The sequence below is a fragment of the Ursus arctos genome, unplaced genomic scaffold (assembly GCF_023065955.2).
Source record: "Ursus arctos isolate Adak ecotype North America unplaced genomic scaffold, UrsArc2.0 scaffold_28, whole genome shotgun sequence".
Taxonomy (NCBI): Eukaryota; Metazoa; Chordata; class Mammalia; order Carnivora; family Ursidae; genus Ursus; species Ursus arctos.
Genome location: NW_026622963.1, coordinates 3366825 through 3607228, shown reverse-complemented (window position 1 = coordinate 3607228; position 240404 = coordinate 3366825). Strand labels below are relative to the sequence as shown.

Sequence of the window (240404 nt, the reverse complement as noted above, 5' to 3'; positions counted from 1 at the left end):
TGGCTACTAAATTTCTGTCACCTTTTAACAACTAGATTAAAAGTAACCTCGTTTAGGAAATCACTTCTGATCTCTTCCTCCTCTGAGTTCCTATAGCTTTTTTGTACTCCTCTTATTACATTTACAACATATATTGTAAGTATTTGTATGGTATCCTCAAGGCATATCATAATTCAGAGCTCATTGAATCCTGTCTTATCTCCTTTGAGGAAGGAATAGCGCAAAAGAATGTTTTAAAAAATTTAATCAGTTAAAATGTATTGGGAAGGAGCAATTAACAAAGATATATAAATAGCAAATGTTTTTCTTTTTCATAAAGGTAATACAATGGCAAGCAAGACTAAATAATGGCCTAGTTATGCTTTTGGTAATGGTAGAGTAGCTTATAACTGACTAACCCCTCTGAAGATAACAAATATAAATTATGGATAAAATAATTTAAAAAACCCAACTATTTGAAGGTACTGAGATAAATTGAAAGAAGAAGCTAGAAGAAAGTTGATCTTGAAAGAAGGGAACTACAATAGTTGAGGTTTGTGTGTGTGTGACTTCTGGCCTGGAATACTTCTCAGTCCATGTGATATAGAAGGAAGTCACAGTCTTACTGGTTAGAGAAGTAAGAGGATGGAGTATAGGGCCCCATAAAGGCTGAAAATGAGGGGGAATCCCAGAAAAGGCAGGGACCCATAACTTACAAATAAATTCCATGCAAATCCTTGACTGACCCCTAAGCTACACCTAAATGGAAGAGATTCTAAGGAACCCAGCAAAGACACAGCAGTTAACAATTTGAAAAAAACTGAGCAGAGATTTCAGCTGCTACTCACCAAGGGTAGAGTTTGGAATTTGAGTCTAGCAAATTAATTGCCTATTTGAACAGGCATCAACACATTAGAGAGCAAGGTGCCAGAAATCAGAGTCTCCATAACACATCATTTATAATGTTCATAACAATGAAAAGTCACTATATCTACAAAGAAACGGGAAAATGTTCACACAGGAGAAACAGTCATCAATAGAAACATACCTCAGAGGTGATGTTTTATGGTAAAGATGGTGATGATGGTTTCACATGTATACATGTAATCTCCAAATTCACCAACCCATATACATTAAATATGCACAGCTTTTTGTATGTTAATCATACTTTAATAAAGTAGTTTAAAAAAAAAGAAACATGTCAAGATGATTCGGGGCAGAATTAGCAGATAAAGACTTTAAAGCTGTTATTATACATACTTTAAGGACTTTAAAGGAAATAAGGAATCAATGATTCAAATAATGGCTGACTTAATCCAAACAATGGAACTTTAAAGCATTGAATTATTTAAAAAAAAAAAAACAACCCTGACAACCCACAATTCTATGTAAAAGCAGTATAAAGACTTTTTTTTTTTTTTTTTTTTTTTTTTGCAAAAGAAAACAGTGAGTCACCAGCAGGCATGTGTTACATTGCCTTGAGCAGGCAAGAAATGTTTAAAGAAGTTTTTTAGGCAGACAGAAAATGACACAAGATGGAAACTCAGATGTCTATGGTAAATATCAAATACTATGCATTTTTCTTTTCTTAATTTCTCTGAAAGACAACTGGCTATTTAAGGCAAAAAAATTATAACATGCTGTGCACTTTACAATATATATAAATCACATGACAGTACCACAAAGGATTGGGACAATAGCACAAATGAAATTCTGTAGTTGTGAGTTCCTTTTTATTTATAAAAATTAAATTTATTTATTTGACAGAGAGAGAGAGAGCACAATCAGCGGGGTGAGGAGCAGAGGGAGAAGCAGACTCCCCTGCTGAGCAGGGAGCCTGATGCTGGGCTGAATCCTGGCACTCCAGGATCATGACCCAGGCTGAAGGCAGACGCTTAACTGACTGAGCCACCCAGGTGCCTCTACTTGCAAGTTCCTTACATTGTATGTGAACTGGTGCAATATTAACTCTGAGGAAACTCTAATAAGTTGAGGATGCATATTGTAATTCCAAGAGCAACCACTAAAAATAACGCAAAGAGGTGTCGTTTAAAAGTCAATAAAACAGACTATTAAAGGGGCGCCTGGGTGGTACAGCGGTTAAGCATCTGCCTTTGGCTCAGGGCGTGATCCCGGCATTATGGGATCGAGCCCCACATCAGGCTCCTCTGCTATGAGCCTGCTTCTTCCTCTCCCACTCCCCCTGCTTGTGTTCCCTCTCTCGCTGGCTGTCTCTATCTCTGTCGAATAAATAAATAAAAAATCCTTAAAAAAAACCAGACTATTAAAAAAATTTTTTAATCAAATAACCCTAAATCAGTCAGACAACAAAGGAACAAAAAAGAGACAGTAAAAATAGAAAACAAGTAGAAAAATAATTGTTCTACATTAAGCCATGTCAATAATTGTATTAAATGAAAATGGACTAAACACTCTAATTAAAAAGCAGAGATTATCAGACTGTATTTTAACCAGAAGATAAAACTATATGCTATCAATAAGAGGTGAATTTTAATTTAATTTTTAGAGAGAGCAAGCACACGTGCACAGTGGGGAGGGGCAGAGGGAAAGGGAGAGAGACAATCTTAAGCATACTCCATGCCCAGTGAAGAGCCCGACGTGGGGCTCAATCTCACGACCCTGAGATCATGACCTGAGCCAAAATCAAGAGTCAGATGCTTAACCGACTGTGCCACCCAGGCAACCCAAGGTGAATTTTAATTTTAAAGACACAAGTTGAAGTAACAACAACAAAAGGTTGATACACCATGTAAACAGAAAGCAAAAGGAAGAGGGAGTGGCTACATTAGTATCAGACAAAGTAGGAAAATATGTAGTATCATCTAAACACTTTTCCCTTGAAAATAGTTAAAATGCAACACTTAAGTAAGACTTCCTGAAGTGCCTTCCTCTGAATATAGTCCTATGAGCTATTCTGTAGAAAAGGAGGAGAGTTGGGCAACACTACTCCCTGCGAGGGCCTCCCTCCTCCTGAAGATTCATGGTGCACTCCAGCGAGGTAGTGACTCCAGATGGCCTAACGGTGTGAAGGTCAGCCTGACTCTCTTCAGCCTCACGTTTCCTGTTTTTATGGGGCCACAAAACTCTCCTTTCATGGAACACCTGTTCACATTCCAAGGAACCAGTATTCTTTGGAACACATTTTCAAAAAAATCTGACCAAAGGGTTAGTATAAAGCTAACAACTGTGATCACTATGATTCATCACTGTGAGACCATACTGCAAAGTGAAAATATAAGGGGTAACTTGGTTTTACAGGAAATGTTTCTTCAAGGAGCCTGCAACACACTGGACTCAGGGTTTTTTCGATGGATTCAAATAGAAGTCTAATTACTTGTTGTTGCTATTTTTCCTCTGTAAATTTAATAGCATGTCTCTGCAGCATTCCAGTAGAAATTTAAACATTCTGGAAAAGCGATTACAGGAGAACAATAAAGCACTGGGATTTCATCTACACGTCTGTTACATCTCATACAAGAAAAAAGAATAACTTGAGCTGCTCACACTTGTGACTTTTGCATATTGGTGAATATTATACCACACCACCGCCCAAACATTGTCACAAGGTATGAAAAGACAGCAACCGGAGAACCTCTGGGTTCTATGCCATTTTTCTTCTGTAAATGTAGGGCTGCGTATTACAAATTGATACTTAGATAGAATCGATCGTCTCAACCTTCACAGGAGGCCCGTGAGATGAAGTGAGTTTAAACAGTGGTCCTTTCAGTGAAAACCTAAGAAAGACTCTGTGAATGGGTTTATCACGTATTATAATTATTTTTGCACTTGTGATTCACCGCCTTGGTCTAGAACAGTGTGCCAGTCTCTAGGCATTGTTGTTTAAATACTGGCAAGGGTCACAAGTGAGAGAGCGTTCGGTCCTCATTTACCTCATACCAGCAGCTGCGTTGGCACGCAGCTGCACAACTGCTGGGGGCTCTCTTTATTTAATTTGGCATCCCTTCCTGAGCAGTATTGAGACTTCCACTTCAACGACTCCACTGGGCTTTGCCATAATTTCTGTGCTGTATCAGTAAACTCTGCCGGAGAGATGCCCAAGCAAACCTGAGAGCAGGCTAGGAGCGTGTCCAGCTTAGGTATTTTTGCTTAAGTCAATGATGGCATTAACCCCACAGACAAATCCAGCCCGTTTAAAAAATACAACATTATTCATTAGTGGAGAAACTGATTTGTAAGGAATAGTATTTAGTCCTCTTAGTAGTGTGTGTGTGTGTGTGTGTGTGTGTGTGTGTGTAAGACCCTGTCCTTTTCACAGTTTCTTTTGGGATAATTTTCCTAGACTCTGAATCAGACTGTCAAAAGTAAATATAGGCCCCAATTCTGAATAAGTCACATATTAATTATTAGGCTTGGTCATAAACCTTAGCCTCTATGCCCTGGGTTTCTTATCTGACACACTCTGAGAATTTAAAGTGGTAACACATAAAAGTCACTAGGACAAGTCAGGTACACAATAGGTACTCAACAGATGCTTTGTGAAATGCGTAACTGGAAAAAGAAAAAAAATCAGTACCTTCTGTGAATTTTGTTTCCACAATCAGAAAACAGTTTCATCTAGTCTGCTTTTCTGTTTTACACATCTTGGTGGTGGTCAGAAAAAGGAAAGGAAGGGAACCAAAGGAAATTGATTTCGCTCAGAATCAGAATGGTAGGTTGTCAGAACTGGAAGGAATCTTAGGGATGGTGTGGTCCAATGCCCTAAATTTGCCGATGAACAAACTAAGGAGTCTAAGTGGTTGCCCCCACATCATATAGAAGTTAGTGACTGATCCAGGATTGGGGTCCAATATAAACATCTAAACATGGACTTTCCTTATAATTCAGACTGTTAATATTGTGTGAAGCTATGATGTTTAAAGAAATCTTCCTTTGGCTAACTTGAAAAATAGTTCTCCTCTTATGATTTTCTTATTATTTTTTTCTCTTTTAACATTTTACTTTACTTTAATCCATGAGGAGTTTTCTTTGGTTTAGTATGTAAAGGTAGGACTTAACTGAATGCTCTCTTCCCAAATTGCTAGCCTAGCGACTTGGCACCACACAACTCACCGGCCCTCCCATTCACCCCAACTTACAGTGTCACCTTCCCTACATTCAAAATTATTATTTACATTGAGGCCAATATCCATGCTCATTTTATTATTCCATTGATGTGTCTGTTAATTTTTCTACCCATAGGATGCTGTTAGAATTATGTTAATGTTGTTACATGTTTTAACAAGTTGTCTGAAAAATTTACCTTCATTAATCTTCTTTAGGAAAAAAAAGAAACCTGAAGGTTTTGCCCATTTATTTTTCAAGATGATGAACACTGGCAAGTGGAAGAGAATTAATATTCCACACAGACCAAATAAAACCCATAAGAATTTTGATTGAAATTACATTAGATATAAATATTAATTTGGAAACAACTGGCATTCTTATAATCATTTTTCCTTTTTGGGACTATGATATATCTTTTTATTTATTCAACTCTTCTTTGATGTGGCTCAGTGAATTTGAGGCATAGCATGTCAAACTTTAAAAATCATTCAATGATGATCTAGGGAAGGGAAAATAAATTCTACCTGAAGAGATCTAGGGAGATATTTCTTATGGCCAATAAGAGGAGTACTCCACAAATGTAGCCAAACGAGGTCGATGGTATTTCATTATTTAAATTAACTTGACACAGCCTAACTCAATTACACAGATCCTTACCAAGCTGTTATTCAAAGTCATTAACCACATATGCATCAACCAACAGTAAGTTTATATTGGGTTCTTACCAGATCCAGCACCATGTTTGATGTTGGCGATATGTTCCCTATCCTCAAAGGAGTTTACAGTCTTTTTTTTTTTTTTTTAAGATTTTATTTATTTATTTTAGAGAGAGAGACAGAGATAGCGACAGAGAGCACAGGCAGGGAGGAGAGGGAGAAGCAGGCTCCGCACTGAGCAGGGAATCTGACGTGGGGCTTGATCCCAGGGTCTGGGATCATGACCTGAGCCAAAGGTAGGTGCTTAACCAACTAAGCCACCCAGGCACCCCAGGAGTTTACAGTCTGATTGAAGTAAGTTTCCACCTTTAAAAGCACCAGATCTAGAGAGTAGATTTTTTAAAAAAGATTTTATTTATATATTTGAGAGAGAGAGTACACGTAGGGGTGGAAGGGTAGGCAGAGGGAAAGGGAGAAGCAGACTGCCCAGTGAGTGGGAAGCCTGACATGGGGCTCAATCCCAGGACCCCGGGATCATGACCTGAGCCACAGACAGATGCTCAACTGACTGAGCCCCCCGGGTGCCCTGCGAGTAGATATTAAATGTTCTCACACGAACTCACAGAAGGGGTAGTTATATGAGGTGATGGGTGATACAGTGTAGCACTACAGTGATACTACACAGTGTTTACTACATTACAGTGTAGCGTATGCACGTGTCAAATCATCACACTGGACACCTTAAACTTACACAACATCTGTCACTTCTATCTCAATAAGCCTGGGGCGGGGCCAGAGAGTACTAACTCCTCTTCTTGTTCTAATCCTTGAGTTAATAGAGCCTCTTCCTAAGTAGTTTGATCTTTTACTTCTATTCCCAGACCGAGGTAGAGAAATTTCTCCAGCAAATTCCTTGGTCAGCAAGGGAGCAGTTTCTGGCTGGGTCCCACATCTTCTCTTCTGGTGTAGGTCGAAGTCATCATCCTCAAAGCTACCTGGGGGTACCATAGACAGACTGGCTGAGTTTGAATTATGACCCTTTGACTTGTCACTGTGTGATTTTGGACAAGTTATTTAACCACTTTGCCTCTGTTTCCCCAAATATAAAATGGAAGTGGTAATCGTATTTAACTCGTAGGGTTACTGTGAAGATTACATGAGCTAATTTGCGTAGATTGTACTTGCCACCATGCCCAGCGTGCAGAAGCACTCAGAAACGCTGGCTATTACTTAAAATGCGGTTTCCTAGGCAGGTAATACATTTCAGCTTAAAATGCAGCCTGGAGCAAAAGCACAGCTAGGTGTTCTGCAAGTGTTCAAGATTAGAAAATGGGAGCTTGTGGGGGAATGATCTAACCTTCTGTGGAAGTTTAGGTCCTACACTTGAAACTGTGGGTAAATGGAATAAGATACCAGTTTCTGTGGGAAAATGGTGGCATCTGCCCTTGGGATTTCAATGTTTTAGATTAGATGATAATTCCATAATGAGAAGGCTATAGTTTAAAAAATCCTTGGCAGAAAGAGTCAATCGTCTTTTTTTTTTTTTTGGTTATATTATGGTTATATTAAATGAATCCAATATTAAGTATCCAGTTAATCTTTAAATGGGTCAAGAGGAGATGGGGATAATGTTTTCTTGGTGGTCAGCTACCTCTCTTAGGTCAATGCCTGTTTTCACTTTACAGTGTCTCCTGATAACATTGTACAAGGATCAGCCCCTTTTTTGGTTAGACATGGAAAACAGTATTTTGAAACTCAGAAGAGAATTTTCTTAGGAACGTATTAAACAAAGTGGATAGGTCACGAGAGATATTAGTACAACTGAACCTAACCACTGGCCACATCTGGGCCTCTCACCAGCCAGGCATGGGGAAAGCAGAATTCTTTTGCTCTAAGTGGCCCCAGCGTCTTGAGAAACTGTCCAGCCCTGAGTAGCACACCCGGGCTCTCCCTGGGAGATAGGGAAGCAGGGTATCTCACCAAGAAATCCCCAAGGATCCTTTGCATTACTGGTTCCTTCCCACCTCTCTCATCTTTCTCCTTCTGATGCCTCATGCCTCCTATTTCTTCCAGCCAGGGTCCCTGTCCTGCTCTAGGTACTACAATGACTCAGATAGGAAGAAAGAGTCGTGACAAGGACTGAGCCTTAAGCTAACAAAATGAGCACACGATCAATGTGGTCAGCTCTGTGCCGAAGTTGCTTTAAAGGCCTCAGGCCCCAGAAAGGAATGTAGTGTAACTAGTGTTATCGAACTAGGTGCCAACTGAAGGTATAATTTCCTTTTATTGTAGGAAATCAGTAAAAAGGAAAGGCGGTGGTGAAGAGCACAGGTTCTAATATCAGAGAGGCCTGGATTTGAATCCGGGCTGTCCCACTCACTGATTGCATGACTGGAGCAAGAAATATAATTTCTCTATGCCTCAGTTTCTTTATCAGTAAGACGGGAGGTCATTTCACTCCCTCCACTGGGATCGATGTGGCCATGGATATAAGAAGCTGAGTGCTGTGCAACGTCGTTCACAGAGTCAAGTCCAAGCAGATCGTAGCTATTTATTATAAAAAGTTGAACCAGAGAGTCAGAATTTCTCCGTGTCCGTAAAGCACTCCACGGGGATGTATTCCTCTCCCGTTGGCAGGAGCAGCTTCACAGATGGATGCATCGGACTAGAAACGTGCAATGCTGCTCACCAGGAAGACTGTCCAACTAATTACCCTCAGTCAGTTTCCCTGTTCACTAAGGAGCCTTGTAACGGGGCCGTCCGTTTCTCTTTCTAAGAAGGGAACAATGTGCTCCCCAGATCAGGCAGACTGGAACATTCAGGCTTGTCCTACCATTACAACTCTCCTTAGAATAAATATGATGGCATTTCAGTTTACACATCAGTCTCTCATGGGGTCAGCTGCACCCAAGAGTGGAATCTCTAACTGTAAAGTTGAGGGTCCTACGTACCCTGGGTGGCACCAAATTAGCAGCACTCCTGGGTTCTCCAGCTGCAAATTGCCAACCTGTGACACAGCTGTAGACTGGAGGTCACCTGCCTGGCCCCAGTGGACTTACTTTTGTATTATTCTAAGTATAAGAACGCTTTGGACATGTTCTTAGGGCTTTTACTTCTTGCAAAAGAGCAAAAAAGGAAGAAAAAAGCCTATCCCATGAACACTACTTTTCCTCCCCCCCCCCCCCCCGTTTAGCATAAACAGAGAAGTTGGGAAACACACCCGTATTTTAGAAAACACTTGGATGAAGATAGTCCCCTGGGGTTTTTCTTTGCATGAGCAGGTGGGACTATAGTGAGTTAGCAAGCGGGTGAGATTCAGGGGCTCACACTGTCCAGTGCTGAGGCTGGTAACTGGCAATGAGGAAGGGGGGTGCGCAGAGAAGGGGTGCAGGGTAGAGTGGAGGGAAGGGCAGCCAGCATTTGCGAGAAGCCAGTCACTCCTGTGCTCTCCCTGGCTCTCTTGCCTCTACCAGTCTTGCCCCAGATCCTGCTTTGGACTAATACTGGAGGGAGAGGTGAGATGAGGGGATTAGAGATGAGGTTCCAGTGGAGTCCCAGTTAGCAGTGGGGGAATATTCAGCATCCAGACAGAAAGCCCAGCCATCCAGCTAGATTGGCAGCTCTGAGTGGCCATTCATTTGACAGGGACAGAGTTGTATGGAAATGGTCAGGGGGAAGGCTGCCTGTAGAACTCTAAATAGGCCATTTCAGGAACACTGAACAAGTTCAAGAGATAATGCTAGATAATGCAATTCGAGAAATCTTTACCGCCAAAGAAAGAGGAAATAAAGTTTAATAACCAATGAGGACATCAAGGGAGAGAGATCGTTCAGGAGAATTCTAAAACTGCCTTTCGGTGAGAGCATCTGGAGAAATGATCTAATTTCAGAAACTGTATGCCTTCAGCCCTTCTTTTTATGATCTAGGCTGAGATAACACAATTAGATTTCAGTAGCCCATTCAAGGCCAACCATCAATTGGCCTTACCCGTCCAGCCACATCTTTTGCGTTTTTTCCCTTTATAAAAACTCAAGATCATTAGGCAAAGCTCCAAGCCACCCTCTGTTACTCCCTCTTCTCCACCTTTGCTTGTATAGCTTCCAACGCAGGTCCCTCTTCTCTCAGCCACGCCCACCAGCTCCTCCAAGGCCTATTTTGACTCACGCACCCCCCCTACCCCGGGGGTGGGGGGGAGTTACACCCATCACTACTTTGTCTCCCTGAGAGGCTGGCAGTTCCCCAAGGCACCAACGCAGCATTGATCTGGGAGTCAGGGAATCAGAGCCGTGGCCCAACGAGGAGGACTCCGAACAAGCCAGATTGTCTTCTCAGGATACAGACGGGGAATCTCAGTCCTTAGAGACTGAATGATGTTCCCATGACAGTGAAGCTATTACAGCAGTGGTGGGGCCCAGTTAGCGCCCACGTTCTCTGAGTCTCCTCTCGGTCTATGGTTCTTTCCACTGAAAAGCTCACAGCGGCTTCCAGACCTCAAGGTTGCCAACCATGAACAGATTTATCCAGGCTATCATCGCAGATAGAATGGAAATCAAAAAACTATATAAATTGGCTACTTTGGTGGCATATTGTCCCAACGTTACAGCCTAATGAGAAGGATCTCCTCCAAATAAATACCTTCTGGGCTTATATTACACATTCTGATTCAGAGAGGATGCTTTTAAAGAAAGTTTAGGGTGAATTACTCTAGTCTGTGGGTACTTACTTCTGTTCTACCAAGGAGGTTTTAAAAGGCTAGGAATGTATACTTGAATTCAAGTACAGTTTAAGGTACAATGGGTTAGAATATTGGAGAACACAGCAATTGTATTTATTCATCTCAAGTACCTCTCAGTGGATAATTAACCTGGGCCATGATAAAAACAATTCTATTAGGCCCATTTCTCTTGTGGCTAATGCTACTGTGCTTCTTGCTATAGTATTTTTCCTTTGCTTCATTCTAAATAGAATGCTTACTAGGATAATGCAAGTATTACCTCTTACGTAGCAGTTCCATTCTCCTCCTTGGAATGGAAAAGATACAGTGGTTAGAGGAAAGCAGGAAGTTTATATTTTCACTCATGAGGATGCAATTCTTATGAAAATCTGCAGTGGCAGTCTAGATGTATCTACTTTTTGGTAGGTTTTCTGTACCATCCACTAAGAGAAGTGAGTCTTTTATCCATAAAGAATACAGAGTTTTTAGGATACTTCTCTGTTCTGATACACACTTTGCCCCACACTGGATATTTGTGGGAAAGGGAAGGAAATCTATCACAGGGAGTTCTAATTTGGGGGGGGGGCATGGATCCTTTTGGGAGTCTGGTGATGCCTATAGACCCCTTCTCAGAATAATGTTTTCATAAATGCATAAAATAGTATACATTGGAAACCAAGTATATTGAAATACAGTTCTATCCATGGACCCCTGATGCCCTAAAGCTGTTATAGAGCTGACTCAGGCTCCACCATCTACGTAATTTTTGGCTCCTCAAATGCAATTAAGGGTTAGAAACATAGCCTCCTACTTACCAAAACTCAAGCCCAAAACCCAAGTCACAAAGTGCAAAGGCATTGGATCACATCAGGGAGCAAGGCTAGCTGGTTAGCAGGTGGCTGCTGACCTGGGATGATTCCAGGGCAGTGAAAGGCTCTCTTCCTGCATCCCCAAATCCCCCTTCTCCCTGTCCACTCATGCTTGAAATCCCTTAATAGAGTCTAAGTCCTTTGGTTTAATTAAATAAAGGATTTACTCTTGTTAAAAAACAAAAACCCATGGGAGAAGTAATACTCCCTGCCAAAGATTTTCAAATTTGTTTTCGGGAGTAGAAGTTATTTTCCAAATGCAACCTCAAATAGAATGCTGATATGTAAATAAATGCAAGTTTTACAAGAGTTTAGTATAATTCTATATGTTGAGTCATATACACAAATAAGCCTATATATCATATGCAAATCAACACTGGAAGCAATGAGGTTGTCTCGATGAAGGCAAATTATGAGATCAAGAGGTACAGATAATAGCTACCATCTTGCATCCATCTCAGCATACAGTCTATTTCTGTATTTTTCTCTTGCGTGCGCAAGATGGAGAACATTCTGATGTCAATGGATAAGGAATTTCAAATAGCTAACAACTTGTTATGGTGTTTATGATCTCAGGAGTTCCCTCAATTAAAATGGTCCAGAAGCTTTAAAGAACAGTAGGAATTTTTGTTTCAAATGGAATCACTAACATCGTTTAACAACTGCTCGTATTCCTTAGTGATTAAGGATTAGCTGGGGAGTACTTAATTTAGGGAGATTTGTCCTGTACATTTCATAAACACTTTGCATCCTAACTCTCCTTATCTACTTCATGACCTAGGTGAGTAGCTTAACCTTAGTCTCAGTTTCCTCATGTGTAAAATGGTTATAAAAATAGCACGTATTTTATAGGTTTCAGGGTTAAAGAGGAGAGTGTACATAAGGCCCTTAGCACAGTGTCTGCAACAGTGTAGCAAGTGCTCTTATTCTTGGGGGGGTGTCGAATGACTGGAAGTACTTTTCAAATGTGTCCTGTAACGTTGTAAGATGTTCCATCATGTCCCATTTAAAATTCTTCTCGGGTATCTCGGCACCCTCCTGTTTCGGATAGTCACTCAACTGCAAAACAATCTAATTTTGTTTTGCGTGTTGAGTCCAAATTTTAAGAGGATGCTTTATTGCTGACCTTTCATGTACAGCTGTAAGCAAAGTAATATGGCAGCCCTGCATTGCCAGATGAAGATCGTGCAGCACATTTCCAACCAGGTGAGAACCAACCCCAAACTGAAATGAGCAATGAGACGATCGGTAATGCTGTATCCCCACCGTGCGACATGTATTGTTGTAATTGTACCATTGACTATTACGCTGCCAAACGTGAGCTCCAGAGAACTCACCTGGCTTTGACTGCACGGTGGCACACATGTGTTGTAATGCTTACACCAGTAGAATGCTTAGTAGGGGCTAGGAACTACTTTAAGAACTTGACATGTATTTGCTGACTTAACCTTCACTTATTTGTGTGATTATTATAGGAGTATATATGAGCAGATCTGAATTTCAGATCTCGTACAAAGATACACCCCATATAATAAAAAAGCCTTCCTAAGGAATTCAAATGTGTGTGTGTGCGTGCATGCCCACACACTCACAGAATTAACCTGACAGCACTAACTAACCCATTGATGATATCTAGTATGTACGAAAATTTGGTACCTAACTTAAGTATGTCTGTGTTTTCTTTATTACACTTTAAAATGGTTCAAATATTTATCAAAAAATTAAATATGAATTAAATGCTTGCAGTCTCCCTGAAACTCACTGGCGTTCTCCATAACAATTTGAAAACGAGAGCATTAAGCCTTATTACTCATTTATACTGGAGGGTGAAAGGAGCCAAATCAGATCCTTCCCCGGGAGCACAGGTGTGAAGAAGGGGAAGGAAGTATGCGATTTCTAATATTAGCTCATTTCCCCCAAAGCCGGGAACCTTATGAGGTACCTATTATGTGCCAGCAATGTTATATTACCTATAATTTCCAGAACCCCCTTGCCTAATGGGCACCACTGTCCTGACTCTGCAGAAGAGGAAACTGAGGACTTGAGATTGCATTTGCTTGCCTGGAGTTGCATAACTGGAAAATGGCAGATAGGACCCAAACTGAGCCACTCAACCCCACACCCTTATCCCCACACCAGACTGCCTCCAACCCAACTTCCCCATTTTATAACCCTGGAAGATGGGAATGAGCGAGGTGGAGTAACTTGCTCTGGGAAACAGCTAGTTGGTGGCAGGGCTGTTGCAGGAATCCAGGAGCGAGGGCGTTTCACTAGGGAGACTCTCTCGGATGGTCTAGTGGGAGGATGCCCTATGCAACCAGGGTGACCGGGGCCAGCAACATCGTTTCTTTACTTCCGGACTCAGCATCAGGTCACGTAGTTTCAATGAGAGATTGGATGTAGGAGGAGACAGACCACTCCTCTTCTGAGCACCTATTATGTGCAAAACACTGCTTGGGGCATTGGAAGGTCTGACAAACAGGCACACTGAAGGGACAGCAAGGTCCCTGCCCTCATATCATCAGTGTGAGAAAGAAGGCATCATCAAAGAAAATATTAAATAGAATCCGTGGGAGCTGTTTCAGTAATATTTTGGTCCTCTCCCTCACCCTCTACAGTAATGCAAGTTTTAAATGACAGTATAAAACTTGGCACAATACAATCCGCGGAAATTGCCACTAGTCACAACTCATATTTTCAGAGCCCTTATTTGTACCAGGACCTTTGCGAAGTGCTTTGAATTCTCTCATTTAAATCTCAGTACGATCCTATGAGATACATTTATTATGGACATTTTACATGTGAAACAATGCAGGCTGTTTCTGGGAGGTCCCTCCTCCAGCAAGATTCACACCACGCGGTCTAGCGGGCCCCAGAATCCCTACGCTGAGAGCGTACGAGTGCTTGCAGTTTGCATAGGGTTGATGGGTCTGGGAAGGCGTGCGGCATCTCAGCACAGAAACTCGGGAAACACACGTTCTCAGGAAGTTTCGGAACCCCCTACCGCTGGATTTTTTGTGAATAGTACCTGATGAGGGCATAGCCTCTAATAGCCTCTTCCCGCTCCCAGAGTCCTATTGGGCTTTTGTGAGAGAGCCCGAACACAGCCAATGACAACTGTCTCATCACTTTCTTCAGCTTTTCCAGGACTCAAAACCCAGGTGGAACTAAAGTTGTAAATAGCAGCCACTTACAAAGGTGATACATCACCCCTTCCGCCACCACCACTGCGGCCGCCACCACCACTGCCATATTGGGGGAGTACATGTGAGGAATCAGGAGGAACACGACAGAAGTGGGGATGCTGTCTGTGTGTTGCCATCACAGTGCTTGGGTACTGACTGTGTGTCATAAATAGGATATGGCATTTCTGAACGTCTTTAAAGCTATTTTCCTTTTGTTCCACTAATTTAATTTACCAAATGCTCCTGGGAAAGGGGAGGGGGGCCAAGATGCTGACTCCACGTTTCCTGAAAAAAATCCACATTTTCTTTTTAAACGGCTCTCAACGAAATTCCATCTGATTGCTGGCCGACTCTCCCTCTGTCAAAATTCTGACCCGGCAGGTGTGAGAAAGAATAGATGCGGAACTTGAGTGAATACCCACATCTGTTTTTGGAAAAAAGGAACAGAAGCAGCACAGAAGGAAGTAAAAGAGATAATTGCTGGCTCGAACTACAATACATTTTACTTGTGGGCAGAGGGCCAGCTTGCAGCCGGCAGAATAGGCAGGCCCATCTTATTGGAATTCAGGGGTGGGCCTCCGTGCCTGTCCGGAGACAGCTGTAAACCAGCAGCCCATAGCATCGCAATCAGGCACCGAGTTTTGTCAAGGAATGCTGATATGTACAGAAGCCGCGTTGTCGGTTTCAACTGCACCCCTGCCTAGTGAAATGACAGTCAATCTCTGATTCCAGATGACAAGAACTGGAGAAAAACTTAAAACAAATGGCGACCTTTCAAAAGATTAATTTGTTTACCAACAAAATGTTCCCTCTTTGTCATCCGAGATGGGGGTGACCTTCACTTTCCCATATCTAGGCTGAAAGGATGCTGACTCTAGTCATCTGTTAACTCCGTCTCAGCAATTATTCCCTTTTTTATTTTTAGTGACAAGAAGGGTTTATTAATTCACTCTGCTTCTTGTTATGGTTTATAAATGCAACAAGCTCATTCTGAATTACTGCAGTGTAACATCAATTTGTTTAAATCTAATTCTGCTACCATTGCCAAATTACGTCGTGACTGTAATTGTGGCCATATGCATGGGCTTCAAACACAATCATGTTTTGAAATCGTCCTTCTTTCTCCCCCGCCCCCCCCCATGCCCCACCCTCCCCCTTTCTTCTGGTGCTGCTTCTAATCATTTGACACGAACACAATTGCCTCACTTTTCATTACTTTATCATTTCAGAAATGAATGTACTTTCACGAGCGAGATTACTCTGTACACCCCAAGTGAAACAGTAAAGAATGAAACCATGATTTGTGAAGTGTGGTTGCTACCCAACTAAGTTAGTGAAAAACACCGCATAACGTATGACTCATAAAATCGAGAAATCATAATAGTATTAAATTCAACCTCATGAATAAATAAAAGATTCTAAGTTTACATTGCATTATATATTTATTTATTTGGAAAGTGGGACCAAAGGACTGGTATAATTCTACAGCGACTCATAGGTTGCCAACAAGAAAAATGGTTTTATGATTCTTTTCTAGGTCATAACAGTTATAATCAGAGTTATTTGTGCAGCGATTCAAAGCAATGTTTTGTTTGGCTATTTTGTTATGCATTCATAATTGTTCTTTTAAAATTCATGCTAACAGATACATGTTTCAAGCCTCGTAAGAAACCCTTTTTATTTAAGCGAAACAAATCAAAGTCAAATTTTCTGTAGATCTTTGAACGCGCTGCATCAGGAAGTCTAACTGGAATGTCAGTGAGGAAGTGTGAGGCTGATGTCTCGGAGATTTCTTGTCTCCCCGTGCCTGTGGGGCTCTGCTCTAAAACCTGTTAGAAGGTTGGTGGTGGTGGTGGTGGTGGTGTATAATTTGGCAGATTTAAGATATTGGGAAAACTCATTAGTGAGTTTCACTTTTAGTACTTTTTTGTAAATTGATTTTACATATAGTTACAGGATATAAAATTCTGAAGCCGTGTGTGTGTGTGTGTGTGTGTGTGTGTGTGTGTGTGTGTCTGGGGTATATGTGCTTTCATATACCAGCCCCTTATGATTAGGAAGAATATACCTCTTCGTAAAATGGAGAAAATACCAGTTTCTAGGAACTAATCATGTAAATAAGCTACATATTCAAATTTGCTCTGTCAAAAATGTCGAAGATTATTTACAGGCTTTTGACAAGCTGTGCAAGTTTCATAAGAAGGAAGGAAACACATGGCCCTCGGCAGCCAAATCATAATCCCCTTTGAGTGTTTAGAGTAGTTCTAAAAAGCGATTAGCCTTGATGCTGCTTTTCTAATTAACTATACACCACGACACTAGACACGTTGCTGCAGTGTGGGGAAGTGCTTTCAGAAACATTTTTATAAGTGGTAAATCACAACTGTATCTGTTCCCTAATGCTCTACACGATTGTTTAAAACCGATACCCGAATATTTCTCGAACGGGACTTTTGGCACAGTGTCTCCGTTTTATAAATCCAGAATGAAAATAACGATTTTCTGTTACTACCATCATATATACATTTGCAACGTGAAATGCCAGGATCAACTATTTTGATTGAAATGCTAACATCAGCTTGAGCAAAATGTATATAATGTGCATACATTTTAAAGTGCTCTGGTGTAGATTTCCATGGAGTCAAGTGTAATGGGGAAAAAAAGGATCTTGAATACAATAAATGAGTGTATATTCTCTCCATATCATGCAAGGCCAAGTGCTCTCCCAAACTCTCTGTGTTCAAAGTACATGGGCACGATAACCAAAGCACTCATCGTCTTGGGAATTAGGAAAATATAACAAATGACTAAGGTTCTGCCCCAGATTTTGCATATAACTTGGAATTCCTATTTATGTCTGAATCTTGGCTCCCATTCATTAAAGCCAAGCATAATCCTCTCTAAGTCTAGAGGAGTGCCTTTTAAAACTTCGATACTCATCAGGAAAAGTTTGCTGGAAATGCAGCAGTTGCCTTGGGCTAGAAAGCCCCAGCACTCCACCAGCTAAGCCAATATTAATTCTAGATTGAAGGGGGAAACCAACAACAACAAAAGAGAAATCTGCTTCTGTCTGTGCAGCCAAAGAAATAATATTTTTATTTCAAGGGCTTTGGGCTCATGGGAAGCAGATAAAAACCCTTTCACATTATTCACAGTGACATTTTAAATAAAGTTTCAGCAGGAATAAAAATATCTAACTTTCTGGTTATTTCTTAGGCTATGGAAGTATGTCTATGATAAAGTGCACTTAAGCCAAACCTGTTAGAATAACATAAAGCACATAGAAAGAAAGTAAAAAATATATGTCCGGGTTACATGAATGAACTAGGCAGATGAAAATGTCTGTGTAGGAAATTTAGAAGATTAATCCAAGAGACTCTTCTGGTTAGAAATGGTTTCGCAATTTAATTCTAAAATTCATCTTGCTTTTTTAGTTTTGACTTCCCCAAAGCATACATGTAAGAGCTTTTGAGGGAAAGGCAAGGTTAAAAATGTATTTACAAACGTAGAGGTGTCGCCTCAGTGATTGTTTTTCGTATTAGAAATACTCGCAAGTCAAATAATTTCTCGATTAAAATGAAGCACTCGTTTTACATCTCCTTAGAAAACCGCACAACACAGAAAGGACAGTCCTTGCTTTGGGACACTGAGCAGCCAGTCAGTGACACACACAGGCGTGGATGCTGAGGTCACTTAATGCCAATCTGCATTTAACCATTCTTCCCTCCCATCATCTTGCCGACCTAGAGAATGATTCCCTGCTTGCTTCAGATTTAGAATAATATTCTTAAATTTTGTGTACTGGAAGATCACATGCGTTGAAGCCAATTACGATGCTGCTGCTTGCTTTTGATTTTTCTAGCGGTAAGCCTACTATCAAATAAAATATTTAAAATTTCTCTCTTCGTTCTTGTTGTTGTTACATTATTTCATCCTTGTTTAAATTATGGTACCAGATGATTTAAGAACATCAGATACAACAGAAATTTGGACGAGCTACAAATAGATCTTTTAAAAATAGGTTTACATGTTTTTAATCCTTCATTATTATAAACAGAATGAAAGCCACTCCGTTTCATCTCCCCAAAATTCTAAGGATCAAAACCTTTACTTAAAAATTTACATTGTATCTTACGAAATATATGACTTTTGATTCTTAAAAAAAAAATTAGGAGCCCATTAAAACAAGTCGTTACTTACACATGCTTTTCTCTGATTAATATATGGCAAACCGATTCCATAGTTCGCATTTACAGCAGCTCTGTGGTGGATGTTTTCTGGATCCTGCATGATTTTTACGTTCAACCCAATCTTTCGCTGAAACAAAGAAACAATGAAACTTTCATGCCGAATGAACCAAAATGCTTACTAACATTTTATATCCTCAAAGGAGTGTGAAGTTCTTTGAAAATAATTATTTTAATGTAATTCTTATGGCAAAAAAATTATATATATATTTGGTTTTATTTAGGCTGCTAATTGGTCTCTTTGATTCACAGAAAAGGAATTTTCTGTAGATTTTTCTCCATGTATCCTATTGCTCGTACAAATATATCCTAGGACACCATTCATTTGCTCCAAAATCATAGCAGAAGCCAAGCAAGGTGGACAAAGGACCAGAATACCTGGTGTCGATTTATTTTTCGCTTTCGAGGTCAAGGATTTTGCCAATGAAATCTATACTACAAACACACAGGTAGAGGGCTCCCTCGGTCTGTTAATGTGGCCATTTTCCTCACGGGACATTTACAGGTACATCTCACTTTGGACTTGGTGAATTTACCACAACACATTTATTTACTCCTTCACAGAGATTTTGCTGTCTATAGGAAAAACGTGTGCTATCATTAGAAAAAAACATAAAAGCCTGTCGTTCGAACCACGTGTCCCTCATGTTAAAGACTTCAAATTGGTGACTGCTGAGATGCCCGACCGTAAACACCAGAGAAGGCACCGTGATGGTGGCAAAGGGGAGAGAGCTAGCTAGGTTCCCGTCTTGCCCTCCCCGGGACTGCCTGCGTGTGACCTCGGGTAAGTCACTTTCCTCCTTTGGAAGTCCGTTTCTTTACTGGCAGAACAGAGCAATTAGACTTGAGGGTCTCTTGAGGAACTATTCACGCCACCCCCACCCTCCAAACCCTCCACCTTCCCTCACCCCACACCCTCCCCTGCTTTGGCGTCCTACGATTTGATGTTAAAAGGTAAGTTTCTGAGGTCTTATGACTTTATTGTGATACAATTTGCATACTATAAAATTCACACCTTTACAAGTATGGAAGCCAGTGGTTTTTAGCATATTCATGAAGTTGTGCAGCCGTCACCCCTAATTTCAGAACATTTTCATCCCCTCAAAAAGAAACTTCACACCCATGAACAATCACTCCCCATTTGCTCCTCCTTCCAGCCCCTGGCAACTACTGGTCTGCTTTCTGTCTCTTAGATGTGCCCATGCTGGGTATTTTGTATAAATGGAATCCTAAAATACAAAGGAGGTGACGTGAGCAATTTAAAAAAATCTTCCTTTCAACTGAGTGTCTTAGTTCTGGGGGTGATCTGGTGCAATTGTTAGAATGGTCGTAGACACCCGGAAGATCAGTTCGTGATCCAGCTAAATGTTTCTTTGGTCATCAGCATTCATAAATGGGGCTGTGCCTAAGGTCAAAGTGACGGGGGAGCCTACAAAAATACCTATGGGTTGTATGCTGTCCAGATAAGTTATTTCTTAACACAGGCTCCAAACCTCCCTTTTGTGTTGTTTTTTTAATAGCAGTTTTTAAGCTAAATCTCTAAATAATGGCACTCAGCTGTCCACTTTATTTAACCCATGCAGGGATACAGGCTGCAAAGAGAGCATATCTATTTCCTTCTCCTGGAAGTACGTGGCGTTGCAAAAGCAACATCGTGCCTAATTATAAATGGCTTTCCTTCTGTGGGGAACCCACACTCACAGTACCACTCCGGGGCTTTTGCGTGGAAGCTGAGTGTCTCTTTTATTGAAATTAATACCTGAACATAATTTTTTCCTTCTTAATTAAACTTTCAGAATAATTTCCATCCTACCAAGGATTAGGAAATTGCTAATATGTATTATATTGACTGGATGTGGTTTCTGTGATTAGAGTGTTTTTTTAAAGGTGAACCCTGGATACAACTGATGGTAATAGCTTCATCTATCATGTCTAAGGTTTGTTAGAACTTTTTAATTCTGGAATCATTGGCTTGGTGGACCATAGCAGTTTTCTTAGTTTTATCATGCTCCATCAACTTTGTGTGGCTAGGGTATGGGGGTAGGGAGGAAATTATCAAATACAGAATCATTGTTAAAAGTGGCATCAAAATCCAGTTCTCTGCTCATTGTTACATTTCTGTGGCACTGGACATAGATCTTTATGGACAGGAATCGGAATGTAAATAGAAATCCCAAAGAAATGACAGGTTGTAGTATCAATTATGTATTAGCTGGCTTCTAGAAGCAATGAGAGAGGTCCTTTAAAATGATTAATATTCTAATATTTACTAGTTCAGCACCGAAACATGTGTATGCCAAAATAATAACACAAGATTAAATTTCCCTTTTAAAAACATATAAAAGAGACTACCTTTAAATAATATTAATGTATCAAATGGTTTTGCTGTAAATCACTACCAAATACACCCATAGCCTAAATTTGTTTCACAAACCACCTACAGAACTATATGGGAAATACTTAAAAGCATCAGCTGCGCTATCAGACCCAATAATGAGATCTTTTCAAGAAAAACAGTTATCAATTTAAAAAAGAAAAACAAAATTAATCATTCCATTAAGCAGGAGAGAAAGCCCTGGAAGATAATTTGTATCAACAGTAAGATAAATACCAAATAAATTTTCAGAAATTTTTCTTGAATTGATCAAGAAAAGGCAGCAATCTATTTAATCTATCTTGAGTCACTAACAATCCAAACTTTGAGTTCTCTCCTTTTGACAGTAATTACAAGCAGATACATCAAACGTGACTCTCATTTAGACTTTGGTTTGTAAGAACAAAGTTATTATCCGAGCCAATTACTGTTTTACCTACATGGCTGCACAGAAGTAGGGAGTTCAATTTTCATCTCATCAGTGATTTTGTGGTATTTATTTTATTACTATGCCCACAAAGCTATCTAAGAAGGAAATAGCTTATGCTATTAAAACGAGAGTTTGAACATAAGGGGCTAAGGTTTTTCTTTCGAAGAAGTTCTGAATTAAAAACACTAGGCAGCGTGTAATACCAGCTCCCCAGACATGGGCAGACCATAAAATGACCTACATCTGAGCAGTAGATCTCACACAGAGTAATCATAATCGAAATGCTTCACAAACTAAGTTGAGACGAGCTATTTACTAAGTTACAGTATTATCAGCATAACCTTATTCTCCACAGTGTTTGCCCCAAGTAATGCCTTCTAAAGTGTATATTGCTTAATATCATATTCCCACTGGTTAAAGACCTCTGCTGTTTACTCTTAAAACGAGAAAAAAAAAAGGGGGGGGAGGGAAGAATCCAGTCACCTTTAACGCTCTGATTCTTTCAACCATTATTATATTTAATGGAAAGAACAATAGACCTCAAGTCGTGGTTCAAGCCCTGTGATCTAGAGTTCTCATTTGTAAAGCTGGGTAATAATACCTACCTTCCCAGGGTTGTTTGTGAGGGAAATGACTAATGTACGGTAAGTATCTTGCAATGATAAAGTGCTACTCAGGAGCCTTCTGGCCAAAACATAATGACCGTAATGGATTGAAACACTTCAAATATGCAAAAACCCGCGAGTTCTGAATGTTTTCCCCTCTCGCAAAAAAACCTACATGATAAAATTGATACATTAATTTGAAAGTAGATAAAGGAAAAGAATCGAGCATTTATCCTTTTCCTGAAAAATCTATTTTTCAGATGCACCAAAGAGTCAGTAAGGGGCAGTTCTTCATAGAAGCCAAAAAATGCAGAAGGAAGGGAGGAATTATAAAATCACTGCTTTGCGATCCCTGAAGAACTAATGTATTTAAGGAAACATCAGGGGTCGGTCAGACCATTCGGGGAATTTTGTAAAGGGTAGATTGAGCCAGTAATACTCAGACCCACTGATCTTTAGAGGACAAAAAGAAATTGCTCCCGATATCCTATAAGAGGAAGTACACAGCACCACCTATGACATATTTTGGCCAAAAAGATGTTACCTGAATCTGGTCAAGCTTCTAGATAAAACCACTAGTTCACAAGAAATACTAGGGACGGAGGAAAACATAAAATGACACTGTGAGATTGCCATCAGCCAAATTCAAACAGTGAGGAAAAACCTATCTGACCCATGGCCTGGTTTCTTCGGCCAATAAGTGGCATTGTTTTAAATGAGGGGAAAATGCTGTAGATAAAATGAGATGCAAATGCACTGTGTGGACCTTGTTTACACCCTGATTCAAACATTAGAACAACAACTTTAAGATAATTGGGGGAAACGGAGCAGCACCTGGGAATTCTATAGTTATTAATGCATTGTTAACTAGGTTAGATGTGATAATACTTTTTTTTTTTTTTTTAAGTCCTTATCTGAAGCGCTTAAGGGTAGAATGATCTGATGTCAGGGATTTGCACCAAAAAATGTGGAGGGAAGAGATGAGAGAAGAATTGTAAAATTATGGTAACTGTTCAAGCTGGATATTGCTTACATGGATTTCCGTCTGTATTTTCAAAACAATTTCTTTAGTAAAAAGTCCTATTTAAAACTAAAGGATGGGGCGCCTGGGTGGCTCAGTCATTAAGCGTCTGCCTTCGGCTCAGGGCGTGATCCCGGCGTTATGGGATCGAGCCCCACATCAGGCTCCTCCGCTGGGAGCCTGCTTCTTCCTCTCCCACTCCCCCGCCTGTATTCCCTCTCTCGCTGGCTGTCTCTATCTCTGTCGAATAAATAAATAAAATCTTTAAAACTAAAGGGTGACTCTAAGCTAACTAGTAGCTGTTCTGTTATAGTTCTTACTCGAGCGCTCTGTGCTCTGGGGCAGCCCTCCTACCTCCCTGCCGGGGCTGGAGGGACTGACAGTAACAGCACCACTTAACCCCAGGCTGCTTCGAGATTGCCCGGCTGCTGCCTAACTGCCTCAGGTTCACCAAACCTTAAGACTTAACTACTTCTAGTCAGATGCGCCCCTCCTGTTTTCTGATACCTGTAGGAGTTGAACTGTAGACTACGAGAAACGTTGGAGGAGGGGCTGGCATGTCTGCAGTTCTGTTTTGAGTCAGGCAGCATAATAGGTGGGTACTGTCCTGATCCAATGGCTTTAGTCCTTAAAAGGACGCGAGAGGGGGTGCCTGGGTGGCTCAGTGAGTTAAGCATCTGACTCTTGATTTCAACCCAAGTTCTGATGTTGGGGTCCTGGGATCGAGCCCTACGTTGGGCTCTGTGCTCAGTGTGGAGTCTGTTTGTCCCTCTCCCTCTGCTCCTCCCCCTGCTTTCTCTCTCTCTCTTTCTCTCTCTCTTTCTCTCTCAAATAAAATCTTTTTTAAAAAAAAGGACAAGAGGGATTATGTGATATTAATACTTTACCAATGAGGATAATTGGTTGAGAGACTTCTCAAAGTCAGACAATCCCAAGTGAGGAGACAGGATTTGATTTATGTCTCTGACGTCAAAGCCTCTTTCCATCATAGCCTGCTGCCACATTATAAAGAAATGTTAGTTGATACGTTCTTGACGCAACTTCCTATCTGTCTCTTGGATCCTTTACTCTCGCTCTAATCCTCCCAGGCACTGCGTTGGTCCAGGCCCTCCTTGGTTATCACGTAGACCTCTGTAATGGCTGTTATGTGGTCTCCTTACTGTGAATCCATCTTCTGCATAATCTCTAGAAAGACTGAACCTCTGATCACTAATTAAGATATGTCTCTTACCTCTTTAAGATCCCCTAATAGTTTCCCGTAGGGTGGTATGATCTGGCTCCTTCCTACCTTCCACCCGCCTCTTCTCCATGCCCTCTGACTGCTCAGTGACCAGCCAGCATGTCTCCGCATACAACTTGTTCTCTCCACCTCTGTGAGCATTCTGTCCCCTCTTCTGGGAATGTCTTCTTCTCCCCTCTTCAGTGTCTTCTGGGCACACTTTTACTCTCAAACTTGTGCTCAGACCAGGAGTAACATCCCCTGGGAGACCTCCCCTAATCTCCGTCTCTCTCTACTCCCAACAAAAGTCATTCATTGATTCATTCATCCAACATTTATTAAGAGCCTGCTAGGTGTTGGTGAACAAGAAAAAGTCCCTGTCCACGTGGACCTGACGTTCTCGAAGGAATGTGAGGAATCAGTTAATAACCATGTGAGCAGATGTAGAATTAATTTCGGATTGCCATAAGTGGCATAGAGAATAATGGGAGGCTTCCTTGGATATGGTGATCAAGGACAGCCTCTCTGAGGAGATGACAGTTATATTGTGACCTGAGTGAAAAAACTAAGCTAGTCATGCAAAGAGCTGGGGATGGTTGAGGAGTGAGAAATGGATGGGTAATGTAAAGGGATAAGTGCAAAAGCAGAGGCCTTAAGAGACTGAGCTTGACAGGGGGAGGGACACTTCTTCTATGACATATAAATCCAGACATAGAAAAATTAATAAATTTGGTAATGGGAAGGTTAGGACTAAGTTTGTCTATATGTGACTGAAAACTGGAAGAATATTACTTAAATAAGACAGAATTTATTCTTCTCATGTATACGAAGTCCAGAGACCGGCTGTTCAGAGTTGGTCTGGAAGTCCATGAAGTTGCTAGGCGTCAGGCTCCTTCCAGCTCAGCATCCCGGCTATCTCTGATATATGGGCCTCCTCCTCGGGGTCTACGTTTGCTAATAAAGTTCCAGGCATCCCAGCTTCATTCCAGGCAGCAGGATAAATAAAGGGGAAGAAAAGGGCCAAAGAGTGCGAGCCAGCTATCTTTTAAGGAAGTTTCCAGAAAACTGCCCATAATACCTCCCCTTACATTTCATTGGCCAACACTTGGTCCTATGTCTAACTGCAAGGGAGGCTGGGAAATGTAGTCTTTATTGAACAGCTTCGATCTAGCTAAAACTCAGCTGCTCAGGAAAGCCAGCGAGGCCCAGTCCTTTTCCTCTTTCTTTTCTGCCTTTCTCAGACTGTTGCCTTTTGTCCTTATATGCTTGTCACCTCATGGTTGCAAGACAATTGCTACAACTCCAGATGTCATGTCTGTGTTCAAGACAGAAGGAAAGGGGAAAGAGGAGAAGGGATGTGCGGTTGTGACTCTACCCTTTCATCAGGAGAGCAAAAGAGTCCCTAGACCCAGTTCCCAGGAGACTGCTGCCCCAATGAGTCCTGGACAGAACTGGGACACATGGTCCTACTTAGCTGCAAGGAAGGCCCAGAAATGAGGGATCGTCCTCATGGTGTGATACCATTCTGAGCAAAATCATAGTTGTTAGTAATGCAGAAGGGAGGATGGGTATCGGGCAGGGAAGCAACAATTTCTGCCACAAGCACGCAACCTAACCTAGCTAGGGAGGAAGAGGACAATAAGGCAAAAGTGATAAATGGTGAAATAATGAGAGGTCAGGGAAGGTCCTTAGAGTGTTGAAGAATTCTTGCAAGAACATGCTATGTGAGCTGGCAGACTAGGACACAGAGGTCAGAGACAACTGTACTTGAAACAGATTTGAGAGATGATGCACTTACGGGTTATAACAAAGCCCAGGCATTCGGCATACCACCATCTCCCTCCAAAACCCTACCAGAGCATTTTTTCTAATCCTCTACGATAGCACTCCTCATACCACAGAACACCTGTCTATAGACTCTGAGCTTCCTACAGAGATACGTGTGTCTACCACCTAGCACGTAGTACCATTAAAATTAAAATATTTGCAGAAATAGCTTACCAGTGGTGAAAGGCATTTTTTTTAAGTTATACTATGTTTGTGTTATCATTACCGTATGCCACAGTGACACAGACATCAGGGGACAAAGGTGTGTGCCAAAGGTGACATTCTGCCCAATTTTTATGGCACATGGGCCAATTGCTAATTCTATGGCCTCCCTCCCTTTGCTACAAGTTATCCTCATGAGCTGGTGGCCAGGGAATGAGGGCTCTCCTGTGTGCCCAGAAGTTCACATTTCCTGGTAAGCCATGGAGCAAGGCATGAGAAATTTGGAATGTCACCTTTGAAATGTTGAACCATGGGATACCATATAATAAAATTTGGGCAGTCTTTGCACTTGTAATAAGTAAACTTATGTTTCTGGAGAAGGTGCCATGAGTCATAAATACGTAGCTAATCACATCTTGCCATAGAAACAATAGTCCTAGAAGATAGAGTCCTAAGGGCCTATTCTTGATGCCTGTTTTTGGTAGAAATAGCCCCAAATACCACATTTAATCATCTGTCCCATTAGCTATAGCTTTTGTACATTGTAAAGTATACACCTCTTTAAAATGTATGTGTAAACCAACTGAATAGTAACCAGTGACAGTACAACGGTATTGCATATGTTGGAGTATCCTCATGTATTATAAATAATTCTAATGTGGCTTCATAATTGCTATATTAGCATTACTGCTACAAATCAGAAAGTGAAAAAGGGGGGCGCCTGGGTGGCACAGCGGTTAAGCGTCTGCCTTCGGCTCAGGGCGTGATCCCGGCGTTATGGGATCGAGCCCCACATCAGGCTCCTCCGCTATGAGCCTGCTTCTTCCTCTCCCACTTCCGCTGCTTGTGTTCCCTCTCTCGCTGGCTGTCTCTCTCTGTCAAATAAATAAATAAAATCTTTAAAAAAAAAAAAAAAAAGAAAGTGAAAAAGGTCACCTTAATCAGGTGCATTGGTTGAGAAGCTTCTCGAGGAAAGTTTGGAGTGACGTATCTGAGGATAATTCTGGGGACAGTCAGGGCCACCTGTGAACCAAATCAGGAGTTTATCCTGCTTTTGGGGGGGGGGGCTCATAAATGTCCCTGTGGTAAACACAGGAAGGGAGCTCAAGTTTTTGTATTTTTTAACAATGGGGAGGAAAAGGCCAGAACTTTGAGGTCAAATATACCTGTGTTTGACTCCCAGTTCTGCTGTCACTTTGCTTTAAATTAGAATCATCTCCCACCTTTCATTTCCTTAACTGTGAAACAGGGATGATAATTTTTTTCCCCCAAATGTTGTGAGGATGAGCTAGGATTTCATCATCGTGGCCCACACAGGCTCCTAAATGGTCCCCCCGCTGCTGCCCTTTCCCTTCTACCTCATAGCAGGAGAAGACTCCGGTGACTTCCCATCTCACTCAGAGAGCTGTCCGAAGTCCTCACAGTGGTCCACGACATCTGGTCCCCTCCCACTCTTCCTACTTCCCTCCCCCTGCATATTCCTCTCCAGCTTCTTTGCTGTTCGTGATGTGGGAAACCAAGGCACAAGAAAAAAACTAAATTTCCTTACTACCTACAGCCCATTGACTAGTCCTTGAGACAGGCAGAGTGACCTTCCTGTAGGAACTCAGCTGCCTCCATGTTGGTACTTTGCTAAGGGCAAAAGGCAATCTTAGCCCAACCCCCAGGATCCTGTAAGTCCACTTTAACATATAAAAATTCCGTTGGAAACTTCCTTTATCTCTGCCCTCCAAGATACATGTTGGCAGTCATCCTCCAAGCATATGGCCCACTGATAGACATCTGAAGGTCTCATGACTAAAGTTTTACTAGACAGTAATAAATGACCTTTCCCTAACAACAGCGAGCCACTCAAGGTCCTGGAAACCTTGCTTCCAAAATCCCTTAAAGACTTACGCTATCCCTAACCCCCTCCCAACTTGAAAATATATAATGGGCCACCCCTTACAATCCCAGTGCAACTCTTTCTGCCCATGGGCGCTGTCCCCTTGCTTTAATAAACCACTTTTTTTGCACTGAAGATGTCTCGAGAATTCCCTCTTGACCGTTTGCTCCAAACCCCAACATTTCCACATCATTTGTACTTCTAATACATGCTGTTTCCTCTGCATGGAGACACCATTCCTCCGAACAGCCAAAGACATTCCCTCACGTCCATCAGATTTCTGCTGAAGTGTCACCTTACAAGGGAGACCATCCAACGCCCCTAGGTTGCTTCCCCAGGTTTCTCTTACCAACTAACATACTATATATTTACTTTGCAAATCTTTTTTGTTGTTGTTTTGTTTTCCTAATGACTGCCCAACCCCAACTAGAATGTAAACTCCATGAGAGCAGAGATTTGGCTGATGTCTGGCACGTATTAAGTACATAATTAAGGTTGCCAAGTATTCATCAGCAGATAATAAGAATTAACACTTGTGTAACACCCATCCACATATGGGGGATTGTTACAAACAGTTACATCTGTTACCTCATCCTTACAGCAGCCTATGAGGTAGGGGCTATCGTTATGCCCATTTTGCAGACGAGGAACTGAGGCACAGACAGAGAGGTTAAGTGACTCGCCAAGGAACAGATAGGGCATGGTGGAGCCAGGATGTGAACCCATACTTCTAACCATGATGTTGTCCTTTCTTGAGAGCCTACTTCGGGCTGGGCACTGATGACAGCAATGAAACGAACAGAGTCTTTCTGCTGTGGACTATTAGAGCCTTAAGAAATAAAATAATCAAATGGAATGAATATATCTTAGCAGATCCAGGTTAGGATAAAGGATCAGTAAAAGTGATTTGAGGATCAATTGGGGAAATTTGAGTATGACCTGAGTGTTATACTCGTGAATTATTGTTCGTTTTTTAGGTGTGATAATGTTATTGTGGGCAGGTCAGAATATGCTCATTTTTAGAGATGCATGTTAAAGCATTGAGGGGTGAGATGTCATTAGGTCTGTATTTTAAAACACTACAATAAAAAGCCATGGAGAAGGAGCAGTATTTTTTTTTTAAAAGTCACTGCTCTTGGGAGAAGATAGAACTCACAGCAGTCGGCTCATCGAGGCGCTCTCTTTTGCCTGCTCTGCTCTGTGACGTGCTAACTACCATCTCATGGGCAAAACCTGCCACCCACCACTAAGTGAGGCCGGACTGACAGCCACAATCTGGGACGCGACCCTTAGCTACTCTTTTTCTTGCTTTCATCTCTCACCATATTATTCTTCATTATGTCCAAAGTCCTCACAACTTTCGTTTTGATCAAAGTTTGAAAATCCCTTTCTCAATTCAATCCAAATTCACAAAGTCAGAGCCTTCCCATCTTAAACACAGATCTGCACATTGCTGTGTGGTATTAGATCACAATGTTTTTTATGTTCGTTGGACTGCTGAGACATCCATTTTATGGACTTAACACAGGGAAGAGTTCTCAAGCAATGGGTTGGGTTTATCTTCCCTGCTCCACAAATATACCAACTGTACCAATGCTTATTAGTAGGTCTTTTGGCCTAAACAGTGTAGGAATTAGCTTGCCAGATACAACTAGAAAATCAAATACTCTCTTGGCCTATAAACTTTTTCTCCTTCTCTTCTTGCCTCCACTTCCTCCTTTGTTGTTTTTATTTCAAATGCTTTCCTTATCTGTTACGAGTACATGCCTATCGTCCAAGGGGCCCCAGAGCGGGGTCGAGCTGGTGCTGACGTAGAACAAAGGTACACTGTGGAGAAAAGTCATCACAATATGGCTTTGTCAAATGTGAAAGAAAATTAATAATCAATTCTTTTTTTTTTTTACAACATTACTGACTATATTCCCTATGCTGTACTTTTCATCTCTGTGACTTAGTTCCTTTTTTAAAAAGATTTTATTTCTTTATTTGAGAAAGAGAGCAAGAGAAAGCACGAGCAGGGGGTAGAGGGAGAGAGGGACAAGCAGACTCCCCACTGAGCAGGGAGCCTGATGCGGGGCTCGATCCTGGGACCCTGGGATCATGACATGAACCAAAGGCAAATACTTAACTAACCCAGGTGCCCCGACTTATTTACTTTTTATAACTGCAAGTTTGTACCACTTAATCTCCTCTATTTCACCCATCCCCCATCCACCTCCCCTTTGGCAACCACCAGTGTATTCTCTGTATTTAAGAGTCTGGCATTTGTTCAGTTGTTTGGTTTTTTTGGATTCCAAATATAAGTGAAATCATATAGTATCTGCCTTTCTCTGTCTGACTTATTTCACTTGGCATAACACCCTCGAGGTCCATGCATGTTGTGACAAATGGCAAGATGGCATTCTTGTTTAGGGGTGAGTAATATTCCACTGTGTGTTCGTGTGTGCGTGTGTGTTCATTCTTCTTTATCCATTCATCTGTCAACGGACACTTGGCCTGCTTCCATATCTTGGCTATTGTAAACAATGCTGCAGTGAACATAGGGATGCATGTATCTTTTTGAATGAGTGTTGTCATTTTCTTTAGGTAAATACCCAATAGTGGAATTACTAGATCATATGGTAATTCTATTTTTAATTTTTTGAGGAACCTCCATAACAGCTTTCCACAGTGGTTGTACCAATTTACATTCCCACCAACAGTACACGAGGGCTCCCTTTCTTCCACATCCTAACCAACACTTGTTTCTTTTTTATTCTAGCCATTCTGACAGGTGTAAGGTGATATCTCATTGTGGTTTTGATTTTTGCATTTCCCTGATGAGTGATGTTGACCATTTTTGCATGTGTCTGCTGGTCATCTGTGTGTCTTCTTTGGTAAAATGTCTATTCAGGCATTCTGCCCATTTTTAATGTTTTTATGGAATGCCCATTTTTTTACTGTTTAGTTGTATAAGTTCTTTATATATTTTGGATATTAACCCCTTACCATTTACAAATATCTTTTCCCATTCAGTAGGTTGCCTGAGCGTTTTATTGCTGGTTTCCTTTGCTGTGCAAAAGCTTTTTATTTTGTTTCTGTCTCCCTTGCCTGAGGAGACATATCTAGGAAAATGTTGCTAAGGCCGATGTCCCAGAGTTTACTGCCTAGTTTCTTCCAGGAGTGATATGGTTTCAGGTCTCACATTTAGGTCATTCATCCATTTTGAGTGTATTTTTGTGTATGGTGTGAGAAAATGGTCCAGTTTCACTCTTTTGCATGTAGCTGTCCAAAGAAACAATTCTTAATTATGACTTTTAATTATAATAGAGCAACCCCTAATGGTTTGTCATGAAAGTTTTTGGCATGAAGTGGAATTCCAAAAATAGTCATCTACTTTGGAGAAAGAGAGTGGAAAGAAGTAACTGGGGTTTACCTAGTTGAACAGGTTGGTAGTGGGCAATTAAAGGTGGTAATATCCCAGTTGGATTTCACTGCTACTTAATAATACAAGCTTTTAAGTTGGTGTAGTAGGCTTGTAGGAACAGCTGGCAAAACAGCACTGTTTGTCATTGAGTTTACAATGCAAAATGAGGGCTATCTCGTGTGTCAGCGGTTATGCATTTTTAAGCAGATGCCACTGATATTAGAAATAAAACAGCAATAGGGATCTAGGCCCTGGAGGTAAAGTCAGGGTAGGAAACAGTCCGTGCCCCTTTTAAATGAAGCTCACCCATGCTCACAGTATTTAAAAGAACTCTGGGGTTATATTCAGCACATAAGATTCTTATCGTCGTGATCCTTTGCCAGGATTCAAAACTCTTTCGGGAAAATAAATTTCTGGGCCAGAGTTTTATTTTTTTCCGGAATAATAATAGCAGCTATGCATTCTAAATAGTCCTAATTTCAGATATTTTGTTTCATTGTACTCACAAACCAGAGAGTGCTAATCTCCCACTTGTGGACCAACAGTGACCCTCCCGAGATTCTTGAGAAAAAAAAAATTCCACGGATGCAAAGACTTAATAGGAAGGGAGGTGAGACGCTTAAGCTCCCTTTATCATGGCATTCGGTTGTATTTCCAGGAGAGCCTTTATTAGTATTAGCTGGTATTTTCTTATCGATGATCTGTCTCCCCCAATGAGAATGTAAGCTCTGAGAGTAGGGACCTGGTATCGTTCGTCACAATGTGCCTCTGACAGTGCTTGGCACATGGTAAATACTCCGCAGATAGTGACTGAACAAAGTGTACGAAGGGCAGTGTGGATGGCAGGAGCGGGCTGCTTTGGGAAGGTCATGGAGGCAGGACTGACTGGACATGGGGGTGGGCACCGTGGTTTTGTTTCTTCATTCAACAAACATTTATCGGCAGTCCCCTGGCAGTATGCAGTGAACAGACTGACATGGCTCCCCCCCCCCCCATTAAACATATATTCTAACTGGGAAAACAGACATTTAAAACGATCTGGTTACAGATTTTGTCAAGTGTGACAGAGGAAAAATACAGATAACACCGTTATAATAAGGGTACCGTGTGATGGCTGCACAGCTCGGTGAATAGACGAGAAGCCACTGCATGTCCACGGAAAAAGGGCGAATATTATGGTATGTTAATTATACCTCAACAAAGCTATTGCCTACAATGGGGTACCATAGTGGTTATCCCTGTATTTCTGGGTACATAATCCTGCCTCTGACATTTTCCTGAACATTTCTGAATCTTGGCTTCATCACCCCTAGGGTGAAGACAACAACAGCACGTCCCTCTAGGATCGTTCTGAAGGTGAATCAAGTCAGTGTTCCTGAAGGACTGAGGGGAGGTGAGCTGTTACCACTTCTGGGGAGTTGGGGAGGGAGCAGGAATCCAATTGCCAGAGCACCCAGCAGGCCAAATCAGTAACCTCTGGAGCTTGATCTCTGGCCCCCTGGGAACTTTCCTTTTAGGGCTCTGTTCAAAATTCCAGCTTTCCACAGTGGCAGCATCATAGCCATCGGTTTATCTGAGGTGTGATTATTGCTAATGAAAAAATGTGAAGGCACTGTGTTTTGGTATATTTTGCTTTCTGAAGAAAGCTCTTGTGTGGTAGAAACTGAACGTGCCACGAACCTACCGGAAACAGCAGTGGCGTGTTCTCTCATTTAGAACACAAAGCCAATTTCTTGCCTTCACTCTGAAAAAGGTTTTTTTTTTTCTAACAGCTTTAGTGAGACATAATTCACATACCTTAAATGTACCCTTTTAAAGTGTACAATTCGATGGTGTTCAGGAGATCCATGGAGTTGTGCAACCATCGCCACTCTCAAATTCCAGAACATTTCACCATCCCGAAGAGACACTTGCTATGCATCAGATGTCCCTCCCCAGCCTCCCCTCCCCACAGCCTCCCCAACCACTCATCCCCTGTCTGTCTTTACGGATGTCTCTATTCCTACCTTTATTCTCGGAAAGGCATGTGGAAATACACTGTGCTGTCTTTGAGGTTGCCAAAGTCTACCCTCAGATTCTAGAGGGAAAATAAATGATTTCTGATCAAGTACAGTTGGAAGCAACCTAAGTTTAAAAAAAGAAAGAAAAAGGAAATTTAAAATCGAATTTATCTTTAAGACTTCACAAACTATAATTTTAAAACAATGCTTCCTAGTTCAGTTAGATTTTACAGGAAATATTCCATTGGTAATTACAATAAACTAGGCCAACTTTAGCATTTTTACCGCTATAAACCTGCACTTGTTTTATTAAGCATAAGAACTTCTGAGTCTGATAAATGACCACTATCGCGTGAATAAAACACTCTATCCCTGGTTGAGGTTATATGACCCACAACTGAGAGGATTACTACACTGTAAAATATTTCTTGGTAGAGAAAAATACAGCCGGCTGTATTTTGTTTTGTAAAGCCGAATCGCAGAATAGCCGATGTTAAATATGTTCAAAATGCTGGTCCGTAAGCAGTTAGCCCTTACATTCCTGACACTGCTGCTATTTTATGGAGTGCAAAGACTTAAGGATCGAAGGCCAGTGAAAGGTCTTCCTTATTAAGCCATGGACAGCTCCATGGGAGAGCAGCATGAAAACAAAATAAAATTGTAAGAATGACCGTGTGTGTAATGTATGTCTTAAAACTTCTCATTGGAAAGCAGATTCCTGTTCTTTAAAATGGTCAACATAATTAAATCAGTTCAACTCAACCACAATGACTCAATGTCTCGATTCTACCGCGATGCCCACGTCTGAGAAATTATCGTTAAAAAGCAGTTTGTGGGGGGCGCCTGGGTGGCACAGCGGTTAAGCGTCTGCCTTCGGCTCAGGGCGTGATCCCGGCGTTATGGGATCGAGCCCCACATCAGGCTCCTCCGCTGTAAGCCTGCTTCTTCCTCTCCCACTCCCCCTGCTTGTGTTCCCTCTCTCGCTGGCTATCTCTATCTCTGTCGAATAAATAAATAAAATCTTTAAAAAAAAAAAAAAGCAGTTTGTGGGCTCCTGGTTTCATTTCAACATGTAAAGACCTTGGAAGGTATTGTGAGGATGAGGGTGATAAGAAAAAGCTGAACAAATGGAAAAGCTATTCTTCTTAGATCTATCAGAGAATTGAGGTCACAGGGAAAACTACTGCCCTGAGGACTGGAGAGAGACAGAGACAGACAGACCTGGTAAAGCTTCAGAGTGAAAGTCTACTGCGGGCGCTGGTATTGTCAAGAACAGTTAAACTCCACTTAACAAATTGCCAGAAGCTCAGTGTACCTTAGCTTGAGTGTTAAAAACTGAGGGGCCAAGGTTTGGTGGGGGGGCGTACTTTCCTGAGTTCTACCTCTGGGAGCCCCACCATGTTCTCACTGCGAGGACTGAAGAAAATCCCTTGCCTCTAGCAGTGGGGAGGGAAAAGAAACCATTTCAAACTACTCCCAGAGAGTTCTGTTCTCTGTTCTGTTCTCTGTATTAAAGGCCGGCTCTCAAGGAAAATTATCTGATCTGAGGAAGGGCAATTAGCTAACTCCAACCCCCTCCAGTCTTTCCGTCTCACCTAAGAGAGGGAATAACCAAGAAAAATTTGTGAAGGTAACAGTCTGAGGGCACAAACCCATGGGAAGATGGGGGGCCTGATCAAGGAGTATTGAATGCTTCCCCCCAGCACACTACATCTACAGGCATCAGTATAACAGAAGATCACAGAGGAGAGGGCTTCAAGGCTCAGACCTATTTAGGAAGAAGTTTCTAGGGAAACCCAAAGACCACAGGGGAGACAGAGGCAAAGACAGCTCAGGAAATTGAAGCCTCAGACATCTACAGTTATAGTAAACACAACACAACTCCTAGCCAGATAAAGGCCTACTTACCTCATTTCCTATTACCCAATACATCATGTCCAGCTTTAAAAAAAAAAAAAATGACAAGGAATGCTAAAAGGCAAGGAAAAAAAAAGTCTGAAGAGACAAGCATCAGAATCAGATATGACAGGAGATTCTGGAATTATCAGATCAGGAATTTAAAGTCACTGTGACTAATAAACTAAGGGCTCTAGTGGAAAAAAAGTAGACATCATGCACGAATAGATATGTAATGTAAGTAGAGATATTGAAATCCAAAGAATACTGAGGAAATGCTAGAAATCAAAAACACCATAAGAAATGAAGAATGCTTCTGATGGGCTTATTAATCGACTGGACATAGCCAAGGAAAGAATCCATGAGCTTGAAGAAATGTCAATAGAAACTCCCAAACTGAAATGCAAAGAGAAAGAGGAATGAACAAAACAGAATATCCGGGAACTGTGAGACAATTATAAAAGGTATACACATAATGAGAATATCAGAAAAAGAAGAAAAGAAAGGAGCAGAAGACCTATTTGAGTAATAATGGCTGAGAATTTTCCAAAATTAATGACAGACGTTAAACTACAGAGAATGCCAAGCTGGGATAAATCCTAAAAAAACTATACCTAGGCATATCCTATTCAAACTATGAAAAACTAAAAATAAACAGAAAATCTTGAAAGAAGGCAAAGAAAAAACCCGGCTTCCTATAGAAGAGAGATATAAATTGTATCAAACGTCTCTTCATAAACCATACAAACAAGAACAGAGAAGGGTGAACTCTTTGAAGTATGTAAAGAAAAATCCCACCAACCTGGAATTCTGTATCTTTGTGCTTAAAGGCAAAGGGGAAATAAAGACCTCCTCAGATAAGCAAACACTAAGGGAATTCGTCACCAGAGACCTGTCTTGCAAACAATGTCAGAGAGAAGGAACACGATATAGATTGGATAACAGGTTACATGAAGCAAAAAGAAAATCCAGGACCCCTAACTGGCCAGCCTTCTTTCCAAGTCCTCGTAAGTTTGTTTCAGATATAACGTCCAGGCTTTTTAGCTGTATTTATGAGAAGGAATAGGGACAAGTATGTCTACACCATCTTCCTAGAAGTGAAACTCTCTTTGTATATTTCTTATGAATCCTTGTACCTCTGCACATTATGTATTTAGAAGTGAGTTTGAACTGAGATACAATTTTGCGTTCTGCTTTCTCCCCCCTTGACTGTGAGGATTTTTCCATGTCATTAAAATTTCTTGGACAGTATCAGTTTTAAACTTTTAAAAAAGATTTTATTTATTTGACAGAGAGCAAGAGCGTGCCCATAGGATCAGAGGGGAGGGATGGGAGAAGCAGAGAGGGAGGGAGAGCAGACTCCCCAGCATGGGCTCCCAGGACCCTGGGATAATGACCTGAGCTGAAGACAGACACTGAACTGACTGAGCGACCCAAGGGTCCCTCGGGCAGTGTCAGTTTTCATCAGTTGCTATAGACTGAATCACGCTTTTACTGTTAACGCTGAAGTTATTTCCACATACATTGCTGTAAGATACAACACTGAAGCGCACATACAGAGATCCATGTGACTCCCTTCTTATTTCCTAGAAGTTCCTAGAAGTACAACTGCTGAATTAAAAAATGACAATTTTAAAAAGCTTCTCATACCCGTTAAAAAATTGCCTTTTAAAACTTTGGGCCAACTTATCCTTTCAGCAGTAGAATCAAAGACTTCCCATCTTACTGCCACCTCATCAGCCCGGAGAATGAGGATGGTTTAAATGATCTGTTGTGCCAATTTGTAGAGAAAATAGAGTAATATATTGTTTACTTTGCATTTCTCTGGCTTCCCCATGAGATTAAACAGTCTTCATCTATTTGCTGCTTATCTGCGTTTCTATCTCTGTGACGCCTATGTCTGTTGATGTCCGTCTATGTCAAGTAGTTGTTGTTGTTGTTGTTTGTATTGGCAGGAGCTCTTTTTTAAAAAGAATATTAGCAATTTTGTGTCCTATCTGTTGCGAATGTTTTCCCAGTTTGTTAGTTTTTCATTTTATGCTGCGTTTTTTAAAAATTATTTTTTGTTTAAAAAAATTTCAAACCCACAGAGAAATGGAAAGAACAATTAGCCTCCACATACCCTTCCCACAGATCACCAAGTGTTGCCGTCTCGTTCCCTGTGCTTCACCTCTCTCTGTAACTAGGAGGTAGTCACAGTCTACACAAGTGGGATACGTGTACCACCGTGTGACAACCCACAGTGGTTGGGCTCCGGCACACGTCATCAACGGAGGAAAATGTACCTTCTGGTGGACACTCACCATGTAATACAGACCTCTTCTTTCTCTCACTGGTGCTCACTGTTATCTATGTGTTTTGTTCTTGCTTCCCCTTCTCAAACCCTCGCACATCAGAATATAAGATGAAGGTTTCCATGCGGTTCTGATTGTGTGGGTACAGATGGTACTCACCCTCCCAGTGTCAATAACAAAGCGTGGGCATGAAGACCAGCGTGAGCACATATTATGAGCAATAAAATCCATGAAAGCCAATCATTGTGAGAGGAAGAACCACACTTTGACATAGAAGAATCACTGCCAAAGTGGGATAGTAATGGAGCATATTTTGAAAACAATACAAAAGCTCTTTGAGCTCTTTGGAGAAAATAGGCCATTCTTGATAATGTCCTCATCCTTGTTTTCTGCACGATGGCTGGGAAAATCTTGCATTTGCTGGCATCCATTGTTATCGCTTTGTGTCCCTTCTGGTTCTTGTTTCTACTGGACAAAATGACCAGATCTTCCCTTCTTGCTGAAAAGAAAACCATCTTTTGTGAAAATTAGGCTTCTTGGTTTTCAGGCAGCCATGTGGGAGAGCGCTCGATCACACTCAGGTGACCGGACTTGAGTCTGGGCCTCATCACTGATGACCCTCACGACCCGGGCCTGCTGTGATCCTCAGTGTGCACATCTTTAAAAGGAAAGGATAAATATCTGCCTCCTAGGGTGAAATGAAGTCCTTTGTAAACTGTCAAATGTTATGAAGCTATTGACAGCAATGATGAAATTCACAATAATGATGAAAATGAAGATGATGATGATTGTATCTGGGTCTTCTAAGTCACTTTTTAAGGTATATCCAGGGACAGTAATCATTTGGAATGAACTCTCCTGATTTCCTGGGTTTTCATAGATGGAATGAAGTCCCACATCTCTGAACAATGTTGATTCTCAGTTACTCGTAGCAACTGTGCTTGCCATCAAGGGAGCACCAGGGATCCACGGTCCTTATTATATGGCACCCCTCTCAGAAGGAGCTGCTGCTGTGGACTCCTGGCATCTGACGCTCCAGCAGACTCATGGTATAAGCAGACAGTGGCAGTCCTACCAGCCTGCCAGGTCCCACTCCTGGCTCATTCCTAGTGCAAGAGGCTTACTCCAACCCTTCATAGCAATGGGGTAGCTGAATTTCCAGGACCAAGCTCTTGATTGTACAGAGGTGGGCCCTCTATGTGGCCAAAAGAATACTGATTCCAGGGAGTCATGCTTGTCCCGGGGATTCCAAGCACAAATTATCTGCATTAGGAATAACCAAGACTCTTTGTTAAAATGTCAATTCCAGGACCGACTGGGAGCCAGCAAAAGAGGATTGCAAACCAAAGTTTAAGAACCATCATTCTAGACCTGTGGTCTCTCAAATAGGATGCCCACATCTCAGGCAATCAATCCATAAGAGAAGGCCAGTGGCTGTGTGAGGAGAATATAAGAACTTCTCTTTACACCAAATAAGAAATATGTAAAATAAGAAATAAAAATAAGAAACTACTTTATGCTACTATTTAATATTCAGCTTGTCCCTGGATCTGGGAGCAGGGTCTGCTCTGCTGCATGTTTTTTGACAGCATTAGAATGTGCTGGAGTTTACTCATGGAGTGAGTTTATGGATTCTATTAATTAATTTTCACTCAAGCCTGAGAAAATGGACAGGTGTCTTAAAAAGATTCCTGCAAAAAGCGCTGTATTTTGAAGTCAATGAAAATGGGCATCAGTGAACAATAAGAAAATGCCAGAACAGACACTGACTCATAGCATTAGCTTTTCTTCAGTCACACTAGAGAACAAAAGTGATGATAAACCAATCAAACTCATGGAGAGTCTGCCAAATCTCCACCCCCAACCGCCAACTTAAAAATTATCCAGAAGACTAACTGAACTATGGACTCCTGTTCAACCAGCATCCACGATGGATCTCCACGAAGTGTAGAGTGCGTTTTGGGTTATTAGCTACGGCCGGTATAAAGCCATCATGATTAACATGATAAACAACCAGAATATTATAATTAATAACCTTTTTTTAGCAAAAGAAAATGTTTTGTGCTGTTAATAAAGTAAAATATTTTAAACTGTTTAATCTTCTTTGTCTCATTATTTACATGTTTCTTCGTCAGTATATTTTATAATGTATTCCCTCCCTAGGATAAGTATACAATTTATAAATAAACACATGTGATGGATGCATGCCCCAATTTTGAAACTAACGGCCATGTGGGATAAAAGGCCAGGTCCAGCTTGTTCCAACTTGAGACTTTGATAAGCTAAGTCTCCTCCTCTGGCCTCCTGAGCAGTGTTGAGATAAGCAACCTGTCCCTCAGTGAGTCCTGCCATCAATAATGAAAAACCACCTTCTTACTTGGGTATTAGAAGGACTTCTGTCATGGAACCTCAGAAGAAAAATGCAATGAACTGGCCAGTCCCACTGCCCCCATGCATAAGAACCTGAAGGAATTCTGGGTTCTGCAAACAGCTTTGCATAGAAAACTCCCAACAGAACATAGACTCTGAAGCCAAGTCTATTCAGGATAGTCTCTTGGGACACCCCTGCAAGTGCAGAGTCCGGTGTGACTGTTGACCCGGGAACACGCTGGTCACAGGCAACAGTCCCTGCTCTCCTGGCTCTTGTTTTCCATTTCCATCTACAGCTACTGCTTCTTTTCCTCCCTGAGCCACTCCCTGAGACTCCCTCTTGGACTCCCAGGACCTGCCTGCTTACTTTAAAGACCCAGTTCGGACTTTTCTCCAGTTTTCGACCTGGCTCCTATCATTTCATTTTCCAGTTGCACATGCTACTTCAGTGGCACACATCCACAGCTATGATGGAGGTACTCCCCGAGGCTTGTGAGGCTTGTACAGACTTGCCAGGCTCCCATCGTCCTGCCAGGAGGACCAGTGATCATATTATTGTCTTGAATAGGAGAGAAAGGATCCAAGGACTACATCTGGGAGCCAGCTCCATGCCCCAATTAATAATGAAGTCATCCTTCTCTCTTCCAGACCCTAATAAGGGGCAAGGATACTCCTTGGCGAGGGAGAAGAACTGTAGGAGAAAGGTCTCTGCCTGAACCTCTCTGCTTGGTTCTCTGTAGCTGTAATTGCTACATAGTTTGCTCTTTCCAGCTATCATAACTTGCAAATCGGCAGCCCAGACTCTCTGTTCTTTGTCAGGATGGAAGAACAAAGAGAAAGCTGGAGAAGGCCAGGAGAACTTCATCGGAGCTGGTGACAGACATCTCTCTCTTTTCCTGTTTGCTTTCCCCAACCCCTCCATTCTGAGGCTTTCCAACTTGCTGCTGTATGTATGTGCAATCTTTGACCACAGCCTACTACAGATCTGTCGGCTGCCATCTACACAGGCCTCACAACTTGCCTGTAGGTTTCCCTTGATTTCAAACTAAGAGTCAATCAATGTAAGTTGGGAAACTATCTCCAATATTTTCTTCTCCAAGAATCCTTTTTATTATTTTCCTTACAGATTCCTTGTTTTAAAAGATTATGAATAGTAACCTATTTTCAGGTCTTTTTTTTTTTTTTAAGATTTATTTGTCAGAGAGAGGGAGAGACGGAGCACAAGCAGGGGGAGCAGCAGGCAGAGGGAGAAGCAGGCTCCCCCCTGAGCAAGGAGCCCAATGTGGGGCTCGATCCCAGGACCCTGGGATCATGACCGGAGACGAAGGCAGACACTTAACCAACAGAGCCACCCAAAGGCCCCTTCCGGTCATTTTTTTATTCCCAAATTTAAAAATCAAAGATATCAATGATGAAAAACTAGACAAATGAGGGAAAGGTTGCCTGTACAAGGGATGATGGATGCCTGTGGCACTCCTTTATGTGGGGGAAAGGGGGACAGATATCCCCAAGGCTCTGCTCCCCACTACTGAATGCTGGAACGTGGTTATGTCTACAGATCGCCATGTTTCCTTGTGCACTATTCCTGAAATTTGACCTCACAATCTGATATTACTTATGCTTGGTACATATTTACAATGCAAATAGGGCCACAGGGTTTTTAAGCTTGGCACAACCTTACCCTACATATACTCAAATTCAGGAGACCTACCTGTAACAGGGTCCAAAGCAAGGCAAGGCAATTTCTAAGTCAAGTCTAATTTTAATAAATCATCTCTTAGGATGTATTACATTGCGAATATTTCAAGCAAGTTTTATTATTATTGTTTTGTTTTCCATGGAAACCCAAATCATCTTTATAATAAAGCACATAAAACATGCTAAAAACAGTAAAGAAAGTACCATGTGATCTTAATAGTGTAAACATGGGTTTGCATTAAAATATTTCCTTTAGGAGTTGAGTTTTGGATACCTTTTGCTAAAAAAAACAGTAACACCAAAACTAGGACTCTGGAGTAATTGTCATGGTGTCAAGCATTAAAAGGCAAGAAGAGTAACCTGGAATAAACTTCATTAAAGTTCAAATTCCGCCATTAACTTCTTATACAAAACTACTGAAATTTGTAGAATGGATACGAACAAAGCCGAGAAGATTTTGTCTTTACGGTCACCTGACCTGAGCAGGAAAAATTATTATTATTTTTTTATTGTCCTTATTTTGGACCCCAAAATGGCTATCTTACTTACCACTTGGAAGCGTGAGAAGAATATAAATTATCGTCATTAATAGGAGTCGTTAACACATGATGGTTAACAACATTTAAATACTTCTCGATGTGAATCTGTTACAGAAAAGTTAAAGTTTAGGCCATTATAGTGGACTTAAGATACTCAGCTAATTTACTTTATTTCATTAGGGTAACGCTTTGAATTGTGTAATTAAGCCAAAAGACACAACATGCTATGTGTTTATTGCATGCCTAAGGTATCATTGGGCATCTCGAGGCTAAATGACTTTATCCCAAAAAGCATAATAAACAATTGAGACTCAAAGCCTGAATGACCTGTAGCACTCTTCACAAATTAAACTATACACAACCGTCAGTAAATCGCTTAGCCAGGTAAGCTTACTAGGCAGGACAGGTACGGAGTAATGTCTTTCCTTTATAGGGATTTCAAGCAAGCATCTGGGGCAAGAATTTGGCCCTTAGGTAACAGATTATTTTAAATGGCCAACCCAAAGACTCCAGCTGGGTGCAGCCCTCTCTCCGTCAGGTAATGTAGGACAATGGTGTGCCAGTTTGATGAGACAACAAAACACACCACATCTCTCACGGCCTGAGGAGCTGGGCTGTGAAGCTGACAATGTGGGAGAGTGAAAGTCTGAGGCCAGAGCAGGGACAGTGACAGTTAGAGGTCTCGAAGATGGAGATGGTCCTTATTTGGACACATGTGCTAATAGATCCTTGTTTCTTTCTTTCTTTTTTCTTTTTTTCTTTTTCTTTCTTTCTTTTTTTCTTAAAGATTTTATTTATTTATTTGACAGACAGACAGCCAGCGAGAGAGGGAACACAAGCAGGGAGAGCAGGAGAGGAAGAAGCAGGCTCCCAGTGGAGAAGCCCGATGTGGGGCTCGATTCCACAACTCCGGGGTCACGCCCTGAGCCGAAGGCAGATGCTTAACAACTGAGCCACCCAGGCGCCCCCTTTCTTTTTTCTTTTTAAGATTTATTTATTTGAGAGAGAGAGCGAGCAGGAGGCGAAGGGTAGGGGGAGAGGGAGAGAGAGAATCTCAACAGACACCCCGCTGAGCTCAGAGCTCAATCTCGGGACCCTGAGATCATGACCTGAGCTGAAATCAAGAGTCGGAAGCTTAACTGACTGAGCCACCCAGGCGCCCCTAGATCCTTGTTTTATAAATAAATATTATCCTGGTCCAAAGATTGGATTCTCCTCTGCCCTTCGACCCAGCCATAATGATGAAGTCCCTGTGTACTTTCTCTCTCTCTTCCAAAGTTGGCATATCTCTTTAGCTTTACCTACTGGATTGCAATATCACAAAGATGACTAATCTCAAAATACTTTATTTAGGGAAAAATAAACTCTTATTCTTTAGAACCCCAGTGAATCTGATAGAAACACTGCAAAGTAATTGCTTTGAGTCCTTTTTTGTCAGGCATAGTGTTGGACTAACGGTTATTTTAAAAATTCTTAATTCTTTTTATCAAACCACATGTTAGGGATTGTCACTGCATAATCTTACATTCCCAACACCTTAACTTCTTTGTGGAATGTGACAGGATGCAAACCACTCAATCAGTTAATAATCATGATTTGAATAAAAGGGACAGAATGAGAAAGCTGCTGACCAACCTAAGTCCTTCTCTGTTACAGAATTACACGGGGTCCTGTGAGAACCATAGTCCTTTCCTTCTAGAGGAATCTTTGTCTCTTTCCAGCACTTTAATATCTAAAGCTCTACTTACTCTTAACCCCATTTCAGTCCTTTTGATTGCGGTTTCAAGATTCTGAATGTTCAGAGCCTCTCCTTTTTCCTCAAGTGGGAAATTTGTTAATTTCTCCTTTAACTGATAAAGGTCTTCATGGACCTATAGGTATAAAAAATATAAAATATTGAAAGATACGTACAAAGTTCACCTGAAACAGTTATTTTAAAGATCTGCAATTTGCTCGAATTGCTAGAGACCACCAAGTGGATTTTATGATGTTCGTTGGAAAGGACTGTCTTCATGTTCTAAGATATTCTGGTTTGTTTGTTTGTTTGTTTAGATTTTATTTATTTATTAGAGAGAGAGACAGCCAGCGAGAGAGGGACCACAAGCAGGGGGAGCGGGAGAGGAAGAAGCAGGCTCCCAGCGGAGGAGCCTGATGTGGGGCTCGATCCCATAACGCTGGGATCACGCCCTGAGCTGAAGGCAGACGCTTAACGACTGAGCCACCCAAGCGACCCTTTTTAAAAAAGATTTTATTTATTTGAGAGAGAGAGAGAGAGAGAACACAAGCAGGGGGAGGGGCCGAGGGAGAAGCAGGCTCCCCGCTGAGCAGGAAGCCTGATGCAGGGCTGGATCCCAGGACCCTAAGATCAGGATCTGAGCCAAAGGCAGCCGCTTAACCATCTGAACCACCCAGGCACCTCTAAGATATTCTTTATTAGAATGTTGCATTATTGTCTTTCAGATTTAAAAAAACTAAGCTTTCACACAATTTTGTATTTTTCCTCCCCCCCCCCCCCATTAGAAACAAATCGAAGATAGAACTACAACTCAAATTGCTTCTGCTTCTCAGCTGGTAAAAAGTATGAGCTGATATGAAGTTTGCACCAAACTCGGATTTCTACGAACTGGTTAAGAGGTAAGAAAACAGAAAAGTTCTAGCAACGAGAGGTTTTCATGAAAGCAGAGCCTTTCAGGGACCCCTTGGTGGCTCAGTCTGTTAAGCACCCAACTCTTGGTCTCGGCTCAGGTCATGGTCTCAGGGTCGTGAGATTGAGCCCCACATAGGGCTCTGTGCTCAACATGGAGTCTGTTGAAATTTCTTTCTCTTCTTCTCTTCCTGCCCCTCCCTGCACTCTCTCTCTCTCTCTCTCTCTCTCTCTAAGCAAGCAGGCAGAGCCTTTCAAAAGGGAATTGTAAATAGGTTGACAGAGCCCCTTAGTTTTCCATTCTGGCTGGATCTTCCCCACGTACTGCTCTGAAGAGGCAGTTCTGTAGATATGTGGTCAGGTAGGTACGCAGTCAGAAATGAAAATGACCGGTGAAGAAATAGCAACATAGGTTATCACTTCAACATTTTCCTTCGATGTGTATTTTCCCTGGAAATGATGAACGTGCCTCTAATATCAATAAATCGGGTGCTATGAGATTAGACACCACAAGATTCTCTGCATTCGTATCAGAAACCAAACTTCAATAGATAAATACAGATGGCACCAATTATTGTATGGGCTGCTGCCACAAGAAAAACATTTTGTTATGCAAATTTATGAACCCAACACCTGTTTCAGCAATAGTCACACCAATAACAATCTGCAGACTGGGTTGCTAAAGGCATTTTGAAACGGCTACCTTTTCTCTGTTAGTATAACTGGACACACAGGCTGATCCAGCCTGTGTTATCGATTACTTTGAAAAATTCCCATGGAGCCAACTATTCAAAAGATCAGATTTTGCATCTTTTCACTGATGGGCATCACAGTCTGGTAGACACATCTGGTCATTTGTACTCAGCACAAATTGTCATGGAAAGCCTTCAGGGCTCACAGATTGAAAGCAGAACACACCTACTGTTTGCTTGTGGGCACGAAAGATGAAGATGTACTCCTTCCGATTGTGTTGTCCAAGTTCCTGCTACAAGCTGATTTACCATCTATTGTCTAAAGGCGTTTGCAAAGTACAAAGAGGCAGTTCAAGGACAAGCCCCACTTCCAGACCCACATTTCTTGGTTCTTCCTTAGAATGCACTACGTTTCCTTCTTGTAGCTCTGGTATTTGTAGTATTTGTAACTTCACGTATCATTCTGTACTTCTGTCTGTCAACAGCTGGGGGAGTGAAACTGTCCTAGATTATTTATCGTGGAACTGAAGGGCTGCTTTCTTTATCTGCCTTTATCTGTGTGGGCAATTGCACTTCTACCCAGGGTCAGGAGATAATATGTAACAGGTCTGGTACATAGTAAAGACCAAGGAAAAGGCAAATGGACATAATTCCTTGCTCTATCACTGGTCCCATGACGTCCATGCACAGCATCACGTTTTCTCTGATTTCTTTACCACGAGGAAAGAATTATTCTACCTCAGAGAATTATTGAGTAAAAATAAGGCAATGAAAGGAAAATGAATGACTGTAGGCTTTGGAACCAGGCAGATGTGAACTAGAACCCTATTTCTTCTTTTACGGAGCTTGCCGCATTTACTTAGTTTTTGAGAGTCTTTGGTGGTTTCATCGAAGGGGGCTAAAGAGCTACCTGTTGGAATAGTGGCAAGAATAAAATGAGTTCAAGTACAGAAAGCGTTGCGTACAGGGTCAGCCACATAGGAGGGCACTGAACAAATGTTAATTCTCTTCTTCTGAATTGTCAAGCCCAGTGAAACTCCTTGCACATAACTGGCACTTAATAAATGTTCATTGATTTGAATTGCTCTCTTAATCTTCCTCAAGAGTTTTTTATTTTCTTGCCAGATATTTCCTTCTCCCCTCTCAATAACCACCCATCTGTTTGTATAGTAATTACAATAGAGATAAGTACTGTAGGAAATGTGTCACCAGACTTGGGCAGAAACAAAGATTAAGTTCTAAATCTCTGTTCTTCCTTCCAATAGACCCAGTCTACCATATTGAAATTCAAATAGACCCAGTCTACCATATTGAAATTCAAATAGACCCAGTCTACCATATTGAAATTCCAATAGACCCAGTCTACCATATTGAAATTTTACATGTCCCCCATCATCTCTGTGATCATTAAATGCATTGCTTTCCATATATTTCCTAGTTGGAGGGAGATTATTATTTTGACAGTTTGGGGACAGGGCTGCTTAATAAGAAGCGCTTGAAAGATTTAATGCAGTGAAAATTTGTTCTAGAATTTAGAAGTCTAGCCACACAACCAGATTCCATGTTGTCCAAAGCAGTTCCATAATTGCATTTTATTCATCTCTGCTAAAGATAGAGTTTGGCTGACTCATTCTCGTCACACTTGCCCACTTGTCCCTTCATTTTATGTTGTGTGCTCCGGGCAAACCAGACGGAGGAGGTGATAAGAAAGACAGCGATGATATCAAGCTGTCGATGAGTTCCAATATTTCCAAGGTTGGTGTTCACATGAAAAGGTTGGATTTTGGAAATATGATTTCCAATACTAATTAAAAAGCTAATTTTGACTGCAAGACTAGATTATCCTTGTTGCACAAAGATTTCTTTAAGAGTTGGATCAAGCAAGCATTTTAGAAGCTGTATTAAAAAGATATCACATGGGGGCACCTGGGTGGCGCAGTCGTTAAGCGTTTGTCTTCGGCTCAGGGCGTGAGCCCGGAGTCCTGGGATCGAGCCCCACATCAGACTCCTCCACTGGAAGCCTGCTTCTTCCTCTCCCACTCCCCCTGCTGTGTTCCCTCTCTCATTGGCTGTCTCTCTCTGTCAAATAAATAAATAAAATCTTAAAAAAAATATCACATGATCATTAATAAAGTAGAAAAACAAAGCTTGTAAGAGTTATTAATAAAAGCACCAAGGAAACTTCCGGACTCACAACCCCACCCCTTCAAGGCTGTTCCGCAAGCGTGCCATAACCTGTTTCAGGATCAACATATACAGGACCTCTCCCCCTGGGCAAGTTACTTCAGCTCTTTGTACCTTAGTTTCTTCTTCTGTAAACTGGGGCTAAATATGACACCTGCCTAACAGAGTTGCAGCAGTGTCTAGCTGTCTATAAAGTTGGCTACTATTTCAATTATAACGATGATTATTATCACTATGGTTAGAACCCCACTGTTCTGATCCGTTGAGGAAAGATCCAGCTGAAACCAGCAAAGGTCTGAATGCTAGACTTAAAAGTGAAAGAAGTTAAGTAGTTAACAAAGGGCTGCCTAGTAGAACTCTGTGCGGAGATAGTAATCACATGTCCTGAACCAAAAATGAGAACATGGGCTTTGGTGTGTGATCAGAGAGTGGGACAGAATGTTTACGGTCAGAACTGTCCTGGGAAATCCAGACATACAAAGCACATGTTTTCATAATAAGTCACACAACGAGTTTATAATCAGAACACTGATTATTTGTCTTTAAAGATTTTTTCCCTCAAGTACTTTAGATATTTTATCAAAATATTGTATTATTAATTTGTATCATCTATTGTGCTTTCTAAATAATAGAACATGTTAGTCCAGCTCCCTTCATTTTTGAACAGGACGTACATATTAGGAGACTGAATTAATGAGTAGATCATTATCCAGTCGTCCAGGATCAATGGAGCCAATCCTGTGCTAGGTAAAGGGGGATATCCAAAAATCCACTTGTAACAGGGAAACAAGGCATACCTTATTTGCCCGATAGCATCACCCATAAAGTTTTAGTTAAGAATGGAATAGGCCTGGTTAAAAAGACAGGCTAAAATTAATTTTTTCCTTTTCTTCCTGTAAAAAGCAGGCTACTCTTAAAAAGACACAGAAATGAACAGAAAACTAAGTAATATTAAAAGACAAGAGACCAGATCTAATGACAGCTCACATCTATTGAGTGTTACACATTATACGTTACCCTGTATCTTAACCCTTACAAAACTCCTAAGGGGGAGCTCCTATGATCATCTTTATCCTTACTTGAGGGAATCTGAGGTTTAAAGTGGTTAAGTACCCTGTGTCAGGTAAGATAGCTGGTTAATTGGTGGAACGACTCAAATCCAGGCAGTCTGAATCCAGAAACTTTATGCCTAACCATTAACCAGTACCTGCATAATGTCTACAGATACACAGGTATTCATAAATCTACAAAGCTACAGGTTGGTGAAAATTCAGTGGAAAAGGCAGGATTTAAATACTGAGAGGAGCAAAAGGGGGCAAGAGAAGATATTCTTTTTATACCACGTTGACAGATTGAAAGGGTTTGAGAAGATTGCTTGCATTTTCTACGTATACGGGTCTACCCACAATACTCATCTTTGATCGGTTTCTTTTCCATAATGTGAAATAATAATAGCCCTTGTCAGATAGCTTTGTTGTAGGGGGTTAAATGAGTTAAAATATGTACAGCACTTAGAACTGTGCACAATACCCAGCAAATCCTGTTAGCTTTGATTATTGGGATTTTTCTTGGAAATCATATTACAGTTTATATTTTACAATACTATCTAAGGTAGAAGGTCTCAGAATTGAGCATGCATCAGAGTAATCTGCAAGGGTTATAAGAACAGATCGCTGGGTTCTACCCCCAGAACTCCTGATTTAGTGGGTCTGGAATGAGGTCTGAGAATTTGTGTTTCTTTTAAGTCCTCAGCCAGTGCTGAAGATACTGGTCCTGGGGCCGCTCTTTGAGAATCACTGGCCTAAAGAGTTGCTTAATGTATCTGATTGAAACACAGACCTGGTATACCCATTTAGGACGAAGCAAGTAGAGATTTGAAGTACCTCTGCTTTTCTGGCAACTTCGTATATATGTGTATATGTATTATATATAATAAATATATAAATGTTTAATATATTAATATATAATTATATAATTATAATTTATACATATTGCACTTAAATATAAATTGATAGAAACAATTTGATTGTCTAGGCTGATAATAAAGGAAGGCCACTTTATGATAAAAAGAAACTATGTAGCTTTGGGGAAATTGGGTCAATTTAGAGTCAGAGGTAGACCTAATTCAGGCTATGTATCCTAGAGAAGAGAAAACTGAGGCCCAGGGAGGTGAAATGATTAGCCTAAAGTTACCCACCTGGGAGCATGTCATTGCCAAGGTCAGACCTCAGGATTCTGACTCCCCACAAAGTGCTTTTCACTAGATGTACTGCTTATGGGTGGCCTGTTTGAAGGACATAAATCATTGCCCCGAGCAGAAGTGAAATCCATGCTGTGTGTCCGAGAGTAGTGCTGTATGCTCATCAATACTCCGGACTTGGTGAGAAAGTAGGGAGAGCCTTCCTCATTTCCTTGTTATATATATTCTCCATATTACCAGGGAGAATGTTCTACTGTGTCTAGAGATCAGCTCATCAGGTTAACACACAGGCTCGCTTTTTCTACACAGCCCTCCACTTAGTGTGTCCAGAATAACCCTTTTTAGCATAGGGGCACGTTGATCAGCATGGATATGACTGTTGTCAGCTCTCCTGCTCCATTTTATAATCCAGTGACCACAGACACGGATACTGTAATGTTGTGTCCTAGGTTGATCAAATAGCTACCTCTGGATCCTTCTCTGGAGTGAAAAGTCTTCTGCTTTTCAGTCGATACCCTGTTCTACACTGTTCCAAACCACAAGGGGAGCAGCCCTGGGAAAGGGAATTCTCTCAAGGGAAAGCGTGAAATTAGGTGTGAGAATTCTCCCCGCATTCTGTCTCTTTTTTAGAGATGTTCCAGGTCTGGAGAAAGAGAGAAAACTAAGGAGTAACCTAATTGTTCCTGTAGTCAACATGAAGTATATTGTGGGGGAAAACTGGCTGTTTCTGGATAGGAGTCTCCATTAGTGTTCCAATTGTTTGGAGCCTGTAAACATGGGCCCTGGATTTAGAGGGTTATAAGTAGTAAAGAATCAACCTTTCCCAACGAGAGTTCTGACCTTTGCCCTTGGATACTGGGAGGTGATCTCTAGGCCCCTGGAGTGTCCTGCTCGGTAAGTGTCTTTGGGGGCTTTGGTCACCAGACAGTCTAACAGTGTGATTTATGATGGGGGCCTTGAGCCACGCCGCATCTGTTCCAACCTTTAGTGGAACGAGAGACTAAAGGCATTAGTGTGACCTCTGGGAAGGGTTGGAGATGAAAGGTCAGAACGTGGGCAGTGTGTGACTGAGTCCCAGTAAAAACTCTGGATATCAAAGTCTTAGGCAAGCTTCCCTTGTTGGCAATACTCCATGTATATTGTTACACATCATGGCTGGGAGGAGCTAAAGCCATCCTTGACTCCATGGGGAGAGGATGACTGGAAGCTCCGTTTTGATACCTCTTGGACGCTGCCCTCCGCATGCCTTTCCTTGGCTGGCTTTACTTTGTATCCTTTTGATGTTATAACACTGTAATTGTACGCATAGCACTTTCCTGAATTCTGTGTTACTCTAGCAAATTAGCCAGTGTGAAGGTGGTCAGGGCCCCCAGATTTGTAGATAGCTGGCCTCAAGTGAGGTTGATTTGGGGGACTTCTGAACTTAGGCTGGAGTTGAAATGAAGGCAGTTTTGTGGGGACTGGTCCCTTAGACTTGGCAGTTTGCTAAATTCATCTAGGGTGCTAGTGACAGAGGACAACAGAACGGGAGGTAAGAAGATTTGGGTATTATTCATAGTGGGGAACTCTATGAAATTGGTGAGTTTAGGGGTTTGTATTTTGGAAAAGATGCATTTAAAGAAGTCTTTCCTAGATGGGAGGTAAGAGACCAATATCCTCACAGGCAAATCCATTGCAGATCTGAGTGAGAGTCCAAAAGAGTGAATTTAGGCAAATTACTTCAAGCCTTAGACAAATGGAGCTAAATACAAGTTAACAATGATGATTTATGCAGAAATGTTTTAAAACTACCATATGTAAATGTGAAAGAACAAAATTTTTGTGGGAAAAATCTGTATAACTGTCACAAACTGACTTATACTGGAGAAGTTAAGACTCTTTTTTATATTTCCCCCCTCAGGTTAGAAAAAGTCATTTCCCTGAGGTTTTTGGGCACATTTCTATATTCAAAGCTTTAACTTGATAGGCAATCCAAGTTATCTTTAATATATTTTCCTGTGTGTGCTCCTAAGCAAGGGACTTTGATTTAATTCATTTATTTATTTGAGATATAATCGACATATAACATTTCAGGTATACAACATAATTATTCAATATTTGTATGAACTGCAAAAATGATCACAATAAGTTTAGTTACCATACATAACCGCACATAATTTTTTCTTATGATGAGAACTTTTAAGATGTATGCTCTTAGCAACTTTCAAATGTAACAGTACAGTATTATTAACTACAGTTGCTGGGCTATATATTACATCCCCAAGACCTAATTATTTGCATGGTACTTTCAGATGCAAACAATTTAGGTGCTTAAGAAAAGTGGTTTACATATTTCAGCTTCTCCCCAGATTTCTTATCTCCCCAAAGTGTCTGACTTGTATTTCCCTCCTATCAAGGGTTCAAATTTTTCAGAACATAACATTTTAAAACGGTGCCTCAGTGTAAGATGGATTTTCGGCTCTGGGGTGAGGTGTATATGGTCTTGGAGTTTTAGCAGAGGCAGAACAGTGGAGCTTCTGGAGCGCAACCTCCAGGGCAAGGCACGGGGGGCGCGTTAGGCTCGTGGCGGAGGTCTGGGTGGGCATATTTGGTAGTTCTCGGAGGGGCAGTGCCCTCCGCACGCCGGAGGCAGTCTGGGGGCGGCTCCAAAAGGGTGGGCACGAGTGGATCAGCCCTGCTGGGCCTCGCTCGGAAGTGTCTTAGCTGGGCAGGGCCCGGAAAGGCCCGTTTCCCACCTGGATTAGGATGGTTCCGATGGGGTCGTGGTTCTCAGTCTCCTGTGCCATGGCTAGGGCCGGGGAGGGCTGCCTCCCGGAGGAGGAGCGTTCTCCAGCGCCGGGGCCAGGTGCCGAGAGCGCTCGTCCCCATGGCAACCCCACGCGCAGCGCGGTCTGTTCTACGCCGGGAGCGGAAGAGGGGGTGTGGGAGGCGTCAGGGCAGCCCGTTCCTCCCGTCAACGCGCCCTTCCTTGCGCGTCTCCCCCGCGCGCCGTCGGCCGTGGTACAGCCCAAGGCGGAAGCGGCTCTGGGACGGAACTGGCTCGCGAGAGCAGCTATGGCTGCGGGCGTCCCCTGTGCGCTTGTCACCAGCTGCTCCTCCACCTTCTCCGGAGACCGGCTGGTCCAGCGTGAGTAGCGGGGCTCCTGGGCCGACGTCCAAGCCACCCCAGTCTCGGCGGGCAGCGGCCTCAGAACCGCGGTCTCGCTCTCGGCCTTTGTCGTTGCCGCGGGCCCTGGGCTTTTCCTCCTCTCGCCAGGGGCCACAGGCTCCTCGGGTGCCGCTCAGACCCGGTCCGGGTGTCCAGGCACCGCTTCTGTCTTCCCCTAGCTCTCACATTCATTGCTTGTCTGCCCGCCCTGCGCGCTGTTGCTTTTCTTCCAGCTTTTTCTGCAAAGTGGGACTCATCCCTGCCCCGCCCAGCTCACGGGTTGTGCGGGCAGCTTTGAGATGAACCGAAAGGCGCTCTGGAAATTGTACCGAGTTAGCCGGGTGTAGGGTGCAGAAATTGGGATGCTTGTCGCGGTCCCTGCTCCTGAGGTGGACAGTGGGTTTCCTCTTGGCTCCCCCTTGATCTGTATGAGTTAGCCTTGTCCCCTCCACTCCTGTTATTCTCTGCCTTGCCTTCCTCCTGAGGCGCGTAGGCTCTCGGGCAACATTAGCTTTTGGGTGTTTCTAGAAGGGCCCAGTTTCTTGGCCTCTGGACCTTCATGGTGTCTGTCAAACTAAATAACTCTTGAGAGAAACCTTAGGCGAGACCAGTGTAGTAGAGCATAGGACTGGGTCCTAGGCTCAACTCGTTCAGTAAAGGATTCTGTGAAGTTGATTGTAACCCAAGACACCTGTTTCAAATGCGTGGCTTCGAGTCAGAGCAGTGACTTTCAGCTGCGTGATAGTGAGCACACTTAACCTCCCCCCTGCAGCTTTCTTATCTGAAGATGATGGTGATTTTCACAGCATTGTTGTGCTTAACCCAGAGGCTGGCATAGAGTAAACATTCGATAAATGGTAGTCATTATTATTAAAAGCACATTCTCTCTCTAACCCCCAGTTTCCTGGTCCTAAAAATGGGGCACATGAGCCTATCTCACAGAATTATTTGAAGGACAGGTGACATTTTGAAAGCACTTTGTAAACTGTAAAGCATCACACAGCTATATATATTTTTTCTGTGCCTGTCAAATGACAGAATTAGGCAGGACGTCCCTCCAACACAAATATTCTATAAACTTAGTTATCATTTGTGACCACTTAAGTTCATTGCCAGGGTAGAAATTTAACTTTAACACTTACTAAATGAAGTAACTGTTCTGTGCCATTTCCTTACCCCTTAGTAGTGCTCTTTCCCATTTATTCCCTTTTCTTTTTAAAAGATTGTTTCATTGTAAAAGTAGTGCATTAAATAAGATTTAGTATATCGAGAAAGGAGAATGTCAGCCATGGTATCATCACCCAAACACAATTTCCGTTAACATTTCTGTGCATTTCCTTCTAGTCTTTTTTCCAATACTTATGTTAAAAAAAATTGTAACTACATCTCATACATAATTTTTATCCCACTATTTTATATATAATTTTTATGTTTTATATGTTTTTATATTTTGTATAAAAATTTTAAATTTTTATATATAAAATATATGTAAATATAATTAACACATTTATAAAATATATAAAATAATTTATATAATTTGTATTTTACATATAATATTTTGTGTGTATATATATATATTTTAATTTTTTTTTGAGAGAGAGAGAGTGAGAGGGGGCACACGTACATAGGGCAGCGGGAGAGAGAGAATCCTAAGCAGGTTCCAGGCTCAGCACAGAGCCCTGGGGGTAGAGGAGCTTGATCTCACGACCTTGAGATCATGACCTGAACTGATATCAAGAGTCAGATGCTTAACCGACTGAGCCAGCCAGGTGCCCCTGTGTATCATTTTTATTCTGGTATTTTTCATTTAACATTACATAATTTATGATGTAATATAAATTACTTTCCATCACATATTGCCTCTAGTGAACATAAAATTTGCTCAAGATTCTTAAAATTCTTGGTGTATTTAGCTTTATAAAATAATTACATGCATTGGATTTCCATTACTGGTACATAAAAGTCCTTTCAAAGCCAATCGCAGAAATATTTGTAAGTATTCTGATGGCTGTGGTACTCCCTCTGTGCGCTTTGAGGATCAGAATTGGCAGACGTGGTCACTTCCTTGAAGGAGCTGATGACCTAGAGTTGGCAAATAGTAACACTGTATTTCCTTAAAGTACATTAGCATCCTTAGGGGTAAAATTAATTCTGTAAAATAAGCCACTTTGTTTCCATATGTAAAATCCCTCTGAGATACAACAAAGGCCAACTTTTGTGTTGATTAAAATGTGGTGGCCTTTCTTTCCTCTGTGATTCCATTAATGCTGTGTAGGGAAAAAATAAGAGCAGTTAGTGAAGACATTACTTGTAAGGAGAAGTGAACTATAAGAGGGCTTTATCATTTCTTCCCAGGTTGTTGATAGGGAAGTGGTGGGTAGCACTAGACGGCAGTATTTCCTGAGCGTTCGTTCTGTTTTATTATAATTAAAGATTGCATTAATTTAACCATGAATTGAGTCTGATTTTGACGTCAGAGATAAAGATGACCATATTGAATGATGTTTGTCAAGTGTTCGGTGATAATAGGCCACAGTATGATTTTGGTTGAATCTGATCTTTTTGGGGAGGTTTGGTTTCATTTCGTTCATCAGGAAGAGGAACTTTAGGGTTTCTCCAGTTTCTTTCAACATCCGATCTCTTTTACTGCTTTTACCCAATGGGACATATTTCATACTCAAATAACCAGGTTGTTATAAATACACAGGAAATAAAAAGCAATAGGCCTCTGCTACGGGTAAAATGCATGCATGGATTTTGTGAAAACCTTTTTTGTTTTATCATTCAAAGGCCTTATTTTCAGTATTCTGGGTGGTGTCCGACATCAGATAAAAGGGCATTACAGACTTCGTAGACTTTTAAGGGATAATGCAGGCTCAGGACACTCAGGCAAGGCTGTATGTGGTATGGGAGCAGGTGTCCGTACTCCAGGGCCAGCCCTCTTTCCACCTCATAGTCCTATAGGCTTTTACTTTCGTTCTGGGAAAGTGTATTCTGACGCTAAACACAGAGCCGGTCTCTGTGCCAGTTACTATAGCTAAGATGCCGGGTAAGGTACTGCCCCTGCTCTTCGGAGGGCTGTAGTGGAAGTGTGTGCTCCACTTGTGAAAATACTAAAATGTAAATGCCTAAGTTTGAACATTTTACTTTCCCAGAGGGAACTTTATTTTTTAACTCCAGTATAGTTAACGCACAGTATTTATATGAGTTTCAGGTGTATGGTATAGTGCTTCGGCAATGCTGTACATTACTCAGTGCTCATGAAGGTAAGCATACTCTTGGGGCGCCTGGGTGGCTCAGTTGGTTAAGAGTCAGACTCTTGATTTCGGCTCAGGTCATGATTTCAGGGTTGTGAAATCTAGCCTTGCCTGGGGCTCAGCATGGGTTCCGCCTGAGGATTTTCTCTCTCCCTCTCCTTCTGCCCCTCCCCCTTCTTGTTCAGGAATACTATAAATAAGTAAATAAAATCTTAAAAAACAAAAAAGTGTACCCTTAATCCCCTTCACACACTTCCCCTTTGGTAACCATCTGTTCTCTGTAGTTGAGTAGTTTTTGGTTTGTCTTATTGCTTTATTGTTTTGTTTCTAAAATTCCACATATGAATGAAATCATTTGTCTTTCTTTGACTTATTTCACTTAGTATTATACCCTCTAGATCCATCCATATCGTCACAAATGGCAAGATTTCATTCTTTTTTTATGGATGAGTAATATTCTATTGTATATATATTCACCACGTCTTCTTTACCCACTCATCTGTCAGTGCACACTTGGGCCGCTTCCGTAGTTTGGCTGTTGTTAATAACCCTGCAATAAACATTAGGGGTGCGTGTATCTTTTTGAATTAGTGTTTTCGTTTTCTTTCATTAAATATCCAGTAGTGGAATTACTGGGTCTTATGGTAATTCTGTTTTTAATTTTTTGAGGAATCTCAATACTTCTTTCTAGTCCTTGAAGGAGCTTTAGATAGAAAAGTCCCTGGAGACTTGTTTGATGGTGTTGAAGTGTGTAATGCTAACTCAGCAGCTATAAGCCATTCAGGTTCTATGTCTGATCATTTGGAGCGAAATTCTTTCTTTTAGTGAAATGTGGGAATTTGGAGATCTTACAATCATAGCAAACATTGGTAGGTATATCAGTACCCTTCTTTTTTTTTTTTTTTTTTTAATTTTTTTAAGACTTTATTTATTTATTTGACAGAGAGACAGCCAGCGAGAGAGGGAACACAAGCAGATGGAGTGGGAGAGGAAGAAGCAGGCTCCCAGCGGCGGAGCCTGATGTGGGACTCGATCCCATAACGCCGGGATCACGCCCTGAGCCGAAGGCAGACGCTTAACCGCTGTGCCACCCAGGCGCCCCTATCAGTACCCTTCTCAAACGTGTTCTCACGTCTTTTAATTTGGTTCTTGTATCCCTGTGAAGTCATGAAGTCAGGTTATCTCCATTTTATAAATGAAGAAATTGTGGCTTGGAAGCACCAGGTGCCTTGCCCAAAGTGCTCAAGTGCGAAGTGTTGGAGCATATGTTCACGTTCAGGATTTGTGGGCACGGAGTACGTGGATGTAATGTGTTGGAATTCCTTAGCCGTCAGGACTGTTGAAATTTAAGATGTGGCATTGGCGTAAGAAATGATAGAGAAGATGAGCCCCTAAAAGAGGGTTTTAAGATAGGGGGTTTTAAATAGAGGCTTTTGCATTTCCGTTTAGGAGGGTTGGAGGCTTAATTCTGAGTGAAGAAAAAAACATTTTTGTCCAAAGGACCTGTATTTAAAAAGAGCATTACGTACGCCGATAGTTTTGAACAGGATCTGGATTTTTATTTTCTCAGGTGAGTGTACTCAGAGTAGAGGCATATTACATATCCGTCATTCCTATGCAGGGTTAACATTGAAAATAGGAAGTTATTCAAGAGCATCTCTACCCTCCCTTCTAGATATAAGATTCGACGTTACCACGTTGCTTACTTTTATGGTAGAATATATGGTGCTTCTTACCTCTGACGTTCTTAATTTTTGTGTGTGCATTTTTTTTGAAAACTGCCCCATTTTTTTTCGTAGTATAGTATCACATTCAGCTTGTCGACATTAATACAGTCCACCAATCTTACTCGGATTTCACCAGTTTGACTTCTACTCATTTGTGTATGTGTACGTGTCCTCCGTAATTTTGTCACCTGTGGTTTGTGTGTCTACCACCGCAGTCAAGACACTGAAGAGTTTCAGCACCCCGGGGGTCCCTTGCACTGCCCTTTTATAACCCCACCCATCTCTCTCCCAGGTTATGCCGCCAGTCTTTATGCCTAACCCCTGGCAACCACTGATCTGTCCTCCATTTCCAAAATGTTGTCATTTCCCAAATGTTATACAATTGGAACCATAGAGTAGATTACTTTTGGGGGTCGATTTCTTTTTCTGCTCGGCATAATTCCCTAGAGATTCATCTTTATTGTATGTGTCAGTTCATGCCTTTTGACTGCTGAGCAGTGCTCCGTGGTAAGGGTGTGCCGCAGTTTAAATATTTACCTGGTTCCAGTCTTTGGTTCCTGGTCCTGTTTTTGTATAAAGTTTTATTGGCACACAGCTATGACCATTTGTTTACATTTTGTCTACAGCTGCTTTGCAGAGTTGAACAGTTGCACCGCAGACCATATGGCCCACAGCCTAAAATATTTCCTGTTTGTTCCTTTATTGTAGAAGTTTGACAACCTGTATTCTGTGTACTAATGTGTACTAATGTGCTTAACTGTTAGAACATTCGAATGCTATTGTTACGATCATTCTTCTCATTTTGCAAAGAAATTGCAGCGCAAAGAAATTAAGTAATTTGCTCAAGGCCAAATAGCTGAGCCAGGTTTTCAACCCAGGCCGTCTGGCTCTACGAACTGCCTCTTAACCAGTCCTGCTCTCAGTTAAGTCAAGATCGGGGAGCTGAAACCAGGAAAGGCACCAGAGAGGCAACAGCTGAGCGATGGGGGTTCTCTTTGAAGGCTGAAGGGATAATAGGATTTAGCCTGTAGTCATTTGCTTGCTTGGGAGAATAATGCTTGGAACAGAGCTGAAACTTCTCACCAATTTGAACTTAGCAATTCCACATAGGACTTTCTACATTTTCCCAGGATTTCACTGAGGCTCAGGCCCCAGGTCCTGGTCACCTGGTTTCCACAGCTCCCTTGGCAACTGGAACATTAACAAGTGGCCATTGTTTTCTTCTGCTTATCTCCCCGGGATTTGCAGTTAAGTAGGGACCTGGTCCTAGAGAAACCTCCTTGGACTGGGGGGAGGCGAAATGGTGACTTTTAAATAAAATGCGTTCTTTCCATCATTTCAGATGGGAAGACGTATGCCCAGCTGAGATTTGGGTCTCCCGTTAGGACAGTCAACTATCTTGATTTTCCCAGGATTGAGGATTTCTTTTTAATTGAAATACAGTTGACATATATTAGTTTCAGGTGTACAACCTGGTGATTTGATGATTATAAACATTACGAAATGCTCACCACAGTGGTGTAGTTACCATCTGTCACCATAAAATATTATTACAATATTACCGACTGTATTCCCTATGCTGTACTTTTTCTATCCCTGTGACATTTATTTTATAACTGGAAGTCTGTGCTGCTTAATCTCCTTCACCTATTTCGCCTATCTCCGCAAACCCCTCCCCTCTGCATCAATTTGTTCTCATATTTATGAGTCTGTTTCTGTTTTTGTTGTTTTGGTTTTTAGATTGCACGTAGAAGTGAAATCCTATGGTATTTGTCTTTCTCTGGCTAATTTCCCTTAGCAGAATAGCTTCTAGATCCATCCATGTCGCATTTTAAAGTTGCAGTAGACACTCCACTTTTGGAGTAGGGTATTTGACTTTCTGTGTTTGGAATTCAGATGCACTTAGCCATGGAAACAGTGCTCCAGTCCTGCAGAACCAGATAGCGTAATTATATATGATGGGCGAACTAGGCTTTGGGGAATTACACAGGCAAAGCCAGCCATCACTTATGACATTGTTTCTTTGGAAAACATTCGTTCTTCAAGACTGGGAGTTTGTTTCTTGGCCTGTCAGACCTGTATCCTTACAAAAGGATCTTCAAGTAATTTACTAAGGAGAACATTCTTATTTCAAAGGTAGGGGCTTGTCGTACAGCTTCGCTGACCGACATCGTCCAGCAGGGAAGAGGATAAAAGCTTGGGTTTTTTAAATTTGCATTTTCTGGAACTGCTTTAGTATTCTGAGTGGAGCCTTTTACTCTGAGAATAAGTTATTTTTGCTTAAGCAAAGTTGTTTATTTTGTTGTGGTAGGACGACTCTGCCTTTGATTTGATTGTACATTTCCAAGGCTTTATTTTCTTTAAAGGAAGGATGATTGGACTAACAAGATCTTCCACGAACGGTTTAAGGTTGTCATCGGAGAGTGATACGGTAAGTGGTCAGACTTAGTCTGACCAGCGATTTCAGCTGGTATGGGGCAGAGGATTATTTTTAGCTCTGATACTTCATATATTTTTAAATTTTCGATTAACAATAAAAGGGGGCTTAAGATTTTTATCTTGATTAAAAGAGGGATGTTAAATCATCACCCTAAGGAGGAAAAAGATTAAATACAAGTTCATAATTCTCTCCAGACCCAAAGGAACTTACAAAATGCGCCCATGTTATCCTTCTAGTGTGAGCACACACGTGTGTGTGTGTGTGTGTGTGTGTGTGTGTGTGAAGGAGAGACATTCAAGCTCAAAGAAGTTGTGATTTTCCAACGTGGTTCAGCCCATAAACGCTGGGGAGCCAAGATTCAATTCTAGTTCTTTTATATACATGAAACGTGGTGAATTTCTTGGCAGCTAGAACCGAGTGTATCCAAGGTGGAGGTAGGGATAGGAGAAATTACAGTAAAAGATTTTACTACTAAGATGAGAACTTTATGGCTTAAATTAAGTGTACACTTTTTCCTTCATGGTAATTAGAGCCTTAGTAGATGAACTGTGATAGGTTAAATAATTAAGTTAAGACACTTTTATTGGTGGCCAGTTCGTTTCCTTGTGGAGTGGAGAATTTGACTTTTTGGGTGAGGTTATTGTAGGTGAGGGAAATGATGATAAGGTGTTTGCCTTCCCAACAAACGGCATTCCAGTAAAGAGGGTGGAGAGTACGAGGAGACACAGCAGTGGAAAAGTATTATGCAATAACCGCTGTTGCACAGAACCGTTTATGATACAGAGAGCATTGTATCAACCTGGACGAGTCTGAGTATATCCGGACTCAGACCTTTACTTCTGGGCCATTCAGCTGCTTATTTTGTACAGCTAAGGTAAAAACATCTAGAGAGTATGCAGTGGTCATTTGGTTTAAACAGCTTGCCCCGTGTGATGCCTCAGCAAATAGTGACACTTCATAAATCATGAAATCTGATATAGAACCATTTTTTAAAAGGTTAAGGTATGAAAACTGTTTTGAAGATGTCTGGCAGGAGTGATCATCTGGACATGACATCGTGTTTGTGTTGGAGCCGGGGCACGCAGATACCATAAACACACCTCTAATAGTTACTCACCCAGAAAGCAAGGTTGACGTGGATTCAGACAAGGAGGACAGTTGTGAAACTCAGAGAGCCTGTGTGACGTTGTAGGTTCAGTAACAAATCACCTCTGTAGGGCTTTATTTTCCACACTGACCTGAAGGGCTGTTCTATATGGAGATGGGGAAAAGCGTTATCGTCCTCGGGTCAACGTCCAAATCCGTAGGCTTAGAGCAGGAAAATGTGTGATCATTTGGTAATGAACAGCTGAGCTAAGACTGCCATTCAGTCTGAATTCCGCTGGAGTTGCTAGGGGTTTGGTGGTGGGGGAGGAGACTTTTTGTGACTCGAGCACTGAGTTCTACCCTTTTCCTGGCTATATTGACTTGAAGCAAGTTAACTTTCCTCCCACAAATAATTCACAGTGTCTTTACCTTTGCCATTGTTCTAAGTCTCTAAAACAGTATGTGCCTCAGTCACCTGCCTGCTCAGTAAAATGAAGACATTATCTTCTAGCTTCCATGATTTTTTTAGCAGTTTTATTGGAATCTAATTTAAATATCATCAAATCCACTTATTTTTGGTGCCGACCATTTCTGGCATCCTCGAAGGAAACCTTGTGCCGATTTGCAGTCACTCCCCATTCTCAGCCCCCAGTTCTAGGCAGCCACCAATGTACTTTGTCTTTGCAGACTGCCTTTTGTGGACAGTTTATTTAAAAGCAGTCCTGTAATATAGTCCGTTGTGTCCGCCGGCTTTTATTTAGCTTCACGTTTCTGAGACTCCTCCATATTACGGCCTGTGCTTCGTATTTCGTTGTACGGACACGCCACACTTTATTCATCAGCTGATAGGCATTGAGTTATTCCACTTTTTGGCCGTTATGAGTAATGCAGTTACAGAGATTCAAAAAAACTGCCGTGCTATTTTAAGAAACTGCCAAACTGTTTCCAGAGTGGCTGCACTGTTTTATGTTCCCATCAGCAATGTTTGGGGGTTCCAGTTTCTCCTCATCTTCTACAGCACTTGTTATCGTCTGTATTTCCGATTACAGCCAGTCTAGTGGGCGTGAAGGAGTTTGTCACTATGGTTTTGATTTGCATTTCCCTAATGACTAGTAATGCTGAGAATCTTTTCATGTGCATATAGTCCATTCATATATCTCCTTTGGTGAAATGTCCATTCAGCTCTTTTGCCCATTTTTAAGTTGGGTTTGTGGGTTTTTTTTTTTTTTTTTTTTTTTTTTTTTGGTCATCTTATTAATGAGTTGTAAGAGTACTTTATATATTCTGGATACAGGTCACATATATAATTCACATGTATTTTGTCTTGTTCTATGACTCGTCTTTTGGTTTTCTTGATGGTATCTTTTGAAATGCAAAAGTTTTGAATTTTCATGAAGTCCAGTGTGTCATTGTGTTCTTTTTCCATGATCTTTTGACCGTGTGCTGCCCAATCATTTTACGCTTCTTGAAGGAACTTTTAGGTCCTGGGACATTGGATGTGTTAGCTTTATGGTGTTCTCCAATGGATCAGGCTTATTTTCAATATTTGAATACAGGGGCTACAGAGTAGATGTTGTTCATTAAACATACTCTGTTTTGGAAAATTCATCTCAGGCATGTTTACCTTCTTTCAGAGTGAGTTAGCATCTGCTGCAGACTGTTGTCATCCTGAGCAGACACTGAAATTTTTTGTGAGGTTTGAATAATTAACATTTGAATGTGAAAAGTATTTTCATTTCATAATGGTCCTGTTTAGGCTTATGTATTCTTTTTTCCAGAAAACCACCATTCATAAATTATTTTTAAAATATCTAAGGTTAATTGCCAAATAGCTTTTATGGTTAAAATAACTAAGACACTTGAGATAGATTTCATTAGAGATAGATTTTAGGAGGTTGTAATGCCTGGCTAGTTTCAGTTCTGTGAGAAAGAATAAAACCAACTTTGCATTCCAGAACTTGTCTTCCGTTTCATAAATACAGCTAAGTCAGTTTCACAGGTTCCACAAGATCAGGGTTTCCAAGCCTTAGCACTGTTGGCATTTTGGGCCCGGCAGTCCTTTGTCGTGTAGGTGCTGTCTTGTGCCTTGTAGGATGTTAAGCAACCTTCTTAGCCTCTGCCCACTCGATGCCAGAAGCATGTCCCGACTTGTGACAACCAAAAATGTCTCCAGATGTTGACATGTCCCCTGGAGGGGCAAAATCACCCCACCCCCCATAAAGAATCACAGCTTTAGATGTATATCTAGAACTGTGATTTTGAATAAAGAATAGTGATAGAATGCAAAGAAGCCCCTCTCCCCTATCTACAGGTAGGAATTGTCCGTGAGCCGTGCCGCTGGGGTTGATAAAATGGTCTTTGCGTGCAGCCCGGGAAACTGAGAGGCTGGTGGTTCCTCCTTGGCCCTCATAAAACACTTCTCCATGCTCTCTCTCCCCTTCCTGCCAGCTTCTTCCTGTTCTTTTGTGCATGTTTGTCTCACTGCGTTGTGAGCTCTTCTGAGGGCAAGCACAGACCATGTATTATTCGCCCTGCCCCCCGCATCCCCCCACCCCCAGTTATTTTAAGATGAAGCAGCTGTGGTGACCAATTCCAGATGGTTACTGGGAGAAGGTAAACTGCAGGAAAAGGAGGAGGGCTGAGTTAGATTTCCTTTGCTCCAACTTTAAAACTTTTCCACTGTGATATAAAAAGCCCCAACGACGGAGGAGAAGAGATGTGAATTTCAAGTGTCACCAGGGGGGAGGAGTGTGTGAGGCAGAGGTAACTAAGCGTTGTAAGCAAACCGGAATCGCTGTCCTCTTGTTCAGGCCGTGCTGTGTTGCCCTGACCCACGTTATTCTGCCTCAGCGACTTAGTACCGCTCGGCCGGCCTGCCGGCCTTCAGACCGCAGCCAGCACTGCATGTGCCCCCGGAGGCTGCAGGACGATTACTCAGAGAGTCGCAGATGAGAATGTCCCCGCGTTTGTCCGAGTGAAGTCCCGGCCCTGACGGTGCAGTTTGAACCTTTCAGCATCACCCAGGCTTTGCCGGCCCTCCCCGCTGCAGCCCCCGGACCTGCCCCTGCCCTGGGGGAATCATCTTGTTAGTTCACAGCGGCTACAGAGTACGGGACAGCAGCACTCACCCTACAGGGCGTTCTCGTGAAATCGTGGCTATAAAATTGTAACGAGTTGCAACAATATGGAGCCGTTATGATTTTTAAAGGTCTGTCTTTGCCTCTCCTTGCAGGCTAATGAAAACGCTGGCTTTCGTAGTTTTTCCTCAATCACATTTTACTCAGTTCTTTTCTTTCATAATGGCTACTTTCCCCTTCAGCTGACGTCAGACTCTGCTGCCTCCTATAATTTTCCTAATTGCTTTCTCTTCTGTTTCAGCCTGTGCCTTAACAATGGAAAAGAAACATTCGAGAAGGCATATTCTGGGAAGGGAGGGGCCAGAGCCGCTTAAGGAGGTGGTGATTTCCTAATTCCACTTTCTCTTACCAGCTCCCTGCAGTGCATCTCTGACCTAGTCTCTTGTCTGTAGGCGAAAAACCGGACCTGGGGAGGAGGAAGGGAGCGTTCCTGAGGGCTGCTCTGCGTCCAGTGCCTGCCCGCGCCTTCTCACGCACTGTTCTCTTTAAGCTACAAGAAGCCGTTTGAGAAGTGTGTGTGTGTGTCCCCTTTTACCGCTGAGGAAGTGAGACACAGAGAGGTCAAATTGTCGTTCTCACAGAGGGCAGATGCAGGTCTGTGTGATCCCAGGTCTGAGCTGTCTCTATTTTATGGCCTTTTCTGTTGTGGTTAGTGCTGCCAGCATAGTGGAGGGCGCGGAACCTTGGGTTCCTTTCCATGGATACCACGAAAGACGCTTGTATCTGGGATGGGGGGTGACGATACCTCGCTGTAAAGGCAGCTTCAGTCCAGTGAGAAAGAATAAAACTGGGCAAGTACTAGTCTCTGGAAGGATCATCTTGATTCAGAGTGACCGCTATCATTTTGCTCCGGGCGTGGAAAATATGACTTCACCACTGGACAACTTCTCTTCACAAAGAATGACATGATTAGTTAAGGGAACATTAATTCTGCTGGTATCAAAAGTATCCTTAATTGTACGACTGAAGAAGATGGGAATAATCCAAACCAATATCCATGCACTTAGTTTAGAATGGACTTGTTTTGGGGCACCTGGGGCGCCTCAGTCGGTTAAGCGGCCGACTCTTGATCTCGGCTCAGGGCTTGATCTCAGGGTTGTGAGTTCAAGTCCTGAGTTGGGCCCGTGGAGCTACTTAAAAAACACACACAAAACCCGCAGTAGAATGGTCTTGTTTTGTCTTTTTTGGTTGGAGTGGATAGGGGAGGGGTGAGGTAAGGGGGGGTGTGAGAGAGAAAAAGCACGTGCGCGATAGAGATTGAAAATGGATATTTTCGGTGTTCCGGGAATTTTACCTTGGAACTTCGATTTGCTTCCTAATTCATGCTAAAGAGAGTATCACCTCTTACTGATTCTGAACTCAAGAAAGCTAGATGCCTCCTTCCGTGTGCCTGCTTACCAGTTTCACCCTCTGTGAGTGAGGCAACGTTACGACAGACGGAAGCACGAAGCAGGCGTGAGGTCGGAGCGGTGCTTGGGTTGCTGAGCCGACGTGCTTCCTTGGCATGCCGCTTTCGTCAGCTCTCTCGAATCGTTCTGTCACTCATTGCCGTGTGGGACTATCAGGGAAAGAAGTGCACGAAAGAAGTGAGAAGTAAATAGGAGTTGCTGGAGAATTGATGGCTATGTATAACAGTTTCTCAAACAGGGAGGGAGATTTACACTTGCACTTAAAACCGGGGGAAGGGTTTATACTTGCTACTGGAACTGACATTTAACTTCTCATCTGAAAACGCTACAGATTAACTATTTTAAGCTGCGAGACCAAGTTTGTGGTAACAGACCGGCAATTAATCATCTAGTATTTGTCTCTTAAAAAATGATGTATTGCAGCTCCACCAGGTGGCTGCCAACAGTGTGAATGAGACAGGCCAACATCCACCCGGAGGAGGGAGAAGCTGCTCTCGATTTTATTTGTGCATCGTCTTGACTACATCCAAAGTCAGCTTAGGGAAGGGCAAAGTAGGGAGAAAGAACACTGCAGGGTTTTCTAGGAAGTCTGGCAGAAAACCCCCACGTGATCACTATGACTCAACTTTGGGCATATAAATACCCCAAGCCCATACACAGTTTTTGAATGGGTTAATCGTGCTTCAGGCTTGTATATGCTGGTCCCCTTGTTCTGGCTGTTATTTTTGGTTTTCATGAAAGAGCAGGGCCCATAGGTTAGTTTTGGCTTACGACCATGGGACACTTGGGTGTGATCTAGCCCAGATGCTGAATGTCACATGCAGGAGTGAGTGGGGAAAATGCTGGTGTCCGCGGTTCATTTTAGGCTCTTCTCCTTTGGGCAAGTGGCGTCTTTTTTTTTTTTTTGGCCCTCAGTTTTACCATCTGTGAAATGAGTAAATGGTCCTGGCTGATCTCTAGTCATGTGCATAAGCGTTTGAGCAATTTTTGTTTTAATCTGGAAAAGAATAAACGTGTTAGACGTTTGAAACCAAATAGAAAAGATGAGCGAGAAGAGCTATATTTAATGGAGACATTTACATTTTTTAAATTAAACTCTACATTATGATATTGATGACAAGAAGAATGAGACTGTTCACTCTTCTCTAGTTGTGAGATGGCACAGATGTGATAATAAAGTCCATATGCGGTCTCGCCGAAAGTGTCTGATTAGACATAAAATGTTAAAAATAAAAGAATCTGATAAGTAAATTGAGCTATCAAGTTATTCTAGGCAGCACAAGGACTAAGAAACACACACACACACACACACACACACACACACACACACCCAGCTACAAAAATACCGAAAGGTGGAATTCGTTTTCCCAACTTATTGGTTCTGTTCTGTCTAGGTACAGAGAAAAGAGAGATTGCTTCTGTGTTCAGTAAATATCTTCATCATTTGAGAATCAGAGACAGTATAACAGTGAAATTTGAAGAGCTCTGAGTGACACACATTGGTTCGTTGTCTTGTATTCTGCGCGTTGATTAATAAAGCGTACCACCCGTAATGGATGCAAATATCCTAAATTGCAGTTAGTAAGGAGATGACACCTTCGACTTGATTTTTTCATGTTAGTTGAAGACAGTGATTTCAAAAAAGCGTAACTGAAATTTTCTTCCAATTTTTAACAACACTGCCAGCTTAGGAAGTGTCGAGAACTGGTTGTCATGATGGTAGGAGTCCTCGTCCCACGCTCCTTGTACTTTGCCCCTTAACCACTTTTACCCTTTGTACTCCCCCACTTAAAAAAAACAGTTAATTCGTTATTTTTAAAAATTACCCATGAATGAAGAAAACTGATTCCATATGGTGGCTCCTCCCACCCTTAAAAAAAAAATCAGTTTATACATTTTTTGCTACTTCCCTTGGTTTCGTTTGCCTTCTTCCATATGTGCTTTTATCGGCATATTGCTATGCCACCTGCTTGAAGTTTGGAAGATTAGCTTTGAATGCAACATAGACTTTGATCTAGGAGGGTTGTTTTTTTTCTCCCTGTGAGACATTTACATGAAAACAGAGTCTTTGATTGTCATACTTTATCTGTTCCTCCTGCTTATTTCCTACCTGACTTGTCATAATGCTCCTTGAAGGACATTGCAGCTGGTTGCTATGGAATTGATTGATAATTAGTAAAAGATTACTTTAGGTAGAAATTAAGCAGCAAGAACTGCTGATTTCCTAAAGAGACAAGATAAATTCAGATTTTCAAATATTGGCACAGACCCCGTGGTAATTTAAAAGTAACAATTCTGGTTGTGGTGAAAAATTTTAGAAAGTTAATTTCACAATGCGCCGTATGTCACATGTAGGCTTACATCTATTTTAAATTTAGTTTTCTATTTAAAAAAAAAGGGGGTTTTGTTTTCAGACCGGTTCCGCCTAGTGACCACGTGATGAAAGTTTACCAATGAAAAGCATGCGTATGTCACATACGCACTTATATGTTATTATACATTATTCGTAGCAGTCTTTTGGACTAAATGATTTCCCCATATCTTTTTGTTGAGCAAAAACTATGGCAGTGTTCCACATGCATAATCTTAGCTCTGGAATCAAAAGTTTAGCTTCTAGTTTTCTGTGTCCTGCTAATTGTGAGCTCGAGGGATGTTTTCTATGTTCATCTTCGTTTGCATCGAAAAGGAGTTTGTGGCCATTTTGTCATACATTCTTATAATAACCCAGTTTTAGTGGCATGGTATTTTACTCCTCTAGACTTATTTTCCAAATCCGTATAAAACGGAGGTTGTGGGTATGAATGTGAGAGATGGGCGTTTAGGTTAGAACAATTTCTAATGTTTTTCCACTTGTGAATATTTTATGGCATTCTGGAAGCAGACTGCTTCGGTGGTCCCATGACCTCATCTCTATTTGTTCATCATTGAGTTGGCTTTTACTGTAAGAATTTCATTAGTTATAGCCATGCTGCACATGGGTTTCTGAAAGATTTAGGTATATTCTAAATAATTAAATTTACGTTTTCAAATTATGCTAAAAGTGTCTCTACCAAACAAAACTTGGAGTTGGCTTTCAAAGAATCTGAACAAGGCTGAATATAAATGGAATGGGGGTCATTTATCAGTATCCATTCTTTTATATCATCAGTTGAATTAATGTATAAGCATTTGGCCTAAGGAAGATGTGTAGCTTTTCTTTTATTAATGAGTTAGCCTTACTGCTACCTTCTTCGTAGCTTGCAGTGAGGACAGAGCAGTTACAGATTCTTGAAGGATCTTGTCACCTCCCTGTCACATGAAGTATGTAGGCGATGAAATCAATGTCAGCTCGTTCTTTCTCTTCTGCTTGCTCTTCTCTGGGTGTTTGGTTACGTGACTGTTTTGTCTTCCACCTAATGTAGTCACAGTCGTTTTCGTGTTTTAAAGAACAAAAGCCAATGAGTTAAATTATGTTACCATTACTTTTACAATCAAATAAATGATAGAGAAGAAAATACCCTGATAAATGGGAGGCCTTTTGAAGTCCTTACACAAAGAGAAGTAGGTAAAGCACCATATCAATCTGGTATCTTTTTTGTTTTTTGTTTTTTTTTAAGATTTACCCGTTCATTTGAGAGAGAGAGCTCGAGAGAGCGAGTGGGGGGAGGGGAAGAGGGAAAGAACCTTCAAGCAGACTGCCCGCTGAGCAGCATGGTGCCTTACGGGGGGCTGGACCCCACGACCCATGAGGTCATAACCTGAGCTAAAACCAAGAGTCAGACTCCCAACCGGCTGAGCCACCCAGGCCCCGATCCAGTATCTTTTTGAGAGCCTTGACCAGGGTGCATCGGTGCTGCACTTTCCATGGTGACGCTGTGTCCTTTGTTCAGACATCCTCGGAGCGGAAGATCTTAGCGTGGAAGTGACTGCCGGTGATGCCGTGAGGGTTTACCCCTGGACCATTGATAATAAATACTACTCAGCAGATATCAATCTGTGTGTGGTGCCAAACAAATTTCTCGTCACTGCAGAGATCGCGGAGTCTGTCCAAGCATTCGTGGTTTACTTTGACAGCACACAAGTAAGATCTGGTTTGCCAGGGACCTTGAATAAGAAATTACTTGGTGCTTTCTTTTTTTTTTTTTTTCCTCCTGCCTTTTCCGTGAGTTCTCTTACTGTCTCTTCTTCTGGTTGTTTGTTTGTTTTTCCTCCCTCAAGAAATCTGGTCTTGATAGTGTCTCCTCATGGCTTCCACTGGCAGAAGCATGGTTACCTGAGGTCATGATCCTGGTCTGTGACAGAGTGTGTGAAAACGGTAAGGCATGCCGACGGGACGATGGGTGGTACACACAATTGCTATCCCTTGGTGAACACAATATACTTTTGTTTTCTTAGAGCAGGACATCTCCTGTGATTACATTACTCTACAGAAGTATTTTTAGCTATTTCTCTTTGGAGTCTTGCAATATTTACATTTTATTTTTTTAAGAATGGACACTGTGGGTTTGAGAGATCATTTTCTTTATATTACTTTATTTTGGATGCCTTTAGCATAGCTTACATTAAGAGTAACACTGAGATTTATGGAGAGTGTTGCAGCAATACTCTGTTTTAAAAAATTTTTACTTACGAAAATTCTTTTGCGTATCAGGTGTGAACCGGCAAAAAGCTCAAGAATGGTGTATCAGACATGGCTTTGAATTGGTAGAACTTAGTCCGGAAGAGTTGCCTGAGGAAGATGGTAAGTGTTTATGTGTCAGGAGAAACATGGCATTTGGATTCAGATATGAGGGAGTCTTTTAATCCAGGGAAGAGGAATCAAAGTGAAATTTAAAAAACATTTTTTCCTCAGCTGTTTGAAGAGATTTGTGCAAAACCCATTGGTGTGGTCTTACTGTTAACCAAATGATCCATTTTTTTGGCTCCCCCACGTGTTAGGACTTTTCAAATATTGTTTTTCTTATAGATAAAGGTAGAGTATTTCTATCTTAAATCTTAGTCATTCCCTCCATCTCTTATCCTTTGTCTGCTGCCAAAAAAAAGAGAGGATTTGACCTATACGCTAAATAGTAAAGTTTATGTTCTTTATTTTGAATTCCTCACATCCTGAGGCTGAATTCCCAGGAACCTTAGGGGGCGTGTCAGCCCTATTTTTATGTCCTTTGGACATGTGAAACCAAAAATAGACCCAGAATTCCCCCCTCCCCCACCCCGGGGTAGCTCTTCACTTAACTGCCTTCTGTGATATTCTGGACCTTCCGTTTCTTTCCCCTCTCTCTTCCCTTCCCCCACTCCCCTTCTCACCTTCCAAATACACCTGTGCTAGCTGCCGTGGGACCGACCAAGAGAAGACAGGTGCGACCCACCAAAACCTTCTAGTTCAGTACAAGAGATAAACACATATGTGAACAATTGAATTGCCAAGTGGAATGTCATAAATATTTAAAATATATATTGGTGCTGTGGTATTTCAGAGATGGGAGAGATCATTTTTGTTTAGAAATTCCAAGACTATGGTGGCATCATGAACTTTCACATGTCACTTGCTCCACAGGGAAGCAATGGGAAAGAAAGGCACTGGGCTTGTAGTGAGGGGACCAGTAGGGACATGGCGTTGAGAAGATGCTAGTTCTTGCAAAAGACATTCTGAGAGGCAACCGATATGAATTAAAGTACATAGACAGGATATATATAGTTGTTATACAAAACCTTTTTTTTTTTAAAGGAATTAAGAAATCTCTTTTTATATTCTGGCTTATTTAGAATTTTCCCAAAATGTTACCTTTGAGAGTAAAACCCTGCCAGAGAAGAGGATAAATAGGCTGATTTTTCTCCCTGTACATTTTTAATAATAATTGAAAATTAGTACAATTTCCCTTCCCATGTCTTCCAGGTCCCTAAACGTGGGCCTTGTTTTTGCGTATGTGAGCATGTACGTAATTGTTTGTTTCTGACACTAGAATTTTCTTACTGTTGGCCTTCAGAATCCACATTTGAGTCATCTGTTTAAACCTGTTTTGATTTTGTACTCTTCTCCCTTACACCACTACACTTCTTCTTGCTCCTTGTCTGACCACTGTTCTTGCATTAATTCTGCTTAATATTAAAATAGATTTTTGACGTATCTTTGGATGAAGTAATGACATCCTCCCTAGAATTTTTAAAAACAGACTATAAGCTTTGTACGCATGTACCCTAACACCGGTGTGAGACTTTCTGCTTGTTTGGATTAGATTTCATGTTACTGGTTCTAGCTCTTTATTTCAGACCATAGTTTTGGTTTCTGGTTCTGTCACCTGAAGTGTTAGTTATCCTTTTACAGACTGAATCACTCATAGTTCAGGTAAACATGTCTTTTATTTCTTCATTTAAACATGGATGGTAATAAAACTCATCTTTGTATTTTCAGTTTAATCCTCGCCGTATTCCTGTTAGGTTGGTAGGTTGGTATTCTTCCAGTGATTCACCCATCCCTCAGTCGTTACTGAGTGCCGACTGTCCCTCAGGCACCGTGTTAGGCGGTGACTCCTGCCTAGAGGGGACAGTTGCATCAGTGAATCGTCAGGTCCCGCGCCTCTTTGCTCTGGGAGGGGTGTGTGCAGAGTGGCATCAGCCCTACTTATCTTTGAGGATAGCATATGTGATTTGCCCTTGATCAGATAGCTAACAAGTTATCGAGCCTGAGTTCTCCCTCTCTCTCTGCTGCTCCCCCTGCTTGTGCGCGCACGCTCTCTCTCTGTCAGATAAATAAAATATTTAAAAAAAAAAAAGAGCCTGAGTTCCAATTCAGATTTTTCTGGCTTCTAATTCTGTGCCCGGTCAAGCCACTAGACACAGGTTCTGAGTAGATTGTGCTCCGGGAGCTCTTCGGAGACTTTCTCCTCCCACAGTGTGAAAACTACTTCTGTCATCACTGACCATATCCAGTCTTTTTTTTTTTTTTTTTTAAAGATTTTATTTATTTATTTGACAGAGTGATAGAGACAGCCAGCGAGAGAGGGAACACAAGCAGGGGGAGTGGGAGAGGAAGAAGCAGGCTTCTAGCGGAGGAGCCTGATGTGGGGCTCGATCCCATAACGCCGGGATCACGCCCTGAGCCAAAGGCAGACGCTTAACCGCTGTGCCACCCAGGCGCCCCCTGACCATATCCAGTCTTATAACGCTCATTTCCATCGTGCACATATCCACAAGCTAAGAATGTCACCTTATTCGTGTGCTGACTGGGACTAATGCCCTATTACTTTGAGTGGTATCGGTTAAATTCCAGAAGCACAATAGTACCAGTACTGACCCAGCTAAACTAAGTTGTTGGTTTTTATTTTTAATGACCCTTGCCTGTCTCCTACACTTATGGTTATAGTAAGTTTACTTCTCTTAAACTATATTTCTCTGATCAAGAAATTGTTCTCTGAATACCTGTTACAAACAATAATTGTTATGCTGTGATTCCCGGGAGAAGGTAGGGCCTTTACAGCATTTTACGGCACACCAAGAGGACCATTCCTGCCTTCAGGAAACTCATTCTCCATAAATAGCAAAAATTGGTGTTTCCAATGCTGTGCCGGGATTGTGTAATTAACAGGAACTAACATTTTCGGGAGAACATGAGCAGATTCCATTGGTGAGGTGGTAGAGATGACTTTATCATAGAAACCTTTTATAAAATACATTTATTTCATTGTTTCAGTTTCTGGGTTAGTCTTATCAGGAGCTCTGAGCTGTTTATTTTTTTCTTTACTACGTAAGTTACAATGTGAAATACCAACTAAGCGAGATAACTAAGCCACAGTTATTGAAAAGTATGGCTTGGGGGCATGTACATATATGCGCATATATCTGTATGTGTGTATAAATATATCTGTTTCCTGTCTCTTATTAGATGACTTTCCAGAATCTACAGGAGTAAAGCGAATCGTTCAAGCCTTGAATGCAAACGTGTGGTCCAATGTAGTGATGAAGAATGGTAAGTAGCATGGGACTAAAAGTCCTAAAGATTTTTTTTTCCTCGTGTTCCTTGTAGGTTGCAAATTATTTGCACATAAGTGGAACCGTTAGGCTCATATACTATCTATAGATTTGTTCAGTTTTAAGTTCCCAGCTGAAGGAAGAGCCAAAAGTAACATTTCTAAGAATTTATGATGTATGTTTAATAGTTAATTCAGTAAGAATTTAGGAACTTAGAGTTTGCTTATAATAAACCTAACATTGTCATGGGACGCCTGGGTGGCTCAGTCGGTTAAGTGGCTACCTTCGGCTCAGGTCATGATCCCAGGGTCCTGGGATTGAGCCTTGCATTGGGCTTTCTGCTCAGTGGGGAGTCTGCTTCTCCCTCTGCCCCACCTCCATGCTTACACTCTCTGTCTCTTTCTCTCTGAAATAAATAAAATCTTTAAAAAAAAAAAAAAAATAAGCCTAGCATTGTCTTTGGCTTTGAGAACTACTCCCAAAATTGTCAAACATGAACCCTGTCCCTAAGGAGCTCATAGTCCAGCTGTGGAATCAAAGTATGCACTTTTAACATGCTAGGTAACCATGCAAGGCAGTCTTTGAGGAGTGCAGAATGACAGATACAAGTAGTAAACGCATAGAGGTCAGAGATGTGGTCATTATTTTTGGCCTGGGTATATAGAGAGCATCAAGGTGAAAGCAGGTCTTGGCCGTAGTGTTTATGGGATGGTCAAGATTTGGGTCGTTGAAGGGGGAGAGTGACAAGCAGGGGGAGGAAGCGTGGCATCGAGAATAATGGTAGTGTGTTCCAGGGTCACTTAGCAGTTGGAGCTAGCTTAGAAGAGAGAGGCCTGAATGCTAGGCAGGAGAATCTGGACCTTTTCTGATAGGAGTTGGTGAGTCACTAGAGCTATTTTACCTAGAGAGTGATGCCAAGAAGTTGGCATCTTTCAAAGGTTAATGTCATGGTGGTGTGCAGGTGAGTTTGGTGGTTGAAGCAGGTGGAGGTAGACCTGAAGTCAAGGAGACCCGGCAGCAGCCCGAGAGTGAGGTAATGGGGCCTGGGCTGACATGACAAGTGGCCACGGGGCGGGAAGCTGGAGCTGATGTGCAGCGAGAAGGGGTTGGGCTGGTTGGTGCACGTTAGCCCCTTGCTGTCGGTATCAGTTTAATGAGGCTGCGATTGTAAAGTATTGCATGCTGGGAGCTTGGAACGACAGGTGGTTATTGTCTCCCAGCTCTAGAAGCCAGGTGTGCAAAGCCAAGGTGTCCGCAGGGCCGTGCTCCCTCTGAAGGTGCCGGGGCCGGGGGGGGGCATCTGTTCAGTTCTCTCTTCCAGCTTCTGGCAGTCCTTTGGCTTGTGATAGCATACTTCCACTCTTCACATGGCATTTTCCCTGTGTGCCTGTGTTTACGTTTCTTTTTTGTGTACGGACAGTAGTCAAAGTGGGATGCCGGGGTGGCTCAGTCGATTAAGCATCTGCCTTCGTCTCAGGTCATGATCCCAGGGTCCTGGGATCGAGCCCCGAGTAGGGCTCTCTGCTCAGCAGGGAACATGCTGTTCCCTCTGCCTCCTCTGCCTGCTGTTCCCCCTGCTTGTACTCTCTCTTTCTGACAAATAAATAAAAAAATCTTTAAAAAAAAAAAAAAGACACTAGTCATACTGAATTAAGGGTCCACCCTACTTCAATGTGACTTCATTTCAACTAATCATACCTGCAAATAAGGTAACATTCTATTTCCAAATAAGGTAACTGCTGAGGTATTGGGAGTTAGAACTTCTGCCTGTGAATTTGGTGAGTGATACGGTTCAACGCATTAACACAGTTCTTTAGGAATTGCTGATTGTGTGGTGTTTTTCTGTCTTGTAGCACTTGGCTGTCTCAACGAGTATGCCATGGTAGGTGAAACACTACAGAAAGGAATGAGGAAAATCCTATTTACACTGAGCTTGCCCCGTCTCCCCTGAGATAAAAGAGTCAAGTGGAAAATCAGTTTTATAGAAGTAGAATACTTCATCTCAATGTTTGGTTGGCGCTTGAGTGTGAAGTGAGATTGGGCCCCTTTTGCTTGCCTGAGATCTGACCTGACCATGTCATCCTTGGAGCAGCTCCTTCTGGTATAGTAAGCTACTCCTTCCCCTTTTCTTCCCTTCTGTCCTTCCTCTCCCTGGCTTTATTCTTTATAGGGGAATCTAATGCGTCTGTTGCATTGAGTTGCAGAGATAGGCTTTGTTCTTTTACCATAGCAATTAAAATAAGGCCCTGGTAGATTTCGATTTTAGCCTACGTTGTCATCTCCCTCTTAGCAAAACAAACTCAGATTGAGGCTTGGTCCTTCTCATTCATTCATTGAGCAAATCCTTGTCGAGCATCTGTCACGGGCATTGCCGCAGTACACTGTCTTCACTATAAAAATATGTGTAAGGTATGGTACATAAACTGGATCAATTCGGAATAAAATTATATTCAGTGGTGCTTGTTAAATTTATGAGAACTATTTTCAGAGAAGCTTATTTGGCTTCAATCACTTTTTGAAAAATCTGCCCCCCTCCCCACCCCCCCACCCTGTCTTCATATATTCAAGAAGTACTGCCTTGTAATTTATATTTATGGCCATACATTTAGAGGCAGGACTGAACACCTTTTATTACTTTGGAATTATGGTCAAAGGTGTTTTCTGAAAAAATGCGGTTCCACTTGTTTTAGACACTAAACACTATTCCGAAGAGAATTGCAGAGCAGGGAGGCATATCGTAGATATTTCATGACTCTTTGCCCTGAGTGTCTCTACCTCCTTCTTTTCTCTTCAGTGTTGGTACACTGATTTGCAATTAACAAAAAACCAAAATACTGCCATTAGCTTAATTCCATGTTTAAGAGGATCCTGAACTACGTGGTATGACGGAAACTTAACTATCTTCTCTCTAGGAGGAGCCCTAGATGTGGAAATACAGTGACATTTGGATACAGCCCAGGTCGTAGGCAGTGTCAAGGACATCTGGTCTAGCCCCACATCTTAGATTAGAGACCGAGCTCTGTGTGGATATGGGCTGGGTCATGTTACTCTTCCAGAGTGACCTACTTCCCGTGCTCCTTGCAGAGCTTTGCTTTGCTGGTGGTCTGAGGACCCAGGGAACTGCTCTTTGCTCCCAGCAGGCTTTTCTTGAATGTCTGCCAGCAAGTGCTCTGACTCGTTAATTTTGGTTTTTTTGGGATCTCCTCCTCTAGATCTTTTTCTCTTTCACTCCCACTCCTTTCTCTTTTTCTTCTCTTGTTTTTCTCTTACTTTTAAAAAATTGTGGTGAAATACACAGAGCATAAAATTTACTGTGTTCGCCATTTTTACGTGTGCAGTTCGGAGACATTAAGTACGTTCCTGTTGTTACGCAGCCATCTCTGCTCTGTTTTTAAACCAAAACATTATTTAAATTAAAAAGTTGGTTGACAAAGATATTAGAGGAATTTTTTTCTTTTACTGGAAGTTCAGTTATTTTCATGAAGGAATAAATGTTTACCTAAGATTTCAGAGTGGAGTGGAGTGTACCTAATTCATTCCAGGGCTGCCTTAACAAACTCCGACCCAAGCCCTTAGAGATAGGGGCCAGTAAAGAAAATTTCTCATTTGTGAACATAGATGCCATGATTTTAATAAATATAATAGCATTTAACTACTGTAATACATGGCCGTACCCATTATTATGTTGTAATGAAATTTCTCCTTTCTTGCTGTTTCTCTAAAGAACCAAGTGACAGTTTCCAGTCCTTACACTGTCAGTCAGCTGTGCGACCTTAGCGCTCATTTTTCCTGGGCTCCATTATCTGGAAAATGAGGTTGAGCCCCATCCGTGGCTCCTAGCTGTGGCTGCACAGTCAAATCACCTGGAACACCTTTACCACCTGTGCCTCACCCAGACCTTTTCTCTCAGAAGGGAGGGGCAGCTGCAGTATATTTTAAGTGCCTTAGGAATTCAGATATTCAGCCCTAGCTGAGAACTACGGACATAGTGATCCTCATCTAGTTCTAACTTGTAAGAGTCTGTGCCTAGTCCACGGGAGCACATCAGGCACTCTGGAAGTGGCATTGGCCCTGACAGACTTGCTTTCTCCCGTTCCTAAATCGTGGAGTGTTTGCAAGTCACCCCTCCGACTTACAAAGCTGGAGGCAAACGACAGGACTGCCCAGTGTAGAGTCACCTAGAGGCAAAGGCAAAAATCGTGGGCAGTGCCTTTCGTCCGTCCTGGGCGCCTCTTTCTAGTAGGGCCTAGTATTATGAGCAAGTCACCAGTGTTTGCATTACATAATCCGCCCGCAGGTCTGAAAGAAATAATGCAGCCTTTTTAAGTAGGTAATTGTCTAGGAGCATAACTGAGACCCTAGGTGTATTTGGGCCATTTGAGTTTTTCTTCTCTCCACCTCAACTCTCTCTCTGGTCCACAATTTAAATCCAGTTTCAAGTGTTTATTCATGCATTAAAAAATATCTCTTGAGTACTTATCATGTGCCAGGCATTGTTCTGCATGCTTGGAATACATCAGTGAACAAAAGGAACAAAAATTTCTGTCCTTGTGGAGTTTTCATTCTGATGGGAGGCAGTAGTCAATAGACAACACAATTTAATAAATTGCACAGTATGTTAAGCTGTTGAGTGATACGGAAAGAAATAATAAGGCAGGGTTGGGGTGTTGAGATTGCCAGATAGATGCAGTATTAAATCGGGTGGTCAGGGTTGTTCTCCTTGAGAGCTTGAGATTTGAGGAAGGAGATGAGGTCTTGGCCATGTGGATATCCGGGAGAAGAACAGAGCAGGCATAGAGAGTAGCTACAGCAAAGGCCTCAGGGGAAAGCATGCCTGATGTGTCTGAAGCATATCCAGGAACACACAGTGGCTGAGGGGAGAAGGTCAGAGAAAGTGGAGGACCAGATTATTTAAGGCTTTGTAGGCCATCAGAGTAACTTTCACATGTTCTTAAGGTCAGCTGGGAGCTGTTGCGGGTCATTGAGTAGAAGAGTAACGTGATCTGACCTTAGGTCTAAAAGGATCACTCTGGCTGCTGGGTGGAGAATAGGTGACGGAGGTGAGGAGGAGCCCAGAAGATCTCGTAGGAGGCCCTTGCAGTACTCCAGGTGAGAGAGAGTGTGGCCCGGACCAGAGTTGTAGCAATGGAAGACATCAGAGCAGGTCATATTCTGGATATATTTTGAGGTGGAGCTAGCATGATTTCCTCCTGGTTTAGATACGAGATAGAGAAAGAGAGCAGTCAAGGACTCCAGGATCTGGACCTGAGCAATTTGAAGGATAGGTTGCCGTCAGTCGCAGTGAGGAAGCCGGAAATGAAGCCGACTTTGAGGGGCAAGGTGACAGATGTGTAATTCATCTTTGGACCTTTTAACTTTGAGATGGCTACTAGACTTCCAAGTGGAGATGTCAAGTAGCCAGTTAGATAGATGTGTAGAGTTTCAGAAGAGAGGCGAATGCATGCATTTAAAACCGTGAGCCTGGACGAGATCACCAGGGGAATAAGTGTAGTAAATAAAGTGGACCAAGGACTCAGCCCAGGAACATTCCAACATCAGGAGAAGAGAAGGAACCAGCAAAGGAGACTGAGAGAGAATGACCAGCAAGGTAGGAAAACCAGGAGAGTAGAGTCCTAGGATCAAGCAGAGTGTTCTTAAGATGGAGGAACGGTCAGCTGTGCCAAATGCTGCTAATAGGTCAAGTAAGATGAGAACTGAGAATTGCCCTTTGGATTTAGCAATGTGGGGTGTCACTAGTGACCTTGAAGAGAGCAGCGTTGGGGAAGTAGGTGAAGAGAGATTGGGAGGAGAAAAATTGGAGACAATGACTATAAACCTCTCTTCTGCAAATTTTGCAGAGAAATAGGTGGGAGCTAGTGAAAAGAGTGTGGCTGAGTTTTATTATGTTTTTAAGAGGAGAGCAAGAGCAGCGTGTCCAAAGGCTGAAGGACAAGGTCCAGTAGAGAGCGAAAACCTGATGAAGTGGGAGAGAGGGGAGAACCACTGGAGTGATCTGGAGTAGGTCAGGGGTCGGCTCTAGTGGATAAGCAGAAGGATCGGCTCTGGACAGGAGCGGGAAAGTAGATCTGTAGAAGGAGGCAGGGAGGGGGTGTGCGGGTGCGCATGTCACTGGGTGGGGAAATGTGATGTGGCAGTCTGTGGAAGTATCTTCTGATTGCTTCAATTTTCTCGGTGAAGTAGTGAGCCAGGTTATCAACTGTGAGAGGGCAGGAGGCGGTAGTGGTAGGATTTGAGGTGAGAGAAGAAAATGTGGATGTTCCCTGGAAGAGCGAGAGAGAAGGTGAGCTGAGGGATATAAATAAAGTAAGATCGCCAGACAGCACGAAGGGGCCCACTAGAAATTTGGTACGATACATGTGAAGGGAAGCCAGGCAGCGCGCGCGCACGCGTGTGTTTTCCCCAGCTACCTTAAGCTGTATGGGTGCAGGCGTGGAGCGATCGGGTGTGCTTTTACTAAGCAAGGGTATCACGGCAAGAGAGAGCAAGGAGTCCGTGTACATAAGAGAGTAACTATAATGATTGACCATGGAATTTAGACTGGGTAGGAAAGGGAAAGAGAAAGTCAGTGGGGAGAGGGTCAGTGAAAAGGTGATAGTTTTGAGGTCCCAGTGGAGTTGAAGAATAGTAGGATTGAGGCACTGTAGGGAGGGAGTGTGCTGTAAAATTAGGTGGTGTTCAGAGAGTGGGATGCCTGAAATTGAGATTATGGCGAGGTTGTAGCTATTGGTAATGATAAGGTCTTAGGGCGTGACTGGGAATACATGGCCGAAGTAGGGTAGAGGACAAAATCAGTAAAGAAATTTAGTGAACTGAGAGATTGTTGGAAGGATCATCTCTATGTCTATTGAACTTGCTCGGAATTCGGGCAGAAATAGTATTGGAGAAAATGACAGCCAATAATTAAAATTAGCGAAGAAATGAGGGGAGAATGGGGGGGGCTGTTGGATGGTGGTAGCGAAGTTCTTAGACACTTGCCATAGTCTTTGTGAAAATATCAGTAGGCTTTTATATTTGGGGAGATTTTAGGAGTAATTTAATCCATCGATTCTCAGCTGAGACCCACTGGGGGTATGGGAGGGCATATCAAATGCTTCACGTTCCCTCCCAAGATACTAGTAAGACTGTATTACCAGTTGGTTGATAGGATGACGAATCTCTCAATTACGTTGGATTAAAAACTGTTAGGAATTTTGAGCTAGTCTCTTCTCTCCAGTATAGGAATGGCTTTGATAGCGTTGGACCATCCATCCTTTTTTGGTTAAATGCTTCAAATAACAGGTACTTCAGTACTTTGTGAAATAGTCCTAGAAGCAATTCATTGCATAGAGAAATCAAAGAACTGTTTTGTTAATTCCTAGCAGATAGAGAATCTTTTTACGCTGGTGGGGTGGGGGGAAAGGACATTTGCTTTACTTTGTCATAGAGCTGAGAATAGTGGTGACAGTTTTCTCTCTGGATGATGATGTGTTTTCCCTGCTTCTCGCTGTTACTGGCTTTCCTTTTGATCAGTCTTCTTCCTAGTCTTGCTAGGAGGTGAAGAAAGTTCCAACGGAATTGGAAAAAATTTAGCTCAGGGCTACTGAAGTAGTCAAGAGGATAGGAAGAATGGAGACTGTCTAAAGTAGTAAGTTTGGAAAAACCGAAGCTGAGAAGGGATTTAACTGGAGTCTATAGTATGGGATATATATAGGGTGGATACGGACTTGATTTCCCAAATCCCAGACTGTTATAACTTAGATTTCAAATAAAATGAAAGCATTATTGAACATGGCAGGAGGTAGTTTATAGAGTACATCGCACCAAGAGATGATCCAAGCAGAAAATAGATATCTTCCAGGGGCGCCTGGGTGGCACAGCGTTTGGGCGTCTGCCTTCGGCTCAGGGCGTGATCCCGGCGTTATGGGATCGAGCCCCACATCAGGCTCCTCCACTATGAGCCTGCTTCTACCTCTCCCACTCCCCCTGCTTGTGTTCCCTCTCTCGCTGGCTGTCTCTATCTCTGTCGAATAAATAAATAAAATCTTTAAAAAAAAAAAAAGAAAATAGATATCTTCCAAAACGGGCTGCAGTGAATTCTCATGAATGGCAGTCGTACCTAATTCAAGTGGGGAAGGTACTTTGCGTGAAGTTTTAAGGCTAATATCCTGGAGAGCAATCATGTTTTTCTTGCCAGTATTTTTCTGTGCGGTATTTTTTCTGTCAACTCTTGTATTGGGTGGGTTGACTCATGTTCTTGAATTTGGTAGACTTTAATAAGGTGCATTGTTTTATTTGGTGTACGTGGGTTAGCCAAGTGCAGGCGTTTAAGACGTAGACTCTCCATGTGTGCTTCTGGTGGGACATCTTCCTTTTACAGATGGGGAAGGTGAGGCCTCGGGGAGGAGCCGTGACTTGGCCATACTCACATAGTGAGTCAGTAGCTAAGGTAGGACCGGACGGCAGAGCCCCCGACCAGGATTGTTGTGTGTTTTTCCATTACAGTGTGTCAGTTTACATTATTGGCTGGTTAGAGAAATGAAGCACGCAGAGTGGTTAAATAATTTACCCAGGCTGCATAGGAAATGATTGGCAGAGCCAGATGAGTTCATTCCCTGCAGAGCCCCCTCAGCCTAGGTGTTCTGGCATGAGTAAGATTTTAATAAGACAGACTGGAAGTAGTGATCATATCCGAGATTTGGACTTTTTTGCTTATTGCCTTTAAAAGAAATCTTTTCCAAAAAATAATAAATCCTTCTAATTTAATTTTAGAGTTTTAATTTATTTTAAATTTTATACGTTTTTATTGAAATATGTTTGACACACAGTGTTATTAGGTGTACAACACAGTGATTCAATAAGTCTGTCTGCTGTGCTCACCACAGGTGTGGCTCCCATCTGTCACCATGCAACGCTATTACAGTACCGCCGACTGTATTCTCTGTGCTGTACCTAATATCCCCATGATTATTCCTTCCGTGACTGGAAGCCTGTACCTCCCCCAACTCTTCACTCATTTTGCCCAACCCTCACACCCCCACGACCATCAGTTCGCTCTCTACTTATGAGTCTGCTTTTGCTTTTGGTTTGTTTTGTTTTTTAGATTCCACATGTAAGCGAAATCATATGGTATTTGTCTTTTTCTTAATGACTTGTTTCACTTAGCATAATACCTTCTAGGTCCATTCATGTCGTCACAAATGGCAAGATCCTACTCGTTTTTATGGCCAAGAGTATTCCATTGTGTATCCGTACCACATCCTCTGTGTGCAGCCGTCTGTTGGTGGACCCTGGGGCTGCTCCAGTCCCTTGGCTGTGGTCAATAATGCCGCGGTAGACACAGGGGTGCCTGTACCTTTTCAAATGAGTGCTTTTACATTCTTTGGGCAAATACCCAGTAATGGAATTACGGGATCAGATAGTATCTTTATTTTTAAGTTTTTGTGGAACCTCCATACTGGTTTCCACAGTGGCTGCACCAGTTTACATTCTCACCAGCAGTACACGAGGGTTCCCCTTTCACCACACCCTAGCCAACACTTGTTTCTTACCTGCTTGATTCTAGCCATTCTGACGGGCGTGAGGTGATCTCTCATTGTGGTTTTAAGTTGCATTTCCCTGATGAGTGAATTAGTGATATTGACCATCTTTTCATGCGTCTGTTGACTTGCAAAAATGTCTGCCCATTTGCGATCAGATGATTTGTTTTTTGGTGTTGGGTTGTATAGATGACATATTTTGGATATTAACTCCTACGGCCAGGTCATTTGCAGATATCTTCTGCCATTTAGTAGGTTGCCTTTTTTTGTTGATTTCCTTTACTGTGCAAAAGCTTTTTATTTTGGTGTAGTCCCGATAGTTTATTTTTGCTTTTTCGCCCTTGCCTGAGGAGACCCATCTAGAAAAATGTTGCTAAGGGCTAATGTCAGGGAGATTACTGCCTATGTTTCCTCCTAGGAGTTTTATGGTTTCAGTGTCACATTTAGGTCATTAATCCATTTTGAGTTTATTTTTGGGTATGGTTGAAAAAATGGTCCAGTTTCATTCCTTTTTAGGTCGCTGTCCAGTTTTCCCAACACCATTTAGTGAAGAAACTGTCTTTTCCCCATTGTATATTCTTGCCTCCTTTGTTGCAGATTAATTGACCATGTGAGCCTCGCTTTATTTCTGGGCTCTCTGTTCTTTTCTATTGATCTCTGTGTTTATTTTTTGCCAGTACCATATTGTTTTGATTACTACAGCTTTGTAGTGTATCTTGAATTCTGGGGTGATACCTATAGCTTTGTTCTTTCTCAGGATTGCTTTGGATGTCTGGGGTCTTTTGTGGTTCCATATAAATTTTAGGATTATTTTGTTATTATGGTAATTTGATAAGGATTGCATTGAATCTGTAGGTAGCTTTGTGTAGTATGGACATTTTAACAGTATTAATTATTACAGTCCATGGGCATGGAGTATCTTTCCATTTCTTTGTGTTGTCTTCAATTTCTTTCATCAGTGTTTTACAATTTTCAGGGTTATAAACCTTTCACCTCCTTGGTTAAGTTTATTCCTAGGTTTTGGTTTTGGTTTTTTGTTTGGTGCAAGTGTAAATAGAATTGTTTTTTTTAATTTCTGTTTCTGCTACTTGTTATTAGTGTGGCAAAATGCAACCAACTTCCGTATATTAATTTTGTATCCTGCAACTTTACTGGATTCCTTTATTACTTCGGATAGTTTTATTAGTGGAGTCTCTAGGGTTTTCTATGTATAGTATCATGTTACCTGCAAATAGTGACAGTTTAACTTCTTCCTTGCCGATTTGGATGCCTTTTATTTTTCTTGTCTGTCTGCTGTGGCTAGGACTTTCAGTACTATGTTGAATAAAAGTGTGTGTGGACATCCTTTTCTTATTCCTGATCTTAGAGGAAAAGCTCTCAGTTTTTCATTATTGAATAGGATGTTAGCTGTGGGTTTTTCATATATGGCCTTTATTATGTCGAGTTATGTTCTCTCTATATCCACTTTGTTTAGACTTTTTATCATGAATGATGTTGAATTTTGTAAAATGCTTTTTCTGCTTCTATTGAGATGATACAATTTTTATTTCTCGTTTAGTTAATGTGGTATATATCAATCACATTGATTTGCAAATATTGAACTTGCATCCCTGGGATAAATCCCACTTCATCGTGATAAATGATCCTTTTAACGTATTGTTGAATTCAGTTTGCTAATATTTTGTTGAGGATTTTTGCATCTGTATTCATCAGGGATATTGGCCTGTAGTTCTTTATTTTTGTGGTGTCTTTGTCTGGTTTTGGTATCAGGGTAATGCTGGCTTCGTAGAATGTATTTGGTATTTGCAAGCTTTCCTTCCTCTTCTGTGTTTTTGGAATGGTTTGAGGAGAATAGGTATTAACTCTTTGAATGTGTGGTAGAACTCACCTGTTAATCCATCTGGTCCTGTACTTTTGTTTTTTGGGAATTTTTTTGATTACCAGTTCAATTTCATTACTAGTAATTGGTTTGTTCAAATTTTCTATTTCTTCCTGATTCAGTTTTGGAAGATTGTGTATTTCTAGGTATTTATCCCTTTCTTCTAGGTTGTCCAATTTGTTGGCATATAATTTTTCATAGTAATCTTTAATAATCCTTTGTATTTCTGTGGTGTTAGTTGTTATTTCCCCTTTCATTTCTGATTTCATTTATATGGGTCTCTTTTTTTCTTGATGAGTCTGGCTTATCTTTTTTTTTTTTTTTTCCCAAAGAACCAGCTCCCAGTTTCATAGATTTTTTTCTTTTCTTTTCTTCTTTTTTTTTTCTTTTTCTTTTTTTTTTTTTTTAGAATCCTGATTCATTTATTCCTGCACCGATCTTTATTATTTCCTTCCTTCTCCTACCTTTGGGCTTAGTTTGTTCTTTTTTTCCTAGTTCTTTTACGTATAAAGTTAGATTGTTTATTTGAGATTTCTCTTCTTTTTTGAGGTAGGCCTGTATTGCTATAAATTTCTCTAAGGGAAATTTTGCTTAGAGGGATGCTTTCACTGTATTCCAAAGATTTTGGGCCATTGTGTTTTCATTTTCTTTTGTCTCCATGTATTTTTTTAATTTCCTCTTTGATTTCTTCATTGACCCTGTGGTTGTTTCGTAGTGTGTTTTTTAGCCTCCACAGTTGTGTTTTTTTCCAGTGTTTTTTTTTCTTGTAATTGATTTCTAGTTTCATGTTGTCGTGGTCAGAAAAGATACATGAGAGGCGCCTGGGTGGCTCAGTCGTTAAGTGTCTGCCTTCGTCTCGGTGTGATCCCAGGGTCCTGGGATCAAGCCCCACATCAGGCTCCTCCGCTGGGAGCCTGCTTCTTCCTCTCCCACTCCCCCTGCTTGTGTTCCCTCTCTCGCTGGCTGTCTCTGTCAAATAAGATCTTAAAAAAAAGAAAAAAAAAGATACATAATATGATTTCAATCTTAAGTTTATTGAGACTTGTTTTGTGGTCTAACATATGATCTATCCTAGAGAATGTTCCATGTGTACTTGAAAAGAATGTGTTCTGTCATTTTTGGTTGGAGTATTTTATATATATCTGTTAAAATCTATCTGTTCTAATGTGTCTTTCACAGACACCATTTCTTTATTGATTTTCTGCCTGGATGGTCTACCCATTGATGTAACCGGGGTGCTGAAGTCCCCTACTATTATTGTAGTACCGTCAGTTTCTCCCTGTACGTCTGTTAGTTAATATGTGCTTTATGTATTTAGGTGCTCCAATGTTGGGTGTGTAGATATTTACAATTGTTATATTCTCTTGTTGGATTTAAAATAAATCCCTTTTAAAAGGCTGTCTGAAATGGTGTTGATACTACCTCTATTCCATTGTTCTGCGCTTAATCCAAAGTATAGATAAAGCTACAGATACTTAATGTTATAAATACTTACATATTACTTGTGAATGATAGTTTATTTTAAATTATTTAGCATCACAAGAAATTATTCTCGTCAATTTGAGTGAAAATTCTTATGTAAACAAAAGGTGCTCAGTTAATGTGTTTTTGTTAATTTCATATTGTAAAAGCAAACAGGAAATTTATACCGTTAAAATTGTAGACAAATTATTATTCTAGAAAGAGATTTGAAAATCTTCCTAAAAAAAGATACAACTTTTGGGTTATCTTATAATAACCTAATTTTATATTCTTGGTTCTACCAGTGTCTTGTTTCATAAACTAAGGTATGCATTCTTAATGGGGCATTGTTGCCCCCAAAGAGGTAAAAATTGATTCTTGGGGGGGAGGCAAAAAAATTACCCATTTTATGTATAAAGCACAGATATACATATAATATGTAAACATATACAGTATAACTGTGATATTAATATTTCAATGGGGCTGGTGTGTCATGATTAGGAAAAAAATGTCTAAAAAGGCCCTGAGTAGAATGCATCTTTGTCCCTAGTTCTTGGAACAGAACTCCTAAGGTAATATAATCAATTAATATTTGGTTTTTGTCCTGGCTCCTTAAACAGCTCCAGAACTATAAAGGTGAAGGGAGCATCTTTGGATATTCAATAACAAGTCCCTTTCAGCCACACCTGAGCTTATGTTAATGAAGTAAATTTTGGAAAGCCCCTAAAGATGGGGGCTGGTTTTCAGGGAACCGGCCTTGTGATGAGAGGGTTGGAACCTTTAGCGCCACCTCCTGACTTCTGAGGCTAAAGGTTGAGTTAGGGACCAACAGCCCATGGTTTCATCAGCCAGGCCTGTGTAACGGAACCTCCCTAAAAACCTGAGCAACCTTCCATGTTGGTAGACACCTCGAGGCGCTGGGAGGATAACACACCCTGATACGTTACCCCATGCCTCTCTTCCATTTGGCTGTTCCTGAGTTATATTTTTGTATTGTAAATTGGTGAATTAGTAAGTAAACTGTTTTCTGGAATTCTGTGAGCCGTTCTAGCAAATTACTGAACTTGAGGGAGGGGTCGTGGGAACTCCCAGTTTGTAGCCAGTTGGAAGCACAGGTGACAACCTGAGACTTGCAGTTGGTGTCTGAAGTTGGCGGGAAAGGAGGCCAGCCTTGTGGGATTGAGCCCTTAACCTGAAGAGTCTGCGCGAACTCTAGGCAGTTAGTGTCAGAATTGTAAATTGTAGGGCACCCCGTTGGTGTCATACAAGCATTGGAGAGTTGTGTGGTGTGGAAACCCCCCCACATCTGGTGTCGGAAGTGTTGGTGATGAGTAGAGAAGGAAACAAGTTTTTCCCTTAGGGGCCATGATGAAAATGGTTGAGAAGCAGTGAGCTGAGGGATATGTTGTGAGCTCTTCCTTAGGAAATCCCCAGATACCACTGTACTCGCTGTAAAGGTCAACCTTCTAGGGAAGTCAGAGTTTCCACTATGTGCGTTAAAGGTGTCACTTGCAGTGGTCCAGGAAATGAAGCGGTTAGGCCTTCACAACGGGGCTGTGCTTTTTTAGATCTCTCTCTGTCCATGTGAACTTGCTCACGGCGGAACCTTCCCTGTACTGTCTTGCCTCACATTTCCTCGACCTGAAAGCCCGGCTGCGGCTCAAGAACAGGGACGTGGATAAAATCTCAGCTGCCTGCTTGAGTTGCCCTCAGCCCCTGTCACGGCTGGCTTATGGCTGGAGGGGCCTACCCTGTGCGTCGTCCGTTTGTAATTTGACAATATCCCCTTGTGAGCATCAGGAGAGGAGAACGTGAGGGTCAGTACTTTATGCCAGACGTGACAGATTTTAAAAGTTGACCCCTCCTCACCTGGGTGGCTCAGTCTGCTAAGCATCTGACTTGGTTTCAGCTCTGTCCATGATCTCATGTTGGGCTCTGCGCTCAGCTTGGCTCTACTTGAAATTCTCTCTCCCTCTGCTCCTCCTGTCTCTCTCTCAAATAAAATAAAGAAATCTTAAAAAAAAAAAAAAAAAGTTGGCCTCTCCTACCCCTTTTCTGGTCTCCAGTGAGATTGCGTTCTCTTTCCGTTTGGTACATCAGAAGGCCTGGTTGCAGAGGACTCTGTTATCCCTGGAAGAGCTGGGTACCATACTTACACTGCTCTGCCTGGAACTTGGGAGGCATTTGTTAAATAAGACTTGGTTTTAAGAGCAGGGAAAAGAAATTGGTTAGTAGAAGACTGATGAGTTGTTTTGTTTTTCAGATGAAATTGTTGCTTATTGTTTCACGTAAGAAGGTAGCATTATACACAGTGTCCTTGTTTCAAGTTTCAATTTAGTGTTACCCCGAGGCCCCCACCCAGGCTTTGTCATCTGAGCACTGATGAGGGCCATGGCGGGGTTTAGGCTGTACGTGTGGCTCTTGGGTGTTCACTGGGTCTTTTTACAACAAATACCAGCACTGGGTGAAGGGCAAGGAAGGGAGATTTTATGATCTTTTACTGTTACCAGTCAGTGAAGGAGGGAGCACTGAACAAATATTATAGAGTTGTGACTTTGATCCCCTAGTGGTAAACAATAATTGTGGAGATTGGATTTCAGAAGCCCTGAGAATTTATTTTCCGTTTATCTATTATAGTTTAATCTCTAGTGATGCAGGTGGGTAAGGATTAAATGGAATTTTAATAACAGAAACAATGGTTCTTTCGTTTAGTAGTTTTCTATGTTCCATTATAAATGAAAAGAATTATTTATTAATTTATGTTCCCCTGAATTTACTTGGTAACAAGATACGAAAGTAGAAATCCCAGATTCTAGTTTAAGGACCAATTGAAACTGATGTACAGAGCAGTGGTGAGAAATAAGTACCGAAAACACAAAGTTTATCTGGCTGCCTGATATCTAGCCTGCTCTCCTGAGAAAGTAAATGGCTCATGCCTTTAGTATAATTTTTTTTTTTTTAAAGAGAGGGTAAAAATGATTAAGTAAAAATTTAGTCATTAAATTTAGTGTTAACAGGAAATAAAACAACATCAAATTAATGAGAGGAAGAATGGTTAATAAAGAGGATTTTAGTGGGGTTTGTCTCTGCCTTGGTCATCTTGAGAAAATGGCGTCGTGTCTCTGGATCCCGGTTTCCTCATCTCTAGGGTGGGGTAGAATTATACCAACATCACATTCTGTGGAGCTGCGTTCCTTGAGTCAGACTGAGTTACTCCTCTTTTTATCCCATGCCTACTTGTGGAACTTTTGAAGGAATGATTTGAATAGTCTCTTACGCTTGTCTGTGAATGTTGTGCTCAAAAATAAAATAAATAGATCTCTGTTCGTGTGTGTGTGTGTGTGTGTGTGTCACGAAGGCATGGTTTGGTGGAAGGGATTGTGTAGTAAGAGAACAAGGGATATAGGGAATTGTGAACAAGTAGAAGATGGAAGGGAATGAATGAGTCAAGTATTAGACTATGTTTAAAAAAAAAAAAAAATCATCCCCCAAATTGTCCATAAGCAAATGAATGGTGGGAGATGTCTGCAGGTTTGTCACCCTGGAGGCAGGGCCTCCATCTTGTAAAACATTTTTGGTAGTTTTCCTTTGGAATTCTTTTTAGAGCTGGTTACGAACCACATAAGAAAGGTCATCTTTTTCTTTGTGGTAAATTTTGTTTCCTTGCTCTTATTATTCCTCACACTTAGTTCTGAATGATTTTTGACTCGATTCTAAACATTACTTTGAGGATTTCCTAAGACTGTGCTTCAGGCTCTGGAGATGCAACTCTCCAGTAGAGCCATTGTTGGAATTCGTGGAAAGCTTTCCTTTAGGTCTTTGGAAAAGACAGTGCTCATTCTGCTGTTCAGTTTAGTAAGAGTTTGTGTGTGTGCATGCAGAGAAAAAAACCAGGAGGACACATGCCAAAGGACTGATTGGCATCTTTCATGATTTCGTTGTCTTCTTTATACTTTTCTCTATTTTCCAAATTTTCTACAATGAACATTTCATTTACGATCAGGAAAAAGGGGAAAAGCATAGCGTGGTGACTTTGTAGTCATGTCCATTGTATCTTCAAGCACTGGCAGACACTGTTGTTGACTTGCGAGCCGGTGTCCCGGCTGTCCCAGGGAGAGCACAGCCTCACTTTCGTGAATTCACCGCCGGCTACAATGCATCAGAGTTTTGTCTTGTCAAGCAATAGTTTCTTAGAATAATTCTTTTTGATTTCAAAAATGTTCTTTTCAGTATGTCAAGCAGAAGAGGAATATGTTAAAAATGTGTAGGCTTATTTCCCAAATACTGGTGAAATGATTTCTGATGGAGTACGTGCTTAAAATAAGTTTTTATGCAAATTGTAAGGTGTGATTTAAAAATATCATTCAAAAAATAGGCACAGCCTCTCTGTAAGTTGAAGTATCTTAGTTGTGGTATAAGTTTGGTCATATGTATCATCACATGGTGGGAAAGAAAATATTTTGTGGGGAGAGAGAAAAGGGATGTAAAGAAAACTTAAAATATAGGGAACACTTGAACTTCTTAAGATGATGCCAAATGATTGCAGCTTTAAAGAAATAAAAGCTGAATATGAAGACAGAAAATATTTAATGGGTCATCTGAGACATTTTGGGGGTGTGGCCATAGAGGTTTTTAATATTGTAGCCATGTGTATACATTTGAAGTAAGCACTGCTCTGTTTAACTAATGCTTGCAGCGTCTGTCTGAGTCATATCAAGCTGTCAGCAGATTTTTCAGCATCCTTCGTATATTTAGCACTATGCTAAAATTTCCCTTTTGGCCCAGGTTTTCAGTTCTCCAAGTGTCTCATGTAATGTTCACACAATTGCTGTGTGAAGTGCGCTTCACGTTTTGTATAATAATACTGTGCTTTTAGATTTATGAAAAGATAATCCAAACAGCATCATATATATGAAATTATCTGGAAATTTCTAATTAAAAAATAAATATATAAATAGAAGCTCCTCCCCAAGGCATTTCAAATCTTCATTCTGGTGCTATAGCTTTGTTTCTCACACTTCTGAAAGAATTCTGTGCTAATGACCAACACCAGTAGATTTTTTCACGATACCATACTTTTTAAAATCTTGTATTCCACGGGTGCCAACTTAGTAGTCTGAAACTGAATTAGATGTTTTTAGGACCAGAGTTTAATATACTTAGCTGTGCCTTCCAGAATAATTTTACACCACTTAACAACTTCCCTTTTCTGGAGCTCTGAAGATCCAGAAGAATCAGTTCAGTAGGTAGATTAATTTACTCCTTCCTAGTCTAGTATTTTGTGACATCAATAAAATCAGAGATGCTAAAGTCAATTTCAACAGCTACCTGCTAAGCTAAAGGAATAAATCTTCTTAATAGGGATGACATTTCCAAGCCCCGAGTCCCGGGGAGAAAAGTCTGGCAAACCAAAAAAGATTGATGTAATCCTTTTCTATGAGAAGAATAGTTTTACAGTGGGTGCACATGGGCAGAATTTTGCTAAACACGTTTTAAACTAGGCAGAATTGAGAGTTTCTTTAAAACCGTAGATGTATAAAATATCATCCAAATTTTTTTTTGAGCCACATGAATGTGCAGGCAATCTGCTTTGGTTGAACAAAAATGAATTGTTTTTCTAATTGTGAAAATTGATACATTTCTAACCTCCTTAAAATATAAGCAGTGAAACATAGTGGACTGTCAGCTTGACTATGTTTCTCCATTGCTTATAAGAAAATTCTGAGCGAAAGTCCTTCCAGCTTATTATAATTAGCCTAAAACCTGATTATAAACTCGTAGTCATCTGTGAACCTTAAAAGGGTTAGGAAATTAAAGATTCTTGTTTTTCAATTTAGTAATTAAAAAAAAAAAAAAGACCAGCTGATTCAAAGTTACTATATGCGAGGCTCAAGAGTGTCTCTTCATAAAATCACAGACTTCTAGAGCAGAAAGGACCTTAACAATCACGAATAGTACCCCTCTTATTTTATAGAGCAGAAAATTGAGATGCAGAAAGATTGGTGAATTTGCCCAAGGTCACACTGGTAGGCAGAGCCAGGAGTGAAATCCAGGCTTTCTGACCTGTAGCCCAGTTCTCTTCCCACTATTTGGACTTTTTCATCGTCTAACCCATTTTTAGAAGTGGGGCATTCACTTTTTTTATTGTGATAAAATACACATAGCAGATAATCATGACATTAAAAAAAGATCTCTTTGAGTAGGTAAACACATGACCATGGAACAAAAGTTCAAAGGCACACAAAGGTTCATGGTCTGCAGGGCTGAGTCCAGCTCCCCTCACTCCTGTCCATCCCAGACCCTGTCCTTGGAAGCAGCCACTGTAAAAAAATGAGGAATTTTCAATAGACCATTTTGATCTAATGACTTGTCTAAACTGACACAATATTGCCTTATTCTCCACGGATTGCAACCTGGCCTGCCAAGCTTAGGTAATGCCCAGCAGAGGAAAGACACAAGCCGTGGAATTGGAGTATGGAGAGATTTGTGAATTGACTTTGAGAATGACCGCAAGCCCAACGTTTTTCTAGTAATAGTAGTGAGGGCTGTCTTACAGCAGTACTCTGTGACTCGGGTAATGCCGTTCATACGCGAGCCTCAAGTGTACTACAAGAGCTCTCACGCTGTGGAAAATCCCTGTCACAGTGCTGAACTGTGTACAGCTGCTTTAAAATCTACAGCACATTGGCCAGAAAGAAGGAATTATGCTGATGTTTAAATAAACATCCTGAGGCTCCGTACAGCCATCAGCGTGAGACACCACGTGGGTCTGCTTCTCTTGGCCTCTGAGCCTCTGCTGCCCGCCTCCATGACACCTTAGTGCTTGGGCCTTGGCTGGGCGCACCCGAGCAGTTGGCCTGGAACGTTCCTGGCAGAGTGGGCAAGTTGGATGAGGAGGTGAAAGGCGCCCCAGGAGTACAGGGGCACCGTTGGCCCTGCTGCCACTGTTGGGATACGGCGTGAGAAAAGCAGCAGGTTGTTCGAGCGTGCAGCTGCCCACGCTCGAGGTCGGGCTGGAGAAAGCTGCGGGCCCCCGCCTAGCATGCCACGGCCGCGGCTTCGGCCCGGTGTAGGAGGCAGGTCTCCAGGGAGGACAGAGACTGCAGGTGCTTCTCTTTTCACTACCTGTGTGTGACTGTGACCGCAGGTTTTACCTGACGGGAGAGGACACAGGAAGTTATAGATGGTTTAAAGAGCTGAGAATGGGTTCAGGGAAGAGAGGGAGAGAGGAAAGACAGGGGAGGTAAGTTGTCTTTTTGAGAGAGAAGTTCTTTGACTTGTATATCATTAAACTCTTGGAATGTGGGTTTCACATTCTACTCGAAGGCAGTGATTTTTTTTTTTTTTTCCAAACTGCCCTGATCCTAAGATTCTCCTGGAATACTTGCTAAAAGTTCAGCTTGCAGGGCACCTGGCTGGCCCAGTTGGAAGAGCATACCACTTTTCCCCCCCACCTAATACCATCTTTAGTGAAGTTAGAAGTGGTTTTTAAAATTTTTTTTAATTTAAGTTCATTTCAGTTAACACATAGTGTATTATTAGTTTCAGTGATTCCTCAGTTGCGTATACCTGGTGCTCATTACATCAAGTGCCCTCCTTAATGCCCATCACCAGTTACCCCATGCCCCCACCCCCTCCCCTCCAGCAACCCTCAGTTTCCTGTCAGAGTCTCTCATGGTTTGCCTCTCTCTCTCTGTTGTCTTGTTTTTCCTTCCTTTCTCCTATGTTCATCTGTTTTGTTTCTTAAATTCCACATATGAGTGAAATCATACAGTATTTCTTTCTCGAACTGACTTATTTCACTTAGTATAATATCCTCTCATTTCATCTACATCGTTGCAAATGACAAGATTTCATTCTTTTTGATGGCTGAGTAATATTCCGTTGTACATATGAACCACATCTTCTTTATCCATATCATCTGTTGATGGACATCTGGGCTCTTTCCATATTTTGGCTATTGTGGACATCGTTGCTGTGAACATTGGGGTGCATGTGCCCCTTCGAATCACGATGTTTGTATCCTTTGGGTAAATACCTAGTAGTACAATCACTGGGTTGTGGGGTAGCTCTATTTGTAACTGTTCGAGGAACCTTCATACTGTTTTCTAGGGTGACTGCACCAGTTTGCATTCCCCTCAACAGTGTAAGAGGGTTCCCCTTTCTCCACATCCTCACCAACATCTGTTGTTTCCTGACTTGTTAATTTTGCCCATTCTGACAGGTGTGAGGTGGTATCTCATTGTGGTTTTGATTTGTATTTCTCTGATGCTCAGTGATATTGAGCATTTTTTCATGGCCATTTTTGTGTCTTCTTTGGAGAAATGTCTGTTCATGTCTTCTGCCATTCCTTCCCCCCCCCCCAGGGTCTTTTGATAAAGTAACTTTTTTTTTTAATTATGATGTTAGTTATCATACAGTACATCCTTAGTTTTTGATGTAGTGTTCCATGATTCATTGTTTGCATTTAACACCCAGTGCTCCATGCAATACGTGCCCTCCTTAATACCCATCACCGGGCTAGCCCATCCCCCCCACCCCTCTCCCCTCTAAAACCTTCAGTTTGTTTCCCAGAGTCCATAGTCTCTCGTGGTTCACTTCCCCTTCTGTTTACCCCCCCTTCATTCTTCCCTTCCTTCTCCTACTGATCTCCCTGCTATTCCTTATGTTCCACAAATGAGTGAAACCATTTGATAATTGTCTTTCTCTGCTTGACTTATTCCACTCAGCATAATCTCCTCCAGTCCCATCCATGTTGATGCAAATGTTGGGTAATCATTCTTTCTGATGGCTGAGTAATATTCCATTGTATATACGGACCACATCTTCTTTATCCATTCGTCTGTTGAAGGGCATCTCAGCTCCTTCCACAGTTTGGCTATTGTGGACAATGCTGCTATGAACATTGGGGTGCATATGGCCCATCTCTTCACTACGTCTGTATCTTTGGGGTATGTACCCAGTAGTGCAAGTGCTGGGTCATAGGGTAGCTCCATTTTTAACTTTTTGAGGGACCTCCACACTGTTTTCCAAAGTGGCTGTACCAACTTGCATTCCCACCAACAGTGTAAGAGGGATCCCCTTTTCTCCACATCCTCTCCAACATTTGTTGTTTCTTGCCTTGTCCATTTTTGCCATTCTAAGATATCTCAGTGTGGTTTTGATTTGAATTTCCCTGATGGCTAATGATGTTGAACATTTTTTCATGTGTCTGTTAGCCATTTGTATGTCTTCATTGGAAAAGTGTCTGTTCATATCTTCTGCCCATTTTTTGATTTATTTGTTTGTTTGATTATTTGATTATTTGTTTCTTGTTTCTTGAGTTTGAGAAGTTCTTTATAGATCTTGGATACCAGCCTTTTATCTGTAGTTTCATTTGCAAATATCTTCTCCCATTCCGTGGGTTGCCTCTTTGTTTTGTTGACTGTTTCCTTTGCTGTGCAGAAGCTTTTTATCTTGATGAAGTCCCACAAGTTCATATTTTCTTCTGTGACACATCTCTTCTGCCACTTCTTGATTGGATTATTATGTCTTTGGGTGTTGACTTGGAAAAGTTCTTTATAGATTTTGAATACTAGCCCTTTATCTGATAAATTATTTGCAAAATCTTCTCCCATTCTGTTGGTTGCCTCTTAGTTTTGTTGACTGTTTCCTTTGCAGTGCAGAAGCTTTTTATCCTAATGAAGTCCAACAGTTCATTTTTGCTTTTGTTTCCCTTGCCTTTGGAGAAGTGTCTAGCAAGAAGTTTCTGTGGCCGAGGTCAAAGAAGTTGCTGCATTCCAGTCTCACACTGATGTCTTTCATCCATTTTGAGTCTATTTTTGTGTATGGTATAAGGAAATGGTCCCGTTTCATTCTTCTGCGTGTGGCTGTGCAATTTACCCAACACCATTTGTTGAAGAGACTTTTTTCTATTGGATATTCTTTCCTGCTTTGTCGAAGATTAGTTGACCGTAGAGTTGAGAGTTCATTTCTGGGTTCTCTGTTCTGTCCCCAGGCAGCTGCTTAACTGACTGTTTTTGTGCCAGTACCATGCTGTCTTGATGACTACAGCTTTGTAATACAGCTTGAAGTCCAGAATTGTGATGCCCCCAGCTTTGGTTTTCTTTTTCAGTGTTACTTTAGCTATTCGGGGTCTTTTCTGGTTCCATACCAATTTTAGGATTGTTTGTTGCAGCTCTGTGAAAATGCTGATGGCATTTAGATAGGGATTGCATTGAATGTGTCGATTGCTTTGGATAGTACAGACATTTTAACAATATTTGTTCTTCCAGTCCATGAGCATGGAATGTTTTTCTGTTTCTTTGTGTCTTCCTCAATTTCCTTCATAAGGTTCTATAGTTTTCAGAGCACAGATCCTTTACCTCTTTTGTTAAGTTTATTCCTAGGTATCTTATGGTTTTTGGTGCAATCGTAAATGGGATCGACTTTGATTTCTCTTTCTTCTGCTTCATTGTGAGTGTATAGAAATGCACCTGACTTCTGTGCATTGATTTTACATCCTGTCACTTTGCTGAATCCCTGTATCAGTTCTAGCAACTTTTTTGTGGCGTCTTTCAGGTTTTCTACGTAGAGTATCATGTCATCTGCGAAGTTTGACTTCTTTGCCGATCTGGATGCCTTTTATTTCTTTTTGTTTGATGAGCATGCCACCCGATCTTGGGTTTGTGAGTTCGAGCCTCACATTGGGTGCAGAGATTACTAAAAATAAATAAATCAACTTGGAAAAAAAAAAGATAAATATGAATAAAATGAAAGTTCAGCTTCCTTGGCATCTGCCCCAGAGATTCTGCCTCAGTGAGTCTGAGATAGGGTCTTTGAATGCCAGGGTAGTTTTAATAGGTGTTCTGGGTGATTCTGAGGATCACAGTGATCAGGCCTGGAGCTTGTACTGTCATCAGTGCTGGATGTTCTGCTCCAGATTCGTCCTCCACTGCAAGTACAAACATTGAGAGGGCCTTAGCTGCAAATGGCTCATCCATCACAGCATTAAAGCTTTATTTAAAAAGAATCATGCATGTTCCTTTTCCCCTGATGATAATGTCTTTGTGTGGATTTTTTAAAAATGTTTTTAATTTAAAATACTGTTTAAAACACCACAATATTGGTTCGTAATGACTATTGAAGCATGAATGCTGTAGGGGCACCTGGGTGGCTTAGTTGGTTAAGTGGCTGCCTCCAGCTCAGGTCATGACTCCAGGGTCCTGGGATCGAGTCCAACGTTGAGCTCCCTGCTCAGTGGGGAGTCTGCCCCCCCCCCCCCGCTCATGCTCGCTCTCAAATAAATAAAAAAAAGAAAAAGAAACATGAGTGCTGTTAACCTTTGCAAAAGATCCACTGAGTGGTCTTGTTTGTCGTAATGGCCCTGCCATTATATTTGATCGAGAACCGTGTCTGTGAGTGTTTAAATTATTCAGATTTGAGAGAGTATAGTAATTGTTAGTGACTGTTTTATTTTTATTTTTAAAGAAGATTTTATTTAAAAAAAAAATTCATAGGTGCGCCTGGGTGGCTCCGTTGTTAAGCGTCTGCCTTCAGCTCAGGTCATGTTCCCAGCATTCTGGGATTGAGCCCCGCATTGGGCTCCCTGCTCAGCAGGAAGCCTGCTTCTTCCTCTCCCACTTCCCCTGCTTGTGTTTCCTCTCTCGCTGTGTCTCTCTCTGTCAAATAAATAAATAAAATCTTAAAAAAAAATTTTTTTTAATTTCATATATTCAAATAATAATTATAAAGAAAATGCAAGCGTGAGTAAGATATATAAGTACCTATTGTTGTCTGACAGTAACAGTTTTTATAGTTAAAACTTTTATAATGAGGAAATAGCCACTGTTTCTTCATCATGGTCATTTTAACATTTTAAAATGTAAATAACAAATTTCAGTGCTTGTATTGTTTTCTTTTCAGATAGGAACCAAGGCTTTAGCCTTCTTAGCTCATTGGCAGGAGCAAACCGTAGCATTGGGTCAGCAGAGACGTGTCCCTCAGAGGTAAAGAGCCTTCCTGGATCCTTTCAGTGCTTTGGTTTTAATTTCCCCTTGTCCTGAAGAGTCTTTATACCATTTGTCATTTTTTTCCTTTCCATTTAAGAGGCAGCAGACAATAGTAAACCAAGGATAAAAAGAGAATCTAAAACAGTCCTCTTGTGCCTGATACCTGTTGAGAGAAGGCTAGTTCAGCATTCAAGCAGTAAGCCCTTTCAAGACGTTTGCAATTTGGGCTGTGCCATGGGTTTGGGGGGTTTTTTTTGTTTTGTTTTGTTTTTTGTTTTTTGTTTTTTGCTAGAGTGCTTTAAAAAGAAGTGCTAGGATTTCCTTGAGACATAAAGTTGCCTCCCGATCTTTATAAAATAAAATTGCTGGTTCTTTGTCAGCACTTCCTGTGTCCAAGGCTCTGTACCAATCTGAGGCAGGGTCCCTGCCCTCAGTGGGCTTCATAGTCTGACTTCGACCTTCTGTCCTCAAGGACGTGCTGGAACCAGGAGCAAATTGCACAGTGCCATACTGTCTTCCCAGGCATCTCTTTCATCAGTCTGGAGCTCTTTGTGATATGCGCTTAGGTTCATTTCCACATTTTGAATAAAACGTGGCTCTTAAAGCAAACAAAGGACATGTTTTAATAGCCAACAGCAGAATCCGAACACTTTCTAGTTTTCCCTCGAGGGAAAAGACTCCGAGTTAGTGAATTTTTAGCCTCTTATTTATTTTTTTATGTGACATTGATCCTTCTTTCATCTCTCCTTGTCTCTAGCTCCTATGACTGCTTCTCTAAAGCCAACCAGGGAGTGGAAGTGTGAATCTTTTTGGCTTCAGTTCCGAAATAGCCTACTATTAAATTATTGTTTGTGTGTGTTTTCCTCAGCAGCAGCCCCATTTGCCAGCAGCAGCTCGGACTGAATCTCTCTTGGATCATGGGGGTGGCGCGTCTAACACAGCAGACGCGCAGGCTGACGGCATCGTGGGTAAGTGCCTCCTTTGGCTGCCAGGACACAGCTCTGTGGAACTTGGAAGAGGTGTGGGGCATAAATCATCTAGGGGGAAATTGACTTTAAACACGAATAAGGGAAGAAAATTGATAGTGTACCCCAAGTGCATGTGAGCCTTCTGGACGGCTATCAGCAAAGCAGGGAGAATAACCACATAAGCAGTCTGTGGGTACCATTTTCTCTCCGATTCTCAGAGCGGGATCTTGGTCAGATCATCTCAACTGAGACAGAACCAGGTGGTGAAACAGCTTTATATCTCCATATTCCAGTTTTTTCATAGTATTTAACAGTTGGCAGAATTGATAGTAACAAGAATAATACAACTTTATAAGCCCTTTCACATCCTTTGAAAGTTCTTTTATATCTACTTTCTCGGGTTTGGTGATGAAGTTTGGCAGAGAAGTTACTTTATGGAGATGAAGCCGAGGCCCAGAGCAGTTTAAAAATTTGCCCAAGGGCATCTAACAGGAAGGTCCCGGAACTGAGACTAGAACCCATTCTACTGTCCCAAAGCCAGGGCATGTAGTTGGCAGTAGCTGTAAATGTCCTTTTGTTGGGGGCTGCGGGCGCCGCTGCCTTCTCCTCATGCCACAGAGGGCCCGCGCACAGAGGTTTCAAAACTCTTTTTCTGGTTAGAAGAGAGTCCATGTAGGGCCTCCTGGGTGGCTCAGTCGTTAAGCGTCTGCCTTCGGCTCAGGGCGGGATCCCGGGGTCCTGGGATCGAGCCCCGCATCGGGCTCCTGCTCCGCTGGGAAGCCCACTTCTTCCTCTCCCACTCCCCCTGCTTGTGTTCCTTCTCTCGCTGGCTGTCTCTTTCCTTTGTCAAATAAATCTTTAAAAAAAAAAAAGAGAGAGAGTCCATGTAGAAAACTTCAGTGTTTGGTAATAGACACATATTAGGAAGGAAAAATTACATATCATCTCTTTTTCTCTCTAGTATATTCAACTTTGTCTTCTCACTTGGGTCCCTCTTATTGGCTTTAGCCCTGCTTAAGTCTCTGCCGTGAAAACAAACCACAAGGAAGGAGGTAGGGAAGACAAGAGCTAACCTAAATAACTTGGGGAAACAGCATTCTGACCAGATACCAGGAAGCCCCAAACAGAAACAGCAGAAATAGTGAGCTCTGCTTAATACATTTGATTGTCGTAAGAGTATGGTTTAGAAATTCTGAAATTATGTGTATTTTTGTATATATCAGGGTTGAAAAAATAAGAAAATATAGAGAATGAGAGCTAGGTTTCTCACTGTCTAAGAAAGAAGCCACACGTAAGGAAAGGAGAAGGCTAGGATGAACTCTTTGGTACTGGGTAGAACTGGAGGTGTTAGCATGATGACGTACTTAGTTAGAGCAGTAGAGCGATAAGCAGAGATGTGCGTGTGCATGTTATATGCGTGCATATATATTTCCGGCCTCTTCCCACTGAGAGGGCCTGGAAGCACCCCTACTCCCAGTAGCAGTCGACACCCTTAGCATTTAGATCTTGGTTTCTAAATACCATCCTCCAATAAAAGGATCCAGGGCCACTTGGAGACGCGATTGATGCTAGGGCCGGCACAGGAAAAATGCAGGATGATGGGCCTAGTGCCATCTCATGGGGCAGAAAGGAAGGAAGTCTTGTCAGGAGGGATGGGGCTGTTGAAGGGGCACCGCACCAGCCAGAGGGAGCGTCCGGGGGCCCGCGCTGCGGCGGTTTGACCAGCGAGAAGGAATTGAGTACTGCGCGGCAACCCACAGAATAAAATACATATCGCTGAGTCCAGACTACTCTAGGAAATAACTGGGGAAGAAAGGGCTGCTCTTCCTTACAGAGGCGTTCTAATGAATACACGTAGAAGGAATGAGGGAAAGAAAAATCCTTGTCCACCACACACCACAGTAACAATAGTTGTTGTGACCGGGATCCGCTGATGGATGTGAAAAGTAGTAGATGAAGTTTGAGAAGAAGCATGACGCGTGCATCGTCTAAAGTAGCTCTCCCAAGATCCTTACTTAGTACGAAGAGGAAGATCGTGACCGTGCCCTGGAGAAAGCCGGCAGGTAGCGCTTAGAGTGGTGGGGAAGCTCACCGGCAGTAAGGCGCGCTGATACCACGTGCCCCCGACAAGGGGCACCGGAAGGACTCCTCACGCTTGTGGAATCCGTGCCAGAGGCACGCACCCTCAGTCTCCTAGGAAGACACCCGGCAAACCCATGTTGAGGGACAGTCTGCAAAATAGCGGACGAGTTCTCTTCAGAAGTGTCAAAGCCATGACAGATGAGGAAAGACTCAGGAATGGTCACCCATTGAAGAGGCCTACAGAGATCTGGCGGCCGGAGTCTGTGTAAGCTTCTGGAACAGGATGTTCGTGAGAAGACTGACGACGTTGGAATGAAGTCTGTAGTTTAGTTAATAGCACTGTACCATTATTAACTTCTTGATGCGTGTCACTGTGCTGTGAGGTTAACGCTGGGGGATGAAGGTGGAACCCTACTGTTTTTGCAACTTTTTTGTAATACTAAAATTATTTCAAAACTTAAAGTCAAAACCAAACCAACAAGGGTAAAACACTTGTCAACCCCACGTCTCCTTCCTCTCTTTATTGAACTTCTTTCCATCCCTCACCTCCCATTACTCTTCAGCCCACTCCCACCTAGCTTTTGCCCCATTTGCCACTAAAACAGTTCATCAGCGACCTCCAGGCCACTAGAGTTGATAGGTATTTCCCAGTCCTCATCTTGACCTCTTGGCAGCATTCAATATTATGGATCAGTCCCTTTTTGAAACATTTTTCTCTTGCTCGCCCAGCACTTCTCCTGGTTTTCTTCTGACTTCTCTGGTTATGCCTTCTCTCTCTCTTGTAGATGACCCTCCTTTATCCAGCCTTTAAAGATTGCCATTCCTTGCAAGTTGGTACAGCCACTCTGGAAAACCGTGTGGAGGTCCCTTAAAAAGTTAAAAATTGAGCTACCCTATGATCCAGCCATTGCACTACTGGGTGTTTACCCCAAAGATACAGACGTAGTGAAGAGAAGGGCCATATGCACCCCAATGTTCATAGCAGCAATGTCCACAATAGCTAAATCGTGGAAGGAGCCGAGATGCCCTGCAACAGATGACTGGATTAAGAAGTTGTGGTCCATATATACAATGGAATATTACTCAGCAATCAGAAAGAATGAGTTCTCAACATTTGCTACAACATGGACGGCACTGGAGGAGATAATGCTTAGTGAAATAAGTCAAGCAGAGAAAGACAACTATCATATGATTTCTCTCATCTATGGAACATAAGAACTAGAATGATCAGTAGGGGAAGAAAGGGATAAAGAAAGGGGGGGTAATCAGAAGGGGGAATGAAACATGAGAGACTATGGACTATGAGAAACAAACTGAGGGCTACAGAGGGGAGGGGGGTGGGGGAATGGGATAGACCGGTGATGGGTAGTAAGGAGGGCACATATTGCATGGTGCACTGGGTGTTATACACAACTAATGAATCATCGAGCCTTACATCGAAAACCGGGGATGTACTGTATGGTGACTAACATAATATAATAAAAAATCATTATTAAAAAAATAAAAATAAAAAAAAATAAAAAAAAATAAATGTTGCTGAATGAGGTAAAAAAATAAATAAATAAAAAAATAAAAAAAGATTGCCATTCCTCAGTGCTCCATCTAAACTTCTCTGTCAGATACATATTTAAGCATGAAGTGATTCTGTCCACATTCAGTTACCATGTATACACAGATAAATCACCAATTTTTATCTCCAGCCCTTTGTATCAACTCCCTACATGAAATGTCCACTGAACCAAAGCAAATTTATGAGCTAAAATGCATTCTTAACACCAAATTATCTGTATGGCTTTGTAGTGGATGCAAAGAATTAGAAGTTGTCCTTGTCTTCAAGCAGCTTACACCCTAAAACTGTAGAGACAGGCCTTGCAGTGTAATGCTTGAAGTCATGGACTGGGAGTCCTGGACAACTGGGTTCAAATCAGGACTCTTGCAGTAGCGGTGAGATGATCTTGGGTAGTTACTTAGCCTTTGTGGGCCCTAGTCTCCCTTTCTGTGAAATAAAATTTTTCCTTATAATGCCGTTGCAAAAACGAAATGGAATCATGAGGCCCCTGGGTGGCTCAGTCGATTAAACTATCCGACCCTTGATTTTGGCTCAGGTCATGATCTTGGGGTCATGGGATCGAGCTCCCCGCATCGGGCTCTGCGCTCAGCGGGCAGTCTGCTTGAGGATTCTCTCTCCCCCTCACCCTCTCCCCATTTCCCGGCTCACGCGCACTCTGTCCCTCTAAAAGAAAAAGTATGGGATGAATTCTAGGGAAGGACACTTGTGAGCTGGGCTGGCTAGGGAAGGCTTAGAGGTGTTCGTCATGGAGCGGCGAGTAAGAATTCTGATTAAAAACAAATGGTGGTAAAGAGGTAACAGGCTATGGTAAGAAATAATAAAGGATTTGTAGTGAGAAAATAGGAATTTAGGCTCTACTTCTGAGTAGCTGTAATTTTAGGTGTGTTCATTTTTAAACCCAGCCTCTTCGTGTGTAAATTGCAGACATCGATTACTGTCCTAACCACCTTATACAGTGGCTGTCAGTAATAGATATGAAAATATTTGTGGCACAGGAAAATACGGTATAAATTCCAGACATCTGTTTTGATCGGTGCACTTCAGTGGGGAGGGTGGCCTTTAGAGCTGGAAACTCCTAAGTCTGAATCCGCGTTCACACTAGCTGTGACCTTGAGCAAGTCGCTTCAACTCAGAGCTCTGCATTTCTCATCTCTAAAAGGAAACCGTATTCTTTGCCTCAGTGTAATGTTGTGAGGATAAAATAAGTTACTCTTGGTTCAGGAAGGCCCGGTAGAGCCGAGCAGGGGGAGGCGCCGCGCTGGGGCAAGGGGGACACGCTCGTTCAGCGATGACTCCCGTCAGAGCTAGGGTCGATGCCTGAGGACTGTGTATTTAGCACGCGTAGAAGTCCTGTCTGGCAAATAACCCGACAAATCCTTTTTTCAGATCCCGTGTTAGATCTGGATATTCAAGAATTAGCCAGTCTTACTACTGGCGGAGGAGATTTGGAGAATTTCGAAAGACTATTTTCAAAGTTGAAGGAAATGAAAGGTAATTGGCTCCATCGTGTCTAGCGTGTTCCCCTCTTGGTGCTCCTCTGTTTTATATGGTAGGCTTTTGTTCTGCAACCGCTGGTGACGGTTCCATCCTCTGCTCTCAGCTGTCGGGAGACGTTTGGTGACTGGGGGACTGTGGCATCTTCTGTTGGTAGAAATTCCCCTGGGAAAGTTTTCCTCTTTCTTCACTCTCTCCTCTTACTGTCCCTTCTTCTGTGGCCTCTCGGTTTCTTTCAGTGTGTCTCATTAACCTGGAATCCGTAAGATCCCTGCCAATTTACTCACATCATCCCCATGCGGAAAATCAGGAAGACTTAAACTCCTTAACAGCTGTAATGACTACGCCATAAGCATTTGTCTTTGAACCCCATCTCCCATCTTCTCGCGTTAGAACATCCATGCACTCCAGACTCTTCTGTGCTATTAGATGCATTTCTTAAGATCTGTTTTCCCCCCAGACAAGGCCGCGACGCTTCCTCACGAGCAGAGAAAGTTGCACGCAGAAAAGGTGAGACGATCAGTCAGGTATTTATCAAGTATCTGTGAAAAGGTTTGGTGCCATTAGAATTATATGTCACACTCGTTGACTTCTAGACATGTCTCAGTGTGAACTTTTCACTGAATATTAACTTGGAACGAATTGAATGTTTGCACAGTAGTAATAGAATTGCTGTAGTCAAAGCAAGATTTTTCAAATGTACGTTGAGTGACATGGAACTTTCATTGAGACTCAGGGTGTTTGCCTTCCTAACTGCTGGGCTGGAAAACCCTTAGTCGTTCCGTTTTGTTATTACCCGCGCAACATGTGTCCGCGGCAGGAAGTGTATGTGGTCTGTGGTCTTGCCCGGTACGAATGTGTCCTCATTTATCGATTTCCTTCTGGACATTTAGGTCACGTGCAGTTTTTGCTTCTATAAATAACGAAGCTGTGCATAACCCCACACATCCGTCGCCTTTGCCTGTAACTCCAATTTTATCCTTAGTATACGTTTCTAGAAGTGGAAGTCCTGGGTCAGGGTGTTCAAGGACTTGGATACATGGGGCTGGAGGGCGGGGTGTAGAATTTTAGGCCTTGATCGGTTCAGCATATTGACTGATTCATGACACAAGCTGCAGGGTAGCTCTTGCCTAAAATGTGTCGCGTGCTTCTCTCCACAGGTGGCCAAAGCCTTCTGGATGGCAATCGGGGGAGACAGAGATGAGATCGAAGGCCTTTCATCTGATGAAGAACACTAAATCACTCGCGCTAGGGTTTGCCTGCCTCAGACACTTCCCTGCTCCACGCAGTTCTGTTTTGCTGAACTTCCCATCATCCCGTTGGCCACCTGACTTAGTTCTAGGGCCGCCTTACTTTAGTTTTTAGTCGGGGATAGTCGGGCTTTTCTCGCTCCCTACCGTGTAAGGGAGCGCGGAGGAGAACGACAGCAAGGAGTGCGAGTTTTTCAAGTCCACTTTTCCTAGGCACGGGAGCGAAATGGGGCTCAGAGGCCTGTGTGATTCGCTGCAGTTGAAGGAGGAGGCCGCCGCGCCATTCCCAGCCCACCTTTTCCGGAGTGTCCGCTGCAGTCCCGCTCCATTACTGTAGATCGGGAGCTGCTGCCACCCTCCCTCAGGCTTCTGGATTTTCTGCTCTCAGGGAGCTTGCCACCCTGAGCTTTGGGGCTTTGGATGGCAGGAAAGGAAGCAGCTGCGGGTTTGGTTTGTGCCGCAGGGTAGGTGGGGCCAGACTCAGTGGCCCTCAGGTTAGTCTGGCCCTAAAAAATGCCTCTGGGCGCTTCATCTGAAGCACCGTCTCAGCTCACACTAGAAACTACTGAGAAACGAAGGCGAACTTTCAGATGATGATAGAGGAGGCTGAGGTGTCCTGCTCTGGTAGGGATAAAACAAACCCATCTACCAAGTTGCTGTTGGGGTGGCGGGGGGGGGGGTTGTGTTTAAGAGAGAGAAACTTCGGAAATTCCCTGTTCTGGGCCATTGAGGCTGTACGGGCTCGTATCTGGAGGCTTTTGCATGAGTCTTACCAGGAGGAAACTCGTCCTCCTTAGAGCTCTTGAGATATCAGAGCTGTGCCGTCACACTTTATACCCTCAGAACCAGGCAGTTTCCCCCTCTTTGTCTCTGGAGCCCAACAGATCCCTGCAACACGGTCACAGTGCAGGGTGGGCGAGCGGGGAAAGGCTGTGCAAGCTTGGCGCTAAAGCTCTGAGGGCCTGGGTGACTTCCAGGGCTGGGAGTGGGGCGGTCGGCTTGAGGGGAGCTGATCCCTGCAGGGAGCGTTTCCAAAGGAGGGTGGGAAATACAGCAAAGAAAAATCCCTGTTTCTGTGTTTGTAGACACTTGGTAATGCGTGCCACGGACCTTCACCGTGCAAGCCACTGCCACGGGCTGGCGGTGCTGGCACACAGGCTGACCACTACTCCTGGCCTAGCGTGGACTGTGAACTCTTTAGGTCACCAGCAGAAACAAGTTTCAGGCCCCTCTGTGCACCCCTTCCAAGCACTGCGGAGGGAATGGCGGAAGGAGGGGAATGCTCCAGGGTCTGGGCCAGGGCAGCCACTGGGAGGGAAGGCCTCAGTGACCGGAGCATTCAGGAAGAGCCATCATCGCAGCAACGTTGGCAGTTATCTTGCTTGGTGACTTTTTCCCCCTTCCTTTTTTATCCCTCTTTTAACTATTCTGACGGTCTTTGAGACTATAGTTGATCACCTGCCATCATTGTTTCTTTGAAGTGACTGCAATAGCTTTTGATTAAGAATGCAAGGGAAGCTAGCTGTGGGGTTGCAAAAGGAAAGGCAGAATGTTCTTCTTAAAACACGAAGGGTTCCAAAAAGTATATCAGGTCACATGGTTAGGGAAGACAGACTGGAAAAAGCTGTGAATGTGATACTGTGGATTAAACAAAGCCAGGTGATTAAAATATGATTTATTTATAAAGTCTACTAATGTGTGTTCTGATTTTGTTGTTTTTTAGTAGGGGATGTGTTGGGGGAAGCCTTACTTCACATTAGGCGTAAATTAGGCCTGACCTGCCTTTGGCTGAAGTCATGATCCCAGGGTCCTGGGATCGAGCCCCGCATCGGGCTCCCAGCTCAGTAGGGAGCCTGCTTCTCCTCCTCCCTCTGCCCGTCCCCCTCCCCCTGCTCGTGCACATGTGTGTGCGCTGTCCTTCTCTCAAGAACAAATAAAACCTTAAAGACCTCAGCTTTCTGGGGCTGTTGGCCCCTTCCAGGGGACATGGGGGATCACAGTGTCCCGTGCTTGTCTACTAAAGGCTCATGTTAAGAAGAGTGGTCATGAGCTAATAGTGCAGTGAAAGTTACATTCTACCCAGGCGCCGGCACAGCTCGGTCGCTTAAATGTTTGACTCTCAATTTCAGCTCAGGTCATGATCTCGGGGTTGTGAGATGAAGCCCCGTGTCAGGCTCTGCACTGGGTGAGGGGCCTGCTTAAGATTTTCTCTCCCTCTGCCCCTCTCCACCCTTCTCCCTCTCAAAAAAAAAAAAGTTACAGTCTATCCGTTGTGACCTATGTACATGCCAACACAAGTTACTATGGACTGTCTGGGATTTAAAGTGGGACTCGGGTTTTTTCCCCTCCAACATTTCTCTGTATAACACAGAGTCGGGCACATAGTAGGCCCTGAATTTTGGCTTCGATTTGCCTATGGTAGTTTGATGAAACTGATGACAGAGTTTGAAGGTCCACGAGTGTCGGAAGGTAGGGAGAGACAAAAATAAACTTTTTTTTCCCCTGAGAAAATCATGTGTTATGTAATAATTTTAGAGTGATGAAGACATAGATATTTTTATAATTTTAAAATATGTTATCCTGCCAGAGTATGAGAAGATTGACAGAACCAGTTTGCTTTCTCTCTATTTATAGAACTTGGCCACATCTAATTCAGAGAAGCAAGAGATTCAGGGACGCTAGACTTGGACGGCTGAGTAATGTGGGATGTGGTTCAAGGACCATCGAGCATGTCAGGCCATCACTGCAGACTGCTTGTAACTCGTGAAATGTGATATATGGCTACCTTCCTGTTCCCCACTGTGGAGAGGTGGGGATAAACGTCTTCACCGCGGCCTGTCGGATTCCCTTCACCTGAGGCCAGACTTGTGACAATGGCCATCGAGAGAGCACGTGGAGTGGCCCTTGCCCTGCACTGGCCTGCCACGGAAAAGCAGTCTTAGAAGAATCACTGTCTAAGGGTAAGCTGAGAGCTCCGTGAACTATTCCGAGTGCTTGCTGATGCAGAGCTAAATTTAGCAAACGTGTCTAGTGCGGCCAGAGATTCTGATTCATTGAACATTCTGATTGATGGAGACAGGGCCTCAGAGAATTGTGTAATGAGCTAGAGTCCTTCACCCCCCCAACCCCAAATTTAAAGTGGTCGAACGATTTAGGTATGGCATTCTGTCACTAAATACCAAATCTTCTTGGAGGACTCCGGGTGGAGAAAGTGAAAAAGCTAGTCACACGTTCTACTTTCACGCAGGCTCGGTGGGAGAACACCCTAACGATGAACTTTCCTGGCACGCGTGTGTCTCCTAGAAGCAGCAGGCCGAACGTGCAGGGCGGAGTTCACGTTCTGACTTAGATTCCGCTTGGGGCTTGGTGTACTGACCCATCCTTGGGTCTCTGGCACCTAAGCTGTTAGAAGGTCTTAGAAATTCTCAGTTTCATAGTTTTGGCACCAGCTGGCTTGTTATTAATATCATGAGTCTTGCTCTTAACATAGATGTCTTTATTCAGAGTTCAGTGTGTGTGTTCGTAGCACTAAAGCCAAGCTCTTCTAGATGAGGAAGCCTCTCGCTTGATTCTGAGGTGTTTCTCTGACGTGCAGAGTGAAGAATTAGGAAGAGAGGTCATGGCAACCACGTGGGCCTTTTGTGGGAACACCACGGAGCCCCAGTCCAGCTTTTAACGATTTGTGCTTCTGCCTTGTTTCCTGTTGGAAAAGTATTGATTCAGAACCTGGACCTCCTGCTTATTACCCCACCTTTAGAACACAGGTTTGGGAAGAAAAGGAATTTTTCCTCTAAAATGCTGTTATAGCTGTATCTATCTGCTGATAGGTCCAAACCCTCTCTCCCCACAGGTACGCATCTGGGAGACATAAACAGGTCACATAAAGCGGTTCACGACCGGCCCCCCTGGTTCTCTCCCGTGAGGGAGGTGACCAGTCATTGCCTCTCCCTTTTCTCTTATCAACCAGGTGGCTTTAATGCTACAAAAATGCGGGCTAAGTGAGGACTGGGGGAGGAGACGGCAGAGTTTAGGAGACCGTCCTCTTCATCGGAAGCCCAGGGACACGCTCTGCACCAATCCTGCGACTCGGGAAACTCTCAGGATGTCATCAGTGGGGAAGTTAGAAGGCTTCAGGGTTGGAGTTGAGGAAAAGCGACCGTAACGTGTAGCTTCACCCAGGTGAGAGCTGAAACTGGATTCGGGGTCCAGCACCGAGTGTGAACCTTCTTGGTGCCAGGCTGTGTCAGGTGTGGCAGAGACGGCAGGGTGGGTAAGGATGCAGCTTCTCTCTGGAAGCTCCTCGTCCAAGCCAGGTGACAGCAGGGGGCAAGCAGGACGAGGCCACAGAGGCGGGGTGCTGGGCAGCAGGGGAGGCGCCGTGACTGGCCTCAGTGGCGGTGGGAGGGAGAGCGCAGAGTGGGCCGGGGAGAGCAGTGCATCTTGGGGCCGCCTTCTCAAACCTGACTCCACGCTGGAGGTCCCTGCAGGGCCCACCCCCAGAGTCTCTGGTTCACTAGGTCCCGAGCGGGGTCTGGGAAAGCATGTTTCGACCAGCCTGGGTGCTTACTGATGCTGCTGGCCGGGGCCCACACTTTGAGACCCACTGACTTCAGGGAAGTGAGGCTTAAATTGAGCCAGGGACTAGGGTATGAATTGGGGCAGAGTGGAGATTGGAGGCAGCGAATTCTCAGTGGAGGTTGCAGCACGGACAGAGGTATGGAGAGAAGGCAAGGGGTTATGTGGGGAGAACCCACACAGGCCAGTTAGAGAAACGCCGGTAAAGAGGGATGGTGTGAATTTGGAGAAAGCCTTGAAATGCTACTTAGTGGAGCCAGTGCCTACTCGGGAGGTAATCGGGGAGCCCGAGGGGTTTGGAGCAGAAGAGGCGTCTAACTGTCATTACGTTTCTGGGAAACGCGGCAGCAGGGGTAGCCAGAGCTAACTGATCAGCACACCTGCCTGGGGAGCTGTGTTGAGAAGGATTCTGAGGCTGAGAACAGACCCAGCGCTGGGATTCGTGGTTTTCACCGTGGGTAGAGAAATGGAATGGTGGTAATGTCAGTGTGTGCCATCCCCGGACTAGAGGGGGACACGATAGGAGGACATTAGCGTAGCTGTGATAACCAGTAATCAGGAACTGATTCGGGTGGCGTTCCTTCAAGCATATGTCAGGACTCCGAGGGTCGCACGGTGGAAGCAGATGTCACAGATACCGCTAAGGTGAAGCCAGCGAGATACAGGCGCCGATTCATTTATTCGGCAGACACTGGTGCCTGGAGAAGGCAGGGGTGCAAGAAGAAGATGTGAACGCTGCTCTCTGGGAACTCAGAGCCTCGAGGGGGAAGCAAACACCGTTCCCACACAGCTGGGCCGACTGGCCATTCACCCGCGGAGGGCTTCCTAGAGGAGGTATCTGACCGGAGTCCCAAAGCGTCGGTGAAAGTGCTCTGGTGACCTGCTGGGGTGTCAGGCAGGCCCAGGGGCAGCGAGCACGGACTGGGGAGGAGGGCTTGTCACGGAGGGGAGGACGTAAGGAACTGCACCGGCTGCTTGCTGCTGGCTTGCAGACTGTAACAGGGAGCTGTGACAGCCCAGGGTTCCCTGATAAAGGCTTCGGGGCTGGTGCTGTGGCCCAGCGGGGGGCATCTAAGGTCGTGCGGGTCACAGGGCAGTGGGGACGATGCCTTTCCAGGAAAGTGGGCAGAGGCCGGGAGCTGTTGGGGAGCTGGTGCGGTTGTCTGGGTGCTAAGGACCTGGAGTACAGGGCAGGGAGCGTGGACAAGCAGGACTGCGTGGACGTGGGGGTGAGGGAGTGTGGGGTGACGTGGCTTCTGGGGCTGTAGGCCAGAGGAGAGGGAGGTGGGCAGTGAGGGCACTGATGAGTTCCACTTCACGATGGCGAGTGTGAGGTGCTGTGGCACGTTCGTGCGCCAGTAGCCGGGAGCTGTTGGATACAAGGTGGAAACTTGGGATTGACGTCTGCGCTATAAATACTGACTTGGGAGTCATTAGCATTAATGTGGCTTGAAATCACGCGGGGAGATGAGGTCACTCAGGAAGGAATGTCAGGAGTGCATACGGTGGTCTGCGAGCACCGCCGGAAGGAGTAGGCGCAAGCCCAAGAAGAAGATTGCATGAGGGGGCCAGGGAGTGCCAGGACAGTCGGGGAGCGGGGCCTTCCCGAAAGGGGGGCTTGGTCAGCGGGGGATGGAGAGCACAGGAGAGAAATGCATCGAACCATTCAAGTCTTGGAGGACGGGGGAGAGGGACTGGGGGCAAGCTACTGATAAAAACTGGGAGTCCCCAAAGAGTGCCGGCTTGAGTGAGGTGGAGGAGGATTCGGGTTGGGGCTCGTGTGGTTTGGATCCCATTTACTAGGCAGCTGGAATTTAAAATTGTGGATCTGAAGGAACAGGTTGGGTTAGAGGTGGGGATTTGAGTCCTTTGCTGAGAAATACTGGTTAAAACCTTGGGGAAGACAAGGACGGGGTGGTAGAACTAAGAATTCTGAAGGTAGGAATTGGATGCAGGCTGTGGGGGCCCAATCTCGAGGTCCAGGGGTGCCACCCCTGTGAAATCGGCCTTCCTCCTCCCAGGGGAGGTGTTTGGGGAGTTCCTTAGCAGGATAATGCCATAGGAGTGGCCCAGCTAAAGGATTATTCTAGCCCCATGCCATCCTCCTCCCCACTCCCCACAAAAAATTATTTAATCTTGTTTCTTAAACCATATTACCTGGGGTCAGTGACGTTTCAGGCAAGTGGTCTCTTTCTCCTTGGGAGTATTCACAGGCATAGTTCTTGGAGCTGCAAAGTGTGAAAACCTCCTTCTCTAGGAATCTAAAGCACGTGCACGGCTGTGGGAGGGTGAATCTGGTGGCACTCATTCCCCCTGGACTGGAAGGCCTCTGACAAGCGATTGGACGCCACATGCCCACGCAGGGACAGCAGCGATGGGACTGGTGCGGTGCTTAGATGGGGGAAGCGAGGGAGAGGCACCTGGTGTGAGATGCCGGACCTTTGCTGTGCTGAGCCTGGGGCTCCTGGTGTCGCTGGGGGCAGGCTGGTACCGCGGGGTACCCCGGGTAAGTGAAAGAGGCTAGGGCACAATGGGGGCTGGAGACATTTCTTAAGCCCCTCGGGGCTCCCTTTAAAATCTTCTCCCCACCCGGCCAAGAAGGGACTGAGCTCCTGGCACAGGAGCTTTTCAATGAAAAGTTTATTAGAAGGGCACTTACAGGGGAAAGAGAGGGAGGACCCAGATCCGTAACAGTAGGGGTACAATGCTTAAACAGGTGCTCTGCTCTTAAGATACAAAAGTTAGAAAAATCTAAAACACTATAAATACATGCTTTTTACAAAGGTATTCGAAGGTCAGGCTGGCCGAGAAGTGAAGGTCGTCAGCATCCTCCACGTTCTGTTCCCCCCACCCGAGAGTCCGGAACGGCCGGCCACGTTGCGACAGCAGCAGGGAGGGGAGTGAGGAAGGGGGTCCTGGCTCCATCCCTCTGGGTGAAGTTCTCCCTGTTCAGAAGGGAGAGGGGCTGGGTTCTGAGGCCCCCTCGGGAAGAGCCTATAGGTGCGAGCTGCCTGTGCACGCTGCCAGCCCGGGGTGGGGTGGGGAGGGGTGCTTCTGGAAGCTGAACCACTGCGCCCTCAGCCAGCAGCGTTCGGAACGGGCGGGGCCCCTGACTCTTCCCAGCCACGGTCCTGGGGAGGAGAGACCTTTCCAACTTTCTTCCAAAAAATTAAATAGTTCTGTCTTGAATGGTTTTAAGAAATTATTACATAAATATAAAAACACCAGAATGCTAGAGTATACATTACTTCGGCATAAAAAAAATCAATTACAGCATCACTGAGAGCGTTTCTCAATCCAGTTTACACGATCGGCGAGTTGGGCTAGCTGTGTTTCTGGAAAGTTGCCTGCGCATCGTCAGTTCCCCACTGCCTGCCACTCTTCCATCAGAGACACCTCCTCTTCGTGTTGGAGCCACAGCCTTTAAACGTGTTTTGCTTTGACACCCCTCAAAAGGATGAGCTCGAAGGGAACATTCATGCCACAAAAAGAAGGCTGGGACAGCGCGGCGGCGTTGCGGCTTTCTTCGAGCGAAGTGCGGACGCATGCAGATCTTGGGGCCAGCTCCCAACTCTGCCACTTAGAGTCCCACAGAGTCCAGAACTAAACTCAGGCCTGCTCTTGCTGCGGGTGACCCCCTTGGAAACCGTCCTGTGCACAGTCCCCAGATTCCTCTTCCTCTTAAGGACGACAGAGAGGGGCCTCAGGGGCCCAGGCCGAAACCCTACCCGCCTTCTCCCCGGACCCCATACGTGCATGCAGGCCATGCGCGCGCTTCTTCAAGCCCTTCCCTGCGGTTTGAGTCAAAGCACTCAGCCCTGGAACAGGGCCAAACTCTAGGAAGCCAAGGGAAGATGGAGAAGAAAACTAAGCACAAGATCCGTGCTACAGCTCATTCCAATACATTACATTAATGATTTAAAAAAAAAAAACCACGGTCAATTAAAAAAACACAGACAACATTAAGGACGATGGGAAAGTCTGCCCGCAGCCTTGCCCTCGTGCGTGTGTGCTTCCTAAGAGAAGAGTCGAAGTCCCCGCTCCTGACTAGGCTTGTCTGAAAATGTCAGGTCGTCTACAGCCCGCCAGGAAGGTGGCCAACTGAGATGATGTTCCAGCACAGGCCTGTGACCCGAAGCCGCTGGGGCAGCTCCGAACCCTGCTGGTGCTGGAAGGACCCAAGTTACTAAATAAAGTTAGGAAGGGGGGGGGGGAGGGAAGGGAAGAGAAGCTGGCTCCTGGGGGATCTCCGGCCCAGGGCTAGCTACTGGGGGGCGGGGAGCCCTGCCAACCACACATGACGTGACGCTTAAAACTGCCCTCCACCCCCGTTTTCTCTTGCCCCCTTCAACTGTCCTTTAAAAAGTTGGACAGGATTTTCAAACTAAGAAAACCAGCTTTGTGACTTAAAGGAAGGTCGCTGGCTGCATGACACAAGCGCCCCCCCTCCGCCCCCCAGCACCACTGTGGCCTTGCTGATGGGCACCACGGCCCCACCTCGAGGTCTGACTTTCTTCCAGAGCTGGACTTACCTACATTTTCCTCTCCCATCCTCTTCCAGGGGTCTAGTCTATCAAGAAGAGGGGCCAAGGAAGCTTTTGGAAAAACACAAAACTAAAACTTCCTGCCTCCTAGGAGGAGCCCTCAGCTGAGCATCAGGGGCGCCGAGACGCCATCCACGCGCAGCCACCGGATGGCCCGGACTGTGCTGTACCTGAAGCTGGTCCCCGAGGAACCGGGGACAGCTGTGCGCCGTAGGCAGGCCTCAGAGGAGCAGGAGGCAGATGGAGAAGGCAGGCCCTCGGAAATCGCTGCCCTGGCTTCGGCGGAGGCCGCAGCGGACTACGCCCAGCACGCGTCTCAGCCCCGACCAGGAGCGGGCGCGCACATCCAGGAGGGTCAGACGGCGTCCTGGACGCGGCAGCCCCCAGGCGAACTCCGGACCCGCGTATCGGACCCTCTCGGGAAGAGGGGTGCTGTGGTGTCTCTGGATTCCGGGTCAACGGCCCCGCGAAAAGACCAGCGTAGGGCTGGTAAGGTGCTCCTCCTGTCTCCTGCTGTGTCCTCGGGGAGCCTGGAGAGCAGCTCTCCTCCCTGGAAGCCGTCAGGCGAGAGCTGCAGACGCCTGAGGACCCTGCCGGAGAGGCCCCGGGAAGCCCCCAGCGTCTCCGGGCGGCATCGGGAGCGGCGTCACGTTTGAGATTTACACCCGCCAGGAGACACTGTCTTCCGTCCACCTGGTAAGACAGGACTTCCATAGGAAATCCCTTCACTTCTCCTGGTAGAAATGCGCGCCAGAAGACGGGCTAAAGTCAGCTCGTACAAACAGCAACGAGGAGTGAAGTCCCGGCGGCAGGGAGTGCTCGCTGTGCACTGCAGCAGGCCGGCTGGAGAGGCGGGCTTTTTTCCAGTTGAAATAACCTAGAAGCGTTTCCCCGCGCCTTGCCACCGGGACCAGTTCTGCAGTAGAGCTGCCCAAGGTGTCACCGATGATCTCCGCCGGGAGCGCCGTCCTCTCACGTCCCCAGGGGAGACGGCAGACCTCTGCGCACCCAGCCTCCAGTCGTCAAAGGTGTAAAAAATTTTAATAGCCCTTTTCATTTGCCCGTGTTGGCCTGAGATTTTTCCCTTCTGGTGAATTTGCTTCTGTTCATTTCAGCTTCCAGAAGCACTGGCAGGTGTCTTCTCAACAAACCCTGGAAAAGCTTCACCTTGAGAGGTTGCTGGGCCCCCCACGCTGGTTTCCCAGCCAGTGTGCCAACCCGGGATTCTTTTTTAATATAAACATTTAAATGAGCATACGCTAAAGCTCATTTAATTAATGCAACTGACTATGTAAACCAGGAGAGCCGGCTGCAGACGACTGGAGACCCCCGCACCGGGGAGCCGCCTCCCGCCGCCCGTGCCTGCTGCACGGGGTTCAAATCTCTGAGGTTCACGCGAGGAGAGAAACGGCACGATGCGGGAGCCTGAGCCTCCGCAGGCCTCCCAGCCGCTCAGAGCAAGAAAGGACCCATCTGAGAGAAGGTGTCTCACCGACTGTCCCCGCTGTCCCCGGGTACGTGTTCGAACACAGCGACTCCGTGTGCTCCGAGAGGACAGGGGATGGGCTTGCCCCCCCCCCCACGTCAGTCCGGCTCCCGGGGTGCAGGCTCTGCTGGCGGGCTGGGGCTCAGGTGACGCGGCTGTCAGAAGCGCCGGAGGGCGCGGCCTGAGGTTCGCTCCCGCCCCTGCAGGCTCTACCCTACCTAGAACGGCCACGGGGCGTTCCACGCGCCGTCCGGAACCGAGGGCCGTTTCCTGATGGACGCTGGCATCCCAGGTTGCGGTCATTGAAACAGAAGCGGGCTGGGAGGAGGGGCAGGTGGGGAGCTGGTGCCTGTCTGCTCAGGCGGCCAGAGCAGAAGCCCCTGCTTGCCCTTCGCACGGGGGCCAGAGGGCACGTGTATTCGGCAGACACAGCTGTTCATAAAATCCATCTCTGGGTTCGCGTGTTTTGGAAAACAGGTTGGTGCCGCTTTGACTGAGGGAGAAAAATTCCTTCTTCATTGACAATAGTGAGTTGAGTTCCGATTTCTCCACCTCCTATGCGGCCTTTTCCCCCCAAGCCCGCCCTCCCCCCACCCTCCCCCTTTCACACCCAATGTCTCTAAGACACACTGGAACAGCGGATGCTCGGGGAGCCCATCTGGGTGAGGACCTTGTCAAGCCACTGCAAAGGCCCATTCAGGTGCAGCTCGATCCAGCAGGGGGTGCTGGTCACGGTCTGTCTCCTGCAAGACATAGGGAGAGGGGTGGGGTGGGAGACTTCAAAAATGGCCAGGACACACATTATAAGTCAGAACACCTTTTCCTGCTTTGGTGAGAGTCTTCTCCCCAGAGCCAGAGAGAGGTCCGTGGCACCCCGCTCTAGAAGTCCCGCTAGCTTGCTCAGACTGCCAGGCCACACTCCTCCAACCAGGAAGCGCCTTGAGTGAATCAGGTTCTCTTGCTGGGGAAGGAGATAGCCCTTCAAGGGTTAAACATGGGAGGTAAATCCCAGGGTATCCCTCTTGTCCACCCGTTTCTGTGACAGCGCCCCCCCCCCCCCCCCCCCCCCCAGTGAAGAACTTCCAGCCTGAGCAGAGGTCTCCTTGGGTCCCATCTCCAGCCCCAGGTCCCGTCCCGGCAGGCCATGATGACGTGTGTCTGTCTGATGGAGGGGTGTTTTTTGCAAAGCACCGACAGAGTCCACATGCCATCAGTTCCCAATGTGCTGATATAATTCCCATCTATGGCCTTATTTTGGAAAATCTTACGAGCAGAGCGAGCCATGGAACAATTACTGGAAAAAACCAAGGCACACCACACGTTTCTTTTCCCCAAAGCACTTTGTCTAAATTCAGGCTGGTTGATGACGCAGCCCGCAGGCGAGCTCCCAGAGGCCTCCAGTGAGCAAAGGCTATCTGCTGAGGCCGGAGGTGCCGGTGCCAGCTGGAGGTGAGAGGCCTGGGCCCAGGGCCCTCCCCGCTTTGGGCCATCTCACAGGAGGGATGAAACCTTACTCTCTTTGGCCCAAGAGGCAGAAGGAGGGCAAGACTGTTCTGGGAAGGGGCCACACCCACCCGTTAGGCCGCTCTGCGGGGCTGCCAGGTGGCAGTGACGTGGTGGGCCGCACAGGACCCGGCGGGCTGGCAGCATGTCCCGCGTGGTGACACAGTGCCCCCGGGGGAAGGCTTTTGCCACTTAGGGGCCTCTTCTCAGCACTGGGGCTGGAGGGCCATGGTGCTGTGCCAGCTTGAGGGCTGCTAGCTTGAGGCCCCTGCCCTCCTTGCTTGGCCTGTCTCGAGATGGGCTTATGGACCCTGGGGTGCCTCTCTGACCTGTGGTGACTGACTGCAGTCCTCTGGACTAAAGCCTGGGTGTAGGAAGAGCAAAAGGACCTCTCTCGGGCTCTTTTCCATTAGGGTCCATCTAAGTATTTCCCTTCCCCACTATAAGAAAAATATTAATTTTATAACCTTTCACTTTGGTCCCATAAATGATTTCAGCCACGGCCAAAAGGTGGGCTAAAATCTCTCGTGGGCTGGGCCTTCGGGCCTGGGCTCATCTCAGGCCGTCATAACTGGGCTGTAAGGTCTCCTGGGAGGCCTGACCACTTTGATTTCTCAGTTGGTCACTCACCCTGGATTTCACAGAGACCCCCCCCCCCCCCGACCAGGGTGCTGTGTTTCCTGGCCCTGTGGGGCAGACACACAGAACAGCAGCTAAAATACGGTAAATAGAAGAGGGCTTTACGGACCGAAATCCTCTGATGAGAATCTGACTTTCCATAAGTCATGCTCATCTGGGTTTCATTACAAACAGTGGCCCAGAGCCAATACTGAAATGGGTTTGGCCTGGGTGCAGAATGACTACAAAACAAAATGGATTCCAAACATCTGGAAAACTGAAGAGAAGGGGGGAGTCACTTGCAAGGCGCTGGCCCCGGCTGACGTGTGGGCACCTCTGTGTCTGCCGCGGGGGCCGGGGGGGCACACGGCCTGGCCCTTGCACAGTCCTGTCTAGGTGTGGAAAGAAAAGGGACTGGATTCGCTAAGCCCAAACCAGAATGTTCTGAGAGACTCAACAGAACAAGCCAGGTAGACCCGACCAGTGCTACGTTTAAACCAATACCTGAAATTCTGAAAAAAACTCCTTTCTTAGCAAGTAAACTCTGTTCCTCTGTGACTACCCAAATCTTCTCTTCTCCCATCTGCCTCTCGGTTTTAATACCCGAGATCCTCAGGGTCACCGGAGTCAGAGGCGGAGCCCCAGAGGAGGAAAGAACAACAGGATGGAGACTCAGCTCCCTGGAGAGGGTCGTCCTGAAACCATCTGCCCAAAACGAACAACGAGGCAGTAGCCAAGAGGCACATTTCTAGGCTCAGCTTTTCCACCAACGATGTGACTTCAGGCAACTCGCTCTCCCTCCCTGGGCCTCGGTCCCCCCGTCCGCGCACCGGGGGCGATGCCAGCGGCCCCGCCCAGGGTGGTGTGTTTAGGGCGCCTGAGAAACTGACGTGCCCGGCTCCGCCTCAGCCGGTGCGGCTCGGGCCCTCCTGGCCCGCCGGGCCCCGGCCTCTGGTCCTGGCTCCCTAGCTCCTCTCGAGGGGAGGGGGGGCTGCTCTGCTGTCTGAGTCCCGTGCGGTCGGGGCCCCCTGACCCGCGGCGCCGGGCCTGACCTGTACTCTGCGCCCCAGCCCTTGACAAAGCTCATGCGGATGGTGCACATGCGGGTCAGCTGGTAGACCGCCTCGAAGCCCTGGTTCACCGACTGCGCCAGGAGGGCGGCAAACTCCTGGTTGTTGAAGATCTTCAGGTTGCACCCTGCCAAGAGAACACAAACAGCGCTCGTGGGGACGGAGGCCTGCGTGTCCCGTGCCCCCCTCCTGGCCGAAGCCACCCCTGGGTCTTGCAGAACGGCATCCCTCACCCGGCTCAAGGGGCGCCCAGTTACTCCGTGCGCCAGCCCCACGCTCCGCACTCAGCACCACGCTGGGGACAGGCCCCCTCGGCCCCGGCCCTCGAAGCCGTCCCCACCTTAGTGGAGAGGTGCGGCTGACACGCGGGTGGATGAGACACCGGCCTGTAAGCCCGAGCTCCCGGAGCCAGGGAATGCTGAGGAGATGGTAAAGTAGGCCAGCAAGAGAGAGGGTTTGGAGAGGTGGGCCTCGTCCTGGGCAAGAGGGCCAGGACAGGACTCCAGGGACCAGAGAGAGAAGGTACCCAAGCCAGAATGCCCATGGCTGACCAGCCCCGGGACCAGGAGCCCTTAACAGTAGACGGAGGGAGCGCCGGTAGGAAGGCTCCTCAGCCTGCCGCTCCAACAGAAGGCTCCGTGGAGGGTCCCAGGGTACCTTCCACCCAGGCTTCCCCGGGGAATCTACGAGAGATCGGGGCCTTTGGGCACAGGGCTGGGTCAGGGTGACATTTGCAGCAAAGTGGGGATGTGTGTCTAACTCTCCATGCAGTGAAACTAGAGCCAGGCCCAAATACGGTTTCTAATAAGTCTCCTGCAGTCCTACCGCCTGAGTGCCAGGAATGTGTCAGTCAGAAAAATAAAGACAACAGCACATGCTGGAAACACCCAAAAGGTGAGCTAAGGTGACGTGTATTAACAGGCCAACACTGGACTCCCGATCTAGCTGTGTGACTCTGGGCCGGTCACTTTCTCTTCGTAAGCCTGGGTCTCCTTTGTAAAATGAGAGCCTGGCCTCGGAGGTCCTCCCGGCTCTGATAGTCCACGAACTACCAAACCGCACCACAGCCAACTCAGCCCTCACCGAAACGATGGGGAGGGGAGGGGAAGGGAGTGGCCACGACGCCAGGAATACAACTGAGCTTCCGGTTCTCATTTTCTCCAAGGGGAAGTGTGGTGACACGGGGCAGCAAGTGGGCTCTGGCTCCCAGCCGAGCCAAGAAGCAGAGGGGCACTAGACGGGGCGGCCACACGGTCCAAGGCTCATCCCGGCTCAGCCACTCACCAGCTGTGTGCCTTTGGGCAGGTGGCTTAACCTCTCTGAACTTTCTCCTCACGTGAGGAGCCAGGATAATTGGAGAGGACCGAGAGCAAAGCCATAGATGTCCTCTGTGAACGCAAGCACACGATGTGCGGGGAACGTAGAGCGCTGTTCTTTCAGACCCGCGTTCTGAAGCTGACCGTGCCCAAAGCCCATCACTCGGCTGTCGTCCGCTACTGAGACGAGGAAACACGTGCCACACACAGTACCAGCGGGTCACACCCACACTCCACCAGCAGCATGGCCGGGGCTGCATGCCTGTGAGAAGTGGGCTCGGGCCAGGGCGCTCGGCCTTGGGTTTCTAAGTCCAGAGGCCCGGATGGGACCTGTCTCTGCCCGTGTTGCTGCGCAGCCGTGGCCCTATCCAAGCCATCCCCCGGGGTACAGCCTGACACCCTGTCTTGGAGGACAGGTGGGAGTCATCAGCTCCGCTCTGAAAACCCACAAGAGCTCCCCAGAATAAAAGCAGAACTTCCTCACGTCCTTCTGCGGCCTGGCCCCAGCATGCTTTCTAAACATTTCCTGTCTCTTACGTGGCATCTCCAGCCAGAGCGCCACCTGTATGTGCCCTACCCTCCGTCACCCCCGGGCTTTGGCCTGTATCGTTCCCCTGCTTGGAAAGCCCTCAAGGTCCCCACCCCACCGTCACCCTGTGCTGAACGCCAGCCAGCGTTCAAGGCCTGCGTGCCTTCTCCACGATTCCCTAACCCATCCTGACAGTTTAACGAGTTTTCCTCCCTGGCTCCGAGAGCATCTCATCTGCGCGGCTAGCTCGGTGCTTCGTACCCTTCCTCGTATTACAGCCATCTGTGGCTTTGTCTTGTACGCTCAGCTGCTCCGTAAGGTCTGTGGGGACAGCAGCAGGGCCTCCCGGAGCCCTCCGTCTCCCTCAAGCACCTGGCACGGCGCCTACACGCCGAGCGAGTCTGCGGCATGAAGGAAGAACGCGTCCTGCCCGAGCCCCGAGTTGCGCAGCGACCCAGGGACCAGAGGCAGAGCCATCAGAGGCTGCGTCCGCTCCCCGGAGGGTCAAGGAGAGCACAGGAGGGCGGTGGGCCCAGCAGCAGCCCAAGGGCAGCCCCTCCGGGTTGGCCATACACTCGCGGCCGCGAAGGAAAGAGAAACTCCGGCGTCAGGGGCGCGCGCCAGGCCGGGGTGGGGGGAGAGCTCGTACCTGGCGGGATCTTGCAGACGGTGGCCGGGTGCCAGCCGTAGCGCTGGTTACAGTTGGGCGACTGGACGAAGATGGCGCTGTCGCTGAGACACTCGGCGAAGACCTCGCCTCCGATGTAGTACAGCCGCACGCCGCGCCCTAGAGAGAGCCGTGTCAGCCGCGCCGGGCTCGGGCCGACGCTCGCGGGGACGCAGGGTGGCCTCTGCAGCCGGCCGTGCCGCAGGACCCGGAGCGCAAGCTGAAACCGCACGGGGGACCTGGGGCAGGGGGTGGCACACGACGAGGGCAGAGGGCACGGGCTAAGTCTCCACGAACAGCCTCTGCCACGGGCGAGCCGTCGGCCACCATCAAGTTACTCAGCCTCTGAGCCTCCGCTTCTGCGTGTGGAAGATGGGGCGATGACGACACGTGCCTCTCCGCTAAGCGTGAGCCGCGCTACGGCCGCCGCTACACAAATCCGTTCGGCGGACCTGCGGAGCTCCTCCGGAGGCGGCAGACGTCCCAGGGGCCCTTCAGGACCGGCATGGCTTAATGCCACCCCCTGTACCTTCTCCCCTCCTGCATTTTTCTAAAAATTCCATAGGCTTATATCATTCACTTTTCCTCCATCTCTTAAATCCATTCCAGATGGACAGAAATTATTTTTAAATTGGCTCTGCAACCCGAGCAAGCAGTTACGTCAACACTCTGACAGTGAGTTCTCTCAGCCAGGGGATGTTCTCTTCTCCTGCACGGGAAGGCCTCTGTTGCTGCTTCTGGGGAAGAGGCCCAGGGGCTGGAAGACGGAGCCAGGTTTTACAGGCACAACGTCAAGTGGGAGAGAAACCAGGGGGCTGCTGGGAATTCTCCCACCTCCTCATCCCACAGTGGCCCCAGCGCCCCTTTCTTCTTGGTTTGGTGCTACAAGACTCGGTGTCACAGACACGCGGGGTGCGGGCAGACTCGGGGTCCACAAGCAGGAGCCATTGGGTTGCCCGTCAGGAGCAGAGGCAGAGATGGGAAGACCCGGACCAAAGGAACAAAACTTCTGTTTTGGTAATTTTTGAACTATTTTTATACAGAAAAGCATAAGGAGAAGAAGTAAACACCTATGGCTGCCACCCAGGATCAGTATCTTCTTTTAAGCAAATGGGAGGGTGTGGGCTCAGCGGCAGGGGCTGTTTGTCCCTAAGTCACACTCACGGTGTGGCCTCTTGTAAGGCTCCGCTCTCCCCTGGGCATCAGGTGATTCCTGGAGAACGAGCACCCAGGCCCAGAGCCACGGCTTCCAAACTTTTCTTCTCTGAACCATAAAATCCTCTCCTCAAATGAAATCTTCCATGAAGACCCAAGATACAATAGGAACAAGATCAGGGGTGCTCGCGGGTTCACTCAGGACCAGACCCTGCCGCCCGCCCAGCTCTGGACTTTGCCCTGGAGCCGTGCAGCCAAGCTCCAGATGTTTACGCCGTCTTCGTGGCCTTCTGAGGGACTCGGGAGCCCCAAATTATGAATATCCTTAGCGTGATAATTTTATGAGCAAACCAAGTGACACACATACAGCTCCCTCTTCCATAAACTAAGTGGTCTCCGACCACGATCTGGGTGTTAGAGGGCAGAATGTCAGCACCAGTGCTGCAGCCTGGGTACATGAAATTAACAAATAAAAGAGCATTCCTTAGAGACAGACAGTGCCTACCTATCCACCTATCAGTACTCTAGGGGTATGTTAAGAGAATGACATACGTTGCCCTTTTCATAGATTTGCCATTCTTGTCCCCCCAGGTGAGTATTTTCCTCCGTGGCTTTCTCATCTTCAGACTTAATCTGTGTTTCCGAATGGGAATAACCAAGCAACGTGAACCCTCCTGGTCTGGCCCCTAACAGGGCAATACAGAGGTTGGGGGCTAGCCGGGGAGAGGGTCCTCCCCTAGGTCCCAGCAGGAGGTGCGGCCCAGCGTGGGTGGGTGGGTGGGTTCTGGGCAGAGGCTGCTGGGACCACCGTGTGCGGGGGGCGAATGGGGAGATGGGGCGCCCTTACCGATGTGCCTCCGCGTGAGCTCCACGGCCGCGTTCCTGTTGACGTTGGAGAGCAGCCCCAGGCAGAAGCGCTCCGAGTTGGAGGGGTCGGTGAAGCCATCCACGGTCATGGAGGGCTGCGAGGCGTGGAATGTCTCCCCAACGCGCTGGTTCAGCTCATAGTAGGAGATGGAGCACCAGAAGGCCGGCTCGCAGTAGGTGACAGGCTGCAGGTCTGGGGGGACAGGCCAGGCTACTGGGTCAGGGGCCCCCAGGTCGCCTGCTGCTCAGTGAGGTCCCCTGGGTGCCCCGTAAGGCTGTTTCTGTACCTCTCAGAGGGTGTTCTACTCCCCGAACCTCACGCCTTGTATTAAACTTGCAGGATCCAATGCGATAACTTGTGTTTGGAAAAGCCTTCCGCCAGCCTTGCCGCGTTCACTTGGTCTTAGCTCATAAAGGCCCTGTCCTGCCTGGCCGGCCTTGGCTTGAAGCAGTCTTCAAGGAGGGCACCGGCCAGCACCTGGGCAAGCCCGCCGGACAGGCCCAGCGTCTGCCTGGGGGCGGCCCTGCCTCCGGCCTCTCTCCCGGACTAACCCATGGTGAGCTCGGCCTCCGAAAGGGATTTCAGCTTCCAGCTCTGCCTGGTCCCAGGCCCTCCGAGCCCGTAAAATGACAAGGCTGGCACAGCCCGGGGGGCTCCACAAGGCGCCGGGCCTCCAACCGCACAGGCGCGGTCTACAGCATGAACCGGGCCCACGTCTCTTCTTACAGAGACTCTCCCACAGGTCCCCACGTGCTGTCAGGGTGGCTAAGACACAAGCTCACCTAAAACAGTCTCAGTTTGTCCTGTGGTCTCAACCAAGGGCTCCTCAGAGCAAAACTGCCATCTTGGGAGACGTTGGTTCTCTTTCTCCCAAGAGTTGGGAACCCCTGAAATAGAGGTTTCCCCTCTCATGATCCCCCCACCACCCTTCCTGGGACTCCCTCGCACTCCTGTCGCCTCCGGCCGCTCTGGTCCGCACCTGCCCAGGCACCCCGCCCTCCTCCCTGCATTGTCTCTGACACCTCGGCCGGTCCATGCCCAGCCCAGGGCCAGGCCCTCGTCCTTCCTCCCTGGCATCAGTGCCGCCACGTGCTACCAGGACCCCCAGCACTCCGGTCCAGCCCCTTCCAGCCACCCCCCTGCCCAGCACAGCTCCCACGTGGGCTGGAGTACCATGCCGATCTCACTCGCTGCCACCTTGAGTCCGCCTTCTTGGTGGAGAAGCAGGGAGCCCCCTGCCCCTGCTCGCTCCCTGCCTCGGGCCTCCAGCCCGATCACTCGCTCTGGCTCTTAAATACATTTGGAGCCGCCCGGGGAGGCAGGGCGCATCTGCAGGAGTTGGTGCGAGCGACGGCAGGGCTCCGTGCCAGCTCAGCCCTGGACAGAGGCCCCGGCGCACTGCCTGGAGGGCGAACCCGCTGGGAACCGGCTCCCCAGACCGTCGGAAGGTGCGGAGCACCAGAGTAAGAGATCAGAAGCTGTTCTGGGGGGGCCTGCAGGGCCAAGGGCCCAGATCTGCTTGTGGGGCCTGTGCCTACGATCCCACCTAAGGAGAAGAACGCCTACCACGTGCGTGAGGAGACGCAGCTCGGTACCGTCCCAGCACGCAGCACCCGCCCAAGAAGCGAAGGCTCGAGGGCTGGGACACCTAGATCGGCCTCCTCACGCCGGTGTCCTCGACGCCTCCAGCCAAACGATTCCCTGACTGAGGCGAGGCAGGAGAGCCTCGTCCGTTACAGGATGTCTCGTCTGTACCGCTAAAGGCCAGTGGCAAGCCTCCATCGCTCCCGGCTGGGCCACGACGGGACCTGATGGCTCCAGACACGGCCAGCGGTCTTCGAAGGCGCAGAAGAGCGCCCGGGGGGGAAACCGCGGCCTGGAGGGTTAGCCAGGCTGGCGGCCGGAACGCACTCTGCGCTCGGGCAGGGACCAGCTGGGCGGCCGAGCAAACCGGCCCAGCCCCGGGTGTCAGCTGCCACGTCGCCCCCTGCAGCCACCGGGCGGGGAACCCTCTTTATGCGGAGGGACGGGGAGAAATCGCCGAGCGCGGGGCGCACATCAAGCACTCGATACGGGGTGCTGACGATTAGAACTGACGATGTACGTGAACCTGAGTACGTCCGGCTCCTGTCCTGGCCTCCATGGCGGGGGAGGCAAAGCGTCCTTGCCCCTTTCCTCTTTTCCCAGGGTAGAGGGAGGGAAGATGAGGGAAGGCAGGGGATCAAAGCTACTTTTAATAGCGGAGGGAGGAGTGACGGCACGGGGCGACCATGGCTTGTGGCCTGTGTTCCGGAGGTTGGGTTGAGCCACATAGGCCACATCCGGCTCTGGCGTCGCTCGATGCTTCGACATTCCAATGAGATAAGCTATATTCTAAACAATGTGGTCACTAAAATGTGAGCTATGTTGCTTTGGAGACCTTTAAAAAAAAAAAAAAAAAGGCCAAGAAATTCGAGTGTAATCCAAGCACTCAAAGGGGTCGGGCAACGCATCAGAGACAAGAGGTCCTGAGCAGGGGCTGCTGACCACCACTGCCCAGGGGCAGACTCTGCTGGCCTGGCCTGCCACCACAGCTTTACTGGGAAACGTCTAGTGCAGACCATCTCGGTCCCTGTGCGTCTGGCATAGGTCGGCCTGGAGAGGCAGCTGGGGCTGATCTGCACTGGCGTTGGCTTCCCTGGCAAAGTACAGAACAGAGTCCTCACCCCAAATTATAAAGCCTTCCAGCACCCCCTGGGCTTAGTCCAGACAGGAGAGAGAGAGCTTGGCTCCCAGGAACCCTGGCACAGCCTACCCATCAAAAGAAGAGAAGCCACAGGCCACCCATCGGGTAACATGGTGCCAGAACCACTCAAGGGAAATGTGGGCTTTGAGGCAGCTCAGAATCAGAGACAGGCTTGGGGTCCTCGCCCAAGAGACCCCCCAAGCAGATCTGAGCCCTTATCCAAACATCCCTGCAACTTACAGATACACACTGGACAGGGTGGTGGAAAACACTGGACTCGGGAGGCTGACACATAATTAAGGAGATGCTAGTTTCGGGACTGGGGAGGGGGGAAGCAGTGCATCAGGCCAAGGCAAAGTCTGAAGGGTACCATTTTACCGAGTGCTGTTCAGATGAGCCGGCCTGTGTTCAGAAGCAGAACCAACCTGGGGCAGTGCCCCCGGCCACGTACTCACAAGTCTCCACAAACAACTAAAACCCAGCCCTGCCTTTCACCTCTGTCCCTCCTGGCACCTCTCAGCTGCTTCCTCCAGGAACTTCTGCAAGGGGAGCTGCAGACCAAACCCTACGGGCACCACTTCTGGGTTCTGCCTTGAATGGCAACTTCTTTTTAAATAGCATGTGTGTCATTTTTTTTTCCACACCCGAAGACTTATCCACGCCACGATTAAGTATAAGAGAAAAAGTCAGGACCCTGGAAGGGAGAACAGTACAAACAGGATAACCATGGATTATAGCTTAGCTACCAAGAGAGCACTCGGCTTGGTTCTGAGCTTCCTAGCAGACAAGGCAAAAAGGGAGCATCATATGCTACATGGCTCTGGTTGTGGACAGACAATGCTTACAAGTTCTGCAGGGGAATCAAAGCTTGTCCTGGCCCTAAGTCTCACAAGAAATCTTTTAAGAAACCAGGTGGCAACCTCTCCCACATGCATCGAGCCAGCCAGCCTGAGTCCCAAGTCTCCCAACAAATGCAGAGGTGATTTTGCATAAGGTTGCTTCTTGCAAAGGACCCGAAGACACGCCACTGAAAGCCTCCTCTGGGAGGATGACTCTAGAGGGCTAAGGGCACTTGCCTCCCTGACAGCGGTTTTGCTTCTCCAGGCCAAAGACTCGGCACACCTGGCGTGCTAGACGATGGCACGTGCCCAAGGCCGCCCGTGCACACGGCCCTGCTCCCAGCCAGACTGCAGAGTCCGTGCTACTCGCTCTTCCCGGGGCAGAGGTGTTGCAGACGCAGGCACCTCCAGATCCCGCCGCGCTCCGTCCCCGCCCCCCACCACCCGGTGCCGTATCGGCCAGACTTCTCGAGTGGCGTGGGGCATTTAATTCATGGCTGGCCCCCTGCCCGCCTGACGGCGCTGGCTGGCTTCGGTTGTAAGCCCTATTCCAAGCTGGCATAGACTTTCTGTTTTGTTTAAGGAAAAGAAAACAGAATAAAACCCAGAAGGCAACGCTTGGATTAAGGGATGCCGATTAAAAACACGTGCAAGAGATTCAAATCCGGTAAAGGAAAAGGGGGGGGGGGCGGGGGGGGGCTCACTTTCTACGATGAATCAGAAGTGGGGAGCGGGCAAAGCCCTGAAAGTGCAAAGGCTAGAGGTCAGGACACGAATCAGGGCCAGGGCCAGGGCCTGGGCCCTGCTCACCTGCGGCAGGCGGCATGACCTCCCGTCCTGGAGACGCCGCACTCCAGTCCCAGGTACCCCCACGGTCCTAGCTCGGTCCCTGCCGCTCCCACTGCCTGGGCTGCAGCCCTTCAGCCCCGGCTGCCGTGGCTGCAGAACATCCCCTCCCCACTCTGCATCTGAGCACCGGTGTCCCCGAGGGTTGGTTCCTGCGGGCCAGGGACGGCGGGGTCCCTGCGCCAGTTCCAACCTATCTCATTAAGGAGGAGGACGACACAAAAAGGTGTGCGGGGAAAGCAGCCCACGCTCTCTCAGCGAGGGACCAGTCTGCTGCAGCCAAGACCAGACGCAAAGTCTGAGGCCAGAGCCTCTGGCTGGCGGCTGCCTTGTGTCGTCGGGACGCCTGTCATTTCTGCAGCTCACAGGAGATCAGAGCCTGAAGAGACCCTAGCCAGAGCTCCGCGCAGCAGCACGAACACCGGGAGCCCGGCCTCTTTCAGGGAAGCAGCGGTCTTCCCGCCGCCCCACGCCCCTGCCCCTTGCTCCTGGCAGGAAAGGAAGGTCCTTCAACGGGAGGCACTCTGCAAACCGTCACCCCATCACACTCCAGTGCAGCCGCTGCCCCGGGGAACTGCCTGGTACCGCTTTTCCCTCGGTCAAGGCCAAGGTCTCCCGTTAAGGCAAGAACAACTTACTCACCAGCAGGGTCCAGCTCCTTATCTTTTTCCTCTTTCCACTTCCCTCCTCCTTCCCCTCCATTTGGCTCAATCCTTGACCTCAATGCTTAGGAAAGCCCAGGTGACTCATCTAGCACGATGTGTAAGGGCAGGCACGTCACCTGCTCACATCCCTTTCCCGCAGGACAGAGCTGCCGGGTCTCCCCAGAGCCTGCCTCTGACAAGGAGCGGAGCTGGCGTGCAGTCGTTCATCTGGGCCCCGCCCCGCGTCACCAGAAGTGGCCTCACTGCGGCAGGAGCCTCCGTCTCTTGCCTGGAGTGGGAAGGAAATTAGGAGCGGGCCAGATGTCTTCTGTTTTCTCTCTTCCTGCATTTCTTTGCAGGAAATAATCAGATGTCCTGAGATGTCCCCATCCTTCTCTGCCGTCATCTTGTCTTTTATTTGCCCTGCCCATACCACTGCCCGACCTCAGCCCTCAACTGTCCCCCAAGTGCTCCGAGGGTGCCCCTGAACTCCCGATGTCACCTCAAGGCCTCTCCTTCCAGCCTGCCCACTGGCCTCCCTCCCCTCTGGCTGCTGGGCTCAGCCCTCCCCTCGACCCTCGGTCTCTCCCCCAACCTCCTCCCTCCCAGGGGGCCCCATCGGTCCCTCTCTGGCCTTCTTTCCTTCTCTCCCAGCGCACCCACTCCCAGGACTTCAGCCGGACCTCTGCCAGCGTCTCCAGGGACCTTACAGGTGGCCGACAGGTTATAGGAGTAAAGTGTTGCAGCGGCGCTCAGATCTGTGGGCAAAGGCTCGATCCAACGGGCCTCCCTTCCGCAGGACGGCTCGAGGCCTTACCAAGGGAGTGCCCTGGGCGCCCTGGGGGAGCTACGGCACAGGCTTTCCAGACTCAGGTGACGACAAAACCCCGTCTCCCTGACCCCCCCTTTGGGAAAGGCTGCCTGCAGGCTAATGGCTGCCAAGTCGCACGGCCGCCCCCGCGTCTCTCCTGAAGGCCCGGCTGCCTCCTGGACACAGGCGTTGGCAACTCATTGCCACCTTCCGCCCCAGGCCCATCCCAGCTCCCGGATGTCCTGCCTCACCATCCCCCCAGGTAAAGCTGGTCGGTAAGCGCCCGCTGACTGGCCCGCGGCCCTCTCACCGGCCCTCCCAGCCCCACTGCCATCTCTCCAAAGCATCCATCTTGGTCTCCTTCAGTTTAACAGCTTCCTAAGGGTGGGCTGTTGTTGTGGTTTTAATTTTGGGGGGTGGGGTTTGGCCACCAGCCATTTCCCCTAGACTTCAACTTCTATACAGCGGCTGGGTTAATCTTTATGAAGCGGTCATCAGATAACCAACCACCCTTCCTCCAGTGACTTCATTCATAGGCAAGACGGGAGTCACTGAGTGTGGCATTCAGGGCTCTTGGCTCAGTGCCTCACAGCCTTGTCAGCCTCATCTCCCCCACATCCCGACCAACCGCTACAGCAGCTGTCCTCTGAGCTCACCCTCCCCTTTCATGCCCTTCCTTCTAGCGGCAATGTCCTTCCCTCCTTCTCCAGCTCCCAGTGTCCCACCTGTCCTTCTGGGGCCAGCTCACATGTCACCATGACTCTGAGGTTTTCCTACATGATCTGGCACTCTCCTCCTTGGCCTATATGGTTCCCCTTCTACCTGCCCTCTTGGCCCCTGGCATAATGCCTCACGGGGGGACACAGAGCCCTCCTGCCCCCCCATCGGACCGTGAATGCCCACGTGGACGCCCCACGTCAGTACCTACTAGCAACACAGCAGAGCTGACTGAACGAATGAATTCCGTAGGGACACCGGCCGGCCTGGAGGCAGGTCCCGGGGGGGCCGTCACTGCCTTCTCTGGACCCTCCGGCTACTTCGACCGCACACACTTCTTGTTTGTGTGATTACGCTTACTCCTGCCTTACCGATGCCCCACGAGGCCACAGCATCGTGACGGCGGGGTCTGTGACGCCTCCCTGAGCCCCCACCGGACCGGCAGGAAGTGCCTGGGGCATCCACGAGGAAGGAGGAGACAGGCTGGTGGGCAGCGCTCCCACCCAGGCTCCCCAACGCGAGAACCGCCCTCAACAAGTACCCTTCTAGAGCTTTGTCCGAGGAGGGGCTGCTGATGGGGGCGCTGGTCTAAACGATGCAGGAAGACCGTGTCCTGCCGCAGACGGGCTCCCGCTCTGGGTCCCGACGGCCTGAGTTCGAAGCTTCTCCCTTTACTAACGGCACGACCTGGCACGAGTGAGGGAACCATTCTATCCCTTGGCCCCCTAATCAGGAAAGTGGAAAATTATAAGACCGCTGTCTTACACAGCGGTGTGAACCCTGGGTTAACACGCAAGAAGCGCTCCGAACAACACTAAGTTGTCAAGAAATGTTTGCCGTTATCATCGCCATCATCCATCCCCCTCCAGCTAGGATGCCAGGGGTCGGTGAGATTTCCTGGGTAGGAACGAAGCCAGTAGTTTTGAAGGGGTGAAATTGGGGGTGCCGGGGCCCCCCCGGCAAAGAGGAAGCCCTGATGTCTCACCACGAGTCCTGCCCCTGACTCATCAGCTGACTCGCCCCCCCGCCCCGCCCCGTTCAGGTGTTCCCAGCAGACGGCGCCCACTCTCCACCCACCAGGCTCGGGGGCTACTCCTTCCCTTAGAGAAATGACCTAAGAATTCTCGGCCCTCAGACAAGGGGCCTGAGGAATGGGGCAGCAGGGAGGGAGAACTGAGTCAATGGGACACCTCTGCCCCCAGTCCAAGTTCAAAACCCATCTTGTCGTCCTGATGCGTGCGATCTAGAAGGGAATTCCCAGCAAACTACCACCTGGGACAACTTTCATTCTGAACCACTGAGTCAGGCAGCATGGCTTCAAAGACCAGGGGCTGCCCCGGAGTCTCCGGACTCACAGGGCTGCTTGGCCGAGGGGCGGGGAAGCAAAACGGCCCCAAGTGAAATTTAAACCAGCCAACCTCAAAAGCTGGAAACCCAGAGTCGAGTTCGCAGTCCTTGCCTTTAATTTCTCAAGTGTTAACACAGCTTCTAGCCTTCAGAGTTTGTTTTTAATAACTCAGTCGGTCCTTTCACATCAGGAATGTGACCTTCCCTTTGCAAAGCCCAACACTCACAGTGATATTATGTTACAAAGATGTTAGAACAGATTCGCCAAAAAGTCACATTTCACACTGCCCACTTGTCAGCCTGTATGAAAGGGGTTTCAGGCATCTCCCAATGTTCCAAATGCTTTTCTTCATCTGATGCTATCAGTCAAGGACTGAAAGCAGCTGGGAATAAAGGCCAGGTCACCCCCCCCCACCCCCACCCGCTCTGATTCACTGAGCTTGGATATTAACTCTTCCTTTTCCTGAGCCACAAATCAAACCCCAGCAGTCAAGGCCTAGGCGAGATCAAACTCACATTTTTCCGAAACTACCAGACCAGCACACACACACACACACACAAAAATTCCCTCAATAAAAACAGAGTGGCTGTTTCATGTGTCCTTTTCGTTTGCCCCGCGCGGGAGCTGAGGGGCGCTCCCGGGGCGCAGAAGCCAAGCGCACGCGGACGTGATGGCCCAGCTGCTCCATCACGAGACCGGGCGAGACGACAGAGGCAGCATCGAAACATGGGTGTTTACAGGATAAGAACGAAAAAGACGGGCGGACACTGTGATTGCCGCTGGCGAGGCCCAAACACGCACGCTGACCCGCACACATCAGAAGGACCGTAAAGACACACACGCAGCGTGGGAGGGTGGGGAGGTGACGGGCGGTTGGGCTTTCCCCCCCCAATTTCCTCGTACCTTGTTATTTCAAATAAAAAGTACATGGGACGCCTGGGTGGCTCAGTTGGTTAAGCATCTGCCTTTGGCTCAGGTCATGATCCCGGGGTCCTGGGATCAAATTCTGCGTCAGGCTCCTTGCTCAGCAGGGAGCCTGCTTCGCCCTCTGCCCCTACCCCTGCACGCACTCTCTCTCTCACTCTGTCTCTCAGTCTGACAAATAAAATCTTTTTTAAAAAATAAGCTATAAAAAAATAAACAAAAAGTACAGAATTATGAGATGAAATTCTTGGATGAAATGCGAAGTGTCTCTTGAAACCAGTCGACAGAAGTCGGGGGGCTGCAGTCCCCTCTGCTGCCCGTGGCTTTGCATCAAACCACACGCATACGCTTGGCTGACTACAGCTTCTCGGCTCCTGAGCACAAGGTTTGGGGGATTTTCATTCACTCACGTCTGACTGCCACCCAGGGGAAATACAAACCCGGCACATGGTCGCCTTTTTCCTGCCACTGCTGCTCTCAGGTTACCCTGTTCTGTGGGTGACCCCAGAATCACTGTAACCAGAAACCTGATGGGTTGAGCTCAGGTGATGGTGGGGGTGGGGGGGGAGAACCTTGCCGTCAGGGCCCCCTCCCCACACTGGCCACCAGCCAGCGCTGCAGCTAGGGGGTGACGGTCCCAGGGATGAGGAGATACTTACCCAAATTATTGTGTGCTGGGGACATCGGATTCGGGGATAGGTTTGGAGAACCTGTGAGGTGAGACACAGTTGTGAGAATAGAACATTCTTGGCTTAGAGAGCCGAATTACTGAACGCCTGCATCAAGATGGGGGCAGCTTGACGGAGCAGGAAGATAACCCTGGGGTGAGCCTTCAAGGCCCAGAAGGAGCCCTGACCCGTGTCCCTGCTCGACTTTCCGTCCCTGGGTCGCAGTCTTTACCTGTGGCACACACAGATCATCGGGTCACCTCAGAGGTCTCTCCCAGGACTTGGTGTGAGGGTCCTGACCGAGCCCGTGGCGCACGGCACGGGGCTCCCCGGCAGCTACACCCCCAGGGAAACAAGACAGGCAGGGAAGGCCCTCTGCCCAGCCTCGCTCAAAGGCCCCGGCCGCAGAGTCTCGCCCTCCAGGCCGCAGAGTCTCGCCCTCCTGCACCGAGAGGCTCACAGCTGCCCATCCCCAATCTAGCCCCTTCCCTAGGTCCCAGGAAACTCAGCAAGCTGCCTCAGAAATCCCACAACACTGCAACCAGACCGACGTGTGAGGGATGATGCCGCCTGTAGGAAAATGTCCAAACCTACCCAATTCTCCCTCCCCGGCTACCTTCTCTCCTCCCCTCGCTCCCAGAAAAGAAAAAAAAAAAAAAAAGCATGACATCGGTCTCCAAGCGGCCCCTCTCCACGGAGGAACTGGGCTCATCCCTGCGTCCCGTCACCAGAGGCCTGGGGTCAGTTATGCAGGAACGGCCCTGTGGGGGGCGCACTCCCCCAGACCTGCCAGACCGCCCGCAGAGGCGCCTTGAGCTGTTAATGGGGGTCTCTCCTGCTCCCCACCTCAGCTGTAACCTCGTGGAGGGTGAGGGATGAGCCGCGGGCTCCAGAACCCAACCCGTAAAGGGATGAGGAAGAGTCTTAGAAGAGGCACAGCTTCCGAGTTGGCCCCGGAGTCCCGGCATGCTACCCGCATATCAGCTGGGGGATTTTAGCAAAGTGGTTTCACCTCTTTAAGCCTTGATTCCCCCCCCTTCAGGTATAAAATGGGGATAATAGCATCCACCCTGTGATTCATAGACGTGAAGGGTGGTCGTGCGTATACAAATGGCTGTGCCGTGACTGGCACACAGCAGGCATGCTATAAATGCTGGTGTCCTGTTTGGTGGCAGCCCAAATCAAGAAGGCCCAGGAAGGCCTGGCCTGGAAGGGCGCATGTGCGTGTCAGGGAAGCCACAGGGCTGGACAAGGTGGTCCTCGGACCCCAACTAGGGTCACTATCACATCTCAGCAGCCAAGACAGCAACTCGACTGGTTTCCAGGTGGACGACGTTGAGTCAAGAACAGAGGATAAGCAGGAGACCCCACCCACCCACCCACTGGCTGGGGGTCCCTAAAGCCCAATGTCCACCTCTGACAGATCGCGGATGGCCACAACAGGGCTCCGCAGGTACACTGATGGGGGGAGAGGAAGAAAGAAGGGGGGACAGAGGGAATGGGGCAGAAAGGGGAGGTAGGGGGCTGGGAGAAATGAGAGCTGAGCAGGGAAAGGGGGCTGGCTGCTCATTCTGTACTCGGACCCTCTCCTTTGGTCTGTTTTCTTTGACAGCAGTAATCATTCTGCGAATGGGAAGAACAGCAAGGAGGGGAGAGAAAGGGAGAGAAGCCGTGCTGCGCCTGGAGAGATGCTGCTGACGGGCCAGCTTGCCGCGCCGGCATTTCAGAGCTGCAAGCTTGCAGCGGTCGCTTGGCATCGAGGACAGGAAGCCCTTCGATGCGTTCCGTCTGGGTCTCTGCCGTCCGCCACTCGCGGGGCTGTGCGCTAAGTCCCCCCCCCCCCCCATGCCACGACGCACAGGCTAGGTATCAAGGAACTAGGTTCACAACGAACGGGCAAGTCTCCGTGCTTCTTGCGGGAACCACACACCCTCTCTGGGCTGTGTGCAAGGGCGGGGGGCTCAGCCTCGTGCAGCGGCTCCGTGTGGCCTAGGCATGCCCGCTGTCATCGGGACGGGGACAGCTGCTCGGCCCGCTCCTCCTCCTCCCCCAACCACACACAACGAGCACACATTCTATGTGGCAGCTGGGGTTCAATTCAAGGAGCCGCTGGTTTGGAGCCAATCTGGTCCCATAACAAATGACGCAGGAACATCTGGAGATGGGGCCGGAGACACGGGGGCCGGGTCCCTCGTGGCAGGAGTACATAGTTCACGTTTGGTCACTACACACAAATAGAAGCTTCAGGGCCTCCCCTGGCAAAGACCCTGCCTCCGTGCCGGCTCTCCTGAACCATCTTGGGCGATCAAGCCCACCCACCAGCCGACTGCCAGCAGCACCTCACCGGGGCACAGACTCTGCCGGAAGCCCCGAATGACGTCTTCCTGCGTCTCCCCGCTCTCCAGCCGCACTGAGCGCTCACCGTCCCCAGAAGGCACCAGGCTGCCCTGCCGCCCACGTGCCCCACGACTGCCCAGCATACCCCTTGCTGCCCCGATGGCTTGGCCGACACCGCCATCTCCAAGACGCAACTCCAGAGACAGCTACGCCAAGGCACCGCTCGGCCCCAAAACCCTCCTCCCCAGGCAGGGTCAGGCGGCCCTGCCTGTGCCCAATGCCACGGGGCGTCGTCTGTCCAGGCATGTAACTGCCAGTTGTCTCCCTCCCACACTGTGAGCAGCTCCGGCCCCTCCTCTATCCCCAGCGCCTGGCACAGTGCCGGGCACATAGAGGCTGCTCTGTAAATGCAGGAGAGAGGGACAGAGGGACAGAAGAAGGGGCGGGGAGTGCGGGCAGCACTCGGCTGGGATGAAGGCTCTGACCTGCGTCCATGCTGTGGTTCATCTGGTGATCGCTGGTCTCGCCATCTTCACTCAGGTAGCCAGGGGGCGGGGTTTCTGCGAAGCAGAAGGAAGGTGGTTTGCGACCGGCCTCCACGGTTTGGCTCGGAGAGCCCTGCCGCACGCATCACACGCTCGCGCCACTCTGCCAGCGGCAGGTGCTGGAGGAACTCTGGCCCGAGGAGCAAGGGCACCGGCTCCTGGATCCAGCGGTCCTCACGCCCTTTCGGTCCCTGGACGTTGGCTGGATGGCGACCACCTTTGTTCATATGGCCCTGACTCCCGAGACTGACATGCCTGGTCCTAGAGCCTCTGCCAGGTTAACTGCTCCCCACCCTGGAAGGTCAGGTGTGAGCCCCCCGCTCCGAGGAGGCCATGGACTTGCCTCAGCCTTGCCCAGCTCTGTCTTCCCAAGGACAACTGCCTCATGCCGCCTCGGGCTCTGCTATCTCCTCCTGCACGGACACCTTGTTTTTGTCGTCCCTTTAGGGGACATCTTGGCTTCCCCAGGGGGCCGCAAGCTCAATGACAGCAACAACTGTGATCTATTTCTCTGAATGACCCCGGACGGTGACTTAGGTCTCCTAGGTTTGCTCAGCCAACACTGGGACCTACCCCCAGGGACCAGCGCCACCCGTGAAGAACCTGGGAAGGCTGGGTCTGGAGAGGGGTCTCTCCCAACGCTCTGGCCCTGCGCACAGGCCCGTGGTTAACCTCAGCACGGCCAACTCACTCAGGGGGAGAAGCTCGTCCAAATCAAAGCGCTCTCGGAAAGGCAGGCGGCAGGATTCCTGCCGCTGGGACCAGCCCAAGCGCCGCCAAGCAGTTTTCCTGGACGCCCCAGTGCTGGTGATTCACACATTATTTGCATGTAAATGAGGGGCTTCTAAAAACATTTGCACTCTGACAGCTGAGCCCGCTTTCTCCCCGGGCAGTAAGAACTCCACGGGGGCCTCGGCTCCCACCCAGGCTGCAGCCCCCCAACCAGGCTTACTTACTTAGGGGCTGGTTCTCTGCACCGGCTGCCCGGCCCTCGGCTCCCCCAGGACTCCCCCCACGGCTCTGCAGGCCCCCAGACCGTCGGGGGATCCTGCCCCAACTCCAGCCTCGGCCGCGAGGGCGGTGAGAGAAACACAGCGCTGCTATTTCCGCTTCCAAAATAAATGCCTGCCCCGAGCCCAGGCGGAAGGGTCACGCCGCCGCTCCTCCGTGCCAAGAAAAGCATCATTAGTGAGCGGGGAGCCAAGGCCACGGGTCCTCTCCCGGCGGGCGTGCGGTTCTGAGTCAGGGGCCCCCGGGCCAGCGCTGTGTGCAGAGGGAGGACGGGGCCCAGGAGGGCCAGGAGAGCCGCGGGGGGACTGGTGTCGGGGCCGCCGGCACCTACCTGGAATATTGCTCTGGGGCTCGATGCCCGCGGGGAAGTTAGTGTTCTCGGGGATGGAATGGCTGTAGTCGTCCAGCGGGGGGAACTCGGCCGGGATCTCTGTGTGGCGTGGGACCAGCACAGGAGGTAGAACTGTCCGCAAGAGCAGAGGCGGGTCAGTGTCAAGGCCGGGCTGGCACCAAAGCCCTCCAAGCACCGCACACACGTAGGGCGGACCCTCCCTCCCTGGGAAGGGGGAGGAGAGGACAGCCGGTGGCTGCAGACCCCCCCACCCCCAGGGAGAGGCGGCACCTACCTGGGGTCTCTACCCTCTGATAGTGGTAGGGATTCACGCAGACCTCGTCCTTCTTCATGTTGAAGGCGAACTCACACAGCTCCATGGCCCGCAGCTCATGGTGGCTGTGCAGGTCCGGCCATCGCCACAGACGGCAGTAGATGACATGGGGGAGCCCCTTCCGGTGGGACACCTGCAGGCGGCCATCCAGGGACCTGTCAGGACGGGGCGGGGTGAAAAGGAACAGTGGAGTGCATTTGGCTGGCGTTCTCCCTGGGATGGGCCCCACGGCTGCCTGCGGTGAGCTCCCCGAACAGCCTCAGGGAGGCCACCCCCACCCCTCACTTCTCTGAGCCGCTCAGGGCCCAGGGTCAGCAACTCCTGCGAGGGCTGGCAGGGATCCCAGGAGAGGAATGCAGAGGCCCACTAAGGAAGGCCAAGGGCCTCCCCGGGCGTGCAGGGTGGACCTTGACCGCGCCAGGCCCCGGGGTGGGTTCACCAGCACTCAACCCCCCATAGGAAGGGAATGGCACTTGACTCATGCTCTGAAAAGGTCCACGGGCCAGGCCGAGGCGTGCCGAGGGGGTCAGGGCTGAGCAAAGAAAACGTGAGTTCTTGAGGACCCCAGCGATGCTGTGAAGTGACAAAGCGGGGCCGCATCTAACCCCTCCCAGCACTCGCTCGGCCCCTCCCCCACCCGAAAAAAACGAGAAAAAGCCCTGTCCCCTTTAGTTGGTATTTGTGACGAGGCAGGGAGGGAAAGAGGGCAACTGAAGGGAACTGTACCTGCTAAGAGCCTACAGTGCCACCCTCTCAGGAATCCCTTTCCGCTTGAGGGGGTCACCCAGGTACCCCCGTCCACGGCGCGCTCCTAGTTCAGAGCCAAGGCCTGATGGGTGGTGCGGGAGCTAAGGAGGAACAGAGCCTCCAACTCGAGGCCAGGCTGAGTTCTGCAACTGTCCCCAGCCTGGCTGGGCCAACACCGCAGCCCAGGACGGGGCCCTGCCCCTGTGCAGTGTCTTCTGTGGTGGCCTGGGCTCAGAGCCGCTGTGACCTGGCACCCCCACCTCTCAGGCCAGGCCAAATGCAGTCCCTGACCAGCAGCACGGGTCCGCGGAAGTTTGCTAAAAAGGAAGAATCTCAGAGGCTTCCCCAACCTACTAAATCAGAATCTTCCTCTTTATAAACCCCCCAGGTGAGGTGCATGGGAAGAAAGGTGGAGCGGGGTACAGGGCCTGACCGCTGGGACCTCAGCGGTGGCAGATGCACTCTCGCCAAGACTCAGGTAGGGAGGTGGGAGGCTTCTGAAGACGACGTCCAGTGTCAGACAGGTGAGGAGATCCTGTTCACACAATTCTTTATTTAATAAATCTTTTGTGAGCTCCTGCTATGTGTGGCACGAGGGACACGGTGGAGAGGGATGAAATGTCATAGTCAAACAGGTCACAGAGTGGTCCCTGCTCCCATGGAGCTTCCAGTCCAACAGACAAGACCGATATTAATAACACCATCACACACAGCTACAATCACAAACTATGCAAGTATTCGGAAGGAAAAGCGCAGGGAACCACATGACACTGGGGACCTTGCTTTACCGAAGGGCTGGACAGGGCACCTCGGAGGTGGTGATGGCTGGCCTGAAAGTCTAAAGGACAGGTAAGAACTAACCAGACAAAGGCACATGGGAGCAGGGCGTTCCATGCAGGGGGAAGGTCATGTGCAAAGGCCCTGTGAACAGTGGAAAATATGGTAAGGAGGAAGAACAGAAGGAAGGCCAGAGTGAGTGGAGAGGAGAGAGGGAAAGAACTGGTTATGAGATGAGGCAGGAGAACGGGCAGGGGAGAGGGCAGGGTTGACTCTGCAGGGCCTTGGGATACAGGATAAAAGGTTCTGCCTTTTTCCTAAAAGCCATAGGGAGTCCCCGAGATGTTTCAGTGGAGTGTGTGTGCACGTGTCCATGCACGAGACCAGCCGCGTGAGACTCCTGGCAGCCCGGACAAGACTGGGGGCCGTGGGGGTGGACAGTGAGCGGAGGTGCACGTGAATAAAGAGGTGCCCAACGGCGGGCCGACTCTGCCTACAAGAAGGGCCAGGCTGGTTCCGTCTGGTCAGTGGGTGCAGCTTTTCTTAAGCCTACAAGAAGGGCCAGGCTGGTTCCGTCTGGTCAGTGGGTGCAGCTTTTCTTAATAGCTGGGTGCGGCCAGTGGAGAAGCATTCGCAAGCTCTCCCTCCCCTCGGCCCCCACCCAGGACTGAGGGCACCCATTTGCCGAATAAACAGAATCCATGGGCGCTCTGGGAGGGAGGGCCTAGCCAGATGCAACCAGAAGCACCAACCCAAGAGAAAGACGCAGAAATCCAATCAACTCTTTAAGCCCCTGGCCTGGGAATGGGGAGGGGACAAAGGTCAGCGCAAGACTTAGTTACAGGGATTGACAGGGAGCTGCTGACGAAGGGCATCTCCAAGGATGTAATTACCTCCCTCCCGTGGGGCCCTGAACCAAGGAGCCCCTCCAGCCAAAAAACAGTAATTACCAGGCAGAGCAAGAGAGGACAGCCTGGGACTCACCCCCCCCCCCCCCCCCAGGCAGAGATGGAGGACTACAGGATGTGGAGTCATGCGGCCTGGGGTCAAGAAGAGGTTCTCCTCCCCCAGCTGGGAGACCCTGGGCAAGTTATGAGGTCTCTGGGACCCTCAGCTACTTCATCTGGAAAGTGCAAAATCCCACCCCCCCCCCAGCTCAGTGCCCACCGGAAGCCCTTTGTGAAGCATCACCCAGCCAGAGTGACTGCTCCCCTGGACAGCAGCCCTGGGTCAATGGGGTGAGTTATCAGGCCGAGGAGGAGAGAAAGGGAGGGTGGGAAGGGAGGAGTGGGGACAGGATTACTCAACTGCTCCCATTCTCTTGCAAAGCCACCGAGTGCCTGCAGGTGAGGCCACCGTCAGCCAGCTGGACGCTGTAGTGGCCTCTTCAGGGGGAGGCCCTGGAGAAAGGCTCAGGTGGGACTGAGGCTATGGGGGGGCTCCCTCTCCCCCCCCCACCGGGCTGATCGAAGGGGGTGACCCTCTGGTTTTAAAAAATCACAATAATACAGGGCAAGAGCAGGGGCAGTGAAGGACAACACAAGAGAAGCGTCTCAGTTTCCATGGGGCAGACATGCCAAGAGAGTGAGTGCAAGGCCGAGCTCCCGACAGCTCTATACCCAGCGGCAGGAGCCTTTAGGAAGGGAAGGGGGAGTGGACAGGATGCTCTGGGCACTCCTGATGAGGGGGGACCCTCACACACAGCCCCAACATCGGAAACCCCCAGAACCAGGACTCTCGAGCCGGGCACTTCACAGAGATTGGAGTGGACCCAGGACCTCACACCTGCTTGGGGGCCTGCAAGGGGCAGAAGGGCACGGAGTGGGCAAACATGGGACAGCCACACAGACATGCAGCTCTGACACGATACGGGTGACGGGGCCAAGGTCTGCACATGAGGTGGGCTGTGACGGCGTCGCTACGGGTTTTTGCAGTTGAGGGATGGGAAGGGGCACTGGGGTGGCAGAGGGGGACAGATGTATTGCATCTGTAGGCTGAGAACTTCAGTTTGCCAATTCCTCATCCATTCCTTTCTGCATTTCATGGGCTGTTTCCTCTTGGGGATAAAGTGCTTGGCTGTCTCCCCAAAGAATTATGGCATAGAAGGTTCCAGGCAGAGAGGAAGGAAGGGGGAGAAAGGGGGACAGAGAGTAAAGGGGAGGGGGTATGAGAGTGGGTAAAAGAAGGTAGTGGAGAGAAGGAAGAGAGGAAAAAGGGAGGGGTGAGGCACAGATGAAGGGGGAGGGGAGGAGAGAGGGGAGGAGGGCAGTAAGAAATGTCCTTCCATCAAATACAACTGAAGGGATGCGTCTATCCCTGTCCTGCCCGAGATAACAAGTAGGAGAAGCGAGCAGACAAACACGGAAAGGTAGCCAAATGGGAACAGACGTCAGAGTGGAGTGAGTGGAAACCAAGCCACCTTTCAGTGGAAGCCGACAAAAGTGATCCCATTTGTGCCTCCAAACCTGGGAAAGACTCAGGAATTGGAGGCACCAGGCACTTCTCAAGATCCTGAACACAGGAGGGTGGGTTGAAAGTCTATGGAAGAGCCGGTCAGATCAGCTTTCCTCCCCGAGCCCCTCAAGCAGGACCTCCCCAGTCCTGTGAGACACAGGTCTGCTCACTGCAGAAAATGAACCGGAGTGCAGGGCTCCTCATGGGACCCCGAGGGCACAGGTAGGGTCCGGCGAGGGCTGGAAACAGGATGCTGTGAACCATCTCTTGCTCACCCGGTACCCAGGACAGTGACAGGCGGGCGCAAGTCCCCCGCTCCCAACCTGGAGAAATTAAACAGCTCAGCCCATAAGACACGCAATCCTGACATTTGGGGAGCCCCCAACAAAATGGCCTTGTTCCTGCCAGCTCACCCTACAGGAGGTTCACCTGCCAATACCAAACACAGAGCATTCAATCTGCTTTGTACGGCTTCACTTGTAAATACGAACACACAGCCAGAATCCTCAGCCATTTAAAGAAAGCCTCTAACAAAGGGCACGGGGACCGAAATAAGTGGGGGAGAAGAAGGAAGTCTCAGACAATGCAGGGAGCAGAGAAACTTTCAAAGAAAATGAAACAAAAACTACTCTCAGGGAGACAAGATATTGCAATCCTAAACCCGGAACATTTACAAAGTATTATAAAAAACACTTAGAGGGGCGCCTGGGTGGCTCAGTTGGTTAAGCGTGTGACTCTTGATTTCGGCTCAGGTCATGATCTCATGGGTTGTGGGATGGAGCCCCGTGTGGGGCTCTGTGCTGGGCATGGAGTCTGACGGGATTCTCTCTCTCCCTCTGCCCCTCCCCTCACCCCTGCCCTCTCTCCACTTCTCAAAAACAAAAACAAAAAAAACCCAAAAACTTGGAAATAAAATAGCATAATAATAAATAAATAAAAATAAGTTAAAAATTCTGGAGAGACTTGAGTCTTTCAACTATACACATGATTTATCAATTCAGTTTTTAAAAAATCAAGGGAAGCCCAGTACCCAGGGCAGCGTGGTAACGGCAAAACCCCCGAGAAACACACCAATGGAGCCTAACGGAGCCCCGAAATAGTCACGGGTATACGGACAGCTGATGTTCAACAAAGGACCAAAGAGAATTTAGGAGAGGAGGGATTGGTCCACAGACGTTGCCAGGACGACTAGATATCCATATGCAAGACAAATGACCTTCAACCTACACCTTGCACCCTCTCCAAAAATAATGGAAATGGGTCCTAATACAGAGCCTGAAACTACGACTGCAAGAAGGAATCTTTGTGGCCTTGGGCCGGGCACACGTGCCTTAGATACCACGTTAGACGCACATTCTGCTAAGAAAGAAAAGTTGGCCAGTCGGACTTTCATCCAAATGTAAGCTCCTGGTCTTTGAACGACATCGTTAAGAAAAAGCCACAAGTTGGAAGAAAATATCCGCAGAGCCTCCATCTGATAAAGGACCTGCTTCTGGAATGCATCGAGAACCCCAAAAACTCAGTTTTAAGAAAACAACCAACCCGACTATAAAAACAAAAACAAAGAAACAGGTAAAGGATTTGAACAGACGCTCCGCGAAAAGATATAAAGATGGTAAACGAGGGATATGACATAAGGCTCGACACCACTAGTCATTAGGGAGGTGCAGGCTGAAACCACGAGGAGACACCGCTTCATAATTGTTCGAACGGCTGCAATTACGGGCCGTGCCACACGCTGGTGAGGGCAGGGAGCGCCCCGAACTTCAGACGTCGCCGGTGGGCACGTATAATGGTGTAACTACCTCGGGAGAACAGTCTGGAAGTTCAACACAGTTCTTAAAAAGTTCAAAACCTAACGCTCCCACGTGACCCAGCCATCCCACGGAGTGCTTCCCCAAGAGAAGAGAAAGCATCTGTCCGGGAGGGGACTCGTGGGTGAACGTTCATGGCAGCTTTACCAGTAACAGCCCCGAACCGGAAATCACCCAGTGTTTCTCAGCAGGTGAACGGACGAAGCGGGGTCGAGCCACGCAAAGGAACACTACTCAGCAGTAACGACGAATGACCTGCTGGTACACGCGACACGGACGAATCCAGAAACCGTCAGGCCGAGCGAAAGAAGTCAGACAGGATGCTGTTTCTGTCACATTACGGAGCAACTTAAAGGAAAAACACAAACTTCCCTAGGGCGACAGCAGGTCCGAGGTTACCTGGGGGTAGGGTGAGGGGATGCGAATGGGGGCAGATTCGGGGTTAAAGGCTATGGAGACAATTTCCACAGCAAGGGTGGCGTCACAGGTGTAGACAGATGGCAACGTTTCTCAAACTGTTCACTTTACATATGTGCAGTTTGTTGTACGCCGATTACACTATTATTCAAAAAAAGAAAGAAAAGCAAGAGCTTTGGGGCTTTGGACTTGGATAAACCTGGGTTCAAAGACTGACCGTGCTCGAGAACCGTATCAACTTCATCAAACTGCCTCAGGCCTTGGTCTTAATTGTTTTGCCATCTGAAATGTAAGCCCCTTCATTCGACTGCTGGGAAGACCCGGGATCCTCGGTCAGAAGGCCTTCGGCAGAGAGCTGGAAACAATCCTTGTTTCCTACTGTCACTATCGTTTATGGTTCTTATTACCTCCGTCACCGGGACAGCACCTGGTCAAGTAAGGTGCACAGGAGGGAGCTCAGAAACCCCAGCCCCCTCCCTGGCTCGGACATCGGGGTGCACGGCCACGCCGGCCACAGGGAGGCTTCGGTTGGCCTGGTGCTCCTGATGTCTGCAGGCTTCTGTGCTCCTCTGCTCAGAGCAGCCCCTGCAACTGTGTTGGGGTTGGGGGGGCAAGGCCTGTGAGGACGGTACGCTGGTATGTCCGAGACGCCAGGCTCCTGGCCTGGGATCACACAGCAGTCTGCGTCGGGCTGCGGCTAAAGACAGTCCTCTCAGCTGCCAGGCTGGGCCCCGATGGCAGGGAGACGGTCACGCTCTCCAGCTCACGAGCATGTGACCACCAGCCTGGCTTGGCAGGATTTTCCAGAAGTCATCTGGTCCATGCCCCTGCTTCGGGGCCATTCCCTTCTTCTCGTGCATCGGCAAGTACTCCTGTTGGTGCGGAGTCTGGGCTGCCCAGAGCCAGCCCTGGCGATGTTCCCTCTCATTCCCTCCGTCCCACTCGAAATCCTCGCCGATGCTTACCACAGCAGGAATAGCGAATCAGGGGCTCCGGCTGCTGCATCTAACACAGCTGATGTGTCCAGTACACACCCTCCCAAGCTCCCAGGGCACCGGGCCCATGTTAAGTAAATCCAATAAACAGGTCTTAGTTCTGAGCCGACGTTACCATGAACACGCTCCGTGGCAGAAGAGGGTCTATCTGTGACCCGCTCTGCTCCCTGAGCCAGCCCTTCCGTGCAGCCCAAACCAGTGGCTGGGACTGAGCGCACAGTCCCAGGAACCGGCCTCTGGGCCTCCTCCCCGTTCAAGACGGAGATCTCTTCCCACACCCAGTGGCTTCCCGATGAGAGACCTCCAAGTCTTTCTCCAGCAACCCTCTCCAGCTCCTCTGACAGAGGTTTTAATCCTTAAATATGTTCTTCACCAGCCGAACCATTTCCTGTGGCAGGAAATTAGGTTTCCTCCCATTGGCTCCAAGTGGGACCCGTAAAGTGTCCCAAAATGGTGGTGGGAGCCACGGCCAAGGATGTGGCCGTGCCAGAGCCCAGGGCCGACGGTAACACAGAGCCGGCCAGAGCACTCCCGGGGGACAGGGTGGGGCCGGACCTGCCGCCTGCCACAGGTCATTCCCACCCTCCATTACCAGTGATCTGCGACCCACAGCCACCCGGGGGCCAGCATGAAGTACCAGAGGATTTGGACATGGGGGTCCGGCAGAAGACTGGAAGCAGAGCACATACGTTCCAGAAACACGCAAGATCTATTCGGCATGAGCCACGAGCCAGGCACGGTGCTACTACCTGAGAATACAAAATATGGCACCACCCCCGTCTACGCTGCGTCCACCTAGCTCAGAGAACTGAAGGGGCTTGCCCGAGTCCTATAAGCACGCAGGGCAGGCCCGGGATTCAACCCCAGGCCAGCGCAGAGAAGCGGAGAAGAGGGAGGGTAAACAGGGCTGCTTCTGCTGTCCCACACTGCAGGCCTGTCAGGGAAACAGGCCTCTTACCAACCAGCAAATACTGACCGAACTCCTCCCACGTGCCGGGCAGGAGCCAAAGAGCGAACACAGAGTGAATTTGTCAACACCATCCTATTTCAGTCGAAACCGATGTTATCGAACACACGTGATACTAACCTTTCTAGCTTCTTTCAGAGATAAGCTTTCCTTTTCGACGTGCTTACTGAGTACTACTAGTAACAATAATGCCAGAAGTTATTCCTACTACTGTGTGCCAGGCACGGTGCTGGTCTCTCAACGGTGGTGGATTGAATCAGTCGCCTTCTCTGCATCCATGACCTTAGCTGGATGGCTCCCCTGCCCCTCCTACCACGGCTGTGGTGTACTTCCTAGGCCCTTGACCTTGGGCTAGGCTATCGACTCGCTTTGGCCCAGGGAACGCGCACAAAAAGGTCAAGAGCCATTGTGTGTTTCTGCTTGTCCTCTCACATCACTTCGAGAAGAGCTTCCCCAGAGAAGCTGCCGCCCCTCCACCGGCGCCCAGGATCGAACACAGGGGAAGCCGGCGGAGCCAGACCTGCACCAGGCGCCAAGCCCGGGTGAGCCACGGAAGCCCGAGTCAGCCCCAAAATGGCTGTTTGAAGCTGCTGAGATTCGGGGGTGTGTGTTACCCAACACTAGCTGACTGACACGCCACCACCTGTCTTCCAGATAAACTTGCAAGTATCATTATCCTCACATCCTGTTGGAGAAAGAGCACTGACGAGGTTTCCCAGCTTGGCTAAGGCCCAGGGCTAATATAAAGTGAAGTCAGACTATGTGACCCTCTTTTCCCTAACTCTAAATGGGGCATCGCGGCTATTTTCTGACCTTAAAAATGGACACGGAGATGAGACGTAACCATTTCAGAAGGACTTAGTTTTGTTTTTGGAGGACAACCTACCTACAGGCTTTCAGAGTCGATCTGTATTAAATGGGAACTTCCCACAATTTCTCAACTACCGCTCATTTTTTGAAGTGGTTCAACTAACACATTAACCCCGAACCCAAATCTTTGGTGTCCACTTCATCTCAGTTTATTCTGTACCTTTACATTTCCCCCCTAATATCAGCTGTATCGTTAACATAAGAGAAAGGGGTTATTTCCCACCTTGGGGTTACCAGCTGCTACCACAAACCCACACCCGCACCGCACTTCCCTGAACACAGATGCTGAGGCAGATTGGTCCAGCCCGTGTGCTCGGAACGTGTGCTGCATTTGCCTCCCACGCTAGTGGCGTGAGGCCTCGCCTCCCCTCCTTGGACAACCATCCCGCCAGCGACGATCCATGGGTCCACTCGCGTGCAATACGATCTTTACACTTTTCTTGAGCTTTGCAGTCTATGGGGTTTTTTTGTTTTGTTTTGTTTTCTTGGTACAAAATAAAAGCAAGGTTTGAGTGACGTTGGGTTTGGGTTAGGCGCTCACTCAGCAGACCATGTAAGAAGGCGGAAAAAGTTCTGGAGACTGTAGGCCCCGAGCACTAGTTCTGTTCAGCCTTTGGGCCAGAGTGGTCTGCCCGAGGGCCCTCGCTCTCTGCCGCTCCTTACCATGCCCACATCAGAACGTGGCTTCCTCTCTTCCGTGCCACCGACAGCCCAGGAAACGATATGATGGAATAGCAAATGCGAAAAGCCCAGAAAACACTCCTGCTGAGACGGTCAACGGATCTGGGGGTTCACCCAGGATCCATGCCCTTCGGTGAACACAGCTAAAAACCAAAGCATCCTTTGTTCTGGGCAGAATTTCTGCTGGGGGGGGGGGGGGTTGTGCCGAGTCTCCTGGCTGTGGGGGACAAACCACAGAGGCCCAGCATTCAGGGCACAAAGTGTCCCCAGTCAGCTGAGGCTCTGGTTAAGTCAACGTCTGCCTGAAAAGCCACTATGGAGAACCACCCACAGTTGGGGCTTGAGAGTAATCTTGCCCAATCCCTTCCTTTGGTGGCTGAGGAAACAGAATGATGGATTAAGCACCTCCAGGCCGCCCAGCAAATAAACAGAGAGGGAGGGGGAGGCTCCCCCCTCCCCCAAGCAGGGTTTCCCTGGAGCCAGGCTCCCTGCTAATGTGTGATGAAGTCTGTAACGTGTAGGAGTCTGCTTTCTCGCCTTGGGAGTTCCAGTACAGTGAACTGCTGTTTTTCTTTGTTGTACTGCATCTGAAGGGGCCTGAAGGTCTCCCTCTTTGGGAAGACTGACGTTCAGACACGGGACTGAGCCCTGACCGACTCTGGTGAAGGATATAGACTCCACTTCCTGTCCTATTGCTGCAACTTGCGGAGGCTTGAAATCCCACGAACGTAGAAAAGTTACAAACAAATCGAGCTGTCCACCGAATACGCTGTTCCCGGACACTTGCAAAGTTGTCTTGGGTGGTTGGAGTTTAAAGAAAAAAAAGACATCTCCAACATCAGCCTGTTCTTGTCATCTGGTGCCATCAAGAAGGAAGCTGGCTAGGTGAAGTGCGTGCCGGGGTGGGGTGGGGGGTTCTGGATAACTGAGGTTTCATTATGAGCTCTGCCGCACGGACCGCACGCTCTCGCCCAGTTTCATGTGTTCTCAGCAAGTTCTGAAAGTAGAAGCCCGTTTTTGAATGTTCCAGTTTAGACTGGCCTGGGAGGAGCCCAACACAGGATTTCACAACCCTCGATCCCACGACCACCGAGGACAACTCAATTTCCATCGGAACTTGCAAATGGATGACATTCGGTGCGTCGGGCTGCCAAATGTGGTGACCGCCCCATAAAGTCCCATGCCGAGGCCCCCTGTGCTTTGGCCCAGAGCAGTGAGTAGCCTTCACTCTTCACTCCTCCGCCCCATATACAGGGCCCCCTCTCCCTGCTAGCCTTCCAGGGCAGGCTGCTCAGGTCCAGAACGAGGACCCCAGGCAGATGAGCCCTGAGAGTGAGCCCCAAAGGTCGAAAGAGCCCCCTGGACAGACCCTCAAGGGAGGAACCCCTTGCCCTGCCGTCTGCAAGGGGCTGGACCTGATGGGAAACACAGGAAGATCATGGGGACCTCGGGGCTTCCTTCCTCCCCAGGGCCCAGGGGTGAGCAAAGAATGCATACTTCCTGGGAAAAGAAACAAACCACACGAGGCTGGCGTGCGGAGAAAGCTCGGCTTAATTATGATCATCTGTAAGCACACATACACCAAGAACTTTTCCACAGGCAGCTATAAAGCGAGCCCCACTGTCGATGAACCTCAGCTCTCCCCATGTGTGGGGCCAGATGATTCTCTGGGGGCGGGGGCTGTTCTCTGCTCTGTACGGGTGTTCAGGCACATTCCTGGCCTCTGCCCATAGATGACACTCCCAACCCCAGTTGTGATAACCAAGTGTCTCCAGATATTGCCCAATGTCCCCTTGGGGGCAAATTCACCCCCCTGGGTCCCTAGGGAACCTGTGGCTTACAGGAATGCTCTGGCCCAGGTCAGGGGTGAGGGACAGAAGCAATTTCTACCTCAGAGCAGGCGTTTACCTGGCACTTCTTCCGCGTGATCTCCCTGGATTCAGGGGTCCTGTGGGGTGGGTATCCTCACTCTCACTTTCCTGGTAAAAGATTCATGGGATGTTGGGGGACTCGCCCAGAGCAGCAAACAGCAGTTCCTGGCCTTGAATGTGGTGTTACACTCCAAACCCAGTTCCCTATGATCTCAAAACAGTGTTCATGGTGTTAGAATTATCAGACTCTCCTTGGGCTCTGGTGAGACAACTGTCCTTGTCCTCTCCCCTCCCCCACGCAAAGAAAGTCCTTAAATCTCAGAGGAGGAGAAGTTGTTTTTGAAATCTTTCTATTTAACAGCTTTGGTGTTTGAAAACTTTTTTTTTTCCCCCTCCAAGCACCAGCTTGATGGAGGCTGCTTTTCCTTGAGGACCTGAGAGACCAGAGAGACTTCAGGGCACAGATGGAAGACGCCAAAGACCTGGGTTGGTCTCTGGTTCTGGGGGAGGGGAAAGAAGAGGGAAAGGGGAAAGAAGAGTTCCCAAGCTTCACAGAACTTTCTGGATGGCCATTTCACTGTGCCAGTTATCATTCACTCAGAGTGGAATTAAGCCTGAAGATCATCTGTTTATTTTTAAAGAGTTCACTCGGGATACTCACAGCCCTGAGCACTGCTCGGATGGGCTTAGGCAGAAAGTACACTTCAGCCCAGCTTTTATTACAACCCCCACCCCCAAAGCTCACCTCATAAAATACAGGGAGCTTGAACTGGAATCATAAATCCAGGTGTGTTTAGAAACCTCTTCTCATTCTACCCGGTGCTTCTGGCCTCGGGCCTCCTACAGCCCTGCTGTGCCTCAGGACCGTGTAGGTGACCAACACCTAGGGGCTCGATTTCCAAACTGCTTTTGGGAATTTTCAATTCAGGGGGAAACAAAATAAAATGCCAGCCTATATCCACAGGACAGAAGCAACCAGAACAGAAAGGATTCCTTCTCTCTGACAATGTGATGCTCCAGGTGGGGGAAACAAAAAGGAGCAGTTAGGGAAAGAAATATTTTTACGAGCCTCAAACGTCTAACTTTGGAGGGAAAGTCAAACAGAAAAGGAAAAAGAGACTATTAGAGAATTATCTTGGCTTGGGCTCTGCAGAAGGTGGGGCGGGCTGGGGGGCGGGGCAGGGGGCTGAAATACAGATCTTGACCTTCCACTAATAAATGCCTTAAGACTGAGAAATACCAGGGGCGCCTGGGTGGCTCAGTCAGTGAAGTGTCTGACTCCTGGTTTCGGCTCAGGTCATGATCTCGGGGTCCTGAGATGGAGCCCCGTGGTGGGCTCTCTGCTCAGCACAGAGTCTGCTTCTCCCTCTGCCGCCCTGCCTCCCTGCCCCCCCCACCCCGCTCCACACACTCTCCAAAAAAAAAAAAAAGACTGAGAAATATCTTTGCTCCTTAAAAAACAAAAAGGGCAGGGTACCAGAAAGTCACCTCCCCTGACAACTGCTATTTCTCTTGTCTTATCTGCCAGTGAACTTCAGTATTAGCTCACTTCACTAAACAAACAATTCTTATTACAGGACTCTTAGTCATTCTGTTTTTCACTTTCTTCCACAAAGCAGAAACCATTAAGGTCTGAGTATCCTCTTTAGGCCGTCTTTTCCCAGACCTGGTTCCCAGCCTCCCACCTCCTGCCCCATCAGGTTTGCATGAATAGAGCACAGTGAATCACTTCCTGTGGGCAGACTGCACGTTTAGGGGTGGGATTTTCTTTTCTTCTTCTTCTTTTTTTTTTTTTTTTGAGAAGATTCTCACAGACATTGGGGTGAAACAAGTGGAACCAGGCAATGGTGATGATAACTGGCTGCTTTGTCCTATCAAAGCACATCAAAGTTTCCAAAGACTTGCAGAAAATGTCAGGCTGGTGTTCGTGTCTAGGACTTGGGTGGGGGGCAGAGGTGAAGAGGGCAAGTAAGGAGGGTTTGTGTTAATTGCACAGTTTTGACTTCCTTAATTATGAGTCACTGGCTAGGGAGATAAAACAATGCCACAAATGTTAGAGAACATGCAAAGGGTAAACGGGGCAATGCGGGGACATTCCAACTGAGAGGTAGCACTCAAACTCCAAGTTTACGATTCCTAGCAAAACACCATATAATATAGGTTGGAAAAGGAACATTCCCGCATTTCAGTCTTAACCACATTTACAACTCTTTCCCTGTTTGTAAGAGAGGCCTCAAAGCCTTTAGAATCCTCAAACCTTTCAGGTCAGCCACTGTGGGGGAGCTGGAAGGGGGGGGGTTGGGAGGAATGATCACATTTCTACAAAAAGTCAGTTTAAGGACCATGAGATTAAATAGCTACCTTTGTATGTAGAAAACAGAGCCTTTGCAGGCTGCCAATCTCTGACCTTCCCCAAACACTCTCCTTTCTGGACCAAAGCTTTACAGGCTTACATAAGCAGTTTCCATCTACCCGGTAACAAAGGATGGGTGTCCGTACATTCTGGGCATTGGTATCTGGAGGATGGTTAAGCAACCAATTAGCATTCCTTTCTGTCTAAAGGGACAGACTTCCTATTGTAACTTAACAAAAGGTTCTGGTTCATTGGGGGCAATTTCACCTAAGACAGCAAAAAACCCCTATGGGCAGGATGATAAGAATTCCCAGTCAACAAGGGAGGACTTCAGAGAGCCAAGCAAGGACTTATCATGTCCGAGGGGCAACAGCTTGCCGCGACATGGCTCTTGGCGGAAAGCTCCAGCCCAGGCAACAACCGAGGCTTCCAGGTGAGGCTTCCTCCGCTGGGTCCTGGGCACTTACCACTCTCGCTGTACTCAGCCCACCGAGTCCTGGCCAAGATTTGCACGGGACCCATCCACCCACCCCCTCATCAGACCCCCAGTTGGCGGACAGATGTTTCAAGGCCTGATCTACAGGGACAGCAATTCCAAGTGCTTAACCCACCTGAGCAGTGGAAGCAGCATGTGGCAGCCACAGTGTGTCATCATGGGGCTTCTGCCTCCCTGAGCCACCGATCTGCAGCCAGTGGCGGTGTCCCGCTGTGACGTGTGCGTCCGGGGACACTCTCCAGCCCTCTGACAGGCCTCATTATGCCTCTAGCTCAGAACGTCGTAGCCCGTATTCCGTGGCTCCTTCTGCAGAATGCCCCGTCTCTGACCTTCTTCCCCAAAGTCACAGTCCCTGGTGTCCCATGCTCCCCTGACTCATCAGGACTTAGCACCAATGGCCTGGTGAGACGAAATAACTTCCAGGTGTTTTTGGCTTCCCCTCCCAACTAAGACAGGAGCTCCTTGAGGGCAAGGAGACCCAACTCAGCTTTCCCTGTAGCCCGGATGGAGCACGGGGTTTGCCGGTTACGTTTGTTCATGAAGTGAGTCATGACGGTGGACTTGTTGGTCTCTGCGTCCACAAGCAGAAGACGTGGGAAGGAAACAAAGCCTCGGGCCATACCCCACTCAGCCTTATGAACCCAATCAAGACACCAAGCCTCAGAGTGGAGGGATCACGGCCGCACATGACCACCGGAGACCCAATCTCAGAAACGTTCTCTACACCATCAGCGGCCCTTGAAAGGCTCAGGTCGAACAGCAAAGGGATGACAAGGGACGACGAGGGACGACGACCGCGGGCGCCAGTTATGCTGAAGCAGTCAGTGGGGAAAGCGCGAGAAGCTAAAACGCAACCGAGTGAGGAAGTTCCTCCCACTTCACCTGAGAGAGAGAGAGACGAGGTCATGTGGGGCCGACTGTAGGCAGTCACGAATTAGAAGGCTTTGCAATAAATGTCCTTCACAAGTATTTGTTGACTGCAGGCTTTACCAGCCTCAGATGTCCCAGAAGAGAAAGCACGCAGACCCCTGGGAGGGGGGCCGTGGGGAGTGGAGCGCTTGCTGCTATGCTGCGGCGTAAGAGGGTGTCCAGGCCTGGGGCGCCCCGGCTAGAACAGGATGGGGTCCGTCAGCCTCTGGTGGCTCCCTGCTTTCTAAGCACCGGCATCCCACAGACCCGTGCAATGTGCTCACTCGCAGAGAAAAGCAGGTTCCAGGTGGCCGTGCCCAAGCCCGCCGTTCCTTCACCACGGGGAGGCACGCAGGCCTTGGACGGAACAAAGGGGAACCATCGATGAAAGGGGAGTCGTGTATGATCAGGAGTGAGGACTCCCACCGAAACGCCTTCCTTCTCTACCGGAAGTGGGGCCCCAGGGGAGAGGGTAAGACTTTGACTCTTTCTTCGAGGGGGAAGCAAAACAAACAAGAAACCCCCAAGGTCATGGCAGTATCGGCCAGCCTGGGCAGTCACAGCTGTGATGTGACATGAAGGAATTAAATGGCTATCAACCGACGTCCTGAGACAGAAGGTGGCTCCAAGGGAGAAAGGTGACCCCCACACACGGTCACACAGAGGCTCAGGAGGGGACAGTCTCTGAGCCAACGCCTGTGTCTTTCTTCTAGTGTAGGAATCCAACTCTCTGGGACCCAAAATGGAAATCACAGCTGCGGGCTGACGGAGCACCTGCTAGCACAGCAAAGGGCAGGGCGCCCACCCCGAGCAGCCAGGCAGGGCCATCTCTGCAGGGGGGATGCACTCCCGCCGTTCTCACCCTCCACAGTCCAGCTGTGGGCGCCCCAGGGCCCCTGCAGCCTGCATTTCAAGTCACCCCGGGGCCCATCTCCCTGGGCTCTGCAAACGTCTCCACCTCTCTCCTCCTTCCGTGGCCTGAGCGGCAGGACACCCCCCGCCACGGGGCCTGGATTGTTCAGTAACAATGGAGGGGACATTAAACAGGAGCTGAATGAAGATGGGAAGTGAATCACTGAGTCTCAAACAGGCTCCTTGGAAGGAGCAGGGCGGAGGGAGGGGCGGCAGGAGGCTGGGGCCACTCCTGGGGGCTCATGGGGTTGGGGGGGATGTTCCTGGGAGTTCTCTTCTGACCCACAGTAGGGTGCCCTCACCCTCTGCCTGCCTGTGACCAGGGAGCTGCTTCAGGCATCATGTTCCTGAATCCCCTCTTGAGCCCCCCAGGTGTTCTCTGTCCTCCGTTAGGCAGAAGAAGGGGGATAAAGCTGGGTCTCCACATACGGACCCCACTTTATCCCCACACCCCTTAAAAAGTTCGAACCTGAGAAGAGGTGGCCGCTGGCTCTCCCAGCAGGGGGAATGGGCTGGGCTCAGAGAATTACATAAATGGAAATGCGCGCGCGCGCATGCGCGCACGCACACACACACACGCACCCCGACCATGAATTCGGATTGCACTTAAGTGTCTGAAGGAAATGTCCTCTCCTGCCCTTCCTCCCCACCTCCCTCACCCCTCTGAGTCTGCCTGGATTTCCACCCAGCCCTGGGGCCAAGCACAGCCACCCCCCAGCACCATCTCTGGTCTCCAGGCCCCACCTCCACAGACCGACCACCTGCCCGGGGCCTGAAGAGCACCTTTCAAGTCTGGTCTCTGCCAGGATCTTTTCCTATCTGAAGAGTGCGTGCCGGGTGTACAGGTGGCCACTCACTGCTGCTCCGAGCATCCAGAGGGAGAGGGCTTGAGGAGCCAGTCTGTGTCTGCTGAGGGCCTACTATGTGCAAGGCACCTAGTGAGTGCCTCAGTTTTCTCAACTGTGCAAAGGATCAAGGACAATGGACCAAACCAGAAAACATTTAAGCTTCTGTGTGCAAGAAGAGCAGGGGAAATGACACTCCACAGTTTGTGCATATCTGCCCTAATTTTTGTTTTACAGGCATTTTTTTCATTTCGCTTTTCCCACACCTGCCTCATCTTCATTAAAGCAACATCGACAGTTGCTTTCTATAACCACGTTCTTCGCCAAGCGCTTGATATGTATACCCTTTAATCCCACTTTCCAAAAGACACCGAAGTTCAGAGAGGTTAAGATTCTCCCACAAGGTCACACAGCAAGCAAGAGAGCAGAATTAAACTCTCAGCTCCAAACAGGAAAGCCCAGGGTCTTCCCGCTGTGTCCTGCTGTTGCCTTGCACACCCACTTGCCTTGAAGGGGGACAGGCAGAAACGGATGAAACTGGGAAACAGAACTCGGATTCCAACTCCGGCTCCTGTCTGAAGCCTGGGTGACCTTAGGCCAGTTTCCTGGGAGAAAGGGGCTATCCGGGAAGACTGTCAAGGGGTTCATGTGAGAGGCTACATGTAGGTTATTTCCTACGCTAAATGCTACACAAACTTACGGTGTCACCTATCACCTTTCATTCATGGGCCAGAAAATACTGCCTAATGAAGCTGACCATCCACCCCTGAATTTTTAACTTATTCCTGGAACAAGCTGGTGATAAGCTCAGGAGACTGTAAGATATGAGAACATTCTAGAAACATCATCTGTGGACAACCTATGGGGACTTTTTTTTTTTTTTTAATAGTACGAGCAGCTTTCAGCACAGGCTGAGAGATTAATAACTTCCTTCCCAAGCCTCCCAAATTTTGCCAACTCCTACCTCACAGATTAAGGTCTTAGGCAGTTGTCTGGGTCCCCCAAGTCCCAGTTCCACTATTAGGGACTACATGTCAGTTATTCCTACTCTCTGAGCCTCAGTACACATCTGTAAAATGGGGTCACTGCTCTGACAGTCTGTGACCATTAGTCAGAGGCTCACTGGTTTTTCACACACACTGAAGACCGCTCAGTGACATTCTCCGGAAAGAAACAACAAAGAAAGCACACTTCCAGCTCCCCAGAAACATTGTTCCACTCAGGCACCTGTTGGGAGCTGCCCAAATGCCCAAACAAGGTTGTGCTGGGGGAACACAGCTGCCCCGGGGCACTCCTGCCCCACCGTGGGCCCTTGGCTTTGTGAGGATGAGGGAATCCCGAGGCGCACTTCCTGTCCGCACTCCAGCCCCCCTCATACACGCAATGCTCTGGGTAGAAATCACAAATGCCCGACCACAGAAGAACGGAGGGCAGGGAAGGCCTATCTGCCGTAATGTTCCACAGAGCTAGAAGACAAGGTCAGGCCCTTAGAAGGCCATGGAAGGTAAGACTTCGACCCTGCTGCAAATCTGGCCCAGTCCCGTGTCTACAAGCACGGCGGGCCCACCACGCTTAGGAAGTGGTGCCGCTGACTGCTGATGGGACCTCAAAAGCGAACCCACTCCTGGCCGTGACACGAAGTCCTTCTGTGTTCTGCGGGTACCGCTGCTCCGTCATCACTGAATATGGACGGGGTTACTGAATGAAGCGAAAATCCAGGGCCAAAGGAATTCTGTACAAATACTTGGAACTTCCAAATCATACTTAATAAAAGAATACTCCTCCATCAGAAACTTGAAAAACAAAAATAAAACACAAGCGTACACATTTTATAGAGATCGCTTACTTCTGATAGTCTTAGCTGAAATTCTTTGCTTTTTCAAACATGAAGAGCAAAACTCCCGTTTCCATCTGTACAACGAAATATCACCCGGCCGTAAAAAGGAATTTACGATTGCAACAGGCAAAAACATGGAAGGATCTGCAAATAATGATGCTAGGTCAAAGAAAGCAGACCCCTGCCCAGGAAAAGAGTATACCCCGTATGACTCCATCAGAAATCTTTAGGGAATTAAAACGAATGTACAGTGACAGGAAGCAGATCGGTGATCGCCTCGGGCCTGGTAAAATTACGAGGGGCAGGAGGAGGACTTTTGGGGGTGACGGACACATTCACCATCTTGATTGTGGTGACAGTTTCAGGGGTGCGTATATACGTCGGACACATCAGATTGTCCGCTTTCAACATATGCTGTGGATTTATGTCAATTACATCTCAATACCAATGTCTCAGCTCTGATGGGAAAGTTATCAGAAGCCGGATTTTAAAATGCAGCACAGAAGCAAAGGACCCAGACATATTCTTCCAACAGCCTCTGTCAAAAATGTCTTCCTCTGCTCATTGCGTGACAAACTCTGAAAAGAGCCGATACTGAAACACGAATGGGTTACATTATGTTCTAAAAAAGTCTGACAGACATACGCGCTAAAGATCTCGCTGAGAAAGGAGTTACGGCCTCTCTGCTACATTCATGTCTCATCTACTCCATTATTCCTGTGAAAACGGGTGCAGATTCCTTACTTGACATGAAAAGTACCACTCCGGGCCAACACTGCTCCTAACAACTGTTCACTAACAGAAAACCCTGAAGGGCAAAGCATCCCAAAACAGGTCACCAAATTTCAGGTTGGCGTTAGAGAAGCAGTCGTACTCAGAGACCCTCACCCCTTCCGTGGTGGTGCTGGGGCTGGGGGCCCAGAGACCTGGCTCTTCTGCCTGGAGCTCCGGTTTGGCCGGGAGCGACCCGGTGAGTAAAGGGACGTGCCAGGGAGAACAAGGAGGCTGTTCAGGTGCAGGAGGAAACCGCTGGGTGTGCCAGAGGCTGAGCTCTCTCCTGCACGTGGGTTCATGTCCCCAGGTTCCAGACCCATATGGTGGGCCTACCCGCTGAGCCACAAGGGCGCTTTCATGAGCGTCGCAAGGCTATTGTGTAAGCTCTTGTAAAAAAATCGCCTTTACAATCTGAAGTCCCTACAGCTTTGCTGTTATTTAGCATGGTGGTTTTCAAAGGTCTTCAGATGCCAGCAGCCTCTACATTCACTCGGGCCTCTGGACTCCTTTAACCCAGCCTCCTAGTCCAAAACAAACCAGATGTCCTATTCTTAGTCAACCAAGAAGACGGAGATTTTGGGGGTTTGGAGGAGTACATATCAGGGAACATCATTTAGAAGCTTCTTATCTAGGACACAGAGCAGAAAAAGCACTGAACACACTTAAGACTGACGTGGGGGGTGGGGGGAAGCAAAGATGGGGGGCAGCATTAACAAGGTGAAAAATAGAGCGTCACCAGTCCTGAAAGAAATGCTTTCCAACCCGTTGGTGATTTGTCCTCAAAAGTTCCGCAGAAAGACCTAGTTTACTGCCAACCCAGCCCCGGGGTCGAGCATTTCTAGTACAATTTCACGCAAACCATGGAGGCTCAGTAAATGTTCACAGATGGTGATGAATTCCTACTTCTGGCCAAGTACACAGGGCACAAAACCACCCCTAGCTATTAAACATTTGAATGCTGATCGTCCTGAAACAATGGGGGAGAAAAAAAACCACATGGAAGAATGAACACACAAAAGGAAATGAAAAATCAAACAGGTTAGCATAGAGGGTAAGAGAGCAGTGGAAGTCGATTACCTGGCCTAGGACCTGGCTTCTCACTGCCCTGCTGTGTGGCCTTGAGCAAGTTACTTAAGTTCTCTGTGCCTTAGTTGCCTCAAATGATCCTAGCTGTCGCTATTATCCCCAATTTGAAAATTCACGGCGCAGGAGAGTGGAAAATGTGAGTGACATTTCACAGCATCAAGGGCAGACTCTGCAAGAGCTGCTACCCTCCCCCCAACTCCCCACTCTCAGGTGAACAGAGTCTTTTTTTTTTTTTAGTCAGAGCTCAACTGTCTTTTCTGGGGGGATCCTGGCTGCAAATCCATCTGTCAGACGGTAGAAATAAGCCAGTACCTGCTGGGCGTCCCTCAGACATAAGAGCCACAAACCAGAAAGGTATGAGGCCCAGGAGTCCAGGGCGTATGCAGCAGGTGGCCTCCAGACATCAGACTTTCTGGCAATGAAAGACCAGCTGAGAGGTCCTCCAAGCCCACAAGCACAGGATGCAGAACTCCAGTAGAAAGATTAGAAAGTTCCCCCATGTACAGCGTTGAGCACAGTCTGCTCCTCAGTGACTTCGGCCTCCTGGTCCTGGCGCGACTTTCCAGGACCAGGCAGAACCAAGTGTCCCCTGGCTGGCATCCCTCGGCTCCAGCTTCTTCCTGAGATGAGGAACCTAGCCTCCTGAGTTCCCATTCATCCCGGTTCTAATCTCAGGGCGAGACGCATGGAATCACAGCAGCGCGACATACAGAGTCCATCAGCGTGAGTAAGACACCACTCGGCCCCAAACATTAAACAGGGAATGTGGCCTAATGGAGAAAGTGCTCTGAACATAACAGGTGCTCAATAAATATTTATCGTGCGAATGAATGCTCGGTGGGAGCCAAGTCAAGCTTCTCTCCCCTCTTCCCCACCTCGCTTGTGGTCAATCTGGGCAATTTCCGTAAGAAACTTGCCGTTGCCGGAATTCAGAGACACACAAGACCGCCACCATTGGTCTAGGCCGGAGGTCGAGCATGGGCGGCAGCCTACAGATGCTGTTCTTGGCCTACGCTGTGTTTTTAAGATGTTTTCATTAGTTGCCATCTTTTAAAAGCTCAGAGGTTTCACATGTAAATGTGGATTTGGGGCATCTGGGGGGGGGGGGGGAATCAGATCTGGCAACGTTTGGCCACTGGCTGATGCCGAGTCGCCAAAGCCCCTTGAGTGGAAATGAAGGCTGGGTCCTGCTCCGTCTTCTCACACCGGGCTCCACTTCCTGCACTCCGCCTGCCCTCCTGAGACTGGAAGCATCACTTTGTACCAAACAAAATGGAACCCAAAAGGACAGGGACTGGCCTTTGCGGGCCAACCACGGGCCCATTTGGGACGGCCGCGTTCACACCTACTGGGCTGGTGTCATCAGTGACGACATCCCCCTTCACTCTCGGAGGCCAGGCTGGGGTAGCAAACTGTACAGTCGCCCTGGGCCTCCCCCAGCTCTACGCCAGGCTGGCTCCCCGCGAGGATTCTGTACCCAGAGCCCTCGGAAGGAAGGCCACTTGCTCTCTACGCAGCTTCCTACCCTGAAGATTTCAAGCTTCCCGTGGAGTCCACTCCACAAACAACGTCGCCTTCCCCTGCCCTGCCAGCTCACGTGGAGCTTCCTGATGGCTCTGGAGGCTGTGGCAGTGGCCAGCCCCACTGAGCGCCGGGGGAGGCTGTGGAGGGATGGCCGGGACCACACCCAGAGCGCTTGGGGTGGGCAGATGTCAAGAAGCAGCGTAGGGAGAAGAAAGGAGAACAGGGAAAGAAAGGGGTCTAATCGCCCATCCCACCTTTGGAAACCACTTCTCTTGCCTAGAGTCACAGGGAGAACTAAGGCCACCACACCCTTCAGCCCCACTTTCAGAAGTAGGGAACTAAACAAGAGAGGATGGTGGCTTTTATGAAGAGACAAGTCATCCATTCATATTTATTGTCCCTTCCAGAACCTTGCACCCTCTTGGATCAAACCCATTGACTTGTCAGGGCCAAGGGCACAGTTTCTGCCTGTGCCTGCAGGCAGGCAGACTTACCAAACCTTTAGCTGAGTGAAGTTGGGTCAGGGTTCCAAAAAAAAAAAAAAATCTGGTTACCCAACATTTTGGGGGGTCTTACAGTATAGCCAGGCAGTACCTCGTTTTAGAAGGGAAGCTTGACAAGTCACCGGGACAGGAAAAACAGGCAATGTGAGCTGCCTTTCATACCAAACACTAATACCCAGCCAGCTCCGGGACCTGCTGCATTCTTAAGGATTTCCTAATACACCTGAATTCCAGTCTAGGCTAACAGGGAGGCTTTATATTTAACCCTAAAATGAGAGCATTCCCTGCCTGGTCTTTAAAGGGTTAAAGGCCAGGACCTTAAGGATTTCACTGAGGGAGGAGGATAGCAGAACAGCCCCCTCCCCATAATAAATCTTGACCTTTTATAGAAAAACCTGAGACAACTAGATATCCTAGGGCATCTGAGGCTTATCCCCCGCCCCCCAATTTGAGCAAACAGAAGAAAACCTGGGTCTTAAAATCCTTAAGGTACCACGTGAATTTAGATTTAGAAGTTAGACCTTCTTTTCTTGCAAAGTGAGCGTATCACAGGAATGTGTTTCCAAGCTTCCTCCGGTATAGCTGGGGCAGATGAGGCCAAGCCCACTTTATTGGGCACCGGGAGAGCACAGAGAAGACCCAATCTGTGTCTGAATGGGTTCCTGACACTCCCAGCTCTCAAAGGTAACTAACTCTGTAAATAGGCCCGGGGAAGGGCTTTTGCTTTGAAGCAGGCAATCGGCCCCAGTTGTTTAAACACCCACTAAAATGCCACCAAAAAAAAAGGATAAAGAGAAAACACATCAAAAGAAATGATATGTTACATCTTTCCCGATCGAGTCAACCAACAGCTTTGGTTTGGAGGGTTAACGGGATGGAGCTTTTAACCATCTTGCAGGGAGGGGAGGAGTCGAAGGGTATTTATAAATTCTCAGCTGGCTTTGGCCAGGGCCGCTTTTATTGATCTAGACAAACACAGATTATGATGCCTGACATGACTCGTGTATACAAATAGCCATCTGAAAACAGTCACATGCCTAATTGAAGGAGACAGGGGAAAAAAAAAAAATCAAAGGATGGACAATGGAGGAACAAAAAAAAAAAACCAAAACCCCCAAACACCCGCCCTGACCCACACAGCACTATTCCGGCTGCCTGGAGAGGCTGAGCAGGGCTTCTCCTCTGAGGAAGGTGGATGTTTACTTACGCAGAGGAGTTCGCTTCCCTTGGGCGCAATTGTCCCAGGGAGCCGCTCAGCGAGGCCATGACTGGGAAGAAGGAACAGCAACCCCGGCCAGCAGGCTCTCCCAGCACACTCTGCTCCAATGGCAGGCCCGGCCCTGATGTCATGCGGGGGAGCAGAGTCCCAGGGACCGGAACAGAGCAGAGGGCCATGAGTAACGCCTGGGCCTCACTCACGCAGGGGGTTTCCTACGGGAACAGTGGCTTCCTGACATCCCAAGCATCCCCACCCGGAGCAGGATGAAGCCTGAAGGCCTTTGACAGATCTCTGGCCAGCAACCCTGTGGACCCACAGGGAGGCCAGCCTCTGCTAGAGAGAGCACTTGTCCCCATCCACTGGGCCTCTGGCGTGTCGGCCCGGAGCTGCCCCTTCCGACGTCTGCCCAGGGTGCAGGCACTGAGTGCGAGTTTGGGAGGTCACAGGGTGGAAGGCGGGGAATCTGATGACAGACAACACCGCCCTTCCTAGGAAAGGTCTGACTCCTGAGAGCTCCCATTTTCTCTGTCACTAAGAAAAAAGCACTAGCCCCCAGAAAGGAGAAATCCAAGGGGAGAATCTAACTTCACAAGCTTGTTCCAGACTCATGAAGAAGCAAGACATTTTGACCTGTCATTCAGGTCCCCAGGCCATTGTGCCTGGTCCACAGGCATTGTGGCCAGATTTCCAAAAAATAATGAGACTGGAAAGAAATCACACACCGCCCCCAATAAAACTGGTAATGGCTAACATCACACACCTGAAACATCTGTTGAAGATAAAAAGTAGATTGGAGAATCCTATCTTGTCGGCAACAATGAAAAACTGCAAAACACACGGGGGGGAGGGGGGGGCTAAAGCTCAGAGGAAAAAAAGCTCAACATAAAAGTGAAAGTAGCTAAAACTTCAGGCAGTGAAAGTCATTGACTCAAAACTGATGAAAAAAATTAAATAACTCAAATCATGCAACATTTTCCCCAGGAAAACTGGACTTGGCGGCCAAAAAAAAAAAAAAGAATCCAAACTGGCACAAATTAAAATCAGTACCAAGAAGAAGAAAGCAAACAAAAAGAGAGTTTTCTTGTAAAGTGTGCATGGAAATGAACGGATATTAATGGAGATAATTTCAGCTTGAACAAAATAAAGAACTCTGGCACGGTTACACTGTGGTACTCACAAAAGGGCTAAGATACTAAATGGACTTGTAGTCAGTTTAAAATGGTAAAAAGAGTACTGTATGGTGACTAACATAATAAAATGAAAATTAAAAATTAAAAATAAAATGGTAAAACGAGAAATGTCCTAGACCTTTTCAGGAAAGACAGTCAAAGGTCAAGCCCAGGAGAACACCTCCCAGTTTCCCTGAAGAGGAAGCAGGACCCCTCCCACCCCTCTGGTGTGCACCTGTCACTGCGCCCAGACGGGGACCAGGCCCTCCCGTGCTGGAGGATTAGACCCCAGCATGAAGAGTAGACACGGCGGCAAAAACACCTTCAGCCACCAGGAGATGGCCTTCTGGTCCCAGCAGTGCCACTGACCTGCCCCTGGCTGGGTGACTACCTCTCTCGTCTCGGGGACACACACACAGGCTGACAGCCTGCTTGCTAGGAAACCCTAAGAGACCATGGGGCTGGCTCCACTTGGAAGGCCCAGTGACCTCCAGTTCTCCACACTGGGAGGAGGATGGGGGGTACCTCTGTTGGGGCGGAGCTCAGGGTAGGAGGACAGTGAAGGATTTTAATCGTTCCCTCTCTGTATGTTCTGTAAGCCTGTTACAGTTGTGATCAAGGCAGTGGGGAGAGGTGGGGAGGGAGGGAAGCATTACAGAAAAAAGCCAAAACACCTGCTCTAAGGATAACGGACTCTGGCACACGCTTACTCACACGAAAGGTCCAGATGACCTGGGAGCTCGGGACGGCACAAGCTCAAATTTGTAATCAAGCATGAGGGGTGGGGTCAAGTTTTAAGTCAAAGGTAGTGGATTTAGAATTTTGGAATTTCGGTTTGGGAACAAGTGGGTTTATTCTCTTTCTGAAGTCACATTCCCCTGGCCTTGGGTATTCACGCTTCTTCTTCCCAAATATTGATCATTTGGTTTGGTGGTTCAAACACATTCCAAAGGGGGCAATTGGACTTTATAAACAATAGGCTACAAAATCCCGGCCAGGAAGGACACACACCAATTTCAGGATTGTAAATACTTGTGAGGAGGGAAGAAGACGAGGAAGAGAGCAGGGGTAACAGGAGACCTTCGGCAGAGTCTTATTTTTCTTAGGAAAGGAATAAGACGTTACAGGCATCCGAAGTGCATATGGAAAAATACTGACAACTGTTGAGTCCGGTGGAAAGCGGGCAAGTCATAATTTACCTATCACTTGAATGTTTCACATCTGTAGGCTACAATGAAAGTACCCGCACAAAACCCCAACAACAACAGACCAAGGCCAGGAACTGCTCCTGGCGTCTTGGAGAGGGCGTCCGAGCCAGCACAGACCCAGCAGAGAAAAATCCAAGTTCACAGCCCTTTGGTATGTAAACACTTAGGACATTCTTGGCCTGAGAGTGTATACAGCAACATATTAACTTGTCTCTGTCTTCTACATTTTTGTTATCATAGGGGGGAAAAGAGGTTATTTTTTTTTTTTTAAACAAATGAGTGGAAGGGAAAAAGAAAACTATTTTTTAAAGAGGGCCTACTTGGTACCAGGTGCTTTGTAAGACGTTCTGGGGATCAGCTCATCTCATCTTGACAGTGAAGAAGGGTGCTTTTCCTAAAGGAGGGAAGGGAGCTTCCCAGGGGCAAAGCCGCTGGCCCAGGGTTACAGAGGCAGCAGTGGCTGAGAGGAAAAGGCTGGCCCGGGGCTGCCTCCTGGACTTCTAGTACAGGGAGGGGGCCCCAGGTGAGAAGGACTCACCAGAGCCACCCTCTCTCCTCTACCCACCCCTCCTGCCCCCCTCACAGTATCCCATGGGACAGCCAGATCCCGGATGGCCAGCCCTTGGGACAGACAAGGAGCCTTCCCAAACACAGCACTTCCCTGCCATCTCTCCCTGCCATTCCAGAACCAGGCCAGCTCTGTTCCTTGCACCTCCCCAGCTTACACACCACTCTCCAAGACAGGGCCACCCTGCACGTGTCTCCTCCCGCAGGACCCTGGGAGGGTCTGAAGGGCTGATGGCTTGGGCTCCAAACAGTCCCTTCCTCTGCCTCACCACCACATTCAACTTGGCCTCTGTAGCCTTCGGTTTCCTCATCTATAAAAGAAAGGACCCGCCTCCTGGGGTCACTGGGAGTAGGAGGTGCTCTTAGAACAGGGCCTAGCACTGCCTGGTGCAAATATTTACCATTGCTATCATGGTCCTTAACACCCACACGGAAAGAAGTTTTTTCTCAAGACCTGGACTTCAGACTTTTTTTGGGGGGAGCGGGGGGTCACGCCTTTAGTAACTTCACCCTTCCCCATGGCACCTGGTGTCAGCGGGCGAGGGAAGGAAGCCCAAGGGGCTGGGCTGGGGTTAAGTGCCCACACGGGAGAGAGAGCTGTGCCACTTGAAGGATGGGTTCCTCCCAGCCCTTGAAGACATCCTGTTCGTGAGGAAAACGATGGAGCAGGGCCGGGAACTCCCAGCAGCGGCTTTGCAGAATGTTCTGCCAATTCGAGGTCTCTGTGCATAACACACGCACACACACGGGGGAGAGGCCATCACGGGGCTTCACCTCCACCGGGTCAGGGGCAACAGCATTTCACAAAAGGCCTCCGATGGCCCAACGGCATCTTAAAGCCCCCGCTCATTCGTCGTAGGGAGCCTCGGAAAGAGCTCCTGCTGCCACCAGCTCCACACTGACACACATTCCCTGCTAATTAACCACAGGCCAATTTTCCTCACCCAACAGCACATCCCCCATGTGCAGGGCTGGGGCTCGGCCAGGGGTGAGCCTGGGGAATAACCAGGCTCGCTAAAGTGTGCCACGTGGAAACACCGCAGTCTGCACGCCGAGTGCGTGGCAGAGGGGGGCTCCCACCGGATCACCCCCAGTCTCACAGGGAGCATCGCCTGGGACATGAGCTCATCTCCGTGCTCCGCTGAGCGAGAGGCTCAAGCTGGCCAGCCCCTGGGAGAGCATAGGTGACGGCTGGGACGTCAGAGCTCCGGCTCTAGCCCCAGCTCCGGCCTTCCCGCTGTGTGACTTCAGGCAAGTTACTTACACTCCCTGAACCTCTCAGTTGCCTCATTCAGAAAACGAGAAGGTTAGAACAGATCATTCTGAAGTCCCTGCCAGTTTTCAGATGGTTGGAAAAGTTCTTTCTTGCAGGGAATATGTGAGTCGGTCTTACTTTCCCGAAATCACAGACTTGAGTGAAAACCAAAGCCACTCTTGGGTGCCCCTCCCCCACACCCATCTGCTAGAGTCTGTGAGTTGGGTCCTGAAAAGTCCTCCCAACCCTGTTCTAATTTGTAGTTAATTACAAGGAACTGCACTTACATTCACTTTTGGGTTCACAAATGGAAAATACTAATGACTTTGTAAATTAATTTCAGATTTGGCTCCATAATTTCTGGCAATAAGCTCATACTTTGTTTTCCTTCTCGTTGTTTTTAGAGGCAAATGGAAACTCAGCCCACCCCCCCAAAAATACATTAAAAATTCCAATTACGTTTTTCTAAAGAAAAAACAAGAAAAGAAAAGGCAATATATATCGGCATCTGGGGCAAACTTATGTTACAGCATGGAAGATTATGGCTGTAAGCCGGGAAGTACGCAAACGGGCCGAAGGGGACATGGTTTTCCTCGGGCAAGAACATGATTACAGGTCCTGGAGGGCTTTTCCCATCACCAGCAGCTCAGCAAATGCAGTCAAGTTCACCCTTCCGAAAAGTCAGACTGTCACGGCGACCCGCCCGGAGAGGAGGCAGGGAGGCCCTGGTCTCTGCTACTTTGGCGGGGCTACTGTGCTGGGTCCTGCGTGTGGCACTAGATAGATGGAGAGGCCATAAACAAGTGTTTCAAGGAAGTGACCAGGAGGGTGAGGCGGCGCAGAACACAGGTCAGAGGAGGAGCAGACAAAGACGCAGGCGATGCTTTGCAGGGAGGAGAGAAGTCCGAGTGGACAGGGCAGAAAACCCAAAAGAACAGAAGACTTACTCATGGGCTGTCCTAAAGGGTGGGGAAGTTACAGGGGAGCCGATTTCTGCTCACCTCGAGGAGTTTACTAGAAGGAGAGAAAGCACACGGCAATGCCTTAGGGTGACGAGCGGAGGGTGTGGGCAGCTGGCGGACAAGCCCGCCTGCCATGAGAGCCCGCTGCCTGGTTATTCAGTACTGTGCAGCACGGCCCCTCAGCCAATGCGTGCACCACTTCTCCAAAGACAACGACCCAAACCTACTCGAAAGTTCATCTTCCTCAACAGGGAAACAGGAACTCAAAGGTCATGCAGCTAATTAGCACAGGTGCATGTACCTGAACCCAGACCTTCTACCCAGTGCTCTTCCCCTCTCGTTCCCCTACTCCAGAGCCTTGGGACCCCCACCTCTTGGATTGGAAGGCTGGGCTTGGGGGTCCTGTCCCCTCGGCCCCCACGGGAGGCACAAGGTGTCTACCCTGGTCTAGCTCCATCTTGCCTAAGGAGGGATTCCCAAGGGGGCCAAACACCATGCAGTGCACATGCCCCCTCGATTTTCCATCTCAGACAAGGGCAGATAGTAAGGTGGCTCCTCTCGAAGCCCCCTGGCAAGGGTGGTGGGGACAGAGGCATTTACCTAGCAAGTGCTAAATTCTAAGCGTGCCGCTTTCTGGAAGGTACGGTGGAGGTCAGGCTGGGGTTCCCAGCAATGGGCACTTCTCGTTCAGACACAGAGCAGAAATGCATTCCCATGTACCCAGATCAGTCCATATGACTGATCTCTCTAGGACTTCCCCCTCTATCAAGTCAATGGCTTGCTAGTTGTTCTCCAAGACCCCTTCGTGTCATGAAGTCCCATGTCTCTAAAGTGGAGGACCTCTCAGGTGGCCATCAGTGTGGACTGGGTTCTCTGCAGGTCTGCTTAGGCTGCCAGTTCCATGGAAGAGACAGCTCCAGCTGCCCCCAGTTTAGGGAGCACACCCCATGTGTTACACCCTGACTAACGAGGGAAGAGGGGCAGACCAGAGGAGCAGAGAGACCGGGGCGGGGGGGGGGCGCACACGTTTGATTTCTCTCACACTAATACAGCATTCTTAGCCAGGTAGGATCCCAAAGCAACATCGTCTCCTGGGCAGGCTGGTCTCTGAGGAGGGTGGACCGGCTGGCCCTGCCCCCCACCCCCCACCTTACAGTGGGTAAACCAGAAAATCAGACAAGTGGGGCTTCACATCAGGACCAGTATCGAACCGCGGTGACAGAGAGCAGTCAAGTGGCTACGTCAGGACTCTGGAGAATTGTGGGACTTCAGAAAGTAACGTGTCTGTGCCTTAGTTTCCCCCTCTTCACAACAGGCCTGGGACGACTCCCCAGTGCCCGGCACACACCAGATGTCAGCCATGATTCCACAACACCCAGTCACTGCGATTGCAGTGATTGAAAATAAAACCAAACGAGCACACTCAACAACAAAAATCTGAGAACGTAGCTCAATGCCCGGCAAACAGAAGGAGCTCGATGCCTGACTGCTGGCTAGACAGACAGGCAGACAGACGGACAAATGAATCCAAACCCCTTTGTTCTGAGGGCTTCCATCTTCCATTCAGCAGCCTTGATAGAGAGCGGCACTTTGAGCCTCAGGGTCCTGCGCTGGACGGGGGGGGGGGGGGGGGGGTAACGGGAGTGCTTCCAAGGGCTTTTGGGAGGTCCCCCCATGCTAATGACCGGGATCCTCAGAGGTAAAGGGGGCATCACAAGATAACACCCAATAATTCTTGCCCAAAGCATGCATTCAGTAAATATTTGGTAAACCAGCGAGTAACTGCGTGAGCGCACACATGCCTTCCAGAACTTACTCAACACCAGCTTCCCCGAATTCTTGGGAGCTCCCCAGGCAGAAACTCTCAGTTGCTTGGAGGCTCATGAAATGCACGGTGTTCTCAGCTGGTGGGGGAGGAGGAGGCCCCAGCTCACCGGCTTCTGCCACGGCTGCCCATCCCCAGCTCGCCACATCCCCCCACTAGCTGTCACCAGCCCGGCCCCCAACGGCAGAATAGGGTGTCTTTCCAGCAGAACCTGTTGGAAAGAATTAGAAAGAATGCTGCCTTTACACACATATCCCCTCAACCGAAGCAGCCCTAGGCCTTCTGAACGGACATCCCGAAGCCCCTGTTGAACAGGCCAGCCACGGTGTTCCTCCCGGGCCTCCGTGCTCTCCTGGGGTACTCAGCCTACATACGTGCGGTGTGCCAAGCTCTCTGCTCTCTGTGGAGGGGGAAGAGGACTGGTGAAGGGAACGCTCTGAGGTCAGCAGGCCCAAACGCCAACTCCACCTCTGACCGTGACCTCGGGTAAGTTGCTTGTCCTCTCTGGGCCTGTTTCTCATTTGTAAAACGCATCTGATACTGACCACACAAGACTGCTTTGAGGCTTAAATGGCGTAACAAAGGTAGGGTGTCTAGCACAGGACCTGGGACACAGCAGACACAGCAGACACTCAGCCCTAACAAACCAACCCCAGAGCTGTGCTGTCCATGACGAAGGCTGCCAGGCACAGGCAGCCACGGAGCACCTGCAGTGTGGACAGTCCGAAGCGAGATGTGTTCTGAGTGTGGGGAACACATTAACGTCAGAGGCTCGGTAGGGCTTTAGAAAAGAACATCAAATAACTCGTTCGCAAGTTTTATTTGAGTACATGCTGGAATGAAGGATTTTTGACATACTGCGTTAAATACGATACTACTGGAAATTAATTTCACCTTTTTCTTCCTATATTTTAACACAGTTACGAGAAGATTTTAAATTGCGTATTAGCTCAATTATATTTCTGTAACACAGCACTGCTCTAGGACCGTAATCAATCAACAGATATTGTTATAAATGCTATTCTCTCCCCACAAAGACAGGTTCCTTCTAGAGAGAGGACCCCTGTTAGCTCTTCCTCTTTTTCCTCCTAGCACATAACACACAGGGCACACCAAAGTGCGCTCAGGGATCTTTAAGATTTCACTCTGCACCAGGAACCACGTCGATGTGTGAAAAGCATACACTGGCTCATTTAATTCTTCAGAGACCCCGGGCAGTAAATGCTAGTCCCCATATTTTACAGGTAAGGAAACCAAGGCTCAGAAAGGTTTAGTGATTTGCCGGAGGCCACTGGACGGTCAGGGTCAGGTGGGAGCCCAACCCTAAGTCTAAGTTCCTCTCCATTGCCCATGAAACAGGCACACGTCCACACTCCTTGTCCGTGTGAGGCCTTGAAATCATACACATCCTAGAAGACCTCCAGCCCCAGCGATGCCCTGCTTCCCATCCCCACCCCTACTGCCAAAGACTTTCCCAGCAAGTCAGAAATGACACACCACCGAATGGAGCCCATGCATAACCATGTCCACGTCTGGCCCAGGCTGGGTTAGCTCACAATTAGTCACATTTTTAAAAGGCTGAGTGGTAGGGAAGGTGGATTCTGTTTTGTGCCTGCGAACTTCCTGTCCTGGGTACAGGCAGGAACCCGCAGACATGAAGATCCAGTGAGCAGCAAAGGGCCTGATACGGTATTTTTCAGAGGAACTCATCAGCACGGCTAAACATTCCTGAGTTGCAGAAGCTCAACTCCTCCGACTCCATTAAAGACCATCTCTTTGGGGCACCTGCGTCATTCACTGGGTTAAGCATCTGCCTGCGGCTCAGGTCAAGATCCCGGGGTCCTGGGATCGAGCCCCGCATCGGGCTCCCTGCTCAGCGGGGAGCCTGCTTCTCCCTCTCCCTCTGCCCTCCCCCCTGCATGTGCGCGTTCTCTCTCACCAGCTCTCTCGCTCTCAAATAAAATCTTTTAAAAAAAGTTTTGTATAGAAACCACCTCCCTGCCACTCCGGGCCCCTAGTGTCCTCTGGGCTCCAGCTGTCCACTCCGGCCCAGGCCCAGGCTTCTGTACCTGCCGGTGGGGAAAGGCCCCAAGCCGGACATGCAACAGGAGGCCCGTAAGTGTGTGTCCTCGGATGAGCGGGTGAGGAGACAGATGTATAACGGAACCCCGTAAGGGCACAGAAGACACAGCCCCGTGTCTTAAGGAACTCACGGGACGCAGTACAATGAGGGACAATGACAGCAGTGGACGCGAGCTGCCCCCGACCACCTGCCAAATGAGTCCTCAAGGGGATGCAGGAGGAGTGACGGTCCTCTCTGGTCTGCCCTGTACCATACGGGTGAAGACTGTCTGCAGGTCAAGCTCAGGGAAGGGACGGGGGAGGGGAGGACAGGTAATTTGGGAAGGCTTCCAGGAGGAGGATGCGCCTGCATAAGGAGCAGCGTTCAGACAAGACCGGAGGACATTCCGATGGTTGGCTGTGTCAAGCCGGTCACTTAACCTCTCAACCTCTCGGTTTCCTTTTTTAAAAAGGGGGAGGGACGGCAGGCAGAGAGGAGGAGAAAGAGAAAAACAGAACTCCTGGTAGACGGTTCACATTCGACCTCAGACAGGGTAAATATTTACTCATGCATTCATGAGCCTGGCTCTAGGTTTGAGCCACCCGGGTTTATGCTGCTGTCTGGTCCTGATTTGAGGCCCGAGGTGGCCAGCGTTTAGCCCATGGCACAGAGTCCGGCCCTACACCTTGTCTGTCTGCGGGCTAAATGGATCCCGTTTGATGGCAGTGGAAAAAGTGACCGCGACGATCGCCCTGCTGCTCACGCCAAGACACCAGGGAGCCGCAGCACGTGACCTGCCCCCCCCTCCGTGTGGGGACACCCCAGCATGTGTGCCTGTGCGGGGAGTGTTCATCTCACCCTCACCGGGGAGCTGGAAGGGAGGCACGCTGTCCCCCATTCCTCGGATGGGGAAATGGACACTCAGCTAAGCTGCACAAATCACACAAACTTACCCAGAAGGGAGACCTGCCCCAGCCCCGCGAGACTCCATCGTCCCCTCTGCCACACTAACCACGGAGCCGAGCAAAACACTCACGCGTCCAGCAAATATTCACTGAGGGCCTACTGTGCGCCAGGCATGGTCCCGGGCACCAGGACAGAGGACACGGGGATACGGCCATGGACAGGACAGAGAAGGTCCCTGTCCTTGGGGAGCTGGTGTTCCGTATGAGGAGATTGGCCCAAAACAGACAACGCAAGATTAAGATCATTCCAGGAGGTCATACAGGTCTGAGGGAGGAGGCTGAAGCAGGGTCAGCCACTGGGGCGCTTTAGCGTGAAGGTCCGTAAGAATCACCACAAAACATGTTTAAAATACATGCTCCCATACGGTACCCCAGGGGTTCCACTAGACGTGGAGGGAGAAGCCAGGAAACCCACGTCTTTAGTAGAGGCCCAGGAGAGGGGGAGGCCCCGGGCTCCGGCCTCACTCCGCCACACGGAGCCCCTGCGGACAAGAACGACAACGCGTGCCTCAACGTCCTCACCCTTAAAAAGAACATCGTCACATGGGCCTGGACCACCTCGCAGGGTGGCGCTGAGCCACGAAGGAGGCTCGGAAGGTCAACTGTCGAGGGCTGAACGAAGAGGCGTTGTGTACATTCTCAAATCCTCCTCCTGCTGGGAGAGGACGCAGGAGACCAGCAAGCAAGCCCCCGGGGACCCGGGGCTCCTGTCAAATGTGCAGCTGCTCGGCGACAAACACCCCCGCGCAGAACCCACCGAGCCAAGTGAGAGAACTCTTACTCAAGCGTGGTTGCTCAACGAGGGCCGGGGTGTGTGGGTTTCCATGCAGTCGGCCCATCCTGTGGGAACCCAGCGTGTGGGGTTCCTGGTCAGGCGAGCGGCTGCAAGAGATGACCCCACGGCCCGCGGCCCGAGCCCACTTGTTGCTCTTATGGTCAGCGCGCTTCGTCCAGCAGTGACCTAACCCCAGCGCCAGTGAACTCAGCAGCCTCTCCTGTTATGTGAGGCACCAGCTCGCATTTCAGGCCGTTTGCTCCCCTGGGCATGACTCAGAGAGTCAGTTGTCTTAAAAAAATGCTTTTCATATTTCAAATCAAAAATAAATACCACGCACTCTGGACGCCAGCCATCACAGATGTCTCTCTGTTGAGCTATTAAAGTGAAAAGGCCCAGGGAGGACGAAAAAGGGGTTAATTCCGATCATCCCGTCCCTGCGGCCCTCATTGATGCCGGGCTGCAGAGGCCAGGTCACTGGGCTGATGTCTGGCACGGGCTGGCACGGTGAGGTCAGAGGTTCACGCGCTCGTGGGGACCGGAGAAGGTGAAAGGCAGGTGCTCTGCGGGGCGATCCACTAGAAAACAGCATGTGGGTCTACACAGACGCGAGCAACGTCACCCCAGAGGGGCCCTCGGTTGCTGGCCACAGCAGGTCTCCATCCCTAGAGAAGGCAGGCGGGTCGGAAGGTGTGAGGCTGAGAGGTGCGGGGGCAGCCACGGGCAGGGCCGCACAAGCCTGTCCAGCAGGGAGGGGCCCTGCCCCGCAGGCCCGCATGCGCCCTGACGCCAGTGGGGCCCCTGGCACTTTCCTCCCAGCGTTCCCTTCCCCACCCCCCCATCCTGACCCACCCACGCCTCTGGCCATTTGGCTTCCTGGGTGGGGTGCCCACAAGGAGAGAACGCCCTGGTTATAACCCCAGAGTGGTTATACTTTCCAACAAATACACTAGTGGCTTGATTTGTGTTTCAGCTTCTTGCAGGTTAGTGGAAGTGGGGAGCTCTCACTCCAGGCCTGAACGCCCCCCCACCACCAAAAAATGAGGCTTCTGAATTGGAAAGGCCAGGCCCAGCTCCCAGGTAAATTCCCCAAGGTCACGGGCTATCTTCTGGTCACCAGCCTCCTCCTGGCCGCCCCCATGTCCCATCTGTCCTTCCAACCCCTCCAGAGGCATCCTTTTCTGGGCACCAGAGTGTGAGGTTTTTCAGGGTGCTCCAAGGCCACCCTGAGAGAGAAATACCTTTGAAAGCTGAAGTTAACCAAACTTTAGCTTCAGCCGTTTTCCTCAAAGATAATAGATTGTTTTTCTAAACACCGAGGAGCCTCCAGTCCCTGGGGCCCAGATTCGGAAGGGAGTTCCCACGGCAGAGGTCAGAGAGCTGGGTGAGCTGCTGAGGTGGTTGGTCGGCTGGGTTGCTGAGACACCCCAGGACAGCCACCAGCAATTTGTCCTTCCAAGGGAACAAAAGCCTTAAAATAAAAGCAACCTATTTTCCAGGGATTTGTTGTCAGTCGTAGTTGGCAGGGTCTCCGAAAAGTTGGTAAACAGGATATACTCTTTGCCCCGTTTCTAGACTTTCTGGATACTCTGGGATATAGATCTTGTGCTCTCCAGATTAGCAGCTGGACCCATCACGTTAAATTTAGAGGTCCTCCACCTGAAAAGAAGTCCGAGGGTTGCAGAGAAACACTGAACGTATCACTTAGAAATACAATTAAAAGACTGTTTCAAAATAAGTTTATCCTGTTTCCCAACTTTGTGGCGTCCTATAGGTCGGAGTGCCTTATGGACAGGACGCCAAGCTATAACATTAGAACGCTGGAAGGAGGTGATGATACCATCATATTGCGAATGGCGACTGTTAATGAGCATTTATGATCTGCCCGGAATTGTAAACCTCTTACACACGTTGCCATTTAATCTTTAAAACAAATGCAGGGAGATATTTCATCCCTACTTTACAGACAAAGAAACGGACACTCAGAAAGTTCAAATATTTGCTGAAGTCCCACGACTTCCAAGAGGTGGGGCCAGGACCTGAACCCTGGTCTGTATAACCCTAAAGCCCTATGCTTCCCACCCTCCTGAACGGTCTCAGATCAGAGGAACATCACGGCAGTGTTTTTCTCTTCATGAGAAAACGCTCCCGGTCCACGAAGTGATTACTTTCTTAAGATTATCAGATAAATCCTGCCTTAAAAACAAGTTTAAGAAGCCTAGCTACCTGCATGGCCCTCCAAGTCCCCTCATCTCTCTGGACGTATTTTTGGCAACGAAACTAATATATATCTCCTGAGGCCTCTTTTGGCTTTAACAAAAGGCACCTCCCCCCCCCCGCACCCCCAGAAGATTTCACCAACATCCACAAATCCTCAAGCAGGAAACAGGCCAAAGGATTACTGTGAGGAAAACAGTGCTAGCTTACTCACTCCCAAACCCTGATGAGGACAGAACAGAAAGCAACAGAAAGCAGCCACCCCCAGCTGGACGGGGTCTGGGAAAAGAGCCGGAGAGCAGACGCACACAGCACCCTCTAGACTACCTGAAGGGCCCCTGAAGCTTCCAGATCAATTTCTCTTCTCTGAGAAAAAAAGTACAACCTTCTGTTTCTGTATTTAAAAAGTGAAAATCTTTCATTTGGTCATTAGACAAACGTCTGTTACACGAATCCTCTGAAATATTAGTCACATATGTGCTTTGATGAATGAATGGACGGATGGATGGACAGACAGGCAGACTCTGGAGTCAGGCAGATCTGGGTCATAACTCTCGCACTGCCATTTACCGGCTATAAGTGGTCAACTTAACCTCTGTGGGACTCCGTTTCCTCATCTATAGAGTTCAGACCTCAGACAAGTGCTGGAAACTTCTGTCATGATGAAAATGACCTCTTCCGTATTGGCTCACGTGGTAGCCGCTAGCCACATGTGGCTGCTGAGGACCTGAAATGTGGCTAGTATGACTGAGGAACTGGATTCTAAATTTTAACTACCTGAAATTTAAACAGCCCCATGTGGGTAGTGGCCACAGAATTACGTAACACCGCTTTCTACTGTGGTGATAAGAACTACGTAAGATAACATTTAGAAACTGCCTTGCACAAGTCCTAGAGGGAAAAATCCATGAAGATGTGGAAGTCCTACCAGTGGAGTTTTTTTTTTTTTTTTTAAAAAGCACACCAAGAAATGGGGACACTAGAAGCAGACAGAGAGATACAAGGACATTTTAGAAAGACCTAAAGGAGTGAGGGACTCTACTGGAGTCATTCCTTTAAGTGCATAAACGAAATGGCTCGAAGTCTGCTGTTTTATTTACAAATGCTTGTCAGCAGATCAAGAGAGAGCCGTTTTAGGCCAACCTCGGTTTTTATAGCCCTAAACACCCCAGGACGAACAGCCCCATAAGCAAACTCTCACTCCTCAATAGAACCTTCCATCCTAATGGGTAGCCCTCCCCACCCCCCGGCCCAGCTGCAGCCTCCCCGGGGGCCTCCAGGGAGCTGCCCACCAGGCCCCGAGCAGGACAGAGCCAGCAGGCACACCCTGGCAGGGACACGTTCACGGTGGGAGACAGCTGCCCGCAGAGCCTCACCAGGGTCACAAGGCAGGCTGGCAGAGGCCCGGGTCGGGAGTGCCCCCCAGCACTCGCTGGCAGCCGGCCTGCGTCACAGCCCAACAGGAAACGAGGAGAAGACAACACGGGCTGCGTGGAAATCCCCACCGGGCTCCAGGCCAGAGAGTGACTCAGTGGGGCTGGCCGGCGAGTTGCCCTCTCCCACCCCTCGGCCAGAACCCAGGGGGCCGGGCTGCAGCCTCTGCACGGACTAAGACACCGAAGTGCTTCAACAGTATTAAGTACTGTTACAGACACCATCGTGCCCTACCTGAAAACATGTCAGGCAGAGGCCCCACATGTCGGGTGGGGGTTCAAGGCCCTACTACAACAGCAAAATGTGCTTTCTCAAAAGGGAGGTCTGAGTTCAAGTACCGAAGCTGCCACGAAGCCTAAGAGATCCGCTTAAACTTTTGCAGCCTGACTCCTTCCTGTAAGAGCAAGGCGCACCCCCAGAATGGGGCTCCCATCCTCCCCATGCAGCATTCCCAGGCACCCCTGTTCCACAGGACCTCCTACCTCCTCCCAGCCCCTCTGCCCTCCCTACACCACCCTGTGGCAGGTACTAGTCTTAGCCCTGGGACGTGAATCACCCTAAACACGAACGCTTTGCCAGGCCGCCGCTCAGGTATGAATGAGCGCCATCAGGACAGAGGCCAGGCCTGACACTGCCATCACAGTGAGTTTGATACATAGAGGAGCCTCCAAAGTCCTTCCTGTGCTGACCCAAAGAGATGGCACTTGTCCAGCTCTGCCGCGGCTAGGCTGCCAGAGGCCCCCGCCATCTTCATTCCTTGCTGTCCCATGCTTTCTCCCCCCCTAAAATACACCCAGTATATTCCAGGCACTCATGGCTAATAGGAAGCAAAAAGAAGTAACAAGGTTTTAAAATAAATTTCCTAATTAGATGCAAGAGGCTTACTAAATTCAAAGTCTTGACCCTTCGAAATTACTTGAAAAATCCAACCTGTGTTATTTCATTTTAATAATATCAACTCGCCTTGACTTTTTACTTTCAGAAGCTCTCTGAGGCAAGTTTACCTTTGGACTATAAACTTCTTACAAAATAATCCGTTTACCCCATTTCCCTGAGTGTGTACTGGTCTGAATTTTATGGATGTCTTTGGCAAGTCTTGGATACAACTCGGCCAGGGTTCCGAGTGTCTACCTGAAGCACAATTCTGTGTAGCTGGCCTGTGAAGCACTCGAGGGGCCCCCCACCTCGCCGGGTCTCCCATCACCCAGGCCCCCACGTAGCCCACCCTGTGGCTCCCTCCCCACACGGATGAACCACTGGCCGGGGTTACCCATGCCCTGGGCTCCCACTTCCTCACCTGCCATTCACCGCGGGACTCTGCGTGGGCTTCCGTCCCCAGCACTCTGACCTCCCGGTTACAAAATCCCAAACCTGTGCCTCTCACGCCTTCCCGCCCTGGATCCTCTGTAGCATCTATTGTTCACGTCCTCGTGTCACTGTATACAGTCTCGCTTCTCCTCTCTCCCCAGCCCCTAAATGCGGTTGTTCCTCGGTGGCTGGTCTGGACGTTCTGGTCCCACCCTTACACGCCCCTCGACCTGCCTGCATCCACGTGATGATTCCCAGATGCGTATCTCAGCTCAGACCTCTGCCCCGGACCCCACACTCATCCACCCAGCTGCCTGGTTTATGGCACACAGAACAGGTGCTCCAAGAATGTTCGCTGCTATGTGAGAGCATTTAATAAGGACCTCTTTGTGCATGGCTCTGTTCTAGGCACAACTGGAGGTGCGTGTCCCTGGGCTCAAGGGCAACCTCGGGCTAGATATTAAGCAGAGCTCTTTTGGCAGCTTTTCGTGACAAATGGATCTTTTCTCCCAAATTCTAGTCTGGTATCAAAATGACCTGCCTTCAGGCCAGAGCTTGCTGGCCCCAGTCCCACCCTCGCTCAGCAATAGGGTATTACCTTTTTGGCAAATATCAAAGACCACTAGAAGTCTGAAAACCTGTGCTTGAGAAACCCCATCTCTTTCACATGAACTTGGAGGGGTTCCCAGGGGGCAGGGCAACATCCTCACACCCATCAGGGTCTCACGCCCAGCACCACCTGCCACAACTCCACTTGGAGACCTGGTGACTTCCTCATGGTCCAAAGGGGACATCCGCTCTGAGCAGTGAGTGTGGCCTGGGGCTGGGACTCGGGGCCTGAATAAGAGGGCTGCCCCCTCCACCATCACCACTTCTATGCTGGGCATATGGCTTCCTCCTCTAAGAATGAAGGAATTGGACTTAGGAGGTCTAAGGCCCCTCCTGATTCTGACAACAGTTCTCTTCCACCTTCTGGGTCTGACTGAACAAAACTGTGCCACCCAGTCCCTCAGGGGCAGAACCTAGTACCACCAGCTCAGTGAGGCCAGAGTGGTGGGAAAGCACCTGGATTTGAGGTCAAAAGACCTGAGCCTGTTTCTTAATCAGCATGCTCTGCCCGTGAGGCTGCCATCAACTCTATGCACACAAAATGGATTATTACTCCTCCTGGTGACTCCACGCGACGTGATGGCCCAAGACCTCAACGCACCAACCCTCCAGAAGGGGAGAAAGACACATTCACACGGTGTGGGTTTAGGTGCTGGGGAGATGGAGGGCCCCGGAGAACTGGGTGGGATAGCCCAGAAAGGCTTCCCAGAGGAAGCAAGCGTGGGGATTTCCAAGCAACTTACAACATTATTCAAGATAAACATTGTATATTTATCCGCTTTCTCACCTCCTGACCTTTGCCTTCCAAATCGGACATGCCATCATCTCTAGTCACAAGATTTTTCTACGACCATGAAGCAGCAGGCTGGCTGGGTCACTTCCCCAGAGCTGCAAAGCCACCTGCCAGCTCCCTGAACATGTGTCCATTTCCTCTATGCCTCACGATACACCCCTGTCACCCAAGGTCTTCCTCACCTGCTGCCCCGGAGCCGCTACCTAGAGCCCTCCTCCTCTCTGGCCACCCAGCTCCCGTGGGCTCTGAGGAGCACCCCCAGCACCGGCAACCTCGCCTCCTCTGATTTCCCGTGGCACTTCCCTTTCAAGACGATCGCGGGACTGTTAGGAATAATAGCGCTAAGCACGGTGGCTCCCCTTTGCCACGTGCTTCTCCAGCCAGGCACTTGCTTGGCACATCACAGTCAAGGCCAGAGCCAAGCCCACACACCCGCAGGAGATGGTACCACTGTTACCCCACTGGAGCGGGATGCACCCAGGACTGAAAAGCTTAGTTAGGGCCCTCGCCTGAGTGCACATGGCTAGTCTGTAGGGAAGGTTTCTAAGCCGCCTTGCACGGCTCAGATCTGCATGCTAGGGTAACACGTCCCCTCGCTCTGTGCCAGGCACTGCTGATAAGGTGCATAAAGCAGGGCTGTGCCTTGGAGGCCCTCATATCAACCCTCATGCCCCGATGGACCTCAGAGATGCCCTCAGGCACCTGGGGATGGACCTGGCTCCTAGCCGTTGCTCCAGAGATGCGCTGAAAGAAATTGAACAGGAGACGCTGGAGAGCAGTGTCCACAATCGTCCAGGCAGCCTGCCCTGTTAAGTGTGCCTCCCAGCTCAAGGCCTCTGTACTTGCTTTTCCTTCTGCTCAGGGTGCTCGTCAGCCACCTCTTCTCCTGGGGATTCCTACTTACCCTTTGGGCTTTAGCCCAAATGTCACTTCCTCAGGGTAGTCTTCCCTGACTACCACTCCCTCCCCAAACAGAATCGGGTCTCTCTCCAGCTCCCTGTCCTCATTCAAGGCCTGCAATGTGACATCTGTGACTGCTGGGCAAGCATCTTGTGGAGAAGCAGTGCTGCCTCTGTTCACCACTGATTCCACAGCCTGGCAAAACGTGAGCTGTCAATAAAATACGCTGAATGAATGGATGGAGGCATTCATGCCATGAAATCTTATTTCGGCCTCATCATCACTCCAGGAGGGAGGCTAACCAGATATCAACATTGCCCCCACTTTACCGATGAGGCAGCTGTGGCTCAGAGGACATAAATCTGTCCCCTGGGGTCAGGGACAAGGTCAAGACTGTGGCCAAAGTACCTGAAAGGGGACCCCGAGTTTTCCTTGTTGGATTCTTTGAGCTCTGAGCACACAGATTTGGATAGCCACGTACATGGAAACAAGTGAATGAGCTCTGAAACAACTTGGTGGGGGTAGTGGGGACTGGGAGGGGTGTTAAGCATCACATTTCCATCACAGCGGACTCTGGAGGGAAGCCACATCTGTTTGCACCTGGGTCTGTTCCACCTGCTCCGTTCTGAGAACACAGCTAAGCGCCAGATGGATACAAAGAAATACACGGGTGTGGGTACAACTTCACTTCTGGGGAGAAAAAGAAGACTTTCCCATTGTCTCATCAGGCAGATAATGAAGTGCTGTGGTGTTCCCGGAGGCACTCAGGGCAGCTTGAGTTCCAGGAATTCTAAGCTTGTTGGTGCAACTTGATCCACATTTGCTCAAGGGCTGGGGCAGAGCACTAGACCAGGAGTCAGAGACCTGGTTTCAAGCCCACCTCTGACCCTGACCACCCGGTGACCCTGGGCAATTCAGTGTCCCCATGGGCATAGCGGGGTTCACAGCACCCACCCTGCCTTCTTCACAGGGCTGTGGCCAGACTCGAGCAAGAGGGCGGGTGGAAGAGGCTCTCGGGAAGCTATAGGCAGTATGCAGACATCCACCATAGTATATCCTTGCAAAGCTGTTCCTGGCCCAGGGCCAACGGTGCAGAGGGTGATCCCGGGGCCCGCTTGTTGACGGCCTCCCCCACGGAGGCAAATGTAACTTTAAAGGGAACTAATCATGCTGACCTGTCAGAAAGAAGGCTGGCCTCTCCACCTCCGAAATTAGATAAAGACGGGAGGCCAGCAGGTAGAAAAGGAAAGAGAGAACAAAGTCAAAGCCAGGGTTCCCTAGGCTGGAGCCACATTTCTGCATGTTTACTCCTCTGAGCCTCCACCTCCTCATCTGTAAATTGTGGAATAAGGATAACCTCCCTATAGGTGGGTGTCTAAATCTATTAAAAAAAAAAAAAAAGATTCTACCGAAAAATAGTAAAGCCCTTTATTGGGAATGGGATGGAGAAGGCCACTGCGATACTGTGAATGTATTTCTCATTTGCACTTGGTCTTGGTCCAGGGCTCCGGCCCCACCGCTCTTAAAACCCTTGGGTTTTTCTGTGATAGGAGCAATGAAGGAATCTTTTGTTAGGTTAACAAAGGTGATCTGGGGGGCCCCACCCAAGGGTACCTTGCCAGAAGGACCAAACTTGTGAGTAGAGGGTTAGAACTTCTGTTCCTACCCCTGCCACTTACCCAGAGGGGAAAGGCGCTGGCGGTTGAATTAGCCAATGGCCAATGACTTAGTCAATCCTGAGTGTGCAAGCCTCCCTAAAAACCCCAGGGACTGGGGAGAGTGACGTGCCTGCAGGGGTGAGGGCACGAAGCTTCTTGCTCTTTCCCCTACCTCGCCCTATGTATCTCTTTCACCTGGTTGTTGATTCATGTCCTTTAATAAACTGGTAAAGATAAGTGTTTCCCTGAGTTCTGTGAACTGCTCTGGCAAACTCAAGAACATGGGAGGTCATTGGAAACTCCAGTCTGTAGCCAATTGGTCAGAAGCACGGGTCAACAGCCTGGGGCTTGCGACTGGCATCTGCAGTGGGGCGGGGGGAGGCGACCTTGTAGGACTGAGCCCTTTGCCTATATAATCCGATACAATCTCTGGGTGGGTAGTGTCAGCATGGAGTTGAATTCTTGGGCACCAGTCAAGGCGTGTGTAGGGGGGAAACGGCCCCTGTGTTAAATATTGGGTCCGGGAACCCTAACAGAGCCAACCCCACATGACATCTGTAGTCTGTTAAAGGTGGCTGGTTCCTTGCCCCAGGGAAGGAGCCGATCTGGGCGGGCTCTTTGTAGGGTGGCCACCCCTGTGCGGTGCACAAGGACACGTGGCAGCTCTAGCTCTGAGGATGCAATGCCACTATCCCTGTCTGCAAAGTCACGCCATCTCTCAGAGCAAAGGCACGCACACACCCCCTCCACCCAAAGTTCACTGCCGCTCAGGAGCCGAAGGCGAGAAAGAACCTGCAAAAATGCAGCCAGAAGCCAGCCACTGCCCCTTTTCCACACCCAGATTAGTCCAGACTACTCTCAACCTGGCGCTGGAAATGTCTCCATTCTAAATTTCAGAAAATAATTCCATCAGGTTTTTTATTTTAAACACCTTCCTGTGTGTCCTAGGCACTATGCGATGTGAGGCGGAGAAGACACAAGTTGCCACCTCCAAGAAGCCATCAGTCATCAGTCTGCAGGGGCAGAAACACAAATGAGTATGTACTTAAGAAACTCTGGTTCCAAGGACCCACAAGAGAAATCCTCTCATGTGGTGGTTGCCGAAAATACCGGGTTTCTCCCTGGAAAATGCTTTTTGTGTTTGTTTTGTTTTGTTTTAAAATTCTTATGGACACTCATGTTACCCTCAGCAGAGGTCACATTTCTGTTTTACTTCTGGCTGCGAGGAAGCTCAGAGCCAAATCTGCAGGCCACATCTAACGTCTCACAAGACTTTGTAATACACAGTCCTTGGGGCTAACATTACCTTTGATCTCATTTTCCTCTCCTTTTCCCCCTAATTTCCTTATCTATCTCTGTTTTTAGTCACTATACTTCTGAGAATTACCTCACATTCTTTTTTGAAACAAGGTAGGTTATGAAAAATCCATTGAAAACGTTGACTGATATTACAAAACTTCAGTCATCATGACTGGTATGAAGATGGACATAACGCTCAACAGACTAGAACTGAGAGTCTAGAAATAAACCCTCACTGATTCTCAACAAAGGTGCCAGACAATTCAGTAGGGGAAAGACCAATCTTTTCAAACAGTGCTTGAGCAACTGGATATCCATATGCAAAAGAATAAAATTGGACCCTTACCACACACCACATGCAGAAGTAAAATCAAAAGGAATCAAAGACCTAAATAGAAGAGCTCAAATGATAAAACTCTTAGAAGAAAACAAGGGAGTCGATTTTTGTGACCTTGAGTTAGACCGGGGTTTCTCAGAAAGGACACCAAGAACAAAAACAAATTTAGCTTCATCGGAATTAAAAACTTGTATGCTTTGAAGGACAGCATCGTGGAAGTAAGAAGATAACCCACAAGATGAGAGAAAATATTTGCTAACAATCTATCTGATAAGGGGACTTGTACTCAAATATATGTAGGCTCTTAAAACAACAGAAAGACAGCCCAATTAAAAAACAGGCTGGGGGGGGGGGCGCCTGAGTGGCTCGGTCAATTAAGCATCCGACTCTTGATTTGGGCTCAGGTCATGATCTCAGGGTCCTGGAATGGAGCCCTGTGGTGGGCTCCGTGCTCAGCAGGAGTCTGCTTGAGGACTCTCTCTCTCTCCCGCTTCCCCTTCCCCCATCAATGCGGGCACGCATGAGTGCACGCGCTCTCGCTCTCTAAAATAAATAAACCTTTTAAAAAATGGGCAAAGGTTCTGAAACGTCATTTATCTCAAGAAGCTACATAATGGCCAATAAGAACACGAAGAGATACTCAATGTCATTGGCTATGAGGGAAATACAAATCAAGACCACAACGAGATAGGACTTCACACCCAGCAGGGTAGCTAAAATAAAAGAGACAGACCATACCAAGTGTCGGAGAAATCTGATCCCTCGTAAATTGTCGGCGGGATTGTAACATGGCGCAGCCGCTTTGAAAGAGAATTTGGCGGTGCCTCAAAGAGTTAAACACAAAGTTATCAAATTACGTAGCAATTCTATAGTCAGATAGCCACTATGTATCTAATGAAAACATGAAACCACACAAAAACTTACACACAGATGTTCACAGCAGGGAAAAGCCAAAACACACAAACGAGCCACATGTCCATTAACTAACTGAAGAAACAAATGGACACACAAATGTGGTACATCCAGACAATGAAGTAGTATTTGGCCATGAACATGAAGTACCAACACGTGCTACAACGTGAACCTAGAAAACATTATGGTGAGTGAGAGAAAACAGTCACCAAAGACCACATATCTCGGGACTCCATTTATAAGCAAGTCCATGCAACGCACGTCCACAAAGGCAGAAAGTAGATTTGGTTTCCAAAGCTGGTAGAGGTGTGTGGGGAGTGGCTACTGATGGGTATGAAGTTTCTTTCCTCGTGATGAACATATTCTAAAATTAAATTGTAGCGACGGTCGAGGAGCTCTGTTAATACGCTGAAACCACTGAATTCCACATCTTAAAAGCGTATTTTATGTTGTATCAGTCATTTGTTGAAAAGGCTGTCATTTTTTTCAAGTTTGAAGTTTGATTAAATAAATTCTGGAGTTGTGTTCATAGCACTGTGTTGATGTTGGTTTCTTCCTTTCGACAAATGTACCATGGGAATGGGAGAGGTTAACATTAAGGAAATCTGGGTAAGGGGTACCCAGGAACTTTGTGTCATTTGCAATTCTTCTGCAAATCTAGGACCGCTCCAAAATAGAGTTCCGCTAATCACACAGAGCTCACAATTATGTAATTATTTAATTAGGCTTGCATGACTGTGGTTTACCTTCCCCTATGGACCATAGCAGCTCAGGGGCAGGGACAGCCCACCAGGGAGTCTATACCGCTATTGCTCAATGAACTGCAGAAGAAGGGCTGAAGTCATAATAAACACGGCCCTTTTCCCCTCACTCCTTTCAAGCCTCAGCATGACACTGACGTAAATACGGTCACCCAGGAAAAGGGCCAGCCAGAGGTACTCTTAGCACCCTACCTGTCCCCCCACCCCCCGCCACCCCATCGTATTCTGTTTATATACACACACTTCCGTTTTGCCAAACCCACCAACCTGCAAATCCAAATCTTCCGACATTTCCTGCTGTAGGTTGGGGTCATGGGAAAGCTAGCCGGGCGTTTCCTCACCCTCCCTCCCCTGACGGAGGTGGTAACGAGCATCCCATGGGTCCCTGCACACACCTTGATTTGAGCCCTTAGACCTCTGCATATTTACCAGTCTTATCCCCCAACTAGCACAGAACTCCAAGGGCAGAGACGGGCTCTTTATTCCTCCACCCCCAAGGTCTTGCAGATACACACCCAAGCAGCGAATGAGGTCACGAATGCACTAACTGCTGACCCAGGCGAGATCACAAAGCACGTGGCGGCACCAGCCCCGAAAGAAATGTGCTGGTTTCAGGCCAAGAGCCCCTAAAAAAAAAAACCAAAAAAACAAAACAAAAACAAAAAAAAAACAAAAAAAACAATCCCCTCTTGGTCCTCTGGTTCTCGCTGGTGGATTGGGCTTCTGTTTTTCTGAGAAGCACTGGGTGGGTCTCCAGCTCCGACTAGCCTGGGAGCTGTGGCTTCTTGCTGTCCGGGGACACGGGGGGCTGGGAACTGGGCCGTGGAGGGAGAGCTGGCTTAGCTTCGCATGCTCCACCAGGCAGATGGCAGCCCAGCTTCCTGTGGGGCCACGGCCCGCTGACATCACCGAGAGGCCGGCGGCACGCAGGGGGCACGCGGGTGTTGCAACGGCAGGCAGCACGCGGGGTCATGTGAAGTTCAGCTCCGGGCTCTCTCAGGTCATTGGGTTTTACTCATCCCCCGTCCATTAAGCGTGCTTCTCCCCCTCTCGCTTTCCTTTCTCTGTGTGCGTGTGTGTTTTAATTATTCGATGGCTCTTGGCTTGCTTTCCTAACCCCAAATTAACATTTCTCCCGGCTACTGAGAAACGAGGCATTCCACCCACTGGAAAGCCCTCAAAGGGGAGAATTCCAGCTCCGTGAGTGAACCTTAGGGACGTGGTCTGTATCCAATCGCCAAGAAGGACAATCAGAGAGCGAGATGCAGCGTGAGAGCAGAAAACTCTCGGCAGCCACACGGGCCACTCCCACCTTCCACCCATTTTATAGAGGACAATCACGAGGCCCAGCGCAGCGACTTATGTAAGGTCACCCCGGCCCCAGGCAGAGCAAAATGACTCAATTTTTCAAGACTGCCCCCGCAAAGCCTGTGTCAGTCCAAGTCAGCGTTCCCCACAAAAAGCATTCCCCCACACTAAGATTTTTACAGGGGAAATGGTGTCTTACAAATTAACAAGCCATGGGCATGTACTCATCACCAAGCACTAGAAGTTCCAAAGTGCCTATTCATCCTGAGCATTCGTGTGCAAAGTATTTACTAAGTGACCACTCTATCAGGCACCTGCTAGGCTCAGAGGACGCGACGGTAAATGAGGACCGGTCCTTCTGCCTTCAAGTAGAACCCAACTGTGAGATGCAGATCAGCCTGTGGAAAATAAACCTATTTCAAATGAGCCTTGATTTACGTAACATTAAGTAATAGCAGTTTGATCTTCATATTTTTATCCTTACCTCCAGGTCAGTGAAATCTCTAGATCCACTCCTTTTATTTCTTCCCAAGTGAAAATGAAACACAACCGTCTATTTTCAGCATATTAAGTCATAAACCACAGGGCATACACAGGGCCCAGAGCTCAGTCTAGAACCACTACGGTCCAGAGAACAGAACCCACACAAGGCAGAGTCCTGAGGGGTCCAGAGAAGCGACATGCAGTGTGTGACCTGGGCGCCAACACTCCGCCAGCTTCTGACCCGGAGATCGGCCCCACGGAGCTCCTCTTCTCAAGAGGTTCACTGTCTAGGATGGAGAAGACAGACCCAGAAACATAGGATTTTGACATTTCATGGTGCCTGAGAACTAAGTGTGCTCTAATGATGGTGGGACCTTCTGGGCTCAGCATGAGGCAAAGCATGGGGGGTAAGAAATGGCTTGGGGCAGGGCGAGAGCAAAGGATGGACAGGACTCAAGCCCAAGTGGAGGTTTTTGACCATTTGGGACAAAGACGGATCATTCTGGATTCCAGTGATTTTCAAAGACCCCTCCCACAATGTCGTACTTGAGATCATTTTACTCCCCAGGCAATGCTAGCGTTCACAAAAGTCCTGATGGTTCGCATTCAATATACAATCTAATAGCATCTTCAGGGGCCAGGTGGGAAAAGTCCGTACCAGAGCCACCAAGGGCAAGGCTGACAGAGAGTTGGGAGACATGGCATAGATCCCAGGGGACATGCCAAGTCATCCCCAAGGCTCCCAGAGCTTGGGATGGATTCTAGGCAGGGAGGCGCCAGGGCAAGAGCTGCCTTTAGAAAGATCACCTCGGGCACATGGGGAGAGCAGCCCCAGAGGGGTGGGAGGGGAGGCTCAGTCATCCAGGTGAGGGAGGGTGACTCTCCGTGCCAGATGTGTCACGGAAGCCTCATGCCCCAGATAATCGTCCCCTCCAAAGACCGATCTACGCCAAGCTCACCCACTCATTTTCAACAACCGCCATCCTCTTTGCACCCGAGGCTCATCCTTCCTGCCTCCGTCCTCAGGCCACATCCACAGGGGGCGGTGGGGAGGTTGGGGGAGGGGCAGGCATAGCACGGGACCCATGACTGTGGGGCGGGGGTTGGAGCAGACAGCCAGACAGGCACGGATTGGGCTGCACAAACCAACGTGACCTTGACAGGGGTGGGAGGGGCCGGGGAAACCTGCTCCCCTCGGAGGCATGATTTTCAGCCCTTTGCTGCTTCGCTGGCCTTGACCTGCAGATGACCACAAACTGCACCAGCCGAGTGGGAGGAAGTGGTGACAAGGCTCTCCCCTCCGCTGGCGCCTTGGAAAGCAAAGAGCTGAGAAATCTCACGCAGGGCAGAAGGACAGGTGGCTGGGGCGGTGTGTTCAGCGTGGTAGCTGGGAAGAGATCTGGATTTGGGGGCTCGGAAGAGCCATGCCCCTCTACCCATGTAAAGCTCCCTCTCCCCTGGTCTCCTGGTATGATCACGGCCACGGGGCCTGAAGTTCCCACCATGTGCCTTTCCCCTGGCATCCAAAGCCCAAAAGACTGGCTACACCAAACACTTCGTTCACGCATGAGTCATTAAAACCTATTTCTTTTAAATCCACGTAGTAAACATTAACTGAGGGCCTGCCCATGCCAGGTCCTGTGCTGGGGGCCTCAGGTAGGGGAGGAGGATGACTAAGGCCTGGGGACCTAAGGCTGGAGGATTAGACACGGACGCCAAATTGTGCAGACGGGGCCTTATGAACCTGGCTAAGGAGACCATCCTCAACTTGGGCTCTCTGGGCCGTTCCTGAAGTCTTAAACCACCAGGGAGGGATATGTTCTGATGCCATCATTTTGCATCCCCTGGGGTTACAAACACTATGTCATTAGCACCTTTAACACCTTAGTGTGAATTAGGTAATCAGACAAAGTGTCACCTTGCAAAAGACAGAGATGTGGGACGGATAGGTTTTGATGCCAGAGGAGCGATGCCAGGAAGCGCGGGCACTCAGTGGGGCCTGGAGAGTAGGGGACAGGCCCCAAGGGAACCAAGGTGCCGGGGCCAGTGCAGCATAAGCAGACACGTCCTCCGCATACAATTCATGCCTGCAAATATTTACCCAGCTCCTCAGTCCTGGGCCCTGGGACACGGTAGAGAACAAAAGAGATGGTCCCTGCCCTTGAGGGGCAGACAGACAGTAAACAACCACACAGACTCAGAACTACAAGCAGGGGTGAGGGCTAGGAAGGAAAAGACCAGGGAGCTATACGAGAGAGAGCGTATCAGGGGATAGAATTTAATAGAGGGGGAAACGGCGAGGGCTCTCTTAGGAGAGGGTAGTTAAGCTAAGACCTGACTCACATTAGCTGAAAACTGTGGGGAAGAGCATTTCAGGCAGAAGGAACAGCACATGCCAAGGCCCTGAGGAAGGAGATGTAAATGAAGGCCAGAGTGGGGAGGAGAGCCCGGCTGGGAGTGGAGGCCTGCCAGGCGGGTGAAGCCAGATGCATGGCCTCACTGAGGATTCAGACCCTTGCCCTCGAGACAACAGGAAGCCCCTGAATGATTTTAGCAAATGCGCCAGATGGTAGGACGTGCATTTTACAGAGATCTCTCTGGCTGCCAGCAGAGGGGAGGATGCAGGCCGAGAGACCAGTGAGGCGGACGGCTAGGCCAGAGATACCCTGATTTGGATGAAGACGGCGGAGCAGGTGGTTGTCGATACTCTGGAGGCAGAATCGACAGGGCTCGGCGATGGGCGGGAGGATGAGCAAGAAGAGAAAGATGGTGACGGGGATGACTTCCCCAGGTGTGGCTCAGGCAACTCGGTGGATGGTGGTCCTCTCCCTGAGAAAAGGGAGACTGGAGGAGGCTGGGCAGATGGCAGGGAGGAGGAGGGCAGATCGACACTAGATCGGGGACGTGCTCGAGCAAGGCCTGGAGAGGCGGCCCAGCAGACTTGGCCACTGGGACATTCACGGGCCCTATATCGCAGCCTTAGGCAGGGATGGGTCCCTGGTGGTTGAAAATCCCGTGGGAGCTCCAGCCAGGCCATCCCAATAAGAGAATTACTTGGCACCTGAGCCCAGAGAGAGAGTCTTGTTTTTCCCTCCTGTGTGCTGTCAGAGAGAAAGGCTTTCCCTTTTCTGGAAGTGTCAAAAATGCGGCCCAGGAACCTCCTTCAGCTGCCAGGGTGACTAATATTTATCACTGGTATATACAGTAGCCATTCTTCAAGGCCGTGAAATTCAGCCACAAGCCTCTCCAGGGCCCTGCCCAGGCTCAGCCAGGCCTCAGCATTCCATAAGGCTGAATAACACCCCTCACTTCCCAAAGGGCCCTACTTACCTTACACCCCAGAGGCTTCCTGGCATCCTGGACTTGCTGCCCCCAGGTCAGGGTCCAGGGTCTCCACGAGGGTGTGGAGGTGTGCCGTGCCATCACCCAGCCTGCCCCTCCAGCCCGAGTTCCCACTGCAGGTCACAGGTGGTGCTGCCCTCCATGGAGACACCAGGGGAAGGACAAGGAGGACAGGAACTTCCAAAGCACCTCGGCCAACCCCTTTGTTTTCAGAGCAAATGGAGGAGCAAAGAAATCAAGTCAATTTGGCCAAGGTCAAACAGCAGGGCCGAGACAGAAACTCCAGGCCAAGGCTCTCCTTCTCTGGGGTCCTGGCTGTAGGAGCAAAGGCAGCAGGGCTGGAGCAGCTGAGATGGCATATGGGCAGTTTGTCAGCGAGGCCCCAGGGGGAGAACAGCAAGCGGATCGGGATAAACGGCCACTGGGACATCCCACGAGATGAAATTCTCAAAGAAGATCGCTCGTGGGATGCCACACCGTCTGTCCTCCCCTAGCAGCTCTCAAAGGAGAAGCAGACAGCAGTGCTAAAAGGGGAGGAAGAATCAAGCCTCAGGAGACCGAGAAAAGTCTCCTGGGAACATGGAGACGGGCCGGGGGGGTTGGGGGGGCTCCTCGGAGGCGGCTTTCCACAAGATCCCAGCTCTGAACAGAAATGGTTTCATTCAGACAACGCAGTTGATGAATTTAAGGGCTCTGTGAAGGGAGGCCCACAGAGGAAGTCCTTTCTCGTGTGACAATGACCATCGAGGAAACAAGATAACAAGATAGCACGGAATACGGCGATCCCGTGTCAACTTGGCCATTTGTGCCAAGCTTCCCGCCAAGGTTATCTACCCACGGCACCTGCCAGCACAGAGGGGCTCATGGGAAATCCACTGGGGACAGGGCACTGCCCACGGTCAGTGTGAATTTGTTTCACTTAGTGTGTCTAGAACAACATCCCATCCCCATGAAGAGGGCCTTCACCCCTTTCCAGTCCCAGATACCCCTGAATTCAGGAATCCGGAAGGGTGACCACAAAACGCAGAAGGACAGGACGGAGAAGACAGCTTCCAAAGGGCAGTCCTTTCTTCCCAGAAGCTCCGTCTTCTGGAATCAGACACGTGGCTGGTATTTAACCCAGGACTTCGCGTATACACAGACCACCTCCTGAGAACTGGCGGCCACGCGTTCACTGAGCGTGCTGCACACCCAAGCGCCGTGCTGCACCGGGGTTACAAAAGTTGAAGAATACCCAGGCCCTGCCCTGCCTGCCCTGCAAAAGCTGCGAGCTGGCAAAACTGGGGGGGGGGGGGGTGAAAATCCTGAAATCCGATCTTATCTATTTTCCTGCCTTTGAACACCCACCACCACCAAACCAGCGGAGGCAGGCACTTCTGAGAGTCCGGGCCTGTTACACACACTGCTCAGCTCCTGGCCCCTTCCCTTCTTCCAGATTTCCTGCCTCCCCTTCTGCACCATCACCCCAACCACCCTTAAATGTCAACACCTCTGCAAAGGGGTGACAAAAATTCTGCCACCTTACATGGTGCAAACAGCCTCTCCCATTAGTCCAAGCGAGTGTTTATGGAGATCTAGGGATAAGTAAGGCATGGGGGGGGGGGGGCGGGAAGAGGTCCAGCTTGATCATTCGAAGGGACATCAAAGCTGCAGGGGCCAACCCAGAAACACTAAGGTTGGAGGGAAAACCTCCTGATTGTTTTGGCTGAGTTCCAGCCACACGGGAGAGGGGAGCCCCCCCCCCGCCACCCCCCCACTGCCCCCTCTGCCACACAGCTCCATGACCACCAGTGTCAGAGCTGGAAAGGGTAGTCAAGCCAAGGAAACTGAGGCTCAAGGATGGTGAGTGGATCTCAGGGGTCCTGGACTCTGGGTCCACGGCATACACTGGCTCTCCTCCTACCCTTGAGGCTCCACGCTGGACCCAGCATTAATGTCAAGGCCACATGTTATTGATAACCTACAAGACCGTTAATAACTCATGTCTGCATAGCGCTTTGTAGTTTTCCAAAAACTCTCTTCTGATCATCGCGGTAGCCTTTGATACAGGCCGGGTAGATCTTACTATCCTCACTTTGTAGGATAGAAAGTAAGTGCCAAGGAGGCTGTGAGCCATGCCTGACGCCACACAGAACAGGGAGAGAAGTGTCTAGGCCTTGCAGGATCTTATCTACTACGCTTCTATAAGCTGGCAGGGTGGGGTAATAAAAAACGAGACAAAGACACAACTCCTGTACAGGGGAGTTGGCCCTCCCATCCAGGTAGATGAATGACCCAGACGCAAGTTACCTACCACGGACGTGGCCACATTCAGAAATATTTACGGAGCCTGTACTATGCGCCAGACCCAAGAAGTGATTCAGGAGACCATTTAGAGAAAAGGGGAGGTGGTTACAGTGAGCTGGGATAGATAGTCCAGGAAAATGCAACAGAGGAGGTGGGGCTCACCCCGGGTTTTGAAGACAGAAAGGTACAGAGAAGTCTGGGAATGCATCCCAGGAAACATACGGGCGAGCCAAAGCAAGGCAATGGGTGTGGATTCAGCAGGCTGGGGAGGAGCTGTGACGGGCCTCATCTGGAAGGAACCGAGGCCCCCAGAGAAGGCAAATCCACAGAGTGGTCGGCTCTGGAGGACTTGAAGGACCAGGGCTAGGGGGCCGCATAACCTGCCTACAGGTGGTGGTGGCAGGTTCTTTCCAGCGCATCCAAGACCATGGCCTGCTACAGACCCGCCAGGACCACCGAGTCCAGAAGCCCACCTGTTTCACAGAACAGAACCCCTAGAACCTTGGTTCCATCACACACAGCCCACGCCTGTGTACCACACACACGAGCCAGCTGGGGCTGGCCCTGAATGAGCACCTCGGGCAAACAAAATTCCTGTAGATAAGGAAAGAACTGAACATTCACAAATCCGCTGGTGCCCAAGACAGTGTGGGCGTAAGGCGTACTTTCAAAAGGGCCACATTTCACACATTTTAAGTGGTTTTCACACATTTCTGTGCAAGCGCATGACTGCTGTGTGTGTGAGCATAACACATTTCAAAAGGGAAAAAACAGTGGGTAAATCTGACTCATCCTACTCCCCTGGCTTTCTCTCTCCACACACACACACACACACACACACACAGAGCATTTCCCCAGACTCCCATGTGAACAGCACAGTGGGCCTGGGGGCCCGCAGGATTCATCCGGTCAATGGTGCTCCCTCTCAGCAGGTGGCCTTCCAGGTGACCCGTGAAAAGCACAAGTACACTGTGAACCTCTGGACGCAGGGACTGGGTTTTCCCCACACTGCCTTACGGTGGGCGCCTCCCAACCCTGCCCATCCGAAGTCAGAAATAAATGCCCACGCGCTCCCAGGCCTGCGGCCCACGACAGACACTCCCCTGATGAGGACCGCAGATGCCACCCCCCCAACCGCAGATGTGGACCAGTGTGTGCCTCCGTTCGGGGATTTCTTTCAGCCCCTCCCACCCGTCGGTCCCTTCGGTCACCTCAGGAAGAGCCTAGACAGCTAACAGAAGCACACGAACGACCATCCCCTCGCTCGGGCGCCCCCCCCCCCCGCCCCGACTCCGTGATGTGGGAGGGGTCGGGGTAGTCTTCAGGCGACTTGGTGAAGGTCACATCGCTGACACTGACACACTGGTCTTGTCCCTGGATCCTACGGAGAGAAAAACTGAACTTCCAAGATTCCGAAACGTTATTCACCACCTCCTCAGGATTAAACCTATGTTTAATTCAACTACTGTTCAGCCTCGTAAATGACATCACCACCACCATCACCATCATCTCTATGTAGCCAGGACGGTATGCCAGAGCTTGACTGAAGAGAGAAGGCAGACCTACCCACTACATAACCAGAAAAGGAGGGGGGACCCCCCTGCTACATTTGAAACCTTCTCTGACATGCAAGCATTTAAACAGCTCATTGACTTCCATACATAAATATTACTATAAGCTACAGTTTCATTTACCCTGTGCTGGGGCCAAGAGGGGTTGAAAGCAGAGCGAGCACAAATTAGGTACTGGAAAGTTTCTTATTTCCTGTAGTGTCAGATGGTCACAGTCAAAAAGAAAAGAAGAAGCAGCGTCACATGCTAAGTCTCCCATTGAACACCGCATGTTATGTTTACACATAATTGGTTCCTTTTGCTCGATGTTGCAACTGAGTAGTACAACTGGAGTTGTGCTAGACACACACGGGGGGCACAGCCCAGGCTTTGGCTATTTCCACGGAGCAGCCCCAGGCCTCCTGACAGCCGAGCCACTGCAGGTGCTGTCCCACCGGCACGGGACAGGTTCCCCAGGTGCTCAAGGAAAGCACAAAACACCAGGCGGAACACAGCCGAAGCTCTGCAGCCCCGAATGTACCCAGGGGTGTAAAGGAGCACCCACTTTCCCACCGTAATTTTCCTCATGGGAAGCGAGAAGGTTGGAATCCAAACCCTGACTCTGGTACCTTGCTCCGGGCCCCTGAGCAAAGGACGCACCCTTTCTGGGTCTCCGCTTCCTCATAAAGGTGGAACCTGAATCAGAAAGCCCCAAGCTCATTTCAGCTTCAGCATCCACAAAAATGACCCCTTCCCTTTCTCTCGCATTCTACGCAAGCATGAGAAAACCCACGTTGGTGAGAGGGACACCACGAGAGGAATACACATTTAAAAACTATATATTGTGTTTAAATGCATGTAGCAAAAATATGCCGTCTTAAGGTGTACAATTCAGTGGCATTCAGTTCAGGTACAATGTTTGCAACCATTACATTTAGTCGGTCCTGGAACGTTTTCATCACCCCAAAGGACACCCTGTACCCATTTAAACAGTCACTCCCATCTCCCCCTGCTGGACCCCTGGCGGCCATTAATCTGCTTTCTAGCTCTGTGGGTTTGCTCATTCTGGATATTTCATATCCATGGAATCATACAATACTTGGTCTTACAGGCCTGGCTTCTTTCCCTCAGCATCATGTTTTCAAGGTCCATCATCTGTGTCATGGCATAGACTTCATTTCTTGGCTGAAAAATATTTCGTGGTACAGAGGAATATGCCTTTAACGGCTAAGTCCTTCACAAACTCCAGTGCTATGAACAAGTCGCAGTAATTAAACAAGATAATCTCTGTAAGGTGGTGGGAACACAGGGAATGCTCCGTGAGCATGAGTTTCATGTTTATCGTCCACTGTCACCGTCCCTAACAACACACTGGTCTTGTCCCTGGATCCTGAGAGAAGTAGCCTTGCCTACTGGTACGTCTTGCTGGCAGCGGGACACCACAACTCACTTGGGAATCTGTGGCCTGGACGCCCCTGAAGCCACCCCTAGGCCCCAGCTTCTCGGGGTACGTGGACCAAAACACTCTGCACACGTATCAGACCCTCCCCCAGCTCCCCCACGTGTGGGAACCCCTTCTGAGACTGGAGGAGGCAGCAGTGACGATCGTCAGCTAGCAGAAGAGTGGGACTCCTCTGTGAAGCAATCTTGCGATGCCAACTCGACCAAAATAGAACCGTGTTGGGGAGACAGTGTAATTCTTCATTTTTCCAAAATGACCCTCAACAGGATTCCTTTAAATGGTTTTCCTGTCACGCTTAAGACATAATTCAATGTACACAATCCATGTTTCAGCAATATACCTTCTCCATAAAACAGTACGTGGCCGGGAGGAGTCTGGCTTCCCATCCTGGAGGGCAGGGGCGGTTCTCAGACAGCAGGAATGGATGTTGGCCTCCCCCTCCACCTAACGAGCACGTTCCATCTGGAGACAGACGTCCTGAGTCCTCAGTTCACCTTCCAGCCCCGAGACTTGGAACAAGAACAGCCAGCTCGGAGCGTCGCTGCTCTTAGGGAACACAGAGGACGCACCCACTTTCCCTGAGGCCGGCGGGAGAACCCAAAGTGCCCCAGAGACGTGAACGAGCATTCCGCCCAGAACTCTCTCCCAGGACTCTGTATTTGTGAAGCACGTCGAAACACCGACCCAGCTTCGGGGGCAGCTTGAACTTCTACACAGGTCCCCTCACACACCGAGATGATCTCCCCTCCCAGGGAAGCCCTCCTGCCATCTCCATCCGGGTCTCCCAGCTCAGCAGCCTGGGCCCTCCGGGCACCACCGGGGTGTGTGGGACCTGGATGCCCACTTCCACCTGCCTTCCGGGGACTGCGGAGGCCTCCACAACCAAAGCGATCCTCCCCGAGTGCTCTGTGGCCAGTTTTCTCCCAACTCCCAAAGCTTGTTTTCTTTAATTAGCTCACTGTGGCAGGAGAAAAACGCAGCCCCACCCTCGAAATGAGCAGATCTGGGCCTCAAATGTACTCTGTGGTTTGCCTCTGTGCAGCCAAGCTGTTAGCCAGGGAGTAACAAGCTACCGGGGCTCAGGAGGCAGGGGGTGGCGAGAAACCCCTGCTACAGTAAGACGGGCCTTTCTCTTCCCAACATCTGACATTTGTCAACCGCAAGGCTGGGTTGCACCCCTTCCTGAGTCCCTGAGACCTGCCATTGCGGTTCCAGTGAGGAGACAATTCCAAATTCTGCGGGTTTTCTTGCTCTCTCTCCCTCCCCGTCCCTTCTTCCTTCTTTTATAACCTGCTCCTGGAGCAGTTCATGCTTCACCCACGTCTGTTCCTCTCATCTCACAGAGCAAGAACCGAGGCCCAGGCAAAGCAACTGCTTCTTTGTCTCTCATGACACTAGTGAGCAAGATTTCAATAAACACGGAAGATTCACCTAACACAGCACCTCGAATTTAAGCTCATGAAAGACTCCTTCACATGTCCTCTCTACTGGGCCTCGTGCTGTAGGACAGGCACACCTGTCACCACTCCGTTTTACAGATGAAGCAAGTGAGGCTTGGTGGGCAAGGGACTGTCACGGGTCACGTGACGAAGAGCGAGAGGACAAGCACTCAGACCTTCAAACTGCAAACACTGATTTTCCCCTCATTTCAGTAACTTCGGGAACACATGGTCTGAAGAGCTGCTTAGAAGTCTGAGGCAAAGGTTCCATAGGTATTTGTACTCCTAGAATCTCTGAGGTTAGACCCTGAATGCTGGGGTCCCCACATGCTACCACTTTGGTCCTAGCACCTCTAGGCATTGTTCCTTCCTCTTTCACCATCCTGACCATTGCAGCCATTTTTTCAACACTATGTACCAGATACAACATTAACTTCCTTCCCTGCATTCATTTAATACCCTACGAGGTAGTTACCATTATCCCCATTTTACAGATGGGGACACCAAGGCCCAAGATGCAGGAACTACAGAAGAACTGAAAACAAGAGTTGACCCAAGAACTGGCCTCCAAGAGGCTCACACTCTTAACAGCTACATTACAACGGAGAGACTCAGGATCTCTTGATGAGGACACAGATTCAGGAAGAAATGACTTGCCCAAGGAGACCAACCCAGAGCTGGATTCAACTGGGGCCTCTCTCAGCCCATTGCTGGCTCATGCCTCTACACTAAGCAGCTCAAAACTTCACAAGAGTGAATGCACAGTAGGCCCCAAACACCTCCAACAAGATTCTGTGTGGAGCCTCTGGAATTCCCCAGCTGCGATCTCTATCAACAGACCAACACCACCTGGAACAGCCTCCAATCTTCAGAGCAAGTGTCAGTGCTCACTTGTCTATATGTGGTTTCTTGGCCCTGAGACCCAAAAGATAGTATGAGGTGGCCAGGCATCTAGCAAAGGGCCTGTGGGTGCAAGACCGGCTTGAGACCTCCAGCCCTGGGATGCCAGCCAGCACGGGCTACGTAATCTGTGGGCCCCAGGGCAAAATGAAAATGTGGAGCCCTTTGAGCAAAAAAGCAGGAAAAAACTAACATTAATGGTATGAAAACAGAAAACTCTCTCCTTCCACAGTCTCTGTCCTGACTTGTTATGGTGGTTTTTTATTTGCTATTTAATATCGTTCTAAGAAAAGTGAAAGTTTTAAATTAGTAGCATGTATTTTATCACTCCTGTTGAGGTGATGCAATGCAGTTTTAAATACAAACATAAGAGCATTTCACTAGTATGTGAAATCACTGAAATGACACAATTTGTATTTTGTGGCTTGGACACACATACACACCGTGACTTAACCAGAATAGCAGCAATACTGCCGAAAACTAACTCACCTGCTCTTACTTCACTTTTTGGTACGTGCACATCCTACCAACACTCTCCCCTCTGCTTACTGAGGAGTGAGGAAGGGCTGCAAGGAAAAGACGCTATGGCCCACCTTAGCTTTCCTTCCCCTACGTCATCATTTCCGGTGTGAGCAGTTGGCTAAGAGGGGGAAAAACACAAGAAGGCGTAGGAGAGGATTTCTTGGTCATTAAAGTTTCTTAGAATGACATGGTCTTTCTCAAGTTCTGGTTCAAATGGAAAGTGTCAGGACTTCCTGTCCTGTGAGGGCAGAAAGGAACGTTGTGCATGCGTATCCCTTCTACTCGAGCACGCGCTCCGCTGTCTCATCGGACGTCGCTTACAAAAGCCTGGCTCAAAGAACATCAAGAATTTCAAGATGCTGACAACAGACACTGGCCCAAGCACGGGGCCCTCCTGAGCGTGCCCATGAGGCTGGCCTTGATGCCGGCCACGCCCACGTCAAAGACAGGCTCAAGACCCGTTCCCACGGCTGTCCTTTGCTTTGCTGGCCAGTTAGTCTAAAGCCAAATTAGCTCAAGTCCCCATACCCAGAGGCCCTGCGTCCCAGAAATGGCGGTTCAGGGCGAAACATAAAAGTGGTTTGGATTAAAAGGCTTACCTACTTCAGCATCTGATGGGCTGGGAGACTTCACAGGCATTTTTTCACCTTTCTGGGGCTGCCATACTATGTGATAGTTCCTTTGTCAACACAGTATATAGGTTAGGTGAGCAATCCGCCATCTTTTTATTTGGTCAACACCAAGGAAAGGGAAGAAGGGACCATTTACCAGCTCTTAGCAAGGTGACAAATGCTGAGCTAAGCTTTGTACGTGCATTAAGTCAATCTTATAACAACCCTAAGAGACAGGCATCATTATCCCCAATTTATTGCTGGAAAAACGGAGGCTCAAAGAACTGATGTGACTTGCCCAAGACCTGCCCATCTAGTCAGCTCACGCTGACTTTTCTGGACTTATCCCCACTCTGCTGAGGTTCCTTGTGATACCGTGATTTATAATAAGAAATCTACATTTGGTCTTTGTCCACCATTCCTGGCACAGAGCTCCTAAAATCCTTGCAATTTCCCAGATGAGAGCCTTAAGGGCATCTTTTGTCATATTTTGTTATAATTCCTGAAATAGCTCCAGAGCAGTGAAGGTGAAATGAGTATCTTTTGTTATTCATAACAAGCCCTTTTCAACCACAGCTGGATTTCTGTAAGTGAGGGGACTTCTGGAAAGTCCCTAAGGATGGACAGCTGGGTACCAGGGAAGCCAACCGTTTGATTAGAAGGTTGGAACTTTCAGTCACAGCTCCCCACCTTTGCGAATAGGAGAGGGGCCGAAAATTGAGTTCAATCACTGATAGCCAATGACTTAATCGATCATGCCTATGCAATAAAGTCACATGAAACCCCCAAAGGATGGGGTTCAGAGAACTTCCGGGTTGGGGAGCCCGGGGAAGATGCCAGGAGAGCCATGCTTCCAGAGAACATGAAGGCTCAGAGCCCCTTCCTACCTATCTTGCCCCGTGCGTCTCTTCTATCTGGCTGTTCCTTACTTGTGTCCTTCTATAAACCTATAAAATATGTTCCTGAGTTCTGTGAGCCACTCTAGCAAATTCACTGAGCCCTCAGAGGGGATGGTGGGAACCCCTGATCAAGAACCCAGGGGTCAGAGCAGGTGTCAACCTGGCCTGGGGATGGGCATCTGCAGTGGGGAGGGGGTTGGGGGGGGTGTCTCGTGGGACTGAGCCCTTAGCCCGTGGCAGCTGATGCTCTCCCCAGGTAGACAGTGTCAGGATCAAGTTACACTGGAGGGAGAACATTCAGCTAGTGTCCAAAGAATCTGAGAATTGCTCAGTGTGGGGAAATCGTGTGTCCACACACACGTGTGTGTGATACACACACAGCCACCAGAAGCGTCACAAGTGAAATACGCTGAATGAGACTAGAGGAGACACACAGTAAAGTTTTCTAAAAAACCTCTCCCCCCCCCCCCACCCCATGGAGCTGCCAGCTGCCCAGAGGCTGGGGGAGCTGGCTTAGAACTCAAGTGCATTTAAATCCAGAGGAGGAAAGAAAAAAAGAAAACAATTCTGACTCCAAAAGTTCTGGTACATCAAGTCAATGGCCACCTGCCAGTGTTTAAATAAAGAATTACTGCAAAGGCTTCTTTGAGACACCTGTTAAGTGTATGTGGCCACATCCTTACCTAGGCTAGTGCAGCCCAGTGTGCTTCCCTAAGTGCCTGTAAAGCAGATCTCGGGTAATTATGCTCCCCGGCTGGGCCCTGGCTGCATTAGCAATAACGTACGCTTACTGAGTTAAAAGCTCAGGTCCTGCCTCCACCAGTTACTTAGTCATTAAGACCTGCCCCAGCAGGCCCGGAGTTCCTTGCTATCACACCCCACCCTGCTCTGCCACAGCCTTCTCCTCAGGGTAGCAATTCTGAGCAGAGCTTGAACAATAAGATTGTTTTGTGCTGAGTCGACCTTAGAGAAGGTAGCCGGGTAAGCACCCTCCGCCCTGCCCGGGTGGGATGATGGCACCTGCTTGCCCCCAGGTGCAGGCCAAGTGGGAGCGACCAGCACTCTCCTCCCATGGGCTTCAGTCCTCATTTTGAGGTCACCTCTAGTGGCAACCCACACAGTCAGATCACAGTTGTTGGCTGGAGGATGGCACAGCTTCTGCCCTGCCCAGGGCTCAGGCTGACTCGCTGGCTCCTTCACACTGAGGACTGCCCCATGCTGGCCGCTCACTGTCCTCTGCCCACCCAGAGGGCCTCCCACAGAATGGGCGGGAAACCGTCTGGAAAAGTGCCGGCCATGCCCAGCTCAACAAGGCACACAGGTGTCCTGCAAAGAACAGACCAGAAACCACACGATCTGGGCTCAGATTCCTTGACTGTTTAACCTCAGATAAGCCACTTGACGTCTCTGAGTCTCAGTCCCTCAGCCATTAAGTGAGGACGGCACCAAAGCCTGGGGTGGGATGGTGGCTGGTCCGCCTCCTGTTGGCCCAAGCAGTTTCTCTTGCGTGCTGCCAGAGGGAGGACGATGGGAAGGGTTTTGCTTCTTCCAGGTAACCAGCCTCCCAACCAGCTCCCATTGGCTGGTCTATTCCACCCACACACAGGACTTGGGGGCCCAGTGGATGGCCACACGTCAGTAGGAGCTTTTACCCTGTTCCTCTTTCCCTTCTTAGCAGTAGCGACTCCGTGGATGGCTCTGGGGCACAGTGGGCCTCTGTCTGTCCCCCCAGGGGTTCGCTCACATCCTTCCTCTTCAGCCAGCTGAGCTTGGTTACTTCTCATAAGACTCCCTACTTGGTAGGGCTGTGGGAGGAGTTCAAGAGCAAGACGAGTGGAAGACCCCGGCCTACAGGACAACGGGGCACCCAGATGCCTGCCCTCACTGACGAACTCTGACTTAGCATTTCCCACAACAGGGTGAGAAGGGGAGGCCTACGAGGGGCGGGGGGCAAGGCCGGCCCTGGCAGAGATGTGGACCCTCAAGGCTTTCTGCTCATGGGGCCCACTAAGGTTCGAGGCAGGTGTCATGTCCATCGGCCCACCTGATCCACACCAGGGTTATCCAGGGAGACGAGGCAGAGGGTTTACAGGTAAAGAAAGTGCAGCTCAGAAAGGTTAAGTGGGCTGCCCAGGAGCACACAGCGAACACAGGAAGCCAGGGAGTCCTGGTCTGAGACCAGGATCCTTTCCACTCCACCAAGTGGCTAGACAAGAGGGACAAGAAGAGGTAAGCACGGGGTCAGGTTAGAACCCTAATAAAAGCGGGGTGGGGCGGGGACGCTTGATTCCAAACACGCAAGCCTCAGTCCAAGATTCCTACAGACTTGAAGCTCGCTCGTCAGCTTTCTGAGGGCTCATCCTGGACTTCCAGACCACACACCTCAAGCGCTGGTTCCAAGGCCAATTTTCTACGCTGCAGAAGCCGGCTGCTCTTGCCACACTTCCTCTGCACAGCTCCGGAAGACCCACATGTAGGGAACATCATGCCCATTACTTCGTTTAATCCTCATACATGGCCGCCATGGTTTGATTATTTTTAGCCGGTGAACAAAAGAGGAAAGAGGAACCACAAGGAGGTTACGGGTGAGGCGTGACCCCAGAAGCGCACCGCGCCGGAGTCTTGCACCTTTGCTGCTACACCACACCGCTCTGGATAAAGCAGCCCGAGCACCAGCACCCTCAGCGTCCCGTCCCCCCCTTCAACGTGGTGTGGCATCGCCTGCAACCGTGGTTTTCGAACTACATGAGCAAAGGCATCCACCCCCCACCCCCACCCCCACCCAGAGGGCTTTTAAAGCACAGACTGCAGGGCCCACCCACAGATTTTTCTGATTCAGGAGGTCCAGGGTGGGGCCTGAGACTCTGCATTTCTAGCAAGTTCCCTGGTGATGCTGATGCTCCTGGTGGGGACCCACACTTCAAGAACCCCTGATTTATCATTATTTTAAGCACTCACCCCACAGCTGGGGGAATGGGCAGGCTAACCGCCCACTTGAGTTAACATGCATAATTATGAAGACCATGGGAAAACATCGGGAAATGCTTCTGACGGTATTAATTTAGAAGAGGAGCCCTGCACCCTGGGCTGGTCTGGATCCCATCTGCCCTCGGATCCATTTCTCATCCGCTCGTGTTCTGCTCTGTATCCCCCAGGGCTGACCCCTGACTCTCTAGGGCCCACATCAGGGGCATCTGGTGGGGTGTGGACAGCAGCAGGAACTCAGGAGACCGGAGGGTGGGAGGAGGGGAGAGGCCAGGGCATGTCTCCCCTCTCCCCCTATCTCGGGGGGGGGGGCACTTTGAGAGGCAGCCATGCCTGCTGTAGGTCAGCCACTGGTGACCCCAACCCTGGGCTTCGGAAACGCTACCTTCTCCCTTTGTCCCTCCTGCCTAAAGGTGGCAGTGGCTTCCTGCCACAAAGCTCTGCGTCACCTCGCCTTCCCATGTTTGGTTTCTCAGCTCCTTTATCACCCGTGTAACCAAGGCCCCGTATTAAATTCCCTCTGTGGTAAATACTGGATGGAATTCCTGCTTTCCTGGTTTGACGGACTGACACACTCTGATGACAGCTACATAAAAACATGTATACAGATGGACAATTCCAGAAAATATGGAAAAATTAAAATGTAAAAATAGGCAGTTTCCCCCTCAACATGTTAGAAGAGTGTTGGCTATTTATTATTAATATATAAAGCTGGTACCAAAGCATATGACTTAAGAGAAAACCAGGTGAGTCTTTGTGAGAAAAAGGTAGGGGAGCCATGCATCCAGGACAAGAAATCGAAGGAAACCAGTCCCTGGACTTTCATTTCTAAGCACACCTTAATTTGGAGAAACCATGGCCACAGCCACAATGATACCAGCAGTTCCCCCTGAAAGTACCGGTGGTTATCTGGGGGTGAGTGACTCACTGGTTGAAGAGGTCATATCGTAGCATCACAGGACTGGATCACCAGCCTCCGTGGCAGGGTAGGTCAGTGGGCAATACCCCAAACCCCCTTCAGGCCTTGTTACTCTGGATGCAGCTCCCATCCCAGGTCAGGCTGTTGCCTGGAACCTCCTGGGAAATCCCTTCAGAGGGGACAGGGCCCGGAGACTGGGGGACAGCAATCATACACGAGGATGTTCAAAAACCAGGATTCTGCTCAGCCCCGTCCAACAAGCAACATGGCAGCCATGTGTGTGCACCTGCAGTGCTGGAGGTGGGGGTGAGGGGGTATCTTATTTTTACACCATCCTGGGGTTTGCCTCTCCCAAGAGGGAGAGGAAAATCAAAAGAAACAGACTCCGTGAAACCAGATGGTAACGAAATAAGAAATCCTGGATTCCTGCACTGGAACCATTAGCCTCCCTCACGGAGGTCAAGACCGAACCCCACGGCAGATAATCCAAAGCTCAAGTGGGGGAAGGAGGGTCTTAACCTTGGATGAAGCACAGTTTGGTGGTGTGTTGATAATATTTTAGCCCAGCAGCACCACACAAAATGGACCGGAGGCTTACCCCTATGATGGGCTACTTCCAACCCCAAGTCAAAGAGGATCGAAAGTGCTGGAGGAATGAGGGTGGGAATGCAGTGGAGAGAAGCATGGACGCTATTTAAGAGAATCCTGAGTCTACTTTCCAAGACCCTGAGTGGACGGTCTCAGCAGCCGAACCCTGCTTTCCATCAAACACACTTAGGAAACAAGGATTCAGCTGATGGTTCACAACAGACAAGCATACGAAAGTGTTAGCGCCCTGCCCTGATATCCCACCTGGGCTCCTCGCCCCAAGAAGCTGACATCAGAGGCCTTGCACATTCTTTTATGTGTGTTAATGAACTTTACTTCATAAGACAACTAACTACTCAGGGAAATTCGTGAGGGTGTGAACGAACAAGAAAAACGACCCCAGGTTCATGCAAAGCACAAGCAAATGAACACCCAGGCCTGGGATCAAGAAACCTGGTCCTAACTCTCGCTTTGCCACTAATTCACTACAATCCTGGGCTACTCATCACACCATTCAGGGTCTTAGTTTCCCCATCTGTCAATGAAGGGGCTGGACTAGAGGACCTGTCAAGTTGCTTCTGACCGGGAGAGTAACTGTTATATGCCCCATACCGTAGCAGGGACTCAAGCTTCTGAAGGACATACTGAGGATCCCCAAGTTGAGGTTCGCAGTGTTGAAGTGACTGTCCCAGGAGCCCACAGCCACTAGATAGCAGAGCTGGGGTTTTCAACAGATCTGTCAGAGTCCAGACTCCTCGATCTTCCTCCCACACCAGGAAGGGCGCCATGATCCAAACCGCCATATTCCCGGATATGCCCTTTGAAGTTCACCTCTTTAATAGGAATGCCCCACCCTGAGCAGGGTGAACCCCAATTTCAGCCACTCCCATGCAGCCTGTCACCACTCCCTCAGGGGGCCCTTCACTTGACCTGGGTGTGCCTCTTCCTCACACGCCGGTCCAGGCTTCCACGCGGGGCAGGGCGAGCACAAGCAGGCCCTCTGAGAGAAGCTCCCGCTCAGGAACCAGGACCCTGCGTGGCTTCTGTGACAAGAAGAGCCAAGCCTACCGCCTCCAATCACTAGTCGCACCACCCACAGCTCCACTGGACTCTCGCTTCCCCCTTCAGGGCATTCAGCCAGTGCCACCCACTCACCACTGGGCCAAGTCGTTCAGTGCCTCCGGCTCTCCATTTGCTTATCTAGACTCGCATCTATTTCCAGGGACTGTCACAGAGGCGAACTAAAATCATGTATGTGAACGTGCTTTGTACGCTGCAAAATACTGCACATAGATCATGGTGGCCGTGCCCCCTTCCTGTGACAGCCGCTGGGCAAGAATCCATTAGCCTCGGAGGGCTAGGTTGAGAACACGGGCATGTACATTTATTTGAGGCCACACAGCATAGTCAAAGAACCGCTCTGACAAAGGACTAGGGGAAGAGCTCAGTCCCTGCCCCTCCACTCACATGTAAATGGTCCCTGGTCACCCACAAAATAGGGGCAAGCCCCTCTGCCCTGTCTCCACCCAACGCTGTCTCAGGACAGTGGGAAATGGCTCGGCCAGCTCTACAAGTACGCTAGCCATCATCCCACCACGACGTTGAACGTGAAGACGGTCACAGAAGAAAACGTGGCTCGTTTTCCTGCTAGTCACAATCCCCAAGAGGCTTCGAGGGAAAAGGAGATTTTGTTGAAAAAAGCAGCCATGATCGTAGCCTGGCTTCTTCAGAACCAAGGGCCCAAAGCAGCCATTCTCCCATACACACCCCAACAACCAACCAACCAAACCCACTTTGCAAAAGAAAAACTGTTGGGTGAGCTCACGCTCAGGACCGCTCGCTTTAGGTCATGCTTCATGGGGGCGTCTCCTGGGAACTGCACGGGTCAGGGGCTGAGGGTCTCTGGGGGAAGACCCCCCCTTTCTCGTTTCCCTGGGCCCTCTCTGTCCAGAGCAAGGGGACCCTGACAGAGGGATGAGGTCAGGCCCGGCCACGCCACATGCTCCCAGGTGCAGACTGCTCGCACAAGCAGCTTCCTTCCTCACCCCAGAGCGGCTGCTCCCTCCGTTGTTGGGGGGCGGGGGGGGGGGGGCACTTCTGAAATGGTCTTCCCAGCAGCCCTGAGCTGGGAGTGGTGTGGAAAAGCAGCAAAACACCACCGTGTTTCCTCCGCTGCCACCCCCACCACACAGCCGTGGACAGCTCTGATGCTTTTGTGGGTTTTCTCCCCGGCTTCTCCCAATCACCTTCCAGCCTTCCCCCCGTCTCCCCAGCTGACAAGCACAGCTAAGAAAGAACAGCATGACCCCCCCACACCCCCCGAAAATCCACCGGGAGAGGCCACTTCTGCTCAGCAACAGCTAAACCTAGCGTGTGCCCCGCCAAAAATTAGTCCCAGGCTTGGGGCTCTGGGAGGTTGTGGTTTCCAGAGCAGAGGCCTCCACACGGGCAAACAGGGAACAGAGAAAAGCCGACCCCGGCCCGGAATGATACACACAGGATTCTTCCCGCAGTCAACATGGGAATGGGGAATAAACTAATAAATGCGTATCCCCGCCCCCTCCCCCCCAGGCTCAAGGTTTCTATTTTTATTCCAGATGAGCTCGAGTAATCACATCTGAGCTGCCAGTCAGCTGGTCAGAGGAACTCTAAGAACTCTGACCTCAACCATGGCTTCCAAAGGGCCTGGCCTGCTCCACCCGTTTCAGGCAGGGCTGGCCTCACAGCCAAACAATTTCAAAGCACAGAGACCATAAACACAAAATTAAAAGGTGAAGTAACAAGGGAGGGAGATGTTTACTGGAAACTTAAATTCTGCTGCCCAGAAAATATAGGTCTTTTTTTAAACACACACACACGCGCACACATATATATAATGCCTCTGCTACCTACCTTTAGAAATATGTACTTTGCTCTATATATAACTTTCTTATCTGCCCCCGATTACACTCAGCTCGTGACCGTGAAGCCTGGAGTAATTACCCACAGAGAAATAACAGCCTTGGCCATAGCCAGGGCCTAACAAAGCCAGTCCCAGCATTTACTGACAGTCACACAACTTGCTCACAGGACAAACTTGAGTTTTCTGATGCACAGATAATGCTTCCCATCCGTACCTGACACGCAGCCTCCACAGAGAGGGGGCCGGGTGGCCACCGGAACCAAGAACAATCGATTACACGGTGTTTCTGAGTCCAGCAAAGCAAGACTTTCCAACTGAAACTATGCAGAAAATTAAGGTGGGCAGATGGTAGTCATCAAAGCAGGGGTCTGGCAAAGACCACCCCTCCCTTGCAGAAAGTTTTGAAAGGAAATTCACTAAATTTCCTTTGCTAAAGGAAAATTTACTCTTGAAAGCAAAGAATGTTGATGGGGGCGAGAACAAAGTCATTCCTGCTAGCAAGGGGGAGCCCTCCAGGGCTGCTCCCCCAAAACCATCACATCATGTTGAAAGTGGAGTGGAGAGATCTGCACAACAGCGGGGTGGCCTTTCACTGGCTCAGACCCACAGTCCTGGATGCGTTTGTCCCATCCCCGCCTCCCTCTGAACACCCCGGTACTCACCATGTGACCACAGCAGAGAAGGCCTGCTCCACTACGCCCCATACTTGGGTATCAAGCCCGCAGGGAGACTGCAGGCTCTTTGGAGGCAGGGGCCGTATTTCCCATTTCTCAGCTTCATAAATACTTGACTGATGCACTCTTCATTCACCTCAAAAACGGCAACTTACGTCTGGCCCATGTGTCTACAGCTGCTTCTCAAACCTTGTCATTTTAGAACCTCCTGGAACATCCTCCCACTTTGTGAAACTCTTTGGAGTTGATGAGAACTGACAAGTTTTCCTTTCTCCTGTGGCTCATTTCACACCAACTTAAGCAGTCCCCTTTGCATTCCGAACCACCACCTGAAAGAGATTCACTTAGCTGTCCTTTCCCATTCGGGCCCTTTCCATTAATGTTTAACCCGGACAGCTGTGCCCCATCAGATTTCTTAGGCCGCAGGGATGGATTCCCTGCAGGGAACCACTAACAATCAGGCACAGACGGGAGTGTTTAAATGTTACAGCTGATGAAGTGGCAGAGGCTCTCAACCAAGGGCAGGACCACGGTCACCGAAGCACAGAGAACAGCCTACATGCTTCCATAGCCCCTGGAATCCACCGGGGCATTGCCAAGGATCTGACACAAAGGTACGCCAACATTGGCCAAAGCTTCTGACTTTGTTTCTTGGGGGGGAAAAAAAAATATATATATATATGGGTGTGTGTAATGGCCTGTTTAATCCATTTGGGCTCCACCCCTGCCCTGGCTCCACCCCACACTCAGGGCTCGGAGTTTCCTGAGCAGAAATAACCAACTACAGATGGTTCCACTACTGCAGAGATACTGAGAAACCACTGACCCAGAGATACAAGAGAATTGGAGCTCTAAACCTCAGGGTAGCGGCAGCTGTGATCGCCAAACCAACAGGCTTCGAGAATCTAGAACACTGCTGTGTGCATTCACTTTTTGTTTATTTTTTAAGCAACCACGATCACTCCCCCCTCCCCCCAGAACAGACACCGGTAACACCGAACCACAGCTTTACATAAGATCTAGGTTCTGTGATTCCGCATCCTGGCTACACACCACAATCACCAGGAGAACTTTAAAATACTGATTCCCAGGGCCCCCCTGCAGAAATTCTGAAGTCACTGGTCTGAGGTCTGGTCATCAAAGGTTTTCTAAAGCCTCCAGGATTAAGGACCTTCCGCAGGGAGCCTGACAACCAAATGTGAATCGTTCTGAAGCAGGAGTCCCAGTTACCAGAGCTCACCTTGAACCTCAAATCTTTTTCCATTCTGTCTTCTGGGGGCCCCAATCTCTAGCCCCCACAGCGATTGTACAGTGATCCCGAAACTATTTGAATGAATAACAGAGCCAGTCATTTCTTTGAATGCAAGCTCAAGAATCAGAATTTTTACAGTGGAAGAAACTTTATAATCCTGGTAAGCCAACGCCTTTGGTCTGTAAAGGAGGAAAGCAGGGGCTGGGGTAGTCCAGCGACTCTCCCAAAGGCACCACGCTGGCTTACTGGGGCCTTCTGCTTGTGGGTCTCTCTCCTGACTGCGCGGACAGACTCTTGACAAAAGCAGCGTCCAAGGAAGGGTTCTTGTTCACTTACCGGAGGCTTTCGGATGCCCTCCTCCAGTTAATCTCTGGAAGGTTCCAAGCCTCAGTGGCCTTCAAACACCTTGAGGACAAAATGATGCTTCTCTCTAAAGATTCCTGAGTGCGTTTGTCAAATTGCAATCCTCAAAGAATCTACTCACTGGCTGAGGTTCACGGAAAAAGCCATTAGCAAAGAGAATCTTACTGCACTTTTAAAAGGGCGCCCTGTGGGGCTGAGCTGCGGGCCTACCAGACCAAGAGCCAGGAGTGGATTCTGGTCCCTTGTGGCTACGAGAGCGCTGATTGTCGGTTTAAAATCTCTAACCAACCTGCGAACACGTTTCCCTTCCTTCCTGTGTTTTTATAGCATCACGGGTGGACTGCAGCTGGTGCCTAGACGCACGGGAAGCGTGTGCTTTGGGCTAAATGGGAATTCCTCTCTGCCTGCAGACTGATTTCCCCTGGCCCAGGAGCAAGGAGTAGATTCTCATCAGGTGGGCCTTGTTCCACCCCAAGCCTGGAAGCTTCGGAAAGGAAGAAGTAGGCCTGACTGTCCAAATCAGCAGAGCATTTACAACTCCTGGACCGCAGTGGCCCCCACCAACTAAGACGCTCAGTAAATTTCTGGAGAGTTAAACAATGACTATAACGGAATTACATAAGATCATTAAGGACTGGGCCACTTCGGAAATTAGAGCATCAGATGAAAGCTTAGATCCATCCCCTAGGAAAACGTGCATCAAGAAAACAGCAAAGGGGCACCTGGGTGGCTCTGTCAGTTAAGCATCCAACTCTTGGTTTCAGCTCAGGTCATGATCTCACGGTCCGAGAACGAGCCCCACGTCGGGCTCTGGGCTCACCAGGGAGTCTGCTTGAGATTCTCTTTCCCTCTGCCCCTCCTCCACATGTGCGTGCCTGTGCTCAAGTTATTCTCTCTCAAAATTAAATAAATAGGGACACCTGGGTGGCTCAGTCGGTTGGGCATGTGCCTTCAGCTGAGGTCATGATCTCGGGGTCCTGGGATCGGCCCAATGTTGGGCTCCCTGCTCAGTGAGGAGTCTGCTTCTCCCTCTGCCCCCCTCCCCTGCTCATGCTCACTCACTCTGTCTCTCATATAAATAAAATCTTATATATATAATATAAAAAACAAATCTAAAAAAAAAGAAAACAGCAAAATACCAGAAGTCAGAGGAGTCAGGAAATATTACGGCTGATTTAGAGCTTTGAGATTCTCTCAAGCCTGTCATTTTGTAGCTGCAAAGACCAATACCCAGAGAAGCCAAGCTGACTTCCCCGAATTCACAAAGCCAACCTCCACCAGGGAGTGGCCGAGGGCCCCTCGGCCTCATGGAAGCAACAGGACCCAGGGACTGCATTCCCTCCATGCGTGCTTCTGTTTTCTCGAGGAGTCAACACTTCATTGAACCTGGGCTCTACCAAGAATGAAGAAGAAAACCAGTGAAGGTTGTGGGAGGAGGACCGAAAGGAAAGGCACAAGTTCAATCCCAGGTGTGGCTGGGACGTTCCAGTGCTGATGTCCAGAGCGCAGCGGCTCAGAGGGTCTCTAGCTACGGAGGAACACAGAGCTGGGGGGGGGGGGGCGCCCCCACCATGAACCCCAGGGCGAGGAGCCCCATGCAGGGCAGTTCTGATGCAGCCCAGCTGGGGTAGCATGAGGTCCAGCCCGTGGTTTGATTCTTTTTGTTACTGAAGCGAAGGCCGATAGGCAAAAAAATAAAACTAAAAACACGGTGGCCAAAAGATGACATTCAAAAGGATTCTTGGATCAAAGTCCCTTTGTGAGTACTGTTATTTTACCCTCCTCCTAACGGTAACCACTTCCCACAGAGCCCCAGTAAGGCAACCGTGCAGCCCACAAGAGAGATAGAAGTATGACCACACTTCCCTCTTATAAACAGGCGATGGTAAACATCTGAGACCACTGGTCCACAGCCGTGGTTAAACAAAGGGTTGGGGGCACCCTGGGATGGCAGTCAGGCCCTCCACCTCCCCACACGCTGACTCTCCCTCCGGGAGTGGGGAGCTCGGGCCATTAACTTCAGAACCAAAGCTGATCAAACAGATCCCAGCCTCACACTGGGACAGCTCGGCCTCACCTGGCCACGACTCCTAGAAACCCGGGAATTTTCAAGGGAAAGTAGCTGCTTTGGTTCCAGGCCTATGCTCAAAGGTCCCTCGCTGTGGGGGACCGTGTTCGCAGGGCAGAAGGACGACGTCATGTGTTTACTGAAGTGTGCAACACCCCCAACCCCCATCTCGTGGATCAGCAGTGGTGATAGCTTCTTTTTTTTTTTAACAATAAAAGCGAAAATGGCAACTCTTTCAATCAAGCAAGAAAAACAGGCAAACCTCAAGCAAACATCTTTAATTAGCTTTGAGATGTTCCCCGCGGTCCTGAGTTATTCCAGCATCTAGATCAATGGGAAAATGAAACAGGAGGCCTCGGGACAGGCTCTCTGGGTTTTTGTTTTTTGTTTTCTCTGAATTGGAATGGAAACGCATTTGCCAACCTGAAGTCAGTTATTAGCTTTCTGCGACAGGAAGACTCCAGGGTATTCCATCTCTGCCGAAAGTTCCACCAGAAAACAACCCCCCAAATTACATAAATCAACCAGCAGTTTGTTTTTAACCGCTACAACATCATAGAATTCTCATTTCTTCGTCTGTATGCTTTCAGAGAAAGTTTCCAGCAGATTCAAAGCCGGTGAGACTCACAAAGACAGTAAGCGTGCCATTAAATTGCACAGGGTTTTGAAATGAGAATACCACAGGAACCTTTAGAAAATTTCCCCCGGGGGCAGGAGGCGCTCAGCTCCGAACCCTTCCCCCACTCCATACCCTGAACCCTTCCCCCACTCCACAGCCTGAACCTTTCCCCCACTCCATACCCTGAACCCTTCCCCCATCCATACCCTGAACCCTTCCCCCACTCCATACCCTGAACCCTTCCCCCACTCCATACCCTGAACCCTTCCCCCACTCCATACCAAGGGCAAGTTTCTGCCTTCATCTTGTCAACAGGAAAACAAGACCGGAGGGGTGGAGACAGAACTGCTTAAAACCACCTGGCTTGGGTCACAAGATGCCACCCTCAGGCATGGCTTTTGGAGGCCTCTAGGGGTCTTCCTTGTGAGTCGCAAATCCGTTTGTCTCCCTGAACCCCAAGTTCACACCTCTCCCAAAGATGCCGCATGGCCGAAGGCCACGATCCACCTGCTAGACACCCACACACAGTTACATAACTGTTTCTTCATCTCCTCTCAGCTGTAAGCTCTGTGCGGGGCAGGAACTGGTCTCTGAATGGTTTTCCACTGCAACCTCAGAATTAGCAAGACAGCCCGGGAGTGCGCAGGAATCCAGGCAGAGACGGTAAGCAGCAATCCACAAGCACTAACTGAAATTCACCAGCGCCTAGCAGGTGCTAAGTACCGGAACGAGTCAAAGGAAGAGCCTCCATCCTTGACTTCGAGAGGCTTCTCACAATCCATTACTTGTGCCATGACTGCCCGTGACACGACACTGACCAACGAGAGCCCAGGAGGCTCTTCCTGGAGAGAGAGACCCCCACGGAGAAGCAACCTCTTCTGCCCCCTGGATGTGCAAAGAGAGTTAGTGCCTGGAGCAGCTCTGGCCATCCTGGACCCCGGGGGGTGGAGCCTGAAGGCAGAAACCCTCAGGCTGAAGACAGGCAGAGCAGAAAGACAGAAGGCTCCCAAGTCCTTGCTGAAGCCTGAAACCTCCCTGCCTCCAAACTTCGCAGACAGAATAAACCTCCCCACTGCTGAAGGTGTCCGTTGGATTTCAGGTGACTTGCAGCCCAAAGCATCCTAATGCAGTGGGTCTGGCCCCGATACGGAATACAGGCTATAGGATGGACCAGAGAGGGAAGGGCCAACTGGCTTAGTGCAGTACCAGGCAGGAGGGACCGAGGGCCTCCGCTGCGGAGGAGAGGGTGGAATGGTCAGGACTGCCGGAGCTCGGCAACAGATTTCAGCCTTACCCACGAGATGGCCTGGTCATCTCCATGGAGCCCAGGGCCCAGTTCCCACGATGTCTCTCCGAAGAACTGGGACATAAATAATTAATACTCCCTGCCCATACTCACCCACACACATGCCTCCTTGTGTCTGTGGGGTAGAGAGAGGGGGGGTGAGAATGCATCTTGTTCTATTTATAAGACACGGCGCAGCCACAAAGGATGACGACGAGAGCTCCACAGTATCAGCTCAAGTTCTCCAAGCAAGTGCTGCCAAGTTTGGCTTGAATTTACACTTCCCTTTTCTCAGCCTGTGACCGGTCCTCTTTGTCACTCCAGCTGCGCTCCTTGGAGCTCATCAGACAGGGCCTCGCCTACAACAGCCGTTAGCTTGGAGAACGTAGAGGACTCAAGTCTCTCTCCAGACTTCCAACAAATGATTCGGAGCAGGAGAAGGTCACAGGAACAAACCCTGAGAACATAAAGCAGCAGGGGAATGGCTCCTAGCCCTTCCATGTTCTCTACAGAATTCCACTGGCAAAGGGGTTATTTGGGGCCATGTGCTTTACAGAGGCCCTGGCACATTCCATGCATTTACCACAATCAAAGAGAAAGAAAAGGCATGCTTGCTGTTATTTTTAATTCCTCAATGCCTTCCAAAATTCCCCAGCAGAAGGATTATCCACTAAACTTGCACCAGCCACCGGCCAGTGGGATCCTTGAGGCCTCTAAATGGAAAAGGGGAGCAGGAGAGGTCAGCTTCCAGAAGAAGTCTCCGCTCCTGGCCATTAAATATCATCTCAGTTGCACTGAGCCTGAGGGCATCTCCTGGGTTTTGAAGGGACATGGCCTATAGAGGACACAGACGTTCTAGAGCCAGCTGAATGCCCTACCATCTTCCCGCTGCCCCCCCCCACCTCCGCCCTCTGTCCCCTTCCCTTCAGAGTAACCACCAGCAGAGCCAAACGTTCCCTAACTCCCACTCCAATTAAGGAAGCTCTGGCGATAACCTCACTTTGATTATTTCTAAGGCCTCACCCCGTTTTCAAATCTTACATTGCCAACTTGCTAAGGGACCTTAGGCAAGGTCACTTCTCCTGGACTCGCAGTAAGTAACTCAGTCTCTCACCCCTTAGCAGTACCATGTGAATGGGCTGAGCTAATGCTCCCAGTTACCCTGGCAGGTTGGCTGGACTGTCCAGGCTCACGCTCACTTTCTGGCCATAACTAATAACAGCAGTGCCCCTTTTCACTCTTAAAAGTGTCCCAGTCTGGTCGATACATTCTGTCATCACCCTAGATTCTAGAAGGGCTAGGACTTCTGAGACAAATCCGGCTCCATCTCTTAGCACGAGACCTAAAGCCACTTACCTAGGCAATCACCTGGACATGCTTATGAGACTGAAAATGGTAAGAATGGTAGCCCTTTCTTGGGGAGCCGGGGGGCAGACAGCCGGGGTCAGGAACCGGAGATCTGAGCTCAGATTGCTGCTCTGCCACTGACCCCTCAAAGCCTCAGCCCCTCCCCTGGGAACACGAGTAACCATCCTTCTCAGAGAACTATAGATGGGGAAAGAAGACCAACCAGTTGATCGGTGGCCCATGATAGCATCTAGTATACAGTCAGCACTCATTTCATGCTGCCCCCCCCCCCCAAGGTGAGAGGGCTCAGGGGACGGGCCCCAGGTCAACACAACTGAGTCAATTCCTCAGGTGAGGCCCAGAGCATCAGCTGGCCTCAGCTTCTGGCACCGGGCCCCAGAGCACGCACGCCCTGAGTTCATACTCCAATTAAACTGTGTACATCCTTCGTGATTTTTCTCTAAGGCTTTTGTGAAAATCTGGGTGTGGATTTGCAAGCCTTAGGCCGTCTCTGTCAGAAAGCATCTTTGGCAATACGACAGAGCTGCACTTCATAAAGAAATAGGAAGTGACACTGTAATATTGTCCAGCCTGCAAGAGCTTTGAATGCATAGCTTATCCACATAAATAACGTCAATAATCCTACTGAGGAAGGTATTATTGTTGCCATTTTACTGATGAAGAAAGGAGGTTCAAAGAAGCAAGGGGACATCTCCGTGTCACCAAAGCAGCAAGTGGGGAGCAGGGGTTTGAACGTGGATCTCCTGAACATAAACCCAGAGCTGTCCACTGTCCTATGCTGTCCCTTCAGAAGTAGGGCTCGATCGGCCTTTTCGAAAATGGTCCATGAACCACGAGCAGTCCATGGACACAAAACTTTATCTTCTGGAAATCTGTCAGCTTCCATTGACAACACCAACAGAAAGCTGACTCTAACCAGATACGGTAAGTTGTATCCCATCCCTAAATGGTCAGCATGTTTTCTGCTTGCTCTCAGGGCTAAGAGAAATGAGCAACATTGGAGTGCCTGGCTGGCTCAGTTGGAAGAGCGTGTGACTCTTGATCTCAGGGTTGTGAGTTCGAGCCCCACGTTGGGTGCAGAGATGACTAAGAAACGTAAATAAACTTTAAAAGAAAAGAAAAGAAATGAACAACACTAACTTAATAAATGATGTTGCTCTCTTATTAGGGAATATAATCTGTCCTTTTAAGACACTTACAGTGTTCTGTGAGTCTGCAGGAGAGAATGGAGGCATGCTTGCTGACTGCAGTGTGGTCAGGAAGCGGAAGGCCTGCTGGCCTAGATGGTCATCAAGGAAGAAACGGAAGAACACTGTCCAGGGACACTCCACCTAAGGCGCTGTGCCAGGCACAGGGGACGTCAAGGGGGACACCGAGATGTGGTCTCTAGGCCTTTGCTTGAAGGGACCAGGCACCACTAGGCTCACTTTCCCAAGGAATTCATGGCAAGAGGCGGGCATGACTCACCAGCTCATTACCTGAACACTTGGGCTCCCGGAGCCCTCCTGGCTGGACAGCTAGTCTTCTCTCCTGACGGCGAACAAAACACTATTTTCACCCGGGCCCAGACATAGCCTAACGCTGTCCACATGGTAGTGTAAGGGTTTATGACTCTGACCTGGATAACTCAGGCAGAAAAGCTGCTGTTACCGGCCGCCTAGTGGGGGAGGAAATGAAGTCCCAACCCAGCAGTGGCTTTGGCCCCTACTTGAAAATCCCCGAGGTACTCAAAGAGCAAGGTCCAAACGCCAAGCCGGGCCTACAGTAGCCTTCCCCGGTTCCTTTATGGCCACACACCCCCTCCACGCTCTGACCACCCCAAAATGCCCTTCTGTGCTCCATCTGGCCAGTGCGCCAGGCAGCCTTTGCCCCACGCGCATGCTCTATCCATCCATCGAGGTCCTGCTGGAGTACCACCTCCTCCGGGAAGCCTCCTGCCTTCCCCCCCCAAAGAGAGCTGCTCTTCCTCTGGGCTCCCAAATCAACACTGATGTGACCTTTACTAGAATGTCTGTCCCACAAGCCCACCATCACTGTGGTCGGTGGGATTCTTTATGCCTCCATGCAGCTCAGAGATAGGACCTCTCCTCAATGTCACCATAGCCCCTGAGGCCCAACGCAAAGTCAGTGCCCAATAAATGCATCAACGGACAAATGTGCGAGTGGGCGTCTGGCTCTCAGCTCCACTCCTGAGACAGGCGGCTACAATACGTATTGCCTTCTCCCTGAGCTGTAATCCACACCCATCCAGGTTCAAGGCGAAGGAAATCAATCCCTGTGGAAGTCCCCAGAGTCTTGTCCATACAGTGGTACCACCGAGGCTGGGCCTCAGTCGTGGCTCCACAACAGACAGGAGGTGCCAGAAACAGGCCTGCCCCACCACTGGTGGGTCCCAAGCAGAGGACATGCAAAGGCCCGCGTGCCGTATGTTACGTTCAAACGATACAAGTCAAGATAACGAACCGATACATAGAATATAGTCTATCCTCCTACCTTGACAAATACCTTCATGCAACCTTGGAAGGCCAGGTTTGCATTTAGAGTTCCCCGGCCCCTTGGTTTCACGGTGGAATGCGGACATTCGGGGAGAACCGGGCCCGAATGCCAGCCCACCCCCTGGCACCATCACACACACTCAGAGGGGCTTCATGCACACCCATACAGATGCCACGAGTGTGAATTCTATCCAAGTCCTCCATCCCCCTGCCCTGCATGCCTTGTCAGAACGTTAGGCCCACGGGGGCGCACACGTCCGTGGCCGAGGCCGTATGCCCTTCCTTGGGCAGATGGGTCTAGGGGAAGCTCACCCAGGACTTGGAAGCAGTCCTGAGACCACCGGGGCAAGGAGCTGAAGGGTCAGGACCCAGAGCACAGCCTGGAAGGAGTTGATGCCGGCTCCAGACGGGCCACCCCTTGGCCCTACAGCTCCGCCGCATGAGAAGGAGCGCACAGCCAGAAGGAGGGCCAAAGCCCAGCCCTGAGGCATGAGTCCTCTCCTGTGCACACCTAAGGGCAGTCAAGGCTACCACCACCCGCGTCTAGGTCATTTCGGAGCCATGGTCAGCCGGGGCTGACCATCCTTACTTGACAGCCAAGCCGACTGGTGAGGTGGTACTTGGGACCGGAACTGCTTTCCAACCGGGTCTCAAAAAAACCCCAGCAACAATAAACATCATGCACTTCCACACACTTACGGGCAGGCTATCGAGACGAGGGCATGAGTCACCGGCGTTTCTTCTACCCATCCCCCGCCCCAGGAGCACTGATTCATCAAAGTTTGTTTTCAATACTATTATTTTTAGTCAGCCAAACAATTTTTTAAATGACAATAAAGAAGGGGAGCGGGAGGGCAGAACCACCCAAGAATATGAATTGTTTCTCTTTCAGTGGCTCGCCCAGCCCTCCCCCAACAAGTGCCATGCTTGGGAGCCCTTGCGGATCGATGAGGTGGATTCTGTTACTATGTAAACTGAGGTTCTCCAAACGGTGAGCTGGCGGCGGGGGGGGGGGGGGGGGGGGGGGGGTCCTCTGCTGGAATCGACTGACACTATCTGTCAAATATCCCCCTTGAAAGGGAAAGAGGAGTGTTTACTGAGCACCTACTATGTGCTACGAGCTGCGAATATGGGCCCGGGGCTTGATCTCTCTTATGTCATTTTGGTTGATTTATGGCGGTCCCATCCCCATTTTACAGATAAGGAAACAGGCTCAATAAATTGAAGCAAATGTACCCACGGTTACCACAGAGCCAGCAACTGGCAGGCTCAGACCCAGGCTTGTCAGACTCCAGCGCCCTTTGCTCCTTCCTCATTACCAGGCTTTTCCTGTCCACCCACGTCCCCCCCCACCCCCCGCTCCCCAGGTAATATTTTAAGAATCTGTTTGGTTAGAGATAAATGGCTACGTGCAAAAATTTAAAGGGATAGCAGGGCAAACTAACTCACCCTGGCCTCCCATGCACACAGAGAAATAAGGCTCACTTGAGCCCGAATTCAACGAGGGTCAGAGAGACTTTACAACAGGAAAGATTGGAAGCAGAAGGAAAAACCCAGCTTCCATCATCCGTGCCTGCTTTCAGCCACTTGTAACTACTCAAAAAGTCTTTTCTGGATCCATTACTCCACAGTTGGGCTTAGCCCAGAGGTGATTTTTTAAGGAAAAAATGCCTTTTGGCGTTTTTGAGCTGTGACAGCGTAAAAACAGACCTTTAAAAAACACACACCCAGAAAGCATCACTATTTTCAAGAGTCCAGTCTGAAAGAAAAAAAAAAAAAGGTGACACCTCAGAGCTACAACTTGGCGTGGCAATCAGTGATGCAACATAGGGCAGCAAAAGCAACCAGATTTACAGCTCCCAAGGTTTCAAAGGTAAGCCCTTACACAGCGTGTCTTAAACGGTACTCCCGTCCTCAACTGGGAGCAAAGCAGCGGGAGAAAAAGTTGCCTGGTGTCAGCATGGAGGGCCATGGCATACAGAAAAAGTACTTTTTCGGGGGAGACTCACTTTTCACTCCCTAGCTGGGGTTTCAACATGTAACCTCTTAACAAAAGGCACAATGCTTTCAAAATCAAGTATAGCCTTTCTTTATATAGGTGCTTGAAAATAAATAAAGGAGGCTTCCTGGGTAAGCTCTGACATATGAGCAAACATTTTCCACAGGTATCCTTTATAATGCCCACCTCTTAACATTTCGCCATTTTTAGGCGTCTGTGGTCATTAGTGTAAGTAAACTTCCTGCTCTGAGAATGGCCAAAAATAGCAACAAAAGAAGAAAAATTGCTTGCTGCATCTCAAGACACACAGCCTTCGTGTCTTTATCCTCGAATTCAGTTTTTATATTCCTTGGTAGTTAAATTTCAGGGATTTAGACTCACAGGGTCCAAGGGAGAGGCAGGGAGGACAGAAGGGTACCATAACCAAAATTAAGACTGGATTACAGTAGTTTTATTACTTTCATTTGTATACATTAATTGGCACCAGACTGATAGGCTCTTGGGACATTAATAATTAAGAAAGACCTGTGATCTATTATTCAACCGAATGCATGCAAATGGGAGCTCCTGAAATGCTTGCATGAAAACCACGTCAGTGTTAGAAAGGCCCTCCAATAAGGCTTAGCTCACCTATGAACTGAGAACATCTGAGGCCCAGAGATGTTAAGCAATTTGCCCCAGGTCACACAGGCAATCCGAAACAGAGCTCAGCCTAGAACCTAACCCAGGTCTGCTGACTCCTGCCTCCAAAATGACCCCAAAAACCTTGTTTATGATGAATTTTTCTTTGACAGCATTTATGGGGAGAAAAAGCCTGCTAAACAAACTTTAGCCTAGTCCAGAATTAGCCAAACTTCTTAATTAATAGGCTTCTACTGTGTTTTCATTTTCAACTGAGTCTCTCTGTCAAAACATTCTGCAGCGATGTGCCGCTGTGGCTGGCTGCTGTTTACAAGCAGAGGCCTCGGATAATCACCAGCGGATAGTGTGACTTGTCCTACAGATTTGTTATTTCTAAAACTGTTAATTAAATCAAAACAAAGAATAATGTTACACACTCACGCACACACGCACGTGCGCGCGCACACACACACACACGCAAATTACCCGTCGGGTGGGAGTCAGTAAACCGTAGAGCTTGAGGGATTCGGCTCTCTGGCGTCAAGAAAACAGTATTTACAGATTCACCAGGGGGAACACCTACAGCGTTATTACACATGCAAAGAACCCATGTTGGCAGCCAGTGGACTAGAAGATACCAGAGGGTAGGGATGGTGCCTGTCTTCTTCACTACATCACCCCGCCACCTAGCATGGGGTTTGGCTCCAGGTAGGGACAACGCAGGAAAGCAGACAAATGAACGGGACGAGTTCTCTGGGGATCTTTGTTCTGAAACTTGGCATAGAGTAAAATTAGAAACCAAATTTCTGCGGGGTGGGGTTAATAGGGCCGTTTCCAACTGTTTCCAGGAACCACTGTGCTCGAAGGTGGAGACACTGAGGGCTCCATGGCCAGGAACCTCTCAGCCGTCACTAGATGGGTCCCCGCCCTCTCTGGGGAGGAGCTAGTACCACCCCACTCAGCCCAGCCATCCTGTCTGCACAAGGTGGTAAAAGCCCCCACCCCGGGGCATGCTCAGCAGGCTGCCCTCAGGAGCAAGCTTCCTGGGCACTTCTCCTCCCAGCCAACTAATATCAGATGTGGATTTGGGGAAGGGGGCAGAGTTTTCTTGTTTTGTTTTGTTTTTTTAATAGGTCAATACCTCAATGCAGAAAAGGACAAAAGCTAATTATGACTAATCATGAGCCTTGTTGATTGAGAAAGCTGTATCCCACTTCAGAGAACTTAATAGCACGCATAGGAGGCTGGGGGCAACGTGGATAAAAAAGATGGGAGGGGGACCTGGGTGGCTCTTAAGCATCTGCCTTCGGCTCAGGTCATGATCCCCAGGGTCCTGGGATCGAGCCCCGTGTCGGGCTCCCTGCTCGGCAGGAAGCCTGCTTCTTCCTCTCACATTCCCCTTGCTTGTGTTCCCTCTCTCGCTGTCTCTCTCTGTCAAATAAATAAATAAAATCTTTAAAAAAAAAAAAAAAGATGGGAGAATAAGGTAGTAGGAATGAAGTCTGATTTCAATTTTTAAAGCCCAGCGCTGCTTGGTCCTATTTATTTCATAGAGGAGCTCACACAGAACAATGGCTGTATTGTACATTACATGGCATTAAAATCCCCTAATAAATTAACGAGTGAAAATTAATGGTCGCTCAGTCCATTAAATCATGTTAATTTTATTTCCATTAAAATAATACAGCAATTACAAGTTTACATTATTAAACCAATATTTATTTTTCAAAAACTCGTTTTAATTGGATTCCTGATGGGATAAGCTTGAGCCACATTCTCTCGATTTCATCAGCCTCTTGCATTTCTCATCAGAACTAAATGACTACTGGATTGGCTGGCTTTTTTTTCCACGATTAAAATGGTTATTTGAAACTTGACATCCTTGCAGAGATTTTTAAAAATAGATCATTCGAAGCTCTTATGTCCACGCAGAAACTCGGGCTTACAGGATTTAGTTCAGCAAGCGTTAACCAGAGACCTAAAAAGCTAGCTCACGCCAAAATGCTGACATTCTAAGTATCCACAATCATCAAGAAGTTATCCGGTTTTTATTGACACTCTTTGTTACATTCTGAGCTAACATACCTAAAGTCACCGTTCCCACGGAGGAAACCTGAATTTCAGGTTTGCAATACTAAATTACTTTTTACTTCAAAGAGAGAATGCTGTAAGCAGGGTAAATACTGCACACAGGTCACTCGCCCTTCCGCGCAGGCCATGAAGTACGATAGCACTCAGTTTAGCAAAAGACAGGAGATAAAGACATCCTCATTCTTGTAGACCGGTATCACCACGTACCCAAAAATTCACATGATCACACTGTAGTCCAGAAACTTCCTTTGGATGATAATTCCTCGCATTGACCCTTCCCACCTCTCCCCACCCCCTCCCACAGAATTAACGGTCTGTCCCCATGTCCCTGGGCATTTTGTCCATCCCTCAGCTGCAGCTCATTTCCTGTATCTTTGGCCAAGTCCTTCTCCCCCTCTGGACAGGGAGCTCCTTGCGAACCAGTGTCCTGCCTTGTGCATGGTAATAGGTATTTAACAAATGAGTAAATAATTTAGTAATGACCGAGTGATGAACGCAGAAGGCTAAAAACATAACACTTATATCTGTCAAACTCCCTGGTTTACAAAACATTTCCATAGGCCTTATATCACCCTGATGTCACGGGTGCAGCCATGAAGGCTCCGAGACATTAGAGGGAACTCTAAATCCATCCAGATATTAAAATGGCAAGATCCAGGACTTGAATTCTGTGCTTTTTCTGGCGAAAACAGATGGCTGACATTATTTTGTTTTCTAACAGTGACTTCGACAATATTTAAAAGGCACATTATAGTCCCCACCCCCACCCTCAAATCACTCCATGCTAGAACTCATTTTTCTTCTGATGGGGACGAATAAAAACAAAATAGCAGTTAGACCCTCAAATAATGCCTTATTAATGTTTCCCTTACTGAAGTGGAAGGTCCTCACAGGCAGGGGCCATCTCAAATTTACCTCTGCATCCTCTCCCATTGCCTGGAATATTGACTCAGACCTGGGAGGGGGCCAAGAACTATCAAGGAATCAACAAGATCCAAGCCCGTAACCTCTGATCAGAAACTGTGAGCAAAGCATTGTCTGTAACATGATGGGCCCAAACAGTTAAGTCCTGAGTGTAAGCAGCAAGTTCCAAGGCTCCAGATGTCAAGGGAACATCAAGTGGCTCCTAGGTTCAGCCGGAGCTCTGAGCCAGCCCCCAGAGTCAGCTACTGTGGTCTGTGGTCCCCTCCTCTGCCCCGCTCCCTGTACGAAACTCCTTTAATCAAGGTTAACCAGAGAAAGGAGTGGATGGACCACCTCCCTGGCAGCCAGAAGTGGGCTTGCTTCCCACAGGCTAGACTGGAATGGTGCTCTGAGCAGCAGCAAGAGAGAGAGGTGGGTGGACAGGAGATAGTGAGGTCAAGAGGGTATTAAAAAGAAGCCACTCCTGCAGCCCTCGTAATAGGTCTGCCCCCAGACGTCTGAGAAAGGAGCCTTAAAGATGACGATCTTTTTCCTTTCTCCCTAGGGTGAGAGTAGCCTGGCGAAGTCCAGGTGGCTAACAGGAGGAGGCCATGTTCAAAGAACAGAGTCACAGAAGAAGAGGAGATGGCATGTGTCAGACCTGGTGTCTGGTTCAATTCTCCCGTTTTCCTCTGGACGTTGGCACAAGAAAGCCCAGATTCCCTTCCAAACAAACCAGACTAGAAGCTTGGTCCAGCTCCCAACAACTGGGCCAAGGCATGGAGCCCGTCGGTGGAAGCACAAGTTACCAGCGTCCATCAAAACAAGTCATTCTTAAGTGTGCCTGGCCCCTGGTTACTGACCTAGCAGGCGCACACCTTCTCTTCCTCTCCGTGGTAAATGCTAGGACTCCATGCTTATCTCCAGGCCAGGAAGATGCCTGCTGCTTTACTCAGATACTCAGGCAGGTGACCAGCAAGATGCTGTTATACAACTTGTCTACGTTCTGCCCAGACTGCCAGACCTCTGAGTATCCTGATAGCCTCTCTGCTGGTGTATCTAAATCAAGCTCTTACCACTTCCTTGGCACGGGTCTCTTTCACATTCTTGGTATCAGTAAGCCTGTATCGCTCCAGCTCTCCTGATCACTGAGGCAGGTTAGAGCCAGCGTAACACACACAAGCATGCAGTCTGGAAGACCCTAGGATGCGGCTGTCCTTGCCAAAGGCTGCTGATCATGATTACATATTAGCCCAAACACGCTTGTCAGATCTCCCCAGACTGGGGTCTCCTGAAACCCCAGGGTAGTTTTAACCACTCAGTGCCCCACCCCCCCACACACCATGGGATAACTAGGTTAAACATCTCCCCTGGTCAACTTTCCAAAGCCCTCATTATAAAAGGTAGGGAGAGAGAGCAGACAACTTGACAAACACCACTACGCTCTTTGGGGCTTAGCAGACACACTGATATCACTAACGTGGAGGCCAGCTAGACACCTCCCCAAGACGTGGCCTTTAGTTTCCTGCCCACGACCAAAACAGTGGCAGCTGTTGCCAAGGGAGACAAGGTGACCCAGAGGCGTGGGCACAAAATCCAGGGATGTTAATCCATTTTGTCTGGATCCACCCAAGCAACTGGGTTTCCCTGAGAAAAGATGAAAAACAAAATCTACCTTCATATCCGGCCCTTGCCAAGGCAGGTAGAAGATGCGCCACTCTAACAGAGTCATATGGGAAGGCCAGGCACAAGCTAGCTTGAACTCTCAGAACCGTCCAAAGCCTTCCGTTCCTATGCCTCAAGCTGTGGAGAACTTTGGAGGAGGAAAAGGCAGGCCCTAGCTAAGCTTCCCTAGAGGGCAAACCCCTACCAAGGCAAGAAAAAGCAAGGGCTCTCCTCCAATCAGTCACCAACCCGAAGACAGAACATCAGCAACTTTACCAACAAAGATCCAGAGCCGCCCCTACCCCAAGCTGACAGTGCTCTCGCATTCAGCAAAGAATGTAGTCAGAACTTTCGAAGCAGAGAGCAGCACGTGGTAGGAAAAGGAGCACATGTGGTCAGAGTCCCAAGTCCACTAAGCCAAACCTCTTCACCTCCCTCCTCCAGTTTTTTCAACTTTAAAAAGGAGATAAATCTGCACTCTGACGGCCTCATCTATTGTTCCAGGAGTTTCTTTCTTTCTTGATCTCATTAAAACCATGTGAAAGTGCTTTGTAAACTGTAAAACACTTCACGCAGCTGCTCATTTTATAACTGATGCCTTTCTTTCTTTCTTTTTTTCTGTTTCAAGGCACAAAGCACTTGTCCTCAATGCACCCAGACAGGTAAGAAGGCACGTTTTGCACACCCCTCCCCAGATGGGAGAAGTATGACACTCACTCACCCTGCCCCCGCCCCCAACCAAAGGAATAAAGAAGAATTCAGACCCAGAGCTGGGCCCAGAATCCACAGCTCACGACCCCATCACATCACACCACCTCCTCTGAAGTCAATTCTGGCTCCTGATCACACGCCCAGGGCGCACTTCCCAGACGACACACCACCTTCCCTCCCCTTTATTGACTGGATCCACCCAGTTAAAAAAAAATATTACTTTTTAAGTCAGCACTCCCACCATATGTGGCATTTATTTCCAGAGGAGGCCCGTTCTGGGTTCCTGTGGACAGATGTTGCTTTGTGCCTGCCTCACAGGGCTGGCAGGCCGAGTACAGCTGCCCCAAGCAGGTGGCCAAGGATGCAGTCCACTCCTGGCCCAGCAGCAAGGCCCACAGTCTCTGTGGGGCTCAAGTCCTGCAGACCCTCTACTCATTCCTCTGCAGCCTGGGACCCCCAAGGACATCCCACCCCTTTGCACACGCATACTCCCTTGGTACAGAATCAGACTTTAAAGGGGGCCTACAGAGAGAGGCAGGAGGCTAAGGTGCCCCCCCACCCCGCCCCCGACACGCACACACGCACACACCCCCGTTCCCAGCCAGGGGCAGCAAAACTAAGAGAAGGCCCTGGGGAGTGGAGAGAAGTCACTGACCCCTTCTATCAGCCATCTGTGAGCTCCAGCCTGACCTAGCTAGCGCGATGCGGAGGAGAAAGGAGGTCCAGACAGATGGCAAAGCGCTTTGGGAAGAAGGGCTCTGCAGGAATGCAAGGGCCGATGCGAGGCCCACTTTGGGGTGCGTTTTGTTATCTGATCAGCTCGAAGCTCGCTCTCTCCTCCATCAGCCCGCAATCTCAGGCTGAAAGCCAGGCAAAAAATCGTCGGGGGAGGGCGAGAAGAGAAGACCCTAACCTCTGCCACTTGTCTCTCGTTTGAAGGCACTGCAGTGCAACTAAAGTGCGTGTGTGCGGAGGGGGCGGGAGACTGGCACAACCGAGTCTAAAAATACTCGATAAAAATGCTAATCCCGAAGGCAAAGAGAGAACGAAGAAGGAATCTGTCAATCACGAGGCTCCCGCTCCTCACCCACAGCCCCAGCTGTACGGACTGCATTCCTGTTGCGGAGGAAAGAAGTGGGGGGACAGGACTGAAGGAAAGAAAGGGAGAGACACCACCACCTCCACGAGCGCGGGCCGCGGGGGCGGGAGGCGGCGGCGGAGGAGGGGCTCAGGCCCGCCGAGCTGAACAAAGCGGGCCTCAACTTCTAGCCCGCAGCTCCCCGGAGTGGGGGCGGCCAATTTGAGCAGCACCCCCCTTTCCCGGAGCTGAAAAACGAATGTGAGGTCTGGAAGTGAGAGTGCCCCGTGGAAGCCCCAGGCTCTTAATTTTTGCAAATTCAGAGAAGGTCTTGTTTGGGGTCTCCCCTCCAGCCCCTTCCGGACCGTGTTCCCACTGTCCCCCCCTTACACACACACACACACACACACACACACACACACACACACACACCAGCACTCTCGCTCCAACCCCACCCGGCCGGCCCCGCCGCGCCTGGGGGCTGGACGGGCGCGCCCCCCAGGTCGCTGGGGCCCCCCACCTGGGGATGGTGATGCACTTGGTGTTGACGTTCTGCGTGGTGATGGCCTTCTCCAGTTCGTCCAGCTGCCCCGTCTTCTTGAGCTTCTTGACCAAACTCTTGACCGCCTTCTCGCACCACTTCTCCTCCTGCCCGTTCTGCTCGCCCTTCTTCCAGCCCAGCAGGCGCTTCACGATCGGGGGGGTGAAAGGCAGGATGGACGACATGGCTGGGGAGGGCGCGCGGACTGCCAGGGGCGCCCCCGGCGGGGCTGGGCGCGGCGGAGCGCCGGGGGCGCAGAGGGGAGCTCGGCCGCCCAAACTTCGCCTCAACTCCTGGCGAACTTGCCCGTGCTCCGCGCCGGGCCGCGGCGCTGCAGCCAGCGGGGCTCGGCGCGCGGCCCTGCGCCCCGAGCGGCTCCCGCGGCGGGAAGGAGGGCGGCGGGGGAGGCGGGCGGACGACAGCGGCGCCGGGTCGGGAAGGCCCCGAACGCGGGGCGGAGGCGGCGGCCGCGAGACTCAGAGTGGCAGAAGAAAGTTTGGGTTTCCGCACGGGGTAGCTGTTTGGGTGCCGCCTCCAGGAAGGAAAGTCCAACCCCCAGCCAAACTTTGCTCGCCTCGCTCGCTTTGATGCGCAGATCCCTCCGCCGCGGCAGCCTCGCCTCCCCGCTTCCCTCCTCCTTCCCGGCTCGCTCGCTCGCTCGCTGGGCCGGCCCGGGGCGTGCGCCGCGCTCCCGCTCCCGCTCCCGCCCGCTCCCAGTCTGTGTTTCATGCAAATCCGCGTGCAGCCTCCTTTCCAAGCTCTGTCACCGCCCCCTCGCCGCCGGGGCTCCCCGCCTCCTCCCCCGCGCCCCGCCGCCTCCGCCCCCGGGCGCCTTGCCCACCCCCAGCCTCCGGGAGGGTGCCCGGCCTTCCCCCGCCCGGCGCAGAGCACGCCCACGTGGGCGACCCGGGCCGGCGGCGGCCCTGGCTGGTGCGCGCAGGACCCCGTGCGGCCCGGACCTCGAGTCCGGCGGGCGCCGGGAGGAAGTCGTGGGAACCGAGCGGCGAGAGGGGAGGGCCGCGCTCCTGCCGTGGCGTCCACTCTCAGCACCCACACTCAGGAAGCTCGGTTGCAGTGGCGGGCAGGAGAGGGCCAGACTGGCAGCGAGCGAGCGCCGTCTGGCCAGAGGCTGGCGGTGCACCTCTGGGGGCACCCCGGTCCGAGAAAGGGCGCACGGAAGGCTGAGGCCCAGGAAGTCGGGGCGCGCTCTAGGATGCGCGCGGGCTGATCCCGGGCAGGGCCCTTGGCGGCGCCGGAGCCCCGGGAGCTGATTTGTTTTTTGTTTTCCTCTCATCGGTGAGATCACACCGGATGAGAGCCCCGAGTCTGTGTGCGGAAGAGAGAGTTGGGATGGGGGGGCTCTCAGAAGTGGGGATTTGGGGATCCCAGAGACTCTCTGGATAACTGCTGGAGCCAGAGGTCCCTTGGGCCTTGTGAATCAAGTCCCCGGCAGAAAATGGGCCTCAAAAACATCTGTTGAGTTCATGAAGGAATGAATGGGGGCGCTTTAGAATTTATCTTGGGGGAGGGGAGATGACATTACTGTGTGTTTGCAATCTTATGATACAAAAAAATCCGAAATTCGACACCCCCAAAACTTTGTTTCCAAAGCTGCGAACTTGCAAAAAGTGGGGCAGAGGGGAGTGTACTCGGGAGGTTTCTGTATTCAAACTTAGGCTTGGTGGGAAGCAAAGAAACACCAGGACTTTGGGGCGCCCGGAGATTGTCTCCCCACCAGCAGAATTCAAGGGCTTCTACGCACAACCCCCCGCAGCTGGGTCAGGGGTTACTCCAGACCCTCAGGGCGTTTCTCCTGCTGCCCCTCCCCTGCCAGGCCTCTAAGCCCGGTGTCTACAGCCTTTGTTTGTTTTTAACAGCAGGAAACCCCCCTGGTGAGAAAGACGTTATCCGCTAGCGGGTGGGGAGTTACAAAGCTCTGTGAGGTGTGGCCCAATCCACAAAATCAGCCCGGTAGCTGCAGGGGTCCCTGCCTTGGAGAGAAGGGCCTCCCACAGGCCTGTCAGCTGCTGCCAAGGGCTGTGCTCTTCACACTCCCCTCCTAACTCCCCTGCCGCTTGGCGCTGAGAACCCCTGAACCCCAAGTGGGGCCTTCCCTTTCCTGGCTAGTCCTAGGGTCCCCTGCAGCCACTGTACCATGACGTTTCACTCCCTTCGTCCCAGCTGTCATCAAAAGAAGAAAAGGAAACCACAGTCAACATGGATTGATGGCTTTCTTCATTCCAGGTAGCCCAAAAGCTGCCCTCTGCGTTAATCCTCAGAATGGCCCCTGAGGTAGGTGTCCTGGTGTCTCCCATTCACAGGTGAGGCACCTGAGGCACCTAGACGATACAATCCTTAGGATTCCAAGCGGGGCAGCTGAAATTTGAACCCAGTGCTCTGTGAGGCTGAAGTCCACATTCTTGCCTGTGTATTCAGCTCGAGGCCTTCCAGGGGCCTGGCAGGCAAAGGTGACATCACTGATAGAGCTCTTTGCAAAACAAAAGTTCTTTACCCGGGTGAACTGTTGTGGCAGCACAAGGAATGTTTGCTCGCCTATTAAATAGTGCCAGAAATAGCTTTCCTCTTAGCCTCCTGCGGTAGTTGTGGGAATCTCCTGTGAAAAGCTTTGCAAACAGTCAAGCGCTCTGAAGGGATAGAACCCCACCTTGGGGCCCCAGGAGCGGATGCTACCAGAGGCGGTTAATGGAGAACAGTTCTGTTAGACCCGCATCTATGGGATGCCTCTGTGTGACAGCTCTCCCCTTCATTTCTGGGAAGGCTGAAAAGGACGCTGAAGGCCCCTATCCTCGGGGAGCTCACAGCCTAGAGAAGCACCAAGGCACAGGAGGCGTGTGCCTGGGAGAAAGGGCCCCTGCAGGCATCACCCCCTAGTAAAACATTAATTTTAAACGGAATATCAAACCATTCAAATGGGACTGTCGTGAGGCAGTCAGAGTCATAGGACCTCAGGCTCCCTCAGTGACTTGACCTGACTTTCCGTCCTGGCTCCCTTCACCCCACTGAGCACCTCCTCTCGGCTATAAGAAGGGAGCAAACAGTTGTTACCGTGCAGAGCAGTGAATCTAGAAAGCGTGTGAAAAGTGCCCTCCTGCGATGCTTTCACACAGGCAGAAGCCACGTGTCGTGGAGGTGGGCGATGTGCTCCACAGAGGTCAGGAGCCAAAGAGATCTGAAAATTCAATGGAGTGGAAGGCCCTGTGTGGACCTAACCGTCTCCAATCATGGCCTGGGAAGAGCTCCTCTTTCAGCCCTCCCATTTTCCCGAGGGGAGGAAATAACTAGTCAGCAGCTAGTTAGTGTGGCTGAACCACACTTTCTTGCACTTCCTTTGCATGCCGTCATCCGTGTGACAGGGACAGCTCTGCATGCAGAAAAACAGGGCCGGCCCCACGTGTGAGTCCAGCAAATGCTGTTTCTGGGCTAGTCCTTCCTCCTCTGGGCTTCGTCTCTCCACAAGAAGAGTTGAGGGACTAAGCCCAGTTTCAACCAAGCAGTGAGGAGGGCTGAGGAATGGATTCCTCCTGGTGCCAAGAGGACCCTACGTGCTCCTTTGACTCTGGGCGGTGAATGGGTGGGCGGCTCCGGATGGATAGGAACTCTGTTCTGGCGCCTGGTCTCCTGGGGCCCAGCCAGGCCAGCTTTTGCAGAGCTTGTCCTTGGAAGGGAAACATGAGCCCAGTTAATTTTTCATCACCGTAAGTGCAAAGTTCAAGAGAGGTGGGATGGGGCCCGAGGCAGCGACTCTGTTTCCCTGGGAGTAGTTAGTCCTATCAGGAATTGCCTCGCAAATGGACTTGCCAAAGGGTTCTCGTGTATTTGGAGTGGCTCCCAGGTAGAACACTGGAGAGAAACAAACACATGACTTCAATTCTGATTATTTTTTTCCATTAGCTAAAGGGTGTTTAATCAACAAGTGGCAAATCTAGAAAGAGCTTTAAAATTGTTGCATCTTCATGTTACGCAGACATGAAGTGACATCTGGTGAAGGGAGGTGATGGGCAGTACGGACCTAAGTCAGAATCAAGGCAGGACTAGAACCCTCACCTGAGAGAGCACCTCGGTCTGTGGCTCTGTGCAGCACCTTACACATGGGAGCCCGCCCACGGCACCAGGCAGAGCTGGGTTCAATTTCCAGTTCTATCTCTTTCAGCTCTGTGACTTTGGGCAAGTCCCTTAACTCTCCGTATGTCAGTTTCCTCTTCCATAAAATGGAAATAATACTCACACCTACCTGGCAGAGTTGCTGTAAGGAATCCGATAACCCATGTTGAGAGCTTGCCACAAACACAGCACGCTGCACACACAGCGTGGATACGGTTGGTGCCCACCACAGAGCACGCGCAAACCAGAGGCCACAGAGTACTCTGTACACAGAGCAAGTGGATGGATCTTAAAAACAGTTCCAAGGGCAAATAGTAACCCAGAGGATGAGATAAGTAACATAACGCTACTTATGTAAAAGTTTACATGTACACAAAACAACTGTGTACATTTGAAAGATGTCTTAAACAGAAAGATACACATTGAACCACTTCACTCATTAGAACAGGTGTCATTTAAAAAAAGAAACAGACAATAACAAGTGTTGGAGAAGACATGGAGAAACTGAACCCTTGTGCATTGTTGGCGGGAATGGAAAATGCTGGAGCGTCTGTGGTGAACGTAGGTATGGTGGTTCCCCCAAACACAAAACAACAAACAACTACACCAAGAGTTACCACGTGATCAAGCAATTCCACTTCTAGGTTTATACTCGAAAGAAGAAAAGCAGGGATCCCAACAGCTATTTGTACACTGTTAATAGCAACATTATTCATGATAGCCAAAAGGTGGAAGCAGCTCTAGTATCTACTAACGAGGGAGAGATAAACAAAATGTGGTACATACATACAACGGGATATCATCCAGCCTTAACAAGTTTCCAGAACCTTCCAGCCCAGCGGTCATATCTCACATTGGAGAGCACAGTCCAAATTATTTCACACGTCCGCCTCGTAGCCACCCCTAGGAACATGCAGACTCAGGGGTGTCTCCATCTGACAGGGTAGGGAACTGAGGGTCAGGCGACTAACGCTGTTTATGGGTCTGCTCTATGCCGGGCTCTGGGCCCTGGCCCTCAAGGATAGGGTCTTGTTTGAAGTTCTCACAGTTGCCTCAAGATGGTTGTCACTGTGGTTACTTCACAGAGCACAGGGACACCTGGAACTCAGCTGCTGTTGCCCAAACTGGACTATTGACCCAGGCCTGCAGGCCCAGCACAGCCCCTCTGTCCCTGGAACCCACCGTGGGTTTCCTGGTGCCGATGACAGAGTGCCCCTGGGAGCAGAACCGGTGGCTAAAGGAGCGGGTGCAGGCTCTGGCCAAGGAAGGTACTGGGAGGAACCAGGTCTGATGTGGGGAAATTTGGGTCAGGACACTGGACCTAGGGCTAGGAACGGTCATCTGCTACTATGCGCACACAGGTGTGGGGCCAGTACTGTAAGGGAGGACAGGAAGGGCCTGCAGGCAGCTGGCTGGAGCCCAGGGCAGGGTTCACAGAGCTCTTTTGAGTTCTGCAAGAGTTCCTTCCCAGCATTCAGAAATTGCGGGAGCTGGGGGCCAGGAGAGAATCCTGGTAGGGTGTGTGTGTGTGTGTGTGTGTGTGTGTGTGTGTGTGTTTGTGTGTGTGTGTGTGATGTCTGTGTTGCCCGTCCTCTGAGATCTGTCTTGTTTGGATCACATTATTTCACAGAGTCCAGCCTTACACATGTTAAGTGAAACAGGTATATGTCTTGTGAGTTTCCTCCCTGGGTCCATGTGTTTTTGCGTTTGCATCTTGTATGTATGTATGCTTGTAGAGGCCGTCGTGTTTTCCCTTTCCTATTTTCTGGGATAATAAGAGTCACAAACACAGCCTTGGCTTCAGCCCAAGATCTCCCTCAGTCCAGGGTTCAGTTTACAATGTGAACCTAAAAACTAGTAGTTGGAAAATTGTTGGTTCATTATAATTGCATTTATTTTTAAAGAGCACACGCGCACACACGGACAGCCGCCAAAGAGTGTGCCAAAATGAAAACATAGTTGCATAAAGGCAGTGAGATGGTATGCCTTCAAATTATTTTTAATATAGTGGCATGCTATTTTTATATTTAAAATGAATAGCATATACCACATCAAAGTTATACCTAAATTTTTAAAAAGATTTAAAAGAGAGAGAGAAAACAACGTGTAGGACGACAGGGGAGTCGGGTGTCTCCAGTGTGAGTACTGTAAGTTCTAGAAAGTGGAAGGGAACCAGGCAGTGGGTCTTTGGACCGTCAGGTCTGAGACAGCTGCACACGCACCAGGGTCTGTGCGTCTGTGCTGCTTTATAGTCAGGCCGTGGGGATGTGAAAGGAGAAGCAGAGTCCTTCCCTCTCAAAACGCACACCTAGAGCACTCTGCACCTTATATACGACTCAGCTTCTGAAAACAAACATTCTGTGGCTGACTCAGACTTTGAAGGAATGAAATAGACATTAAAGAAACAAGGAAAAGCTGTCCCTCTTCCAAGAGACTCAACCTAACCGAAAGGAGGGATGGATGAGTTCGGTAGTGTGCTTTGTTACAGAAATCAAATGTTTGCATGGTAGGGAAAATTTTCAAACTTTGTAATGACATCAGTATGGAAGGCTGCCTGCCATAAGAAAGCAATGAAGTTCTGATTCACGCTAGGGCATGGATGAGTTTGAAAACATAATGCTAAGTGAAAGAACGAGTTACAAAAGACCACATGTTGTATAAATCCCTTTCTATGGAATGCCCAGATTAGGCCGATCCACAGAGACAGAAAGTGGATGAAAGTGGATTACTGGTTGTCCCGGGGAGCGGTGGGGAGGGGTGCAGAGTTTCCTTCTAGGAATGAAATGTTCTAAACTCAACGGAGGTGATGGTTATACAACTCTTTGAATATACTAAATACCCATGAATTGTTCAGTTTGAAATGGGTAAGTTGTAGGATATGCGAATTGTATCTCAATAAAGATGTTTTTAAAGATAGCAATTAAGGGAGTGCCTGGGCGGCTCAGTCTTTTAAGCCTTCGGCTCAGGTCATGATCCCGGGGTCCTGGGATAGAGTCCTGCATTGGGCTCCCTGCTCGGCGGGGAGTCTGCTTCTGCTTCTGCCTCTGCCCCTACTCCTGCTTTCTCTTTCTCTCAAATAAATAAAATCGTTGAGAAAGAAAAAAAAAAGACAGCAATAAAGGCTAACACAGATTGAGGTCTTATAAGTGCTAGGCCCTGTTCTAAACACTTTACATGGATCACATTAACTCAGATAGGTTTTACAACAGCCTGTCCTTGGTGTGATTATCATCCCCTTTCCAGAAGAGGACGCTGAGGCATGGCCAGGGGGCGTCAGTGAGTGGGCTCCCTTAGACAGTCCAGGCACCCTGCTAGACAGTCCTGAAAACAAACCACAACCACTAACTAGAAACAACCTTCCTACAGTCACCTGCTTTTCCATTGAATATATTGTGAACATCTCTCTATGTCAATAAATACACACTGACTACGTTCTTTTGAGTGACTACAGGAGCCTTCTGTCACCCGGATCTATCATAATTTATCACACCAGTTTCCCATGATTGGGTGTCTAGGTTGCTCCGAGTTTTATTTAGTGTTAAGGAAAGTGCAGCTTTAAACATTTGGGGGCATGTGCCTTATACACATCTCTGATTATTTTCTTAGACTAAGTCCCTAGAAGGAGCACTACTGCTTTGGATGCTATTACCGAAGGGCCCCTGCAAAGCTGCTGGACTGGCTTATCCTCACCACACCAGCTTTATGAAGTGAGATCACTCCTGGACAGATTCCCTTCTTACTGTCTCACTCAATGTGAGTAGCTCCATTCAAGGGGACCATGCCTTGTTTTAGGGGTGACTTCTTTTGTTTTCTTCTGAAATCAACCAATGAAAGGGGGTCTCTGCTGAAAGAAAGACCTCTGGGCACAGAGCAGAGGGCTGTCTGCAAAGGTTAAGGTATCACCGCTGTCATCGTTGGCACGTGGTATAAAGACACGCTTTTCAGACTTCTTCCCCTGCTCTCTCATAGGGGTTTATGTTCCCCAGAGCCAGATGCTTGCCTCTTTCCTTTTACCTCCCCTCCCTGGGTGATCGTACTCACCCTGGAGTCTTCCCTAACCTTAAAGCACTAACTCCCAAATCTAAGTGACTCTGTCTCAAACTGTCCCCCGGGCGTTTAGAGATGCACAGTCATCTCAAGTCAGTGAACGCATCAGCACCTCCGTGAACGTCCTTCTCAGTCCTCTGTCCTCCAGGGGCATTGCCAGTGCCTACAGGAGAGGGAATGAAATCTAAATCGTCGTGGGAGAAGGAACTACAGAGACAGAATAGCCCAGCATCTTCATTTTACAGAACAAGTGGCCCATGGCAGAGACAAATTACGTGAACTGCCTAGGGTCCTCCAACGGCTAAACACCTGTTTACCACCCCAGAGACTCCTGCCTTCTCTCAGGCTCACGTGCAGTCTGTCACCAAACCCTGTTGAGCCAGCCTCCCTATCACCTGGCCCCCATCTCAATTCAGGGGCCTCTCGCTGCTCCCCACCGATCATTACAATAATGTCCTCGCGGCCTCCATTCTCCACTTGCTGCCGAAGTGAGCTTTCTACGACACAAATCTGACCTGCACCTCCCTGCTTCTAAAAGGTGCTTCAGTGACCTGCTAGTGTCTACGACAGGACTGTCCACTGATACATGAGAGTGACAAGGAATTCACACTGTCCTGAGGCTGTGTTCAAAAAAAGGAAAAAGGAACAGGTCAAGTTAGATAATGTATTTCATTTCATCTAACATATCCAGGATGTTATCATTTCAACATGTAATCAATATAAAAATGATCTCTATTTTATGTTCTTTTTCATACAAAGTCCATGAAATTTTATACTTCCATCTCAATCTGGACTGGCCACATTTCAAGTGTCCAATAGCCACATGCGGCCAGTGGCTGCCCTGTTGGAGAACACAGGTCTAGACAATAGAGTCCGCAGTCCTTTCTGTGGAGTGATGTGACCTGGTGCATGGCAGCCTCTGTCCCTCTCCCTGTGCCCTACATCACGTCCTCTCTCCAGGAATCACAAATATTCCCCATTTGTCCATGCCACCAGCCCTCTGCTCAGGCCACTCCTTCTTGCCTTCGGGGCCAAGTTCCATTCCTTCCATCTCCACACCCCACCTCTTCAACTAGATGAACACCTCCTCCTCCTCCTCCTTGACCTCAACCTTGACCAGGTTCAAGCCCTTCATGAAGCCTTTACTCCCCTGACTCCCAGGGTAGAACTGAGTCCCCACTCAACCCTGTTCAGACCTCCGTGCAAATACCTGGAACCCGTGAGTCCATTTATTTATTTAACTGATCCATCACACTGGATTTTAAACCCCTTAACGTCAGGGACCTTGTCTTGCTTTTCTATCCCCAGCACCTGTGCCCGAGCACACTGAAGGTGCCTAATAAATGTTTGGCAGATGAGTTCATTAATAATTAGAAAACTAGAAGGCCCAGAAGGATTAAGTGATGTGCTGAAGGTCTCGTAACTAAAATGTGGCCTCCTGACTTACAGGGCAGGCTCCCAACCCAGTGCTCATCCGGCCGATGGGCTAGGGGCCACCAGAGAGCCTTTCCTTCAGGGTATGCGTGCAAGAATCTACGTGAAGATTGGTTTGAGGTGTCAGTTGCTAAAAGCCAGGCACCGGAACCACAGTCCTGCTGTTTCTGGCATGGCTCCAGCTCTAGTTGCCCTATATTTTACTGTCCTCAAATAATGACTAGGAAATGTCAGGAACCAAAAGAAACATAGTGCTGGTGCGTGGGGATGTCTGGCTCTATCAGTGGGCCGACCTGCTCCCTACCTGCAGGCTGGTCACACCTGCAGCTTCAACGTCCTCGTCTGTGAAAGGAAGGGATCGGAGTGGCCTTGGGTACCCTGAAGACACGACTCAAGCACCCTCCTTTGCACACCCCACGGCAGACACGGCCAGTGGATTACTGAGTTCTTTCCTGCCTGGGGATCCTTCTTTACACTCTGCCTCGGATCTGTCATTCTTCTAGCCGAAGCCTGTTTGCCTTTGAGTCTCTTAGATCTGACCTTCTAATTCCGCCGTAGACACATTCCTCTGGTCTTTGGGAATCCCCTCACTGGATGCAAGTGACTGTGGGAGAGTAACGCCTCGTGTTCTTGTCAGCTTTCATCACAACCTCTTCTCAGGGCCTGAACCTGCCAAGGCCACCCAGGAGGCCCGGGAGAGAAGCTAAGAGAGGAGGTGGTGGCAGGAGAGGAAGTCCAGCACGCACCAAGGTGTCAAGACACACGAGTCCACTTTCTTTTGTGAGTACATCGGGCCTGTTGTCTGAGTGTAATTGTGGGCACACTTGTTCAGGGCGCTTTGGTAGAAGAAATGCCCCAAGAGAAGAAGCTGGCTCCCTGCGCTTGGGTAGCATGCAGTTTAATTTGGGAGCCAGGAAGTAAGAGCTCTGTTCCCCGTGACCTGAATAGACAAAGTGGGAACTCATCTGTGTAATTAATAGACGTGTCACCAAGTGTCCGGGACAGTGCCTGGTGCAAAGTAGTCTCTCAAGAAGTATTTGAATAATGAATGAAAAATGAATGTACACACACTAGCAAAGAGACACTCTCCGTCCTCGAAGCTTAGCTGGGCGGGGTGCCCTTGAGCTCCCCACAGCGTGGACCCCTGTTTGCATCGTCCCCTCCCACATCTCCTTTGATTTTTTTTTCAAGGGAGGCCACATTACCTTAGCCTAATGTCTGGAACGCACACAATTCGACGCTCCCCTTCAAATTCAAACCCCACTTTCTGTGGTTTGGGCGTGCGTTACACATTCGCTAAGCGTATTTGTGCCCCTGTTGTTATTTTTAAGCAGAGCTGGGACCGTTGTTTGTAGGAATGTGTTATGCAGACAACGCATCGATTGGGGTTGCGTCAAGAGATCCCACATAGGGTCCCTTTGTGGAACCCCATCCTCTGTGAAGCTGGGGTTCCCGGCCCCGCATTCCAGCTTCAGTTCAGGGCTAGGAGCTGACCCATCTGTGGGAAACTCGTCCACGGGGGTCAGCTCACATCAGGAATCAGTCCTCGCCAGGCCGGAGGAGGACACCCCAAACACAGACACGCATTACGAAAGGGGACGGCGTGTTTTTATTGTGCTGTCCCTTCGAACTGGAGCTAAGCAAGTCTGCAGAGCCCATTTGCACATGTGGATGTGTGGGTGTGGCCGTGCTGGGGGGCTGGGGGGGCACAGATTCTGCCCACAGCCCAACACAGTACTGTTTGGCTTCAGTCCTCTTTCAGGGAGTGGTCACACCTCGTCCAATCTAAAAGATGGGGGCTGAGCGCCCACTATGCACGAGGCCCCTTGGCAGACTGGGCGACCCAGGAGGAAGAGCCAGTACCTGCTTTGGCCACCAGCAAAGCCACCCGCACCCCCCCCCCCAACCTGCTCCCAGCCCAAGGAGAAATTTCAGCTTCCTCACATCCACCCAGCACTCTGCAGTCAGAATCTCTAGAAGGAGTCTATTTTGAATTCAGCACACATGGATGGGTGGCACTTATTCAAAGTTAGAACTGAACAGTTAGCACTGTTTTTGTTTGCATTCATACAAGAAACCTGGATCTCTCCAGGGCATCCCAGGGCCTTATCCCAGCCCCGTCCTAGTGACAGTCCCTGTGGGAGCGCAGACATGACCAGACACGTTCTCCAGGGCAAGGCCCACACAGTGCAATGACCACAACCTCTCCAAGCCCCACTCTGTTAGTCTAAAGTGGGTAAGAGAAGTGAGGGATCCCCGTGACCACACTGCCCGGGCACTGCAGTTCCAGAGCCTTGGACAGAAGCCATACACAGTGCCCATGTTCCTCGGGACCAACACCATCCTGTCCAGGGGCTAGAGGAGGCGTCCTAGCAACATTCTGCTAAACCCAGAATCTGCTGACCCAGGAGTCAGGGACTAAGGTTTCTTCCCCAGCTCTGCCAGGATTTCCACGGAGATCCTACATTCAAGAGTCCTTTCCCAAAACAAACCGTCGCTTTCTGTGGCTTAAGATTGACAAGAGCATCCTAGAGCTTCCCCGAGAGTCACACACGCACTTACACCATGAGGTAATAAACACACCCAAGGGAGTAGGTGGGAAAGCCTTTGGAAAGCTGCGTGGTGGCGGCCAAGGTAACCGGCTTCAGCACCTTCTCTCTTGTCCCCGCCCACCCGATTACGTGCCCCCTTCACAGCGATGGTGAGCACACTGTGCCAGCCACCGAGCTGAGTGATGTACACCCTCATTGACACGTCAGCTCCGTAAGTCCCTCCCCGGACCCTGGGGCCTCCAATGAAAGGTCCAAGACTCCAGAAGTTGAACACATCCAGGTA

General features: G+C 48.4%; 3 protein-coding genes across 8 annotated transcripts; 1 reads left to right on the top strand and 2 right to left on the bottom strand.

Annotated features, from left to right (window-relative positions):
* Nucleotides 1–14990: 14990 nt before the first annotated feature.
* Nucleotides 14991–52967, bottom strand: LOC130541929 (IQ domain-containing protein H-like). The gene is made up of 6 exons (XM_057303599.1): nucleotides 52917–52967; nucleotides 44210–44332; nucleotides 42472–42566; nucleotides 33671–33788; nucleotides 18689–18805; nucleotides 14991–15188 (listed from the first exon to the last, which is right to left on the bottom strand). The coding sequence occupies exons 1-6, from the start codon at nucleotides 52965–52967 to the stop codon at nucleotides 14991–14993; spliced, it is 702 nt and encodes a 233-aa protein (XP_057159582.1).
* A 190-nt stretch (nucleotides 52968–53157) lies between these two features.
* Nucleotides 53158–117689, top strand: AAGAB (alpha and gamma adaptin binding protein). 4 transcript variants are annotated; one of them, XR_008956157.1, is made up of 12 exons: nucleotides 53197–53308; nucleotides 70255–70445; nucleotides 70583–70679; nucleotides 71016–71105; nucleotides 74244–74327; nucleotides 99110–99192; nucleotides 100067–100163; nucleotides 105202–105306; nucleotides 105770–105819; nucleotides 106470–108218; nucleotides 109194–109519; nucleotides 110527–117689. XR_008956157.1 is itself a non-coding variant. In XM_057303817.1 (10 exons), the coding sequence occupies exons 1-10, from the start codon at nucleotides 53236–53238 to the stop codon at nucleotides 106545–106547; spliced, it is 948 nt and encodes a 315-aa protein (XP_057159800.1). In that variant the 5' UTR covers nucleotides 53158–53235; the 3' UTR covers nucleotides 106548–108250. The 4 variants fall into 4 exon arrangements, 2 of the variants coding, with proteins under 2 accessions (XP_057159800.1, XP_057159799.1); XR_008956156.1 differs by having other exon boundaries at nucleotides 100064–100163; XM_057303817.1 differs by lacking the exons at nucleotides 109194–109519; nucleotides 110527–117689 and having other exon boundaries at nucleotides 53158–53308; nucleotides 106470–108250.
* Nucleotides 113760–228694, bottom strand: SMAD3 (SMAD family member 3). Of its 3 annotated transcripts, none has more exons than XM_026478368.4 (9): nucleotides 227946–228694; nucleotides 138932–139125; nucleotides 138637–138768; nucleotides 137235–137309; nucleotides 134404–134454; nucleotides 124870–125082; nucleotides 122850–122987; nucleotides 120338–120482; nucleotides 113760–117907 (listed from the first exon to the last, which is right to left on the bottom strand). In XM_026478368.4, exons 1-9 carry the CDS (start codon nucleotides 228149–228151, stop codon nucleotides 117784–117786), a joined length of 1278 nt encoding a protein of 425 aa, XP_026334153.1. In that variant the 5' UTR covers nucleotides 228152–228694; the 3' UTR covers nucleotides 113760–117783. The 3 variants fall into 3 exon arrangements, with proteins under 3 accessions (XP_026334153.1, XP_057159798.1, XP_048078033.1); XM_057303815.1 differs by lacking the exon at nucleotides 227946–228694 and adding an exon at nucleotides 173816–174615; XM_048222076.2 differs by lacking the exons at nucleotides 138637–138768; nucleotides 138932–139125; nucleotides 227946–228694 and adding an exon at nucleotides 138251–138621.
* Between the last annotated feature and the right edge of the window lie 11710 nt (nucleotides 228695–240404).

What these genes read in the sequence shown, in the direction of transcription:
- AAGAB (XM_057303816.1), top strand. Translation starts at nt 53,236, where the DNA reads ATGGCTGCGGGCGTCCCCTGTGCGCTTGTCACCAGCTGCTCCTCCACC. An exon ending in TTTACTTTGACAGCACACAA is followed by an intron (nt 70,446 to 70,582) that starts GTAAGATCTGGT and finishes TCCTCCCTCAAG; the next exon opens with AAATCTGGTCTTGATAGTGT. An exon ending in TGACAGAGTGTGTGAAAACG is followed by an intron (nt 70,680 to 71,015) that starts GTAAGGCATGCC and finishes TTTGCGTATCAG; the next exon opens with GTGTGAACCGGCAAAAAGCT.
- LOC130541929 (XM_057303599.1), bottom strand. Translation starts at nt 52,967, where the DNA reads ATGGCACAGGAGACTGAGAACCACGACCCCATCGGAACCATCCTAATC. An exon ending in ATGCCTTTCCGAGAATAAAG is followed by an intron (nt 18,806 to 33,670) that starts GTAGGAATAGAG and finishes TCTTTGTTTCAG; the next exon opens with CGAAAGATTGGGTTGAACGT. An exon ending in TTAATCAGAGAAAAGCATGT is followed by an intron (nt 15,189 to 18,688) that starts GTAAGTAACGAC and finishes TCATTTCACTAG; the next exon opens with GCAGGGGTGCAGTTGAAACC.
- SMAD3 (XM_026478368.4), bottom strand. Translation starts at nt 228,151, where the DNA reads ATGTCGTCCATCCTGCCTTTCACCCCCCCGATCGTGAAGCGCCTGCTG. An exon ending in AAGTGCATCACCATCCCCAG is followed by an intron (nt 139,126 to 227,945) that starts GTGGGGGGCCCC and finishes CCGTCCTGACAG; the next exon opens with GTCCCTGGATGGCCGCCTGC. An exon ending in GGCTGGGGCGCAGAGTACAG is followed by an intron (nt 117,908 to 120,337) that starts GTCAGGCCCGGC and finishes TATGTCTTGCAG; the next exon opens with GAGACAGACCGTGACCAGCA.